At 43.7% G+C, this 203,498-nt stretch overlaps 2 protein-coding genes across 2 annotated transcripts; one reads left to right on the forward strand and one right to left on the reverse strand.

Moving 5' to 3' along the window:
• Positions 1-10,301: 10,301 nt before the first annotated feature.
• On the forward strand, positions 10,302-185,657 carry HS6ST2 (heparan sulfate 6-O-sulfotransferase 2). Its single transcript, XM_054996801.1, has 2 exons — positions 10,302-10,840; positions 184,688-185,657. Exons 1-2 carry the CDS (start codon positions 10,302-10,304, stop codon positions 185,379-185,381), a joined length of 1,233 nt encoding a protein of 410 aa, XP_054852776.1. The 3' UTR covers positions 185,382-185,657.
• Positions 58,794-59,612, reverse strand: LOC129341543 (ferritin heavy chain-like). The gene has a single exon (XM_054996802.1). The coding sequence runs from the start codon at positions 59,488-59,490 to the stop codon at positions 58,942-58,944; it is 549 nt and encodes a 182-aa protein (XP_054852777.1). The 5' UTR covers positions 59,491-59,612; the 3' UTR covers positions 58,794-58,941.
• Positions 185,658-203,498: the final 17,841 nt, after the last annotated feature.

Consider the following 203,498-nt stretch of genomic DNA (forward strand, 5'->3'; position numbering starts at 1 on the left):
ATGTGGTGCTGGAGGAGAGTTTTGCAGATACCATGGACAGCCAAAAAGACAAATAAGTGGGTACTAGCTCAAATCAAGCCTGAATTCTCCTTAGAAGCTAAAATGACAAAACTAAAGCTATCGTACTTTGGTCGCATCATGAGAAGACAGGATTCTCTGGAAAAGTCAATAATGCTTGGAAGAGTGGAAGGCAGCAGGAAAAGAGGAAGACCTAAAACGAGATGGCTTGACTTAATAAAAGCAGCCACGCCCTCCAGTTTGCAGGATCTGAGCAAGTCTGTTAAAGATAGAATGTTTTGGTGGTCTTTCATTCATAGGGTCATCATAGGTCAGAGACGACTTGACAGCACATAACACACACATCAGAGAGAGGGCAGAAAAGGATAAATTGGTGCTTGGCTCTCATGGCCCTTTCTTATGTGCCCAGGACAATACCGATTGCTGCTTTGGGGTCAGGAAGGAATTTTCCTCCAGGCCAGATTGGGTAGGAATCTGGGAGTTATCTTCCTCTGGGCATTAAGCAGGGGTCACTGGAGAAGTGAGTGTGTGTGTGAATTTCTTGCATTGTGCTGGGAGTTGCACTGGATGACCCTAGGATTCCCTTTCTGCTCTATCACTGTATGATTCTGTGTGTTTTCTTGTGGTCAGAATATGCACCACAGGTCTGAGATATTCCCAACTCTTCTCCAGACTTGGGGGAGGTATGGGGGATATTGGCAACATGAAAAAATATGTGCATTTCTAGTGAACTGATGGACTGCTGACCTGCTAGAGAGCCAATGTGGTGTAGGGCCAGACCAAGATTGGAAAAGAGCTGGGTTGAAGTCCTCCTCCCTGCCATGAAGCTCAGCGGATGATCTCAGGGACACTCTCAACATTACTTCCTTCACGAGTTCTCCACAGAGGCAATCCAGGCTTGCGCAGATACACAGCAGCTTTGGGGAATGGCTTGCATAAACAGAGAGCCCAAATGGGCCTGGAAAGTTGCTGCCGAGGGAGGGAAAGCTCCTGTCTTTCTCCTAAGCTTTTTGCTCCCATGCAAAAAGAGTGTTTGTGTGGGAGGGGGAGAGAGTTTCCCATTTTGTCTGCTCCATGTGAAGGTATTTTGTGCACACAAGACAGCAGAAATGGGGAAACTGTCCCCTCTTCACTGTTTTTGCATGGGGGCGGGGGACTTGGGCAGGAGCTCTTCTTTTCCAAGCAGAAGCTTTTCAAGCCTGTCTGGGCTTTCCTTTTTTATGCAAGCCATTCCCCAAAGCTGCTGCTGTGTGTCTGTGCGAGCCCAGGTTGACTTCATAGAGAACTTGTGAAGGAGGTAATGTTTAGGGTCAAGCTAAACGAGCAGGTTTTTAAAGAAATCCAACTCAGGTTTCCGCAGCCATAGAGAAGTTAAGTAAAGGGCTGTTAAAAAAATAAGGGAGAACCCAAATGGGCTCAGAATGCCTCCATGGGGGGAAGGAGGGGCTCCTCTCTCCTCCCTCAACCTGCTTCCCATGTCAAAATAACATGGGGGACCCCCACCCTGTTTTTACTGTTCCTTGTGTACAGAATACTCCATGTGGAGCAGAAAAAACAAGGAAAAAACTCTCCACCCATGTTATTTTGACACGGGGAAATGGCTTGAGGGGGAGGGAGGAGCCCCTCATACCTCTGCAGAGGCATTCTGATATCATTTGGGCTCTCCTTTATTTTTTAACAGCTGTTCCCCAAAGCTGCTCTGTCGGGAAACCTGCACGTTCAGCTGGACCCTTAGAGTGAACCTCAGTCTAACTTACCTCACAGGGTAAAACGGAGGAAGAAATACATCCTGAACTGCTTAGAGGAAGAGCAGGGTAAGAACTGAGAGATAAATAGCTGAGTAGATCTGGGGCTTCTCAGGTCCCAGTTGGGAGACCTCCTGGGAATTGTCTGTAAACCATTTACAGTTCTACGACAGAAGAAAGGAGTATGACTTGAAATACATGTTGCAGTCTTAAAACCATTTCCATGTGTGCATATGCTGCTCAGAGTTGCACTACATCTTAGGAGTTGCAGTTTTAAAGTTGCACAAAACATCAATGGAATAATTTTTAATGGGGTTTCAGTGTATCCGGACTGGGAATATACCAATGTAATTTTTTTACTCTAACTTTCTCCAACACATAGGGCAGACGCTAAAGAACAGCCTGAGTGGCCCAGGCACCATACCAGCTTTCCTCCAGACGGATCTGAATAATGCTCAGTCTCCTTGTTACTTAATTTTGGCCCCCACAGCAAAGTTTTCCCTGCGGTGCTGGAGAAATGCTCCTTAAATGGAGTCGGCTCATATTTTATGAGCATTTTAATAGCTTGTTTCTCTGATGTGATGAAATTACTGCTGAATGCAATCCTCAGTTATGCTAGGTGGGCTCTTATCTGCAGCAACTTTGCTAATACGGCATTTTTATATCAAAGTAGGTCAGGCTGAGTAGGCCTGATATTAAAAGTTGCCTTGAGAACACCTGGGGCTTATTCAATGTGGGTTCTTCTTTTAAAAATAAGGAAGTTTGGCCATTTGGAAGCCCACTGGTCTAGAAGCGCATGATGCTACAGCATGGGTGATGCAAAGGCAGTCTAAGCCTGATTAGTGCTATGAATGGGAGGCCACCAGGAGCCACATCTGAGAGCAGGATATAACCATAATGTATATTTATTTTAAGAATTAGGCTATTAAAAGAATTATGAAAAAGAAGTACTTAATTTAAGCTAAAGCGAAGGTTTATTGATTAGTGCCTATGTGCCATGTACATTAATCACATTATATAACAATACCTTATAAGGCAATTGCAAGGACTACCACTTACATGAAGTCCCATGCTTTTTCCTGAACATGAATACACATAAAGTTGCCATATACCAACCAAATCAGAGCATCAGTCCATTAAGATCAGCATTGTCTACTCAAACTGGCAGCAGCACAACGGCTCTCTGGGGACTCAGATAGATGTCCTTCACATCATCTACCACCAGATCCTTTTAACTGGAGAGGCTGGGGATTGAACCTGGGACCTTCTGAGTGCAAAGCAGAAGCTTTTCCGCTCCTCCCAGCTGTTCCATATAATTCTATGTTCTGCTCTTTCACAATTATAAGTGCCCCTGCCAAAGACTTCTGTTTAGGCTGTGCTCATCTCCTGCCCTAGATCAGAATCCTGCAACAGAGAAAGCCCATTACACAGTAAGAAGGAACCAAGTGGACTTTGGCTGAATGTACTTGTTTTGTTTTGAATGTGATATTCTGCTGTGGTGACTCAGGTTTTGAATTAATTTGGAATGGCTTGGAAAATGTTTTGGCAGGGAAGTAAAAGGGGGAAACAGCGGATGTTGAGATATATTTCTAATTGTTTTTCTCTGTGACTATGAGGACTAGAAACTTTAAAAAAGACAGCTGGGATTTGCTAGATACTGAGCTAAGTCATCACTTGTACATCAAACCTGCGCAAACACAAATGTAAGTATATTAGACTTTGGTGAATAATTCTTGCTGCAAGCCTAAGATGCTTTCTCCTTAGTAGGATTGCTTCCTAAAAGTACTGCTTTAGAGAATCAGTCAGAGTAACTTGTCATGTCCATAATTACACTATAAAGGGGGTACCTAAACATGGGTCAGATGGGAACATTTACTGTAGCACATTCAGCAGAACTCTTAACCCATCCAGCATATACATGCAGCAGAATCAAGAGGCAATAGAGTGGTAGAATCCTGAGGTTATAGAATGTGCTTTGCCATTTCAGACTGCAGGAGAGGAAGTACATTTTTATATGGTTCTCCAAGTTTAAAAAACCAAAGCTGCAGTTCCCCTCAAGCAGAAACTAGCATAAGGAGAGGAATAGGCTGGGTTGGATCTTTTAGTGTTGATAACATTAGCTTTTGATTTGTAAGGAGGGGGTTTAAATGCAAGAGAATTATTAAAAATACGACTTGTTCTATAAAGGAGGATAGTTCTCTGTCCCCCAGCTCAGGATCCTATCACCTCACTTGGCTGCATACATATACCAAGTTCCCTTTGTAGCTGTCAGAGACCAGGTATCTTGCCATGGCAACTAAACCCAAGGAGGGGAGGGGGATCTCACTCTTCACACCATCTGGACAGGTCCCTTCTTTGTCACCAGCACCTGTTTTATGACATTTCTTTCCCTGCTAAGCTGCTTCCAGGCACTTCTGATGGGCCCAATAATTTTTTTGCAAGTCCTAGTTGCTCTCCGGCCTTCAGGAAACCTGATCATGATATATCCACACTTGGGTTTTTTTCAGACAAATGAATGGCAGACACACCAGTGCAAACAGGTGCAAGTTTTTAACCCTGTCTCCCCCACCACATGACAGCAATCTCTGGATGAGAACAACCACCTTTTATCCCTTTTGCATTTTGTTTCCTGGAGCTGTCCCAGGCAGAGAGAAGATGCTGGTTCAGCCCTTTGCCAGCCAATTTCATGCTGCCGTAAGAATTGCCACTGATGAGATGGTTTCAGTTATTCAGTCTTTGACTGGGGCCCAGGTGCTTGGTACGCATCCAAATGTCTTCCCTGCATCAGACCTTCATACCATTTTTCTTTCTGCGACAGCAGAAATCTATGTCCAAAATGGAACTTAATTTTTTTTTTTTACCACCTCTCAGGGTAGTGTTTGCAGGGTGGCTTCTGACAACAATCAAAAGGACAAGCAACAATAAAACAACATTCTTAATTATTTAAAGGGCAAGATGAAGCTGGCTGTAAAATCTAAAAAGCCTCACATTTTTAAAAAATGATAAAATAATAATAAAAACCAGTAATAAAATCATAGAGGGGAAAAAACAGCAATTCAACAAAAAGAGAAACTCAGCAGAAATTCTAAAAGGAAAGAAAAGTCTCGGGCCAGTGTAGTATAGTGGTTTGTTTCAGACTGGGATAAGTGATACCCAGGCTGGAATCCTCACTCTGCTATGGAAGCTCACTGGGGTGACCTTGGGCCAGTCATACACTCACAGCCTAGCATACCTCACAGGGTAGTTGTGAGGATAAAGTGAAGGATAATGTAAGTCACTTTGGGTCCCCGTTTTGGAAAATGGAGGAGTATAAATGAAGCGAATAAATAAAGCTCAGAAAGCCTAGCGCCAGGCAAACTAACAGGGGGAGGGAGTTCTGTAATCTGGGAGCCACAACATAGAAGACTCTGCTGCTCCTTGTGTCTGTTTGCAGGAACACAAAGCGTGGCGGCACATGACAGGGGCCTTGGCGACTGATTTTAACTGTCAAGTTCATAGACAGTTCTTTGAACACTCTGGTTTCCGATGGACCTTTCTTGTGAAAGATCTGTAGACCAAAGGCAAATTCCATTATTTGATTTTTATCCCACCTTCCTCCAAAGGGTAACTTAGTTCCATCCTCAAAACCACCCTATGATATAGGTTATGCTGAGAGATAATATTTAGCCCAAGATCACCTAGCGGACTTTTAGCTGAGTGGGGAGTTGAACTTGGATCTCCTCAATTCTAGTTCAGCATGCTAAGCACTATGCCACACTGGCTGTCATGGGGAAGTTTTGGTGTGCAAGTCCCATTGAAAGGAACGGGGGCTGTATAAGAACAAATGTTCTAATTTGTTTCAACGGAGGTGCTTGTGCAGGACTTTATTGGGATTCGTGGTGAGAGACTCAGATATCGATACCTTGGATGATGAGGCAGCAGAATATGGATAGAAGGTTCAGGGAAAACCAAAGAGAAGCAGGCTGGGTTAGGTTTCTCCAGAGTGTTTGCCGGGTGCCTTTTGGAAACAGGATGCTTTGTATGGTGGCCATTTGCACTGATCCAACTGGGCTCGACTTATGTTCTGATGATAAATGCAGGCACTGTCTTGCTTATGGTGCTGACCGTAACTTCCTTTTCTGTATATGATAGTTCCATTTAAAAGGCAAATACATCTTCAAATCTACAAAGCCTAGGAATTTGGGGTGCCATTTGAACTCAAATGTGAAATTCGCAGCCTTCAGAATTTAGGAGTTGGGGGGGGGGAGGAAAGATTGTTAAAATAAAACCTTTAACTGAAATTAGAGCACTGTTTAGCGGGGCAGTGGAAGCCCACTGGTTTTCAGTGCCAATATAATTATGACTCAGGAACCTCCTTCCCTACCTTTGGCCAGCTCACAGGTCCAAGACACTGAATGAGTATTCTTGTATAATGGCTCTGTATGCTTGCTATGCATGGCAGAAGCAGAAATCCCTGTGGTTAAAATAAAAAGGATGACTCTTCCATCTGTGTTCCCAATGTGGCTATTAAGAGGTTTAAAAAACAAATAACCACAGAAAATTCTTTTTCAAATACATGGCTTTTTTTGGCAGCTTAATCTGGAATTTATCCAAGAGTGCTCTTTTTACCCTTGCTGTGAATCTTGTCCACCCCCACTGATTAAAAAAAACCCGTCCTACCCTCTTACTGAAATCCAGAGAGGCATCCTGCAGTGCGTATGACTATATAAAAGAATATAATTATGTCTAATAATAACAACAGATTTTTCATACATAATTTTATTTCAGTCGCAAAATTTGGGGTGCAGAATTCCAGGCATCAGGGTTCAGGGACTCCAACAGACTGGCAAGAAAATGATGGGTGGAACCCGTGAGCGTCTCCGAGACAAAGAAAGGCGATGATGGGTTTGAGGAAACAGACAGCATTGACAGAAAGAGAGGGAAGAGATGCGAGCGAGCGAACCTTTTAGCACAGTGTGTGACCTCATTATACCGGGAGGGTAGCGCTTGTCCTTGACAGATAAACGGAGGTGGCTCAGGCTGTCCTTTGCATACAAGACGGCAAGGGCCTTTGCATGTCATGCCTATAAAATAGATATTGTTGGAATGAATCAAACCTTCTTTTTGATGGCTTTTTTTTTTTTGCAGTATGCCTGAATTAGCCATTCAGCTGTAGATTTGCGCATCACGAGGGATTATTAGTCATCTCCTCTTGTGTTGTTACAATGCTGATGAGTCTCCGGGGTTGGGGGGGGGGAGGTCACTGAGTTCTGATGTCTTACTTTCTAATAACTCCGCATTGCTTTGGCTGAGAGAAGGAACTTGCTGGGTCAGTGGTAAGGGTAGTTGTTTTGGACCACCTTATCTAAGCCAAACTGCTCCCTTGAACTAGTGACCAGGGATTTCTATGAGGAATTGTAGCCACTGATGTGAGGCGTAATTCATTAACTTGATAGCCAGGGCAGGAGGGGGGTTGCTCTGAGGGATGGGGGTTAAAACTGGAGACATACTTTGCTCTTACACCAAGATTCATGTTGAATGTCTTTGTTGGGCTCCTGGAACAAAAAACAGGCCTCTTCCACACAGTCACGATGTGATGATGTGTTTTGCAATCTGTTGCCCATCATGCAAGGAGTACCATGAAATCCCAGTGTATCCTTCCTCCTTCCGCCAGAATGTGATTATTGCCCATTGGATGGTGATGGAAAGTGCCATTAAGCCATAGCTGACTTACAGCATCCCCTGCTGAGGGTTTCAAGGCAAGAGACGAACAGAGGAGGTTTGCCATTGCTTGCCTCTGCATAGTGACCCTGGTTTTCCTTGTTGATCTCCAGGGCTTTTTTTTCTGGGAAAAGAGGTGGTGGAACTCAGTGGGTTGCCCTCAGAGAAAATGGTCACATGGCTGGTGGCTCCGCCCCCTGATCTCCAGACAGGGGGGAGTTTAGATTTCTCTCCAGGCCGCTGAAATGTGACCATTTTCAAGAGGTTCCGGAACTCTGTTCCATCGCATTCCCACTGAAAAAAAGCCCTGGTGTTCTCCCATCCAATTACTAACCAGGCTCTGCTTAGCTTCTGAGACCTGATGAGATTAGGCTTGCCCGGGCTATCCACTGCCCTTATGCTGGTGGATAGGAGAGGATCAACACTTCATGGGATACGCCCCCCGCCCCAAGGGGTATAGAACAGTGGCTGCATCCAAGATGAAGGGACCGGCTGTTTGACCTTCTGGGAAACTTCCTGCAAGGGCTATTCCCAGGAGGGCTGCTGGAGACAGGGAGCATGCAGAACAAGCCTTAGGAGCTCTGCCAGTGCCACAGGGGCCAATCGGTTCAGGGTTCAGAGCCTTTAGCAACGACAGTGTACGGTATCCACAGAGCATTTGGCAGTGATATGGGAGCATCCCTGGAGCAGCCGGCAAGCCTGAGCTGAAAGCCCTTGCAGTGCTGGCTTGTCACCTTTCAGCTGTGTTAACTGCCACCTCTCGGCAAGAGGAGCAAAGGACGTCGCAGGCAGCCTCATGTCCTGGAGATAGATAATGGTGGGAAGAATCAGCCTGGCACAGCTTCCGACACCTGCCCCTCTACCATATTTGATGGGCACATTCTAGTCTGGTTTTCACATTCTTCTCTTCTGTAATTTGGTAAGACCATCTTGATATAAATCTGTGCAGAATGGATGGGAGACGATCCTTCCTCTGTGAAAAGGAGATTATTGTTTGTTTTGCTTGTTTCTTCTAATGGCTCTTCTGGGACATCATCCCCTGTGTGCATCATGTCTTTTATGGGATATATTAATTTTGCTACATGGGGCCAATGAGCAGAGCTCCATTTTAATTCTCGCAAATTAGCATTCACAATCACAAGTCTTTCCCCTCTCTCCTCCCCTCCCTCTCTCAGTATACATATCACGGTTATTTCATAAAGCAAAATAAATGGAAAGCAAAAGGCAAATATACTTCTCCCTCTTCAAATGACTTGAGTGATAAATGAAACCATCTTTTGTGATTTGAACATTTCACAACATGGCACTTTCATTCAACAGCACAACATTCATTTTGGAGAGAAGGAACTAAAAGGGGGAGTAAATTAACTCAATGTTTTCCATGCCTTGACTCTCCCTCCCTTTAAGGTACACTTGCAGAATGTTGGGGGGGGGGAGGGAGGAAAGCAAAAAAGGCTTCTCCTTCCCCGCAACAGGGCATTCTTAACATTTCAGTCTTAAACTGAAATGGGCTGGCCTGAGGGAGCAGCAAATATAGAGTGGAAAACACACACTCGTTTCTATCTTTTGATAGCTAGTTAAGTTGCTATGGAACATGAGGACATTAACTTTTATATTCTCCAAGGGGGAGCAGCATCCTTTTTTGCTCCTGTCCCAATAACCTTTTTGGCCTCTTGAAACAGGTTTTGCACCCAGTAGGGCCTAATCCAGCACATATGCAAATAATTCTGCCTTCCATTTTAAAAAAACATCACACTACAAAGTAGAGGCTTCGCCATAATGCCCTGAACACACACACACACACACACACACACCCAAACCCCTGAACTGAATATCGAACCTGATGAGCAGTTCTGGGGGAACTGGAAAGTCTGTTATTTGTGATTGGTCCTAATTTTAAAATATCCAGAGGAGTTAGCCATGTTAGTCTGTAGTTGCAAAATAGTAGAGTCCAGTAGCACCTTTAAGACTAACCAACTTAGTTGTAGCATAAGCTTTCGAGAACCACAGCTCTCTTCGTCAAAAAACATCCCTATTATAAGGTTACTTCTTGGAATGTTTGTGACGTTCAACCTGGCTATCTACAATCTTCGTGTTTGGTGGAGCGAGAAGGGCCAGGATCAGTTCCAAGAGCCATAAGCAGGTGCATTTAACCAACCCCCCCCCCCCAAACAGGGGCATCAAGCTCTAGAATCGAATCCCGCCCACGGCCAGGGAGGAGGTTTCAACGCGGGGGAAGGGGAGCGCCTTTATCTGCAGTGAGAAGAGGGGCAGAAATTGGGGAGGGGGGTCATAAAGGATGAAAGAATGGGCTGGGTTGGGGGAGTTCCCAAAAGTAGGGGAAATGCGCAGGGCTTGTAGGAAAGATGCCGAGGGGACGGTCAGATCTCGGCGAACGTATGCCAAACGTGGGCTTAGCAATGCGTTTCCTGGAAGGCCAGCCCCAAGTCGCTTGGGGCGCGCATCGCGGTCCCGGCGTCCTCCCTAGGCGGTTTGGACAGAAGCGCGGAGGAGGTGCCTAGCCAAGGACAAAGGCTTGCGCGGGAGAGGCCGGTCCTTGGGCGGGGACTACAGCCGTCGAGGGGCGGGCCGGAGGCGGGCCGCCGAGCCGCAGCGGGCGGGCTGAGGAGACGAGCGCCAGCCAGGCCGGAGGAGCCGCTCGCTTGCGGACGCGTCTGTTCTCCGCTGCGCTCGGGCCGGGCGCCCTGGCTGATCCTCGGCGAGGTGCTGCACTGGGGGCGGCCAGGCATGGGGGAGGTGGCGGCAGCGGCGGCGGCGGGGGCCAGGCGGTGAGTGGCGAGCGGCGGGGGCCGGCATGCGCCCGCCGTCGCCCGCGCCATGGAGGAGCGCTGGCACAAGGTGCTGGTGGCGCTGGTGATGCTGCTGCTCTTCGGCGGGCTGGTGCTGCAGTACGTGTGCCCAGGCAGCGAGTGCCAGCTGCGGCAGCGCCTGCAGGCGGCCAGGGCGCTGGGCGGCGGCTCCTCGTCGGCGCGCCGGCAGGCCGACCCGTACCGGGCCGAGGACGAGAGCCCGCCGCGCTTCGTGCCGCGCCTCAACTTCTCGGCGGCGGACTTGCTGCGCCGCGTGGACTTCAACATCAAGGGCGACGACTTGATCGTCTTCCTGCACATTCAGAAGACGGGCGGCACCACCTTCGGGCGCCACCTGGTGCGCAACATCCAGCTGGAGCAGCCGTGCGAGTGTAAAGCCGGGCAGAAGAAGTGCACCTGCCACCGGCCCGGGAAGCAGGAGACCTGGCTCTTCTCGCGCTTCTCCACCGGCTGGAGCTGCGGATTGCACGCCGACTGGACCGAGCTCACCAACTGCGTGCCGGCCGTGGTGGACAGCAAGAAGGACGCCAAGTTGCGCCCCACCAGGTGAGGCGGCCTCCCCTTCCGTTCCGAGCCAGAAGAAACAGCCCTTGGGCTCGGTAGGGCTGGCTCCCGAGTAAAACGTGGGTAGGGATCGGTAGGCAAAAGTGTAGGGTTGGGACCTCGCTCCCACCCCCTTTTTGGGAACAGTTGGTTTCACGTGAGGGCTGCACTCCTAAAACACAAAGCCCGTTCAGTTTTACTTATGAGTAAACAGGTTTGGTATTGGAGTTTGAAAGGTGTTCAGGTTATGGCTGTACTTGCTAAAATCTAGCCGTTCTATCGGCTTAATGTAATCAAAATCCTGGAAGTCACCTTCATGAAATGGGTTTAAAAGGGTTAATCCTTACTTGAGATCACCTTTGGTTCCTAATCCAAAATCTGTGCCTGTGTATTCTCTCCGCCCCCCCCCCGCCCCCCAATTTTCACTTAATGTTCTAAAGAACGTAACAAAAGACTATTTCTGAACACGCTGCACTTTTAAGGCATTTGTTCCTTCTGGAAATTTTGATGTGGCTCTTTCTTGCTTCTTCTACTCAAGCTGCCTCTTACCCTTTCAGCTTGCTGAATCCAGCCAGTTTGGACTGGGGCTCATTAAAAGGCTCCTGGTCCCTCCCCTGCTCCCTCTTTTTGGCAACCCCATAGTTGCTCAGTGCTATTAAAGGAATGTGTATTTTTGTGCATTACATCGCATAGGTAAAGTCTACTTCTCCCAAAGGTGCAAACTTCATTTGCCTTTTAGCTAGCATAGAGAGTGAGCTGAAAATGAAAAACCAAATAAATACAACGGGTTGGCTGCTGCCTGTTCCCTCTGCCTCTTCCCTGTGTGCACAAGGAGGCAGAGAGCTCCAAGTCCCAGGCAGCTCGGAGGTTCTGGAAATGTTTTGGCCATCCTTATCACTGGCGACGTTCTGATTTCTCCAATATTTCTTTCCAGCAAGACTTCAGAATGTTTTCTTACTGCAGACAATGGCCAAAGTACATACTTGGGCTTGCTACAAAGAACCACTAAAATCTTGCTTGAAAATGGAAAGCTTTGGCCATCTCTTTATAGTGGATGCTGCCCCACACTAGGATGGTTAAGTTCTGAGCAATCTCCTACTTCAGGGCCATACTGACTGGGTAGTGTTTGAAGTCACTTGTCCCCCTGGAAGGCCCATTTTCTTTCTGCCCCATTGATGCTGGCTGTTATTGGGAAGAGTGGACTCTGCTGACATGCAACCTCATGTGTTGGTTTAAAAGTTCCTCCCTTGTGCACCTGGGATTGTATTATTTTTTTGTCCCTACTAAGTTTATATTTGTGGGAACAGCATGTGTGGAGGCTCCTATTCTTAGAAGGGGGAAGAGAGATGCTGTGCTGTGGAAGAAGCAAACTTAATTTCTGAGAGAGTGTATGAAACTCATTCCTTACTGATTTTCCCCATTTTGGCTTCACTTGCCCTCCTGACACTGTCTTCCTTTGCTAAGCTGGCCCATTTGCAAATACTCAGCTGGGAAAGCATGGTGGGTTTGAGCTTGCTCTTTGTAATAATTCCAGCCCCTCTTTGTCTCAGAATTTGTAACAACGGCTTTGCTGTGGTATGGTGCTGCAGAAACACAGCTCCTATGTAGCATACAAAAGAGCAATTTTTTTCGACAGCTAAATGCAGTTATTGTCCAGCTATCCAATTTTACAGACTGATGGTGTCAATGTTCCTGAAAGGCAGAAACTCTTTCCTCCCCATCTTCTCCACTCATTTCCTTCCTCCAGGATCTGCCCTCAGTCATTTAGCTTTCTTTCTTTTTCTTTGTCCTGGAAGGTCCATGGAGATGGAGCCTGTGTCCTTCTGCATTACAGAGATTAGTCACCAGTATGAAAGATGTTCTGTTGTTGTCTGGAAACCCGTTTTGGCAACAGTGAGATAATGCACCAGGAGGTATTTCTGGGTTGCCTTTTAGACCGATGTGATGTGTTAAATGCATTGAGCTAGCAAGTGCAGCATGTACAGATCACCTGTGAACCTAGAAAGCACCCAGTCCGCAAATGCTCAAAGAATGAGCTGTGTGTGAATTTGAGCCATCTGTATGCCGAGCTTCTTTTCTTCGGGGAGAAAGGGAGGGGGCGACAGCACCAAAGATGAAGTAAACACCCATCATAAGTATGTATGTGGAACAAAGAACCTTGAGAGCAGTTTGGTTCATCTTGAGCAGTGAACATTGGAACAAAGCCGGTGGCTTGCTCAAGTCGTATGTCTTGCAAACACTTTTCATTGTGCCAGTGTATAGAATTCCTGAAGTTTGTGGGTAAATCCAAGAGCAGTTATCAGGCCAGGTAGTTTCTTAGAATGTGTCTTGATTTTTCTCTCCCATACAAATAGGCGCTGATATTTTTGACAGTCCTGCTTCAGTTGCTAACTGGAAGGGTGAAAATTTGTCCCATTGTGATTTTATTTCCACTGTTTTCTGTGCAAATGATTTAGATTGGTTATCGGATGAATTTGCAGCATTTGACAATAATTAAAACCACGCAGGCACACTTCAACACTGTATGTAATTTGGGGGGGGGGAGTTGGGGTGTGTGTTTTTTTACAGTGTGCCACAGATTTGGCCTACACAAAATCTTTCCTGTAAAAAAGCTTGGTGACCTCTCATTCTGGGTTCATCTTTAATAGTTGGATTTTGGAATAAGTTTGTCATTTTCTAATGTTTCGTTTGCTGGATCTGAGTGATTTTGCAGTCTTAAAAAAATAATGGGGGTAAGAATATGGAGGAATCTATCTGTTCCATATGGTGACTTGGGTACTTTAGAAGAAACTATTGTTGTGTGTATTTTCTATATTTAGGGCACAAGTTGTGCAATCTGTAGTGGTTGTAAGAGGAGTGGGAACTGTCTGCGACTCTGTGTGTGTTCCGTAAGAAGCCAAACTGTACTTCTGCGGCACACATACAGCCTCTGTACCTGAGTGTTTATTAAATTCCACACTATCTAGACCATCAGGCCTGAGCACAGATTTACTTGAGACCAAAGGCAGTCGAGCCTTTCTAGAATTTCTTTTTCCCTTGGTAAACACCACACTGCCATCTACGGAGAAGGCTTAGCGTCATTATCTTCTGCTTTCTGAGAGAAGAGCATGGCCCGATGGTGTTTTCTCTGTCTTTGTCCTTCCATGTGCTCTTTGTAAATTCTTTCTTTCCTTGGAGGCTGCTTTCAGTGGCAAAGCCTTAAGAAAGCAAGGCCTAACGGAGCTGGTTGAGACTTCTCAATCTTTTGCCCTGGTGGAATGCATAGGCAGGAATTGTATGGCTGAATAGATTGCAGTTTAGTGAATGCTCCTCTCCCCCTGTCTAAAAAGCAGGTGAACCAAAGAGAGAGCAGGATGAGCAAAACTTTCTCTCAAATATGAGTTGTTTTTTCATTTGTCAAATCTTTGTGTTGGTACGAAAATACAGGAGTGAGTGTTGTAATTGAAAAAGAGAATCGCTGCTAAACTATATTCTGGCCAAGGGTGTGTCTTAAAGGTATGTGACGCAGCTGAAGTTAAATGGGTCTGGTTAATGCCTGGGTGGGAAACCTCCTGGAGACCGCCCCCCCCCATGTGTGCCGCCTTGAACTTTACAAAGGAAGGAATGCAGAATAAGAATATAATTAAGTAAACGTTCCTGAGGAAAGCCAACAACACACTGTTGGTACAAACTGATGAAAGCCAACATCAGTTTGTACCAACAGTGTCCAGCTCACAACTTCTGTCCTCAACCGCTGTGCTGTGCTGCAAAGTATATCTGCATCATGGAGGCTGGAATACAGCTTGTGGGGAGTAACTGACTCCAGGCAACAAGGGAGAGGATTTTTTTTGCAGGCTAAAAGTGAAGTAGATTCTTGTTAGCAGTCGGCATGCCATAAGTTAATAACTTTGGGATATCTGTTAATAGGTGGGCTGTGAAATGATCTGGCAACTAATTGCGGTTGAGATGTTTGGTTCAGTTGTGTGTTGTGGCTTACGGTGCTCAATTGGGTTACTCTGCTGAACTTGGCAGGAGTTTTGTGCCCCTTTCAAAGTCTTTATTTAAAACAACAAGTTTTACTACTTTTAATAAAGTAATTGTACAGCCTGCCTAATAACTATGGTGAGAATTCCCAAAACGCTGTCTTGACTAGCAATTATTGAGATTGCTACTTGCAGATGCTAAAAAAAGGAAAGTTGGAGTGTGAACATCGGTTCTTTCCACTCCTCCTCACACCTGTTAGATGAACTTATGTTCCTTTTCTTTGTGCTGTCAGTATCAGAGCAGCTGGTGAAGGGATTAGCCAAAGTTCTTTGCATTGGGACCAGCAGAGATGCAACACTTACTGTGCGTGGAGTCTTCCTGCAAGCTTATGCCTGCTGCCCAAATGGGCTTGTGGGTATGAAACTTGCATTCTCCTGCTGTCCCTTCAGTTTTGTAGTGGGCTAAAATAGATGGATGATTGCCAGTTCCATTCTTGGCCTTTCTTTGGCCTCAGTGGGACTCACTTACCATACATGTGTGGTGTAGTGATTAGAATATCAGAGTATGATCTGGTAGACCCAGGTTCAAATCCCTTCTCTGTCATGGAATCTCCTTGGGTGACGTAGGGCCAGTCATACACTCTCAGCCTAACCTACCTCACAGGGTTGTTGTGAGGATAAAATGGAGGAGAGGAGGAAAACAATGCAGTTAGGAGGGGTAAGGGAAGAGTTTACTTAAAGCTTAGTGTATTTCGTTGGCCTGAGTGTTTTGCCTGGATGTCAGGAAACTTATGTTCATTTTGTGTTCAGTTATGAAGCTCACTGAGTGAGTGGCTGGGTGGAAACCATTAATTGCTTTTCAGGATCTTCTGCCTCATGAGGCTGAGGTGTAGTGAAACACATTGAGCTACTAATGCTGCAGTCTGAGCAAATAACATGCTTGAAAATCAAGTTTACCCAACTTGCAATGCCTGTTTTCTCTTGCATTGAGCTCCCCCACCCCTGTGTTCTCACACCGATGACTTGTTTGTAATATAAAACGGGCAATATTTCGAGTGTATTTGCATCTGTGCAGTTGGCAGTCTTTATTACACAGGCAACTGGCCAGTAACTGCTGTTGTCACCTAGGCACAATTTATTGGTTTGCTGGAATTGGTGGGTTTTTTTGGATTAAGTTGAGAAAGTGTGAAAACTACATCTGCCCTAACAGGGAGTCCAGATGGAGAAGAGTAACTTTCAAGATAAGATACGTATGCCCAGTTGGAGGATATACTCTGGTTAAAGAACTACCTGCCTCCCTTTAGAAACAGAAGGTTTGGGGGGGGGGGGAACTGGTGAAGAGGATGATAGGTGTGTGCGAGAGTGCATTGATATTTTGTGAGCATTCCAGTGAACACTCGCTGGATCTCGCAGTGGCCTTCAAGACTTGTGACTGGTATCCTATTGAGTTGCCTCAATTGACTAAGGGGCACCATATTACAGTGGTTTGAAACCTATCTGAGTGATCGGTCTCTGAAGGAGATGTTGGGGGACTCCTGCTCTGCCCCTTGGCTGTTGGTGTGTGGAGTCCTGCAGGGCTTGATCTTATCCCCCATGCTATTTAATATTTACATGAAGCCCGTGGGAGACACCATCAGGAGTTTTAGGCTACAGTGTCACCAATAAGCAGGTGATACCCAGCTCTGCCTTTCTTTTCCGTCTAATTCCAAGGATGCTGTTGATGTTCTGGACCAGTGTGTGAAGGTGGTAATGGGCTGGATGAAGATGAACAAGCTGAAGCTTAATCCTGACAAGACAGAGGCTCTGTGGGTTAGTAGAGAGGCTGAGCAGCAATGTAAGATCACTCCGGTTTTGGGTGGGGTTACACTCCCCTTGAAAATAAGAGTTGCAGCTTGGGAGTACGGCTTGACACAGTGGTCACCTTAGGAAACTAGGTGGCTGCAGTGTCTCGGTCTGTATCTGCTCAACTTTGGCTGATGCGTTAGCTTCACTCATTCCTGGTACGGCCAGATCCAGCCACATGCCTTAGTTTCATCTAGACGGGGCTATTGCCGTGTGTTCTCCTGGAGGTTACTCTTGAAGAGCATTTGGAAGCGGCACTTAGTGCAAAATGCTGCAGCCAGACTGCTGGGTGGAGCCAACTGCCACCTGCCCCCCTCCTGCCAGGAGACTGTGGGTACCTGGCAACCCTAGTTGGGAATCTGCTGTGCTTGGTTGACTGGCGTAGAGCACCACCAGCATGTGACCCTGATACTACAGCAACTACACTGGCTGCCAATATGCTCCTGAGCCCAGTTCTCAAGGTGTTGGTTCTGTCCTTCAGAGCCCTACATGGCTTGGAACCAGGGTATTTGAAGGACCATCTTCTCTCATATGTTCCTCCCTGGGAGTTGAGATCACAGGGAGAGGCCCTCCTGAGTCCCATCAACCAAGGAAGCTTAGTTGGCGGGTGGTACACAAGAGGCAGCTTTTTCAGCGGTATCATGTGTTGTGTGCATATGTGTAATGCTTAGTTGGATTGAATCTTTACATGGTAAAATGTTTGGGAATAGAGTTCCTAGGTGCCCGCCAGTGGCGGGCAAACTCATGGCAGTTTGCCCTGGCGCCCACCAATCGCTGGTGATCAGCGGGCAGTGGCGTGCCACCTGGAAATTGCTTGCCGCTGGCAAGCAACCTGGACAAGCGCAGTGGGTGTGCTCCCGGCAGGGCATGAAGATGTCACTTCCGGAGTGATGCCGTTGTGCTGGCTGGGGGAGTGCTCCATGCAAAGTGTGGGAGCATTTCCACAGCCAGCACAATGACATCACTTCTGGAAGTGATGCCATTGTGCCAAGGCCAGGAGCACATGTGCACTTTGTATTTAAACTAAAAGCTTACTGAGGGTAACACCTGCCCCCCTCCTGCCAGGAGACTGTGGGTACCTGGCAACCCTAGTTGGGAATTTGGCATAGAGCACCACCAGCCGCATCAATCTGGCATCTTATGCTGGCAGAATTTGAACCTGAGTGTGCTTGTCTGCACTGCACCTTTAAAATGATTTGATGGCCATTTATGCACTCTAGAGGAATGCTTGGAACTGTGGATAGTCTCTGTTGGAGAATTCTCCGCATCTTGCTGAACTACAGTTCCTAGCATACTCTGACCGAAGCCCTGATGACTGTGTTAGAATAAAATTGGTATAAATTTGCAGTTTAGGCCACATGATGAATGTGTGGCAGAGGTGGGCTTGAATCCTGGTTTCCCATCCAGTCCTCTGTCTTTGGATCTCAAGGACCTGCTTGTTTCTTCCTTGGGGCAGCTACCTGACTGTTGCCTCCAAGTAGGTGTTGGCCTTGAAAGTTTAGGTGTCAACCTTAGCTTGTATTTCTTGGCACACTTAGTGCTATTGCTGGGGTAACGTGTCTATCTCTCTGTAGAATTAAGGGTGAATTTGCAGTATATTCCAATCCTTCATGATCTCCTGAACTCTTTTTCTCTGACAGTAGCGAAGGGATATGGAAGCATAATAGCTTTTAAAAGCTACTTCAGTTGTCACAGGCATTTTCTCATTCCTGCGGTAGATGTCATTTTAATGGACCTCTTTCATCGATAACACACATGAGCCCTATGGGGGTGTGTGCATATGATTCAGGGGGCTGAGGAGGGGGAGAGACAGAAGATTTGAGACAACAATAGAGAAGACAAACTAGCAGTGGCCAGGAAATATGTTTTTGCAGGGATGTTACAAGCTTTCAATTTGAAAATATGTTGCAGATGCTGCTAGAAAGCAGGGCTGGCTTGACCACACAGGGAATTCAAACAATGGAATGTGTCGGAAAAGCAGTGAAGTAGTGTATTACAATGGCCCCCCATGTTATTGCGCCTGCAGGCACTTCTGGCATTTGTTGGAAATGTAGTGGGTGCCATCACAGAATGGCTGCTTTTGGGAACGATGATGATGACGATGATGATGACGACAACATTTGTTTTATATACTGTCCTTCAGGATGACTTAACACCCACTCAGAGTGGTTTACAAAGTATCCCCACAACAAAACACCCTGTGAGGTGTGTGGGGCTAAGAGAGCTCTGGGAGAGCTGTGACTGACCCAAGGTCACCCAGCTGGCTTCAAGTGGAGAAGTGGGGAATCAAACACGGCTCTCCAGATTACAGTCCCGCGCTCTTAACCACTACACCAAACTGGCTCTTAACTGCCATGGATAGTGGGTGGTACCCCAGAATGGCTGCCATGCTACTCCACCCAGTGTTGGTTGCTTAAATAAAATGTCAATAACATGAAAATGAACTGAACCCTAAAATTTTCTAAGAATTTTTGGGACAATTAGCGTACTAATATTTATTCAATTGAAGTAAATTATGGCAGGTGGTTTAATTACCATTTAGAATTCTTTGTGGGACTGTAGACTCTTTGATAGAGGAATCCAGTACTGAGGGTCCTTTTGTCTGGGAGCCCGTGGATTTTATTTGGTATGTGTATTTAGTTATTCTGGATTTGCGAGGCGCTAAGAGGGTGGGGTGGATTTCCCTGGCCAAGTCTTTGGGAGCACAAATCCTCTTACTGCATCCTCTAATTATCTGGCTTTTCTCATTTTTTCTTTCATTTCCTGTGCTGAGATTCATTACTTCTCTTCCTTTCTGCTGATGGTGGTTCTTTTGTTGTGAAAAAGTCATTTTGAGCAACCACACACCCCTAGAGTAGACTAAAAGAGTCAAACAGTGAGCTTAGATATAGATCTGGGATTCCCTACAAATCTGGTGGAGTTTGCTTGAAAAGTGCCACCCCAGCTCCCTGGATTCTCAGCTCTGTCTTAACCTGACCAGAGAATGTTACTTTTTGGGATCCCAGAGTTTTCGGGATCCCAGAAACCTGGATCTGAATTTCCTGGGCTTTTTTTGGTGCACACCCCTACTTAGATGCCCATTAGCCTCTCAACAGCAGTTACTGGCCAGATTTTATAGAAGATGGTTAGTGCTCGGCTCTACCCCCCTCCCTGTTACCACCATTGGAACCTCTCCACCATCCTATTGCCTTGAACATATCTTTGGGCCAAACTACAAGTGACGAATGACACAGGTTGGATAGTTGTCAGCTTCCCTCAAGTTTTGATGGGAAATGTAGGCAGCTTGGTGGAATGTTGGACAAGTGACAGTTGAAAAGTCCATTGGACAGCAGTCAGAGAGGCAAGCTGCAAGACCAGGATGCCTACATTTCCCATCAAAACTTGAGGGAAGCTGACAAGTGTCCAATCTGTGCCTTTTGTCACTTGTAGCTTGGCCCTCAGAGTGTTATGAATAGTGTTGGGTCGGTGTTAAGGACAGAGATTCAAGAGAGAAACAGAGACAGAGAAAGGAAGAAATGTGAAAAGTGACAGGAATGAGTAGAAAAGGAGGAATGTTAAGGAGGACAAAAAAAGAAGGGAACTTAAAAGTGGATAAGGAAGAAGTGTGAAAGGGGTTGGGAAGCAGGGTAGCAAGTGGGTGTCAGGAATCAGATACACATCAAAGGATTCTGGATTGTGGATCACGGTCCTGAGAACTGTGGCTTCTGGATATCTTTCAGCATCATTGAAGATCCTGGCCCTTCTCTTGGGGTGCTAAACTCTGATCCAGAAATTGTTTGTGAATATTGGCCCAGAGATTTCAATATGCAAAGTACTTACAAGTGTTTGGGGGCAGGAGTAAGAATAAGTATCTTAGTTTTGCTTTTTCTTCCCACTTGTGCACACATCCTTTTAAGAGTTCAGGTAATAGACGGAGCCAGTCAAATGTGGCTGCTTTTGGTATCTGTATGAGATGCTGCTGTTGTATGTCCTAAAGAGTCTCAGTGAGAAAGGCGGACTATAAATGATATAAATAAAGAGATGGGTGGCATTAGCTTTACTTGGTATCTTCTGGATCGGCTGAATGTTTTGGTTGTCTGAATTTGGTGAGCTACAGATAATTCCATTGTTCTTGTTGGGTTCCTAGAGCTGTTGGATTATTCTTCTCAATCTGCTAATTTAATATATGCACACAAGTGTTGGGTTTCATAGTAGAGATGGAGAGGTCAAGCCATCTTGCTGCCTTAGGGAAAAAATATTGCCCTCTTGAGGTGTGCTTATGCCATTATATCTGCAGAGGCCAGGAATCCTGTTTCCTATCTTGACAATTCTCCCATTTTGCAGTCTCTTACCACACAAGATAATAGAGGGAGAAGGAAGAGGCTATAACAGGAAAAAGACACTCTGGGAGGAAAGAGGTACCATGGGGCAGGGGCAGGAAGTAATTATGCCTTGAGAGGAAATCCTCTCCCTGCACCTCCCTAGCCACCTGTGTTTTGGTTTGGTTCTGACAATAGGCTAAGACCTCTTTTTCTTAATAAACTTTTAAAAAAAGTAATCTTAAAAAAGGATGTACATGCACAGATATAAAATAGCACACATTCAAACTTGCAGCGATACAAGTGAGTCTCACAGGTACAGGCAATCTAAGCATATGTTGGATTGTGGCCACATTTTCTCCTTGTCCAAACTCTGATTGCAGAATTAATTATTTAGCCGTGCATACGAAAGCAGCTTTGCGGTGGTTGTGAAAGCTGTGAACAGTTTGATATCCACATAGAGGAACAGCATTGCTTTGTGGGGAAATATATCACTGGAATTTGCTGGCTGCACCCAGCTAGCACAAATTATTCATTATGTGCCATTTCATCCAATCTGTCATTCGTGCCAGTCCTTATTTAGGAGTAGATGGGTTTCCACGCATAAGCAAAGCTTTCCAGTGCTCAGTTAAAGCAGTTTTTCTGTACATCAAGCAGCATTCTTTTTCCCTTTCTGGGATATTATAAATTTTAAAATGATGCTATAAACGATTGCTTGCAATGATACTGAAATACATCTAAGCTGTAGGGGAGATTCATATTTATAACTTGCGATCTGTTCTGAACTTGGCAGTGTGTTTATATTAAAGTATCAAATATCCTGCAAAGTTGGGAGAATAATGGGTAGAAATATATAAATTTAACAGATAGGTGATGTTTGGTTTCACTATCCAGGATTCAATCCTGCCACGTATTAACAGAGGTTAACTTGCCTCTCATTTATGTAAATCAGAATAGTTAAATTGTGTGTTTTTTCCCACTGTTGTAAATGTCTGCGAGGAGAAGGAGGAAGAGGTATTAGTAGACTTGATTGCTTTTTAAATTTGACTACCAGAGATGCTCCAGCATGCCGAAGAGAATTGCTCAGTTTCTAGCGAACAGCACAGCGCCTAATGAATCACTTCAATGTACTTTTCCTGAAAGAAAGCAGAGCAATTTAAATGCGCAAGGCATTGATTTACATCAAATGGATTAGGCCTCAGTGTGCCATCCCTTGCATTAATCCTAGTTTCTCCAGCAACTGTAATAATAAAGACAGTCCTTCGCACGGCATCTGCACAAATTAAGTCATGTAGATTACTGCAGCTTTACATGAAAATGGCCAAGTTAATGTGCTGTGGAGAGGGCTCCTTCTAGGGATGGAACTTTTTGAAGTGGAGGGTGAGTATGTTTTTTGCAGCCTTCGTGCAAGTGGGACTGGATAGTGGAAATAAAACATGGAAACTGGAGAATCCCAGGTTTTACTGCTTTAATAAAATAAACTTTTATCCCATGTGGCCTGGGCTCAAGAATACAAATAAGCAACTAGCAGCCAAGGAGCTCAGCCTGGCCCTTAGGGACTTCCCAAGGACATGGTTCTGCCTCTGTTCCCCACCCCCTTTCCTAAGGATTTCTTCCCCACTCGAACATCTTTCTCTTATGCAAGCCAAGAAACACTCAGGACTTGTGGAGGTTGCCAGAGTTATCCTTTAATGCGTATCACAGGTGACTCCCTGAATAAAATGGAGGCGAGGAGAACGATGTAAGCTGCTTTGGGTCCCCACAGGGGAGAAAGGAGGGGTATAAATGAAATAAACATAAATAAGCGTGAAAGCCAACAGGCAGTCAAATGGCCATGAGCTCAGCTGTGCTGAAGCCTCCTGTGGCTGTTTCAGCCCCTTCCTTGATGGAAAAACCACTTTCTGCGGGCCTGAGCACTTCTGGAAGTGAGTCAGTAAATGCAGCCAGTGTTGTTTCCATTTCCTGGCCCTTTCGAGATTCAAAAGATGGCCCCATTGGAAAAAAAATGGCTGACCAGTTCTTTGGAGATGGGTTTCATAAATGTTTGCAGGATCATAGTGGGATTTATAAGTGTTTACAGATGTTCTCTTGTTACGTGAGGTAATGTCTGTGGTAAAAAAAAAAAAACCCTTCAGGCCCTTGTTTTTACCACAAGAATGAGAGATTTATTCAGCTGGTCATAGTCTTAAGCGGCTTGAACCAGCCGCTTAAGTTGACCTCTCCCAGCTCATCGGCTCATTTCTTTTCACCAAACAGGGTTTACTGTATGCAGTCACTAGCCAACCATTAATAGAATTGTAATCTGACGGCTGGCTATCAGACTCTGTAAGGAAAAAACCCCCAGAAACCTTAAATAGGCAGGATTTCTCTGCTTCCCCCATATTCCTGGCTAAACATGATCCCAAAGCAGGGGGCTTCCAAAGCAGAGACCAGACAACTCTAATTTCAGAAAATTGAAAGTTTACGAATACTTAATCTATGGACACAACAAATATAAATATACAATTGAACAGCAAAAGATTACAACATCTGAGCAAGGAGAAGGTCAAAAAGGTATACCCCTATTTCTTTCTTATTTTTATTTATTTATTTATGTCATTTGTAGTCTGCCTTTCTCACTGAGACTCAAGGCGGATCACAGTGTGAGATATGTATGCCATTAAAGGTATTTGAATTGAATTGAATTGACAGTGTGAGATTAGTGCTGTCAGTATCAAGGACAATTTCATAAACAATGCCATAGGGTAAATAAACACAAGTTTACAAAGACATAACATTAGCAAGAATCCAAAGCAGAGTTGAAGAAATGCTGAAACAGAACATAAGCAATTCTAGGGCTGATATAGGAACACATATTCAAAGAAACAGATAGTATGTAAGGCAACGTACTGGTGAAATCTATGAGTGAAGTCTATGGTCCCTAACTCATTAGCAGAGCAACTGAGACCCCTCCCTACAATACAAAAGCCTTTTTGAATAATTTGGTTTTGCATCATTGCAGAAAGCTAGAAGAGCGGGGGCTCTCCTGACCTTAGGCTGCCTGTTCCACAGGGAAGGGGCCATCACAGAGAAAGCCCGTGTGCAGGCTGCTGTTGATTTCACCCATGTGCAGGATGGCACCTGCAGGAGACCCTGTTCAGATGAGCGAAGTTACTGTAAAGGAACATAGGGAGGGAGGCGGTCTCATAGGTATGCCGGGCCAAGGCCGTGAAGAGCGTTGTATGTGATAACCAATACCTTGAACTGAACACGGTAACTGATAGGTAGCCAATGGAGTGACTGCAGAATGGGGATGATGTTCATGCTCCTACTTGCTCCTGATAACAGTCTGGCCTATCTTATCTAAAGAGACAGGCAGAAATAAAAGTTTCAGGTTAGTTGTTTGCAGGGCTTTTTTTCAGCAGGAATGTTGTGGAATGGAGTTCCGGCACCTCTTGAAAATGGTCACATGGCTGGTGGCCCTGCCCCCTGCTCTCTAGACAGAGGGGAGTTTCGATTGCCCTCCGCGCTGCTGGGGCTATTTAAACTTTAAAAAATGTCCCCCTTGTTCCAGCTGACCCAGCGTGATGTCATTGTGCAGTCCTGGGAGCATGCGCGCACTTTGCGCACATGCTTGTGGTACCAGGGGTACTACCTCCCGCCAAGAGGTGCCCCCTGTGCTGGCAACCCACTGCGTTCCACCACCTCTTTTCCCAGAAAAAAAGCCCTGGTTGTTTGCGTCAGTTTACCATGTGGCTGGTCACTTCTTTTCAGACCTTTGTGTGTGAAAGTGTGCCTGCTCTTTAAGAATAACTTCCCCCAATGTCTCTCAAAGAATGGATGCCTCCCTTCTACCCAACAGCCTCCTTGTCAAAATGCTTAAGTCAGGGAAAGGAAAGGCTGTAGCTTTATTGCCCACTTCTTCAGCTTGTCTTTTGCCCAGACTGTTTGTCAAGACAGTTTGAGCTTAACCCCTGAGCATTCACAGAGAATAAATCCAACATTCACAAAGGAAAGTAAAAAAAAAAATTCTTACATAGACACCTAGGTTGAAATGTCCTTATACATCACAATGGCCAGGCTATAACAAGTAGGTAGGAGTATTAAATGACAAGCAAATAATAACAGTATATCAGTCTTCTAGACACATTAGTGCCTACCCCACTCAGAGCAGTGAAACAAGTCAGTATTATCCCCACAGTATAGCTGGGGGGCTGGGGCTGAGAGGAGTGGCTTACCCAAGGCCACCAACTGAGCTCATGGCATTAGTGGGATTTGAACCAGCAGAGTGCTATTTGTAGACCAACCACTTAACCGCTATGCTACAGCACCAGCAGTGATATTAGAGTGCTGAGACTTGAAGCTTTTAAAAATTTCTTTTGGACTTAGGAACATTTGGGGGGGGATGCATACTATTTTTTCTCTTATGCTTAATGTTTCCTGGGTTGATGTGTCCAAAGTAGCCAGAATAAAGCAAGATCCAGAAGAATTAGCTGTGTTAGTCTGTAGTTGCAAAATAGTAAAGAGTCCAGTAGCACCTTTACGACTAACCAACTTTATTATAGCATATGCTTTTGAGAACCACACCTCTCTTCGTCTGATGCATCAGATGAATAGAGCTGTGGTTCTCGAAAGCTTTTCCTTAGATTTCTTCCCACTCCTTTCACAGCATACAGTTTTTCTTTCCAATCGTCATCAATAAATGACATTTTTATCTTGGCATTTTCGTATGTACGTCTGCCCATAAGTGTATTTGTGCGTGAATTAGCTCACATTTTAAAAGTACTTGTTTTCTCTCTCTTTTTCCTGAATCTTGCCAAGCTCTATCTCTTCTTCCAAAAGGAGTCAGTGTAAAGTATCCAAATTTGTATGGTATTTGTGTATCTTCATTCAGTATGTAGTTGCTTGGATCGGGGGCAGGGGGGGCACTTATGCAGAGCTGTGAAAAACCAGTAATGGGCCAATTAGAGATTTAAATATCCATTGGCATGAGACTTGGAGCATACCACCTTTCTGGCTTTTGGCATCTTTCCTTTTGCAAACTACTTAATATAAGAAAGTTTTTATGAACTCTGAATTGACAGTTGATTTCAAGGTTTTGGTGGTGGGTTGTGGTTTTTTTTTTTTGCATTTGATATTTCTGGAAGTTCAACTGACTTGCATAATGTGGGTGTAAAACTTGTGTGCTTGCATAAACTAGCTACGTACCTGTCTAACGGGTTGTAATTTAGAGCTCTACAAGGCTCTAGTGAATGCAAGAAGCTCCACGTGCCCCGTACTTTTCTATACTGATCAAGAACATCAAGAAAAGTGTGGCTTGATCAGACCAGTGGTCTATCTAGTCTAGCATTCTGTTTCACACAGCGATCAACCAGCTGCCTTGGAGGGTCAACAAAGAGGGCATAGAGGTGAAGTCTTTCCCCAGTGATGCCTCCTAGCACTGGTATTCAGAGATGTGCTGCCTCTATATGGAAACTCCCTTCAGTCTCCATGGCTAGTATCAAGGCAAGATGTGCTTAGGCTCAGCGTAAATGAACTAAAAGGATAATGAGCTAAAAGGGCAATCAGACCGCCATCCAAATCTACGCTGACCCAACACGATTTTTCTTGATAGGTATGGTAGAAAGCCAGAAAGAAATCCAGGCAGTAAATTCTTGAAGACAGAAGTAATGTTTATTATGCTTACACCAAGGAAATTCAAAAGCACCTCATTGTTTTCTGCTCATACCCACTCATACACAGGTGCATCTCCCTATGTACCTAGGCTGTCTTTAGATGCAGCTTCAAACTGGAGAATCTTGACAGGTGGTAAAGGAGATCCTGCCTCTCCTTGCCTTTACTGGTAGTATACCCCCAAGTGGTTTATGCCCTCCCCCTTTCTAGGAACGGGGTAGGAATTGGCCTGTCTCTGCAGCCAGGATGCTACAGTAGAAGGGTTGAGGTGGGGCAGGCAATTGCTTACACGTCCCTTTGAGTTGCCTGCAAACTGGGAAAAGTATCTTGTAGCTTGTGTTCATTGCAAATAATGGAACAGACTCCTCTGCTTATTGTCATTTGACTTTGCGCTGCCTTCAAGTGGATATAAACACACCCAGCCATGTTTACCTGTGTGTTTATTCCTTTAACCTATCTTTCCATTTAGCTACTCTGGATGGAAGCTAACATTGCGTGTTGGTTAAAAGAAAACAAATTCAGGTATGGATCATTCAAGAAAGCATAAATACAGTAAGCCATTAGTTCAGAACTCCTTCTAGTTTCTTGCACTAGTAGCCATGGACCTCTCCTCCATAAATCTGTCTAATCTCCTTTTAAAGCCAGCTATGTTTGTATCATCACTACCTTTACTGGCAGTGAATTCCACAGTTTAATAACTTGATGAGTGAAGAAGTATTGCCTTCTGTTTGCCCTGAACCAATTTCCCAAAAACTTCATTGAGTGCCCCTGAGTTGTAGTATTGTGGGAGAGGGAGAAAAAGCTCCATCTATCCGCCAAGCACTGTTGAAATCTGTCTAATCTCCTTTTGTAGCTGTCTGTGCTAGTAGCCCCTGAATTTCACAATGTAATTACTTCCTTTTGTCCCTCCTCAATCTGTTGTTCTGATTGAGCCAGGAACAGGTACACCTACTGAAACTGGGCAAAAGCACTCGGAACCACTTAGAAAACCACCTGGTTTTCTAAGGTGTCTGCTATGTCAAGCCATACTTCCAACCTCTGAACCCAGCTTTTCAAGGTAAATATAACCTTATCCAAGACAAGAGAGATCTCAAATTCCTAATCTGTCTTTCTGCTAACCCAGAGAACCTCTGTGTTGTCAAGATTCAGTTTCAGCTTGTTCACCCTCATCTATCCCATTACTGAGTCCAAGCACCAGTTCAAAACATCAACAGCATCCATGGAATTAGATAGAAAGAATTGTAGAGCTGGGTACCATCTGCGTGGTGGTAACACCATAGCCCAAACCACCTGATGACCTCTTCCAGGGGCTTCATATAGATATTAAATAGCATAAGGGATACGATGGAACCTTGTGGAATCCCACAGGCCACTGGCTGGAAGCAAAGCAGGAGTCCTCCAGCCCCATCTTCTGAGACTGACCTCTCAGATAGGACTTGAACCATCATAAAACAGTGTCCCTTAGTCCCAGCACCAAGAGGTGGCTCAGCAGGATACTATGGTCGATGGCATCTGAGGCTGCTGAGAGATCCAGCAGGACGAGCAAAGTCACATTCCCCTTGTCTAGTTCTCAGAGGTGGCCATTAACCAAGGCGACCAAAGCACACTGTTCCAAACCCTGGCCTGAACCAGATTGAAATGTGTCCAGAAAATCATTCTCTGTCAAGAACCTCTTTAGCTTTTCCTCATGGGAAAGGTGTTCCAACCTGTTACTCATCTTACTCATCTCTTCTTAGTTTTTTCCAGATTTGCAATGTTTCTTTAGAGGTACAGGAACCAAAACTGCACACTGTATTCCAAATGAGGCCACACGGTAAATCTACACCAGGGCGTTGCAGCTCTGTCCATCTTATTCTCAACCTCTTTCCTAATAATTCCCAGCATGAGGTTTGCCCTTTTTGTTGCTGGCTTAGTTTGAATCAACATTTTCATCAAACTGTCCAGCACATCCCCAAGGTCTCTTTCCCCAAGATCTCCTACAGGTCAGACCTCATCAACATATATTTGAGTTTGGGCTGCAGTGTGCCTCACCTTGCTCCAAATCTACACTGAACCTCATTTGCCATGTTATTGCCTGCTCAGCCATTGCTTTTGTATCACTGGGTATGGGATGGTTAGAACAACAATAAACACCATAAGGTCAAAGCAGTACTGCATTTATGGTCGAATGCATCCCTTAGGAAGTGCAGGCAGGAAATTGTTCTGCCTTAGCAAAGGACTGAACATGCAGTCCATATTAAGCGCTGCTACCGATATGTGCACCTCACACCTTTCTCTTAACTGTTAAGTGTAAGTTGCTTCTCTCATCTGCTTTGCCGAGCCTTTTAAAGTGTCCATCCATTTGATTTGCACTCTGTGGATCTTAGCTTCCTTTCTGGGGGAAAACAGCCTATCGACCTTTGCTTAACCTGTGTCTCAGAAACCCTCAGTTACCTGAATTCTTCCTAAAGAGCTTGCAAGTTATTGGGAGTTGCTGGAAGATGGCTTTTGTATACTTAAGTGGAAGAACAGCCTGTCTTGCCAAATAAAGCACAGTATTGATGGACCTATGCCTTATCTGTGCAACAATATGACCTAGAATCACTGGGTTAAAAAGTTTAACTTCTACCCTAATGGAAAAATGTGACCTTTTAAAAAGAAAATGTGGGGCAGTACTGGAAACGAGGGTAGTGGGTGACTTGTGGCAGGAGCAGCGATTCCTCTGACTCCTAACAGGCTCTTCCTTTTAACCTCCAACAGTGAACTCTCATCTATTTTTGAAGCAATGCTGAAAAAATAAAAAAAGACGACAACCAGTGGTATCACCCAGTTCTGACATGATCTTGGGTATGGGCTGCTTTGTGCTTCATCTTGGTGGGTCCCTGGGGAATTTCTGTACAATGGTACACAAACTGGGTTTAAATATCTTTTTTAAAAACCCTAACTTTGATGGGCATCATTTGAGATCTATTTAGAGAATTGCAAACCACCTCTTTGTTTGCAAAACCTGTAGGGTTTCCATTCTCAAGGAAGTGCTCTTACACAGAGAGGGAGGGGGATTGGCAACTGGAGACCCTTGGGCTAACTACCATCCTCAGCTTGGCCTTCAATTGCCAATCCACAGGAAAAAGATGTATGATGAGGGAGTGGAACCTGCCGTGGTGCACTTCGGGAAGGTACACTTCGGGAAGATTGGGACCAAAGTGTGGGCTGTCTTTCCCCATAACCCAGTCCTTTTGTAAAAAGGGTTTGCTGACTAGAATGCTGAAGTATGGACTGTTGAATAAATGAATCGACAAAGAAAGCTTCTTCCTGTTCACACATAGCTTTTGCTTCGTTTCTCTTGATCCAGAGGTGTCTGATTTGCTGCCAGAAACTTACAATAAACTACTTGGAGAGTACAGATGGTGGGATGATGTCTCGGTGTGTGTGTGTGTGTGTTCCTGTGTGTTAGTCCATGTGTGTGCATGTGAGAGACTTGAGACTGTGCAGCTGAAAAGTAATTGTGGGTAAAAATTCCAAAGGCGACAACAAGCGTTTTACATAAATTAGTAAATTACACCATTCTATAACTACGGAGGCTGCCTCCACCTCCTCCTCCTCCTCCTCTTTTTTTTTTTTTGAAACTGTTAAAGTGTGACTGAATTAATGGCCCCAGCTGTTAGTCTTTTTCTTGGTAAAGGCTGGTAGGGGTCCCCTTTGTACTGACAAAGCTACCTTGATGCGTTTAAGGGTGTTTATACACACGGATGATGAATATAAATAGGCTCTGGCAGCTGGTCTCTGAGGTGGTGAGAAATTTGATGCTGGTACTGAAGCATCTGAAGTATTTACTCAGCCTTGTGCAGGGCAGGGAACTAAAAATTTGATGCCAGTGTCTCAAAAATGGATGTGGGGCCTCTGGGATTTTGAAATGTTCTCTGAGCTCTGTACGATTTGCAGGTTTTGTGTAGGATGTATGCCAGCGCTTCTTAGAAGATTTAAGTCTGAAATGCCGGCTGAGGGAAAAGGCTGCTTTCCTTGGGAACAGTGATCTGTCCTGATGATGGATGACTGCAGAGCTAGCATATGGTCCTGTCTCCTGGCAAGCATCCACTAGGAATTTGCTGGGATCTGGAGCAGCCATTCTTGGGCCTTCAAGATTGGCAGCAAGGGCAGCTGCTGGTCCAAGGACATGCAGTCACGAAGGGCTTTGAAAGGATTCAGGGATGCATTTTGGCACACCTGAAACTCTTCAGTACACGCACGCACACTTTGACGTGGCGCTCCCTCTTCTGCTCCCAGCTCTCCAGAAAAAGAGGGCCAGGCATGAGCAGTGAAGTCTGCTGGAGCACTTTGCTGGTTTTCTTTTTCAGCTGCGAGGTTGGATGGAATGGCTGCTCTTTCTTGACTAAAGGGTATTTCATGTACCCAATTCAAAGCGTGGGTGGATGTACCCAAGAAAACATGAGGCATGTTGTGGCACCGCCCAGTTTGGCACTTCTCTTGAGTTCCTGATTGGAGGAAAATTATTATCATCCAAACATGAATTCAGCTACTTCTAGGGAAGCATGAGCTATTTCTGAGTTCAGGTGGGGACCATCAAGAAAGTGGAGGGAGGCAGTTCCCAAGTCTGTGGGATCTCTGAAGCCAAAAGTATTAAACTGATTGTGGATTTATTGCCTCCTGCATTCAAAAAAGGGACTGTGTAGGCTTCGAATGGGGCTGATATTCAGTAGAGCTATCTAAATAATGAGATGGGCCAGCTTGTTCCTTCACCTTTTCCATGGTCATTAGGTCCAGAATCCTTCCAACGGTGACCAGATAGATGATTTTGAGATTGCAGGATAACGTGCAAAATATCATGTGAGCAACTTGGCCCAGTTTTCTCTTCATTCATTCATTGGATTTATATCCTGCCTGTGACCACAAGGGGCCCTCAAGGTACTCGTTGAAAAAGAAAAAAACACATTGGAAGCAATAAAAAAGAAAATTCAGCAGGGCCTTGAAGGATAACCACTTTATCGTGGCATCAACTTTTGTGAACTTTTTGTCAGCTGTGGTGGTAGATGGACACGGGGATAAAAAGTTTGCAAGCATTGATTTACAGACCTTTATTCCCTCTTCCCCATGACCAGGTGTATATATGTGCCAGATGGAGGATCAACACTTCATGTGTCTGACAATGTGGATAATAGATCAACAATATAATTGCAACAATATAGTTGTTGGCCTTCAAATTATTACAAGACTCTCTTTGTTTTGCTATGATGGACTAACAATACATTGAAATTTAAACATATAATAAAATAGGTTACACAAATAGAGAGTCAGGATTATTTCTTTAGTAACCTTTGAAGATAACGCTTAAGAGCTTGCTTGAAGCAATTCTTTTTACAGATGGAATTCGTAGCCCGGGGGCCACCATTGAGAAGGCTCTGTGCCTAATATGGGGCTTCCGAACACAGAGGCTCCATTAAGCTTTTTCAGCCAATATAATTGACAGTCGCTTCTTCTGTGAATTACCAATAATGTTGTTCATTGTATGGCATTTGGTGATGTTTTATATATACATTGCATGAAGTATAAATAGCTCCGCTTGACTTGCTTGAGGCAGCTGGAACTATTTGGTTTTGCAAGTGCCCTGCTGCTTGGGACCAGTTTGCAAGCTGCTGGTCTGTGTTTGCAGGACCGAGGTTTGCAGAACTGAATTGATACGAAGGAGATTGCTGGTCAGAGGATCCTGTTGAAGCATAGGAATGGGTGGCTTTCCTGTTGCTTTTCAATCCCCGGTTCTGTCTTTTTGAGAACTCCTGGATTAATATAAACAAAGGAGTTGGTGGCAAGCAGGAGCAATTTCAAACACATGCAAGGTTTACAGCCAGCACTTCAGTAATCTCAAATACGCTCTTACCCAGCTAAGTAATTAAAAGTAAGCATCTCTGGAATAATTACCCCTCCTTGCCTCTTTAATGCATGTGCTTCTCTTGAAAGCTTTAATTCTCTTGAGTGCCGTCTTGTACCAGGGGGTTTCTAGATGTGCTAGCAGAAGTTTCTGGGTGGGATTTATTAGCGTTCTAAAGATTGGCTCCCTGTTGACAATGAATCTTCTAATGTGTAATAGGATTCTTTTTGCTGCAGGAGCTGTGATGAGGAACGTCTTGCCACGGTTAAGTTGTAGATGGGGTGAAGGTGGGGGGAGCTTGGCAGTGCTGTGCGGTGCCCTGTCAATGCCCGTGCATGCACACTTTGTAATCTGCTCATGGTATTCTTAGTCTGTGAGGCGGGAGGTCAGATGTCTCCAGGATCCAGTGATTCTGAACCTTAGTTGTATTGCTGTCCATACGCGTGAGCATGTGAACTACCATGTCAGAGACAGTTCTAAACTAAAACTCCTTCTGCGGTCTGCAGCTACCCTGGATATGTGCAAAGGTAAAGGAGAAAGGAAGAGTGTTGCTTACACTGAGTTCTGTGTGGCTTGGCTTGGCACCAACTTCCCAAGATGTGATGCTTTGATATTACAAAGACTGCTCTTCAGGACCATTTGAATCCCATGGTGGTGAGGGAAAGGCAGTCTGTGCATGTTCACTGGCACTCTGTTGACATAATTCAATTTTTGCAAATAAGTTACTAGCTCTTAATTTTTTCTCGTTGCCTACCTGTTCATACAGACTTAATAGCAGTTGATAATTCTCTCCTGCCCATGTTCTACTTCACAAATTTTACCTGGTTGTCTAGAGATTGCTCTTTTATGCTGTGGGTGACTATTTACAATCTTTTGGTAAGATTTTCATGGGAAATGTCAGCAAATTCTGACATTTACTAGTAACACTTAAAACAAGGGCTCCCAGTAAATGCCATCCTCATTTCTGTCGTGCTTTCCACTTACATACCCACGAGGTTGCTGCTCATCCTATGCTTCTCTGCTACATCTTTGTTCATCTGAACAAAGCCATCTAAAGGCGCCACTCAGCAAATGGGCAAGCCTGGCAGCTGCTGGTTCATTTCTACCATACTGCCATATGTGCAAAACAGAAATGTTCAGGGAAGCATTTTAAAAAACAAAAAACTTTTCTGAATGCTGTATGCTTCAGGTGTTCTTGTCAATAGCAAGTCAACTTTTTTACAGAATTAGAAGAGCTCTCTTATGTGCACGTTCAGTGTGCACAATTTCTGTGAAGTGCTGGCAGCACTCATGAATGGCTTTGTTAGCTCTGATGCCAAAAGAACAGAGACAAACAGATGGGTCTTTGACATTACATTCTCAGTAGCCCTAAGTCTATGTGTGAGTGTGTATGAGAAAGAGAGATGGCTCCTGTCCTTGGCAGATTAATAAACAATTGTCTCCTCCTTCAGAAGATTTGTGAATACCCTGAGATGAATTTCTGTGGGTGTCACAGGCGTGCCAGTGTTCTGATGTTTCTGCTGTGATGGCTCTCCTTGCTGTCAGCGTGATCCTGTTGGTAGAAGGCTGGGTTTGGATTGCCGGGGCATGTGGATAGGGATGTATTGTTTGGCCCTGGGCAAGTTCCTTTCCTTGCTGTTTGCCCCCTGTGCCCCCATATAAAAATAATGTGTATTTCTGCTCTTGTAATCCCATAGGCTTCTGTAAGTTCTGGGCCAGACTCTGGTCTGAAGAATCTTAAGGATCTTATTAAGGCTTATCTTTAGGTCTCGAATGAAAAGGTCCGTAATGGAGGATGGCCACCATAAAAGTTAATTTGGCCAGGAGTGCCCATCTTCCTTTACAGTGCTCAGCTGAGTGTGTTTTTTCAAGCATCCTTTCTGGCCGTCTGGGGGCTTGGTTAGAACTCTGGTTGAATGCTGAGTGCGTCCAGAAGGCATGCTGGGACCCACTGTGTTGCACAGAGATTCTGTGGCTGAATCCTGCATGGACGGGGGCTTCCTGGGTGCAAGAGGGTTTTGGAGCTGCTGATCTCCCTCTGTCTCCTGCTGCTCATGAGAGGCAGAAACACGTATGATGTAGTGCACACCAGAAGCTGCAGCGTGCTTCAGTCTTATCAGAAGAGCGTGCCTTTCTTTACGAAGCGCCATCGTACGCAGACGTGATACAGTGGGAAATGAGGGCAAAAGAATAACCCTTCTGCTCATTTAAATATTTCCTCTGTGATAGTCTGTTGTGCTCTCTGCAGTATTTTTGCCACCCCTGACCCCCAGCCTCTTAGCCACTCCTCCTTTTTTTCTTTTAGGCTCTCTTTATTATTTATTTATTTACAAAATTTATACCCTGCTTTTCTGTCCTCAACACGGCCACCAAGATGGCTAACAGATTAAACACGTTTTAAAAACCATTTAAACAAAGAAAAGCCTATCATTAAAACAATTAAAACCAAGCTGAAAAACCCATATAGAAACGTAAAACTGGGAATTAAAACATAGACCAGGATAGAGCGATCTCTGAGGGAACACCAGACAAAAAACAAAGAAGTCTGCACCTGCAGTTAGAAGACAGCAACAGGTGAGTCTCCCTGGAAAAAAGACTTCCAGATTTTTGGTGCCGTGACTGAGAAGGCCTTCTTCCGAGTTGCTAGCTGCGTAATCTCTGAAGGAGGGGCCACCTGAAACAGGATCTCAGAAGATGCCCCTGTCAGGTGGGTTCATAGAGGAGTAGGCAGTCCTGCGTCAATGCCTGGGAAACTTGCTTGTAGTTCTTATCATCTGCCTCAGTCTCCTGCAGCATCTCTGGGTTGGCTTTTCATAAACATTGATTGGCAGTGGATTTCCACATTGTGATCAATATTCTGTGCATACTCTATGCTTTAAAAGCAAAAGAAATTAACTCTGCACCAAAGCGAGCTCAATTCTGTGACCTGTAATAAATTACACAAATTGAAACGGTTCACACACTCTCTCTTACGCCGCATAATTGCATTGTTTTGCAGATTGTTTTAAAACTGTTTTGCATAAGATACTGTAGTTATGCTTGTGTTGGCAAAGGAGCAGTACAGAATATGGAAGGCCCCCCCCCATCTCCATTCTAGAAACTATTGAGTCACTTTTCTGGATTTTGAGAATTTTGAAGGTATTGACCACACTATTATCTTCACAGCCATGAGGATTAGATATGTGCTTGTTTTTAAAAAAATGAAAGATGTGATTCTCAGAAAGCTGAATTCTGTTCCTGATGCCATGTTTTGCGCTTTTCTGATTCTCTTACAGAATCACAATAAATTTCTATCTTTTTTATCCTGGCCTTTTGTCCAAGGAACTTAAAGCAATCCTGTTTCTTCCCTCTTCTCTTTTATCCTTGCAACAACACTGTGAGGAAGGCTAGACCGAGAGGACAGTGAGCTTAATGACTGGGTGGGAGATTTGAACCTGGTTCTGGTCAGTTCTAGTCTACCACTGCCATTATTACCCTGCATTTGTTCTGTAGGTATTTCCTCTTTAGTCATGTGGGTTCTTTCTAGAGAACTTACCTCATATTGCAGCATATGTGGAGGAAGAGTGGCTTTAAAAAGTAGAGAGGATGTCATCTGCAGGTTTTGCTGCTCACTGCAGCCCTCCAGGTGTCACAGTTGCACTCCAATATGCAAGCAATTTGGGGAGTTTTTATGTATTCGTTTTAGATGGGTAACTGTGTTGGTTTGCAATAGAACGACAGGATTTGCATCCAGTGGCATCTTAGAGACCAACAAGATGTTCAGAGTATGAGCTCTGGAGCATCAGAGCTCCTTTCTTCAGATACCAATTGGCTCATACCCTAAAAATGTTGTTGGTCTCTAAGGTGCCACTGGACTCAAATTCCTTTATGTATTAAGTTCCTATTTGGTTGGATTCTATGGTGAACTTCTACATATGGAAAGGATTTCTGTCCATGGAGTATAACTTTCAGGTCTCCCCCCCTCCTGTTGCAGCCTTTTATGACTTCTTCTGGGACCCCCAATGGACGGATGTCTCTTCCTGGAGAGAGAAATAACTGAAAATCCTTCATGTGAGCCAGTCCCCTGTGTTTCTTCTATGTTAGCAGTGGTGAATGCGTATGTATGCGCACTGTGTTTCAGTAATCACCCATTGTAAGCATGAAATTCAGTATTTGGTCTAGAATCTTGTTTGTGTGTATTTTAAAGGCAAGTCTCTAGTCTTGTAGCAAAAGCTTAGAAGCAAGTGTATGCATGATTTGCTGGGTTGAGAAGTTATGTGTATCTTGAAGCTTGTATGGTCTTTTCACTGCAGCAAGTATTTTTACAGTAATCTGTTTGGTAAGATGCTGCTTTGTGAACCCAGTGGCTTCTTACCTGGTGGAAAGGCTGTATGCATTAAACATTGAGTCAGTCTGTCCTGCTGCCGTTTTCCTGGAAGGTTTTAAAAAGTGGATAGTTGGATAAAATCCGCCTGCAACTATTTTGTTAATGAGTGACTTCCGTTTGATATCAGTGTAGTTGTGGTTCCATTTTTCCAGACGAGATCATGAATCTTTTGTAATTTCTGCTTTGCATTTTGCTTAATTAATGTTTCTTTTTGACTTGCGTCAGTCTGGTTGGTTAGTAATTTAAGTCTTGCAAAAGTTTTTTTTTCTTGCATCTCTTCCAGATGTCTTTATTTGGTGACACTTCTTTGACAAGTACAGAACATTGATTTTTGTTTAAAAGATGGGAGGAATATTAAGTTACTGTAATCCAATCCTTCTACATTGATTTTTTTCCTTCAGTGTCCTCTCCACCCCTCTTTCCTTCTCAGTTTGTCTATATGTCCATTCAGAGGTCTGGAGTTCTTAGAATTAAGAAAAGGAAGCTAAATGAAGGTGTTTCCTATCATTGTACAGAAAAGAAGCTCCTAATTTTGCTGGCACAATAATGTCTGAAAACTAGGCATATCTAGTACCTAGTATCTAGAAGAGGTTAAAATTTATGGTTTCAAAATCTGTCTTGAATAGGGTTTTTTTGGTTTTTTTTGGCGAGAGACAAGGCTGGAAATGGGGGAAAGGTTAGAAAAAGGAAATACGTTTGGGATAGAACATGAGTTATTGTGGACGATGGGCAACACACAAAAAATGTTCTGCTGTTTTCTGCTGCCTGTTCTGTGGTTGCAATGTGAACATCTGCCTGGACAGCCCAGTGAATGAGGAAAATGGGAAGCATCTATCTGATCCTGTCTTGCTCTAGCTGTGGTAGGTCAGAATTTGGAGAGATTTCTTGGCCTCTGTTTGGAAAAATTGCTGCACCATGCCCTTCTGAGCCATCATAACTAAAGGAACTGTTTGGTGGTTATGTGTGGTTGGTAAGGCAGAAGATGATTCATTTTTATTTTATTCTAGAAAATATCATTTATTAATATATAGTGACTTACAGTGATGAGATAAAAAACAGACTCAAACACGATGAACAGTAAAGTATAAATTGCAACAGCTAAAAACAATTCAGAAAGCAGCTGCCAGTACAATATCCTAACAGATAAAACAGCAGTCAGTAATATCACCAGTGTGTCAGCGCCAATAAAAAACTTCTAACGGATCTAAGTAAGCAGGTCAAGGAGTAGAAATGATGGTCCTGTGAATTCAGGTTGAGGGAATGTAACACTTCTAAGATTTGTGCATATCTCTAAGTTTGTGATGTGACTTGAGGGCATGTTTTGTTGGGGGGGGCAGGCCTGGAGGAGAATGCAGTGGATAGGTATTCCCAAACACACGCACGAAAGTCTGGATTCCATTCTTGCCTTTTATAGAACCTTGGGGAGCAGGGTTGGGAAAGATCTCTTCCCGAGGGCCTAATCACATGTTATGCTGTTTGCAGATCCTGACAAACCAGATGTGCACCTAGAGTTCTGTGCTTGGAACTCCTGCTGATTTTGGAAAATTGATTCTTGGGTGTATGGGTACCCAGTTTACCCTTAAGCCTTCCCTACCGTGCTGTTGTCCTGATCGTGAGCTGCTGATATTTACACGATAGGGGAAAGTTACTTGTAGCCCATCGGTAATGTTAGTAAACTTAGAGATATGATGAGAGTTATTCCATGAATAAAAATACTGGAAGGGAAAGGAGCAAGTGAAGGGTGGGCTCTCCTAAAAGAAGAGTTTTCAAGCTATCACCATTCCAGCAAGATGGAGATGTGGCGGAGGATCTAAGAAGCCATTGTGGATGAACAGAGAGATCTGTAATGAACTAAGGAGGAAAAGGGAGATATTCCAGAAATGGAGGGAAGAAAACACATCCAAAGAAGAGTATCTAGGGGTAGCTAGGTATTGTAGGGCAGCCATCAGGCCAGAGCTCCGAATGAGCTGAGACTGGCGAGGGGCAGGGGGTTGCCACAACAAAAAGACATTCTTCAGATACATGAGGAACAGACAGAAGGGAGAGGGGGCGATACCTAGTTGCTGTTGCTGGGTGAAAATGGAGAAACTCTGACAGAGAAAAGGTAGAAAAGCTGATTACCTACTTTACTCCAGTTTTCTCCCTGAAGAAGAGAACAGGCTCACCTAGAGATGGTAGTAGGCAAAACATGGCTTCAGGGCTGCTGGTTGACATGGGCAGAGAAGTTGTGGACAACCACCTTGCTGTAGTAGATGCGTACAAATTGCCTGGGCCTGATGGAGTGCCCCCGAGAGTGTTTAAGAACTTACAAAAGAGCCTGCAGACCCTTTGTCGATCATCTTCCAGGCCTCTTGGAGGACAAGTGGAGGAGGGCAAATGCCATCCCTGTCTTCAAGAAAGGGAAAAAGCCAATCTTGGGAACTGGAGGCCAGTCAGCCTGATCTCTGTCCCAGGAAGAAACTGGAACAGATGTTAAAGGCATCTGACAGACAACATGGTTATACAAGGAAGTTAGCATAGATTTGTCCCCAACAGCTCCTACCAGACCAACCTCATCTCCTTCTATGACTGAGTGACAGGCTTACTGGATCATGGGAATGCTGTCGATGTAGTTTATCTGGATTTCAGTAAAGCTTTTGGCAAGGTTCCTCATGATGTTCTGATGGGTAAACTGATGGATGGTGGGCTGGACTTTAGGATGGTTAGATGGATAGGGAACTGGCTGGATAACTGCACCCAGAGTAGTTGTCAATGGCATCATGTCTGATTGGAAGCTGTCCAGTGTATGTGAACAAGATCTTGGGATACAGGTGGATGGGAAGCTAAATATAAACAGTTAGTGTGATGAAGTAGCAAAAAAGGCAAACATAATCTCGGTGGGTATCAACAAAGGCATAACGTCCATGTAACAGGATGTCATTGTCCCACTATATACTGCATTGGTCAGGCCCCACCTGGAGTATTGTGTACAGTTTTGGAGGCCTCGCTTCAAAAAAGGATGTGGACAAATTGGTACAAGTGCAGAGGAGAGCAACCAGGATGATTAGGGGCGTGGAGATCCTACGAGGAAAGACTGAGGGGCCTGGAGACCCTATGTAGGGACCTGGAGACCCTACAAGAAAAGACTGAGGAAAGACTCATAAGCCCTCTTTCCATGTCTCGTGGTTCCAGTTCAAATTGAGCCCACCCCCCGCACCTGAGAATTAACTTTCAAAGATTGCTGGGAGGTCTGAATGCAGTACTAACCAGTACTAACCGGTGCTTGCTTGGTTTGACAGGACTCAGGGTTGACTCAGAGGCAGTGTAATGTGTGGTTAGGCACTCTGAGACTGTGCCTGGAGAGTCGCTGCCTGTCAGAACAGAGAGCAGTGGGCTAGGTGGTCCAGGGGTCTGACTAAATCTGCTGTGTGTTTGTAAAAAGATTTGTTCATGTCTAGGGCTGCCATTGGGAATTCCATGGTAGGTTGCTCTGCACTGGTGGAGGGAGATTCCCACTAGCCTTCCCTCCACTTTGCATCTTTTTGATTTTTGCAGTGGTGCATGTTACTGATAGACTGCCTTGATTTGTTGAATCACTACATTTCTGTCTTAACAAAAGGAAACGCACAACACGTTTTAAATGTGTAGTCTTTCTGAACGGTGCATTTGCTGGAGTTGTTCTGTGAAGTGTGTCCCCCTCCCCATTGCCGGCTGTCGATTCCTCTCATTAATGAGATCAAAAGGATACTTTGGAATTCTAGCTTTGTTGTACCCAACTTCAAAGTATTCGTGCCCTGATTGATATCGGACTTTACAGGAAAGCCTTGTGAAATCTCTGGGATTTCTTTTTACAATTCAGGTCAGGCTTTGTGTGCGTGTGTGTTTCTCAGCCAGCTACGCAGACATAGAAACCATTGCTCATGTGAGTTGGATTTCCAGGTTTTCTGAATCTTGGATTCCCTTCCATTTTAGAAAATTTGTTCAGAATATAGAGTGGCTATTTGAAAATGCTAAAGATCATTTTGATTAGAAAGACCCCTTATGTTTGGGTACAGTATACGTTTATTTCAGGGATTTTAGGAGAGAACAGTTCTTTTTTTTAGAGCTTTTTTCCACAGGTAATAGGATTTGCTATATGGAAATGTTCTGTGAGATGCGTTGGAAGGAGATAGGGACTTTAGACTATACTACTGTGCACAGTCTGTTGCTGTAAGCATGCTCCTACTGGATAGGTCCACACCATATAATAGGTCAGTTTACTTGTGTTTTGTTTCAGCATTATTTTCATCATTGTATCAGATTTCTACTTGTTTTCAAATTTCTGCAATCCTTACCCTATTGTATTGTTTCTTGAATGTTCTAGCATTCATACATAAATAAATAACCCTGGTAGAAAAAGTCTATGCCCGAACTTCTAAAGAAGCATTGATTACACTATTGTGAGAGTGAAGACATTTCACAGTTGTGCATGTGCGTGTGTGTGGTTGCACCTTTGAAATTGAAATTAACCACAAATTGCTTCTAGTGTTCCTTTAGTTCTTCCAGATATTTGTGTAAATAAAGTGCATAAATGTTCTTTTAAAAAGAGAGAGCATGTAAATTGCTCTTGCTCTGACATTACTTCTGGTGCAAACCTGCAACTGATATAATCATAACGCGATACAGCCTGTCTTTGTCCTTGGCTAAATAGATCATTTAGAACCCCGTGGCACAGAGTGGTAAGCTGCAGTACTGCAGCTCAAGCTCTGCTCACGACCTGAGTTCGATCCCGGCAGAAGCTGGGTTCAGGTAGCCGACTCAAGGTTGACTCAGCCTTCCATCCTTCCAAGGTCGGTAAAATGAGTACCCAGTTTCCTGGGGGTAAAGTGTAGGTGACTGGGGAAGGCAATGGCAAACCACCCCGTAACAGAAGACTGCGAAGAAAATGTCGTGATGCGACATCCGCCCATCATGGGTCAGTAATAACTCAGTGCTTGCACGGGGGACTACCTTTACCTAAATAGATCATTATAGCTTGAATTTTCAGGAGAGTTTTTTAATCTAGCTGTCACTGTTTCTGCCTCTCCTCATGGGATCATAACTTGGACCACAAAACTCATTAAAGGTGCATTCAGGGAGGAGAGGTCAGAGACCATGATGCTGTCTGCACAGGATGCCAACTTGACAATTGCATGTTGCCGTCTGTGCTTTTTAAAAACATGTAATTTTTATATTTCTCTCTATTTCTCTTTTGGAACAATCTGTCTGCAAAGTCTCCAGCTGTTGGCTTGCATCTTAGCCCTTGGTAAACTTTATTAAATAAGCACACTTTTATGACATTCTTCATCTTTAAAATTGACTTTTCCAGCTCGAGCTTTTAGTGTTATTGTTGGTGGTTTTCTGGCTTTGTAACAGTACAGGGAGCCAGCTGTGGAATCTCTAAAGGAAACCTTGATATGGCATTGTGGGGAAGCAAGGGTGTCTAAAATAGGTTCTGCTTTTCAGGGCTGAACTGCGTCTTTCTATTAAAAAGAAATTTCTAGTATTCAGGACCCTGACCAGTGACTCTTCGGAAGTCCAGCCTTGATAACGTCATTTTTAAAAGGCTGCTTGCCAACGTAGAGTGGCTCTAATTGCTAAATGTGCAGTTGTTGTCTGTATAGCATAATTGCTTCCACCACCTTTTCGCATTCTTGGTCTCCATTAGCTGGAAGAGTGAAGGGTTGTAATATGCTCAGAAAGAAAAGATAACCTTAAGCTAGGTTGGTGGCAGGCATTTTGTTGGCTGGTGTTGGGATTGAAAAGGAAAACTGCTGCTTCCAGGATTCAGGCAAGCAAAGCTTGGTTTGCATGTTAACTTACAGGAGGTGACCAAAAGTCTTCTCCGAACATCATAGGATTGTGTCCGAAGAGCAAGAAGGTAGAGGGGGCACAAGGGACAAACAAGCCTCGGACCAAAATTGCATGTGCGTTGTAAAGTGTAGGGAGGTTGATAGAATTTTAAATCAGCTTTCCAACTTAGCCTTTTGATGGATTCTGAAGCCCGAAGCGAGTGTATGTAGAAGTGCCTTTCTGCTTTGCACACATTGATAGTGAGAACAGGCTAAAAAGGGTTTTAAATGGTGCATGTGAATTTGAGCTGAGATGAGGAACTGAGGGATAGGGTCAGGGTGCAATTGGATGTTCTACAAAGAAACTCTCAGCTCGTTTAGCAATCTAAGGCATTCTACATATTTGAATGTATTAGGGTTGCCAGCCCAGCATTAGCAACTGGCATGAGACAGTGGGGGATAGGAACAAGTAAATTGCCCTGAACAAACCTGGAACTGACATCATCATGCCAGGTGACACTATAGAATTCCACTGAAATGCTATGGTTTTGCCATAGAATTTCTGTGGAATCCTAGAATGTTGCAGTGATATGATAAGCAATGCTGCCCTACCAAACAGTGGCAGAGGACTGGGGCTGCTGGGCTGGAGGTCACTTGGCAGCTCTGCAGTGCAAACACACAGCTAAATTAGGTGGCAGATCAGACTGTATCACCTCAAGCTTCAGAGCATTGACAGAAAAATATCCAAAATAGATTCCAACTGCTGCTAGGAAAATATTTGGCTAGAATTTGAACAAAACAGAAGTCCAGTGGCATCTTAAAGACTATTTATTCCAGTATGAGCTTTTGTGAGACAGAACTCACTTCCGCAAATTCAATGGGAAGAAACTCATTTACCTCATCTTCACAGAAAATTACAGAAGGGGAGGAGGAAAGGGGGAGGAGTTGAGCAGAAAGAGGACTTGCTTGCATTTGGATAGGAAGGTGATATCTATTTTGTATTTGAGCAAGTTTCTTCATTAGGTTAATGGTTTTCCACTCTATATGGATAAATGTAGTGCCTCTGTAATGATCCCAGTGGGGGACCTTTACTGTGAGGCAACTGAGGTCCTCTGATGGCCAGTCTTTGCCACGGAAGAGCATTTCAGTGGAAGACAGTTGCAATCCATTAGAAAATTCTGCATAAGCCGAGTTGAAATATCAAGTACAGGAGGATAACAAATACAAGAGGATAAGTGAGGGGAAGGTGCCTTACTTCTAGTTTTTCCTTCTTGGGCAGCAGAATGTCTTGGATGGAGCTTAACTTGAATATCATGAAAGGAAATGACCAGGAGTGGGGCTGTGCAGACATGGTATCTTAGGTATTTGAAACAGGTTGTTTAACTGGATGGACCATTGGGCTGATCTATCACGGCTATTTTATGTTCTTACACTGTTGTTTTAGAATTATTTTATTATTTATTTATTTAGAATCATTTTATTATTTATTTACTTTTTATTATGTTTTCTTATTTTTAAAATAATTATTTGCTGTCTGGGAACCTGCAACTGAGAAGCAGTGTATTCATTTCTTAAAATAAATACAAAATATAAGAAACAGGGCAGGAGAGATTGTGAAATGTTGTAGTTCACAACATTAAGGATTCTTCTACCACATCACAGAATAGATGACTAGTATTCTGTAATCTAGAGAGGGAGCAGATAACTAACTCAGTGGTAGAGCTCATGCTTTGTGGGCATACAGTCTTAAATTCTTTTCTGGACAGTATCTTGGGTAGAAGAGCTGTGATGGGAGATCTTGGAGTGAGATTGCAGGTTGGCATAGACAGTATTGGACCAGTGTTTCTATTAGGTGATTTCAGGTGCAGAATATGGGGTATGGCCATGGCTGTGAGGCTGAGCACATCGTTGGTCTGTAAAAAAATCCCAGGTTCAGTTCTCAGCATCTCCAAGAAAAGGACCTCATGTACCAGGTGGCAGAGAAAGCCTTTCTCTGGGAAATCAGAGACCTGCTGCCAGAATGGACCAATGACGTAGCCTTATAGAAGGCAGCTCCTTAGGCTCATATGCTGGGTCCTTGAATGATTTAACTAACTGTGCTCTGGTTATTTCTTCCACTCTACATTGATGCACAGGAGTCCTGTTCTGGCTTTTGGCTGCCCCTGGATGTTGACTGGAGTTCTGTGAAAGGCCTACAGGGCAAAGCTCTGAATGTTTGTAGACTGTGCTTGTCCTCCTAAAAACACCCAGGACTCCCACACTGTGTTCAGCTATTGCTTTTGTTTTGTTTTGTCTCAGTTTTCTATGAAACGTGCCATAGGCGCACAGTCACCTTTAAAGGTCTCATGAACAGCCACTCTTCTCAAAGTCCTTGTTAAATAAATGATCTGTATGGACAAGGTCCTTGCTGTCTGCTTTCAACTGTTGGAGAGGATAGTCCAGCTGCCTCTGGCTCTCTGTGCTTAGCTCCAGGGGGGCTGGCTATGTGGTTCTTCACCCACCCGCTTGGAGGTTAGTCGTGACATCCAGCATGTGGTACCCACTTTCCTGCTTTTCAACGATGGCTTTCTCATTTTTTTTTCTTGTGTGGTATGTTTTGCTTACCACCTAGTTCTCTCATCACTGTTCTTGGAAATAATCTCTGTGCAAAATGTTGCAGTTGGGTGGCATGGTGAGAACAACGGGCAGCAGCAATTGGAGGAATTTTGCTAGAAGGATCTGCCTTATTTTCTGCAGATTTAAAAGCAAGGATTTGTTTTTTTTACAGAAACACACAAGAATTGAAGTTGGCATTTTTATTATGTGGAAGAAATTGTAGTCTGTCTTTCTGCAGGTTTAGAACAAAATGGAAGAGGGCCAGAAGGGGGGAAATGCATGAGCCCGTCGGGGTATAAATCGAATAAAATGAAATGAAATAAAATAAATAAATAAATAAATAATGATTCACCAATCAGCTATCACAGCAGGTGGAGTGTGGTTGGAGGATGGGGTATGCATCTTGCATGATTTACTAATTTCTTCCTCAGTGTTAGGGCCTGTCCAAACAATAATTTTATCCTGTTAATTTCAGTGAGTGGTTGAGTCAAGGAGAGAAACTTATAAAAATCCTGGAAAAGGGGCAAAATCTTGCAGGTTAACAGCTTCCCCCATAAAAAAGACTTTTGCAAAATTGCAAAGTGGGAGTGGAAATGTAAAAATGTAATTCAGATATAACAAAGCTAGTAGACATTTTCTACCAAAAAAATTAAATAAATGGATGACTAATTGCAGGATATAGGGTTTAATTATTCACCGTCAAGCCCAATACCAAATCAGGAAAATTTAGACGGATGCCATCTGGAATTGGCCTGTTTTTAGAGTGTATAAGGTCAGTTATAATGAAGGGGCATCTAGTGTTTTTCTCATTAACATTAACAGGCTAATATTACACTGTTGATGGGACCATGAGTAATTAAATGGATATTTCGAGTGTATTAAAAAAATGGTAATGAGGTGAACATGATGGGGTAATGGGATGTGTGGATTTTTCAGGCGCCTTGCTGAAAAGGCTGCTAAAACCAACAGTATCTCGTTAACTTTAAAAGAGCATTAGCTTGCCAAGTCAAAGGCTCTTCTGTTAATAAAGACCTGACGCTCTAATAGAGCTGTCTTTTGTAAATTAAATATTCTTCTGAACCAGTCAAGGTGCTTTTGGATAGGAGGGGTTAAGGTTATATAGGAAACTAAGGATTTCCTAGGGTTGGAGAGAAAGAGGCAATACATTCCGGAGAAATTTTCCCGAAGGTTTGTGCCTGAGAAGCAGTTTCTGAAAGCTATCTTGGAAGTAAATGTTGTTGGCCAAGGTGGGCAGTGTATTCGTGTCTTCACAGGTGTCAGCAGAATGCCCTGTGGGTGCTGCATTGAAGCATCACCTGGTGGTAGGCGATGGCATGGTTGAGTTGTCTGCTGATTCAAGATAAAGTTGAAAAGTCCTCCATTAATAGGTTGATTCAACATTACCTGTTTTCTTTCTTTTCCTTTTATTTTTTCTCTTTTTTAAAATTCTTATCCTTTTCTTTTATAACATATGCTCACTGGAATAAACTGTGATCAGGTGGACTAATGAAATAATAACAACAACAACATTCAATTTATATACCGCCCTTTAGGACAACTTAACGCCCACTCAGAGCATTTTACAAAGTATGTTGTTATTATCCCCACAACAATCGCCCTGTGAGGTGGGTGGGGCTGAGAGAGCTCTGGAAGAGCTGTGACTGACCCAAGGTCACCCAACTGGCTACAGATGGAGGAGTGGGGAATCAAACATGGTTCTCCAGATCAGAGTCCAGTTTGGTCTGATCCAGAATAAGACAGCATTGTGCATTTGCTTTCTGAAAACCTCTCCCCACATAGATAAACTTTTTTCTAATCTCCTTTCCCTTTCAGCTGTTAAATCCTTCCAACTATCTTCCTTCTGAGGCTTTTTTGTTTCAAGTGAAAGCTTGGTAATTAATGTGCAAGATTGCTGTGTTGGGGTAGGATAGTGGATCCAGATCACTTCGGCAGTCAGGAATTGCTGCAAGGAACATATTGTAAACCAGGAGTTAGAGGAAGCATGAAAGAAAATACTTCAGTAAGAAATTAGAACCCTTCTCTCTGCTGTTTACCCCTTCCTGCGCTATTCTCTGCTGATTTGGTAGATTTTTATCTGCACATCTTCATTAATGAAGTGGAAGGAAAAGTTGAGATATCACACAATCAATTTGGGTTTCCCCCCCTCTTATCTAGTTACTAATCTTTCCTCTCTTTCCTCATTACCTTCAGCTGTGCCAGGAATGGTGGATTGTTGTGGGGCTTTTTTGTATCAGTTCGAAGAAAACTGACATTTATCCTGCAGAGAGATAAACGCACAGCCGTTTTCTGCTGATGACAAATTCTAGAAGAGTAAGCTGTTTTAGTCTGTTACAGCAGAAACTAAAAGGAAGTCTTGTAGCCCTGTGTGAAACGTCAACAGATTTGTTGAGGCAGATGCTGTTGTGAACGAGATGATGAACCTATCAGTGCTGTGGACTGCAGCCCATGAAAGCCTATTCAGTGTGATAATAAATATTAGCTTTCCAGGTGCTGCAAGAGATTTGTGTTTTGTAAATGGGCCTCTTTGCTTATGTTTTATCAAGTTTTAGGAGATTGGGAGAGACAGCTGCGTATCGGACACTCTTTACCCAGGCTGGTACAAGTATTGCACTGCTAACATAACTGCTTCTCTCGGCCTGGAAAAGGTTTCTGAGTATGCTGAATTGTACTGGACATTTTTTCCCCTTCTAACTCTTGAGTCCCTGAGCCAAAGACAACGATTTGGCAGTGCCGGAAATACTGTGTTCTCTTACAAAATTAGGTGGCAAGGAAGAGGGATTCTAGCCTAGTACTTTTGTTTTCCATATTCAAGGCACAGTTTTGTAGCATTAAGGAGCACTGTCATGCCTGCCTGCCAGTGGTACAGGCTGCCCACCTTATCTACCATATGTCAGAAAACTAACCCTGTACCCGTTTCACAGGGAACTCTTAAGTTCATGAATGTGTCTCCGACAGTTTATGCATTGAAGTTACAGAATATGGGTTTTGTGATGCACCACTATTGGGTGTTGTGCACTTCACCATTGTGCTTGAAAAGATGTCCTCTCCTGTAATGGACCTGTAGGAGCTTATGATGATAGCATGGCCATTCTGTGTCTTTGGTCGCCTGTGTTCAGTACACCCTTATGCTTCAGCGGGCTAGCAGAGATGCTGCCTCTTAACACAAAGATAAGAAAGGATCTTCTAGCTTCCCTATCTGAAGGTGATGAAAACTGTGTTGCTTCACTTCGTGTTTGTTGCCACAAAGGCTTTTGTATGTTGACATCCTGCAGCATAAAACTAATTCAAGCAAGTGTGCAAACAAACCCAAACCTAAAAGAACATTCCCATTCAGTTGGATAATAAAGATGTTCTGAAAGAAGGGGATTGGCGAGGAGGAACAAGGGATGGGACTTTTGTGTCAGTGACTTGATGAGTATTCAAATTAATGTTGCTCATTAAATTCCCTCTTAAATAGGTCATGAAATCTCTCTAAGACCCTTTTGGCCAGCCCCCCCCCCCACCAGCTCCACTTGCGTCATAGACTATGTTATCTGGATCAAAGCGTCCTGTAGATTGAGAAAGTTAGCAATCAGAGAGGTAGAGCTGTTGCCAAATCCTCTTTCTTGATATTTCTTTTCTTCATTTCTGTTCTTTCTGGCATTGTATACTCCTTTTCTCCCAGAAGCTTGCAGAAAAATTCTGAAACACAACATCCTAAATGAAACGATTAAACATCAAAAAGAAGTAGATACCAGGCTGCTCCTGATTTACCATTGGCTTCATCCAGGTTTTAAGTAAGCAAGACAAGCTTCACTCTTCTTCCCTGCCCCCATATGCCTCTGCCCCCACGCAGAGTTTAAGTACTTGCAAGGAGAAGAGACAAACAGCCCAGATGGGACTTGGGCTGTTGCTGGCTTCCTGGCAGCAAGATTTTCCTCAGTCCTGGGGTAGCATCCAGCCTCATCAGAATCTCCCAACATGCCTACATCAGTGACTGCCAATCAGCAGGCATTGCAAGCTCGCAGAGAGGACCCATTACTTCAGTTCCTCTCTGTACGTTTGCTGGTTTCTCATGCAGGAATTTTACAAAAGATTGTCTGGCATCCAGGGTAAATCAACCACATCTCTTCATTAAAGTTTGATTAGGTCACAAGTGGTGTCACATTAGTTTACAGGACTCTGCACCGCCTTCATTTGTACATGCAGTATAGCATGCCTGTTGATTGGAGGCCTTGGCCACCCCTTGCTTGTTGTGATGAATGAGATTTAAAAGAGCCCTTTACAAAGCCTGTGCAAAACAAATTGAACTGTGGATGAAGATGGAAAGTATCAGTTTATGACTCATCCTTTTGGCTTTGTCAAAAATTACGGGGTCTCCCCCCCCCTTTGTTAGCTTTATATCTTTGGGGGTTCTGCACCGCGTTGATTAACTTATTACTGTTTACTTGCCATTTGCCAGTGAGGTTGCTCTATAAGCTATTGTCTGCATAATTATAAAGATGAAGACTGAAGACTTTCTCATTTTCTCTCGTTCTCTTTCTTCTGTCTTATCCCAGTGCCTGGGAGGGTTGCTGTACGGCATTCAGTCGTGCTTGCATGTCCTCAGGGTGGCTTACATGGAACACAATATAAATGTGCCTGAACATAAACCGATGGACTGTTACCTCCAATGTGAGATTCTGGAGACAAAATAATTATTATTTATCCTACCCTTTCTCCTGGGCATGTAGGAACCAAATGCAACAAACGGCTGACCCAGCTGGGTGCGCCAAGATTGACACACAGAAGCATTCGAGTGTGTCCGTGGATGCATGGGTGGATTGGGTAAAAGACCCCTGATGAAGTTTTTTCAAACGAAACAAGAATAGTAGCTGGTCCCTTGTTGGGTCCATGAGGAGATTTTTCTCCTATGATTTTGATTCTGCCTGCAAGAGAACATGGAAAGATGTATTAGAATACCGTTGATGGATACTTAACCTGCCGAGTTGAGTGTCTCCTTCAGGAATATCCACAAACTTATAAGGAGAAAGCAAGAAAGAATTAATTAGAGACTTTGGGATGTACAATGGGACTTTCTGACCTTGTACCATTGTGTTTGAATTACATTGGCCATCTTCCTATTTTTGTAATAATATTTAAGATGGATTGTGGATATTTTCTATGAAGTATTTATTGATATAAGATTGTATTTATATTGTATTTATATGGTATACTAGCACTTTGTCAATTTGCACTATTTATATAGTTATTTATGTATTATTTATTATATATTTATTAATATCTCATTAGTGTTTACAGTCTTATTTTGAGACTTCCCCTGGATTGTGGTTCTCCACCCTGGTTGTTGCTCCTGCTTTTAGGCTGCCAACACCACTTGCCAATTTGGTTTGTCCTGTATTACATTTTTATCCTGCCAGTCCTCCAGGTTTCTCAGGACAGATATATATGTAGTTTTCCTCTCTGCCATTTGATCGGTACAATAACCCTCTGAGACATGTTACTGATGAGAGTATGTTATTGGTCTAAGGTTACCCAGTGAGTTTCTTGATTGAGCTTGGATTTGAACTTGGGTCTCCCTAGTCCTGCACAGTAACTACTGTGACATGCAAGGATCCCATCTGGTGATCATACCCTCCAGATTGAAGGTACAGTGGTGATGGGAAGGCCAGAATAACAGTAAATCTCTTAAAATCTTAGCAGTATTGCATTCATAACTACATGTGGCTCATAGAAATTGCAGAAGAGAATTGCCCTGATTCTCATAGCAGTGCCTTCTTAGACAATCTCAGTGTATACGTAGATCTTCAGGTAGTTTGGAACCAAACTGTTGAGCCACTGGGAAAGTTGGCAGGCAGGGTGATAGCCACCCCTTGTTCCCAGTACCTGGTATTCCCAAGTGTGCTGTGTCTATGCAGAAAGGTTCTAGTTGGTATTACCAATAAACTATTGGTAGTCCTGTCCTCTGTGTATATTTTGTAATCCTTTTAAAAAAGCGATCTAAGTTAATGGCCATTGCTGCATCTTGTAGCAGTGAATTGCATAAACTAATTACTGTTAAGTAGAATTTTTATCACATTTGAATGCAGCTGTATGTTAATGGGGTCACTTGTGTCCTCCTTACAGCACCCTCGATAATAAAGTGGTACCTACATGATATCTATTGAGCTCATAATGAGAAATAAGAAGGTAATAGTTTTCCAGTCTTATTCTGGACTCAGAAGCCAGAGGTTTTCCCTTGCAGGTGTACCTTTGACCTCTTTCTCAATAAAATTTAGATGTAATTTTCCCTCTCTGGGCACAGTTTGCACTAATTATAGTTTTGAACAATAATATCGTGAGCTTGCAATGTTGCCTTTTATTAATGCTGGGTTTTGCTTTCTTTGTATTTAGAAAAGTTAAGCGGTAAAGAGATGGGGGCAGGTGGAAATGCTGTTTTGCTTTAAAAAAAACACGAGACAAATGAAACCAGGCTGGAGCTAAAGCCTACACATACATGCTCAGCAGTATTTCCAAACTTGGTGGCAAAAGCACAACTGAGAGGTGTGGCAGCAATAGACGTGAGGGCCAATGGCATCCCTTCAGAAACTGTAGTCTTTATGTCAGAATTAATGGGCTGCCCCAAAGTCTGCTTGCAGGGCTAGTTGATATTGTAGTTGAATGAAGAAACAAAGGAGATCAGTTTAATACAGTGAGATTCTATGATGGATTTTTAAAATGTGCTTGAAGATCCTTCAGTTGTGACACGATCTAAGCCAACGGCCATTCCAGCAGAATGCAGATGGCCATAAAAGAGGTTTAAGAACTTTATAAATTTGAATCTGGATGGTGTCTTTAGGTTGTCTGGGCAACCATACTTAACTTAGGCCATGGAAACAAGATACCTCAAGCCTGAAGGTCTCTCTGCTGTCTTATCTGCCACTATAAGGCAGGATGGACCTGTGAATATCCTTCTATTCATAAGTGCTAGGGTGTGATTTCTTTGAGAGCTGGGGTCTGGATAGGCCTTATTACCTTACCACACTCCCGTCTCTATATGCGATGGGAGCTGCTTTTGGGTTTCATGTGCTTCTTTCCCTCATCTGTCTCTCTCACCCAAAGAAGAAACTAACAGATGCTGAGGAGAGGAAAGCAAAAGAGTGTTTGCTTGGCTTCTGCTCCATATAGTGGAGGGCCTTCCAGTTCTCAAGGACAGCTAACTATTGTGAAGGATTTATGAGAGAAAATGCCTTCCTCCTTCTCTCTCTCGCTTTTTGCATGAAGAGCACTAAAATTCAGCTGTAAGCGAACCTACGCAGTTGCTAGAGGAATGCTGTGCGCCAAACTGAACATTTGTTTAATTACTGTATGCATTCAGCTGTTCACTGAAGGAAAAACGGATGATTTCATGCAGAAAAAAAATGTATTATCTCCTTTCCAACACACCTTTAATTGCTCACGGTGAAGTTATTAATTAAGCGGTAAATCTTTTGTACAACAGGCCCAGTGAAGGCACATAATGCGGAAGCAAGGAAAGTGTGAAGGTACTGTAAGTTGTACCTTGAAGTGGAAGGATTTGTAGTACACATATGAGGGATGGATGCAGGCTCTGCTAGGTGAGGGTCTTCCGGTTATCCTTATGAAGTCACCCAGAGGGAGTGTCCTGAACAGGATGAGGCTGTCCATGCAGTGATAGATTAAGAATTAGGCAGCCACGAATAGGGACTAGGAGTGAATATGTTGCCATACTGTAGATACCTTGGATTTCTGGGGTAGATATGAGATGTCTCTGTGTTGGAATTACCAGAATGACTAGCTAGTAACACAAAGAAATCTGTTTAATTAGTTAGTTAGTTAGTTCTGTTATATTTTATCCTCACAACAAACCTGTAAGATAGGCTGAGAGTATGTGACTGGCCTGAGGTCACCCAGCCAGCTTCCATGGTAGACTGGGGATTCAAATAGGGTTGCCAGCTCTCCAGGTGAGATCTCAGGCCATAGAGATCCGTTCCCCTGGAGAAAATGGCAGCTTTGGAGGATGAATTCTATGGCATTATACCATTCTGAGGCTCCTCCCCTCCCCAAACCCCACCCTTTCTAGTCTCCACCCCCAAAATCTCCAGAAATTTCCCAACCTGGATCTGGCAACCCTAGAATCAAACCTAAGGGCCAAGCTACAAGTGACAAATGACACAGGTTGGACACTTGTCAGCTTTCCTCAAGTTTTGATGGGAAATGTAGGCATCCTGGTCTTGCAGCTTGGCTCTCCGACTATTGTCCAATGGACTTTTCAACTGTCACTTGTCCAGCATTCCGCCAAGCTGCCTACATTTCCCATCAAAACTTGAGGGAAGCTGACTCCAACCTGTGTCATTCATCACTTGTAGTTTGGCCCTGAGTCTCTCAGGTCGAGTCTGGCACTCTAAGCACCAGAACATGATGTGGTAAATTAAGAATTTGGGAGCCATGAATCGGAGACCAGCCTTGAATGAACAAGCAAGGAACCAGCAAGAACTTGCAGAAGGTATCTAATTTTCCCCTCCACCACTATTTCTTCTTCCTCTTCCCTGAAATCTCCCACGCCCTTCCCCCTTTTCCTGCTCCCTTCTCTCCTTCCCACCTAACAGCCAACTTATGTTTATTTCCCCCCCACCCTTCATTTTCAGTTTTCTTTCATTCCTTTTCTCTGGCAGGTTCTGGGTGGGATAACTGTGGCCCAGTTTTGTGGTGCCAGTTGCTGGGCCAGGCCAGTTACATGGTGAGGCCCCCACAAGGACTTATGGAGGGCACCTCATTTTTCTCTATATGCTCTTCTCTACACTTTTTCTTTTTTCCTTCCTCCTGGCAGCCCCTGTATCTTCAGCTTTCCTTACTTCCTTAACTACCACCCACCAACATTTCCTGCCCACCAAATCTTCAGCCTTATTTATTATATATTTAATACACTGCCTTTCTCCCCAGTGGGAACCCAAAACAACTTATATTGTTCCCCTCTCCTCCATTTTATCCTCACAACAACCTTGTGAGGCAATTTACACAAAACAATTTACAAAAAACAATGAGGTTTTGGCCCATGGTAGGGTTGCCAGGCCCCCTCAACCTCTGGGGGGGGGGATAGGGGCATGGCACTTAACTTGGAGGAGAGGGGGTGCACGTGTGTGAAGTGCGCGCGCCCCCACAAGCACTTCAGAAGTGACGTCATCGCGCAGCCCCTGGGAGCATGTCCAGGCTCCACAGGGGCTCAAAATGGGCCCTGTCCATGCTGAAATGGTCCTGTTTTTGAGGTGCTGTGGAGCGCAGGAGCTCTCCTGTGCAACGCAGCGCCCAAAAACGAGCCTGTTTTGCCACGGATCAGGCCCGTTTTCAGGTGCTGCGGAGTGAGCACTCCCGTGCTCTGCAGCAGCCCTGATCTGCACAGCGCCACGGGGGGGGGCAGGGAAGGTGCGCATCCCCCTGCCTATTAGGTAAGTGGTGGTAGGGTTCGGGGAGCGGGGGCAGGGGATCCCCCGCCCCCACCGGGGGTCTGGGATCCCTAGCCCATGGTCACCCAGTCATGGCAGAGTGGGGATTTGAACCAGGGTCTGCTAGATCCTAACACTCTTACAACTACATTACACTGGCTTTTGTGTGGTGGCTGCTGTTGAATAGTGGTGAGTTGCCACATGGTTGCCTCTGGGCCTGGCTGAGTGACTTTTCCTAAGTTTGTAGAAAGATCTAATGTGTTTATGGTCCCTATCTCCAGATTTAAGTATCCACAGATAAAGCCGTGTTGAGAATTGCATATATTGATATATAACAACAACATTTGATTTATATACCGCCCTTCAGGACAACTTAATGCCCACTCAGAGCAGTTTACAGAGTATGCTATTATTATCCCCACAACAATTACCCTGTGAGGTGGGTGGAGCTGAGAGAGCTCCTGGAAGCTGTGACTAACCCAAGGTCACCCAGCTGGCTTCAAGCGGAGGAGTGGGGAATCAAACCCAGTTCTCCAGATTAGAGTCCCATGCTCTTAACCACTACACCAAACTGGGTTTCTGTAAGAGATATGAGACATTTCTGTGTTGGAATGACTGGAATGACTAGCCAGCGGCATGAAGGAATTGCAGGCAAGGCTTGTTGAGCAATTTGCCCTTTAGTTAATTTAATTTTAATTTAATTTAATTTATTATATTTATATTCCGCCCTCCCTGCTTTCGCAGGGAGTTAAGTTATTGACTGTATTCAGCCAGCATGTGCATGGAGTAGAGATCTAATGCACACTGGTTATTACACGTACAGAATCAATAATTCCAGAGTAATTTATCTGGATTAAAAGGGTGTGGTTTTTTATGAGATACATGGCACATGGAAGATTTATTTGTGTGCTGGGGATAATGGTAAAGCTACCGAACACTAATCGGCTTCCATGTTTGACCTTGAATTCTGCTTCTTCATGCTGAAAGGTGCTTGCCTCAGGGCAGACTTGAAACAGTAATAAATGCTCCTTATAGAAGGATCCCAATGTGAAGAATATTGACTTGGCAATATCATCTACAACAATGGAGGTGGCATGATTTGTGTGTGTTTACATTAGATTAGCCATACCAGGAGGTATGCCTGTCGGTGAAGTTTAGTTCCAGACATCCTGAACGAAGTCAGTATCTCAAGCTGGGAACATCTGCAACAGGAATAGTTGCGGCATTTTTTGTTTCTATTAAATTGCTGAGATCTCATGAAGAGCTGGCTCTTGAGTGGATGTGGAGAGTATTTGTTGCATCTGATTGCAGGTGGCTTTCTAGTGTACCTATTGTGAATGATTTTAGTCAACAGAATAGTAGGGTTTTTAAGATATTTATGTTTAATCTGTCTGTCTTATTTTAAGCTACCTTGAGTTCCTGCAAGATAGAAAGTCAGCTAATAAATGTTTTAAATTAAAAATAAACAGGGTCCAGGAGCAATATGCATTCGGTTTGCTCATGTTCTGTGAAATTATTTACCATTTACTTGCTGGGTCTATGGTTTTATCTTTTTGCTGCATGCATTATAGTGGTAGGTCCCAGGGTATGTATGGCTGGAGGGTGTGTGATGCAGGCACCTTGCTGAAGCTGACATCTGGTTGGTGCCAGGATGGGGAACTCTGATAAACCCTCTGTGTATGCCAAGTTGAGTCTCATGGTGGAAGAAGAATAAAATATAAAAGCAACTGTATTATAATGACTATCTCTCTCAGGACCTATGTATCAGTTGTGTTCCAGTACCTGGCTATGACTTGCTGCCCCCAATGGCTAGGATCCTCCTCTTGCATGAATTTGTGCCTTCTTGGTTGGGGTGTGGAATAGCCTACTAGAAGAGGTAAAGTTTTGCTAACCTTACCTTCTTTGTCGCTAAGCTTTCAGACCCCGCCCCCCGCGAAGTGTTAGACCTTTTAAGTGTTAAGAGGGGGTGGTTTTTTTGGCAAGTGACTGGGCAGTTGGAAGTTTTTGCATAGGGAGGGGTCTTTTTTATTTTTTTGGAGGTGAATTAAGTATTTTTTACTGTGTTCAGGGTGAGAGACAATTTAAATAAATAAAAATACTTCTTTGTGGCGCTTGTATTCTTGTTAACTGTGGTAATTTATCTAACAGTTCTACCCTTGGAACATTAAAAATACTCAAATTTGAAAGATTTTATTTTTAAGGCATAACTGAGGAGTCTTATTAGGTGTTAGGGTCTCATTCTAAGGGTTTCAAATAGTTGGCCATCTTGTAAAACCCAGAAATCACGGAATATCTCATAGTTCTTTTTAGTATCTTCCAGGCTTTCTGACTGGCAGGGGGAGAATGAAAGAAAGTTCTATCTGTGTGTCTGTATTAAATTCCTTCCAAGTAAAGCTTCTCTGGTCTGGCCTGTGTTTGAGCTGCTCCCTTGCTGTCTTTTCTCCTAAACCTCTGCTTTGGTTCATCTGTCTAACTGCAGAAAACTTTCCAGTGCCAAGGTGTCTTTTCTGTTCTTGGCCTATTTCTGAATGGGCTATGCAAACCACAAGTTTTATGCATGTGAACCATATTTATTGAGTTGGTCATGATCAATAGGTAAGTCAAACGGATTTCCATTATCCTCCTTTGTTGTTAGTCTTTTGTTTTGTTCTAGACATATTAGATTATCAAAAAAATGACTGAGATGTTTTTTTTATTTTCCTCAGTGGGTGTTGAACGCTTCCACTTCATGAACAGCCAGTGGCTATTTTACACAGAAGAAAATAATGTCTGTACAAGTTGACTAAGATATCTTTGTGTAGTCATCTTAGTATTTGTCTCTCAGGAGGAGACGGAGTTGGGTTGGATGATTACACATGTTTGTGTGTCTTTTTCCCTTAAATTGTACTCCAGTTGTGCCAAACTCTTGTTTTTCAAAAGCAGACACTCCAGAGAGAGTGATTTAAGTTAGTGTTAAGCAGGATTTGATGCACCCTTTATGATTCTCTTCCCTTCCCTTCCCCCTGACTTTGAATAAAGAACGCTTTTTATCATCTGGATGATTTTAGTGATTTTTAATTCTTGGCAGCATCCCCTCCCTCCCTCTCCATCTTGGCCTCCATGTAAGTAGAAATAATGTACCCAATCACACTTCTGTGAGCATAGGACCCTCCCCCCCCCCACGCTTTGCATGCTTCAAAGCACGGGAATGGGATTTAATGCAAAAAAAATTGTCAGACAGCATTAATCATAGTTGATTTCTTATTGATTTTTCTCCATCTCTTCCCCCTTCTTAAGAACTTGTCAGACGTATTTGCTCTTTTGGTGAATTTCAGAGCAACATATAAAACTGACTACAAGGCGGCAAATATACCTATAGATTATAATACATTACAAACAAATGAATCAGAAGGAAGTCTCCATGAATGCAGATGACAAGAGCAGTTTGGCTGTTCCTATGTTATTAAAAAGTTAACAGTCCTCTTACTAGAGCAGCTTACTCAGCTTTCTGCCTCCCTGTGTTAGCCAGTGGCCGTAAGTTCTCTAAATATTCATTCCTGTTGCTAGTCTATAGCATTTACTAACATGAGACACCCACATACTTTTCTAAGACCATTGCAGTCAGTAGGCTTAGAAGGATATACTCTGCAGAGGATTGCCTTGCTGATCTCTGGATATATGTTGAACTGGCTGTCACAGCTGGTAGTATCCAGTGTGTTTGTCCTTTGTCTATTTGCTTTACACTTGTGGCCATGGCTGCATCCTGTAGCAGTGAGTTTCACAGATGGTTCATATATTGTGCAGAATACTCTTTCATGTCTTAAACTTGTTGCTTCTTTATTATAAGATACAGATTTACTTATTTTCTTTTGAGATTTCATTGAATAGTGTAATAGACTTTCTTCCTATTTGCTCAGTGACAGCTGCGTTGGGAGTGTTTTTTCTTTCTCAGAACAGAGTGCATGATTGTGAAACATGGATTGTCAGTTAAATGAAAGAATTGTGGCATGTTTACAGTTAATGTTGGATGTTGCAAGAACATAACCTCCCAGCTTGGTTGTTCTTGATGAGTACAACCTTGTCACCAAGTCAATGGAAAGAGACTGGAAGACTGTTTTGGGGAGCAAATCCTAAACAGAGTAACTATGTGTAACTCTTTTTTTTTTCCACTTGGAACCAAGTCAGTTTATTGGGCATGAGGTACAACACAATAAAATTGATTTATTTTCCAGTAATGGACAGTGTTAGGGATAAACCAAAGAAACATGCATGGTCAAACAAAAAGCTCAAGTCCCAGTGAGGCATTAATGGCAGGCTTCTAGTTCTCATTGTCACTTTCTCCCAAGGTGTGTTTGTCAAATAGGTATTCTGCCATTCCAGATTTTGGTGCCCCCATCTTGCGCAGATTAGTCACATGATCACCCAACTCTTTGATAGATTTGACCTGCTCATCCAGATAGTGTGTTTCAATGAAGTCACATAAATGGGGATCAATTTTGTCAGTTGCCAGTTTGTGCAGTTCCAACAGAGACTGGTTCACATTCTTCTCCAAGTGCAAAGCACACTCTATTGCCGTCAGCCCACTCTCCCAGTCATCATGATCTGGTTTCTTGATGTCCTGGAGGAAAATCCGACCACCCCTCTGGTTCTGCAGCTTCATAAGCTTTTCTGCATGCTCTCGTTCCTCCCGGGACTGGTGCAAGAAGTACTTGGCAAAGTTCTTCAGAGCCACATCATCACGGTCAAAGTAGTAGGACATGCTGAGGTACACGTAGGACACGTAAAGCTCCAGGTTGATCTGCCGGTTGATGGCCGCTTTGCAGTCCTGATGGTAGTTCTGGCGCACCTGGGAAGGAGACGAAGCCATGGCAGCGCGGCTATGCGAGTGGCGGTGCGACTACTGGGCGGAGGCGGCGGGTCCGAGCAGGGAGTTCCGTCCAATCACTGTTGAAGCAGGAACCTCCGCAACTCGATCTCGCAGGTCGTTCAACTATGTGTAACTCTGTTTAAGATTGCACTGTTGGTAGTTCTCCCCTCTTCCTTCCCTTTCAGACCAACCAAACAGGTAGACGCATTTGGAGAGTTACTTGCAAAATGTGTGCCAAGTGTTTAATTAATTAACAAATCAGGATAAGTTCTGCCCCACCTTCCTGTTCTAAAAGAATGTTCAAGAGCTGCTAATGATAGTAATGCTAAAATAATTTATATGAAAACCTCCCATCCAATAATCCAGGTTCCTGCAACATATCACCATCTGCTGTTATCAAAATGTGGGCAGGTTCCTATGAGTAAAGTGCTATGGGTACTTTGTGCCCAAGTTGTCAAGGGCTTTTAAAGGTTAAACCCAGCACCTTAAATTGAACTCAGAAAGTGTGGAAACCAGTGCAGTTGGTGAACCACTGGTCTTGTATGTTCTTTGTGGCTATCAAAATCTGGGCTATTTGGACAACCTTCAGAGTCAGGCCCACAGGGAGACTAGTACAGTCTGGTTATTACTGAGATATGCATGACTGTGGCATGGTCTGTTTTTCTCTGGGAAGACCAGATTAAGGCTTTAAAAGTGTTTCTGGCCATCTTGGTAATTTCTTCATTCGATAGTATTCCCAAGTCTTTTGAGTTGTACCTCTGTTATTGGTGTTGTATCAGGTTTACCTGAAAATGACTAGATGGAAAACAAAGACCATTGGGCATAGCAGAATGATGCTGAGCAAGAAGAAGTTGGTAACCAATATGTGGGAGTCTAGTTTGGGATTAGAAGGAAGGGCAAGAAGAAACAGAAATCATACTTAAGCATGAAAAGGATGGAGACCTGTGCCCACCTAAAAACCAGTTGTCCAAAAACAAATACATGAATTAAAATAACAGAAGATTTTATAGACCTATGTGTGGTTCCCTCCATCTTGGGACACAATTCACACAAATGATTGTCATGAGATGGTTGCCCAGTACTGTCTCCTCTAACTGAAAGCAGTCCTCCCCCTTCCCCTCCTGCCCCCAAGACTTTGTGAAAATGCCTTTGAGACTCTTCCAACTGGAGATGGCGGGGAATGAACCTGGGACCTTCTACATGCAAACCTTGTTCTCTGTCACGGTTGCGACTTAGGCCTGGTTTTGGCCATTTGAAATTTGAGATTGTGGAGTTCAAAGAGAGAGAGGGAGAGAGGGAAGGGACCTATGTTGAATTGGGATTTTGTTATCAGCAAGGAGGAGGAGGAGGTGTTAACTTTTTCTTTTAAGGAGTTATGTAGAAGAGAAATATTTCCTGATCATTAGTAGCCAGGGTTGGTGGTGGTGTTGGGGTGTGTGTGTGTGTGTGTGGAAGGAAATTAGCACCTTGTAATCACTGCATAATTATTTCCCCTTAAACTGCTAACAAAAGACAAGCAAGCTTTACATCCTGTACATATATTCAACCAGGATGGCCTTTGTCAGGAGAGAAATGACACAGGGTGAGCAAACTGCTTATGAAGGTAAGACAATGAGGGCCCCATTTTTCAAAGGTTAAGATGTATTAGAAAGTACCTGTTCATCCTCGGAGTCATTAGCGCTGTGCGTGGCGCTCAGCATGTGGTATTTGGAAAAGGCCAGAGTAACCTTTTCAAGTGTGGTGCATGCTAAAAGGGATATATTTCCTCACGATTTCGCAAAAAGGGGTGAGAAAATCCCCTCCCTTTTAAAATGTGTTTAAAAATAACTGTCTTTACAGGTTAGCAAGTGGGAATAAATGCTCCTGAAATGTATCGGCTTTTGCTTTTAAAAACAATGCTTTAAAAAACAATTAGATAACTAAAGGCTTTACTTTTTAATGCTAACCAGCGTGAAAGTATGTGCGGGTTTTAGAAAATCAGGTTTTTACATTATGCAGATTCAAATGTTGTGCTCTAATTTAAATTGTCAGTATTTTAAGGTTGTTTTAACCACCTTGAGCTATATGGAGAGGAAGTATATAAATATTCTAAATGCATGTATATAACTGCTTACGAAATATTTTGTGCAAGGTGTTTTAGTTAAGAGAATTTGAAATTTTGGGGGTACACAGAGTGGTCTAGCTGCCAGAGTGGTACGAATAAATGTAGGTGCAGTTATGTCTGTACATAATAATAATAACTGCTGTTACATACCGTTCTTCTAGACAGATTTCTGTCCCTCCCAGAGCGGTGAACAAGTTAGTGTTATTATTATCCCCACAAGACAACTGGGCAGCCAGGGCTGAGAGGAGTGGCTTACCCAAGGCTTACTGAGCTCATGGCAGTAGTGGGATTTGAACCAGTAGAGTGCTCTGCTGATTCACAGCTGAACCACTTAACCACTGTGCTGCAGCAGTATAAGATTAATAAGATTAGATCAATGATAAGATTAGATTGGTGATACCTACTCAGTGGCTTAGGAGCCACGTGTGACTCTGATATGCCCTCCTGGGTCTTCTGAGAACTGTCCCTAAAGTCGTAATGTTCCTGCCCCCATAGGAAGAAACAGGTAAACGGTGAGCCTCCTTGAGGTGCAGGCCTCCTGCCAGGGTTGGAAGTAAATGTGGATTTTTGGTTGATGGTGGTCATGAATATGTATGCATGATCACTTGTGTGGAATTTTGGGCACACACATTGAAAGAATAAAATGCAGCACAAAGTAATAATTGCTGTAATAATGAAACCCAAGTCCCTTTTATTCTAAGCAGTTTCTTCAAGTGTCTGGAGAGAACTGATGGATTGGATGAGGGTGAGTATGGAAGAGCTACACGATAAAGACTGATGACCGTAAATTACGTGGTAGAACAGTTAGTTGGTGCAGTGCTGGTTCTGGGTAGGATTATACTTTTACTGATGAACTGGGTTGGAAGTGTAGGCACAATCCCGGGCTCAGATCTGTTCCTGGAGCCTTAGATGATGTTTGTTAATAGGGGGTACTTTTTCAGCTTCTGCTGATGCACTGAGATTGTATGCTGTTGGATTGGGGTCATGCCAGGGTTGTCTGTGCCTTGGTATCATCTAAATTAAACTCCTGCAATACACTCTTTGTGGTGCTGCCTGGGAAGACTGCCTGGAAATTCCGTTTCAGAATGCTCTGCTAATCTTCTGATGTGAAAGGAAGCATATAGCACCTGTACAGAGCCTCCTGCTAATTAAGATCTGCCTCCGAGTCTCTGAACAGGATATTGCCCATAGGTGGTATCTGTTCCATGCCAGACTGGTGTCTATCAGGAGCAAGACATTTTCAGTAGTGGCCCCAACTGTCCCACTGGCAAATTTATCCCACTGGTCTACTTTAGAGGGTAAGAAATGAGATTTTCTCTCACCAGACTTTTCATGGTAAAATTTGATTTTGTTTTTAGTGGGCTGCCTCTGTTGACAATGGTGTTTCTTATTTTATTGTTTTCACCTGATTGGGGTGTTTTCACCTGGTTTCTAAAGTGCTTGGAATTCTTCAGCATCAAAGAGCTGCTGGTCAATTTAAATAAAACTGTTTTTACCCCCAATGTAGCCTCTCGGTAGATTTACATAGAAGTGTTATGATACTGGCCATGTTGTTTTCATCCCAGAGCATTTTCTTTTCCCCCACTGCTGCTGCACACTGGGTTGACATTCTCATTGACCTGTCTACCAAGAAATCTCACATAAAATTGTTCACCACAAAGTCTCCCATCAATTTTTTCTCCCTTCCATATCTGACAGACCCATCTTTGGCTCTGTTTGCTTGGGAAAAATTATCACTATGTCAATAATGCATTTGAAGCTCCTGTATGAGTTTCTCTTCCCTTCTGTCTAACGTGCTTGGAAATTTGATCACAAACAAGGAAATCTAGAACGTGCTTGCAAGAGCCAAAGCAAGGGTTGTAGCAGCCTTTTCCACAGCTGCTATCTTTCCTGGCTGAGGTTTGGAGATATTGGGTTGCATTGCTGTGTGCAGGAACACCGGTTAAGCCCGTGATAGTGATCAGATCGGAGCACCAGGCATCCGACAGGACGTCAAACTTGTCACTTTCTAGCTGATTCTCCCCCTACCTCCTTACCTCTGCCCTTCCTTGACAAGGTTAGCTGGTGATTGTCAAGGATACCACTTGGAAGAGCAGCATCAGAGCATCAAGTGGAAGGGTTTATACTTGCAAAAATGTTAAGGTCAGGTAAAAAAAAAACCCAGGAAAGTTTTATTCTCAGTTTCTTTCTGCAAAGATGGCAGTCTCTTTAATAATTACTGCAATGTGCTTGATTATATGATATGACAGGGAGTAACCAGAAGAATAGGCCGTTTCATATCTATCCCATAATTTGGTTTCTTTTACATTTTTCTTTTTTTTTTTCACTGTAGCTTGCTTGAAGAATGGGTGGTTCAGCACAGGTCTGATTCTCTTTGTCTTTAAATTTCTGATTGCCTATGCTGTGCTGCAGGCATATGGGGGCCGTTTTCACATTTTGGAATCGTGGCGCGATGATGTCAGAAATCATGCCATGAAGACGCCATTGTTCTGTGAGTTTTGTGCTATGTAAAGACGTGTGAAAAATTTACTTCGCTTATACCTCATTGGGGACCCTTACTACATTCTCTTCTCTGTTTTGGACTACTGCTATTCAAGATCCCATATTCTGTGACAATTCTACCTCCTAGGGTTGGCACTTGGCAGACTTCTCAGATTCTGTGAGAACATAAAAATAGCCTTGCTGGGTCAGACTTAAATGTTCATCTAATTCCATATTCTTCCTCAAGTAGTGGCTGAGTGGTTGGAGGTGTCTGGGATACTTGCAGAACAGGGTAACAGGTACCCCCTGTTGTTTATCTCTGGTATCATACATTCACATGTATCCTTCCTCTGTATAAGGAAGTTCCATTCAACTGTCATTAGCATGATTTCCCCCCAGTCCTTTAAAAAGTCATTACTTTAGCCCTGCTGAATGTTACAGTGAATGCATATACAACCAGAAAGAGCCAGCGTGCTTTCACTTTATAAATAAAACCAAGGACCAATATCCATATCAGAGGTTTCAGTCACACATTTAGCAGTACATGTGTCCAATGTGGCATGAGAATTACTCAACACACATATAAAGAAAAAAATCAAGTGTACACTGTATGTAAATTGTGTATGTGTTTACTCTAGCTTTTGAACAGGGCTCATATCTTGTGGCAGTGAATTCTGTAAGCTAATTATGTGTTGCATGCTTAAGGGCTTCCTTTTTTTTTAGTTGTGGGCCGGTGCTTCACTGGCCCACAACTCAGACTCTCAGGATTATGGCACAGGGAGAAAATGGAATTCTCTTTCATGTGTTACAGATTTCATATTTTATAAATATTCTGTCTGGTCCTCCCCCCCCCCCACAAATGTGCCCTATTTTGCCGTAGCTGCAGAACTACAACAGCAAACAGCATTGTGTTTATAACTGTATTGTAATTTGTAATGTTAAAGTATTTGTATTTATTCCACATAAAATATTAAGCATAAGACACTTCTGCCCCATCTTATAGTGATGTGAGGGCCCAGAAAAAATGTAAAAAATTGGGGCTGGGGGGGGTGGTATTTGAGGAGATGTTTTCAGTTTTTCAAAGGGAAAAATGAGAAATTTTGAGGAGACGTTGAAAAAAACCCTCCTATGAAATATTTTCTCTTTTTAAGTGAGAAAACCTTGTCTAATGTAATGTTTCTCTCATTCCAAAGCATGAAAAGTCTGAGCACTTGGGGAGCACTCACAAAAAACTGTTATATTGTAGATGTATGCAGTATTTTCAAGATTTTTTTGTTTAAATGTAAGAATTTTAGCAACAATTAATAAGCTGTGTCTAATGATAGTACATTATTAAAGAGTTCAGAATTTTCAAAAAGTTAATATCCAAATATGATGGCAGTCTAACCTGTTGAGACCCTGAGAATTTCTGTCAAAATAATATACTTTCTTATATTTACTACAAAATTTGTTTTCTACCTTTAATTCTTATTGTTTTCCTACCTTTTTGTTGGCAAAATTAAAGATACATGTACTCTGGTAGTACAGGCTGCAACAGTTTGCAATTTTTTTTTCAAATATTGGGCACACTTGAATTTTTTTTAGACATTTATACCTTTAAATTCCTTACATTATATACAAATTAAGTATGGTTTTGCAAGGAGCAGTGGGACAGTGGTAAGTGTCTTCAGTTGTCCACAGAGACTCACCCTGACTCAATAATGCTCATAAAAGTTCTCTTTATTGCCAACAACCGCACCTCAGGCTATCTACACAAGCATGGTTCCCATCACCCACCTGCTTTGCCCTTTTAAAACCAAGGCCCCAGCCCCTCCTCTAGGTTCTTCCTCCTCCCGTCTCTGTGTCTTCTCAGCCCTTCCCAGCCAACTTGCCTTCCTCTCCTCCCAGGTCTCTCTTGACATCTCCCTTTTTATCACTGGGTCTCCATACATGCTGGCCAACCCAGCACGACTCCTCTCTCCTCTGAGCCTTGTACACCTCTACTTCTCATCTTGCCCCACCCCAGCTGGGTTTGCATAGGGCTAGCCAGAGACTGTTGCTGCCCACTGTGCTCCCAGCTGACACCCTGGCCTGGCAAACCTGCAACCTCTGCTGCTATGCTCAGCAGTGGCTTGGGGGCGGGGGCTGTTTTGCAGATGGTTCACCCCTACTCCTGCTGAGGCTGTCATGTTTCTACCCAGGAGGTAAGGCCTTCTCTGGCCTCCATTGCTGCCTCAGTGCCACACTAAATTATAAATGACACACACCATGTTGTTCAATCAGTAAAAGACGTTTAGGTTTGATAGGAAAGTAAATATTGGATATATTTCAATCCCCCACCCTCAGATTTCTCTCTCTCTCTCTCTCTCTCTCTCTCTCTCTCTCTCTCTCTCTGTGTGTGTGTGTGTGTGTGTGTGTGTGTGTTTTCCCACTGTGGCTTCAAAATGTCTGGAAATTTTACATGACTGCTACCTTCCCCTCTCCCCCTGCATTCCTACAAATCAGGAAGATGGTGGCTGGAAAGCAAGCTGAGTCTCCGTGACTATCCTTTCGAAATGAAACATTTCATATTCATGAAGCTACATTGAACATCACTTAGCAGATATGGAGTGTTGATTGTGACCAGAAGGATCGCCTTCGTGATTTCTTTGAGTATCAGTGTCCTGCTTGGAAAGGTAACAATTTTTAATTTGAGAAGTGCCACTCACCAGTATCTTCTGTTCAATTAAAATGGAAGGTTGCATGGCCTCACTGATTAGAGAAGAGTGGTGTTAGGTCAAGTGAAGGCACACAAGCCAAAGGACTCGATGGATGAAGAGTGGAAGTGTTAACTGCTTGAGAGGACTCCATGAAAATGGTTGTGTGATGCTGTCTGAAATCCAAAGGAATAGCTGTGCTTTGATGTTGTTGTGCAGCTACAGAAAAGGTTGAATTCTGAAAGCTATCTGATTCACACATTCCCATTTTGATGTTGTTTCTTCCTCTTAAGAAATGAAAATTTGTTTATTTTTACACCCGTTTCTCTTTTCCCGTGATGAATCTTTCCCATTTAAAACAGTGTTGATTTTCCATTGGTGTCATGTAAACACTAAACAGTATAAAAGGAACAAAGGAATAATCAACACTCATAACCATGTATGCTTCTACAGAAAGTGGTGGGGGCATTGTTCCCTGCTTAGAGAGCAGGAAGCCCCTTGTTTGAATGGAACAGTTTGAATGGGAACTCTGTGTGAAGTTGTGTTTGTTGTGAGCCCGTCTCATGGGCTTCGCAAAATGTTACTGTTTAAACCAGATCAAAAACAACCCTCTTTGATCTGGTTCAAAGGGGCACCTGCAGGATTGCTGCAGATGGAGTGAGTCTTGGGCTGTGGAGGGTGCACTCATTGTATTGCTCTTTTTGTAAACGTGATGGAGGATTGGGGGTGGCGATGGTCGTGGCAACCTGTGGAGTGATTTTGGGTGTGTCTGAACCCAGTTCTTGCTTGCTCCCACCCTGCTTGCTCCTGCTGCCTTAACAGAAGCACATTTTCTTGTCCCTGTACAGATGCTACCAATAATAAGATGAAACTGAAAAGCACGGCTTACAAAATGAAATCTGAAATATATCTCTCTTCAGGCCAGGTTAGGGAAAAATAATATCCAAACGGTCATATTTATATATATAATTTTCCCTTTTTACTTTAAGGTTTCATTCTGTTATCTGTACGATATCCCCATTTTGTTGTTCTGTATGTTTTCCCTATGTTTTTCCTATACCCAGTTGCAACACCAGACAGAGAAAAGAAAGTACTTATTTGCTCAAAAATGTTTGGAGTTCCCTGCCATAGGATGTAGAGGTTTAAGCACATTCCTGAAGGGAAGGTCCACCAATAACTGTTAGCCATGATCACTAACTGGACCTTTCTATGTTCAAAGGCAGTAACCTTCTGAGTACCAGTACTAGGGATGACAGTAGGAGGCTTTGGCCTACATGCTTGTTGGCCACTGGGTAAAACAGGATGGTGAACTAGATGGACTGTTGGTCTGATCCAGCGGGGCTGTTCCTACACTTTCAGAGAAAGCAGTTTTGATGTCGTGTTCAGTATAGTGATCTGGGAACCCTTGGTTCAAATCTGCCCTCTGCCATAGGAACTTGTTGGGTGGCCTTGGGCTAATCATACCCTCTCCTCCTAATCTACCATACAGAGTTTTTGTGGGGATGAAATGAAGAACGGAGAATCTGGTATAACATTCTGAGCTCCTTGGAGAGGATTAAAGTGTGTGTGTGTAAGCTTGCAGCCCTGCTTTGGTTGGGAGGTTGTAGGAAAGAACAAATTATTACAGGAGAGACGGTGCAGTTAGGGATAGCAAAGGATGCTGAGAATGATCTATGGAGTAGGAGGCTAGGCGTGGGTGGCAGGGGAAATGGGAGAGAGGGAGTTGGCTGCATGGCCTCTGACAGCTCCAGGGCTAGTAGCAACTGACTTTATCAAAGTTTGGACCCAGACTGAACTACTTCGTAGGGGAAACAGGTTCTTTAGACCCAGCTAGCTCCATTTCTCCAGCACGAGTGCCTCTTAAAGGACTTTTACATGTGCTTTGATCTTTATGCTCAGGAATCTTCTGGCAGGTGTTCACTCTTACACAGATTTCCAGGGGATGCTAGAAGATAAGGAGTGCCAGACTGTATTCTGGGGTTCAAGTCTAGAGGTTCTGTGTTACTGTTAGCCTGTTCTTTCCTAGATTGGACCAGCTGGGCTTTGACGCTGTTAGAGTAATAGCCAGGTATTTGCAGTGTTGACATTTTGAAGTACTTCTCTTTTAATTGCAGTTGTGGTAACTTTGTGGACCTGAGGAACAAGAAACAGAAAGCAGATGAGATGAGACATCAAAAACTTGGAAGAACTGGCCCTTTAAAATTGAGAATGCAAGCAAGTTTTGAGTTAAGTACAACTCCTCCTGTCAGAAGTATTCAGACAGGATAAAACTTGCCTTGTGCTTCTGGGTCTGTGCTTGCTTGGCAAAGTCTGCTGCATTTTAGAACAAAAAAGCAGGAAGCAGCAGATTTTGAGTAGATGGAAACAGAAGGATGAAAAATGCTTGTTGGCTGCTGGGATACTTGGAGAAAGGCTGTCAGTCCGTGGATGTGTGCAAAGAAAGTCTCTGGGAGAGGCTGCAGAGTTTCCCCTGGAGAAGAGGGGGAGGTCTGTGTTTAAATTCTGACATTGTGCTTCTGTGGATCTACTGTTATGGGTACGCCCCTCAAGAATTCACCCTCTTATTTTGGAGATAATACAAGATGTCTCCTTTTGAATAGCGCATTAAGAACATTATTTGCTTGCCAGGGTTGGGGGGGAGGGGAGCAAATGCATGCCGAGTCAATTGGGGTGAGTGTGGCAAACTGCCCAGCATATGGTCTATGCCAGTTATCATGGAGTGGAACAAATGGATTGTTCTGAGCAGCCAGCCTGAGAATCTCTCCCCCCCCCTCTCCCCCAGGCAGCAAAATCTGCCTTGTTTTCAGAGTCTAGTGAAATCACTCATGACAAGTATATGGCTAAGTGTTTTCAGCCTGTTGAAAAACACACATGCACACATACTGTCACACCTGTCTCTGACTTTCAGAAAGCTGTCTCTTAGATACTGTTTTCAAAAGCAGAAGATAAAATGCCTGGATTGGACCTCTGTGGTGGGGGGCTGATAGGATTTGAATTCTCTTTCCATGCAAAAACAAACAAACCTGCCCTACCCTGCAGATAGAAAACTAGATATCGAGGTAAAGGCAAGGCCAAGAACCTGGTGCAATCTACCACCATTCGATGGCGCATGCCCATGTGATAAGGCTTATCCCAAAGTTGTCACAATTCATCTAATTGCTTTTCCCAGCCACTGAGAGCCAAGCTACAAGTGACGCCTGACAGAGGTTGGACACTTGTCAGCTTCCCTCAAGTTTTGATGGGAAATGTAGGCATCCTGGTCTTGCAGCTGTAATGTAGAGCCAAGCTGTAAAACTAGGACGCCTACATTTCCCATCAAAACTTGAGGGAAGCTGACAAGTGTCCAACCTGTGTAAGGCGTCACTTGTAGCTTGGCTCTGAGTTCATGGTAAGTTCTACTTACTTTCTCTGTGGTTATTTTGTCCAAATGTTTCATTTACATTCTGTACTTCAGAATGGCCGAGATTTCTTGCTTAGATCTTGCTTCTATGTGAACCGTCTGCTAGAAAGCTTACATGTGCTGTTGCATGTTGTGATGTGGATGTGCTTACAGTCATGGGAGAACCCCATGCCATGTGATATGGTAGCATTCAAAATTGTGCAAGTTCAGTGCACCCTAGTAAAACTCTTAGTTTTGGAGTAAGGCAGGGTGAGAGAGAAAATAATTGGAATGAAAATGCATTCTTCCAAGTCTGAGGATAGTGTAAGTATTGGTCACTTTAAAGTATACACCTAAAGCAAGTCTACAGGACCCTGATCCAAGCTAGAGGAACTTTTATTCTTCATCCTTCTACTGAGGGTTTTACTGTTCTGGAGCTCTCCCACAGGTTTTATGTTAGGATTAAGTAGCTTCTTTTAGTCTTAATTAATGTCTGGAGATGGAAACTTCTGAACGCTTTTTTCTGTAATTGATGCAGAGTTTACGATGTAATAAATAGGATGCAGTATCAATAATTATTATTGAACGACTTGTCTGCTCCAAGGGCGGCAGTGACAGTTATACTGGTGTGCTGCATGAAGGAGCAGAGCAATACAGCAGCCCCTTGAATCCTAGCCAGTTTTTTAGAGGTGAAAAACATATCCCACAATCTTCGTGTCCATTTTGCAACACGATACATTCATTGGGCACACAAATTCGAAATTCCAGCTAGCAGATAAATGGAGCTAAGAAACTGTACTGCAAAGATGGGAGCCACAGCACTATTTTCAGTTGCATCAAGCCCTTCATCAGGCAGAAGCAGCATACTCTTAAGATGCTTTTGGATGTTTATCAAATCAATCAAGCCAATCTGAGTCACAGCAAAACATGGAGGATGTGTGTGTGTGAGGGGGCATAAGAAGAGGAGACAGCCAACATAGATACTTTTTCAATCATGCAATATGCCCCAAGTAGGAATGGGTAGTCCTGTAGGTTTCGTTGCCAGTTAACATGGGAAGGAAGGGTGTATACCATGGCCGTTGTCACACGGGCTTTTATTTAGCACTAAAATGGCGCTATTTCCCAGCAAACACCCACCTTATTCCAACACTGTAGCGATTTTCTCCTTCTGCTTTGTGCTTGATAGTCGCGCTATTTTGTGCCTCAGTGTGAATGCTCTAACGGAATGTTTATATGCTGTTATTCCGTTATAGCGGAATTAAACGCCAGAATAATAAAAAAAGGGGGGGAGGAGCTGCTTCTGCGCGGTTAGAGAGAACAGAACAGAGTACTTCGGTGTGGACAGCTGGTGGCGCGAAGAGCCGTTAGGCGACCCAAAGAAACGTTACTGTGCCGATAACAGGTAGAACGCTATATGCTGTAAATTTAACGGAAGAGATGCCCGTGTGACGACGGCCCATATTTGGAGCTGAAATCCTAATCAGGGCACTCGCTCCGTCAAAAGAAGACTTCAAGGCAAAAGTGACACTGTGCCCAGCAAGAAATTCTGCAAGAAGGTCAAAATATGACCCTTTGTGAGCTATAAATTAAAGATGCGAGTAACTTGCATGGTCATGGGAATAATTTCTCCACCAATACACCATCTATAAACTGTCAGGCTGTTCAAACCTTGCAAATTCTAAATCAAACACATACAGACATATACAAAAACCTTACCAAAAAAATCCTTGTAATATTTCATTAGAAGGAAGTATCAGTTGAAGCCATGCCAGGAACCCGCCAATTCTCTGCCTTTCCAGGCTACTGCTGTGCTTTCAGAGGCCTTGTGTCAAGATGTTTTGGTGTTTGGGTTCCCTGTCCTTTCCAATTTAGCTCAGCCAATGTGAGTCATGTGGTCGTACTCTGAGCAAGCTGGTGCTCCCAGCTATGCTGTGTCAGAGGGATATGAACAGCACAGAACTGCGTTCTTACCAAGTAGGAGGGGAAAGGGAGGAAACTACATTGACTCTTCCCTACTACAATCTGCTAAAAAAACCAACCAGCTTTGAAAACACCTAGCACAAGTACAACAGAGGAAGTGGGGAGGGCATGGTAAACACACCAATGGCTTCTCTGCACTGCAGATTTGCAACCACTATGTGTTTGATGCTGGCTTGTAAGTTGCACCTCCTTCATGTCTGAATGCCTATTGGTTTAACTGTAGTTGGATCAGAAGCAAATCTAGTATTAATACAGCAGTGGATTACCTTACCTCCTTTCCCATACATGTGTGCACACATGTATACACATGTGCATGCACACACACAAGGCTCTCTCAAGGATAATCTCAACCCCAATGATATTAAACAAACTAGCCCTTTTGCTAGCCCAGCATCCTTCTAAAATTATGTCTAGAAAAATCTCAAATAAAAGTTCAGTGACACTAACACCACATTGTTAAGCACTCTTATGTTGCTGACTTGTGTGATTACTCTAGGAACATCCACAACTACATCACTGCATCTGTTTAACGGATACAATGACCAAGTGGTATAGGCTGCTGTTATGGACTGATTTTTACCAGCTGGGCTGGCACGCTGCTGTATATTTGAAAATGGAACTTGGTAATTTAAGTGAATCCAACCATCCTCCAAGGAGCCTTCCTCCAACATAAGTGATTCTTCCTTGGTGGTAGAAAGCACTTTCAAGTTGCAGGTGACTTATGTAGACCCTGTGGGGTTTTCAAGGCAAGAGATATTCAGAGGTGGTTTGCCTTTGCCTGCCTCTGCATAGGCTTTCTGGGTGCTCTTCCATCCAGGTGCTAATCAAGGCTGACTCTGCTTAACTTCCAAGATCGGATGAAATTGGACCAGCCTGGACCATACAAATCAGTTAAGTTGGAGGAAGACTCTATCGGCTTCAGACTTTGCTCATTGGAAAGATAGGATAGGGGTAGGAATCTCCCAAAAGAATTTTTCCATTAGCTCTCTTCAGTCATTATGTTCCTGTGACTGTACAGAATAATGATGCAACGTGCGATCTTCCTGATATCTGCAGTTGCCAATTCTTCTGAAGGGGGCAGTGCACGGTTTCCCCCCCCCCTCAGAAAACATGTACCAAATCCCAAGTTAAGCTGGCATCTGATATACATTCTAAGGCTGAAAATCATGTTGCTCTTTTCAGAAGAAATGGTGATTGCATGCATCAGGAGGTTTGTGTGTAGGGCATTTGTACCATATACTCAGTCAAATGTAGCTAATGAACAGGGCTGTTGTTGCTGCAGAATGTGTAGCTCATCTCACACTGCCTTGTGTCATCATGATGATGTATCCTCACCTCCCAAGTGGCCGCCCGTGATTGGGGTTGGGAAACATACCCGTCACAACAACATAATAATAAGGTAAGAAGAAATATGTACCATAGAACAGAATAGGGGATTCTATCTGTGGATGGCCAGTAACTTCCATAACATGTAGCCTAGCATTAGGTCTGCATCAGTTAGGAGATTGTCTATCTATTAGTTATGTGTGGTACATCATTGGCTTGAGCGGGGGTGGGGGGAGGAAGCATTTTCTGGTTTATTAAAGCATCCTCATGCTGTTTACAATCCCTTTCGGTAGTGATTCACCGTCCCCTCCTCCTTGTACACACTGTGAACTGACATGTTATAATGGTGAACTTCAGGGATTGGCTAAGCGGATGAGCTTCTGGATTCTTCTATTGAATGTATGCACAGGAATAACAGAAGCAGCAGGGCAGAGATGAAGAAGAAAGCTGGAGGCCAGCCTCTCTGATGCCTCAACATCATACCTCTGACTGGAACAACCTTCCCGTGAGGGAGCTTATAAACACTTTTCTTTCCTTAAGGGAAAAATGCACACAGACAAGAGACGGGCGCGTATAAATAATTTACCGAGCTGTAATATGCTGTAAATAACAGTCCTGCTGAATAATGAATTAACCCAAGTGCTGATTCATAGGTAAATATCTCTTGTAAAGCAGAACCTCTCTTTATGGACTTCACAGTCTTCTTAATACCTGGCCATGTATAATTAAGAGGTGGTTCAGGTGAAATACTGTTCTTGGTGGGGAGGCATAAATCTTTCAAAAGCACGGGCCGGGCTTGGCTTGGTGTCACTTACTGAGTTGCGGGCTTCGTTGTATAGCACAATCTGCAAAAATTTTGATTTAGCTGGGCTTGACTGTTTGCTCTTCTGAGAGTGGCGGTGTAATACCCCCTAATCTTATGACACTGGAATGAAATATAAATGTGACAGGAGAACAGTATAATAGGTCAGAGCCCAGAAGCCAGGCTAGGCAGTTGGAAACAGAAAGGGAAAGAGAGTGAGAAAATAGTATCAGTAAGGAATACAATAAATGTCTAAGCATTAGTAATTGTGTTAAAAGTTTGTTAGTAGTTAGTTAGTTCAGTTATTAAGTAATACTAAATAAAAATATCTAATTTATCATCACCAGTGTCTGCCTTTTCCACATACTTGATTTTTTGACTGTGCAATCCCTGAACCTTAGCACTGGTTCACCTCCTAAATCTCAAGTGCCCTTTCCCTTATATATTTAGTCTACGTATGCTTTTCATGTGTGAAGACAAGTCCATGTTGCTGTCATATCATGTGCCACAGGAGCTCATGTCCAGTTAATTTATCTTATGAGGCATCTCCATGTCAGTATGGGAGGTGTGAAGCTCTACTGGGATGTGTATAAGGGCCATGTTTTAGCAGCATGCCAGGACAAAGCATAGGAATGTAAGTGGACACATGAAGCTGGTTCATAATCAGGGTACCGGACCATCCTAGTTCAATATTGTCTCCTCTAATGGGCAGTGACTCTGCAAGATCTAACAGAGAAAGAGGTTCTTCCCCATACTTGCTGCCCAAGCTCCTGTGACTGGCAATGCTAGGAACTGAACCTGGGATCTTCTCCATGTGAAACAGATGCTATCCTATTGAACTCACAGCCCCTTTCCCGGCAGTATGCGAAAGGTAAATTTGACTTGGTAAGTGTAATAATGTTCAAGCCAGTCTCTTGAAGATGGATAACATTGGGTAAATATAATCAGGTGGCAATTTACCGTGATGTTAATGTTATTTATTTATTTATGTTCTGCTTTGCTTGCCAAGACACAAGGCAACTCACACAGTGTACGTCAATGCAATCAGTAGGATGAGGCAGTTGATAAACAATGTAATGGGACTAGGATTACAGAACTCTGAAATGAAGCATGAGTATTAGACATATGTTAAACATTGCATAAAGTGGTATTGCTTAAGTAGAAAACAATGCAGTGACAGCAAGATGAGACATACAGCAAACAGATAATATGTACTGTACGCAGTAGTGTAGTCCACAGTCCTGTTCCATTTATTAAAGCACTTTCTTGAGCTGTTGTATTATAATATGGCCCTATTTGCCTTTATCAAACTGCCGTCCTGAACAATTTTCTGTTTTACATAGTTTGCAGAATGGCAGAAATATTTTGTACCAGCTGAGTCTCTGAGTTGACTTCAAGGGCAGACCCATGTAGAGTGCATTACAGTAGTCTAGTCTCAGTGTTACTGTGGCATGGATCCAGGAGCCTAGATTGGCTGAATTAAGGTAGGGAGCCATTTTCAGGGCTAAATGCAGTTGGAAGAAAGAAATGCAGCTGCATTAACTTGCTTATGCAGCAGTAATGCTGAGTCCAGTGTAACCCCTAAGCTCTTAACTGAGTTAATAGCGGTCAGCTGAATTCTGTTGGAAGTGGGAAGCATATTGTCCTTCAAGATGTCAGCCTTCCCAACCAGCGTTCTTGAAGTGGGACATTTCTGCATCCTGCAAGAGGCCAAGGAAATGTTTTAAGTGTTTCTGTATCTGGAATGAAACAAAGAGGTTAGGTTGTCTTCAGCCTTTGGTAAGGCCATCCAGGAGACAGGCTTACTGAGGAGTTGGTGAAGTGGTTGTCTGAATTGATTAAGAAGAATTTTGATGCAGACAAAGAAATCAGTGCTGGGGGTGGGGGTTAGAGGGGAGGCGGGAACTTCTGAGTGATATTTTCCCTTCAGCTAATAAATAATGCATCTCACATATGCTTTGAATGTGCTCACAACATGATACCATTTTCTGTATCGTGAAGGATTGAGGAATCTGAAAAGCAGTTTTTCAACTGGAGACATAGCTGCCACCTGCTGAGTATTTCCCCCCCAAACCCCGCCTGCAGCCTTGGTGGGGAATTTTTCAGAGCTACAGGTGTGTTTAAAGCCATGCCATCCCTTCCCCTCCAGACATGAGAGTAAAAAGAGGTGCATCAAGAAATTGTGTGGGTGGCCAAACCCCACGAGAAACATATAAAAACGGTGGCAAGATTGTGGGATGAAACCTGGATCTCTCTTTTTCCTTGGGACTTGTGGATCATGCTGAAAAGCAGTAACCTTTCTGGCATTTACTTGCTTCTCTTGCTGGATCAGAATTGCCTTGCCTTACTTGTTCTCTGTACTGGAGAGGTCGATGCTATTGCGACTCTTAAATGTTTATCATCTGACTGTAACATGTGTAAAGAAATATCTTTTCTTTGGTGGCCCAGCTGCCTTTTGTGGTACCTGGTAAATTTCTCATTGTGCACGTCTTTCTTTCTTTCTTTCTTTCTTTCTTTCTTTCTTTCTTTCTTTCTTTCTTTCTTTCTTTCTTTCTTTCTTTCTTTCTTTCTTTCTTTCTTTCTTTCTTTCTTTCTTTCAACTGTTCATTAGACACAGTGAGGTGTGCAGTTTTTGTGATCTGGAACGTACACTTACAGGTACTTCTTCATGTAGCAGGATGTGCACTCGTTTTCTATAAATGTCCCACTTCTGGGGGAAACAACATAAAATGGAGAAAGCAAGGTAAAATTAAGCTCTTGCAGAATTAGAAAGGGCATGAAAACTCAAGTAGACACAACTCCTTTTTTAACTCTCTGGGCCAGAGGGCTGGTGTCTCATAGATATGCTGGAAACATCATCTCTGCACCATGATGCTTCTGCTTCTGATTGCTCTGGGATTTTTCATGAATCCACTACTGGATTAGCCCAAAGAACAGCAACCAATATAGACACCTGCAGAAAGCTTCAGTGACTACCCTGTCTTTTTCCAATAAGACTCTATGTAATTTAGTATTTCGTATATTGCACTAACATTGCCCATCTTTGTTTGGTACAAGAGAAGTACACAGTCTTAACAACTGGTGGTGTTCAAGGCGAGTTTCAAGTCTTGAGCCATCCGCTCCAAGTATGCCTCTACATTCGTAAGAACTTAAAAACGTAGGGCTTTCCAACACCAGAGCCGTCATTGTACCAGTCAGACAGAGAGAGTATTACGTGGGAGTTAGTACATCAGCAGTCCTTTTTCTTCCCCATGTGCCCAAAAGCAGGTATAGACACATAAATCCAGAGCAGAGGGAGCTGGAACTTGCATAAATCATAGTGACTCCCTCTTATCCACTGAGCCTTGCTAACGGTGTACTAAGAACCCCAGTGGACATAACTAAGTATGCCCCCCACTACTTGGCTCAACAGCTAACAGCCATGGTGCAGGCATGGTTTGGCCTCTTCATCTAAGAATAACTCATGAATGACAGCTAGCACAGTGGTTCAGTGGTTGGCCTGTGAGCCAGCACTCTGCTGATTCAACTCCCACTACTGCCATGAGCTCTGCAGGTGGCCTTGGGGAAGCCACTCCTCTCAGCCCCAGCCCCCAGCTGTATTGTGGGAATAATAATAGTACTGACTTTGTTCACTGCTCTTAGCAGGGCACTAGTCTGTCTAGAAGAGCGGTATATAAACACACTGTTGTTGTTATTATTTTTTCATGGACTGCCTTGGCATTTAGCAACTACACCCGTAGACTTGATGGTGACTGGTGAACATCATCATTAATATATGTTTACTTAAGTCAAGTTTTATGCATTTCAGACAGGGGAGCCAGAAAAAAAGAGCCTAGGTTTGGAGCATGTGTGTACACACACTTTCCCTTAAGCTAAATAACACAGGATGCAGTCTGCTGGGAAGTTCTCCTTCTCAAACCCCACTGGAACAGTTGTTGCAGAAGAACTTAGCAGCAGATGGTGTCCCATAAGTTGTATATTTTCTTTCTCCCCAGCACCCAAATCTGTCATCTTGTGGATCTTACCTCTATGACGATCACCTCCCATATGGTAGTGTGAGAGAGGGGTATAGAACAAAACTGAACATGAGAAATACAAGTGTGTTTGTCTTCCCTCCTCATAAGCCTGCATTGCAGTCACAGAGATGGGGGAGGGAGGCAGGAAGCCCGGCAAGTCTTTGAAGCATGAGTGGGGAAAGATGCCTTTTTCAATTCATCTTTCAGGTTCTGTTCGATAAGGCATCTTATCTCTTCTGAAGCAGGGGGTGAGTGGGCAAAGGAGGGGAGAAATCTACTTCTTCAGTCAGAATCCTCTTCAGCAAAGAAAGGAATGAATTAGGCCCTAATCAGGCTTTGGGTTGGCTAGAGAGAGTAGATTTTTCTCATCTTTATCTGGAAGAGCAGAGCCTTGCCTTTACCTAACATCTGTAGGAACATTTAGTCCATCTCAGTGGATAAAATGCCAAATGATTAGGGAATATTCGTCACCTACAGGACCTCTGTGTTACTCTAACATAAATGGCAATTTGTATTTATGAAACTTGGGCACGATCAGTGATGGTTTTGCTGCAGAGGCTCAGATCACAGCAAGAGTGAACTTTTCTCAGAAGCAGTTTCTTCCTCAGTGGCTGTGTATACATTTCCCACTGAAGTAAGTAAGGTTCACTGCAAAATATGTGAAAGGAGGTGTATATTTCAGCATAAAGAAATAAGGGTTATCCTGAGGATTTGCTGTGCCAGGCTTGAAAACACACAGAAGTGTCATGGCTGCAAATGACAAATGGGTTGTAATGACCAGGGTGGGTGGATGGGCACTGGGAATGCCCCAGTTGCAGCCCTTTAGTGATGGGCAGATGGATATTTGGTGGCAGAAGAGAGAGAAACCAGGGATATTAGGTTAGACTTTTGTGGACTTTCCTCCCTGTGGATACTCTCTGACCTAAGATACCCCACTCATCACATTTATTTATGCATTTACTTGGATGTATGAATTGCTTTTTATATAAATAAAGTTAACGTGGTATATGACAGAATTTAAAAACAAACATACAGTTTAAAATCCATAATGGTCATGTATGAGACTACAAAAATAAAAACAATTAGCAGGAGGATCCAAATTTCATAAAATCATCAGTAAAAGCCAAGTCAGTGTGCCATCAAGTCTGTAGGTTATGTTGCTAAATAGTGAACGCTTGTCAAATCCAGTATTAACCTGATTGCACTCAGTAAGAGTGGAACATTTCTTGTTAAAACAAACCCAAACAGGCTTTATTAACGATTCCCCACCACTACCAATTTGTTCTTTCTGAATATCTTGAGGGCACCAAAGCTTTTTCCAAAGGCCTCTAAATGCTGTGATGTTTTTGGAGTCCATCCAGCAGTTCTGAAGAATCTCTGTTGCCCTTTATGTAGCTCTTCCTATTAAGGGCGAAACAAAGCTGTACAGTTGTTTGATAAGTATTTGTTGAAAACAGAAAATCTGACTTTTAAGCATTATATTAACTGTTTATTTGACATCCACCGCTTCTCAAGTCAATTTGCTGTTGATTTTATGCAGGGCTTTTTTTGAGCTGGAATGCCCCAGAATGGCATTCCGGCAGCTCTTTAAAATACCTGCGTGACTAGTTTCATGTGGGTATTTTTAAAATGGCCTATTTTGGATCAGGCCACTGCTGGGTGGGAGAGTATTCTCCTGCCTGGCACCAGCCTGATCCTGTCTGTTTCAGCCCCCATCTGGGCCATTGTGGGCCCTAAAAAGGTCCAAAATGGCTAAAATGGCCCGGATTCAAGCTTAATCGTCCGGTGCGGGATGATGGGGTGTTCCCTCGCTCAGCAGTGGCCTGTTCCAGGCCATTACGGCCCCAATCCGGGCCGTTTTGGCCATTTTGGGCCCATTCAGGGCCCCAAATGGCCCGGATCGGGGCTGAAATGGCCAGGATCAGGCCGGTGCTGGGTGGGGGAGCATTCCCCCGCCTGGCAGCAGCCTGATACAGGCCAGTTCAGCCCTAATCCAAGCCGTTTTGACTGTTTGGGGCCTATTTAGGCTGTTTTGTGCCCATTTAGGACCCAAAACTGCTAGGATCGGGGCCGAAATGGCCAGGATCAGGCCGGTGCTGGGTGGGGGAGCATCCCCCACCTAGGAAGGATCGGGCACAAAATGACCAGGATCGGGCCTCTGCCGGACAGGGGAACCCTCTCCCACCTAGCAAGGATCGGGCACAAAACAACCAGGATCGGGCCTCTGCCAGGCAGGGGAACACTCTCCCACTTGGCAGCGGCCCAATCCGGGCCATTTGGGGCCACTTCCAGCCATTTTGGACCCAATTCAGGCCTGAAATGGCCAGCATCAGGCCCAAAATTTCCAGCATCGGGCCCCTGCCAGGTGGGGGAAGACTGCCCCACCCAGCAGCAGCCTTAACCTGGTCCTTTTGGTCCCGATTTGGCTATTTTGTGCCCAGTTTGTGCCCAAACTGGCCAGGATCAGGTCTCTGCCGGGCAGGGGAGTGCTCTCCCGTGTGGCAGCAGCCCGTTCCGGGCTGTTTCTGGCTCCGTTTTGGCCAAATTTGACCAGAATGGCCCATATCGGGCCCTAAATGGCCAGGTTTGAGCTGTGACCTTGCAGGGGAGTGCTCTCCCATGTGGCAGCAGCCTAATCCTGACTGATTCTGGCTGTTTTTGGCCCTTTCCTGGCCGTTTTTGGCCCCTTTGGGCCATTTTGGGCTCAATTCAGGCCCCCAAATGGCCAGGATCAGGCCTGAAACGGCCAGGATCAGGCCACTGCCTGGCGAGGGAGTGGTCTCCTGTGTGGTAGCAGCCCGTTCCAGGCTGTTTCTGGCTCCGTTTCGGCCCAGTTTGACCAGAACAGCCCATATTGTTCCCTAAATGGCCAGGTTTGAGCTGCTGCCCTGTGGCGGAGTGCTTTTCTGTGTGGCAATAGCCTCTTCCTGGCTGATCTTGGCCATTTTGGGCCTGTGTTGGCCCATTTTGGGCCCATAATGGCCCAGATCCGGCCACTGCCTTGTGGGAGAGTGCTCCCCCGCGGCAGAGCAGCCCGTTGCGGGCTGAATTGGACCCCCCCCCCTTGGAGCACAGGATCGCTCCTGGGGTGGCCACGCCTGCGTGATGACATCACTTCCTGGAAGTGATGTCATTGTGCAGTCCCGGGATGTATTGAGAGGTGCACCACCTCCTCCTGGGAGTTGCCCCGGGGGAGAGTTCCCTCACCTCTTTCCCCAGAAAAAAAGCCCTGAATTTATGGGTGCTGTTGCTGACCAGATGGGAAAATCAATGATGGGGCAAAACTGACATGCATCAATGAGATCTGGTTTGTCAAGACAATTTTGTTCTTCAGGTTCTTAGAGCAGCCCAACAAAGACTTGGAGGGTGGGGGTAGAGGAGCCATCTTGGTCTGTGCAAGTTCCAGCTCCCTCGCCCAGTCCAGGTTCCTAGTCCGGCAGAGCTCTGGATTTTAGTGTTTATACCTGGTGCTGGGCATATAGAACAGAATAGCAATTCATTTACTATACTGCAGGATTTGAGTTCAGCGGCACCTTAGAGACCCACAAGATTTTTAGTGTTTATGCTCAAAGCTCGCTTCTTCAGATACTCAAATCCTGCTGTTCTACCTCAGACCAACATGGATGTCTACGTGAAACTAGGTTAATATACTGATCGCTCTAATGGGCTTGCTCTTGGCTTTGGTGTTGGAAATCCCCAGGCTTTATTCCTGAGGAAGTTCATCGTTAATATGGAGGTTGCTTTGTCTTGGGTGAGTCAGGAATTTGTTTATTTCTTTCACTTATACTTCTCTGCTCTCCAGTGGGAACCCAAAGTGGCTTACGTTGTGCTCCTCCCCTCCATTCTATCCTCAAAACTGTAGGAATAAAGCACTGTGGTCTCATTTGAATGTGCAGGGTGCTTGCAGAGTAAAAGGCTTGATATTTTATATAGTTTATCTGTAGCTCCTGAACTAGCATCTCCCTGCTGTGAGTGAAGATTCTGTTCTGTGTCAATTGTAAAATGTCTGTTGGTGAAACTCTCTCTCTCTCTCTCTCTCTCTCTCTCTCTCTCTCTCTCTCTCTCTCTCTCTCTCTCTCTCTCTCTCTCTCTCTCCCCTGTATAAGTGATGAATATGTCTCTCTCTGTTTGTTGTATATATTATTGTAAATAGTTCTTAAATGAAACTCTTCTTTAACTAAACAAACATCTTAAATTATATTTCTTCTCACTGGACTTCACTGTGTGCTCTGATACACACATTCACGTGTGAAAAGGTGGTATGTCCTTCATCAGGTGAGTGATGGGATATGCCCCGTATTGGTAGCAGAGGATGGTCAAAGCTCGCTTCTTCAGATACTCAAATCCTTCACTTCTACTGCAAACCAACATGGCTGTCTACATGAAACTAGGTTAATATACTGATCGCTCTAATGGGCTTGCTCTTGGCTTTGGTGTTGGAAATCCCCAGGCTTTATTCCTGAGGAAGTTCATCGTTCATATGGAGCTTGCTTTGTCTTGGGTGAGTCAGGAATTTGTTTATTTCTTTCACTTATACTCCTCTGCTCTCCAGTGGGAACCCAAAGTGGCTTACATTGTGCTCCTCCCCTCCATTCTATCCTCAAAACAACCCCATGTGACAGAATAGGCCAGAGAGTATGTAACTGGTACAAGGTCACGCAAGCTTTCCTGGCAGTGTGAGATTTGAACCTGGGTCTTCCTAGTCTGACTCTCAGGCCTCTACACACTGGCTTTCAGCTGACTTAATGGATATACTGTCTTATAGCCCACTATTTATGCTTGCTTTGGGTAGGCCAGCCTTGTTGTAGGGAAGACTTGGTACAGCAGAATAGCATCGGCAGCCCTGGGGAGCTTTGCAATATGTATGACAGGCATGGCATTTTTTAAAAAATCAGTGTCAGTTTTTCAGTTGGATTTTGCTCACTAGTATATTATGGAAAATCAATAACTGTAGAGGCATGAAACACAATAATTTTCTAATATTTACTTTATCCTCTGCAGTGAATTATTTGGGCATGCTTCTTATGGTGATAAAAATTAACACAGATTATGTATAATATGATATGATAATTTAGAACCTTAGGATGTTAAATTGGTTTAAGGCAGATTAGTTACCCCTTAACATGCTTCTAGCTGCTATTAGTGTGCTAAAAGAGTAGATTTCCCCCACTCTTTTGATGGGCATTTGGTGTGTCTTCTTAAACTGGCACTAGAATTTTGAGATGGTTCATACAATCACTTTTCTTTGCCTATGGGGAAAACTGAGCAAATCATCGGCCAGAAAAGCTGAAAAAATATTATCGTGCATAGGTTGTTCATTAATACCGTTTTTGTTACTGTTCTTGCTCCTAAATATTGCTAGCTGCTGTACAGAGTTAAAAAATAAAACAAGCCCTGCCTGTACGTTTACAATCTAAAGGCAGATGCAAGACACAATAGGACCAAGGAAAATCATAGAGGTTAATCAGAAAAGCCAGAGTGACTAGACATGTTTTAAGGAGGTACTTGAATATATCTGAAAGAGAATCAGTGAACACAGGTGGGGAAAAGAGAGGGTAACTTTGGGTTTAACTAGAACATTAGTATTTGTAGAGTAGGGTTCTGGGAGGAGGAGATAGTGAAGGGCAGGACCAGATTGTTGTTTGAAATTGGGTACAAGAAGCATAAAATGAAGTGAAGCCAGAAAAGAGAATACTACTAAGACAAATACAATCTTAATATGAACATTACATACAATTACTTTTTGGGATTTTATTATTTCTGTAATGTGGCACCCTTCCTAACAGCCATTCTGTTATGCGATGACTGCTGGACACTTGCATGCCTGTTCATGGGTTTGGTCTTATTTGCATGAATCTGTAAGTGGGAGGTTATTGTGTTTTATGGCTGTCATTCATTTGAATAAACCTTGGTCTTTAAATTAACTAGGAGACTGAAGCCGACTCTGCATGGGTCAATTTCACTGGTTCAGTTCCCATACAGCAGTGGGGTTTTTTTTACCATCTGCACCAGATTTGCTGCCGTGAATAGTCACTTTGGCCACTATGCGGCTTTTCCACGGTTTTCCTGAGAGCACTTATACCTCAACTTAAATTTTTTTTTTTTGCTTTGTGGTCAGCTGTTTCCCCATGCATACTCTTTATTTCATGTTTTAGTGTTCACCCTCTTCCTCTCCCGCCTTCTGCCAGCCCACTGCATTGTGATTGGCTACTCTCATCTATCCAGCCACTCCCTTTCTCCCCCCCTTTCTACCTTTCCCCCTCCTCTCTTTTTTTTAAAAAATGATTTTTTAATAGCTTTTTATTAGTTTTCTCATATAGGAATAGGGAAGGACAAGGAAAAAGGTAGGGAGGGAATATCAAATACATATAATATATATCTATGAAAAAAATGATTTTTAAGTCCAGTGCAGGATCGATGAGTTGCTGGTTTGAAAGCACGCAGGGGGAAGTTCTCTTTTTATTCTTTTTGCTTTGGCACAGGTGGGAATTTTGTCTAGGGGGCTAAATATCTGGGTATCAGAAATAAAGATTTTAATATGGAGTTTTAGATTCTCTTTTTATCCCATGGTGGAGAAACAGATGCTTGGGGGCAACAGAGATGGAGGCAGGAATGGAGCTTTGCCAGCAATGCATCGCTGCTCTGATGAGATGATCACTTCAAAATAAAATTCCTTTTTAAAATCATTATTTCTCTTTGTTTCTGGGAAAGAACATTTCCTTCTTCACACGAGTGATTCAAATGAATGCTTGAATCTCCACCCCCTCACTTCTTCTATTGTTTCTAATGTTTGGCTAGCCAATAGTTGATTCTAACAGCCAATTTCATGTAGAGTTCCTTAAAAGGAAAAAGAGGAACACAGGCAAATCAGGATCAACAAAGGGAGGGGTGCAGGGTGGAAAGGCCGAAATTCAGGAAATAGATCGATCCAGTGCTCCAGTGCGCCGTGACACCACAAATGATGGCATTGGTGACAACAAGTGTTCATGATCCAAATTTAATTTGGCAAAGTGCAGACTGAAAAAAAATGGTTCCACGATGACCAAAACTTGAGACGTGCGAATGACCACATGTAAGTCAATTCCATGCCTTTTGGCTTGACTTCAGGGAAAGGGAGGAGTTATATCCCTGGTGCAGAAGGGGTTTGAGTGTTTATATTTACATTGAAGATTATGTCACCAACACTTTGATATAAGTGCTTTTGTGAGGTACTGAAAGAACTGGAGGTAATTTAGGACTTCATAGGCAAAAGCCTACGGTCAGAAGAAAATGGCCATCTTTTAACACTTTCTCCTTCATTATTTATTACACCAGAGTCAAAATCTCTTCAACAAATAAATGAATCCTTAACTTGTAGATCCACTGAATTTCCAGAAGAACTTTCATTGACTAGTGATCAGCAAAAGATAGATCAACTAATTATTGCTTAAAACTTTCAGCACTATTTTTTAAAATATATTGACACTTAAATTTCAAAAGGGCCTTGTATCTGAAGCTTTTCTACTTTCTGCCTTTTAAAACTTCTAAAGACATCTTGCTTAACTCTTCTCTGAGTTTAAGGTTGACTTTTAGAATCTGCCTTCCTAGAAAGAGAAGCTGGGCAAGAATCAGGGAGAATCAAAATAGCTAATGAAATATATCCAAGAAACCTCAACAGACTTTATTCATTGACTGGACTGTACACAGCTAAGTGACATTCCCAGGGTCCAAATCAAATTTTTTTTTAGAAATCTCAAGTTTGGAAGGTCTGTTGAATTATTTGATTTTAAAACAATTGTTCACTGATTTTGGTTGAACATTTTAAAGGTTATATGTTTTGGCATAGAAATCTCTTCACCGTTACTTGTAACTGACAGATGTGCCTTTTTCCCCACCTCTGGTAGAGAAATGCTCAACTAATTAATAGCTTTGTTATGTGAGGAAAACAAATACAATCTGTTCATTAAAATGGGAAATGTAGTACCAGGCAATTTTTAAAAAAATCTCTTTGCCTGTAAATAGCAAGCAGGATGTAAATTCACTGTTGAGCATAGAATAAAAAAGATAAAATAGACTTGTCAGAAACCCTTAGCAGCCTCAAGGACTAATCCTTTGGATTTAAGAGATACTGCCCTGTTTCTTTCAACCTTCAAATACCCCTCTTTATCTGGGCCTCTCATCCAAGGCTTGGATTTATCTCTCTGCCATCAGCCTAAACTCCCTTGAAGTCCGTGCTTTAGACCATTTTATATGCATGAGAAGCAAAAGTATGCTCTGATACCAAACTGTGAATGTTGGCTTTCCTTGGTGCAGTGTGGCTTTGCATTTTTATCTCCATAAAGTATCACCTGTGGCACAGTATGCTACTACCCTTAATTTGGCTTGATAGTCACAGCATCAAAATCACTTTGCATTTGAGCAGGTGAATAGCTTATTCCTTTAGTCTTCTTGGGGCTATGTGTGTCTTTCTTTACTCAGCTTAAAGGTAATTGGTGAGAGTTTCCTGCTTCTTCATTATCAACAACACTGATTAGGCAAAATTGTTCACCTTCCATTTTAACAAGTATGGAATAAGCACCACCACAATTCTGTATTGTTAATTGCAGGTGTAACTTCTCTTTATATGGGTTCTATTGGGCTTGGGAAGCAAATTTTCACACAATTTTAAGTTAAGAATTTTTTTTAAAAAACCTTTTAACAATACAATACAACTATTTTTCTTATAAGTGCAACCATACAAAAACTTTGAACCAACAATGTCTTTGAAAAGATAAACAGTTCAACTTGTCAGATTCCGCCAAGGGGAATCAGGGGTGGGGGGCTGGGCCTGGGGTTTGTGGGGTTTGGGCTGTTTAAAGGGCCCTGCTGCTTGCAAGCGGCAGGAAAGGGCCCTTTAAACGATCAAATGCCCCTTTCCCTGCTGCTAAGCAGCCAGAAAGGGGCATTTAAACCCCACGAACCACAAACTGGTTCGGGAACTTGCCCCAGTTCGTGGGAGTTCGTGGTTCCTGGTTCATGGAAACCCATGAACCAGGAACCGCATGGTTCGGGTTTTTTGTGGTTCATGCCCATGTCTACTTGTGATTGCTAGATATTGGCGGAAAGCAGCAGGAGGAAGCTGTTTTTTGTCTTTTGATGTCAGGAGTTAGAGCACTGGACTTGTGATCCTGCAAAGCAGTTTTGTGTTGCTACATTCTTACTGAAAATCAACCATATCAGTTGAGTAGAAGTTGAGCAAAGATCGACTTTCTCTTCTGGCATAATTTACTGTTAGTATCCTGTTTTGAAGAAACACAGATTCATTGCAGTAACAGACTTAATGTGCTTCCTTGTCCTTTATTGAAGGACCTGAGATTTCTCCCTCTCAGGCTCTTACATGTGCACATTTAATATTGGTTATGGTTCCCCTCCCCCCACTAATTTAACACTTCGGGATGCAGCTCTGCTTTTCCTTTTAGTCTCTAATCACTGGAAATTATGGCCAGCCATACACATGGCTGTTGCATTCTTGCTTCTTGTTGATATTCATTTGTTCAGAGGGACTAGGCTTTCTGTATCTGATCAAGTTTAATTTTTTCCTCTTCCATAGTAACGTGAATTTCTAATACTCTGGAGTTTCATTACTTGGTGCAAGATGCTAAATCCAAGGTTATCTCTTTTTGAACTTTGGTACTTTCTGCTGTATTCCTTATCTATTATTCATTTTCTTTTGGGACTATTTTAAGGGTGTGTTTAAACAAAAAACTGACTGGGAGGAGGGGGTGGACCTTAGCCACAGTATCTCATCTATATCTTACAAAATCCAAGTGGTATTTAACCAAAGCCTTTTAGACATAGCCCTACTTGAATACTTCTCAGCTTAGTAATTTTTCTAAAGGATGACCAATGTTCATAACCCATAAACACCATCCCAAGGTTTACTCATGTAGAGTAAGAATTCCTAGCTCTGTCATAGGGTACCAGCATAGCCAGCTGGTATCTTAGGACCAGTCTCCATATTTCCAGTAGCATTGGGTTTGACTCCATATTTCTTTTCAAACCTTTGGGCAAATTTGAATGAAACCAGTTCTGTTTCCTTGGCTTCTAGAGATGTAGCAGTCCCTCTTCATACTTAAATGAGTAGAGGGAAAATGGAACTCTATTGCAGCTCTTTGCAGCCACCACATACATGCTCGTACCATATGATATGAGAGGATGGGGGGTTATGTGGAGCCCTACGCTTCCTCTCAGCTATGTCGCCAAGCTCAAGGAAAAGTCCTGCAGCGTATACTTCATTGCCCGGTGGCAGTATGCTGATGTGAAGAGGTAATGTGGCCATCTCACCTGGCATCTGCTTGGGTGCCAGTACGATGTCCACCAGGTGCCAAGCCATCATGCTCTTTAGCATAGCAGAAGGGAGTGCATTACCCGAGCTTGCTGCCATCATCAAGGTTGAATGTGGTTTATGATCATAGCAAGTACTAGAGCTACATCCAGCTATCTTTTTACTTCCCCAGATTGAATAATTAGGCCCCCATTTTCAGCCAAATGGCTTAAATGAGGCCATATACTGCAAGTAGGAAGAGGCGCTGAAAAACATGGCTAAGCTGAGTGCAGTTGCTCAGTACCACCCAAAGCCCTGTTAGTAGGCATGGTCATTTTGATGCCTGACAGAGCAAAGGCAGCCTAAGGGTAAAAACTAGAGGCGGGCATGAACTGAAATACGAAACAAAGTTCGTCATGAATGGGGCCTGTTCACAGTTTGCGAACCGATGGTTTGCAGGAGCTCATTTCTCACTAATCGTGATGAATTTTAGCCTGGTTTGTTTGGTTCATATTTCTGTTCCTATCAATCAGCTTCCTAGGCAATGAGGAGGGGGGGCTCTCTGCAGACCTTCTGCTGACCTGGAAGTGATGTTTTCACGGACCAAATGAACCAGGGCAAGTTCGTGAAAGTTCATGGTTTGTGAAACATGACAAACCACGAACCTCACGGTTTGGAATTTTCCCAGTTCATGCCCATCTCTAGTAAAAACCCTTGAGATGGTAAAGGTATCCTTATATCCTGAACAGTGTTCACTTTTAATAGAGAGCCAGAGTGGCATAGTGGTTACAGTGTCACACTAGGATCTGGAAGTCCAAGATTTGAATCCCCTCTGCCACGGAAGCTTGTTGGGTGACCTTGGGCCGATCACATATTCTCAGCCTAACCAACCTTACAGTGTGGTTGAGAGAATAAAATAGAGAAGGGAAGAATGTTGTGAGCCACTTTAGGTACCCCCCAATCTGTTGTCTGAGGCAAGACATCTTACTTCACTTAACAGTATGGCTTGTCCACTTGCTTCATGTTAGAGTAAGCAACAATCAAGTGAAGGTGCTGCCACCCAATGCGCTTGAAAGAGACTTCTGGAATGTCCCTTTTCACAGGGTGCAATCGCATCCTTAAGAGAAGGAAGCGCCCTCTGATCATTCCTGGAGTAAGAGCGCTGCCACTGTTTTCCTTGGTTTGACATTTCATTTTGAAGATCTTCTCCCTGCCCGCACTTGGTGGGAACATACAACCCATTTACAACATCACTTGCCACTTCAAAATGTGTTTCGTGTGTTTGCCCTACAGTCATGAGCGTTGGGAAGAATGTTGCCCTTTGATCAGCTAGGCTGTTATACATCTTTGTCTCTCTCCGGTCCCCCTCCCCCCCCCTTCACCATCATCAAACAAAAAAAAACCATTCAGAGCCTTTCAAGGGTGGGATAATGCTGCTACATATTGGCCTTTCATCCCTTAATTCTCTTATGGACCCTTTGTGGAAATTACCGTTAAGCACCCTTACAAATTTCTGTTGAAAAAGTTCCTGTTAATTATGGCAGTACTCTTTGAAACAGTACCCAGAGCAACTATGCAAACAGGCAAGACGTATACACCAGACCCTCTTTTGAGCAGTCTTTTTTTTTTTGCATTTTGATTCACTGTTATCTGTATACAGCTCCAAGCAGATGTACTACTGAAATCCACATCCCTACTGTATCCTCTTGATAATCCCATTTTTTTCACATTTCCCCTGTGCAATCTTTGTGAATCTTTGGTTTTGTGCTATTTTCTGTTACCTTGCACCAATTTTATTTATTGTTTAAATTTGTATTCCACCCTCCCCGCACCGGCAGGCTCAGAGTGGATCACATTTATATACATAAAAATTACAACCACAATTTAAAACAATAAGTACAGTATAAATAAAAAACAAGCACAAGCAGCATATACAGTTCATTAATCCATTGCCAACCGTCACTGAAAAATAGTTAAAGAAGAAGGAAACTTCTTTTTTGGACATGGATGTTCTATAGAGACAGCCCCATTCTACCCTATTTCAGCCGGTGGGGGCCCTACCCAGCATCAACCAACCCAGCTGGTGGAACAGCTCTATCTTACAGGCCCGGTGGAATGATAACAAATCTTGCTGGGCCCTGGTCTCATTAGACAGAGTGTTCCACCAGGTTGGAGCCAGGACCAAAAAGGCTCTGGCTCTGGTCGACACTAGGTGGGCCTCCCTGGAGCCAGGGATCATTAGTAGCTGTTTATCACTAGATCCAAGCATCCTCTGGGGCACATATGGGGACAGGCGGTCCCGAAGATATGCAGGGCCCAGTCTGCATTTCTCTCTACACTTTTAGTTTTATTTTTGGAACAGCGGGGTATAAATATGATCCAATTTTAAAATAGCATTTAAAAAAGGATCGAAATCACCTGCAACCAAAATGAAAAAACTGAAAAGACTCAACAACAGCAACAGATGGAAATTAGATAACATCTAATCTGTAACATCCCTAATCTGTACATAGCGTGGTTCTTTTGGTTGCAGTTGTACCCAGTACATTTTTGTGAGCCCAGCAAGAGTTTTAAATGGGGGGGGGGGCTGTTTAAATAGCTATGAAAATGAAGATACTTCTTTTTCATGATTATTTTTAAACTCCATAAATGCTCCCATTAAGCTTCCTTGGCAAACAATCCCCTTTTAAACCTTTTTTACTCTGAGGTAAATGCTGCTTATTGCAGTGCCGCATGCACCTTTGTAAGCGTGTTAAAGGGCAACTGCTGTCTTCCTTATAGCATTCTGACTTCTTGGGAGCTGATCTGCTGGGAAGTGCTCCCGCCCAAGTTCTGTTGAAATGAAGGGAGCGCTGTTACGTTCTTCCCAGCTCCCCTTCGTTTCCTTGGGATGAATGTAGAACTTACTGTGTTAGGTTCTGGGTGATTACTCCTGTATCGTTGTCTGCTTCTTTTATCAGCAATAATGCTTTAATGTATTAGGAGAAAGCTGTAATGTAAGCCTTGAGAAGGCGAAAGGAGGTACAAAAAACACTTTTGTCATTGGTTGGGACCCATCTGCCAGAAACCTTATCCTGCTACTATATATCCCCAGAGCCGTGCCCATCCTTGTCATGGAGAATTGCTGTTTGACGATGATACCTTTTATGGATCAGCTCATCCGTGAAATGCCATTATGGCAGCTCGTTTTTTTTTTTTTAAGTGGCTCTGAGCAAGTGCTTTGGAAATCTTATTTGTAGTAAGTCTCAAATTCAGGTCTGTGTGTGTGTGTGTGTGTGTGTGTGTGTGTGTGTGTGTGTGAGAGAGAGAGAGAGAGAGAGAGAGAGAGAGAGAGAGAGAGAGAGAGAGAGATTCCATATAAATTGTTGCGTTGCATAACCTCATTTGTGGAAAGCAGATCTTCCACACCTCCATCTCTGAAAGAAATTTCTGAGCGTTTCTGTTAAGGATGCATGACCCCTAGTACCTTTACTCTCAGAACAGAGCACCAAATAAGCTGCAATTAGCCTGGTGCAACTTCATGGCTGGACCCAAAGAACGCAGCTCTGTAGATGATAAAACATTAAACGTTTGTAATTGCTGTAGAATGAAAGTAAAAAACTGCGTGTCTTCTAGTAATTATCATGAATGCGGGTATGAGGGGGGATCCATTCATGGTGTTGGATCAAATTGCAATGTGTCTGGCATTTTTGGTTTAGCTTTCTGAAGACTCTGCTTGGCGAACGAGACAAAAATACAAATTGTTAGAGAATGCGTGGGCTCTATAGAGCTCAGTGGAATGAAAGCTATTTATTTTTTGTGGGAGGCAGCCAGGGATGAGTGCCCATTGATTGACTGGAAGAAATTATGCAGCTAAAACAAATCACCATAAATTCATCTATCCTGTGTGGTATTATTCTGGGTGCAGAATTTAGTGCCTGTCTTCTCATAAACAAAGGGAAATCAAGAAGGGGTCTTGTCCAGATTATCTTCATTTTGATTGGTTTGATTGGTTTTGATTGTCCCAGTGTTTTCAGTTCTACATGACTAATTCTTCAGCGGGGGAAATATTCAGGAACAAACACTATTCTTTTGCATTCCTCACCCAGTCATCTTCCAAGTACAGCCTATATTAACAGGAGTTTCCTGAGGTTACCTGCAGCTGTTCTCTGCTTTGGTACCTAGCAAGGAAGCTGGGGGTGGAGGGTTGCTTAACAGAGTTTGGTTTGGTTTTGCATGTACATGTAAAATGATTTGAAGTGTATAAGTAAAAATGTGATTGTGTGTGCAATAAAACTGATGCCTGATCTGTCCCCTCGCTATATTATTTCTACTCCACTCTTGTGTAGCTCCATCACAGTAGAGCATGTACAAGAGGAATTGCCCACCACAGGTATGCTTTATCTCCCCCAGTATGGCAGCTAAAATACTATTCTGGTCCCTGAACTCTTCCAGTGAAGGTCTGTTCTGCATTCCATCCAGCCAGACTGATGCTTATTATAAGTAGGAGAGTCTCAGTAGCTACCTCAATACGACGCACCTCCCTCCTTTTGGGAAGCCCCGTTAGTACCTCATTTCTGTCTGTGAGCAGATGGGTGAAGATATTCTACCTGGCTTTTAATGGCTTCTGGTGGTTTTAATGGCTTCCAGTGGGTGAATCCTATTGAGTGGTTTTTTTTAAAAAAATGCTGTTTTCTTATCTAAAGGGTTTTTTTATTGGTTTTTCGTTTGATGTCAGTATTGGATTGATTGTGGCTTCTCTCTCTCTGCCTGTATTGATAGGGTTTTCAGTAATGGTTTTTATATTGTTTATAAATGGTATCATGTTTTTAATAACATAAAAGTCGCCTTGAAACATGCTGAATAAAATAAATAAAAACTATGAGGCAGCTGCCTCAACCTTACCTCAAGATAGGATAGCTTTTAGATGTGAGTACTACAGAGTGAATGGCCACAATGCCTGTTACACATGTAGTTAGTAGCAAGCATGTGTTTGCTGTAGAGGATGGTGAGTAGGGGGCCTGTAAGTTGATTTATTTCTGTGTTGGATGGAAGCATCTTAGAAAATGGTGTAGCACATCCATCTCTGGCAAACATCTTGCAGACAAAAGTATCCTATCCTGTGCTTTCTCCACTTTTCAAACTTAATTTTTTAAAAGTTACAGTCCCCTGCCCCTACATTTTAAAAGTTACAAACCTAGCTGTTTCATGTGGCTTTCTTTTTAACACATTCTTGTGTGGTGGAATTTGTCATCTTACCCCGGGAGAGAAACCTATTTCAGTAAAGAGTTCTTTCACTGCCTTCGTAGATAGCAGATTTTGCCATGTTCAGGTAGGCGTGGGCATTTGACCAGTTCAAAAAGATTTGAGTTGCATTCAGACATAGCAGGAATCCCATAAATCTGCCTTATATAGAGTTAAACTCTTGTTCTGTTAAGGTCAGGATTGTCTACTCTGACCAGAAGCCACTTTCCAGTGTCTCAAATTGAGTTTTTTTCACATTGCCTACTACCTGATTCTTTAAACTGGAGGTGCTGGGAACTGAACTTAGGAATGGCACATGCTGTACCTCTGACAAGCTGCAGTTAAATTCTTTGCACAAATACAGCTGATAGCTGTGCTCACATATATCCTTTGCTCCTCCCATTTTCCTTCTTGTGCTTGGTGCAAAACTTGCCAACTTGCTCAAGTATCATTTCACTGTGATATATCTGCCCATGGGCACCATGGAGAATAGGATTTTGGTTACTCCATGTAAGCTGGTATTCTAAGCTTGGGTTAAATGGAGGTTTAGAACCCTGTTTTACATGGAATAAAGAAGCACCAGTTCACCAGGTTGCCCCCATTTTGATGTCATAGTGCTTAATCAAAACAGGAAGAACACTAAAGGAGAGATGGGAGGCACAAGGGGCACATATGAGTGAAGCAACAAATGGTCACCGTTTAATTACAGCTTGTCATGACATCTGAATGCATCCTTAATAAACTGGCCAAATGTTTGTCTAACAGCAGTAAAGTATTTTCAAGCATTTGAATTATTAGGAAAAAAAAATTTAAATGTTAGCCCGTTTATATAAATCGCAGAAACACATTAGTTAACTACTGTTGTGAAACAATGCAGTAGGCTTTTAAAAATTGTTTTAACCTTTAATAGTAGCAAAGAAGGGTTTCAATGAATATGACTGAGTCACCAAGCAATTCGTGTCTTGGGCTGAAATCCTGGAATTCCAGGGTTAGCCTACAATTAATCAGAAATTAAGTAAAAGAGCTGCAACTGTTTTGAAAAGTCATAGTCCTTCATTGTGTTATGACATACCTTAGACATTATTTTGTTGCATGAGTCAATTTTTTAAAATTTGCATTGCTTTTCCCATTGTCATACAGTCCATTGTTTATGTCTTACTGAACTGCTGTGCTTCATATTTTTTAATCCGTCTTCATTCTCAGTGAGAAAGGTGAGCTATAATTGGGCTATAAATGAAGCTAATAATAATACTTTAAACGGCAAGGACTGCTTGTCATAAAAAACAAAAACAAACCTGCTACCTGCCCAGTGACCTTCTTGGAATGTTTGACCAATGGTCAAATAGAAGGCAGTCTGGTTGATGTGATTGTGCCAGTCTGTGTGCAGATATGTTATAATGAAACATTTGGTGCATTGAATGGATGTCCAGAGAAATGACAACATCAAAAAGGAAAGGGAGCCAAAGACTAAGGATATGCATTCCTGACAAGAGTGACACACCCAGGCTTTCAGAGATGCATGGGCTTACTGGATTGTAGATCATTTTTATTTGTTTAGGAAGATGGACTCAGAACTTCTGCTTTAAACTAGAAAGATGTATTTGCAGTGCAATCATAACAGCACATCCCTCCCCCCCCCATTCCAGTGGGGTCACTGTATTAGGTTGTTGCAGCCAAAGTCAATGAGGAGACTTGTGGCACCTTAAAAATTAATAAATGTATCTAAGCAGACTAGTCTACAAAAGCTTCTCCTTCAATAAATCTATTAATCTTTAAGGCCCATAAGGCTCCTTGTTGATATATTTTTTTTGCAGGCACTGTGTGATCTTTTCTGGCCAAGTGGCATTGACTGGGAAGCCATTCCAGTCTTTTGTGAATTATCAGACAAAGAAGGTTGTTCATTGGGGTTTCCTGTTTCCCTCATCCTGAATTGATTCTGTGTCCTTTGCAAGCAAAAAAAAGGCCCAGCATGCCTGAAGTGTTTTGGCTTCTTGGTCCCAATTTTGTACAACCCTCCAGCAGTAAATACCACACTGATTGAAATTGTTGATGTGTTGAACTGGTGCTAGCAGCTAAGACGGAGGAATGCCACAATTGCTTTATTTTAACAAGAAACATGACGTGACATGGATAGCCCAGGCAAGCCCAGTCTCGTTGGATCTCAGAAGCTAAGCAGGGTTGGCCTTGGTCAGTAATTGGATGGGAGACTTCTAAAGAAGACCAGGATTGCTGTGCAGAGGCAAGCAATGGCAAATGGCCTCTTAGTCTCTTGCCTTGAAAGACCCAGCAGAAGTCAGCAAAAGTCAGCTACAACTTGACAGCACTCTCCACCACCACTGTCAAGGAATATAGAGCTTTCTTTGTGGTGGAAACTTGCAGTTCCCTTGGTTATCAGCCAGAAGGTGAAGAAAGGATAAAAGTGTCCTGAATCAGACTGAAAATGTGCATGCTGTAGGACAGTGAATGCAGCATAGTCTTTCTCTACACTCATTTCTCTGTAAGCCAACCCAAGAATCTGCTTGGTTGAGGGCTGGGGTGAAAACACATACCCTAATAGTCATAGTGGCTAAGAGGTGAAGGTGGTCCAAATCTCACTGCTGCCATGAGCTCACTAGGTGACCTTTGGGAGAATCACATTGTCTTAAGTTTAGTCGTTTGTATCTGCAGTATGAGTGTAATAATGCTGGTCTATGATTCCTCTGGTATTGTATGCCCGATCCTCTGGTATTTATCAAACAGCACCAATGTGATGACAGTGGCATAACCAACAGCTGAGCTATGTTGCTTTATGACTTACACAAATCTGAGTCTGAAAAGACCTGCTTGGACCCATCCATCAGGTAGGGATGGAGCAATTTCAGACTTCCTTCCATCCTGTGTGAAAGAATGCTTTACTTGGCTGCCAGTTGGTCTAGAGATCAAATATGCTTGGCTTCTGCCAGCACTCAGAAGTCCAGGGCTGTTGGATAATTTGGAAGTGGTGGTAATTTTTTATATTTGTGCACGTTGTTGGTAAAATGCCTCAAAGATCATTTTGGCTGAAAGATGGAGGTACTGCACATTTAGAATAAAATAAATTAAAAACTGAGAGCCAGTGGTACCAGACTACCAGTGGGAGCTTGTCAAGCCACGGCCAGAGTGGAAGGCTTGGCTCTTCATTCCTTTCCTTTTTAATTTAATTTTATTTGCTTTGCAGCCTTAATGGTAGATTTCCCCCCATTCTCTTGTGTGTCTGGAAAGACTCTTGTTTTGGTCAGCTGTATCAGAGTCTTAGGTAATAGGATACAGTGGCACTGTTGACAGCAAATAGATAGTTAGTAAAATGTCTTTAAAAAAAAAGCCCCATGATGCCAATAGGATTTTAAAGAAGTTTGATAGTCCCTTTTGTGCATATTTCCAGATGCATTGAAGGAAGGGAGAACAATTTTAAAAAAAAACTCTCCTAGGTCTTCACTTCATCATTTTTAAGCCAATCTCATGCCTCAACTATTTTTCACTCTTCTGTCATCTTTCCACTCCAGGTTAAGGACCTGTCCTGGTCAATAGGTTGGTGTCAGGCAGCAACAGCAGCTGACCCGTCCGTCTTACTTTTGGAAGGCACCTTTGCAGCTGAAAAGTCTAAACGCTTTCCTTCTCTCACCCAAGTCAAAGAATATTTATAAAACAGAGTTGTCAGAAACATCTGAAATATTTATGAGCCATATGTTGGAGTGGGCAAAAGCCCTTTTGTTGAGCTGCAAAAATTAAATATGAGGTCATGACCTGCCATTGAGTTAGAAATAAGTCCATTTATCTTCCCTCCGTACAGTGTGTCAGTTAATTTCTAGAGATGAGATCCAAGTTTGCTTTCAGTCACGGATGAGCCCTTAGATAATTCTTTGACTTTTCAGCCATAGAGTGTTGCAGGTTCTCACTGTGGAGACCTCATTCTGCATATAGAATCTGGAAGGGACCAGATATTTCTGAGATAGTACCCCTGTAAGAACATTCACACACAGCAGCTACATAAAGATAGGCCAGACCAAAATGTTCCAGTGCAGATGAAATGCCGATGATCTCTTAACTGTACGGGCTTTCAGACTCCTTCCCTTCTTGTTCAACTTTTGTGTGTGAAAACGTCATACTCATCTCAGTGTGAACTGTGGTTTTGCATTACATGTACAGCAGTTTCAGGTGGGTAGTCATGTTGGTCTGCAGTAGAAGAGCAGGACTTGAATCCAACAGCACCTTAAAGATTTCAGTTCCAGGTTTATCTAGGTTTGCATTCACCACAGATTGAACCATTGCACGACTAGTACAAAGCGAGTACTTCTGGGAAGGGAAGGTGTAATGATTCCAAGTATATGTGTGCATGTGTCTTTAAATGCTTGGTTTGAGCTAGGTGAAGAGTGAGGGTGAGAGAGGGAAGAGTGAGTGATGTGATTGGTTGATGACTGAGTGTGTGGGCGGAGTGAATGCAGTTGAGACTGACAGTGCCCGGAGAAAGGTTTCAGTCAGAAGAAAGCAGGCTAGCTGTGTGCTGCCTGAGTATACTGAAGTATTTATGACAGAAATATAACCTGCGTGGAACCTGAACTGAGCATGTTTGTGAAAGGACATTCAGTCAGGGAAAGAGAGGCCAGCTGTGTGCTGCCTGAGCAGGTTTAATATTTCTGTGAATGAGAGTCAGAGAAAGAGAGGCTAGCTGTGTGCTGCCTGAGGAGTTTAAGCATTTCTGTGAGAGAAATATTGAGTTAGAGAAAGAGGCAAACTGTGTGTGAAGCCTTAGAAGAGATCTGTGTGAATGAGAGTAAATGAAGTAACTTTAAGAACCGAGAACTACGTTTATGAAACCGATATGCTTCTTGACTGAATAAAAGTTTATTTTGTTTTGTTATATCCCAGAGTAGCTGAAACTCTGTCCCCAGAGAGATTCACCTGCCCCCTTCTGCCAGCAAGAAAAGACCTTTTTGTTTCATCACTAATCCTTCCTATATGTTAATTGTTTTAGAGCGGAAATACAAGTGACAAAAGGCACAGATTGGACACTTATCAGCTTCCCTCAAGTTTTGATGGGAAATGTAGGCATCCTGGTCTTGCTGCTTGGCTCTCCGACTGCTGTCCAATGGACTTTTCAACTGTCACTTGTCCAACATTCCACCAAGCTGCCTACATTTCCCATCAAAACTTGAGGGAAGCTGACAAGTGTCCAATCTGTGCCTTTTGTCACTTGTAGTTCCGCTCTTAGTGATCTGTTTCTGTTTGGTTTTAGCATGTTTTTATTTAAGTATCTTTTTATCTGTTCACTATTTTGGCTAAATCCGTCTCCAGCTTGCTGCTGGTTTCTTAGCCATCTTTAAGAGTGTTGCATCTTGGCATCAGCACTGACCCAGTGTGCTGCCTGTCTGCAGCCGGACTAAGTGGCCCTGGATCAGGCCTGCCAAATCTTCAGAAATTCTTCAGAAACAGATGATGTTGTAGAATAACAGTGAAATCAGTGAGTTCAATGGGCTTTGACTGGAGTAACTCTGCTTAGGATTTCACTATAAGTCTTATCAATTCAATCTCCTTTCTTTGAGATGTAAAAGCCCCTGCTCCAGGGGAACGCATCTTCCTGGCCACAAAACTGGGGTCCTTGGACAGAAAGAGGAACACTTCACTTCAGAGAAACTAGAACTACAGATATGTTCAGGAAGTCTTACACTGCTTGGGTGACTCAGGTAGCTTTAAAGCTACCTAGCAGAGACTTCATTAAGCAGCTGTGTGAAATTCTTGTTTTTATTGCTATCAATAATTGAGTGCTGCATGAGATGCTGTTGAAGGCCCCCTTTTACCCATATCTAATAAATAGCTTTACCCATGCAATCGTTTTTGTTCCCTCTAATGACAAGAACAGAATTCTAATTAATCTTGAAAATTTGTTCCCTCTCTTGCTTGTGGAAGTGTGTGAATGTACAAAAGTATATAAAATTAAACAGCAGGCAATTGATATACAGTGTTTCCAAGACAAGCATTGACTAGCATAGGTATTAATGAACTGGAAGCCCTGTGTACTATTTGATGACTATGCAAGCAACCTGGGTTGGAAACTTCATTGCTGGAACAATGCCTTGAGTCTTGCACTGCATGTACTTAGGCTGGCTTAAATCAAATTGTTGACTTGTTGGCTTAAATCAAATTGTTAACATGTTCCTCCGAGGCAAGTAGCTGCCTTCTCTCTCATATCCACCCAATCTGCAGAGAGGTTAGTTAGCTAAAAACAAAACCATTACCTGCCACTGTTCTGTCTATAGAGAATCACAAATCCGATACATTTTAGGGGAGCTGTGCTGGAATTTGGGTCAATTTAGTCTAAGCCTAGCTTACCTGCCCTTAGAGGCATCTGCCCCCTGTAATTTTATGAGTCAGTATTCTGGTTGCACAGCTTCAGAGGGGTGCCAATTCTACTGCATTTCTGACTCAAAATTTTTTGAATGAACCAGTCAAACCCCTGAATATAGGGTTACCAACAGGCCTGGAGAAGAATCTATGTGTTTATGTATGTATGCATGTCATTTATAGTTCCGCCTTTCTCACTGAGACTCAAGGCAGATTACATAGTGTGAGATTAGTACAATCCATATCAAGGACGTTTCCATACAGTGTCAAGGACATTTCCATAAACAATATCATAGGATTTTACAAAGACATAGCATTAGCAAGCATCCAATACAGAGCTGAAGAATTGCTGAAACAGAACATAATCAATTCTAGGACTGACATTAGATAGCATGAAGCACAGGTAGTATATAGGAGTACATATTCAAAGCAACAGATAATATGCAAGGCAACATAGTGGTGAAGTCTGTGGTCCCTAACTCTTTAGCAAAGCTAATGAGACACACACACACCCCTACAATAATTCCCTCCTATCTGAGTAAAAAGCCCTTTTGAATCATTCGGATTTGCATCGTTTGTGGAAAGCCAGGAGAGTGGGGGCTCTCCTGACCTCCTCAGGCAGTCCATTCCACAGGGTAGGGGCCACCACAGAGAAAGCCCATGTATGGGCTGCTGTTGATTTCGCCCATGTGCAGGCTGGCACCTGCAAGAGACCCTGTTCTGATGAGCGAAGCTGCCATGGAGGGAAATAAGGGAGGAGGCTGTCCTGTAGGTATGCTGAGCCAAGGCCGTGAAGAGCTTTGTATGTAATAACCAATACCTTGAATTGAGCATGGTAACTGATAGGTAACTGATATCAAGAATGTCATGTCTCTTTAATAAAGGCTTAATGTCTGGAAATGAACTGGTGAAGCTTTTCATAGCATGATGGTAAATAGCATCACCTGGCAAATAGCAGGCCATTAAACCTCTTTTAAAAGGATGGGGCATTTTTTTTCTCCAGGCAGGCAGTTGGCAACTGTACCTGTGTGAAGGAATTGCAAGCAGAGGCAGATAGGAAGGCCAGGGTATATAGAGAAGCTGTGGGCAGTAACCTGAGTGAGTTCATAGGAGACTTTAATTTGTTTGGCCACTGTGTTCTGGAATTACACAGGGCTGAAATGTTAAGTGGATTTGGACCTGCTTGACTAACAAACTGGTCAGGTAATAGTGTGAATCTTTCACTCTGAACAGGACTGAGCAAATCAAGTTTATTGCATTCTGCCTTCTGGGAAAAAGGGATTTGCTGGCAGAAAGTAGGTCTCTGGGTAATCATATCTCTCAAGGGCAGGCAGTAAATGCACCAGAGAGAATGATGGGCCACGATGTGACTGCTTCCCCTTTGTCCTCTTAACGAGAGTCAGTCCCACAGAGAAAGCAGCGCACCAGTCAGCTCGAATCAGGCCCCCTTGTTATGCTTTTCCGGTGATTCGATTTACCGTCTTTCCTTCCCAAGCTCCCCAAGTAACGTACCATGTGACGTCTGCAAGGGCTCAGGGCACTGTTTGTGTTAGAGCAGTGAAAAGCTTGTTAGGATTCTTCTTAACAAAGAGGCATCGTCTTTCCAGAGGATCATTTGAAAAGTCGTCATCTTTTTCCGCAGATGGCATTAAGTTGTCTAGCAAGCTATCATCACGGACCACAGGAGAATTCTGGCGTGACTGCCCCTCCACTTTGCAGTGACACTTTTGAGTTAGCTTAATTCCCAGTCCCTCCTCTCCTTTGAAAAAAACCCTAAAGTGATAAAATCCCAACCGCAACCTGTGCGTGTGCATTTGTGTTGTCTGCTTGCTCTTCTGTTTCTCCCTTCACCGCCACTCTGCTAATCTTCCTGAATGGACTGAACAACATCTAAAACACTAGGATTTTTAAATTGCATTTCCTAAGATTCATATCCCACCCTGTCCACTGGGGCTTGGACAGGGTAGGGGGAATGACTTTTTATCAAAGAAAATCAATTAGAATTAAAATAGACTCACTCGTGTAGGTGCACATGTGTGTCTGTCTAGAGTGCGCTGATCCAACATGCCGCAAGCAAGTTGTGTGCCTTCCAACTGGAAAAGAAAATGTCATCTTTAGAGTGTTGCTGTTCTTCCAGAAATAGGGAAATCTAAGGCAGAAAAATTATGGTTTTGTTTTTATCCCCAATATAACTCCTCTGTGCTTGCCCCAGCTCTGTGTGAAAGGACTTGACACATTCTAAACATGACTGAATCTGACACTCCACACACACCCTTCTCCACAGATGAGGAGATGCTTTTGCTGCCTCTGTATCTGGAATACACACATCTCCCAGTTGTGTGGGCTCATCGGAAGAAATTTTGCACTTGTGTTGCTTCTCTCATCTCCACTTGTTTGGAATTCCTGAAACCACTCTGGGCCTGCTATTGGGTATCCATTGACTAATGGTTTCTCTGAGCATACGGTGTAGGTTTTTCATTTAACTGCTTTTTGATTTTATTATGCAGCAATAAATATTTATTACAATGGATGTATGCTACATCATGACATCTTAAGGATGCCCAAAACACATTTTAGAGCATGTTTAGAATATCAGAAGTGTCAGTACTCTCAATTAAATATTACAAGTTCAGGACCAGCTAAGTTCCTTTGGAGAAATCCTGGCGTTCCACAAGCCAAGGCCCTGTCTCTAGTGCTCACCTGCCTTACCTTTCATAAAGGTGGATATACTTAGTAGGACCTTTGAACTGGTAGATTGGTTCATACGGGAGCAAGTGATCCTTAAGTATACTTGACCCAAAGTGTTTAGGTCTTTATGTTTAGGTGACTCATTGAGGGCTAGGCTGGAAGGAAAATTTCCTTTCCTCTTCTGACTTCTTACCTTCTCCCCTTTTATTCCATTTTCTTCCCTCCATTCTAGGTTCTCTTTTCCTCCTGACCCCCAGTGTTTCTGTTGGTCTTGCCTGCCTGCTCCATCTCCACACACACACCTTCCTTGAGTTTCAAAATAAAACTGATGACATCTTTTGACATCTTGGCAGCCATTTCAGATTGCCTAGGCAATATTGATAATGTTGTCTGTGCTTGCCTAGGCAATCCAAAATGGCTGGTGCAATCTCAGAAGGTAGTCTCATGAGATCCTGGCACTTTTAAACTTTTAAAATTTTATCCTTGCTTTTTCTTTAACTTTGTGAATTTTCTGCAAACCTGGACGTTCTCCCTGGCTTGCTGTAACCTCTATCCTAGCCCAACAAGCCAGCATTATGCAGACTTTTTTCATCTGCATGGTATGGCTAACCATTGGAATTAGATATATGATGCTGACAGTCTCTTATTTTTGCATGGTTTTAGTTTGTAAATTATGGTTTTGCTTGGAAGACAACTGCATCAAATATTCTTGAAGTACAACTGCTGGACCCTGACCTGGATAGTCCAGACAAGCCTGACCTTGTCAGATTTCAGAAGCTAAGCAGGTCAGCCTTGGTTAGCAATTGGATGGGAGACCAAGAAAAAACAGGGTTGCTATGCAGAGGCAGGCAATAGTGAACCACCTCTATTAGTCTCTTGCCTTGGAAACCCCAGCAGGATTTATCGTAAGTTAGCTCTGACTTGACAGCACAGTCCACCACCACAACTGCTGCATCAATTGGTATGGCTATGCCAATTATTCCCTTTAAAAATCAGAACGTTAGTATTTTTAAATCTGGAGCCTTGCCAGATATGGAGCGTTTTTGCTTTAGTATGTCCACACACCACCAAAAGATTGAAGAAACCTCTGGATAAATCTTTTGTACTCTCTCCTTCATAATATTAAATACCACCACATGAAAACCTTATGATAATACTCTACCCCTAAACACAATTTGAGTTACTTTCCCACTTAGTGCTGTCCTCTTCAGGTTTTGGCACATGAATGGCAGTGCCTCTGATTGTCTGATTTGATTTATTGCAGTTAATAACCATTACATCCATTTGCAAACATAGATAAATACCATACTCGAAGTGCACAGCTTCAGTATAAAAGTAATTATATAAAACCTTTAAAAAACAATATAGAGAGATTTGATCTTTCAAAGTTAAAATATAGAAACGATTGTCACTCCTTTACATATGCTCTGCGGATTCTATAAGCTATAGCCAAAAATCTGGCACTAGCAAGCGTGGTCTGAGGATTAGAAATAGAACCGGATAGGAGCTTATTGATTAGCTCCATATCCAGAAAGTGCAAAAATTTCTTTAATATAAGTTGAATATATTTTATATGTATTTCTTGGTGGAACTTACAGCCAAGCATGATACGTTCAATTGTTTCTACTTTGCCGGTATCACAAAAACAGACACACTCAGCCATTGGGACCTTTTTATAACAGCCTTCAAGTACTGCAGATGGAAATATATTGCATCGGGCCAAAAAAAAAGCCCTTCGATGGGACGGAATTTCCAGACTTGATAAATAGGAAGCTGGAGAGACCACATGTCTCATTTGTGGTGGGGCTAGAAAATTCGAGACTCTAGCGATATCCTTCTGTCTCTCAACATCTAACATTCATTGTTTAACCACAGCCCTTGCCTGATCTGGGACCATCATCTGGAGAGATTCAAATAAAAAGCCTAACATAGTTTATTTTTGGTAGATGACTGAGCTTAAGACAAGTAAACTCTGGCCTCTGTTCTCAGCAACCCAGTTTCCAAACATAAAACTGCATTTGAAGCACTACATGGAAATCTACATATGGCTCTTAAAAATTTAGACTGAATTTTCTCCAAAGGAGCTAGACTTGAAGGGCCTGGACCCAATGTTGTCCCATATATGAGTTGCAGCACTGTCTTAGAAAGATATAATTTAAGAGCCACTTGAATGCATTGCCCCACTTTGGTGTAGAAAAATCTGATGATACCTTGTACAGACTTCCAGTCAGAATTTGCGGCATATTCATGATGGGCCTTTTTTGCCCCAGTGGATTGAATCATAACTCCTAGGTACTTACAGGTTGCCACCTGTTGTAACCTATGACCCTTTATACTCCACTCCCTTATCTTAGGTTTAGGGCCAAAAGCCATTACTTTTGTCTTTTGATAGTTAATCTCTGGGTGATTTAGGTCGCAGTAAGTGCCAAATTGCTTTAATGCCCTTCTCAAGCCTACTGGTGTTCTGGATAGCAGGGCCGTGTTGTCTGCAAAAAGTAGGTCTGTTGGTCTGCCAGGGAGGAGGGATGAGCATCAACTAAGTGAAGGTTGTTAATCAAATTGTTGACGTACATAGCAAAGAGGGTAGGGGCCAAAACACAGCCTTGCTTGACTCCTTTTGTTGTTATCGAAAAGGCACTAACCTTCACATCGAATGTGTTACATGGATAAACATGCTCTGAAACTATCTTTCTGCCTCTCTTTTTAAATTAAGAAGGGCAGACATTCTTGATGCCACAGACAGACATAACAGGAATTGACTCATAGGAGCATAGTTGATAGGAGCCTAGATATAACGGCTTCGTGTTGCAGCCGCCTTCAGATGTTGGCGGGCCACACAGGCATGCTGGCTGGAGCTGCAATTTCTTGTGACTTCCTGATCTCAGCGGTTTGGTCCTTGCACTGAAAGTGGAAATGAGAAATAACGAAGGGACAACAGATTATACTTATTATGGGACTGCTGGATTTGTGGCTTTGTAAAACCACCGTTTAATGGATTAAACTTTTGCTCAGGCAATTTAGACTGGATTTTTATGGGCCACAGAAGAACCAAACTTTTTAGCAGCTGAATTCTCCTCCACCTGCCTCCGGTATTATTGTTTCATTGTCTTCTGACCCCACAATCAATGTTTCAATTTATGTACCTGAAATGTGCTACTTAATAGCATTTAATATTTTGTACAGTTCATTTTGGCATTCAAAACAGATGTGATTTTGCTACAGTATGCCCTATAAAGTAGGCTAAGAGTCTGGCTAGCTTCCAGATCATCTTCTGAGGGATTAATACTACATTCAGAGGATTACCGGTGTACCTAGAGGTGCAGCGTGGGCTCAAACGGTATCCAAAAGGCATGTTTCCCCCCCCCCAAACCACATTCCACTACTCTTCAGAATATGTTTTTGGCGTCGTTCATTGAACATTGAGCTTGTCTCTTCACCCATACAAACCAGAGGGTTGGATACAGTCAGCTTTTTCATGCAATCTCACGTAATTCCCATCCTTGCTACAGCCCCTATATCACATGCCATTTATCCATGTAGATGCCATGACTCCCAGCATAGCCTTTGAGTGATTAGTGAAAAAACTGGTTGGTTCCAACTCAGAGAATCAAGCACTGGTTCTGCTATCAGTCTCCCCCCATGCTTCAGATGTTCTTTTTCTTTTGGTGCCAAATATGCAATTATACTTATTAATTTTAAGAAAGTATCTTTTTGTAATGTGCAGAATCGTCTAGGAATTGGTGAGATGTCCTTGTTGACAGCATAGGCACTAGCCAATCAGCACTGTCTTCAACTAGCTTCTGTTTTAAGTGCACAAAACTTTTCCCCCTCAGAGTGCCACCCTTTTCAAAATGGTATGCTTGGATTAATATCAAGGCACTTGCACACCAGCCCTGCTGCTCTGGTAATGTTACATCTGTCATCCTTAGAAGAAACAATCAGACAAGTGGGAGGGAAGACTTACCATCTGTGTCAGTAACACTATTGTGGCTAAGTGAAGCATTTACCAAAAACAAAAAACAAAAAAAAACCCCTTCCAATCTGTGAGCTAATAACTCTTCTGCTTGATTGTCCTCCTTGATGGCACTATTTAATTTTTATCTTTAGATCTTTCTTTAGTTTTTCTTTAAAGTCTCTCCTGGTATATTATTTAAGAATCATGTCCTTAGACACAGTTGCCATCCTTGAACTGGTTTGTTTAGAGTGGCTCACTACCATGAAGAAAGGTTATTGCAACAACTGGCCATTTTAGATTTTTCAGTTGAACAGACTTTTATGAAGCAGTGAGAGAGAATTAAGCTATAGGCTTCCAAATTGCTACATGACTGACCTAGCAAGAGGTCTGGCACTTAATTTCAACAGTATAAAGCAGGAAAGAGGGAACTGGGATTCAGATAGGCAGCCACATTACCGTGTGGTGAAGTTTTCATCTGTTTGAGTTTTTAGAGCATCTAAGAGTATATTTTGAGTTTTCAGAGCAGCTAGATTGTCGTTATTCTCATAGTTTGCCATGTCACCCTTTGTTTGTTGTGCATTATTGTACAGTAACCAGGGGCTTGAAAGATTCTCTTCTCCCATGTTATCTTGTTTCGTAATTACAATAGGCTATGATTATCAACCAAATGGCAAAAGCAAGGAGAGTCCACGAAGTCTGGGCATAATAGACAAAGGAGCAGATGTTCAAGAGGACTATTTACAGTAGAGTCTTTGTAGTACTGTGGGACTGTAACTGTGCACCCACTTCATTTTAAGCATATCACATCTATTTACCACAACCAAATGCCGGTGTCATGCATGCCCATGGCTGGACCACTTGTGGTCTAAATAATAAAACATGCACTGCTGTCAATTTAGGGCACGTTGAAGTGATTATATGACTACCAAGACCATGGGAACTACTTAACAACACCTCGTGCATTTCCCCCCACAGACCCCTTCAAGCATAATAGGCAATGCACTGGAATGGTTGCAGGGTTTGATCCATTTCTGGGAACAATAATGTATGATGCACCCAGGAACAACGTTAACTCCTGGGTGGTAACTCTTGCCTTAGTAGCAAACTCATATTGTTTATCATTCAGGTGCCAAAATTGAATTAGGAAAAGCTCCCAACACAATGGTGTTAGCATTCGCTCATTTATAGTCCACCTTTCTCACTGAGACTCAAGGCAGATTACACAGTATGAGATTAACCAGACTCCCTCCTTCCTCCCTCCTTAATCAGAACTCTATCCTTCCCAAGCACTCTTGGCGAAGTGAGATTTGTGGGGAGGGGCACTGTTGTACATCTTGGGGCCCCTCAAGTGTCTGATTTTCCAGCCTTCTGGTGCTGGCCAAGACTGTCGCCCTAATGTTACCTTTTATGCTTAGCTAATGCTGATAAGTTACCTTCTTTTTGCCATCTTTAATGCTGCTGGGTGAATGGTTCACATTTTCCCACAAAGAAAGGTGTTTACCATTTTGAAATAGCAAAATTTGAAGTCCCTGATTGCACAAGCATGGTTAACAAGGAAGGGCCATTACTATGGAGCCCTGGCAATTTTCATCTTGCAAGCATTCTCTATACATAGTTAGGAGAACAGAGCGTGATCAGATTCCTGATAACTGTGGCTGGCTGCGCCTTGATACTGTTTGTTTAGGAACTTTCTCTTCTCTTGCATCTTGTTCCTGCAAAACAAGATAAGGAAATTAGCATTCATTCTGCAGGGGGAAAACAAACCCTTCCACCTTCAAAGAAGGGGAGAGATGCGCAGCAGCTCCATTCACTGGGTGAGGTGAAGCATCAACACAAAGGACATTGCAGAGAGAAAAACCTGTGTAGCTCGGCTAAATTCAGGCTATCTAGTGATGAAGATAGAGGCAGTACCGTGATAGATTGCCAGCTAGGAGGGGGCACTGGACACCTTAACATCAAAGGGCTGCTGCTTTTCCTTTGCTCATTAAAGCTTAACCCGAGATGAAAGAATCCATCCAGACTTGAACTAGCAAGCTGAACTTTTCTAAGTCAGTTGGAAATGTCAGGGATTCTTTTTACAGTGGTGGGTGGTGATATATATTCCAGGCTTGCACGTATGTGTATTAGCCCACAGGCGGTGTCCCAAAAGCTGCATGTATCCCCTGCACAACCTCAGAATTGGATGTTGGCTGTGGAATTCGGCATAAATTTGCTAGAATTCCCTCTCCCCTGCCTTGCTCTAAGAAAGTCAATGTGATGTAGTCATCAGAACGTTGCACTAAAGGAGCCTGGGTTCAAACTGACAGTCAGCAATGGATGTGACCTTGAATCAGTTTATCCCTACTCTACCCCCCCCCCGAGTTATGATCATAAAATGGAAGGAACTTCTTACCTATGTCTTATAGTTTTGTCCCAGCCTTCCTCCCAGGTGTTCAGATAATGTATGTAGTTATTCCCTCCCTTTTTTATCCTCACAACAACCCTGTGAGGAAGGTTAGGCTTTAGAGAAAGAATGACTAGCCCAAGGTCACCCAGTGAGCTTTACGGTTGCCTCTTCATAAAACTGAGCTCTTAGGAGGAGAGGTGGGATGAAAATGTAATGGATAACGGTCTCCAGAAAGAATATACTGTGCCCCCTCCCCATTTTTATAGTCATAACAATCCTGTGTGTGTGAGAGAGTAATTGGACAAGACTACGTAGGGGGCTTCAACCTGGGTCTCCCCACTCCTAGTATGACAAACTTACCACTTCGTCGTACTAGTACTCAAATGAGAACCACATTTTTCATTTAAATTATAAGTTTCTAAGTTGAAAAATATATGGACAGTGTCTGGTGAGCTCTGTGGAGGTGGGGAGGGGGGCTCGGTATGCTGCCCAGTATTAGAACTCCCTCGTTTCTGTTTCTAGCTGAAGCAGAATTAAATGCGCTAAATATATGTAACTAGCACAAGTCGTTTGATTCTCCTCCCATGTCCCTTGCAAAATCTACAATGCAAAACTTAGATTTCTTCTGTTGCTCACATAGCTTTGTCTAAGAAGTGACTGCTGTATTTGCACTGAGCTGCAAACTGGTCTCTCTCTGCGGGAAGGGTAGACATAAGGGAGGATCTATCAGCACATAGCCACCGTTTATGCCTACCTTAACACAGAAATAGATAGCAAAAACTTCTGAAAAAATTCATTTACACCTGGCCAAATGCTATAAGGCGTTATAGCTGTTTGCATTCTGTGGAATCATGCAGTGCTACTCAGGATATGTTTGCTCCTGTATTAGAGATCTTGATGCGTTGGATGAAGCTTACAATGCAGTTCCAGGGCTGTTCTCCTGAGAGTCAATCTTTTTCAATAGAAACCAGTTTCAGGATGCTTCACAAGGATGCTGTATATCCTACTATATAAAAGGCAAGCTGTATTGGTGACTACTCACTTTTTATCCTCACGTAGACACACTTGCACACCCCTCCACAGCAATAAAAGGTGAGTCCTGGGCAACATGACTTGCCTTGGAGGTTTTGAGGAAGATGCCATGGTTGGCTGTGGCAGAGCCTTGGGAGAGCCATGCCACCCCACCAACCCCCTCCACCCCTGCTTACCTGGCCGGTGGGGGGAAAGGCGGAGGAACGCACCTCCCTGGATGGCTCCTAGGTAGTGCGGCATGCTCCTGCGTGCCACAGTAGGCAGGTTTCCACCTGAAATGGGCTGATTAGGCCCGCTGCAGAGAGCAGGAGCACTCCAGGATCCCTTGCATCACCCCAGCAGCACTCCTGGGCTCCGCAGCAGCCCGATTCAGTCCTCTGTGGAATGCAGGAGTGCTCCCCGGGGCGTCACGTGGCCTGCGGAATGGCATCACTTTGCAGAAGTGACATCATTGATAGCCTGGGAGCTCGCATGAGGATGACTCAAAGGTGAGTGCCAGGCCTTCCGCCTGGAGGATAAGGGGACCTGGCAACCCCATCCCTGCACCAGGCCTCTGAGGGGCTGCAGAGGTGGCAGGGAGGCCCAGCATGGCAGTGCAGCCCTCCCAAATCCCCTCAGCAGCCATGGAGGTAGCAGAGAGGCCCCACAGCCGGGGCTTGCCAAATAAGTTTTCTAGAGCCCATTGTATTTTTCCACAGAACAGACTCTGTTGCTAGTTTCTCCATAACTGTGAAAAAATAAAATCCTGCCCTTGAGTCATAGTTGACTTATGGCGACCCCTGGTAGGCTTTTCATGGCAAGAGACTGACAGAGGTGGTTTGCCATTGCCTGCCTGTGCAAGCCTGTTCTTTACTGGAGGTCTCCCATCCAATTACTAATCAAGGCCAACCGTGTTTAGCTTCTGAGATCTGACAAGATCAGGCTGCCCTGGGCTATCCAGATCAGGGCCCTTAACTGTGAAAGGGCCGTAATTCAGTGGTAGAGCACATGCTTTGTACACACGAGCTTGGAAAGATCTGAGAACCTTGACAGGTACTATCAATTGGAGTAGACCGCTCATGAGGCTAGGACTAATGGCCTGACTTTGCATGAGTGGCTACATATGTTCACAAACATTGGGACAATTACTTATTTTATTTATGTGGAAAACTTCTCTACTGCCTCTCCACAGAACCTACTCAAAAATAAAATGTAATAAAACCACTGCACAATAAACATTGTTAACAATTAAAAACCCCAGTATTAAAATCCTAGCCAGGACATAAAGACAACATTTAAAAAAGGGGGGCAAGTGTGCTAGAAATGGGTGGGGAAATAAAAAAGGTGGTGCTGGCAGCAGCACTGCAGACCTTTCAAACATGGAGGGTCCCAGGCTCAACCCCCAGTGTCTCCAGTTCAAGATTATTTCAGACTGGGAAGGATTACTGGGCTACTGAAGGTTTATCAATGTAAGGCAGATTCAGGTACAGATGTCTTCAGATGAACTCGACCCACTGCGGGGATCAGCCTAGCTTTTGTTTCCTATGACTTTAAGATGAAGGAGATGCAGGCCTGGATCTTGCCCAATGTGGTTGATTCTTGCTTCAACTATTTCTCACCCCTCCCCCACCCAATCTGTTGGCCCTTCTGTGAGACACGTGAGGCCCACCATATCAGGCACCACTTGGGATGCTGTTAAAGGTCAGCAGACTCTTTCACGCATCCTTTATAGCCTGAAAGTTATCCATCGCTGCTCCTGCTCCATGTAAAATGATGTGGGGATGGTTGTTTCATGCAGCATTTACACCCATTTGTGAACTATGTATGAGCTACTGTAGCCATTTGTGTGTTTTCTGGTGGTGCTGCATAGGGATTTTTTTTAAAGTTTGAACTTCAGCGCTATAGTGCTATAGTGTCAATAAAAAAGCGGTGTTGGCAGAAGCACCACAGACATTTCAAACAGCGCACTGCAGCGAATTAGAAGTGCACAGAATGGGAGAAAACGGTTTTCCAAAAAACCTGGCTCAGCCCCCTTGTAGCAAATGGGACACAATTGGCTTTGTATGAAAAGGCTTTTTAAAAAGTTAGCAGCCAGCAGCCCAAAACAGTTTATGAAGGCTGTATGAAAAGGTCCTCTGTTGTTCAGTTGGCTTACTGATGGCAGGTGCCTTAGGATTTTTGGCCTCGGGTGCCCAAATTTCTCTGGCCAGGCCCATCTTCCATAGCTTGTTCTCTGTCTTGTTGGCAGCGGGGGCAGGGAGAGAATGCTAGCTGACATTATAAGCCTTTGGGTAATTCATTCCTTCTCATACCCATTGCAGTTGTTGGAAACCTCCGCCAGGAAACCTGGCACTCTATGAAACTTTGTTTTTCATAAACTGCTGGCTGTTCAATAGGGCATAAAACAGTCTGTATGAGATCGTTATTTGCTCTACAAACCCACGATGCTCCCCAGCTCCAATTTCACAGCGGTAAATGCATTTCATTGCATTCGCTCCCCCCCCCCCCTCTTTTTTTTCAAGCAAGAGACTGGATTAACTGTGGATGCCATCTAGAACTCCCTTTTTCTTCCCCTCCCCTTTTTCCTTTTGACAATAATGAAATCCCCATAGTATTATTTAAAAACCATATACTCTGCTTTTCAGTGCAGTCCCCAAAGTGCCTTACGATAATCAGAACAATTCTGAATGATAGACCGATTGAAACAACCAGTAGATGAAACTGGGACAAACCAGAAAGTCCTAATAAACCAAAAAATCCAGCATCCGCAAAACCCAACATCAGGCATCTCTAAAGATTCCTCACCCCCACTGTCACCGCTAGCTCAAACCAAAGACCCACTGACTTCATCTGTTTTCTGAAATTTAAAATGGATGGGGCCAAGCACATGTGTTGGGGGAGGGAATTGCAAAGGATCAGTGCCCCTGTAAGAATAGCTATCACATCACGTGACTGCCAGATTGAACCCCTAGTGACCAAGGAGACTGGAATTGGAGCCTTTCCAGCTGTATGAAGGTAAATTTGCAAAGGCCACTGAGTTGGTAAATCTTTGTGTGGCATTCCTTCCTAGTGCAGGATTCATATGATTGAATGTGTCCATTTATCTATCTCTGTGCCACATGGCTTACAAAAACTTTACATCCAAAATTAGTGTATCAGAACTCTGGGAGAGCTAGGAGGCCAGTATGGGCAAACTCTACAGTTCAGCAAGCGTTGCCCCTGTCCCAGCCCAGATTCCTGAGACAATTGTTCCAATTTGTCAGAGTGTATGTGTGTTCGGCAGCATATAGTGATTCAAGTGCTTAGCTTTTAATTTTGTGCTATTGTGGTGCAGTGGTGAAAATTGTGAGTTGCAGAATAGATCTCATCTTCGCCATGAACTTACTTGAGTGGCCTTGGTTAAGTCGCTGTCTCTGTTTTTATTGTAAAATGGGGATAATACTTACCAACCTTACAAGATTTCCCATATAAATCAAAAACACAACTTAGCCTTGTTGCAGTGGAACCTATACAGCAGCAGACTGCCTTGAAATTTCCAAGCGGTGAATTACGGTGATATTCTTTCCCAGAGGTAGACTGCCTCTATGTATGACTCTTCCATGTCCTGATTGATGGTGATGTTGATGAGATAATGGAGAAGGCTGATTAATTTGGATATATATCGTGCATTTCCTAAGTATGTATTTAGATTTATTAGCTGATAATTAGTAGTTTAACAGCTCTTGATATCCAATTTTTGACTTTTTTTCCTCTCCCATATTTTCTGACCTCTTAAATGCTGATATCTACCTTTATCCATGATACATGAGTCTGGCACTTTGAAGTCTTTCTGCTCCTACCCACCCCTGAAAATTGGTTTGTTCATTGAACATGCAAATAAATTACTTTTCTGTGGCCTAGAATTCGAATTGACATTTGGCTTGGGATAAAGTCTCTCTTTAATTATGTATAAGGGCTAGAAAACGATTAGTAACCTTGAAACAGAGTGATTAAAAGTGAAAGTCCTCCTTGCAGTAGGAATTAATTTTAATCAGGCTTCAGGACTCTGGATTCTTCTCAGCACCGTGACTTTCTAAGAGATGCTGCTCAGAGAACTCCTTGCACATTTTACTGGAATTAAAATCTGCATATGAAAATAATTGTTGTCCACAGCAGTGTCATTTCAGAGGCTAGAGGGGCAAGGCTTAATTCCCTGTTCCCATTTATGCCCAGCAAAAGTAGAATATGTTGTGCCACATAAGGGGAAATTACATTAATTTTCATAGCTTTTACAGGCGATCGAGTCCAGTTTTTCCTGGTGATGAATTTGGATTGTCTGGGTGCAGAATTTACATCTTTTTTAGCTTGAAGTCATCAGTGCAGCCCTGATTATCACCCAATTGGGAAATAGTTTTGCAATGATGACACTTAGGGGGAGGCGATATTGTCTTATACAGATTTTGTTTCTGCATTCCAAAAGAGGGATGCTCAAGGCTTTGGTGGCCTTCAGGGAGGAGCCCATGCCTTAGGATGGAAAAATCTTGGAGTTGCATTATCCCCCTTCCCTTTTTTTTCTGCTTTGAACTGTGTGCCCTTCTGCTATGCAGAGCAGTTGGGTGTGCACAGACAATAATTAAGCTGACAGTCATTCCAGCCTGTCTCTTTTCTTTCCTGTCTCTGCAAAGCAGAAGGGCAATAAGCACTCAGTTTGTGAATGTTCACTTGCAGCATGGCATGGGGATGTCTTCTTCCCCCGCCATCGCTTATGACTTCCCATTTCCCCATGCTGGGCTTGTCAGCGTTAGGGAGGAGGAGGAGGAGGGGCTGGCTAGCCAGATTCGGTCCTATAGAACTTTGAGCATCCTTGGAGGGTTTCTTTTTTCTTTCCTCTCCCCCTCTCTCTTTAATATTTGAGATACCCTATGGGCTTTTAAACAATTGTGATTGTGATTGATCCAAGCAAAGTTAACGACTTTTTAGTGCTTGTTGATTTCAGCTGGAGGGAAACAAAAATTGTAAGTATTGGTCCATTAAAAAATTCCAAAGTCAGAAATAGAGTCATGCTTTTTTATTAGTACCAACCGTAATATCACAAAATACTGAGTGTCAGTTTTTAGGTTCCCCAAAAACAATGAGCAAGGATGGGGAGAGAAAAATATGTTTTGCAATATGATGGTAAAGCCCAACATCTACATTTTGTAGCTTTCCTAAAATGGGCTGCTTCCACACAGTGATGGTTCTCTGTGTAGCTCTTGTTGATGCTGCAAATGCAGAGGCATTCACAGTGGCAAGGAAAAATCTACGTGGAAGTTTTCCCAGTTCCAAGACTCTGTAGCCATCTCCCTTGCCCTAGTTGAGGGGTTTTTCAGTCGTATTGCTGAAACATTGTAATATTATAACGGACTATTGCAACAGTGTACCGGTTGCCAGCATTCATTTTTTAGAAAGCAAGTCCCTGACTCTTTTGGTTGCAGTTATAAGGAGAAATGTGCAGCCAGTAAGCTCCCTCTTACAGCTCTGCAATAAAAAAGCATGGCACTCCAGATACATCTGATCCAAAGTTCTTGTGACAGCCACACATCCATGACATGGACATAACATGTGAATTGGCTCTAACAGGAATGGACAGACATGAAAGAGGTTTATAAAATTATATGTGGGATGGAGATAGTGAACAGGAACTTTCTTCTCTGTTCTATAATACAGGAAGTTTCAGGCACTGACTGAAGTGGATGTGTGGTATATTTGGGGGGGGGTGTCAAGTCATAGCTGACCCCTGGCAACCCCTTCTGAGGTTTGCCATTGGCTGCCTTCTTTGGAGGTCTCCTGTCCAATTACTAACCATGGCTGACTGTGCTTATCTTCTGAGATCTGGATTCTCTGGCCTATCCAAGTCAGGGCATGCAGTATGTTTAGGGTCAGACAAGAGAAAGTACAATTAAATAAAATTCACTGTGACGGTATATTATTGACCACAATGTTTAATAGTTTTAAAAGTGGGTTAGAAAATTCTTCGTGTCTACATTTCTGAATCCAAGGATATGGTTCAAAGAAAATAAAGCTTCCTGGAGACAAAGTTCAGGAAGTCCTGAACTTGTATTAGCCTACTAATTAAATGGATATAAATGGTTATAAATAATCTTCATCTTTACGAGGTTTTGTGAGGAGGGACGTTGTGGTCCAGATTTGACTCTCCTGTAACATCTGAAACAGTCTTGGCAAATTCAGGTTACACTGGAAACAGCTATGCAAAAGTACTTGGAAATAAGCACCGAAATAAAAGCTGGTAAACTATGTTTCTAATGCAGCTGTGTGTGTGTGTGTGTGTGTGTGTGTGTGTGTGTGTGTGTGTGTGTGTGTGTGTGTGTATATATATATATATATATATATATATATATAAAGCTGAAAGTTCTGGGAAAGGAATCTACAAAATATCCAAATGATCAGATTTTCCAGACTGTAGTAATTCATAGGAATGGTATATCTACCAGCACAGCAAGGCTAACATTCTCATAGGTAATAATTGCCACTTGCCTGAGATTGTTCAGTGGTTGTCATCATCAAATCCACATAGCTTATAAAGAAGTGACGGAATAGTGATTGGTACCTTTTGTGGAATACATTGCACAGCAAATATCCTTTGTTGAAATAAATTGAAGACTCAACAGAACTTCTGATGTTTATCTCTGAAATTATAATGCGATCCTTATGATCCTTGGAGCTAGACAGTGAAATAGCATTTGAAGGGGTAAAATGAATACAGCCGGATATATATTCTAATTTAACTGCTACTAGTAAGCAAAGTGAAGATGAAAACTGGTTTAATCTCTAGTGATGGAATTCTGGAACTCATAGCCTTTTGTGTTTGAAGCCTGCCTTTAAACAGAATATTAACAGTACAGTGGTTAAGGTATGAGATGTTCCCACATGCTTGATTGCTCAACACTGAGCCTCAGAGATTGCTGAGCCTCAGCTGAATGAAAACCCACTGCATTTTCCAGGAAGAATTGTAAACAGTACAGACTTGGGCTAAGAGTTCTGGTTAGGCAGAGAACCCTTTTGATCAAGGCTGGTGTTGATCTGCATCACTTAACTACAAGAAAGAGGAGAGTAAATCCCTCCAGAAAAGGGTTTTAGGGTAGTGGCGGTCATTCTAGAAGTTTGGTTCCCTCCCAATCTCTTAGCCAAGGTTACAATACCGAACCAGTAACCTTTGCTGCAAACACATTTCCCTATCCAGCTATAGTATGCTAAAGAAACCAGTGAGAAGATTTCACCTGTGAATAAGAAAAAGAGAAAGGAGCTCATTCATCAAATTTCCAGTTATTTGTTGGGCTTGCACACTCCCTCTTTCCGCCACCCAGCTCTGAGGCTGAAAACTTACATCTTTAACTGGCATTGGTTTGTTGTGACGTCTGAAGGTAGGTGCTTTAATGGACTGAGGTTAATCCCCCTCCAGTAACCTGGATTCTTGTTTGTGTGTAAAGTGCTGTCAAGTCACAACTGACATACGGTGACTCCAGCAAGGGGCTTTCAAGGCAAGCGAGAAGCTGAGGTGGTTTGCCAGTGCCTTCCTCTGCAGAGTCTTCCTTGGTGGTCTCCCATCCAAGTACTGACCCTGCTTAGCTTCCGAGATCTGATGAGTCTGCTCTTTACCATGCCGCTTTCCCTCCCAGTCTGGATTCTTAGCTGGCTTTAATCCATGATTAGGAATCCCTATGACTTGGAAAGAAGCTAACCTCACTTTATTAAAACTCTTCCATTCCAAGTGGCGGTTAGGCTGGAGACAGACACTTTTAATTTCAGCATGCCATGCTGTATGAAGGGTGTGGGGAGGGGTGGAGAGTGCATGGACACAACAGTTAACCAGGTTCATGTCTGTTGTGAGCTCACTTAAGTTTGTTCACAAGGATTGAATCAAGCCAGTGGGGTCTTCAGTCATTCTAACCCAGCCTTGGATTTATTTTTAGCAATCGTGTTTCTTTCTTCAGTTTCTCTCCTGATGCTGTCAATCTTATTACATTTCCTTACAGTGTTCTTATTTGATCCTTTTAAAATTGCATTTCTCTTCCCTTTGAGTTGTTTATTAAAGTAACCATCCCAGTAGGGATGTGTTTCTGGGCCTTGGAGAGGAAGGGAGCGTCCTTTGCTCCTGTAGCCCTCCTGTGATCACAACAAATTTTACCAGTCTTTTTGCTTTTGATCCTGTGGCTTTGCTCTTGACTTTCTCATTTCATACTCATTAAAACAAAAATATTTTGAATATGTCATTGATTTTTTTTCTCCCCCCCCCCCCCATGCCTTTTGCCAGTTGTCCAACCCAAATGACCCTCTGAGGATTGTGAAAGCAGGGATGTTTCTCAGAAAGCTGTCAGGTTTAAGAAATTCAAGGTTTAATTTATGCAGTGATAAAAAGGAGAAGGTGATTTATTATTAACAAGGCCTCGGAGCTCCTGTATACCCCTTAGCCATAATTTAAAAAAGTATTTACAATGTTGTTGTTTAGGACATTTCAGAGTCTACTGACTGGTATGTCTTTCCCTCCTCGGGGGCTAATTTGTGTTGAGGAGCATTTGCAGAAATGGGACCTCGTGGAGCTCAGTCTGGGATTGCAAAGGATGTTGTGAGGGGGTCTCTTTACTCAGGATACCTCCTCTAAAACAAAACCCCCAAAGGGGAGCTCCATTCATAAACACCAACCAGTATATGGTGTACCTGCAGCCAGGTATTGTTGATGTATGCTGTGGGAGAAACTTTAATATTGGTGTACCCTAAGAACTGCAGGGGAAGGATATTCTGCTAGTGCCAAAGGGCAGAACTGTCAGTCAACCCAGGAATATATTCCTTTGTGTTTAATAAAAATGAATCCTTACTGTAATTCAAGGTCATTACTCCTTCCTGTGAAGAACGACCTTCATTTTGAGCTTCTTTTTAATTTATATACATTTTAAAATCCATCTTCTCCCAGTTCTTCAAGTGGCTAAGAATAAACCAACAATAGAAATACAACAGGGAGAAATAAAATACATTTTAAAAAATTAAGGTAGGGGAAAAATAGAATTACCTCACAACTCATTCCAGTCAAGCAGTCTAGAAAATGGACAACCTCTAACAAAATCATACTGATGACTTGTCCTGTGTGCTTGACAAAAAGGGGATAGGGAATGGGTAGTCTGTCTGTTCCAGAGAGTAGGGCCATCAGTAAGGTATCGTGCCCCTTCCACACAAACCAGCTGGAATTGGTGAACACAGGAAACAGGACCTTTCTTAACTGACTTTAGTTTGCAACTGAGAGTGTTCAGAGGGAGAGAGGACTGGAATATAGGCAGCTTAGACGATGAAGAACTTTGTAAATAAGAACCAGCACCTTATATTGAGCTTGGGAACAGCCTGTGAGAATTTAAAAATGTCTTGATGTGCTGGTGGGGTGACACTTCTCTCAAAGGGCGAGCTCTCACATTTTTCACCAACAGAGCATCAGAGATACCTTCAAGGGCAGCCCAAGGATAAAGCATGTTGGAAATGTTCGCTGTATTCCTCTGTGGACATAGGCGAGTATAGAAAAGGCCTGTTTTTACTCTTGAGCCAGCCCGGTCTAATTGGAAGCACTAGTAACTGTTAAGAGTTAGGGCCACTTTATTCAATGGGCCAAAGAGGCAGTAGCCCCAGAACTACTGTGGAAATATGAGGAAGAGGTACAAGGCCTATGTACAAGATACAGCAGCATACAGCAGTCTCCTCTTCCTCCTCCTGTTCCTGTAATCAGACATGCTGCACAGAGGGTGTTCTTCTCCCACTCCATGCAGTGCCAGGCCTTTCCCCTCTTTAGGGGATGCAAGGGGACAGTTGCAGTTAAGAGAAGCATCAAGGAGGTAACATGTTTGGAATAACTTACAAACATGTTACATGGAATCACCCACTTAAGTGCTGTGCTGATGACAGAGCAGGTGCTCATCTTAGATGTGGGCAGTTTGCTCTTCACACCAGCCCATGTAGACCTCTAGAAACATCTTGGAAACGCTATACTGTAGTTAGGGAAGGAGAAACTCCTCAGCCGTGTTAAATGTGTGTGGGGGAGTTTATAAACCAGGATTTTACTGAGTCCTCTTTTACTACACTTACGCAAGGCTTGATCGTCCAAGTTTATGTGTGCTCAAACACCACCAGGGCAGAAATGAAATTCTTATGGTCTTGTTTTGATTTCCACAAGGAAAAGAATTAATTTAAAATACACCTTCTAGGGATGAAGTGGAAGGGGGAGATTAAAAGGAAGCCAGAACTGCACAGCAGAACTGCAGGTTCTCTGATCTAAATCATAAGGGTAGATTGTTTCTTTAAAAAAAAAAAAGAATTTTCCTTGGGATTATATTCAGTGAATTTTCAAATGTTCCTCTGATAAACACAGTGGCACCCAACTCAAAAGCACAATATGATTTATTCTTTATTTCGTTGATTTCTCTCCTGTTCTCCACCAAAGGCACTCAAGGCAATTTACAGATTATTAAAAAAAGTAATATGAGCAATCACCTATCACATTAAAAGCCTGTAATCAATAGGAGGCCTGGGAAACAAGTATGTTTTAAGAGGGCACCAAAACTTAGCACATTCACTGCCAGCTGGATATCTGATCAGAAGATGTTCCACAATCTAGAACTAACTTCTGCCAGTGCAAGCACTGGAGAAACTTTGCCCTGACCTTGTGAACAGTTTGCTAGTGCAATTATGCTCATTTTGGTTCCCATCTGCTGGACAGATTTCATTCTAAAAAAAAATCTGATTGATCAGTTTTCATTTGGAACAATTAAATGTAGCTTTTTAAAAAGTAATAAAATAATGTTTCCCAAATGTCTATTTACTTAATCTGGGTTTTTTTCTCCTCTTGTTTTCCTCCGACTCGTCCCCTCAATATTTCTGACTGGATTGGGAATGCATGATCTCTCAACATCACAAATAATCCTTTTCCTTTGGGACCACCAATCTCCAGGTAAGTCTAAATAGTAAGCCTTTGAAATAATGTGACTCTGATGGTATATTTATTTCACTGTGTTGGAGAGGTCACGTCCTGTATGAATGAGCAACTATGCAAGAATAAAGGGTTGTTCATCTTAATGGTGATCTTGTTTCTTCATTCATTACAGCAGAAATGGGTAGCCATTAAAAATTCGACTCTTAGGCTCTGTAACAGAGGATTTGGCCATAGGTTGCTTTCTGCAAACACACATCCCATGTATACAACATGAAACCTTTCTGTTGAGTGCTGTGCTTTGGCTAAAGTTCCCCACTTGGGGGTTTCCATCATAACGGGAAGAAATACACGAAGCCACTTCATAAGCTTGCATTCAAATATCATAAAGAATCCTCACAACTTACCTGGTGCCTCCTACCCTCACACAACATATGGTAATTGGAGATGTCCTGGGTTGGAAAAAATGGTAGTTTGCCATTATGTCTGAATCACGTGAAATGGCCCATAGTTTATTCTCCTACAAACCACATCCGCAATTGAGGACTTACCTCATTATATTCTTAACTGCCCGTTGTATACCCAACCTAGGACTAAATTTCTTTCTGAGATGTTGTCCAACCTTTGTACCCACTCAGATCCTGAGAAGATTGCAGTTTTATTAGCTGATTCTGATGCTAACATATCCTACAAAATGGCTTTGTATGCCCTGGCTGCAAAAAAAATACAGGTGAATGCTGTGCTTAAGGGATAATTAACATTGGGGATTTTTACTGGTTTAACTGTGTATACTTTTATTGTCCTATATGAATTTGACAACCGGAAATGGTTTGATGGTTGTATCTAGTTTTAAATTTTAATGCTTTGACCATGTCACATCAATTTTATTCAAGCTTGTGTTTCTGTTTTGTTTGTGACTTGTAATGACCTATGGCTGAATACAATAAACTTTTCTACTTCCTACTTCCTACAAACCAGGATTCTTCTTAGTTGGCAAAAGAGCAGATCACAGTTTGGCCTTCCACTGGATTCAGATGTCAAAATTCCAGTCCAGGATGCCTCCAGTCTTGCCCCTATGCAAAGGGATTATGGAATGCTCTAGCCTTAAGGATTCCTGGCTGGTTCTTTGTAATGTGTGAATGCCACCATTGTGTACCCACTCCTAACTGCAACATGTGAAGCCCTTTCAGAAGAATGGTGGGATTCACCCCCATCCATCCTGTGTTCCGTGTATTCCTCTATGGGGGTATGAAAATACCCGTCCCCTCTTTATATCTTTCATAAGGAAGAATGTCTGCCAAATTCCTTTGTGTCACTGTCAGTGCAAATTTTAACTGTTTCCTGTACCTTTGGAAAGTCCTGTTAGGTAGATTTTGAGTTCACCCCTTAGTTTGCTAAAATGGATGTATCAGAAATGACTACTTTAAGGCAACCCAGTATATAGATTCAGAGAGACTGATAGTTTAAATAGTTCACGTATGACCAACTGATGTCTAAGAAAAGTGGATTGTAGGCCTCTCTCTTCACTCAGCAGACCCTCCCCCCCCCACTCCTTTTCAGTCCTCCACATCCAACTCACATCTAGCTTGTTCTATTCTCTCACCCAGACATCCCCTTTTAGGGGGTAGAATTTTCCATGCAATTTGTATAGCTTTCTGTAAGGGGATGAGGCTGGACTTGGTTAGATGTCAAGCCGTATTGGCAGAGATCATTTGGAACTATGGTAGAGATAATTCAGTGGTTGATTTATTAAGCTTTCAAACTGCATGTTGGAAACTGGATAGACATAGCAAATGTGCATTATCACGACAGGATAAAGGAAATAAACATTGTAATGAGTTTGGAGCCAAGTGACCCACCCCAAATACACATTTTTCTTTAAAGCATTTCTGAAATTTGCTGCAGGTTTTTTAAAGAGACAGTAAAAGTGTCATCACCATTTTGACCTGATGTGCATCACCTTACACTGATGTAACATTTCTGCTTTCTTCATTAGGGCTAAGGGACTGAGTGGGGTCACATGAAAAAGTCCTCCATTCCTCTTCACTCTGGCATACCAGCATAATGTGTGAGATATAGCAATACTTAAAGATTACCTAGGCACCAATTGCCATTAACCAGTGTTGCCTTTTAACCAGGTATCAATCCTTGGTGAAGAGAGAGCCCCTGTTAGAGTTAACTCTGAATCCATGCAAGGAGGGAAGGGACTGTGAGAGGAAGCCTGTTTCTGCTTCCTTAACCATGGTCAGGAACATTTTATCTGCACTGGCTCTGCTTTTCGTCTCCAGTAAGAGATTCTTAGAGCAGTCACCAGGGCTTTAGAACAATCTGTCTTAACAAGAGAAGTGAAATGTGATCAAGGGTCTTCCACATGACCTCCTGACATGGAGCAGGGAGTGACAGAAGGAGGTCATAGAGGATTGGGGTAGGCTGGAGGAAATGACACCTGCCTGTTGGTCTAGGGACACAGTGGACTTGACTGAATGTTTCCAAAGCTGTTTGCCTTGTGCCAGGGGTGGGGGTTGGTGTTGTTCCAGAAATACAAGTTCATGACCCTGTTGGGCATACCCATCTTCTTGCCTAGTTCTCTTGGATCCTGGCTGAAAGAACCAGATGGGAAAAGGTGGCGGGGGGCGGGGATGGGGAAACTAAGGGGGAAAGCCGATAAGGTGCAATAATAATATAACAGAAAACTCCCAATGCATTATGCAGATCTTTGTTGGGGGAATTTATTTGAGTAGTTAAGCAGACTCATATTGCAGCTCCTCCTTGGTCGTGATCAGAGACACGGCTCCTATGTCTTGCCAGAAGGAGATGCTGCAGAGGTCTGTTGAATTGCTAAATAAAACTCCTCTGCAGAAGATCCATGCACCACATTGGACATTTTATATTAAACTATTATTGCACCTTATTGGCGTAATATTTTTTTTCTGGGTTTTGTTTTTTCCCTCGGTTGTGTGCATGTGTGCGCGTTTGTTTGCAGATGCAAAAGAGGACAAGGCACCTTGGAAAGGGGAGAATTTGTTGCAAATGCAGTTGAAACAGGAGGGAGGAAAGCTGTAGCTGTGTACAAAAGGATGGCAGTCTGAAGCAGGCTTGACTACTGTAATTCATGCCATAGAAGGGGAATGCAGAACTGTTTTCTTCTGTTCCTCTCGTAGTGTTCTTCTTTCAGTATTTTCACAATTTAACAATGATATGGAATGCTGAAGATTCTTCCCACAGTTGTTTTCTTTTTCTGCATTGTTCTTGGGCTGCATAGTTGGATTATTAAAAATGCAATGATGATTTTTTAAAAAATTAAATAAGGTAACTGCCGCTATGCTTACCCCTGTTGTTGTACATGTGGCTGCCTTAAAATGCACAAAATTATGATTATCTCTGCCTTCATAATTAGCAATTTGCATAACGGCTCACCGTGAACAAGAAGTGCCATCAGTGCCCATGAAGGATTTATTTAGCTGCCTGGGATATATATTTTTGTTACGCAGCACAGGAAGCAAACAATGAAAATGGAAGCAGTCCCAGAAGCTTGGTGTTATTTCTAGCCTGCACACGTAATTAACAGCCGCACTAATTGTTCAGCACCAGAAACTCATTTGCCTTTCTATAGACTGGGAAAACATTAATTCTGCAAGTGATTGTCTTGGGGTACTTAGTCCCATCACCCATATCCAGCAATGGCAGGTCTGCAGTTGGGTTGTAAGCAGATTAGTTGGTTGTGTTTGTGCTGTGTTACCTGTGATAGCTTCCAGAGGTCTGCCGCAGCTTTAAAATTTGCATCCAAAGCTGTCATTTGTAACATTCCATGGTCTACAGTATATTTTTTGCTCGCTTGAGGGAGGCATAATAGGTCTCTGAAATCCATTTCCAAGGCCACAGAGCATTAACATAGTTCCATTGTCATGTAAACTCACTGGCTCCAAACTGCAGGGTGTACTGCAATGCGCACATGGAGTTCTTGCTCATGTAGTCCTCTCCAGTCACATTGAAAGAGAGATCAGTTCCACATACTCATCTCTGAACTGTTGTGAATTTGCCCCTCTAGACAGCTATAGAATTCCTTGTGTTTGGGAGAACACCATGTATACTTTAGGGCTCTTTGTCCATGGGAGATCGCTGTATTATAGAAAGTGGCCTTGCAAATATGTTTAGAAAAGTCATTTGCTAACATGCCTTCACATACCTGTGTTAATAATCTGTGGTATGAAAGGGAAAAAAAGAGGAGTAAACTTTGGACAGTTTTTCCATACTTGGTTGCTTGTCTGGCTTGTCAAAGAGAGACCATCCAAGTGGCTGTTCCCAAGCTAACAGCAATCGTGATTCTAACCCCCTGAGAAATTACCACTGTGCTGTAGAAGTAAAAGGTTTAGTTCCTTTCATTGTCATAGATGACTACCAGAGATGCAGTGATTCCTTGCACAATGAGCTAAAAGACATAACTCACCTTGCTCATGTTTTTCATTTTCTGTTGAGTTGATTGCCCCATTATTCCATATTTCTGATTTCTTCACACAAACAGTATTTTTTAGTGTACTCGATCATAGCAGTTGGCCGCATTCAGCATCTGCAGAGGTAGCTGGCCAATAGCTGCTGTAGGCACATTATCAGAACTTGCTGGAATCTGGGTTTGGTGAGGATTGTAGTTTTTTTAGCATTTCATTAAGGAGACAACAAAAACTATACTTCCCATCAGCCTTTGCAGGACATACTGGGGAAGATTGTGAAGCGTAATTTACAGAGCCACTCCCCAGAACAGGTTACCCTTCTGAAAGGTAACCTTTGCAGTTTGGGAAAAGGGGGCAGAAAGCATGGGTGTGTGTGTGTAGCACAATTATCTGTAATGCATTCCTTTTGCATGCGTCCTATTAAGCATTTTCTAGTGTCCAACAGAGATGCTTGCAAAAATGTCAGCAGTTTTGTGTCAGGCATAGGGGGGTTGTCAGTCACTAATGAATAACTGACCTTGCTAATGAAGAGAAAAATAACTTCATTGCCTTTCCAGGTGACCAGAGATTCAGAGAACCCTTAATCTGTTCATTATGGACAGCGCAGAGGAGCATAGGCTTCTTACTTGGGCACCTATGCATCAGGCACATAGATCCTCTTGCTCATAGCTCAAAACATGTACAGGAAAACCACCCAAAGGGAAAAAGGGCTGATTTTAAAAACCCTTGAAATAATGCAACACCACTTCGTTTAAGAGGCAGGTTGATTTAATATTGGAAGAGCATGGAATCTCATTTAAATTTCCGAACTCATGCAGGCGCGTACGTATAATTTACTTATTTTTTTTATGAGTGTCTTTCGGCATGGCTTTCCCCCTCCTAATAAAATATGAACTATTAAGGGGTTTTTAATCCAATCCACGTTTATTACAAGTTGAGTGCGAGGCCATAAATAGCACTTTAGTAGGTGCCTAAAGTGTTGCGCAGCCTAAACGAGCACATCATCTGTTTTGGGTCTCTCACCCACATTCACTCCTTTATATATGTTTCCATTGGCAGTGAACTGTGGAAAGTAAAGCTCATCTGGATGCTGATGGGTAGTTAAGCAGAGACTTTTTAATTGTTGTTGGCATATGAGCAAACAAACAAATGATCACACTCCCATGTAGACCTTGTTTCATGCATCTGAAATTCCCAAGCCTTAAGTTGGTAACAATTCCAAGGGAAAAGATTTTCTGTCACTGTGAGGTACCCAGTGGAGATGGCTGTCTATATAGTGGTTATACCATCCATGAATGCCCACATCCTTCCTTATATGATGGTGATAATGGATGGGTGGCCTTTCTGGGAACCCACGATGGAGCCAAAAGGACAGTGCTTCAAGGACTCCAGGGCTGCTAGCTGTCCAGTATGCCTGAGTTACTCGATAGGAATGCCAAACAGTTTGGTACACCAAGCATATCCCAGGATCTGGTGCTCATAAGTAAATAACTAACTGGTCTCCCTAAAAACCCAGACTCTGGGGAGAGGGGGACCACCAGTACTCACCTTAGGCTGTGCTGTTCCACTCCTGCCCTTTCCTTGCCTTTCCCTTCTCTTCCTCCTCTTCTCCTCCCTCCACTAGGTGTCCAGTATTTTGAGTGCATTTCCTTCAGACAGTCCAACAAAATACCAGACTGTCCGGGTGAAAACCAGACACCTGGCATCTCTGCACCTTCCGTCTGTTCTGAATAGCACATCAGCCAGCTGCCATAAAAAGTAATATGAGTTTGTAGCATAAAAACAACATAAAGCAGAATTGGTATAAAACCTTAGGCAGAGCACAGAAGTAATCTATCCAAACCAAGCCAATATAAAACTCAAAGCTAGGAGCAGATCACAAGATGACAAACTTACAAAATGTTCTGAGTGCAAAGAACAGCTTTGACCTGGTACTTAAAAGGCAACACGTTCAGCACCAAACAGATGGCTATAGGGAGGGCTTTCCAGACCCATTGTGTAGCAGCAGAGAAGACCTTGTCCTTTTATGCTGTGTGCTTCTCTTTTGGGGTGGGGAGTGGACAAAGCCAGACACAGGTGGGTAAGCTTGTGTGCATTGATGCTCTACATAGGTGTTAATTGACATGTAGAATCTGCTGCCACAGGATGTGGCCATGGAAACTTGCTTAGATGCTTTTAAAAAGGAGTTAGACCGATATGGTAGAGGACAAGTGCATTGACAGTGGCAATTTCCTATGATGACTAAATGGTACCTGCATATTCAGAGGCAGTAACCATCTGAATAGCCACTCCAGGAAATAATAACATACTGGTAGTAGTTTTCGTCTTCATATCTGTATGTTGGTCAGAATACTGGACCAAATCCACCATTGGTCTGATTCAGGAGCCATAAGACAGCTGCTATAGCATAGTGGTTAAGAGGTTGGGTTGCAAATCAGCCCTCTGCTGGTTCGAAGCCCACTACTGCCATGAGTTCAGCAGTTAGCCTTGAGTCAGCTACTCCTCTCTCTTCAGCTTCCCAGCTGTATTGTGGGGATAATAATAACTCTGACTTTGTTCTCTGCTCTGAGTGGGGTACTAATCTGGCTAGAAGAGTGATATATAAGTTCAGTTGTTGCTGTTATTATTATATTCTTGGATATCCTTACATCTAGTAGACAAGAGCTGTCTGTTCTCCATGTGAATAAAAAATCTGCACAATAGACCCAATCCCAACTATAGCTAAGGGTTCTACAAACTCAGGGGAACCTCCCAAGTTTTCAGAAGAATATGATTAAAAATAAATTGAGAAGCCCCAATGTAGTAAGAGTAATGTTTACAGACATTGTAGAGGGAAGGGGTCAGAGTATGGGCAGAGTTTGGGGGTTGCTGTAGAAACCGAAAATGCTGCCTTGAAGAGAATGAGTTAGGGGGGAGCAGAGCCTGGGGGAGGAGCCAGTGAGATAAAGGAATAAAAAGGAGTTGAAACCTGAAGGGAGGAATGAGAAACACCAGAGCAGGCCCAGCTCAGGGGAGAAGTAGAGCGGGGTGGGATGAAGAATGGTGGCGGAATGGGATTTTTCCATTCCCCACAGGTCCCCAGCTTGTACACCTGTAAAGCATAACGTGAGAGAGATCCTCAGTGCCAGATATTTTGTTCCTCAGTTACCTCAGAGGTCTGTTGTTTTTCAAGTGGCAGAGGATGATTGGCACCAGTAAAGACATTTTTAAAAGCTTGAGGAACATTTTTCAAGCAAGTGTTTTGTCAGTAACGTAGCATGTAAAGATGATTTTCTGTAAAAGAAAAGGTTTCATTGGGCACTGATTTTGAGAAGAGTGGCTTGTCTCACTCAATCTTCCTTGAACCTGAGTAATGCATTCACATCATGTCCTTCTCTACCCTTCTCGTCCCCCCAAGTTTCTAAAAAAAATCTGTCTCCTTAGGCAATTTCCTTTTTGCCTAAATTTAAATCAATACAACCAAGGAAAAGTTATTATCAGAGTCCTGGGAAATCATAAATCTAGATAAGATTTACTTAGAAATAATTAAAACATTCATGCATTTAGAACTTCTAATCCATGAAGTGTTATTTCCATAGCTCTCAATTTATTTTGCTGATCATATATTTTTTTCTTAAAGAAGCACCCACCCACTCCCCCAGTTATGTAAATATCAAGGCAATCTATAGGAAAGTAATTTAACACTTGAGTTAGACAGAATCAATCTGCATCAAGAACAGAAGGAAATTTGCATGATTAAAAATCGCGTAGCCCGACAGGACTTGCGTGCACCCTTATCTGATGGACAGAGGGAATCAGTTTTCTCCACAGATTCTCCTTGGGAGATTATTTTGGAAATTAGAAGTGTCCCTCAAAAACTTTAACATCACTCAGTCCAAGTGCAGCTGAGGCTTTAAACTACATGGATCCCTTCACCCAATAGTTGGCTTGGACATCAGTATGGGAGGTTCTATCTGCAGGGCAGAATTTCCGGCTGCCTGCATTTTGTTTGTTTAAAAGGTTTTTAGGCTGCTGCTCCCTCGGAGGGAAAAAAAACACTGACAACATCAGCAGCCTAAAATAGCCCAAAATATCAATTTAAATAACAATAAAAATAACATTTGATTTATATACCGCCTTTCAAGATAACTTAATACCCACTCAGAGCAATTTACAATGTATGTCATTATTATCCCCCACAACAAACACCCTGTGAGGTGGGTGGGGCTGAGAGAGCTCCTAGTGGCTGTGGCTAACCCAAAGTCACCCAGCTGGTTTCAAGGGGAGGAGTGGGGAATCAAACCCGGTTCTCCAGATTAGAGTGCTGGCATTCTTAACCACTACACCAAACTGGCTGGTATTTTGTCCAGGAATTTTAATAGGATCTACAACTTAACCACCAAATCAAATATTATTAATCCAAGGAAAAACTAATCTCCCCTCCTTCCCTCCAAAAATTTTGCCTGCTATTGAAACCTTGGTGCCAGGCAAACTACAATAAGAAAAACATTCTACAACTGTGGCACCACTGTGGAGAAGGCACTGCCCCTAGTGGTCACCCAGTTTGCTTCTGGTGGTGATGAAGAGTGCAGGGCCTCTTCTAGCCCAGCCCAGCTCTTGAAAGCTTCAAGAGCTTTGACTCTTGAAAATCTTGTTGGTCATGTAGGAACAAGTGACCCTTAGGTTGATGTGATCTGTCTCACAAGTGGTTGTAACACTGAGTTGAGCCACCTGATGAGAGGCCACAGATGACCACAGGCATGTGTGTGATCACAGGCAGCACGTGTAAGCTTCAGAGTGGCCATGTTTGGTGAGTCCTAGTTGTCTGGATGTGTATTGGAAGGCACTGGCTCCCAGAGGACCCTTGCTACTTTCTCTAGCTCTTAAAGGAGTTTGATACCAATAGGTCAGGTTTTATTCAAAGGGCAGGTTCACACTAGCACGGTCCATTGTACCTTTCTCTGCACTTGATGACTGGCAGCTGAATGCGAGAGCACATGGGAGAGTTCTGTTTGCAGCCTAAGAACTGCAATGGCTTATCACCCTTACACCAACCCTATGCGGTAGGTCAGTATTGTTATTCAGTTACTGTAAATGGGGGAGAGAGAGAGAGCCTTAGGTGAATGGCTTGCTTTAGGCTGCTTACAGTGCTATCCTAAGCAGACTTACAACCTTCTTAGCCCATTGACTTCAATGGACTTGGAAGGGTGTAACTCTGCTTAAGATAGCCCTGTTAGTGAGCTAAATTTATTTGTTACAGTTCTTTATCTTACTCTCTGTATCCAGGGAGCTCAGGACAGTGTCTATGGTTTTCTTCTGTTTTATAGAATCCTCACAACCACTCTGTAAGGTTGATTAGACCGAGAAAGGATAATGGCTCCCAAGGCCGCTACCCAGCTCCAGCATTCTGATCGTTATACCACACTGGCTGTCATAGCAGAGGTGAGGTCAAAACTGGGGGACTCTGGGGTCACAGTTCTGTTAGCTGCTATGCTGCAGTGAGCTTTAATGGAATAGCTTGTAGTACTGGCTTAACTTTGTTGGCAAAGCCGTATTAAATTAAGTGATTTTCTGATGATTGAAATATTTGTTGTTTTCTTATGTAATCTTGGATAAGGTCTGGGTCGATACTGCATTAATTCAGGCCTGATACAGCCTCTGAGAAGCTCCTGAGGTAATTCAATTTGTATTTACTATCTCTCTGGAAGAGGCACTTTCTCAGGCGTGATGAGGAACTTGCTTCCTTTTTTTCTAAAACAGAGCATCCATGAATAACTTGGTTGAACTTGTGAGAAAGACTTCCATGTTAGGGCACCTGAATTGCCTGAAGAAGCTCCCTGGTTCATTCCATGGCATCTCCAGTTAGTATCTTCAGTGCTAGCAGACAGAGGCCTGTTTGAGACCTGGGAGAACTGCTGCCTATGAAAACAGACAATATGGGCTAGGTGGGCCAAAAGGCATGGGATAGTAAAGGGCACACACGTTCCTGCTGAGTCTTGCCCACTCAGTGGATGCAGCCTAGCAACGCTCTGTATGTGCCTTTTCAGGAAGTCTCAGGTTATTGAAAAGGGAGGGGGGATTCCCTCTGAAAATGGACAGAGTAGAGCTAACATGACTCACACTAGAATAACTAAAGCAAGCAGATTCCTGCTGAAGCTGGCAGAGAGGAGACCGTTGAACGGTGATGGGGGGCCCACCAAGATAATCATACATGTTGCTTTTTTCCCCTTTGAAAGGTTCCAATTGCAGGATGGGGAGGAAAGCAGCAGGTGATGACTTGGGATTTAAGTGTCTGTGCCTAGTGAGTCCTAATCGAATTCACTATGGTGCAGAAAAAAGATGGCCTTTTGCCCCCAGAGAACTCACTAAATCCTGGAGTGTGTCTTAGGAGCTATCTGAAAGTAAGAAGGTATGCAACACACTTCCCTAGTTAGCCAGCAGGGTTGGAAGTCAAAAGCAAGACACCCACCCTTTATTTTTCCTTAAAGAGAGGTTAGTCTCTAGGGCAAGACTGCATTGCTAAGATGTTGCATTCTTCAGTTTCTTGTCCATGGTCAAAAATGAGAAGCTTAAAAGGATCATCTTTCTTGGTTTTATAATTATATGTTAGAGGCTTGTGCCATGCACCCCTGTCCCACAAGGTAGGCACCTGGAAAGCTAGTTGGGATGCCCTTCCATAGTAAGCATAACACATCAAGACAAATGTACTGATTTTAAAAAAACATGGGCAATACCATGCTTTACGGGTAATATATGCATATCCCCACCACCTGTTTATCTAGCATCTGTTGGTGAGCTTCTAAACATTAAATAGTCAGGAGGGAAATTTTAAGGAAGCAGGTGAGGTAGGTTGTTGGTTATTAATATAATCGTGCTGTTATAGATTGGAGTTTTCTGCACTCTCATTTATTCTCAGATAGCTGTATGAGATCTGTTGAGCTAAGAGAAACAGCGGCTTGTCCCTGGGCAAATGAGGTTTTGAACCTGGCACTGCCCCATCCAAACCCAGTGTACTATGCAGCCATGTTAGTGTTTGGGGTGGTCTAGAACCCTGCTGGTGTCCTGCCTCATCTGAATGTGCAGCTGTCTGATTGCACCTCTCTCTGCCCACAAGAGATAACAGCCCCACTGATAATCTGTGCAGTACAGAAAAAGAAATGACTCAAGACCCTTGTGGGCCTCAATACAGCTTGTTAACTTCCCTTCAGTTCACTTCCACCTCCCAATTTAAAGCAGAGGTGGGAGTGAGTTCTGGGGTGATCATCGTCGTAGGTTAGCTCATCACGTAAACAGGCTCTGAGCCAGCCTGGTGTGGGAACACTTAAGCGCTGACGAAGGAGAACTTCAAACAGCTTCCAGCTGTGCATCAATGTAGAGCTTTGCAGGCATTTCTGGATAGCTCTTGAGAGGAATTTTTCCAGATATATTTGTACTAACTCTCTGGTGGGGGAAGGAAGGAATAGAAAATGCAGCCAAGGAAAGGATTTGCCTTTATGTTTTGCAAGCTGTTTGCTGCCTTGATTTTGTCGTGACTTAAGTAATATGGGTTTTTTTTTAAAAAGCCAGAGGTTTTCCTTTTGTTCTTTTGTTTCTGCCTCTCTCGGGCACTGCTTTGTTGGTTCTTTAATAGAATAAAAGTTGCAGCGGAGGCTTGCCTTCCCCAGAGTTGTTTCATTACGCCACTGACGTGAGCTGTTAATCCTCCTTCCCTTTACTGCAAGCTGAAGGTCACTGCAGCGGTATGATCATTATGTGCCATGAGCCAGTGTCTCCTCTCAGCAGGGGGCACTCCACAGATCACAGAAAGAAAGGGGGGGACCCTCTCTTCTTTCATTAGTCTCCCCTGTTTGTGTGCAGCAGCGGTAGCAGGTGAGCTTGAGCACCTTCTGCCTTGCCTGGCACAGACGTCAAAGGCCGTCTTGATCCTGCAGGCCATATCGAGACCAGAGGAAAAGGAAGGACTGGAATATGTCCGCGAGGGAAGGAGTCAGTGGAGATGAAGAAATGTAGCTTGGTGGCAACTGGTGCTTTCTGAATGTGGAGGCCTTTGGGCCCAGTACCAGCACTGCCAGTTAAAGGTTCTCCGGGAATATTTTCGTTAGTTGAATGCTGCTGATTTGCTCTTGCAGTGGAGCATCCTGCTGAACTTGCTCCAAGGTTTCTGTCTCAGCAGTGCTCCCCTGCCAACTGCTTTAGTCCGACTTCCCAGCTTCGTTGGCAGTTCTTAACCAAACAGGCTTTTGGCCTCCGTGGTGCAAGGCCACTTCTGGAATGCCTGCACTTGGTGATGAAGGCTGAAACCAGAATCCAAAGGGCTCGTTTAGCCATACCTCATGGTATGCTGCGTGCCCAGCAGCAGTGTGGATCAGCAAACCTCGCCCCTGTCCCAAAGCCTCATCACAAACTCACTCTGACACCGCCGTGTTTCCAAAGGAGCAGGCTACACAGCTGCATGCGGGAGCTGGTTCTGGTTTTGGCTATATATGTGCCCCTGGTTCCCTAGCCTTCATGGAAGCAAATTCTTGAATCTTAAATATTTTTCTTCTTTGAAATGTTTATACTCTTCCTTTTCCATAGCTCAAGGCAGCATACAAATTCAACAAGAGGTACAGTCCCACATAGGCCTCCTCACCCTGAAAGATCCCTGCAGTTTGCACCCCACTGAAAGCCCTAGCAAATAGGGTCACTTTCCAGCACCTCTTGAATGCCTCTAGAGACAGTGCCTGCCTTCATCTCCTCGGGAAGCCCATTCTATAAGGTGGGAGCTATGGCACTAGAGGCATAGGCTGTAGCTGGTGCCAGGTAAGGTGCTAAACTCAGGGATATATAGGAAGAGACTGCCCTATAAATATAAATATATAATAGTAAAGAGTCCAGTAGCACCTTTTAGACTAACCAACATTATTGTAGCGTAAGCTTTCAAGAACCACAGCTCTGTTCATCAGATGCATCTGATGATGAGAGCTGTAGTCCTCGAAAGCTTATGCTACAATAAAGATGGTTAGTCTTAAAGGTGCTGTTGGACTCTTTACTATTTTGCTACTACATACTAACACGGCTAACTCCTCTGAATCTGTAAATACATAGGCTGTGAAGGGCTTTAAAGGTCATAACCAGTACTTTGTACTGAAATCAGAAACAAATGGCAAAAACAAATCCTACCAGTTTTATGAAGGATCCTGGTCACAGAATTAAATTGTACTTGAGCTAAAAATGGACCTTCTAAATGCGGCACAAGAGGGATGGAGTTCTAAAAAAAATGCTAGCCAATTAAACAAATGCACCTGCATTTCTCCATGGTTTTTAAATTAACACCTGTACCATTAAAATAATAATTTCATGCTTTGATGATTCGATGCCTGTTAACCGTTGTGGTGGGGACCTTAACAATGCACTTGCTTGATGTTTATCAAAAGACTGATTGGCAGCAAGAAGCTGCTATTTGGAAGACACTAATTATATGTTGCAATTTTAGAGTGTGCCTTTTCAGCTTAATTGAAAAACACAAGCTGGGAAGGAGAAGGTGCAAATTCCAGAAATTAGAAGGAAAAGGTTGTGGTATCCTCCTGTGGTTTTATTTTATTTGGGCTGCCCCTGAACTACTGGAAATCATGATTTACACAAGTCATTTTGAGTCCCATTAATCAGAAAACAAGCAGCACACACACACACACACACACAAAATTGCTCTATATTTGCCTTTTTCCAAAGTGGATCAGGTTACATTGGCTTTTAAATACCTAGTCACATATGGTGAGTAACCATTGTCTCCAAGAGGCTAGGAAAGGAAACTTTATTTCCTTTGAGGCCGTAAATGACTCATAGAGTGAGTGATTGTGTGTACATGTGTGTTACATGAACCTTCTACATATTGCTTAACTTTGTAGGTTTTTTGCAAGGCAAGCTTGTGACCCGTTGACTCATAATACGCTCTGACTGCAGAAATTCATTCATTCATTCACTCATTCTCTCTCTCTCCCCCCCCCTCTCCATTTTGCATGTTCTCATACTTTGGCTTTGGACACTCCAAAGCATCTGCTGATTTTGGGTTTGTAATCCTTACTGCGGTGAAAAGAAACGCCTACAGATCTGGCTTAATCAGTGCTCTTGCCAAATTCTGTTTAGCGTATTGCCCACAAGAGTGAATTCTGTCTGACGCTGCTGACCAGGTGACCAGGAACCGTATGAGCCATCATTAGAATGTGATGGCTTACAAAAGTTCAGGCCCAACTAACCAGGATCCTCTGAAGAGCTCCTCTTTGAGGACTACATTTACTGTTTAGTTTGGTGTAAAAGGAAATGAACAAGAGAGTAATGCTTTGCCATGGCACATTGGCATATTTCAGCAGACTGATATCTATAAAACATGTTTCTATACCTCCTTTCCACTGGGCCTGGGTTCAAAAAATAGCTCATAGCAGGTTTTTTTTAAAAAAACTCCCAACCAAACACCACATTTACACAATGAAACCCCCCCTCCAAATAGCACACTAAACTTAAAAAAAAGTAATTTTTAGAGGTCTTATAATACCAACAGGGTCGGAATTGCTTTCTAAAGGTCAAAAGGGAGCCAGAAATACAGGTTTTGACAGGGAAAGAGCATTTCTCAAAATGAGGAGCCACCACTGAAAAGGCTTCTCAGTGGCACACTAGTTGAGCTGAAGGAGAGAGCAGAGCTCCATGATGTAGCTTAAAAAGCTGTACACGTGAATCTTGTTTCTGGCATATCTCTAAAAAGCTTGGGCAAGTGTTCAAAATTTCCAGCCTGCGTGGACGATATCATAAATTCTTGTACAGTGAGGAAAGTTCTTCTGTGTAGCTTTCTTCCCCTCATTTTAAGGGCCACGGTGCAGAATGAGGGCTTCTGCCTGCACTCTTCCTTCATGGGTTCCATGGTGTCATGAGTATCCTCTTCCTCCACACACACACACACACACACACCACTTGTTTGGGGGTGGGTGAAGGGGAGAAGTTCATATTTGGTTTAGTGTTTGTGGGAATGATGTTGGAGGAGGACAATGTTTCCTGTCAGTCGACGTTTCCTTTGTTGCTACTGAAAAGAGAACTATCTTCGAACCGAAAACATTGTGGATTTGGCACAGTCTCCAGTTTCAAAGACTTACATTGAAGTTAATTTGGTTGACTTAAACACGGAAACTAAGTATCACTGGGAGACGCTTGCCAGAAATCACGGTCGGATGTTCACTGTGGTTATATATGATGGGTGTATAGTTTGTCCCACATTTATTATTGGAGAAATTGTTTATAAATAATTTGTATTGAATTATTTACTGTTATTCTTGTTTATTAGTGGTTCATTGCAGATTTCATTCTCCAGGAATCTTTTGGTGCATGCTTGTCCACAAACACAACAGTCCTCAGGGTTCCAGGCTGTGCTCTGAATTGAATGGCATTTCAGCTTTCCCTCTCCTCTATCCTCTTTTCACTTTCATATTTCACTTGGCTCACAAATTAAGTAGACTACAGTGCTCTCTACTTGATTTGATGTCCCCTGCTCCTCCGCCATAGGATAGAGCTCTGTTAGTCGATGCCTCCTCACTCACGTTATCTCCTACTCTAGAGATAACTGCTCTCTTGTATGTTCAAGCAGTAAATGGCTTTGCCCTGTTACTTTGTCTTTCATTCATTGTAGATGTTGAACTGGAGGCAGAAAGGCAGGACTTGGTGGTGTTCTGTCAGCTTCATGGAGGAATGGGAATGGGACTCTAACATGCCCAAAATGTTATGCTTTCCTTTGCAAATGTGCAGGTGCATGCAGGGCCGGATCTAGGGTTGCCAGCGCCCAGGGCAACCCACACGCGTCCCTGGTGCTGTGCGATGATGTCACTTCTGTGACATCATCACGCAGGGCAGAATGTGCCACCTGCACGGCAAGCCGGGTGCCCCAGCACGGGGGGCTGGGAACACCTGCACCATTCGCCTGCCCCACAAGATGGGGCGGCCGGCTGCCCCCTGTCCTGCAGGGCAGGCAAAAGGCGTGCGGGGGGCTGGGAGGCTGCCCACGCTGCCACCTGCGCGTTCCCGGTGGCTTGCAGCTACGCCCAGCACCCCCTCCTTGGCAGGGCCGGGGGCAGACTACCCTCTCTACTCCCCGCCCCTCGTTCCAGCCCTGGGTGCATCTTCATATAATATGGGAGCCAGTGTAGTGTAGTGGTGAGCATTAAGGCTAGACAAGAGAGATCTGGACCCAAATCCCTACTCTGGCCTAACCTGCCTTACAGGGTTGTTGTAAGGATAAAATGGGGGGACTCCTGAACTCCTTGATGGAAGGGCAGAATAAAAATCAGTAAGAAGCAGCAGCAGTAATAGTGCTTTCAAGCACTGCCAACATATGGCAACCCAAGCAAGGGATCTTCAAGGCAAGTGAGAAGCAGAGGTGGTTTGCTGTTGCTTTCTGCTGCAGAGTCTTCTTTGGTGTTTCCCCTCTGAAATACCGACCCGAGATCTGACGAGATTGTGCTGTATCATGCTGCCTTCCCTCCCACCACGGGCGTAGACAGCTTTAAAAGGGGATTAGACAAATTCATGGAGGCAGGCTACTAGTCATGGTGACTAAATGGAACCTCCACATTCAGAGGCAGTAAACGTCTGAATAGCAGTGCTACAACATCTAGGGAAGGCCTTGGCCTCTCTGCCCTGTTGCTGGCCCTCCAGAGTAACTGGTTGGCCACTGTGAGACAGGATGCTGGACTAGATGGACCCCTGGTCTGACAGCAGGGCTCTTCTTATGTTCTTATATTCTTATGCAATTACAAAACGCTGTGGTAGCAGTAATACCAGTATTTTAAAAAAAATAATTACAGTGCCTGGAGCAGGGGGACCCTTCACATTGCATAAAGGGGTCTTGAGTCTGGTGAGCAGGAGGGAAGAGTTCTGTAGTTGGGGTGCATCCACTGAAAAGTTAAGACACCTGAAAAGGGGAAGAGGAACCTGGAGCAGGGCCTCCAATGATGAGCTAATGTGACAGGTACATTTGTATGAGAGTAAGATCCAGGTGCAATAGCATCTTAAAGACCAACTAGATTTCTAAGGTATGAACTTTCGAGAGTCAAAGCTGCCTTCATCAGATCAGACTCTTTGAGTTTTGACTCTCAAAAACTCATACCTTGAAAATCTAGCTGGTCTTTAAGATGCTATTTGACCCAGATCTTACTCTTCGACTGCAGACCAACACAGCCAAACACCTGAAACTATCTTGTATCGGAGAAAGCCATGATCCCAGTTTCAATTGTTAATATCCCTAACTGTATACTTTTTATATTGTTGAAGGCTTTCACGGCCGGAGAACGATGGTTGTTGTGGATTTTCCAGGCTGTATAGCCGTGGTCTTGGCATTGTAGTTCCTGACGTTTTGCCAGCAGCTGTACTTTTTATTTCCTCATTCCTCATGTGTGTACGTATGTCTATAGCTGCCCTAATTACTTTTAAGAAAGGCAGGATAGAAATTCACTAAATACATATGTAAATCACAGGCATGGATTACAAAATTAAGGTATTTTCTCTAACTAATTTAAAAACTTGACTGTACAGTATACTCCAGTGCTTAGTAAAGTCTGAAAATGAGATTTTTTAATCTAACTCCATTAAGCCCAAGTACAGTTTTAAAGAAATGCTAACCTAATGCTGAAAATATGCATTCAAAGGCATGCTCCCTGGTAATATGGTGCCCCTGTTGTTGTTGTTGTTTTGGGGGTGGGGGTGGGGGTTGTTTATTCTCTCTTGCCTCCTTGCTGCAAGAGGCCATACAAATGAAACTTGGTCTGTTGGTTTCAGAAAGGGCTGCATGCCAGATTGGAGCAGTTTTCAAGTGTTTATGAAAAAGGAAGTTGATTATTTGGTAGCTGAAAAATGCTCTCTGAACGCCTGTTGCAGGGCCATAAAATGCCAAGAGTAGTAGGAGCTTGGAAGAATCCTGTTTTTACGATATCTGAAGTTAAATTTAAAGATACTTCCTCCAAGCCTGTGGCTAGCTCAGCCTTTGTTTGCTTTTGTCCCAATCTGGCTTTCTAATTAAGCAAGAACCAAGGTGCCCGTTAACCTCTGCTTCCTTTGATGCCGCCTCAGTGGGTGTGTGAGAGAGATTCAGACCTGACTTAGTTGTTGAGGGGGGAGTGAGGGAGAGAGATGTTGCCTGCAGATTATGCACATTCTGCTCCAGTCTCTGCATCTCATGTGCGTTCTGATGATATATTTTCTTGTTTTATTGGTCTTTGCTGCAATAAATAAGCCCAGGAGGCCAAATATATCCAGTATCTATAAATATGGATTTGTCTGAAGCAAGATGTTTCCGAAGAAACATCTTTGTCAGGAAATTTACAAGGAGGAAATTGGGAGATCCTGCCGTCTGTCTGTGAGGGCCAGATTCCTTTAAGGAACAAGGGCAGCTCCAGCATCTGGGCTTCAGGAAAGCAATGAAACATCCTTGACCTTGAGATGTGAGAGATGCTATCTAATGACACACTGTCCCCTGTCTCTTTCATGGCCTCTGACTATTTTGGAGACTCCATGCAAAGCAAGAATTTTTTAATTTATTTATTGATGTCATTTATATTCCGCCTTTCTCACTGAGACTCAAGGTGGATTTCATAGTGTGAGATTAGTACAATCAGTAGCAAGGACAAGGGCAGGCATTTCCATATAGTGTCAAGAACTTTTCCATAAACAATGTCATAGGGTAAATGAATACAAGTTTACAAAGACATAGCATTAGCAAGGATCCAATGGGGGGTTGAAAAATGGCTGAAACAGAACATAATCAGTTCTAGAACTTACATTAAACAATATGAAGCACAGGTATTATATAGGAGTACATATTTAAAGCAACAGATAATATGTAACACAACATAATGGCAAAGTCTATGGTTCCTAACTCATTAGTGAAATATCTGAGATCCCTTCCCTACAATACTGCCCTCCTAGCTGAGAAAAAAGCCTTTCTCCCTCTGAGGCGGAGGACATCTTGATGGGTGATTCTCACCCTCTAGTCAGGGAGGCAGGAACAAGTTTTCTACTTCCTGTCTTCCTAGTGAGTCACCCTCCTTTCTTTCTTTCTTTCTTTCTTTCTTTCTTTCTTTCTTTCTTTCTTTCTTTCTTTCTTTCTTTCTTTCTTTCGACTCTACCTCCTTGCTATTCTCTTTCTGTGCACCTGCTAGAAGGCTTGCCGGGGAAGCTTTCCCTTTCCTTCCTTTGGCTGTGGTGGCCATTTCATGGCAAGGCAGAATCACGGACCAGCAGAACATGCTCTTCCATCGCAATAGGATTCCTCTCTGAAGAAGAGTTGGAAAGCCCCCCTCACCGCTGCTTCCTGGCAACAACCCCAGAGACAGTGGGGCAAACCACGAGGAAGCCACAGCTGTGGCCACTCATATCGTGAAGAGACCGGAAGTGCAAAAGGCGCTATTCCTCCCTGAGCAAAGGAAACACGGCAGCCATTTCTGGCCTTGCAAATGAGCGCAACGTTGCCAACCAGCTGGGAGGCGGCTATGGAGTGGATTTCTCCACAAATAATGGCATAAGTTCCAGTGCAGGGCAGCCAAGCCGGTCTGAGATTCAACAATCATTTGCACCTCCAGAGCTCATGGCGAACGAAGGAGGGCTACTCATGAGTAATGCAATGGGATTCAGGACCCGTGGTAGTACCTCAGGAATTCCTAAATGTCATTAGACAGATTATTATTTTTTTAAAAGCTAGCTTTTCTTACCTCAGAAAGCCACGGCAGCCATTTCTGGCTGTGCCAATGCTGGCAACCTTGCCAACAGACGAGGTGGCTGAGGAGTGGTTTCCCACATCTAAAGCAATCAATAGGCGAAGGACCCAGTGAGAGCATCAGATAGCAATGGCCCCAGTGTCCAGTGCTGCTGATGGTCTACTTGTGAGTAAAGGAATTGGGTCAGGCACTGCAATGCTATTCCCAGATTTCCTAAACTTGATTACATAAACTGAGACTGCCAATTTTTGTCAGAGTGCTGAGGGAAAAGACAGGCCTCCCTCTGGTCCTTCCTCTAGGCCTTCCACCCCCACAAACAGGGAACTGTGGAAGAAACCATTCTCATGCCATTCTCCTTGGGAGACCTGCCTGTGGCCTTGGGCCTGTTGCATTCTCTAGGCCTGGCTTACCTTTGGGTTTGTTGTGTGGCTAAAATGAAAAGATATTAAATGTTGTATACACCTTGGAGCTCCCACTGGGGCTGAAAGCTGGGGTTTAGATAAACACAACCATCTTTTTACTCAGAAAGGTGCCCTGGGGCAAGAAGTCCTTGATGAATAAACTTTCATTGAATTGGCTACTGGCAGGGCCTCTGCTGTAACCCTTAGCAAATATATTCTTAGTTCCAGTGGTCGTCGTTGTTGAGGATCTACAGATTAAATCACACCTCATCTCTATTTCACTCTCTGTAGACAGCAAATACTATAAACTGTTAGTCTATGTGAGAACCAGAATTCTCTGTTGCAATTTTTCCTTTAAGCTACTGATGAACAGGTCATTATGATCTCTCTGCCATCCCCTTGAAGGGAGCATGAAACGTGTTTGACCCTATTCTAGGGCATAAAGGGTATGGGCCAAAGTACTTTGGACTGAGGCCATTGATCATCTCTAATAGCAGATTGTGTCCTTGTAGGAAAAGATAAAAGCCCAGTGGCTCCCTAAGAACTAATGTTTATTTGTTATGTGTTTTTTATGAGTTCAGTTTACTTTTTCAGATATCTGTGTGTTTCATAGTGACTGTTACTGTGACTTTACAGATACTCTGAATTCTTCGGTCCAAATAGACAGCACTCTTGTTACAGGTAAGTGCACCCCTTCTTTCTCATGCCTCCAGTCCTCCAGGACAAGAGGAAAAGGAGTGTACACCATATTCTTCACAGTGCCAAAAGAATGGAGACTGGAGGGTGATACTAAAAATATTCAACAAGTTCATAAAATGTAGGCATCTCAGTTTGGAGACAATGAGATCCATCACAGAATCCCTACTAATGGAGGGCCCATAGCACAGTGGCAGATGACCTGCCTTGCATACAGAAGGACCCGGGTTCAGACCCTGGCGTCGGTTGTTCATGGATCTCAGGGCCGACTTAAACCAAAGGAGTACCTTGTTGTACTAGATCTAATGGAAGCCTATCTCCACATTCTGATCTTGTCCAGGCACCAAAGACTCCTCCATTTCTACGCAACGGGGCTCCATCTGCAGTTCAGAGTACTTCCATTTGGCCTCTCTAGGGCACCAAGGGCCTTCACAAAGAATTTGATCCACCCAGTGTAAAGCTAAGGGAGGAAAAGCATTAATCTACACACTTACCTGGATGACTTGTTGACCAGGTTAAGCTCTGCATGCCTACAAGCTTACAGTTCCTGATCAATTTACAGAGAAGTTCTTTATAATCCAAACAGTGACTAGAACATCTGGAAGCCCTATTAGATCAACACACAATTGTTTGTTCCTAATTGAAGCAGTGTTAAAGAAGAGAAAGGAGATGTCACAAGGGATCATCAAGGCCAGGTATTTATTGATGACGTTGGCGAAACTGATGAGTCTACTGATTCCAAGTATCGATGCCATCCAATGAGGTCGACTACATACAAGACCCTTACAAACTTCTGAGACCCTTCCAACTACAAATTATGAACAAGAAAGGTCTTTCCATTCAGTTCCCCCTCACAGTAAAAATAAATAAATATAATAATAATAACTTTTTTAAAAAGCCTCGTATGGTGGACACTTATGACCAGCCTTTTGCAAGGAAAGCAGCACTGCATTCCAGTAATGGGACAGGTTCCACGGGCACCAGTCTCTCCTGATGGGGAGCTGCACTAGAAGATCCACCAGTGCAAAGTCATTAGTCCAGCAGTGAGATGAGACCCTCTGTCAACCTACTGGAGCTTTGGGCCATTTATCTAGCCCTACTACACTTCAGACCACAAATACTAGACAAGCACGTTCTAATCAGAACAGACAGCATGTTGACCAATTTCACTAGGTGCTTCCATCTCGAGGACAGATGCATTGACATCACAGTGGCCAAGATTCTGCTGTTTGCCTTCCAACCACTCCGATTCTCCTGAAGCCAATCAGGAAGATAAGAGAACAAAAACAAACACACAAAAAAAGCAGAAATCATATTGGTAGCACCCTACTGCCCTCAGCTCCCACAGCTCTCTGCTCTTCAACAGCTGTCAACACTTCCACCACTGACTTCTCCAGTATCTCTGAATATGCTCCAGTGATGCCAAGTTCCGCATCCACACCTAGAATAGCTACATTTAACTGCATGAAGAGTGAGCGAGACACTCTCGGCTAGGTTATTCTCAAGAAGTAACCAACATGCGACTGGCTTCTAGGAGACAGTCCACTAACAGGATATATAATGCATCATAAAAAAGCTTTCACAGGAGATGCAAAAGAAAAAGGGGTTAATGTCATGAAACCCAAAACCAGATCCATTCTATACTTCCTACAGGTTGGTCATGCAAGCGGTCTCAGTGTCTCAAGCTTAAGATGTCAGGTCACAGTCTTAACAGTAGTACTGCCACGGTACTAGGGTCTGAGTCTGTCCAGATACCTCATGTATCTCTAGTGTGATACTCTGAAGGATCCGCTACAGGTTCACCAATTTCTGACTTGGAAAATGCATACAGTTGTGTATGCTGTTACCAGACACCCCTTCGAGAGCCTGACAAGGAAATTCCTCTTATGTGCTTGAGGGCTTTGTTCCTCTCCACAGTTACATCTGCAAGAAGGGCATCGGAACCGGGTACCCTGTTAATTAGCTTGAGCTACATATCTTACACAAGGACAAAGTGGTCCTGAGAACAGATCCTACCTTCATACCAAAAGTGATCTCTCCCACAGATCACTGGAATTAGGTCTACTATCAGTTGACCAAATACTTTTCATCCCAAAGAAGAAGTGTGGCATGCTCTGGACATAAGACTTATTCTAAAAGCATTTCTTTATAGAACAGAGCAAATCTGGAAAACAGCTTCCTTATTTATCTCTATATCCTCACCGAATAAAGGGATGAGGATGTCTAAATCTGCCATTAGCAGTAACTTCAAGGCATGCATCATCGAAGCACACACAATTCAAAAACTAGACATACCAGCTAGGATTACTACTCACTCAATATGAAGTGCTGCACCAGTGCAGCATTTGCCAGACATGCTACCGTTAAGAGATTTGCAAGGCAGCTACTTGGTCATCTGTATCTACCTTTATTAAACACTGTAAGCTGAACACTTACAACTCAGCTGATGCAGTGTTTGGCAGAAGAGTATTACAACATATTTTATGACCAGATGACAATGACCCACCCAGAAAACAGGGACACTGCTCTTGGAGGTCCCATCAAGATGTCCTGTACCTCAGAGGGAGAACGGACCATTGGATACTCATCGTGAAGGGTCCTTCTCCTCTGAGGAAAGGAGGACATCTTGCCCCTCCCAAAGTCATTGTCTTTTCACTCTCTTCTGCCTGACAAATTTACTTCCTGTCCTGATGTTTCCCCTTAACATGTTTATTCTCACCTTTCTCCTTGTTATTCAATTCTAGAGTGCCATATTCATAATTATGATGCTATAACTGCTTTCGGAGTTGCCAAAACTGAAAGAAAGGGTGACTCCCACTAGGAAGACAGGAAGTTGAAAACTTGTTCCTGCCTCTCTGACTAGAGGGTGGGAATCATCCATCAAGATGTCCTCCTTTCCTTAGAGAAGGACCCTTCGTGGTGAGTATCCAATGGTCCGTTTTAAAATACTTCGGTTTTGCATCGTTTGCAGAGGATCTCCTCAGGCAGGTCATTCCTTAGGGTAGGGGCCACCACAGAGAATGCCTGTGTATGAGCTGCTGTTGATTTCACCCATGCATCTGCAAGAGAATGGTGGTGGTAGTGGGCCCTTCAGAAAGTTTGGGGCCCCTGCAAATGACCAACTTCTTCCACCCTGTGAATGCCTCCTCATTGCCACCTTGTTGAGGAAGAGAGGACACTTGTCTCGTAAACAGAGAGAGAATCTGGTACCTAGGAGGTTTTTGGCAGTACGTATAGTTGATGCTGTGTCCCTGAGGATTTAATGTTATTACCTAAGGATTTGAATTTGGTGTTCTCCTTCCTCTCCCTAATCCTATTTTTTGCTTCTCTTGACAAAATAATACATGCATAGCATTTATTTGGAGTGGAAGAAAGGCTGCCTTACAAAAATGCCATCATCGTGGAACAGCTTTTTCTGGCTGCTGTCCTGACTCATTTTTACCAGGCAATTAATTAATTAACTGATTAATCACACCAATTAATGGATGCTTTCAACCTCTAATCCACATGTCCATTTGTTTAAGGGCACTAAGGCGCAGAGAATCCATTTTGGGGAGTGGTAGTGTGGAGATTGATGGTTTCCCAAATGAAGCCCACATACCGCCATGTAATTAAAGCTACAGACACATCTTTAAACCATGTTTGGCAACTAATTTGGACAGTGTGCCACTCTGGGCATGGGGACAAAGTTCCACTCCCCACCTTCCCAAATAACATTGGCATTGCTTGTAAATTTGAGCTCCTGGTTTTGTGGATTCCAGCATGTTGTGATCATGCTAACCAGGGCTTATTTATGCTATTTATATTTGGGCTCATTCAGTGAAGCTGGTTAGTGGTAGGTTTAGGAAGTGCTTCTCACAATGGTGTAATTTAACATGGAATTCTCTAACACAAAATGTGGTGATGGTCACTAACTTCGATTTTTTAAAGGGTTCACAAAGAATAATTCACCATTAGTGGGGCTAGTTCTGAAGCTTGATGCTCAGAAGCAGCATATATCTGATTCCCAGGTGTTAGAAACAATCAGAGAACCTCATTACCATGCCCATGAATTTTCCAGGGCATCTGGAGATGGAGATGAAATATTGTTGGAGATGAAATGCTGAGATTAACAGGCTAATCCTGGGCTGCATCCACACATTGTTAAATATTGTGTTTTCCTTGCTGTTGCATTTCCCTGTGTGGTAACACCGTGTCATGATCACCTGATTCAACCCCATTCTAAGAATTCTTTTAAGAAAAAATCGTAGATAAGAATCCTATCTTTACACACATCAGCATAGTTGCAAAACAGATTATGAGATACCAAAACACTGCAGCACAATCATATCGGATTGGTAATACGACCTTGCACCTGAAGGTTTGTGCAGAGATGCAGCTAAGGCCAGGCTGTGGCTGTGGCTACCCATGCCCTAATGGAAAGATTTGTATGTTTTCATTCATCCGGATTCCCTAGAGACAGTTACCAGAGCCTGAAGTGCAGCAAGTAGAAAGTCCTGCTCTGTTGACTATGCGTGGTCCAAAGGCCGTTTATACCAGGCTTGTTCACTTCGTAGGCTTCATACTGCCTATCCATTTCAGGGACTGCTTTTGTACTCTCCACTGTCCTTTTCTGTATCTGAAGAGAGCTCTCTGGCCTGAATGCACACAGTCGCAGGCAACGTCCCAGAGATGAGGTTCCCAGTTCAAGCTCAGATGTTCCTGACACATGATAAACTTTGAGGGAGCATACATGAGGTTTCTGAGTGGACTCAGATGAGAACCACAATCAATTTAGCTTGCATAGTGGTCTAGCATTGAGGCCTTCCGGTCTCTCTCCGGTACAATTGTTTAACATGCAAGCTTTTGAATGGGTGTCTGCAGCCACTTGATTAATGCACTCGTCTCCTTTGAATATTTGCAGTATTATAGAAATCCTGTCTGATATCTGGGTCAGGAGTAACTGTCCTAGGAGCTTGTTTCATCCTCCTCCTCCTCATCATTTTAATATTATGGCTTTAAGAGTGAAATCGATTGTAACGCTCAAGATACAGGGGGAAGAATTTTTTTCTCTGCAGCTCGATTGGCCTTCAGAACTACAAATCATGAAATAATTAGCCTCCTTTCAGCATCCCACCTGTCAGAGGTGAAGAGCAGTGATGGAGGATTAGATTATTGCCTTCGGTCTTCTGCTCAGTTCAGTCTCTCTGGCAAGATGAGCACTGTTATTAAAACACTTATAAATGGTAACTTAGGTGCAGATATAAATGATCTAAGGCTTGCAATTTAGCATTGATGTGTTTGTGTACTGAACAAATTGCGCTTTGTGTTCCCCGTTAACACGCCTTCACTTACAACGTCTCTCCTTCACCCCACCCCGGCCTTCTTCATTGCTGGAGAATATTTGTAAAAACGTTCGATTCATGGTGATGCTTTCCTAGGTGTGGAAGCAATAGCGCGTAGGCAAAGAAAGGCTATTAAACTTACCCCCAGAGATAACTTGACTTGAACCAGGTTGGATTCCAAAACTGTATTCTTAGTAGTGTTGCATATGAGAACTAACAACAGAGTTTTGTGCCTGTTCATACAGGAGTATAACAGTTCTGCCTTTGAGTAAGACCTCATGCATAGAGGATATGTGTGTGTCTCACTTCCTGTTTTAGTTTATCAACTTGTAGATAATATGCAAAACAACCTGATAGGTTCCATTGTGAACCGAATTGAGACATATGGGAAGGCTGACAAGGTGGCTTCCTACATCATCTGTATCTTCTGAGTGACTTCTCTACTTTATACCAGAGTGGCAAGAGATGGAACCAAGGGACATGAGCAGCCATACTGTTTGTGTAACGAGCAGTGTGAGGGAAGGGGCAAGTTCCATCACTTCATTTTGCATTGAGCTTGCTTCTGCAAATGAGTCCACAGGATCACACCTTTAGATTATAATCATGCTTGAGAGAGATCTGAACACTTCTGTGATCATAGTATAGGACACTGTTAATATGAATTGAACTCAAAGTCAAAGTAAGCGTACAGGATAGAAATTCAAATAGTTGGTGCGTTTTATTAAGCCATTTGCAGTTTTGCATTACATCCTAAGTAGGGGAAAGGTTTTGGCTGCAATTCCGTTTTGCTGCCTAAGAGCATGTGGATCCATGCAGGTCTTTGATTTTTTTTAAAGGACCTTTGGAGGTTATGTCTTGTCCCCAGCACTTGGCCTGTTTTCCTTATCGATAACGGCGCAAAGTGTTTGGGCTGTCTGCCTAGAGAGCTCGGAGAAGGTTTGTTTCCTGGAGTATTTCAAAGAGCCCATAATGTATAGTTTTCACCACAATGAGCCTCCAGTTGTGAATTTTTAATTCTGCCAGATCATTTTCAGTAAATGGGAGTTCAGGCTCAATTAGTGCTGTCAGGTCTAATTTTTCACTCACCTGCTCTTGAGTTCGGCTCTTGTGGTGTTTGTAGTAATTGCCAAATCCACAGGAAAGATGAGACCTGCACAAGATGAATGTCTGCGGCATTTCCCCTTCTGCCCGCCTGTCTTTGGCATCACAGGGCGGAGGGAGAAACAGAAAGGCAGAGAGTTCAAGGGAAATGAGGCAACTGAGAGACAGGAACATTTAACTTCTGAGGAATCAAGCAATTATAATGAAAAATCACATCTTCCTTTTTGCAACAGGACTATATAGGCAGATAGAAAAATTTACCAAGCACGATGGTCTTTATTAAATCTACAGGTATTCTCTGCATGGGCTGGTTTGAAATGTGTTTCAGCTGTTGCTGGTCCCCAGGATTAATGAGTAGGACCTTAATGCTTGAAGTTCCATAGCTAGTTTGAGATGCACGTTGGCAAGCATTGCAGGTGGGAGAATGAAAGATGGCCAGCAGACAGAGATAGACAACTGGAGAAGCACAGCTCGAGTAAAGTTCTCAATTGCTCCGGTCAAGCAGAGAAGTCGGTAAAGCGTATGTTTTGTGTCAGGAACCTGCAGGCTCCATCCCCAGCATCCTCTTTACACAATGAGTGATAAAAATATGGAATTTGCTGCCAGAAGGTGTAGTAGTAGAGGATTGAACAGATTCATGGAGGATAAATCTATCAGTGGTTACTAGCCACAATGACTACAAGGAACCTCCACATTCAGAGAATATAAGCCTCTGAATACCAGTGCCAGGAGGCAACATCAGGCAAAGGTTTTGGCTTCTGTGCCCTGTTGTTGGCCCACCCAAGTGGTTAGCCACTGTGTGAGAAAGGATGCTGGACTAGATGGACCCCTGGTCTGATCCAGCAGGGCTCTTCTTATGTTCTTCAGTTAAAAGATCTTCTGTGGGTTTGGGCTGAATGAAGCTTCTGCTTGAAGTGCTGAAGAATCTGATGCATTACTATAGACTAGACTGGGTGGGTCATATCAGTGTGCTCCATTGATACTGTCCCACATGGCTTATGTTAGAACTTCCCACATTTTATAGTAAGGAGCCTCTCTGTTGCTCCAGACCAGCAACAATGGGTTTATACTAATTTTTCTAAATCAGTGGGACAACGTGGATATCCCAAGCATTAGGAAAGAATTAATTAATAACCTGCTAATGGCCGGAAAATCCCTTTTGGCAGCTAACTGGAAGTCCCCCAAAATCCCATCTATCGACAGTTGGTTTTCTAGAGTCTGGGATTATTATATCCAGGAGAAGGTTTATGATTCTATTTATAAGTCTCAGCATTTTCCAGAAGAAACTGATTTGATGACAAAATGGCTCTCTTCCTTTGACTATTTGTTAACCAATGATATATACCCTCCAAAACATTTATCGTTTGTCTCATGGTGTTTCTGAGCAATATGTTAGGTTTCATACAACATGTAAAGAACCTCCCTCTCTGCTTAGATATATTGCAGTTCTCTAACTGAATCTTATTATTTCTTTGTTAATATTATATTTGAAAACTGGTAGTATATTATAAGCTATCTGTTTTTTCTTGTATTGTAGTTGACTTTAACATTGTGTAATTTGTTTTCTTGTTTAAGCATTGTATGTTGTTTTTAAAGTTAATAAAAAGTTTTAAAAGACAACAACAATGGGTTTATAGAAGTTATAGATGAATAAACCCAGATTGAATAGGTTTAAGTTAGGGGTGTTCATAGGGGGGAAAAATCGGTAAATTCAGTGCAGTAATACCAAACTGGAAAAAAAATTGGTATTCCGTGAATACTGAATTCATTTTCTAGTTCATTTTGGTAATACAGAGCAAATTCAGTAAACTTCAGTAATATTCAGCCATTGCTTCCTAAGGGAAATTCAGTTCCAGTATATCTGGTGGCCTGGAAGGGGGGGGGGGCGTCATTTTTGGACTGAATTTCACCATATTTGCAGGGGACTTACTCCTAACTGTCCTCTCATGGCCCTCCAAGTTTCATAAAGACTGGACCCCAGGGGCCATTTTATGACTCCCCCCCACCCCAAGAAGGTGCCTCCAGCCACCTCCAATCTCCAAAATTCCCTATGGGAATAAGCCGAACCTCTATGTAAAGGTAAAGGTAGTCCCATGTGCAAGCACCGAGTCATTACTGACCCATGGGGGGACATCACATCACGTTTTCTTGGCAGACTTTTGTTATGGGGCAGTTTGCCATTGCCTTCCCAGTCATCTACATTTTATCCCCAGAAAACTGGGTACTCATTTTACTCACCTCAGAAGGATGGAAGGCTGAGTCAACCTTGAGCCAGCTACCTGAACCCGGCTTCCGCCGGGATTGAACTCAGGTCATGAGCAGAGCTTGGACTGCAGTACTGCAGCTTACCACTCTGCGCCACCTTTACCTACCTACCTACCTACCTACGTCAAGACAGAGACCCCCCCCCGAAGAACAAGTGAATCTAATAAGCAACTATAAAACAGCAAACGAAGTTCCCCAACAATAGGATAAAACAGAAGAACACCCCCCACAGAAGAACAGCAAAATAAGCAATAGCTGTAATAAGTAAAAGCCAAACCAAAGCACCCATACACACACAAAAGCCCAACCAAAGCACCCACACACAGCAAAAACAAATCAAATTATGCACAACAGAATAAAAAAAACCCTGCTGAAGAACAAGCAGCAAAAATTAAACACCAAACCAGACTTCTATGCCAACAAACAGAACCCCAACTGGACCTGCAAAAATTAACAGCAACTAAATGCCAACTAACTATGCCAGGAAAATAAAGAAAGCAATTATAACAGGATAAAACAAAAGACTCTCCCAGAAGAACAATCAGCAAAATGAACAGTAAATATAACCATGTTCAAAAACCAGAAACCAAAGGCCTCCCCCCCAAAAAAACACCTTCCTACACAGCAAAACATTTTTTAAAATGCAAGCTAAAAAAACCCGTTTCCTTTCTCCCAACTCTGTCCCTCCCAGACATCAGACCAACCTCCTCCCCACAAAGAGAGAAAAAAACTAGTGAGTCTAACAATTCTCAAACCAAGCAGCAACAGAAGTCCTCCAGGTACATCAGGTCTCAGCACAGACAGCAACAGCCAGGAATCCACTCACTGGGCAGCAGGATCCAGTTGCAGTGCAAAGTATCCAGACCAGAGAGGGAGAGAGAGCCAACAGGCGGCAGCAGCAGCAAGCCAGGCAGAACAAAATGGAGACTGCTCTGAGGCAAGCCTCCTAATTTAACTCCTTGCAGCAGTTTTAAAAAGGCACTTTCCTTCCAGAAAATCCTGTTGGCCAGAGAAAGAAAGCTTCTGTGAGTATTGGTCACTCACTCCCCCCTCCTTTCTGCCTCTGCCTCACTCCTCCCCCCCGCCCCTGCTCATCTGGTTAAAAAAGTCAGGAAACAGTGCTTCTTTGCTGTTCCTTACTAATTACTAATTAAATTCAGTAAACTTTAATTTGGTATTACCGAACCTGATTTGGTCATGCCTTTTAAATTCGGTATTACCAAATTTTATCAAATCAGGTAAAATTCTGTATTTTTTTACCGAATGCTGAACCTGAATTGCACACCCCTAAAAAATCCCTAATGTTAAGAGCAGTTTAAGAATGGAATCATCTGTCTAAAGGGTGATCGGATCTCCGTTCTTTAGAGGACTTCAAGCAGAGGTTGTGCACCATACCATTGAGTTGAATTTCCTGCAATGAACCGGATTGGACTCAATAAAGATTGGTTGTTGTGGGTTTTCCGGGCTGTATTGCCGTGGTCTTGGCATTGTAGCCCTGCAGAGAAGATTAGCACATAAAGTACCAATCCATATGCAAAAGAACCTCCTCAGGATACAGTGAAGCCTCCCGCCATTAGCATTCCACACCCTGGGAAACTCTTACAGGATGACTCAGCTCAACCCCACCCCTCCTGAGTAGATACAAATGACCTACATCTTTTCCACACTGTGACACTGAGAGATCTCTGTCTTTTGGTGCTACACCTCTGAAGATGCCAGCCACAGCTGCTGGCGAAACGTCAGGACTACAATGCCAAGACCACGGCAATACAGCCCGGAAAACCCACAACAACCATCGTTCTCCGGCCGTGAAAGCCTTCGACAATACATCAATAAAGATTGTTCCAGCTTTAGGATTCTCTAAATCAAGAAATGAGAATCAACTTAAACTTAAGCTATGCTACTCATTGCTAAAACTGAAGGCACACAGTTGGCATTGATGGTGATTTGTACTAACAAAAACAAGGGTCATATTGGCCAAAGTGATGTTCTAACATTCCTGTTGGCGGCCCAAAGAAAACTTTGAATCATCTGGGAGAAAATGTTGGGGGTGTGTGTACTTATTTATTTAAAATATTTATATCCCATCTTATCTATTTGGGCTCAAGGGGTGCCCACCTGGACTTGTAAAACTGAGTTGGGAGAGGTTTGAGAAGGAGATTGCAGGTAACACTTCACATCTTCCCTGGCAAGCACCCATACCTCTTAAAGTTTTGTCTTATCTGGAGAGCCGGGTTTGATTCCCCACTCCTCCACGAAGCCAGCTGGGTGACCTTGGGCGAGTCACAGTTCTCTGGAGCTCTCTCAGCCCCACCCACCTCACAGGGTGATTGTTGTGGGGTAATAATAACACTTTATAAACCGCTCTAAGTGGGCATTTTGTCCTGAAGGGCGGTATATAAATTAAATGTTGTTGTTGTTGTTATATGCAGGATATATGATAGTAAAATGCCTATAGGCTTATAATCTCTCAGCGTGTGCCCAATAGTTATTCAATGGCTTGATGTAAATGAGAGATGTGTGATACCTGGTCCTTGATAAGCCTCACAGATGTCTCCAAGGACCTAAGTGGATAGTCCATGAAGGGTTTTGATAACCTGGGAAGGATTTGGAGGAATGTGTCAATGATAAGATCTTGATGGCAAATCCTATTGCAGTAACTGGTTATATTTAGCCTAGAGCAGGGATGGCCAACTGGCAGCCAAAGGGCCAGGCTTGGCGCACAGAGCAATGGTTTTTGGGCTGCGGCCGCACGATTAAATTTTAATTAAGGCGTGGCAAACATTATGCCTGCAGTTTCACAGTTTCAGGAGAGGAAAGGACTGGCACACAACATTTGGATATCTAGGCTTGACTTCATTAATTCTAGCTGGAATAAATTGGCAAGGTTTGGAAGACTCCAGCATTGCAGGGGTTGTTTGTTTCTGTAAAACTTGGCAGTTGATGTTTGGATACTCTTGCGTGTTCCTAGCGTTCCACCCTACAAAGCCCACATTATCAAGAATGCATATCAAAAGACAGCTGCAACATACACCCATTAGCGTATCTGACCACAACTGGCATGAAATACATTGTGCCTGCCCAAGGTAGTTGATGGTCTTGCCAACTCTACTCTGTGTAGATTTGTCAAAGAGGAAGCTGGTTTTTGCCAATCCAGTTGAACTTGTGGGAGGCTGTGCTCAAAAACGTTTCTCTAAACAATGTGCAGAAGGCACAGTGCAAAATGAAGGCAGATAAGGAAAGCAGAGAGGCTTGTGTGGGGTGGGGGGGATGGGGAAGCTTTCCATTACAAACAGATTAGCACCTGTTCAAATCTCATGGTTGAAAACCTTGGTAGATGAAGCCTATATCTAGCAACTGTTTTAAGACCTGGTCTCTGACCTGCAGTGTTTAGAAAAAACATTGTGACTTACAGTAAGGAGAGTGTAAAGAGGGGAGCGAGTGTCCATGCACATCCCTTCTGGGGTGCTAGTCAGTTTTTTATGTCCTCAAGGGTGCATTTGATTGCAAGACCACTTTTGATTTGTTCTTCCCATTTTGGTTTCTCCAGCCCATGAAGTATGCAGAGGCTGCAACAGAAACAGGCAACAATCTCGGAGACCTTCTCTAACCTTGCAACCTGAGTCTCTCAGCTTTGACTCACTCTGCCATAGCCTCTGTTTCTCTCGCTGCTTCTGGCGCTTCCCATTTACAGTAAAACCTCTTAACGGAGCCCGAATGGATCAATTGTGGAGCGCAGTCACCAGACCACTTACCACAGTGCTAAGTCGATGCCCTTTAGCTCCCTGGAAAGCTAATAGCTCCATCCAGCAGTGAAGAGGAATCAAGTAGAGTGCTGGATCTGAGTTGTGCTTGAGCAGAATACAAGTTCTGGACCCAGGATTCCTTTCACTGAATCCAAGCATTTTGCTCTTACAATGTGGATCTTCCTTGTTTTTCACAGGTTCAGGTGCTGTATGTGTTTCCTTTGATAGGTGTGCTTTTTCAGCTCACTCCAACTTGTATTCACCCTGATCATGCTTGATGCAGCAGCCAGCCCTGGTCTGGCATCAGCTATGTACTTGATAGAGAGCCACAGTCATTCTTGGCACCCTGATGTAAGGATACCTGTGTTTTCCAATATATGTTGATGACATTTACATATGTGCACCCACATCATCTTAGATGTACACCTAAAAGTGGCTCCTAATCTTCATTCCTGGGTCTACCTTTCACTGGCATTATATGGAGATACTCTCTCTCATCCAGACTTCTTTGTTCCTGTTGCTTAATTTCTAAGACAGGAGGTTCAGAAATTCCAGCCTGCCAAAAAGGCAAGAGTAGGGCTGTTTAGGTGGCTTGTAGAAACAGCGGTGGCTATTGTGGCCCCATAATAGAACAAAGCTCGGATGTGCAGAAGTTCCTGATGCCTTCATTTGAAATAGATCTCTGGTGGCAGACCTGAACAAGACTTCTGACTGCAACCCTCGAGAAGAAGGAATTGTGCTAAATGCCTAAGGTACATGGGAGGGGACTTTGGGATCCCCTAACCTTTAAAATACATGCCTGGTATTCATGCTGCAACCTTTCCCATAAATGGCACTAGATAGTGCAGCTGGCTCCAGAGGTTGGTGAGATCAGGCTCTGCCAAGCCCCCCGCCATTTTCACTTGGCACATCACAGCCAAGAAAAAGTCACAAGCAAATTCTCAATTTGTTCAATCTGTCTCTTCTAGGAGAAGAGGACCATCTGTCTTTCTGTCTATTTGTCTGTCTGTCTGGATCACTTCAGACCACAAGTGAGAGCTTAAATGATTGAATGCTTCCTTATTTAAACAGTTCCTATACACAGATAACTAGGGTGCCTTTTCCCTGACTTGATAGTTTTCTGTGTGCAGAGATTTCTTATTTTAATAGCAGGAATATTCAATCATAGGAGGATTCAATCATCTTGTCGTCTTGAGGTGGTATAAGCAAATACAGGGGTTTTTTTAACCATTTCAATGACAACTAAACCCGAGGGCTGATTTTTCCAACATCCTGGAATTGGGCCTGCAAAAAGATAGCTTTTATTGAGCACTGAAGAAGAACTACACTTAACACAGTGAGACTGACAGCTGCGGAGGCGATGCAGAAGAGCACTCCGGTATTAATTAACTCGTCCTGCCAAGAGCAGGTATTGATTTGTTTTTACAGATCTTTGATGAGCCCTGATTAGGATTCTATGAAGGTAGGAAGTTTTCCTGCCCTCTGAAGATGAGAGCAAACCATAATTATAAAATAATTGTGCTTTCTTTCTTTGAAAGGAGTCTACACTTATTATTTGATGAATCGCTTGTTTGTGAATGGTTGACAGTGCAGCTTCTTGGAGTATTTGTTTGTTTGTCATTCCTTTTTGATTTATAATTTTTCTTTAGAATGATGTTTGGAGGTGGAGGATGTTTTTTTTTTTTTAAATGCCCAATGCACTCTCCACTTGCTGTTGGTTCTTGTCCAAATATCCACTCAAAATTTGACAGAAATGGGTCAGTTCATTTTCTCTGTATGGTATTGCTGATCCAAGAAACCAAGTGTTGTTTTTCTTGAGTGCGGTCACAGAATACTGTGGAATTTAGCTTTCAATGTGGGGTCCCAGGCATTTTGCAATTTCCTTCAAATACACCAGCAAATAACTTGGCTTTTGGAGAAGGGTGGATCTGGCCCTCATGGTGGAAGGAAAAAAAACTTTTTTAAAAAAAATGGGCTGGTTTTTCTTTTATATTGTAATCATCTTTACGTAGAAGCCAGTTTGGTGTAGTGGTTAATGGTGACAGGACTCTTAATCCGGAGAGGCAGAATTGATTCCCCACTCCTCTGCTTGAAGCCAGCTGGGTGACCTTGGGTCAGTTGCAGCTCTTCCAGAGCTCTCTCAGCCCCGCCTACCTCACAGGGTTGGTGCCGTGAGGATAATCATAACACACTTTGTAAAACACTCTGAGTGTGGCATTCAGTTGTCCTGAAGGGTAGCATCTAAATGAAATGGTATATTAGGGAGATGCGTCTGTTCCCCTCAATTGCCATCTTTCACCAGCAGGTGCAGACTTTTTTGTCCGCCAGCTGGGTGACCTTGGATTAGTTAAAGCTCTTTCAGAACTCTGTCAGCCCTCCCCCCCACCTCAAAGGATGATTGTCATGAGAATTATAACATACTTTGTAAACCGCTCTGAGTAGGCGTTAAGTTGTCCTGAAGAGTAATATTTAAATCGAATGTTGTTGTTGTTATATAAGGATAGAGACCCAGAATATACATATTTTAAATAAATAAAATGAAAATAAACAACATTTGAAAATAAACGGCATATGCAGGGTTGTACAATTCCAGGCACCAGGGCATGTAGAAATTTCATAGAGGCACCTAATATTTTCATCAGTTTTTTATTGTCGGTGTCTCTTGGTGATTATCAGTAAAAGTACAAAGATTATTTGGGTGAGAAATAGATGTTAGCTTTTTGTTGTGATGACAACTAGGGTGACTCCTTGTTTATTTATACACTACAACACTTTTGTTATAACTTTAAAAAATGAGAATAAACTGTAGATTTTAGGATTAGGTTTTGTGGTAGCAACAATGAGAAAGTACAGTACTTAAAATATAAAAAACCCTACAAGCTGAAAAATAAGTATTGTTCCTAAATCTGGAGGAGTGGTTTCTGAAGCCAAAGAAAATTCATCAATGCCTGGGCAGGTGGATAATCAGGTATTAAAGCAGTACCTTTATTTAGCCATTTTTTTAGAATCAGAATAATGTTTATTCCATGCAGCCAAAGGCTGTCACAGTTAGGCAAATAAAACACACAAGTAAAATATGAACAATAAACAATAAAACTATAATGTTAAAAACACATAAAAGTATATTAAAATACATTATCACCTTCGTTATACACAGGCGAAGGAGTCTCAACCATTAAGCACAGCTGAAGCCCAGATTTTCTTAGCTGTCAGGATGTACTGTGCTACTCTATAAGAGACATACGAATCCAAATCAGAAAGCAGAAGGGTTCGTCTTTCTACCACAGGAGGGGAATCGATGCCTTTTAAAGATTTCCCAAAGAAATGTATTTCTGGGCTTTGAATACAAAGGGCCGAACAAAATAGTGTGGAAGGTCTTCAGGAACGGATGCTGCACAAATACAAAAATGGGCTGCAATTGGTATTTGTGTGTGACTACTGTCTAGAATGCCTGAGGGCAAGGTTTGAAGCCTCAGAGAAGTTAAAGCCATTCTAAGAATAGAAAAGGTGGTTTTGGTCGAATAAGAAACTCAGTCATGTTCCCTCTTGAACAACTTGAACCTGGGACAAAATTTGAAACAGAGAGTTGTACTTCTGTCCAACGGAGCGTCCATCTTAAGGATCCGGTCTCATACATTGAGACCGGGCAAGGGAACACCCTGAAAGTCATCCCATAGTCAGTTCCAATCTACTGAATCAAAGGCAGCAGTCAGACTTACAAACGCTGCAAACATGGCCTTGATGAGGCCCTTATTACTCTGCTGAGCCAGTTGGTAAAGAATCAGGTAGTGATCAAGAGTGCCTACCCCTTTCCTGAACTCTGCTTGCTCAGGATTAGACATGGGCACGATCTGAATTACGATTTTAAAAAAACCCCGATTTTGGCGTTTGCGCCATCGTGACTCAGCTAATCGGTTCCGTCCACGGCAACCGATCCAGCAGTCGGGGGTTTGCTTGTTCGGGACTTGATCAGATATATCGGTTTCTGTTCGGAATTGCAGACACTCTGGCAGCAGTAATTTATTCCCGGGGCAACGGAGCCAGGGGAATGAGCTGTGTTTGCCCTCCTTCTGTCGCCCTCGAAACATGAATGGAAGCCCAGCTTTCCTTGATTAGCAGGCTTCCTTCCAAACACGGAGCAGCAACCCAGGGGAGGGAGGGGGAAGGGGGTGTTCTGAAGCCATGGGCACAAAGGAAAGGCAAAAGGCAGCGCGGGAGGCTGGGAGGCCGCCCGTGCCGTTTGTCTTTCCCCAGGACAAGGGGCGTGCGGGCAAGCCAGCCGCCCCTTGTCTTGTGGGGCAGGTGAACGGTGCGGGCAGCCACCGAGCCACTCGCACTGCCACCAGCTCCACAGTGCACTGGGACAGCCGGCTTGCTGTGTGGGCGGGGGGGGGACCCTGGAGCGCGCACAGGCGCTCAAGAGCCTGATTACGGTTGTCCTGGGCACTGGCAACTGTAGATCCGGCCCTGGGAATGTCCCCTCCCTGAGGGGAGGCTGCTCGTTGCCGGGTTAAAAACTCGCCCCCCCTACTCTGTGTGTGTGTGTGTGGGTGGCTGGGTGGCTGGGTGGCTGGGTGGGTGGGGAGGCGGCTCATCACCGCCTCCCCTTGCCCACCGGGCCTGACGGCCACTGCCCCCAACCACCGTTCCTATATCGCTGGAAACAGCGGGGCGCCCTTCCGCTTTGGCCTTCCCGATTCCGGATCGGAAATGGGACTTGATCGGTTAGAATCGGTGGCCTGGGTTCGGCAGCGGCCCGGATCCATGAACGGCTTAATCTGTATTTTTTGGGGGGGGGATCATGCCCATCTCTACTCAGGATAGATAACATTGTTGGAGGTCCTTGGGTCCTCCATTTCGTGCAGTAAAAATATGCTGTACCGCTTGGAGGCTATGTCCAACAGGCTAATTGGTCGATAATCTCGGGGGAATGATTTTTAAATACTGGGACTACAATGTTTAGTTTCCACCCTGACAGAAAAACACCAGTTAGATTGATCAGGGTACATAATTGGCAAAGATGGGTGTCCGGGGTCAGCAGCCCAGCCCCTGGACTTGCTGACAGACAGTGGCAGGGAGCAGCCGGGAGACAACAGTTCAACCGCTCTGACTGGCAAACAGAGCCAGAACCTGCCTACTCCAGGGGGAAGGGGCGAAAGGCCTAAGCCTCAGAAGGCTGGAGGGAGCAGGGAGAAGCCAGCTAGTCCCACCCTCCAGGGGGAAGAGAGGGGGCTAAGCAGGCTAGAGGAAAAGGGCCAAGGCAGGGGGAATAGGGACCCAGCAACAGCCCAAACAGAGCCTTTACCTGCCAAGGAGGAGAAGCAGCCACTACAGCCCAGAGCCACACCCTGGCTAGAGGACAACAGCCTGGCTCAGGAGGGGTTAGGAGCCAAGCCCCTCCAGGTGGAGCTGCCACAGGCATTCTGGGGGAGGAGATGGGTAGCCCCGCCCAGCATCAATGAGCAGGCAGCCCAGAAGCTGGCCAGGGCAGCTCCTCGCGAGCAAGGCCAGGCATGCTCAGCAGCACAGAAGCCAGCTGGGGCAGCTTCTCGTGAGCAAGGCCAAGGAGACCTCAGCTGGGGATGGCTCACATTCAGCCCCACCCTGCCAGCAAGGCAAGGAAGCCAGGAAGGGATTAGTGTAGGAGGGAAACACCTGAGGGAAGGCACAGCTGGGCCAAGTCAGGAGAGGGAACAAGCCTAGAAGGAGGGCGGGGCAGGAAAAGGAAACCCTATATAAGGTGGCTAGGAAGAGCTCTGAGGTGGTGGGTGTGAGTAAGGAGTGTTGGTGTGGAGTGAGAGCAGAGCAGTGCAAGAGTGGAGGCGAGTTCTGGGAGGAGGAGATGATGGAGGATGCAGAGGGTAAGCAGGCCAGGTTGAGCAGGCCAGCGAGTGGACTGAGAGGGAGTCTGGATGATATATACCACTCTTCCTTCCACAGAGCAGGGTCCTGCAGTATCCCTGGTGCCCCTCTGACATCAGGGCCGGCCCAGCTGGGGCCCTGCCCAGCGGCAGCAGCGACGAACCCTGACAATGGGCACCCACCAGTCAGGAATGATTGAAACAACTCAGAAGGCATCAGGACCTCATCAGGGGACTTACCAGAGGGGAGAGAGGTGATGAGGCCTCTTATTTCAGATGCTGTGACGGGAGGCCATTGTGGTGAGGTGGGCAGATCTAAAGGTAGTATCTGCTCCACTGCCTCATTCTCCCAAACTGGGGAGTGCGGGAGCTTAATATCTGTGAGCATGCCAATTTTTCACTTTCTCAGTTTTGGTCAATTGGTCTATATTGGTGGTACTTCAGTAGCATTTTCTCCTGTTTTGATATGTCCATGGTCAAACCTGTAAGGTAAATTTTTATCTTAGACAGTTTTTGTTTTATGTGTATATAAATCTAAGTAGACATTTGATGCACTTACAAGAAAAATTGCTTTCAAAGCTTTAAGAGAGAGACACTTATTTAATTGCATAATTCTTGTAGGTTTTCTGCGGAAGAGATTAAAAATGGTGTATTTCATCGTGGCTGGAGTCAGCGGCTCAGACCATGAGTAGGGAGGAGGGATAAATGGGAGCAATTAACACAAACTCCACTCCCAAATTATCTGAATATATGGCCTCCCAGACCCAAATTATGAATCCTTCTAGTAAATTAGGACCAAGATGGTTTTGGCATGTCAGCTGGTGGTTGAAATGCTATCAGTAAATATGGGGTATAATACTTGAACACAACTTGCCATTATCATTATTATTTTTATCTGAAAGTGATTGATTTGGAGTGAACCTTTATTTCTTGCCATTTCTTTATTTTGCCCTATTTATCATAAGCATTCTCTTTTATGACTCTTGCATTTATTGGAACATTTGGGTCGCTGCCTTTGCTTTCTTTGGCTTGCCACAGATGAGAGCCTTGAATATTCCTTCCCATTTTTGATTCAATAGCACATGACAAGGGAATCCAATTTGTTCAGATTTAGATGACATGCCTCCAATTATGTAATTCCATTAGGAGCTGCCGGCAGCCGTGCCAGGGCACGCAGGCTCGGCAGGCAGAGCCATAATAGGACGTGTTGCAATCGCCGTGTGGTAAGCACAGTGCTGATAGAGATCACGACCTGCCTCTCCAAGTTGTGTTTGTGGGGATGGAGGCGGTGAGGAATGGTTTTGCCGCGCTGAGGGCTCTAATCCGGCAATAAGTTATGTCACGGCAACAACAAAGTCTCCCAGTGTTAAGGTGAAACTGTAATGGTTATAATGTTTTATGCATTCAAAATGTAGACTGTGAATGCCCCTGTTTTAATACAACCTCTGTTCTCGCTCCTAGGAATGAAAGATATATGTTTGAGTTGTCTCCATCATCTCTTATAGCTCATAGGCTCTGTGATGGCTTAACAGCTATTAGTTTAGGTGGCTTTAAATGAGAAGGGGGTATTTGCAGAGGACAGTTCAATTTATTTGTTCATGGAAGTGTTCCCTATCTTTCTCTGGAGACCCAAAGTGGCTTATAAAAGCAACACCAGGTTGTCATAGAATAATAAATTAACAGGGGCTATTAGCCAGGATGGCTACATAGAGCCTCCATGCGCAAGAGCAATATACCATAGAATTCCAAGTGCTGTGTACAGGAGCTGCTGGCATCAAGCCTTGCTTGTAGACTTGCCAGAAGCATCTAGCTAGCCGCTGGTCATGACTGAAATTAGCAGTGCAATCCTAAACTGAGTCACACCTTTCTACATCCATTGACTTGTACTTAGAAGGGTGTAGGTCTGCTTCTAATTGCACTACAAATTGGTGGCCCTGTTAGGGGTTTCTATGAGATGGTATTCAAATACGGAATATCCTTCCCATTGAGATTATTGTGTCAATTGTTCTAAATTTCTGGTGCCAACGACATAACGTCCTTGTTTACCCAGACTTTTTGATTTAATTATTTATCTGTTGATTAATTTTCAATGTGATTTTAAAAAATAGTCTGTAAGTATCCTCAAGCGTCTCTGGTGGAGCTAGTGGGATGGTAATTATAAAAATGAAAAAATACGGTTGTAATGAGGGTGCTGGACAAGGCAGACACTGGTCTGATCCTGCAAGGTGATATTTTTATATCTCTTATTTGTTATTTTTACCATGCTTTTCAGCCAAAAGCTAGACCCCAAAGTGACTCATAGGAATTAAAGCCTAATACAAATTAAAGAAATTATATAGCCATGAATACTAGGTAAAACTAAGACAGCTCCAGAACAAAATGATCTAGAGCTCCAGAACAAAATGATCTATATGGGGATTGCCCTGTTGCAAGAGACTCGCTCCTGACCCCTCCATGGCCTCCCGTGCCCACTTTAGGCAACCAAGGAGACCATTGTGATGCCCAAAGGAGAGATTTGGCCACCCACTATGATCACAGAACCACATGCCTAATCAGACACAGTGTTATCCTGAATACACTGAAAACACGTTTACCATTTCCAAGTGTGGAGCATCCCTCAGTGCCCATGGGAAATGCCCCCACTCTCCAACAAAAGTGGGTCTCTAGTTTGCTTCCTGATCATTGGGCTGAACTCTCCGGGCAGTGTGACCCTTGCACATTCCTTCCCCAGTTGATCTGATGCATGATAGCTTGTTATGCTCTGTTTCTTTGTGACGAGCATCACTGGAAGGGTGTTGTGCTGTGTGTATGAAGTGGTGACTTGCTTACGCGAATGGACTGTCACCGGTCTAACACTGCGGGTAGAAGATCATCAGCATCCCCATGTTGGCGTCAGCATTGTCATGGAGTCATTTCTCACATTCAGCCCCCAAAGTCTGGTTCACATTGCCTGCACATCATTTGATTCCCCTTTCTTTTTCAGGTCTGCATTTGAGGGTTTGCCTTCCCTATGCATGCAGCACAGTGGGGTATTAGAATCTGAAGGGGCTTGAGAGGACTGTACTACTTCAGGATGCAGTGGATGGGGGGGGGGAATGACTTCTTTGAACTTTTGTGTGAGTTTTAAAAAAACTTGTCCTACAAGTAGAAAAACAGCACATCAGAGAGAACAGATTAAGCCTAGCCTGCATTCTGCCTTGTTTGCTTTCTGTTTGTAGGGACTTTTAAAACAGAAGACCCACCCCCACCTGGGCTGGGGGGAGAGAAGAATCAAAAATAAGATTTTCCCCTATTCTACCTATGTCAGGACTCTCCCACTTAATTTCCATCTTGGATCACACCACCTCAGAACAGTAAAGAGTTAAAAAGGGGCAATTAAAAACATTAAGGAGCAGAAGTTCCTTCCTTATGAAAGCTAAGAGGTTGCATGGTGGAGGGGGTTTGACTTAGAAGATAAAAGATGACATGCGAGAGACTTATAAAATTATGTATAGTTTGGAGAAAGTAGAGAGAAAAAGAGCTTTTGCCCTTTCCAAGAACTCAGGAGCACCCAGTGAAGCTGATGGGCAATAGATTTATATAGACTAAAGAAAGTACTACATTAATGCATTATTAGCTTGCGGAATTCACTGATGCAGGATATAGTTACAGGTATTTGCATGGATAAGACAGATGCCTGCCTATCATACTTTTATCCTTCCTTTCCTCCGCAAAGTTAAGGACAGTAACGTGGTGTCTCCTTCTCCATTTTATCCTCACAACAACCCTGTGAGCTGGATTAGGCTGGAAGAGAGTAACTGGCTGCAAATAACCAAGCAAGATTCTCATCAAATAGGCGTCTTGATGATTTAGTCATTATAAGTTAAACAAAACCTCCAAGTTCAAAAGCAATTTCTCTTTGAATGAAAGCCAGGCACAAAGTTAAGAGAAGCTCTTATGACATCCTCATAATGTTAAAAGACAGAAGAGGAGCCATGCATGATTTCCCAGAGAAAGTTTCTCTGAGTAATTGCTACAAGGATACCACAAGCCAAACAGTGGCTTCCTTTTCAGCTGGCGCTCATGGCAGTGAAGATAGATGAAGGCATTCAACAGAGAGCCTTACAAAGATTAAGTTTTCTTTCCCGCAGACCATTTCAATGAGAGCTAGTTCGATTTGGGCCACGGTTATTGCATATCATGAAAGGGAAATGGCTTCATTAAGTGGAAATGTACATAGGCATTGTGCCAGTTTGCATTCTTGGTGAATGTTTTTGTATTATCCAAACCGATTAGATAATTTTGGAAGATTTCCCCGCTAAAGGTAGTGGATGCTTGATTAAGTCTGGGATCAACTTAAATGATGATGTTGCTGTCCTGGCAATAGCAGTTGCTGCCCAATTGCCCAGTGCCTTGAAGGTCTGTCTTATATCGAGTAGCTCACTACAGGGTATGTCTTTTCATCTGCAAAGTGCTGCTGGTTCCCTTTGTTCTGGTCCATTGTGCCCTTTCCCATATTTAACATTATTTCAGCCTGAGTATTTTTGTGCATATGCAGTTTGCCTGCAGCCACATTACATGATGGAATTTCTAATCTATAATTTATGAATCCACAGTTATTCTATTGCCCATGTAATATGTAGTAATATTTTATTTCAAAAATGTATATTCTCCCCTCCCTTCCTGCTGTTAAAACAGCACAGAAAGTGGCTTATGACAAAATAAAGACAGGCATAAATTAAACTTCAGCAGAAACAAAAACCAATAATTAAAAACTCATAAGAAAATGATAGCAGCCAATACAAAAGTTCATACATACTTTTTAAAAAAAGAACTCATGAAATCAGCAAGTATATCAGGCCTAATTCAAACGAACAAATGTAAAGTAAAGAAATCAGTAGATAAAAACCATCAAATGCTGTCCAAATAAAGTAGTCTTGACCAATTTCAAAAACATAAACACATGGTCAAAAACATAAAGGAGCTGCCCTGGGATAGAGAATTCCACAGCCTGAGAACCGCCACTGAGAAGGCCTTGTTACATGTACTTGAGTCTGGTTGCTTAATAACTATAGACTACAAAGCTTACAATGCAGTGTGACTGAGAGGAAAAAAATGCTTGTGGGAAAGTATCCTGTTTAGAATTATATTAAATGTTAAAAGTACAAAAGTGAGTTGAAACCAGCTGGAATCAGCATAAGCAGTGCCCATATCAGCTAATTGTTCCCTGTTTTAGGAACCTCTTTCAGCTAAGGAAAGCCATAAATATTATACAACGATTATTATATTTTTAGTGGAATATGTTATATGCCACTTTCTACCCTTTTCATAACTTGCATTTTCTCACAAACTCCTGTTTTTGTCTTTTGCTCTTCCTAAAAGAAGTGATAGTAGCAGATTCTCAACATTTTCTCTCAGCCTCCAGCATGCCTCTGCCATGATTCTCTGAAGGTGCCTGTAATTATATTGTCTCTTTTTGTCTTGTCTTCTAAATTATCTTGGTGCTGCAAAGGAGAGCAGCAGCAGATGCTAATAAAATAAGGTCAGCTGTCTGCTGCAGCATGTAACTATTTTCAGTGCAGGAACAAGATGTTGCCACCTCTAGAGGATGGAGAACCGTGTTTGTGTCTCCCCGCGTTGGCCCGCAGAGAGAGTTCAAGAGCAGTGCTTGACAGGCCTCTGAGGGGGCACCCATTTAGGTCTTCTCAACCAAAACAGAAAAATGTGAAGCCTCCAGGGCAGCAGGAATAAAAAAGAAGCACAGGGGGGCGAGTTTAGAGATGTGCATCAATCCTCTGGGTACCCAGCACAGGTAAACAGAGGGATTCCCTGAGGGGCTGTAGTGAAGTAAACAAGTTGGCTAACTGAGCTTCTCCCTGGGAATGAAAGTCATGCTGCCTTATGCTGAAGAAATCAGCAGTGAGCTCTTGCACACTTACGATTACCTATGGCAGAAGGTTTGTTAGTTAGGTGACTAGATAACATTATTATTGATAGTGTGGTCTAGTACAGATTAAGGCTTGGTTCTAGGTGACCTGTGTTCCCAGTGTGCCACTGCCATGGACTCTGAGCAGATCACTCTTTCTGACCTGGTTCAGACACGCTTCGGAGGATCAGGAATCCCCATCATCCCCTTGCACACTTCAGTTCCCTCTATACAGAGTTTGTCTCCAAATTTGAGATTAAAAGCAGTTAACTGTGTGTTTCAGTCACTGATTTAGAGATAATATTTGGATGTTGCAGCAAACTATTGTTTGCTTAGACATGGAAGGGAGCGAAGCAGAGCAGAGCAAAGGGGAAGACAGCCCACATGAAATCCAAAAACATATTCCTGTCCCTAATGACCTGAGGGATTGATCACCTGGGGTTGAATCCTAACTCACCCCCCTACTCCACTGAGCAGTTTGTTAATTTAGGTGTTTATGTCCCATCTTTCCCTTTGGCTCAAATTTGAAGCCTTCCTACAATCTAAGGAGCCTTTCTCCAACTTATGTGGCACTACCTTTGGAGGTTTTTAAGCAGAGGCTAGATGGCCATCTGACAGCAATGCTTATTCTGTGAACCTAGGCAGATCATGAGAGGGAGGGCAGGAAGGGTTACATCAGTGCTTAGTTTTTGTGGCCCCTTCTTACATGCCCAGGGTAATGCCAGTCACCACTTTGGGCTCAGGAAGCAATTTTCCCCAGGCCAGTTTGGCTAGGGATCCTGATGGTGTTTTGCCATCTTCTGGGCATGGAGCAAGGGTCATTGGGGGTGTCAGGGGGAAGTAGTTGTAAATTTCCTGCATTGTACAGGGGGTTGGACTAGATGACCCCCAGAGGTACCTTCCAACCCAATGTTTCTTTGATTCCATTGAAGGAAGAGAAGTTGGCAGAGGGCTCCTTAGGCTGGAGGAAGGCTCCTTGAAGGTTGGCTGGATCCAATCTATGCTGTCTCAAGCAGTCCTCTGTCTCAGCATTCTTTATCTTGGTCTTGCAGGGCTGTTCTGCGGAACAAGGCAATTCTGTAAAGTATCAAGCATTTTTAATCTGCCATGTTAAATGCCAAATATTATTGATCAGGGCTACAAGGATTTAATAGATTGTTGGGGGCCAATTTCAGTCTATGGAACTGTAATTAAACAACATGCACTGGCTTTGAAAAAGACTATTTTGGTTTTTGTGTATTGTGATTTTAAAAAAAAGACTTTGATTATGTTAAATCTAGAGTGTGACTTAGGATGCAACCACCAAGAATGTCCATCTCTGCATGTGATTGCAGATAGCATCCAAAGGTATGGGAAGCAGGCTGTGCCAAGCAGAGATTGCTGTGGCTCTGCATAATACTATGTTGTATTATGACTTGCGTTACTGGCTACTCAAAACCAAGTCTTACTTTTTTTAAGTGGACATATAATATTATTTCAGTGTGCACTTAAAAGTATAATGTGAATTCTCCCCTGCATGTCTTCTGCAAACATGTATCATTCTCCCATCAATGAGCCAGGTTTGGCTGCAGTTCTATGTGAAGTGCTTACTTTGTGGCAGACCCTGGTCTGGTCCCATGTACTGTTTGAAATGGCCTTTAAGTTTAACCACCACCACCCCAAGTCCCCTAATTCTGATTGTGTTTGAATATGCATAACACTGTTGCTTGTAGTAGAATATAAAGCTGCAGACCTTTTATTCGAGAGGAAAGGTGTATGTGCTCAAATAGACTGTTTGTTTTTCCCCATATCCAAAGCGGCTTTTCCAAGTTTCTTTTGACTTCTTTCCTTAGAAGGGATGGGGTGGGGGGAGGGGGAGGTTAATACATGTCAGGACATAGTGTTTGATGATCAGTAAGCAGTAAAATTTGTCAGGGGACAGTGGTTCCCTTGCAGAGAATTCAGGGCACCATCTGTTCCATTCCTTGCTTGCAGTAACATTTGTACTTGGTAATTAAAATGTCAGGGAATAATTTTTTGTTTTCTCAAATAACTCAATGCAAAGGATAGCACCATCTTTTTGAAACGTTAGTTTGGAAAGAGGACCTTGCAGACCAGACCCTTGTTATTGTTTAGGAGCCACATTTAAAGTGGAAAGTGTTGCCAACTTATCCACACTTGTGTCTGAGATCCAGGTAGCTTCATACCAAAGCCATCCCTAATGGCTTCCAGGCCTTCCAATGAAATTTCCCCAAGGAAAGAATATTCCCATAACTTCCTTGGCAACTTGTTTCATGGGTGATCAGCTCTTATATATTGTGAAGGAGGTCTCTGTTTGTTTTACAGACAGCAAAATGACTCTAAGACTTTTCCCACAATGTTCATTCTTAGTGTGTAATGGATATCATCCCTGATTTTGTGTCACTGGCAAGAGATTTATGAGTATGAAGGTAACATTTCTGAAGGAGGAAATGAGCGGGCATGGCATAGTGATGAAGAGAATGAGCTGCGAAGGGGAGCTTTGGGAGCATGAAATTTTGAATAGCAAGTCTGAGGGAAAACTTGGTGGTGTAATATTCAGAAGTCTCCTCCATGTGTTGCTATATTTCCAGGGTATCTCAGTGTGGAGTAGTTCTGGGCCAGGTCTTCTGTTTCATTACTCTACAGGCTCAGTTTGTGCAAGCTGTTATGAAGGTGTCTGCTGGGCCTCACTCTCCTTTCCTCGGTTTCACGGTGATCAGTCTGTATAGTCGTACACTGTTTACCTTCAAAGTATTCCTGAATGGCTGCAACATCTTACAGCCTGCTCAAGCCCTTCGGAGTTTAGAGAATTCTTGGGTTTGGTGGAGGGGGATTACCTTCTGCAATTCCTCTTTGAGTCCCCAACTTGTAGTAGTAATAATAACATAGCCTTACTGTAGCTTTATTATGGCTGAGGAGAAGCTTTGTTATGGCTGTCAGTTTCCACTGTTGGTTGGGTGATGGATAACGTAGCTGGAAGTTTTTAACTTTTGCAGTGTTGATATGTTTTTATGCTTCGGATATATTGTGAACTGTCTTGGGCCCCTGCTTTTTAGGTGGAGAGGTAGGCTACAAATGTCATAAATAACGAAGGGAGCTTATCTGCTTTTTGTGCTCAGGAGGCCTTTTACCTGCATAGTGGCTCAAAGGAAGGGGAAGTCTGTTAGACTTACCACAGTTGGAATGTCTCATTATACCTCCCTTGTGCATTCCATCCATTTCTCCAGAGAGCTCAAGGTGGTGCAGATTTTAGTGGAGAGGCAGATGGAGGGTCAAGATGACCCCATGGCTAGATGAGAATTCCAACCTGACTCTCTCCTATCCAAGATTCTGTCTCAAACCCTACCAAGACACAGCCATGCTGACTCTCCTATGAATTCTCCCTCTGGGGCCATTTTCACACGTCTTACTGGCGCTGGTACATCACGCAAAGCTCCCACGTGGACAGCGTCTTCCTGGTGCAATTTCATGCAAGAGCTGTAAAATCGTGCCAGGAAGACGCTGTTCTTGCGAGAGCTTTGTGTGATGTACCAGAGCTGGTAAGACATGTGAAAACAGCCTATGACTCTGTCTCAGCCAGAGACTATTAACAGTTAAGCAAGTGGGGCACATGTCCTCCACTCAGGCCTTATTTTAAGTGGTGCCCTGCTATATCAGATCAGTGGTCCATCTAGTCCAGCATCCTGTTTCACGCAGTGGCCAACCGTTTGTCCTGAAGGTCCAGCAATCGGCACAGAGGCCAAGGCCTTCCCCGATGTTGCTTCCTGGCACTAATTCTCAGATGTTTACTTCTTCTGACTGTGAAGGTTTTTTTTGATCCCCATGGCTAGTAGCCGCTGATCCTCTGTGACTCCGTTTAATCCGTTTTTAAAGCCATCTGTACTCATGGACCTCACTAGATCCCTCTGGCAATTAATTTCACAGTTCAGTCACTCATTGAGTAAAGAAAGTAAATGAAATGCTTAAAGTTCAATCTTTGTGTTTCTTTTGGACCCAAAGCATCTTAAAAACAGTCCAGACTGTTTGAGCATAGGTAAGCAAAGCCATGTAGCTGAAGGGTCTGTTTCTCTTTATTGTATGTGGAGTCCCTGAGGCTACAGCACCACAAAATGTAGCCCCAGAGAATCTCATAGGGGTGCCAAGCCATGACCATGTGGCTTTTAACTTTTTCCAAGTACCTTTGACTGTCAGGAGGAGGGCAGGCAGTGCTGGCTTCCATGTAGGTGAATCATTCCTTTTTATGGTTTTGAAGGGAAGCTTTGATTTGTAGGGATTCTCTCTGCACTGTATGAGGTCTTTAGCCATTGCAAGAGAAACCATTTCTGCTTCCAGGCTTTGAAATAAGATGGCAGAAGTACCTATTAAAATCATTCTGTAAGTCCCAGAAATTCTTCTACAACTGAACCTGCAGTTAGAGTTGGCTGGTGTCCCATATTTTAAGGGACTCTTCTTAGAAAGAATGTCATAGCTCTACCGATGACAACAAAAGAGCTCTCATTGCAAAATGTTGTCGCTCCCCAGAACTCCATAGATCAGACATTGCAACTCTGTGGTATCTTCCCTCCTACAGACACACGCTTTGAAATTTTGAGTTAGTAGCCTCAGCTTTTGGAGTTACAAGCAGCCACCAGAAGAGAGGTCCAGATAGGTAGGATCAGAGCAGATCAGAGTTCTATGGGGTGCAAAAGGTAATTCTGCACACACCCCACAGACTGGCAGACTTCATGTGAATTCCTTGTATTCCGCCTCCCCCCCCCCACACCCACACACACACACACACACACATGCACTCCTGACAAGTCTGCCTCAACATTCTGCAAGAGGTGTTCCATGAAAGGCAAACTTGCAAATGTCTGGCTTGCTCGCTGGAAGAGTCAGAAGTTGAACCTCTGCATCAGCCCTGGAAGCAAGATTTGTCTGTAAAAGCCAGGGTTTTAAATATTCTAATTGTCTGCTATAAAATTCCAACTTCCTCCCCCGAGGGGCCCGAGTGACTTTAGATCATTAACACCACAAGCCTCCATGATGATTGCCGAACTGTTTGCAAGTGACTTAATCAGGATGGGTTGTCTGACTGCCCCATTTTAATTTTATTGCACTGATTAAGTTTCCTTAGCTAATATGTGTTGCCTTTCCAATTCAATTAAATGAGAATCCCCTTCCATTACTTGGTAATACCGAAGTGCCTTAGTGGGTTAGGGCTGCTCTTGGTATTTTCAATTGATACCAACTCCCTCGGCGCACACCCTGCCTGCACTAAATGAAATCAATGGGAGCTTAAATTAAAATTATAGGAGGCTGGTACTGCAAACATTTTGCTTGGCGTTCTGTCCATCATTTGTTGCCTGGCTGAGAATGTATTAGAATTCAGTGCATTAATTATGCTTGGCAGGGCGCCTTCTATAGCATTGTCCCATGTGTCTGTGAGTCTGTCTGCTTTCTCCTCCTCAGTCCCTTCACAGGTAGGAATGCCATGGTGAACATACCGTGCTTGACAGCCACAACCATCTATGAGCCAAACAGCCAATCAGTTTGCCCATCTGCCAACAGCTTTGCAGCTGGGCAGTAGCTGTGCTGGTGTGTTTTGTTTCCTTGTGGTAGTGGATTTTCATTTCCTTGCCCTGCAAGGTCTTTTGCATCTGTACAGTAGGTGATACGGTTCTACCCAGGGTCATAAATGGTCAGGTCAGTTAATTAAATGACATGAAGGGGGGAACTGGGCCTCCCAGAAGGCTGTGTGAAAATGCACTTGCACAAAATAATATCGATCACACAGACTCAAATGAACACCAAACAGTAATCCTTTTTTTTTTTAAATACAATGTTTATTTATCAACACTGGCTGACTGATTTTCTCACAGTTTATTCGTAGGATTTGCTGCTGAGCAGCCTGCTGTGACAACAAATCTGGGATGGAGGAGGAAAGTAGGAGGTTATGGGAGAATGTGCATGTGTGAAACACTTTCAGTTGCGCCGTACTGTTTGAATATGCAAAAATAGCTCAACAAATAGGCTCATACTAGTCATGGATTGTCAAACTGATTTTAAAAAATGGCTCCCTCTTTATGACTAGCAAACAGACAGTGAACCAAACTGGTGTGTTCAAGGATCCCTATTTGCAGGCAAAAGAAATGCCACTGAAAATCTGAGGAGAGGCAAGTAATAGACTGCAGCCTTCTTCCCGGAGGAGAGCATTTTCTGGTGCCTCTTCCTTGGGATCACTACTTTCCACTGCCTGAGGGCACTATGAGTGCTTTTGTGACATCAGCAATCAGAACACCAATCACCTTTCTCTTTTTGAAGCTATTTGTATGCCTGTGTAGATCTTGGCAGCCTTTTTATACTTTTAACTGGGTAGCTTTTTCTTCCTTGTTCTACGTTCTACAACATCTGATGCCAGGAAATAGATATGCCAATTTGAACATCTTCTCCTGTTCTCTTTCTTATTAAGCATTTATATAGCACTCTTTGAGTATCAGTGTGAATCATGTATGAGTTTTATTATCCTCATATTGCAGATGAGGAGCTGTGATAAATAGGGTTGTACTTAATGCTGCCTCATGAATTCCTGGCTAAAATGAGATTTTAAATGGGAGACTTCGGTGTTCAGAGCACAGATCCTTCGTTGCTTCATGAAATATTGATGGAATGAGCATGGTGTAGCCAAATAAGTGGGTTGCATCCATGTGGTCCAGTGACATACCTTACTAAAGAATTCCTAAAGTACTTGACAAAAAGGTGCGGTTTTTTGTCTTGTGACACAGACTTGCTTTTTTTTGTTATCTTACGTTTCAGTTCCCAAACTGTTCAGATGTGTGCTAAAAATGATTGGGGGCTTAGTGTTCATGCATTTTACTTGTCAAATAGGTGATGTTGGTGGAGAAGCTATGGTATGTGCAAGCATGCACCAAGTACATTATCAGCAATATTTGTGCAATTCATGAATCTATTTATTTATTTAGATATTTATGCCCCATTTTTTCTCCACCGTGGGGACTTGAAGCAGATTACGACCTGCTGCTCCTCTATTTTATCCTCCCCACCCCCACCCCCACCCCCGGTGAAGTAGGTTAAGCTGAGAGGGAGTGACTGGCCCAAGGTCTCCCGGTGAGCTTCCATGGTAACAGAGTGGAGACTTGAACCCAGATCTCTCAGATCCTAATCTAACACTAACCACTACAGACGCTGACTCTCTATACTGGATACAAAGTGATATCAAACTCAGAATGTATCAGGACTGGGTTTAGTATACATTAACATTATTGTTATTGGAAAAGAGCAAGAGTCCAGTCGCACCTATAAGACTAACAAAATCAATGGTAGGGTATGAGCTTCCGTGAGCCGCAGTTCACTTCTTCATTATGGTTATTGTTACTGCCTAATGAAGGAAGCATCAGAAGGTTGCCATCTTACCAAGAGCTGATATCACTGGGGCCGTTTTGTGCTGTCAGGTCCTGTAGTCATGCTCTTCCTGATCAGAATGGCAATGGTGATTTTATTTCAAATATATATATATTTTTCACCAAAGGACTGTGGCTTTTGTAAAACTATATCAGAGACTCTACCCTCAATATTCTGGCTACATAACAAGTGATGCAAATGTTAGCCATGGCATATCAACCGTGTTTTACGGATGATTGTAATTTCCCAAATGTCAGAGCTCCAAATTTTTCTCCTAAAGCAAACTTTTCTGTGGCAAAATAGATTTGCTTCCATAATATATCACTCTGTGCAGGGCATGGAGAAAATATGAAATCTTTATGCACTGTATTATTAATCAATGAGGCATTAAGATTCTTGGGAGGGTGGCTGGACTCTGGAAAATGAAAAACTGCCACCTTCTGAGCTCCGTAAGCCGTTGCTGATGGGAACTCTCTTGCTGGTCATGTGCCATGGAAATACCTGTGTACAGCCTGAAACCAGTTCTTACAACTGCTTCTACTTAATGTGGATGCAGCTGCACGAAATATCTATTATATTTTTGTTCCTCCTTTCCTCTACAGAACTCAGGGTAGCACACATGGCTTTCCTCTCTTCCACCTCATCCCAGCAACAGTCCTGGGAGAATGTGAACCCAGTGCGTCTCATGACTGGGGTGGGGGGAGTTGAACCTGGATCTCCCCAATTCTAGTCAGGCACTAGGATTATATCGCACAGGCTTCCACACCTGTTGTATGGCAAGGCTCTGCTGAGTACTGGTACTGTCCGTGGTGCTTTGTATTTCCCATAAACATGGAGGGCTTCTTGCATTGTAATAGCAACACAGAAAGGCAATGCAGCAGTTTCCGTGTTGCCCAAGTGGGGTCTGAGTGAGTACAAATTACTATCTTCTGGTAAGTGGTGGCGCTTTGGCAAAATACAAGCTGATTCCAAAGAGCTACTTATGGTGAGAATTCTTAGCAATGCCTTTGATTTTTTTCTTTCATTAATCTCTGTGCTACATTGAAGGCTGTTTTTAGGGTGTCTCAAAGCCATAAATGATTTTCTGTATGACATGGTGGGGGGGGGGCTGTTTCAGCAACTACAGGCTAAAGGGTCCCTTGGGCATGCAGGACTTGGCTGCTCTTTTCTTTGGATCCCGGTTATAGCCATAAGTGCCTGGTAGCACATTCACAGATACAATTGCAGAGTGACTTGCGCGCCCGGCTCCACTTGAGGACAGTGGTCGCAAGGTTTCATTCGTAACATGATACTTTAATTCACTGGATGCTCACAAGAGCAAACGGGAATGGTTCCTAAAAGGCACTTTGTGTTTATGTTCACTGAAAATGTTCGTTCACAGCTTGGGAAAAAATGGAGTCTTTATCTTTAATGGGCCATGGCTCCAAACTGGAACTTTTATGAGTCTCCTGTGCCATCAGGAATGGAGATGGGAGTACACCTTCTGCATAGCCTACCAGAGAGTGTGCTGTTTCTGCCTCCTCTTTTCCTTGAATAATTCTTACGCTTGACCTTGAAAAATGCTATAAACCTCAATAAGATCCTTCTAGCTCTGTACATTTCACAGAGTACAACAAGGTCGAGTTTTTATTCTGTAGCGTATTAAACACAAACAGCAGAAAATGGGCTCCAATTAAAAATATTTTCTTAAATATTTTTATTTAAGACTGTGACACTGAGAGATCTCTGTCTTTTGGTGCTACACCTCTGAAGATGCCAGCCACAGCTGCTGGCGAAACGTCAGGAACTACAATGCCAAGACCACAGCAATACAGCCCGGAAAACCCACAACAACCATCGTTCTCCGGCCGTGAAAGCCTTCGACAATACATTTTCTTAAATGTCCAATTTTATTGAAAGTCCCTGTATATGAAGTTGCTTGCAGGGTCTCAATGCCGTTGGTCCTTCCAGCCCAGCTATGCCTGTCCTGATTGAAAGTAGCTTCTCCAGAATTGATTGAATAATTGTGACTGGAGACATGCAATAAAAAGTTGCCCTTTTTTGAAGTGGCTCCCCTTCTTCAGCCCCATCTCTGGAGGGCTACATTTTCCATCTTTTGGGCTTGAGGAGAGAGCTGGGTGTCTCTCCAGCTGGGAGGTTTGCTTCTTGTATATAATCTCATGCCATCTAAATCAGATTCTTTTGCCATCAGGAATGAATATCCCAAATTAGAACCTCCAAAATGTCTGTATTTCTGAGTATTGGGGATTTGGGTTAGGGCCGCTTGCCTCTTCAAGCCCCCAAACCTTCCCTTTAAGACTAATGAAGTAAGGATTAGCATTTGATAGCTCAGCTGTCCAGACCCCCTGATTCTCAGCTTAGCAGTCCAAAAGGAACATGAATAAAACGTACAGATATGTGGTCCCTCCCTTCATTTAAAAAAAGTTTAGCCCCCTCCTCAAATTAATTCCTCCGACAGAAAACTTCTGAAATCACATTAAGTGTTGATTAAATGGATGGAACCCGTAGGGTCAATGTAACCAGAGTTGTTTTTAAAGGATAAATTAATATCGTAGCTGAAGCATAACCATTCTGTGTCTCGGATGCCCTTGTGTTTTTATAAAAACGGTCATAAAAAGACAGATGATGATGACTGGGCAATTTGGCTGATCTGCACCATTCTCTCTTCGGATAGCTGTGCCAACATTCTGACTCTTCTCTGCTGCAGCTTTCCCTCGGGCTCCTGTCTCTCTCCTTTCCCTATCAGCAGATTCCCCAAAGTGCAGATTTAATTCCATTCTCATGCCTCAAGAACTCCAAATCCCTGCTTTGAGCTTTGCGCTCTGTCTCTCTCAAAGCTCAGTTGGGACAGGCAGTACCAACTTCCTTCCTATTGCTTGTTCTCCCTTTTTGTTACCATTCCCTGAAGGAACATGCATGTTAGACTCAAAATGTTCCTGGTCCCTACAGGAGCCATTTGTCCTTGGAGCTTAGCCGCTTTAGAGTCTTTAGGAGGCAAGTTATATTCCAAGGTTCATCTCTAGCTAAAGTATCTCCATGGGTTGTAGAGCTGGATGGAAAGATCTCGTTCAGTCTCTGGAGAGCCAGTGCTCACTGCAGAAGTCCAGTTGAGGCATGGCACCTGGCATGGCTTAGTGGCAGAGCACATTTCTTTGCCTGTAGAAGGGCTTAGGTTGAATCCCTGGCATCTCATGATAAGGGATTGTAGAGGTTACAGCTGGGGAAGGTAACTGCCCAGGACCTTGGAGAGTTGCATTGACTTGCCTTCATAGCTCATCTTCCCATCGAGAAAACCTCATTGGAAGGAGTTTACAGGCATTTGCGGTAAGCTGCCATAGCCTGATTTCTTGTCTGTTGTCTTTACTTCAGCAAATCATTAACTGTACCGGCAGCTGTCCTGAACCTTTGCAACAAGCCTTGATATCCACCTGCAGTCAGGTGCTGGAAAGACATTTAAACATGCGGGCTCATGCTGGTTGACTGAGAAAGGTGACAGGACAATTCATGCCATTGAGTGAGCATTGCAGTGGCAGCTCAGGCCGCCGGCAGGTTTCCCAAGTCCCAGGCCAAGGTCTTCCTCAGCCCAGCAATGCTCGCTACCAGCTGATAGCCTACTTACTAGTAAACCTTTTCCTAAATATTAAGGCCTCTGGTTTCTTTACAGGCACTGGCACAGTTTCATTGGCATCTTTCATCAGTGGAGTGTATCCAGCCTCCACCCCAATTTTCAAATATAACACCTTGTTCCTGCCTCCTTCCTCCACTAGCGCCTCTGAGGTGTGCTTCTTGCACCTTCAAAATATGGGCCCCCAAAGTGTCTGATACTTAACATCTGCTACATTTCCAAGGTGCGCCAGATGCAGTACAGACACTGCCCAAATGCTGTTTGAGGAGTCTGTGAAGGAAGAGGAAGGAGAGAAAGAGACCCTTCTCTCCCTCTGCCATTGGCTAGCCAGCTATCTTCACTGGAGCTACCTCCTCCACATCTGCAAGTACGTTGGGTTCAGGGTGGGAGGAGGAGGGTAGAGAGTTCTTGGCTCAGATATACAGTCCAAGCCAGAGAGAAATGCAGGGCCTTAATGCGGAACACGTGTTCCAAGTATGGGACCTTGTTTCTTGTTTTCTAAGCTGAATAACCCACGCGCTAATAGTTTAACACCAAGCTTCGGCTTATCTATTGACTGCATTCATGAACCACATCTGATACTTGGTGCTCTGAGAATGTCACCCGTTTTATTTTTTAAACAGAGGCAAGTTTCTAGTCCTGTGGCTGATGAGATGTTGCAACTTCATAGGTTCATAAATGAGCCCTAGTGTGTGGTATGGTGAAAAACAGTGGTTTGCTTTTTTATGCATGTGTATGTGAATTTGTATATATACGTATATAAACAAACACGCAACCAAAAAGGCTTCAAATCACACAACTGTTCACATTCTCTTCAGCCCCTAGCAAGCTTTTCAGTCCCGAAACACAGCACCTGTTCTGTGCATGCATGCACAACATACATGCAAAATACCACAAGCCTCAGCAGCTCAGGGGTCCACCTGGTTCAGCCATTCCTTTTTAGAGAGAGGATCCCTGTCCCCAAATTAACCTTCCTCTTCGCTGCTGTTTTTTCTAATGTTGTCTGCCAGAATTAGAGCATCAATACTAGTTAGCTTGGAAAATCCATCTGTGTTAACAGAGGCGTTTCCACAGGACTTGAAAAGTTCTTGTGCTGTTGCTATGGGAGGCTTCAGCAGGGAAAGAAGCAATTTTTCTTGGAGACTCGCAGCTGCTTTGCAAAACAATTGGTGCTCTCAGTTCATTTTGTAGATCCATCAATGTCTTCTCTCCTCCCCCCCCCTTTTTCTTTTAACTAACACCAGAATCATTCTCTTCCATCACTTGCAACCCGAGAGCACAAAACTAAATAGGTTAAAGAATTTGAGCTCTGCTGAGACTTGGATTGCATTGATTCTGGCAAAAGGGTTGTTTCCCTTCCACATTAATGTCTTATTGATTGGGGCAAAGACCTTTGTCTTTATGATTTTGTTGGCCGCCTCCTTGCCACAAAGCCTTGGCTGTCTCTGCAGGTATGCTTCTCTAGTCTTACCCCAAATGCTCCTGCATCTCTGGCACCTGTTTAGCACTCTGTTCAAAAGGGGGAGAAAAGAAAGTGTTGCGCAAAGGAAATCAGGATGTCATGTCAGGGAAAGCAAAAGTCTGTGACCTGTTTAAATTCTGCAGATGTACATGCTTCCTCTTAGTTTGTATAATGTATTAATATGTAAGCGGTGTCTTCCTGGATCAGGCCAGTGGCCAGTGTGGTCCAGTGTCTGGGCTTGCACACTGGCCAGCAAGTTGTCATGGGATGCCAACAAGCCAGACATGAAGGCTGAGGCCTGATGTGGCCTCCGAGCACTGCTGTTTAGAGGTTTGCTGCCTCTGGATGTGCAGGGCTCCACCACGTTCCACCACGGCTACAAACAACTGATGGACTTCTTCCCCATGATTCTGAATCTTGTTTTCAAGCCATCTAAGCTAGTGGCCCTCACTGCATCCCCTGGTAGTGCATCCAACCATTTAACTGCTTGTTGAGTAGAACTAGAACTTTCCCCCCCTGTCCTAAATCTATTGCCCATCACCTTTATTGGGTGCTCATGAGTTCTCATTTTATGAGATCTTGGCTCACATGACAAGTGAGATTGTCAGGAAGCAAAATCCTACAGGCTTTCTGCATCCTCCTTAATAAGGGATGGCTAAAATGAAAAAGGCTTTTTTTTAAAAAAAAAGGTTTCTTGTACATATGAACTTGAAGACCCAGATCCCCTGAGCAGTGCTAGCATGCCCACACACATTCAGGAATAGGAGCCAGAACTTTAGAGGAAAGCTTCAGACGTCATCCTCTCTGCATTTAGAAATTAACCACAAGGCTCTCCAAAACAGCCTCTCGGGAAATCTTGGTTTTCATGACAATGACTTTCTAAGAGAGTTTACCTTCTAGACTCTTTTAGTGTTTATCTCGTATCATGTAATGATGTGGCAAGAATCTGAATTTCTTGAGAGTCGATGTGGTCGAGCAGCTATGGTGTTGGGTTTTGTACTGGGGAGGGAGCTAGTGTCATGCTCCAGTGGGGGAGTTAACTAGACGTTTGGGGATGCCTGTCTTCTGTTGTGCCATGTCTGTCTCCCCAGAAACATGTATTAAAGGTACAACATGACTGTCATTGGTTTGACGTGTCCTCACATTTCCCTACTGCTTGTGGTAGGGTGCGATGGGGAGTCTGAGGAGTCAAAAACGTCACGCCATTCTCAGGGAAATGCAAGTCAGTGGCAACTTTGCGCTTCCATGATTAAGTTGACCCTGAAGTTCATTGGTGGCCTTAGCTAGGTGGCTTTGCCTTTTATTAGCCTCCTAAGCCTCATGGCTTTGTGAGGATAAAAGGAGGGGGTTCCACAACGTCAGCTTACCTGAGCTCCTGGGAATAAGTGCATTATTCAGAGGTTTCATCCCTCTGGTGTGATTTTACCTGAAGGTTATAGAAGCAGGGAGAAAAAAGATATTTTTAGCATCTGCTCTTCAAACTTAGTATGCTGGCTGGATGACCTCGATGGATGGGTTCCCACACATTGTCTCATGTTTTAAATTTAATTCCATTCTGTTTCTTTTTTGCTTCTTACTATTTTAAATTACTAGAGTAGAAGCAGCGCACATGTTTTGTAGTTTCTTCAGATTTTGCAGGCGCTTCCTTCCATGAAATGTGTTTGCTGTCAGTTTCCAGATAAACAGTGACACCTAGTGGCTCTTTGAGGCATATGGAGTGGGCTCCATTTTATTTCCATCAGGCAGGTCCTTTTCAGTTGGCAAACTCCCCCCTCCCCCTGGGACTTTTGCTTAGGCTGATCTTTGACTATTTTCTGAGGGAACACAAAAACAAGGTATTGATTTTTCAAAAGGCTTTTGGAGGAGAATATTGTTGATCTATCTGTTTTTTATCACTCCAAGAAACAGGATTGTGTACGTGGTTTGCTTGCCCTTATTTTGTCCTCACAGAAACCTTATGAAATAGGTTGGTGACTTTTCCAAGGTCACTCATTGAGTTTCCTGGCAAAGAGAGGATTTGAACCCAGTTCTCGTCATTCCTAATCCAAAACTCCAGTCACTGCATCGTGCTAGCTCTCATAAACATGTTGTGGAAAATTGTATTGTGTAAGAGTTTTTTAGTGATGCTTCCTGAATGTATAAGGTAACTCACCTTGGGTCTGTAATTTAGAAAAAGGTGATAGAGATATAAGCCAGAAACTAACACTTCACATGTATATAAATAATTTCATATACATTATCTCAGTAATCTTTACAAATGCCCCTATAAAATAGGCCAATATTGTTGCTATACTTTTGACACAGGATGGAAGGTGTATTGGGGCCAAAAGACTTGTGGCTTCTCTACTACTGAGTTTGTGGCAGAGAAAAAAAATTGAACTGGGGCTTTGTAGTCATGCTTAGCCACATGGGTGCTAAAATCAACAGCTTTGATTTTACTGTTTTATTGATTGCCATAAGCAACCTTGAACTGTATTGGAAAGGAAGAATATAAATGCTTTTAATAAATAGAAATAGCAGCACGATGCTTTGTTAGGTTTCCCACATTGTGGCTTCCTCTGGCTATGCTTGTATGATTTTATCAGATGACAGTGTGCCCCAGTCTGAGCTAGAATGCACCACCACTTGGTTCATTTCTATCAGGATGGATAAAAGCCATGGTAATTAGAAAAACAGAGCAAGCAGGTTTTCTTTGCGCATTGAAGACCTCTCTGCCCATTACAGTTGGGCAGTTATCAAGTTGCCAGTACTTGCTCAAGGCTAATTCTAAGCAGGGGCGGCGGGCCTATTGAGGCCAGCTAGGCGGTGGCCGCAGGCGCGGGGTGCCGGAGGGAGCGCCGGAGGAGGTGCGGCACGCGGGAGCGCGTGCCACAAAGCACCAGCCTCCTATCCCTCCCACCCCGCGCCGCTGCCGCCGCCAGCACAAGCCCCCGGCCAGGCGCAGCCACCGCGGGCAGGCATCTGCGGCGGCGTAGACAACTGAGTGGGAGAGCTCGGAGGCCGCCCGCCGCAGCAGTCGGGCCAGCGGCAGCACGTGCACTCCTGTGATGATGTCACGCGTGATGTCATCACGCAGGCTGGTGCACGCGCACGCAGGGGCGCCCGGCCGTGAGCGTAGTAAACCCTTGCGCCGCCTCTGATTCTAAGCATCACTTTTGGACAATTGGGGGTGGGCAGTTCAATCCATCATGTTTCTGATTTTAGGAACATCTCTGGGATATTCTCTGGTTTTAGAAACTGAATGACCCTTACGACAAACTATTTTATATAGGACAAGGTATTAAGCATGTATACCAGAGGCATGAATCCCAAAGGACGAGTGGTTGATAGCATCGGTAGAGTAATCCTACTATATAAAAGGCAAGCCATGTTCCCGGTGACTCACTTTTGGCGCAGGCGCAGTTGCGCCCTCTCCCGCCAATCGGCCAGGGAAGGGGCAGGACTGCCAAGCCTGCCACCTGCCCTCCCCAGCTGATCAGTGTAGAAGGGGCAACGAGCAACTCTCCGGCATTGTGAATGAAATATGCTGACTTCCAGCCACACAGCTGAGTTTGGGCCACTAGGCAGGCATGAAGGGTAGCAGGGATGAGTCCCCATTGCTTTCTGACTCCACAACCCAGCTGCATTTTCATTCATTCATGGGTGAGGTTGTCTCAGCGGGGTGACAGAGTAGAGCAGTGGAGGGCCCATGGCTCAGTGGAGGAGCACCTGCACAGCATGTAGAAGATCCCAGGTTCAACTCCTGGCATCTCCAGTTAGAAGGATCAGGCAGTAGGTGATGTGGAAGATCCTGAACTGAGAGCCGCTGCCAGTCAGAGTGGGCAATACCGATCTTGATAGACTGAATGGCTGACTCAGTAGAAATCAGCTTCTCCGTTAAGGGCCCTGGTGCAGGGATGGAGCATCTGCTTTGCATGCAGGAAGTCCCAGGTTCGGTTCTTAGGATCAGGAAGGAAGTGCTGGGAAAGACCTCAAGAGCTGCTGCCAGCCTGAGTAGTCAATACCCCATTTGATAGACCAAGGGTCTGATTCAGTATAAGGCAGCTTCATGTTGTGACATTGGCCTTGCATACAAGAAGTCCCAAGGTCATTCCCCAGCATGACCAGTTAAAACGATTCGAATGTTGGACCCAAGTTTGAATCCTTGCTGAAACCACTGGGTTACTTTCAACCTAAGCCTACCTCATAGGGTTGTTGCCAGTACATAAAAATGAGGTGGATCAGTAGTAGAACATCTGCTTGGCAGGCGTACTGGGTAGTTCTGTATTGTCTAATGTCAGTCCTAGAATTGCTTATGCTCTGTTTCAGCATTTCTTCAACCTTTTATCGGATTTTTGCTAATGTTATATCTTTGTAAACTTGCATTTATTTACCCTACTAGCAACAAAGCCCATTGTGTTTAACAATACAAAGAGCTCTAGCAGGGCCTAGAGGGACAACGGACAAGCCCTCCCCAGCTGATTAGCTGGGGAAGGGGTGGGACGGGCAAGTCCACCACCTGCCCTCCCCAGCTGATTGGCTGGGGAAGAGGTAGGATGGATGAGCCACCTGGCTGGGGAGGGAGTGGGACAGGTGAGTCACGTGCAGAGCCCTCCCCAGCCACAACTGAGCTGGACGAGCCCACTACCTCTGCTCTCCCCAAGCCTCGATGGGGTGGGGGGTGGCAGACATGCCTGACTCACCTATGCTATCCTCCCCAAGCCTTGATGAGATGGGGGGTGGCATGCCCAGCTCACTTGCACTGCCCTCCCTAAGCCTCGATGGGGTGGGGGCGGCAGTGGGCATGACCAGCTCACCTGCGCTGCCCTCCCCAAGCCTTGATGCCCAGCTTGCCTGTGCTGCCCTCCCTAAGCCTCGATGGGATGGGGGCGGCATTGGGCATGACCAGCTCACCTGCGCTTCCCTCCCCAAGCCTTGATGCCCAGCTTGCCTGTGCTGCCCTCCACAAGCCTTGATGGGGTGAGGGGGTGGCGGTGGGCATGGCCAGCTTGCCTGCACTGCCCTCCACAAGCCTCAATGAGGAGGCAGCGGCAGGCATGAGCAGCCCGCCTGCACTGCCCTCCCCAAGCCTCAGTGGCAGGCATGCCCAGCTCACCTGTGCTGCCCTCCCCAGCCTCAGATGCACCCACTCGATTTCTGCCTGTTTGAGGCCCTGCTAGAGCCCATTGTATTGTTAAACAGAACAGGCTTTGTTGCTAGATATATAATAATATCCAAAAATCTAGGCTTTTAGAGTTTACTGGGGAATGTGCCTACCCCAACTTCTATTAAAATCTGAAATGGCACCCTGTGCCAAATGTGAGATTTGTTGCAGTTGGGTCGCAGAAATATTGACATATATCCAGTGAAGCGCTTCCTCTGATGGAACCACTTTTGTGTTTGTGAAAGTGTTTGTGATTCCCCCATCCGACTTCATCTGCTACGACATTTATTTATTTAAAGTATAGTAGCTTGGTAGGGATTGACTTCCCCAGCCATCCAACAAGTCACCTTGTCTGCATTGGGCTTGGGGGTCTTTTTGACTAAGTCATCAGTCGCCTGAGAACAGTATGGAACTCCTCCCAAATTTGTAGCCAGCTGCTAATAAAACCACACAAGTTGATGCTGTTTTTTAAAAATTCTCTTTCTCTCCTCCCCCCCCCCCCCAGGAATTTCTACTACATTACAATCCTGCGGGATCCTGTGTCCCGGTACTTGAGTGAATGGCGTCACGTCCAAAGAGGAGCAACGTGGAAGGCTTCATTGCACGTGTGTGATGGGAGATCACCAACTTCTGAAGAGTTGCCCAGCTGTTACTCTGGAGATGACTGGTCAGGCTGTTCCCTGCAGGAGTTCATGGACTGTCCGTACAATCTAGCCAACAATCGCCAGGTTCGCATGCTGGCTGATCTCAGCCTGGTGGGATGTTACAATTTGTCTGTCATGCCAGAAGAACAGCGGAACAAGGTTCTCCTAGACAGTGCCAAAGAGAACCTGAAACGCATGGCCTTCTTTGGCCTAACAGAATTTCAAAGGAAGACTCAGTATCTCTTTGAGAAAACGTTTAACATGAACTTCATCTCGCCATTCACACAGTACAATAGCACAAGGGCCTCCAGTGTAGACATTGACAAAGAGACTCAGAAGCACATTGAGGCCCTCAATTTTTTAGACATGGAGCTGTACGATTATGCAAAAGATCTCTTTCTGCAAAGGTATCAGTTCATGAGACAGAAGGAGCACCAGGAAGCCAGGAGGAAGCGTCAGGAGCAAAGGAAAAAGGCCAAACAGGTTCACAACAAAGAACAGAGCAACATGAATTCAACTACTGATTACATAGGGAATGTGGAGCAGTGGCGATAATATTGGCTGCGCTATTTTTCGGAGTCCTCATTTGAAAGCCAGATCAGAATGGCAAACTGCAGAACATGGACTCTGCTTCTTTGGCTGTTGAAGAATGGAAACGGTTCTCCTGTGGCCTTCGCCAAATGCTTTTTGCAGTCAATGTTGTACCATATGTGGGTTAATCTTTAATCTCTGTGTGTCTCAGATCTGTCCCTTTTTAAAAAAATAATAACAATCTATTATTAAACAGAACAGGAAAGACCAATATCATTATCGGAAACCGTTGCTTGGGCTTATGGAAACAAAAATGTGTTAAGGTCTAGGATGTTGCGGAAAGAACTCTTTAGATGTCTGCAACAGGCTTTTTTCTGTGGTCCTCCAGGGAAATCCCCAACATATTTTTAGAGGTGACATACAAAGAATAGTAACAAACAGCCAGAACGTCCTGTATGAAACCAAAAGATGTCTCACTGGGTGCAGATGTATCTCTTTGGTGAAAACCCTGTATCCCTATGTACTTAACATCAGCCATTTGACTGAGAACCAGTTCAGTTTAATACCAGAAGCGCTGATAAGGGCTACAATGAGCTGGTACTGAATTGGTGCAGCCATGGAGGCTGTTTAAGGTATGGCCATAGTGAGTCCTGTTTAACACCTGCCCTTTTGGGGAAACAAGCTCCACCCCAAATCATGACATTACCATAGTAGGCAAAGTATGCAGAGCTTCTCTAAAGCAAGTGCGAATTGGGAGTAGTTATACCTCTTATCCCTCATCATTTGGAAGTTGAAGAAATTCATGAACAAGTTATTAGTTGTTGGTTAAGCTCAGTAAGGGAAATCAAGCTGGTTGCAAGTAGGGAAGCATTAATACTGTGCACAAAAAATAATTTGTCTCAGCAGCATATTTCCACCCACCCACTCCTAAATTTGGATTTATTTCGTTCATACATTTTCAATGGCTGCCATCTGCTTATGGAACATACCAAATATAAATGACAGCAAATGAGTTATCTGTAGAAACAAATATTGACTGGTGTTTGCGTATATCAGCTTTCAACAAAGAATAGAAAGAGCTTGTCTAGTAACTATAAATATATTTTTAAAAATCTGCCTACCACTGTTTAAAAGGGTTTCAAGCTTCTTTTGTTTTGTGTTGGAGGTGGGGGGGAGTTTTATTCCTGTGATATGGAGAGCGTTTATCTCGATCTAGTACAATGTCAGAAAAGGCTATTGCAGGCTTCTTCAGGGCAATAGAATTTTAATACATTCTGGAAATGTAGGGGATTTTTTATATATATGTTTTTTAAGGAGAGGACCATGGCCAAATTATGCCCCTGTATGCTTGTCTGATTTTATCTGTTCCTCTTGCACTTAAAAATGCGTACTGATTTCTCTTAACAGGACAGAATGGCTAGCAGTTAAGTTGGAAATATCTAACATTTGTGCACTGTCATACAGAAAAATGTTTCCAATATAGACAATACTTATTCTAAAGAATTTCCAATCCATTGGAGGGAGTGTGCTTGGACCCACTTTCTCCTTTTTACTATAATGCACAAAATGCAGAATTTTCCTGTGTGTATATATCTAGTCTTTTTGTAGGGCTGAGAAGTTTTGAACATAACATAAAGCTGAGACACAGCCTTGACGTGGCCCCAGTTGAAAGAACTTGACAATATTTGAAACAATATGGATTTGCACCTGCCAGAATCATTTAATGACCTGCATAACCCCCAGAAATGTAGAGTAATCACACACTGTTACCTCCAGAAAGTTCTGTGCTCTCTAGAATGAAATTGCAATACTTTCTGGGACTGAGATCTGTACAGTAACTCGCAGTGTTGTCTCCTCCAGCCTAGCAAGGGAAATCCATGTGTGGAGATAGGATTCTGTACAGAGTTCCCTTACTGGATTAAGAATCGCATACACGTTCGACTGTGCAACTGTCTTGCTAGGTGCAAGGCATCCAGTGGGATTCCCATGTGTAATGCAAAATGTACAAGAGGGGTGCATTTTCCATCCATCTTGCAATGAGGGTGGAGATACGACAACTATTTCTGCTTCAAGCACATTATGCTTTACTTATGAATGCAGGTATGGAAGTGATACTCTCATGTGCAAAAAAGTATTGTGTTGAATGAGCCCTAAATAAAGGCTGGATTAGAAGATGAATTTAATAATCCAAAAAAGATAATGCTGCAGACCTTGGGTTGGATGCTGTGCATTGCCAATATAAGGCCATCCATATTGTATGACTTTTTGCCCATTTGGGCTCCCCAGTTCTCAGCATCGTCTTTTTTGAGACTCGCAGATGGCTGCTTGGGGGAGGGGGAGAGCTCCATCGGCTCAATCCGCTAGTGCTGCATAGGATCAGCCCCATTGCATGCGGGGAGGACAGTTTCCAAAAGCAGGACATTGCATGATGCCTTGCTTTCAGGGATAGTCATTGCCAACCGTGGGTGCCTAAAATATATCTATTTTAACCTTTTAATAGGCTTCTGCTGATTTCTTGTGGCCAGACAACAGCTAGCCAGCAAAGATGAACCTACAAAGTTGCCCAAGCCATTAGTCTTATCTAACACAGTGCTGTCTACTCTGACCGCTAGTGCCCTTCCAGGATCTTAGGCAGAGGATATTTCTCAGCCCAGTTAAAAGGAGATACCAAAAATGGACCCCGAGTTTCAGTGCATGCACTCTGCCACTGAGTTGTGCCTCTCCTCCTTTTCCAAAATATACACTAATGTAATGGGGGGCAGTGTAACAATTGGACCTGTGTCAGAGGACTTCACATAATTAATGCTGTTGAATAGTTTTGTTTAACTTGAGAGAATGCAGTCTGTTACAAGCGACGACTCTATCTGTCTTATACATTTGTCCGTCTTTAAGAAAGCTGTCTTTAAAAGCACCCCTTCTCTCCCCGACTCATGCCACTAACTTTAGATAAGCATCAATCCTAAGCATATTGCAGTCCGTTGCACTTGCAAATCAATGCCTGTTTTGAGAACCAAGGTGCAAATCACTCTTGAAAACAGATCCTGCCACTGACATTGGGAAACAATATGGATAGTGAGGGATCCCATCAAGGGACGACTGGCCCTTCAACTTGCTGGGATAGCTCCTGATGAGCTGCTACCCTAGAGAACCACTGGCAGCCAGAAGCAAGCGGAGCCAAGACTAGATAGTGCCTGCAGCATTATGGAGGCCACTCCGCTCAGACCTCTGCAACAACAATAGATTTAGGCTTGCCTGTTGCTGCTGTCTGCACCACCACAGGCAAGATCTAAACTACCAACCTTGCTTCTGGGCTATTCTAATGTCCCAATCTGGCCCAGAATCAGATGAGTTAATGCACTTCAGTAGTGTGAATCTCTATGCAAACAAATCTTGTGAAGATTGCAAAAGCTGGGAAACCAGTCTACCTATCTTGGTAGATTTCCGAGCATGACAGTGGATGTTAATTTCCTTGTATGTGCTTGGCAGCTGTGTTTCTTTTATATATATATGAGGTTAACTTTAGTAGCACAGATACTTATTAAACATCTTCTCAGTCTTGTAAAACATCGCTTAACTAGCCTGAACCCACATAGACATGACAGAGCATGCTCATAAGCCCCCTGACTCAGACTCCAATGTATCTCAATTCCTGTTAAACTGTAATGTGGTTGAGTATTTCCAACCTCGATGTCACGCTCCCTACTTCTCCCTCCCTCTCCCTTCCCCTTCCCATTTCCTTTCCCAACACCCCGTGCCCACCCACCCCCCAAAGAAACCCTAACATACAACAACATACAAAGAAACTTCCAACCATTCTTCAAGCAAACCTAAAACTTCACTGGGAGGTTCACCTTCAGCAACACTGTCCCAGGGCAGTGCAAGGAGATACAGTGTTCTCCTGCCTGAAGGTCCCTAACAGCTACTTGGGGGGGTAAAGATGAACTTCCCCCTCCTCTCCCTGACCAGCTCTATCAGGGAATAAAGAGGGATGGAAAGAAGTCCAACTCTTCAGGATGATTCAGTTTCAGATCCGTCTCTTGTCTAAAGAGAAAGTAATTGCTTTGTGCATCCAGGTCAGCCATACAAAGGAGCTTTATTGGTCTTCTGCTCTTTGACTTCCTTGCTTGTAATTTACGCTTGTTCTCCAGCAGCATTTTCCTCATTGGTTTCTTCTTGGATATCCAGGTTAAGGTCTCTCAGGAGCTTTCTGCCTGATTCTAAGTCACATGCTTGAACCTTTGTTGTTTTGATGTATGACCTGGAGTGTAGAAGAGGAGATCCACCTGTATCTAATGTTTTCTTTGATCTTTACGATGTACGAGGATTTCTGCTGACAAATCATGGAAGACCTGAATCTTAGAGTCCTGAAACAGAAAATGGCCTCTTGCTCTTGCTTCATGGAGTATTTTCCCTTTAGTGCAGATACTCAAGAATCTTACCCAGATATCTCTGCTCTTCTTGGTCCTAGAACTACACATTGGGCCTAATCTGTAAGCATAATCAATAAGTGGTGCAACACCATCTTCCAGCCTTAGTTCAGTTGCCAACCAACCAGCAATAAATGATACAAGGTCTGATGGGCCTTCAGCCTCTTCCTTAAACCATTTGAACGTAAGGTTATTAAAATTTACTTTATTTTCAAGGTCTATAATCTTTGTCTTAAGCCATTTTTCCTCAGTTTGAACCCCTTTTCTTTGTTCCTGCGCAGTTAGCCCTAACTGCATTGCTTCTTCTGTGGTTTGAGTGATCTGTTGAAGTGCGTCTTTAAACTCACCAAACTGATCATATAATGGTTTTAGGAGAGCCTCCATTATTTTGGCGATTTTTTTCTTCTAGGAGATCGATTTTGACTGCTATTTCGTTGTCAGTTGCTTGTAAATCAGCCTCTTCTTCCTTCCTCTTGCTTGCGGCCACCATCTTGTCTCCATTCTGTGCATCTCAGCCCATTCCGTTTTTGGCCGATCCTGCAGGAAAATAGGCTTTAACGGAGGGGGGAGGGGGTTCAGCCGCCTTGGCTTTGCTTCCCCCAGGCTTCCCCGTTCTCTTCGGCTTCAGATGGTGCCTTTCTGCTTTAAAAAACTGGCTGCTCAGGAAAAGGAGAGCGGAGCTCGCTCTCTAGGCATCCGGCATCTGCAACTCGGCACCCCGCCCCACAATAGGTCCATTTCTGAAGGGAGAGCTTAAAATGAGGTTTTCCCTGCGACTTCCCATTGCTGCATTGCTCTTCCTCTGTCCGCTGTAAGCAGAACCTTAACTTTTGTTCCAAATCCTTCTTATAGGAAGTACTCAGTGCATTCCAAATTTCTCTTGGATTTCTCACCAGAAAACCTGCTTGCCTCCCTTCCTTGCCATGCTCTCTATTTCACAGCAGCGGAATTGAGCAGGAGGGCCTTCACTATGCATTTTGCAATGATGAGAAGTCTTGGAGGGACGTTTGCTGGAAAAAAAACCTTGATTTTCTTCTTGAAATATGAAAAGGGCAGAACTGCTTCCAAGAAACTTCACCCAGCTCTGCTTGTTTAGGTGATGCTCTGATCATTTTCAGAGGAGGGTGTCTTAAATAGAAAGCTGGTCACCCACTGCTATGTGAATTCTATTTTTAATAAATCCCACGGGGGTGACTTTTTATCCCAACAAATTTCCTATGGGATCTCAAGGGATCCCTTGTCCCCACCAGGAGAATGGCAGTCCTAGTTACATTTCTTGGATCCAAAGAGGCTTATCCTTCCTAAAGGATCCTATTATGGCTATGGTTATGGAGGAAGAGAGTCAGATCGGGTGCCCCACAGTCTGTGGTTTGATACAGCAAAGCACAAATGTTGAAACTGCTATTTCCAATATAAGAAATTAAGGCCAAATTGAATAAACCAAGCGGTCTAAGCAGAGTACATTAGTTATGAACTAGCAAGGTTACCACTTTTATCTGGCAAAGCTTTCTTATTTTGCCCAGAATGGTCTTTTTTTTAACTGGGCTTTTGAGAAACAGCAGAAATTGCTGAACACACACCAAAGCAGCCTGGGAGCAGATCAGCTGGTGTGGATTTTTGTATTCCGTTTTCACATGGAACAGAAGTTGGTGGAGGTGTATCCCGGACGCCAGGCAGCAGATCAGACGCTGAAATGGATCTGCTTTGAAAGCAACATCTATCATCCCCACGTCTGACCTGCACAAACAGGAAGACGACAACACGGAGGAGACTGAAAAGTGTCAATATTTCAACCAGCAGTCCAAACAGATCTATCCAGTAGATATTGTCATGTACATTCACCTGGCTTGTTGTCTGCTGGGCTGTGGCACAGGCACTGGGGAGTTTCTCCGACTGGGCAGAAAGTAGTGCATCAGTCGGTTTTTCAGTTATCTGACCTTGGTGAGGCCTTGTTACGCCCATCGTGACGTTTGCAGCCATTGATGAGCCACGAGCGGGGTCCCGGCCAGAGCCATGGGCTCTCCGCCATGGCACAAAGTTCCCAGCTGGCCAATCCGTGCTCAAGCAGCGGCATAGCGTGGTCCTGGGGCAGGATGGCCCCGTGCACTAGCAGCTGTGTTTCTTAACTAGGGTGTTCATACATCTTCTCATCTATCAATACTTAGGCATCTGAAAAGATCATTTCCTTGGATCATGCCTATTGACTCTTGACAGATTTTGCACCTATGTCTTTCGTCTGTGATATTAATTAAGCAAAGGTGGAGAGGCAACCTTTAAGGGGGCTTGGGGGGCCCACCCCATGTCTCCCCAGTTGAATTGTCCAAAGTTGGATGCATCAGTCAATTTGTACCCCTAGATGGTAGGGTAACCTTGAAATCTAGGGGAGAAAGGGGTGAAAATAATAAAACTCAAATGTTTTTCTCAGCTCAAAAAAATCATTTTACATACAGTGGTGGGTTTTGTTTTGTTTTTTTTTTAAAAGCCAAGTATAGCATCTCCAATGGAATTGGTTTTCTACAGAGAGACACAATCAACTATTGAATTTGGAAGGTGCTGCCATGGTTTGGGCATGCCCCCTGTTGATTCAAAGCGCCTGCAGAATGAGAGAGATTCCATTTGTTTTTATGCTGTGGTGTGCATGGTTTACAAAAAAAATGTTTAATTTTCTTTGTGTATACTGTTCATTGTATATAGGGAGGTGTATGCATATAAAGCTACAATTTTGTCATAACTATTTGGGTTTCCATTGTAGGCCGCTATCTTAATTGTGTAGATTTGCAACAACAAAAAAGTGGGGAGGGGGTTGAGATTCCACTGACTTTGATTGTGTAATTTAACAATAGTGTTGATAAAATAAACTTTTAACTGCAGTTTTTGATTGTGGATTGAATATTAAAAAGCTTATTTGTATTTTGAAAGCATGAGAAGATGCTCCTGGGGGAGAGAAGCCAATTCATGTTTTACAGCATACGTTTTTTAAAAAAGGAAATGTATTTAATTAATAAACTGAACCCCTGCTCAGTCATCAAAAGTGAGGCTGGGGAGGAGGGAAGCAAAGATGGCATTACAAATTGTAGGGCTAATACAGCCCCTGTTAAACTTGCTGGCTTGCTTAGAAGTAGAAAATGGGTTATACTGGTGAGGGAGCTTCTTTGAAGTGGGCTGACTGGGATCTCCTAAACATAAGCATAACAGCAGTTCCATTGGTGAAGGACAATTTTTGCTGATTCCCATTTCCTACTGCACCGCCACACACTGCCCTCCTACTCTTCCGACCCTCAGGAGCACAATTTTGGAGGCTCAGAGGGCTATAAAGGTGGAAGACTTGTTTTCTCTAACACTATTCTGCTTACATTTCTTTAGGATCCAAGCCATGAGATTGGTTATCCTGGATCTGACCAAGGGTTCATCTAGTGCAACATCCTTTTTCACACAGTGGCCATCAGTTGGGCACGGAAGCCCAAGCTCTTTTTATTTCAAGTGATGGTTTTAAAAGGGGGTTCCATTCATAGCAGGTACTAGACATTGCTCGGCATGTACTCCAGAAATCTGTAATAGCAGCTAAACTAGAGTTCATCACCACATTGTACTGAAGTGAATTCAGCCGGGCCAGTGCTCACCTCTGCTGCCTAGTGTCTTCCAGACATCTCAAAGTATCCCTACACATGTTGAACACTGAGTATGTGTTGGGCGATGCAATGTTAACTCGGGAGAGTAGTTTAAAAAGACCGAGCTGGTGGCAGGGCAAAGGCTTTGCTATATGCTGAAGCTGTGTGAAGAGGCTGTGAAATGCCAGAAGGGATACTTCAGCCCATTGTAATCTCTCCGGGTCCAAGCCTGGCTCTGGAAGGCAGCTCCAGCCCATTTCTGTTCCTTGCTGCCCTCTGGTTGCCCCTCCCCCCCAGTTTTAGACTGGAGAGCTGAAACTGACAGAGACTTCTGGGAGGCTAAGATGAAATTAACAAATCCTCTGAGGAACATCTCTGCCAGCTCTGTCTTTTTAAACTATCCTTCCCGGCTAACATTGCGTCTCCCTACACTTCATGAACACGCACCAAGGCAACTCATGTAGAGAGACTCTCAGTTATAGTGGACTGGGGACAGTGCTCAAGGTGGAAGGAATACAAGGAAGCAAGATGGTTTTGTTTCAAATTAGACTAGATGCTGGGTTAGATACTTGTTGATGAGCTTGAATGAGGTAATTTTTACATTTGGAGATCATTGCAGTGAGTTATATCACTCATCAAGAAGTCAAAAATGTCAGCAAACACGGCCTAATATTTGGCACCCCTAGCATGGCCCTGCTTCGTTCTGGGATAGTTTTTATCCACTAGAAAAGAAGTGAGATGATTTGGAGACTTTAAACACTGATTGAGAAGAACTATCTTCCTCATGTTGTAGTCCCCCCAAGGACTTCAGGTTATTTTTCTAAATTCTCTTGCCCTTTGAACTCTCCAGCTGAGTAGATTCAGAATCCATACATTCTCAATTTAATTGAAGACAGAACTGCAGCATTTCCTTTGAGGAGCAAACGTCTGACTTTCTAAGGACTTTGATGGGCCAGTTATGTCAATTTGAAACTGTGTGCAGTTTCCTTTAAACCATTGTGTGCTATTGCGGTAAAGTATGGAAGAAGGACATGGATTAATCCAGACTGAGAATGCTGGAGTGTGATTCTTCCATTCACATCTGTGAGATGGTTTTCTTCTGGGGAACAGCCTTTGATTAGCCTGCCAGCTGGAGCAACTGCCCTCGTGGGTCTACCCAGTATTGCCTAATGCAGCACTAGCAGAAGTCCTCAGGTGAGCTCTGAGCAATCTGCAAAAGTAAGTCTTTTGTTCTGTCAGGAGGGTCTCAGACAGACAGTCTTTTTTACAGGCTGGAGGCATCACAAAACAAGAGAGCCTTCTAGTATCTGGAAGTCTACACATTTATCGCTGCAGAAGTTTGCTTGAACCAGGGTGCTTTGGCAGATGCATGAAGCATTTTTCTCTGTCAGCAGAGGCTCGTAAATAATGCATACGTGTGTATAAAGAGAGGAGTGAGGGAAATCATTACAAAGTATGGTTCTCATGAGTCCAGCAATCCAGGAGAAAGGTGTGTGTTGAATTACTGGGCTAAAGCACAAATCCACTCGTTGGCAGTGATCCAGGAGTATTTATTCTTTTGACTCCATCTTGTTTTCATCTGTGTTCAGTCAATGTGATGTATGTCTTAGAATGCCGGCCATCTGATCTCCCTTTGTAATAACTTTCCTCCCCCCTCTGTGCATAACAGTATAGCATACTGGTTACAGAGTTGAACTAGAAATGTGGAAATAAGGGTCCAACTCCCCTCTGGCTGACCTTGGGCCGGTAACTCTCTCAGCACAACCTACCACACAGTGTTGTTTGAGGTATATAAACAGGTGGGAGAGAAGCATGCCTTGGCCCCAGCTAAGGAACTGAGTGCGACACTTCGTGCTTCAGCCACAGTCAGTCTGCAGGTTACCAAGATGCCACAAGAGTGTTGTTTGGGCTGTAATAGATTCACCTGTTCCTATTTGTGGGAGGCGGGGGGAGGGTTGCAAGCTGAACTAATTCATACAAGTATGGTTTAGTATTTCTCATAAATTGTCTTGAACCTGTATTAGAATAAGACTTGTTCGAGCTGAACACTGGGAAAAATAAATGCCTGCCTGGCTCTTTAGCTATATGGCTGAATGTCCTAAACCTCAATCCCCGGAAGAGGTGTATGCAAACCTTTTCTTGCTCAACACAATGAAGTCATTTTTCAAAAACTTCATCTTAGTTGCTCCAGGTAAGAAGCAATTCTGCCAAACTTTTATTAGAGCTCAAGGTCTTCCTTTCAAAATCACCCTAGAGCAGGTATCACTTTATTGAAGCTTATGACTTGGCGACTAGCTAACTGGTATATCCAGGGCAGGAATGCTGTCCAATTGATTTCTGTTAGCAAAACTCTGCATTTTTTTTCTGATTTTTTAAAAATAAAGTGCAATATACATTGAACTCCATGCTGTTATTTAATACTAATGAACTTCATCTGCTTTTTCACTCCATGCAATTCATTCCCCACCTGCCGGGGAGGAGGGGATTGAAAGGGTTGTACAGTATTATTGATCAAAAAAGTGAGGAAGAACTGATGGATGCTAAAGCAATCCCAAGGAAGGGAAAGAACAGGTCTCCTCCAAAAAGATCTCCCATCCCCCAGGAGAGTGACACATTAAGCTTCCATTTCGAGAGGGGGGCTGGAAATCAGAAAAGAAAGATGGGCTGGTTCAAATGACAGCTTTAGATCGGCTTTATGCCAGTTTAGCTGTCATCACTTCCCTTAAAAGATCCTGCAAATTGTAGTTGAGTGAGGGTGCTGAAAATTCTCTTTAAGCCCTTGGACCTATTTTGTCTATAAAACTGCTGCCTCCGTTACTGTTTGCTTTTTAATTAATTTGTTGGTTAAGAACTGCCTTGTCAGATCAGACTGAAGGGCCATCTATCTAGTCCTGCATTCTGTCTCCAGTAGTAGCCAGACAGACATATCTGGATCATTCACAGGCAGAGCACAATGAAGAGAGGAGATGACTATTGTTTGCCTCCAACATCTGGTTCTCTGAGATATACTGCCTTTGAACATGGAAGCTCCACTTAGCAAATGCTTTTGTAAGAAAGCTACTCCCTTCCAGTAAGATCCATTGCATGCATTATATGGCAGGAAACTGACATTGACAGACAGCTGTCGCCTATCCTGCAATGTTTGCTTTTTCAGGGACTGGCAGAGAGAATGGCAGATACTAAGCAGAGGTTGGCGGTACGGACAGCCCTTCATTTCCCAACCATTTCACACCATCCATTGCCATGCTGCCAGAAACATCAGCCTTCTGATTTCTGTTTTATTTTTGTTGTTGTTATGATGTAGTGGGTTCTCATTAGGCAGATATATGTGTGAGATTAGATGTGAGAGCCAGTGTGGGTTATTGGTTAGAGTGTCAAATTAGGATCTGGGAGACCCAGGTCTGAATCCCCGCTCTGCCATGGAAACTCACTGGGTGACCTTGGGCCAGTCACACACTTTTCAGCCTAACCTATCCCACAGGGTGGTTGTGAAGATATAATGGAGAAAAGACTGATGTGGGTCCCACATCAGTCCCCGCTTTGGGTCTCCATTGGAGAGAAAAGTGGGATATAAATATCCACATAAATAAATAGATTATGACAAAAACAGTTGTCAGTCAAAGAGCAAGGAAATCTCCACAAGGCTCTTGTATTTTTGTTGCAACAGATGAAAACAGCTGCCCCAGCAGAAATATTTTAGGTGTGTGCTTAACTTCAGTAAGCACCTTTTAAAAAATCAATTTGTGAAGTGTGCCCTGAAGATGTTGGTCCACTTTGAACTGAGCCTCTGACTGAGCGCCTGGGCCACATCTGATGAAGGGAACTTTGACTCTTGCAAACCTGTAAATCTAGCTGGTCTTTAAGGTGCTACCGGACTAGAATCTTATCTTTCACTGCAGTGAAAGCAACACGGCGATCCACCTGAAACTAGCCCGCACTTGACCACTAGGGGGCACTGAACCTTTAGTCTTTCGTTGCTCTACTTCAAATAAGGGCTAGGATAGGTATTCCCAAAGCTTTAATACTAGCTGCACAGGCTTTGCAGAATTACCACCTTTGATTTCTCCATGAGACTGCGGCTGCGAGGAGTAACGTAGACCTCATGCAATGATTTCTCAGTCCTCCCTGCCAGTGGATGGGGAGTCACATCATTCCAAGAGAAGCATGTAAGGATACACTGGGATTCCTTGATACACCTTGTGTTGCAGCTGACAGACCCGGGGGCGGGGGAATCTCAGAAGCGTTGCCATTGCTGAGAAAACAGTGTGCACCCTCAACTCTGAGTATCATTACCCATTTGGAAAAATACTAGGACACGATATTCCCAGACCCTCTGGTGTAAGAATGCCTTAAAGACAAATGCACGTGGCATGAGCTTTTCTGAGTCACAGGCTACTTTATCAGACAATGTGGATGCTGACTTAAAAAAGCTGATTCCACGATCAGTTGGTGCCACAAGCCTCTTTGTTGCTTTGGCTGCAACTAACTTGGCCACCTTTCCTAAAAGTGGATCGTTAGTGTTTGCTAACAGTAACCTCTGCAGTGGCCTATGCTAAGCTATGCACAACCGGGGCTTGAGAGGAGTTCAGTCTTTTTAAATAATCTTGTAGGTCCTGCAGAAATAATTGAAACATAAATTTTCATCGTTAAAAACATTTTAAAGTCTATTAGTTTCCAAAGTGGGTTCAGCAAGAGCATTGGCTGCCCTATGAGAGACCCCTGACCCGCCTCAACTCCCTACTCTGATTTTCATAGTGTGGGAACTCAAAAGTCTCTTGCAATTGCCTGCAGCAGCCTGAAGGTGGCAGACGTTCCCAACTGAATATCAAAGGGAGCAGGTATCAATGCTCTAGGCTTCTGCTGCCACCCCCCTTGAGATTCTTGTCCACTTGCAATCGTCTGAAGATACATTAAAAACACAGCTGCTTCCAGTGTTGCAAGCACTGCAGATACAAAATTTGCACACAGATAAGCAGTTCGGTGCTTACTCGCTCAGCACAAGGGCACAGAGCTCCTTCCTTTGCCTTCCGCGTGTTCCCATTATTCATTTAAAGCTGGAAACAGCTCTTGAGGGTATGTGTGACTAGAGAGCTGCTAACTAGAGAAGGGTCATTTGAATGGGGCAGCCTCTGCTTGCAAATGGTTTCTGCGTGTTGCCTAAGGACATTGCTGGGGGAACATTGGATTGCCAGTCATGCTTATCTCCTTGACCCAAACACTGCCTTGTGTTGCTTTGCACTATGATCAGGTGCATAACTCTCACACATGCCTCACTTAAAAACAAACAAACCATTGTTTATCACAATACTTGTGTATGAGGGAGGGAGGGAGGGAGGGAGGGAGGGAGGGTGTTGTGTGTGTGTGTGTGTGTTGGGGGGGATTATGCCAGTCCACTTTAGAAAGTTGCAGATGCACATAAGGTTCATTCCATGCATGTTCCCTGATTGCGCTCTTACCTAATGACCTTGATTAAAGGCAATTTGGGGGCAGGTCTAGATTTATGCTCTGGCATATCCCCTACGGAGTCGTATGCAGACGGAGATGGAAAATGAAGAAAAATAATACACTCAGCATGCACAAGAACTCATGTTCCTTTATCACACATATGCAATCAAATGCTGGATCGGCACTCCCAGGGAGGAGGAAGCAAACACCAAAGTTGGTTTTGTCTCCATAGCTACCTCGAACACCACCCCATCTAAACATGAAGCCGTCTTATACTGAAACAAATGATTGGTCCATCAAGATCTATTCTGACTGATGGCAGCTCTCCGGGGTCTCAGGTTGATGTCTTTCACCTTCCTTACTATCTTTTAATTGAAGATGGCATGGATTGAATCCAGGACTTTCTGCATGCCGAGCAGATTTTCTACACTGAGCCATGGTCCCCCTCCATCTACAAGACTAGTAGGGGTATCAAGTGAGAGAATCTAGCATGGAAAACAGATGCTTGCTCATGCATTTAGGGAGTCCTCCATTCCTGCACTGGGTTGGTTGTCCATAGTTTCCTCTGGCACTGAAGTAAGTGGGGCAGCTCCCACCTTGCTGCCAGCTCTGGGCGCATAGCACACCTGCACCTCTGAGTTAGGAAACTCTGACTCTTTTGATCCACCACTGAAGGGCACAATACATCTCAAACCCTGCTTTGCTGTACAAGATCTCCAGGTGTGCTGGCTTTGCAGCACACAGTTGAGATTAGCATCTCTGCCTTGGAACCTACCCTGTTGGATCGTTCCCCACATCAAGGGAACATCAACTGCACGGCAGGTGGGGCCACTGGCTGGAAAGCTTCCATCAAGAGGCAACGCTGCCCCTTGGGCATTACATCATCTCTGCAATAAGCCTGACTTGCTTTTCCCAAGACTCCTCTCCCCCCCCCTCCCGGGTGGTAAATGTGCATTCTGCTCTGTGCAGGGATCATTCTGCTGTCTCAGGTGCATGCCTGGTTTCACTGAAATCCTTGTTCTCACAAATGGCAGAGGAGGTGGAAGACCTGTTTTCAAGGCTGCTCTGCTTCAGACGCTGGCGAGACAGGCAGAGGCTCTCCTGCGTGAATGCACCTCTGTACCAAAAGAAAGCATATGTAGACAGAAAGCTAGCAGGGGGGGGGGGGGTTGAGCCTAATCTGCCCATGACAAGCTAGTTTTCTGCATGAAGGGAGGGGCATTCCATCACATGGGCAGTCCAAAGTGCTAGAATCAAGATCAAGGTTTACCATGTCATCTGCAGCTGGGGAGACAAAACATTAGGGATGAAAAAAGAAGGAAGGGAGAATTTTGTAGGAAACGAACCTAGCCCAAATTACAGCCAGTGATTGTTTTAATTTCTGGCAATGTCAACAGATGCTGCCAAACCTCTTATCTGTGTTTGCTTTTCTCTGGCTGCTTCTGCATAGTAAAGATTTTTCTCCATGTTACTTCATCACTGACAGAAATATAGAGAGACATGCATTGGCAATTAAGCTTCTACACAGAACCTTTCTGTGCATTTTCTACCATCAGTTCTGCACAGAGCCCATTTGCCCAGCATTTTCCTGCTGCACCACAAGACTTTTTGAGGGTTTATTTTTTAAAAGGGAGGGGATAATTGCTATATACTGATATTTTAAAAAGTCCTCAAAAAGTGACATGGTGGAGAAAATGTCACTAACGTGAGAAAACTTTTGAAAAAAAGCTGACTTTCCCATCCAGATGGGACAGCATACTTGGGTTCTGCCCTTTCCACAGAGATAGGACCAAAGCAGATTTGGGAAAGAGCATGCTGAAGACATGGAAAGGATGACTATTCCGACGTCGTCAAGTGTCAACGCACACACATAGGTTACAAACTTAAATGGTTTTTATTCAACTTCTTCATACATTCAAGGTATCTCTACTCACAGTTCTTACTAAATAATGAAAGGAAAGAGTGCATCTTTCATGCATAAAGGCGCTTGGTAGAGCTTTGTAGACCCAGTGAATGTGGTGAAAAAAGAGAGATGACTTGCTCTCCTCCCTGCTGAGGTGTGAATGAACAAAAGAGGAAATGGCCTCAACAAGTTTTGGCGGGCTTTGAATGCCCCAGGAACTGAACCTGTAGGGTAAGGCACTACGACTCCCAAGATGCACTTCTCTTAAAACTATAGGCATACATTCTAGTCTAGTACATATTGATTAATATATTCAGCTTGCATACCAAGTTGTCCCTGCCCACTCTCCTTCACCCTCACAGCAGTAAAAAATGGGGAAATGACATCACAGATGCAGCAACATTACTTCTGGTCACTGAATCTGCAACAATCTAGGAATTTCTCCAATCTCTGTGGTATTTACCAGAGAGATTGGGAAATTCCTGGTATGGCACAGGAGTGATAGTGGTGATGTCACTTCCAGGAAGTGACATCATGTCAAGTTCATCTAGAAGTGACAACATTATGTCAGTTATGTTCCCCTTCCTCATGTTCCCTCCCAGAAAAAAAAAACCTCATGGCAAAGTTGGGAAAAACCCTCCTGCAAAAGCAGTCTGGTTCAGTTTGTTTTTTTGACAAGCTGCACCAATGAAGTTCTTGTAAGCGGAGCTGGTTTGGGGAATGCAGGAGTACATTTGTGTGGCCTGAGTATTATAAATAATAACATAATAACATTTCATTTATATACCGCCCTTCAGGACAACTTAATGCCCACTCAGAGCGGTTTACAAAGTATGTTTTATCCCCACAACAAATACCCTGTGAGGTGGGTGGGGCTGAGAGAGCTCCAGAGATATGGGACCCTAATGTCTTCACATTGCTTGATGTGCCCCACAGAGGTGCAATTGGAAGCCCAAGTAGGTAGTAACTGTCAGGGCTTGCCGCCGCTGCCGCTGGGCGTGGCATTGGGCGGTCTGCTCCTGACATCACAGGGGGGCCAGGGAATCTGCAGGACCCTGCTCTGTGGAAGGAGGGGCGGTATACCTCACCCAGACTCCCTCTCAGTCCACTCGCTGGCCTGCTCAACCTGGCCTGCTTACCCTCTGCGTCCTCCTTCATCTCCTCCTTCCAGGACTCTCCTCCAAGCCTCCACCCTTGCATCTTACTGCTCTCACTCCACATCATCACTCCTCACTCACACCCACCACCACAGGGCTCTTCCCAGCCAGCTTTTATAGGGCTTCCTTCTACTGCCCCACCCCTCTTCCAGCCTGGCCTTTGGCTGCACCAAGCAGTTGCAGCTGGGGTAGCTGATCTGGCCCCACTGACCAGCACCAGCTGTGCCTTGTTCTCTGGCTGCCCAGCCTCCCTGCCTTGGCTGATTGCTGAAGGCATGTCCAGCTGCAGTCCCCTGGCTAGCAGCCTGGCCTCCCCGGCTGAGCTGATGGCTGAAGGTGGGTCCAGCTGCGGCTCCTTGGCTGGTTGCCCAGGGCTTCCTGCAGAGTGCCTCCAATAGCCCCACCTGGAGTGGCTTGGCTTTTGGCAACTCCTGGGCCAGGCTACTATTCTCTAGCTGGGGCGTGGCTTTGGGTTGTTGGGGCTGCTGCTGCTTCTCCTCCTCAGGTAAGGTCTTTGGGTGGGTGACTGCTGGGCTTCCAATCCCTCTGCCCTTGCCCCCTTCCGCCTTGCCTAGCCCCCTTTCCCTCCCTAGGGGAGTGGGACTCGCTGGCCTCTCTCTGTCTCCCCCTGCCTCCTTAGGCCCTGGGCTTTTGCCCCTTGCCCCTGGCACCGGCAGGTTCTGGCTCCATTTGCCTGTGGGAGGGGTTGACCTGCTGTCCCCCAGCTGCCCCCTCTGCCTGCCAGTCAGACCGGTTGACCTGCTGTCAGCTGGCTGACCAGTTGACCTGCTGTCTGCTGGCTGCCCCCTCTGTTTGCCCGTCAGCCCGGCTGACCTGCTGTTCCCTCCTATCAAGTCTGGGGGCTGGGACCCAGACCCCGGACACACACCCCCACTTAGCTTTGAGTTGTGGGGGTCAGGGTCAGACTCAAACATGCGGGACATGAAGTCCGCATCCACATGCTGCGCCCCCTTGCGGTACTTGATGGTGAACCGGAAGGGGAGGAGGGAGAGGTACCACCGCAGCACACGGGGGTTGTGTGCCTTCATGCGGTGGAGCCACTGCAGGGGCGCATGGTCCGTTAGTAGGAGAAAGGGATTATTGGCCAGGTAGTATTGCAGGGCCCCCACTGCCCACTTGACCGCTAGGGCCTCCCGCTCCACTGTTGCATAGCGCCTCTCTGCGGGCTGCAGCTTCCGACTCAGGAAGAGGATGGGGACGTCGGTTCCGTCACGTTCCTGAGTCAGGACTGCCCCAAGGCCGGTGTCAGAAGCGTCTGTGGCCAGCGTAAAGGGTCGGTCGAAGTCCGGGTTCCACAGGGCTGTGGTATTAGAGAGGGCTGACCGCAGGTCCTTGAAAGCTGCTTCTAGTGCTGGGGTCCACCGGACTTGGTTGGGCAGCCCCTTCTTTAAGCAGTCTGTCAGGGGGGCGGCTCGGGAGGCAAAGTGGGGGATGAACCGCCCGTAATACCCCAGTAGTCCCAGGAAACGTCGGACCTGCTTCTTGGTCCGGGGCTGGGGGGCATCAGCTATCGAGGCCACCTTGTCTGGTGGTGGGCGAACTCGGCCTCCCCCGACCACAAAGCCCAGGTACTGGAGTTC

The sequence above is a fragment of the Eublepharis macularius genome, chromosome 13 (assembly GCF_028583425.1).
Source record: "Eublepharis macularius isolate TG4126 chromosome 13, MPM_Emac_v1.0, whole genome shotgun sequence".
NCBI lineage: Eukaryota > Metazoa > Chordata > Lepidosauria > Squamata > Eublepharidae > Eublepharis > Eublepharis macularius.

What these genes read in the sequence shown, in the direction of transcription:
- HS6ST2 (XM_054996801.1), top strand. Translation starts at nt 10,302, where the DNA reads ATGGAGGAGCGCTGGCACAAGGTGCTGGTGGCGCTGGTGATGCTGCTG. An exon ending in GCCAAGTTGCGCCCCACCAG is followed by an intron (nt 10,841 to 184,687) that starts GTGAGGCGGCCT and finishes CCCCCCCCCCAG; the next exon opens with GAATTTCTACTACATTACAA.
- LOC129341543 (XM_054996802.1), bottom strand. Translation starts at nt 59,490, where the DNA reads ATGGCTTCGTCTCCTTCCCAGGTGCGCCAGAACTACCATCAGGACTGC.